General features: G+C 41.5%; 6 protein-coding genes, 1 long non-coding RNA gene and 1 other non-coding gene across 18 annotated transcripts; 4 read left to right on the top strand and 4 right to left on the bottom strand.

Annotated features, from left to right (window-relative positions):
• The first annotated feature begins 47682 nt into the window (after positions 1-47682).
• On the top strand, positions 47683-47789 carry LOC123286171 (U6 spliceosomal RNA). The gene has a single exon (XR_006528443.1). It is a non-coding gene; the product is annotated as a U6 spliceosomal RNA (small nuclear RNA).
• Positions 47790-55042: 7253 nt separating this feature from the next.
• NFKBIZ (NFKB inhibitor zeta) lies at positions 55043-84756 on the bottom strand. 2 transcript variants are annotated; one of them, XM_070508677.1, is made up of 13 exons: positions 84340-84756; positions 82885-82953; positions 63079-63218; positions 62538-62568; positions 62313-62416; positions 61441-62216; positions 60654-60759; positions 60145-60291; positions 59890-59953; positions 59432-59601; positions 58459-58569; positions 58163-58330; positions 55043-56460 (listed from the first exon to the last, which is right to left on the bottom strand). In XM_070508677.1, exons 3-13 carry the CDS (start codon positions 63205-63207, stop codon positions 56407-56409), a joined length of 1860 nt encoding a protein of 619 aa, XP_070364778.1. In that variant the 5' UTR covers positions 63208-63218; positions 82885-82953; positions 84340-84756; the 3' UTR covers positions 55043-56406. The 2 variants fall into 2 exon arrangements, with proteins under 2 accessions (XP_070364778.1, XP_044627615.2); XM_044771680.2 differs by lacking the exons at positions 82885-82953; positions 84340-84756 and adding an exon at positions 65148-65406.
• On the top strand, positions 65405-68951 carry LOC139045218 (cyclin-dependent kinase inhibitor 1C-like). The gene is made up of 2 exons (XM_070508685.1): positions 65405-66493; positions 68197-68951. Exon 1 carries the CDS (start codon positions 65405-65407, stop codon positions 66242-66244), a length of 840 nt encoding a protein of 279 aa, XP_070364786.1. The 3' UTR covers positions 66245-66493; positions 68197-68951.
• A 1519-nt stretch (positions 84757-86275) lies between the features above and the next one.
• On the bottom strand, positions 86276-133632 carry NXPE3 (neurexophilin and PC-esterase domain family member 3). 7 transcript variants are annotated; one of them, XM_070508679.1, is made up of 8 exons: positions 133490-133619; positions 130613-130793; positions 129735-129905; positions 127927-128207; positions 103280-104034; positions 100419-100492; positions 91804-92010; positions 86282-89438 (listed from the first exon to the last, which is right to left on the bottom strand). In XM_070508679.1, the coding sequence occupies exons 4-8, from the start codon at positions 128017-128019 to the stop codon at positions 88888-88890; spliced, it is 1680 nt and encodes a 559-aa protein (XP_070364780.1). In that variant the 5' UTR covers positions 128020-128207; positions 129735-129905; positions 130613-130793; positions 133490-133619; the 3' UTR covers positions 86282-88887. The 7 variants fall into 7 exon arrangements, with proteins under 7 accessions (XP_070364779.1, XP_070364780.1, XP_070364781.1 ...); XM_070508680.1 differs by having other exon boundaries at positions 130679-130793; XM_070508678.1 differs by lacking the exon at positions 129735-129905 and having other exon boundaries at positions 86276-89438; positions 133490-133632.
• Positions 133633-141552: 7920 nt separating this feature from the next.
• On the bottom strand, positions 141553-172318 carry CEP97 (centrosomal protein 97). Its single transcript, XM_014853232.3, has 11 exons — positions 172201-172318; positions 170305-170447; positions 169218-169376; positions 168154-168255; positions 166500-166613; positions 165773-165939; positions 153527-153691; positions 152799-152932; positions 151590-152364; positions 147771-147846; positions 141553-146318 (listed from the first exon to the last, which is right to left on the bottom strand). The coding sequence occupies exons 1-11, from the start codon at positions 172241-172243 to the stop codon at positions 145614-145616; spliced, it is 2583 nt and encodes an 860-aa protein (XP_014708718.2). The 5' UTR covers positions 172244-172318; the 3' UTR covers positions 141553-145613.
• A 5026-nt stretch (positions 172319-177344) lies between these two features.
• Positions 177345-186503, bottom strand: LOC139045217 (uncharacterized). The gene is made up of 3 exons (XR_011503138.1): positions 186363-186503; positions 184980-185036; positions 177345-177499 (listed from the first exon to the last, which is right to left on the bottom strand). It is a non-coding gene; the product is annotated as an uncharacterized lncRNA (long non-coding RNA).
• Positions 186426-191779, top strand: RPL24 (ribosomal protein L24). Its single transcript, XM_014853237.3, has 6 exons — positions 186426-186701; positions 186825-186900; positions 187448-187558; positions 190381-190517; positions 190935-190998; positions 191660-191779. The coding sequence occupies exons 1-6, from the start codon at positions 186697-186699 to the stop codon at positions 191738-191740; spliced, it is 474 nt and encodes a 157-aa protein (XP_014708723.1). The 5' UTR covers positions 186426-186696; the 3' UTR covers positions 191741-191779.
• Positions 191780-192775: 996 nt separating this feature from the next.
• ZBTB11 (zinc finger and BTB domain containing 11) lies at positions 192776-221576 on the top strand. 4 transcript variants are annotated; one of them, XM_044771682.2, is made up of 11 exons: positions 192776-195066; positions 201214-201449; positions 202116-202347; positions 209242-210086; positions 210327-210506; positions 213802-214047; positions 215381-215525; positions 216145-216262; positions 218394-218552; positions 218670-218845; positions 219387-221576. In XM_044771682.2, exons 1-11 carry the CDS (start codon positions 194757-194759, stop codon positions 219902-219904), a joined length of 3165 nt encoding a protein of 1054 aa, XP_044627617.1. In that variant the 5' UTR covers positions 192776-194756; the 3' UTR covers positions 219905-221576. The 4 variants fall into 4 exon arrangements, with proteins under 4 accessions (XP_044627617.1, XP_014708721.1, XP_014708720.1 ...); XM_014853235.3 differs by lacking the exon at positions 192776-195066 and adding an exon at positions 195312-198081; XM_014853234.3 differs by lacking the exon at positions 192776-195066 and adding an exon at positions 195562-195779.
• The last annotated feature ends 9920 nt before the right edge of the window (positions 221577-231496 follow it).

Here is a 231496-nt window from a genome sequence, read left to right as displayed (position 1 = left end):
TTGATGAGTAACCTTGAAACCAGTGAAAATACAGAAGATAATGAGGGAAATTCAGAAAAACCTGAAATTGTCCACGGACGTGACAGGATGGAGCAGTTCCTAAGTTTTCCCACATGAACCTGATAGTGGAAAGCATGATTGTAATATCCTGTCAAACAAGCAGTAAATCGACAGAAGTCAATTATAAGCTGTTCTCACATGAGAATTGAAAGTATTTTCCTTAGTATTTTGGAGATTTAATAAAGTTTTGTGACCTTTGTTCAAGAAATCCTGGAATAATAATTGTCTAAGACCATGAGGTTAGCAGAATTCTTTAAAAACAAATGACGCAAATTTTAAGGAAGAATACCACTGGAATTCATTGAAAAGCACAATCGAAAATGCTAAGTAGGGGGCCGGCCCCATGGCCAAGTGGTTAATTTCGCGCCCTCCACTTCCACTGCCCAGGGTTTCGCCGGTTTGGGGTTCGGATCCTGGGCTCGGACACGGCACCACTCATCAGGCCATGCTGAGGCGGTGTCCCACGTGCCACAACTAGAAGGACCCATAACTAAAAAAAATATACAACTATGTACTGGGGGGATTTGGGGAGAAAGAGCAAAAAAAAAGATTGACAACAGTCGTTAGCTCAGGTACCAATCTTTAAGAAAAAAAATTGCTAAGTAAAAATTGCTTCAGGCTTCCGTCAGAGGCAGTTTTAGAACAGCCTTGGAAAGCAAAGTATTTTTAGGGGCAGAAACTAAGTGAAACGGAGGAAGGCACGCAGAAAAGAAGCATGTCACATAACTCATTTTTATGGCTTGAAAAACATAAACTGTTTGCGGAAATGAAGTTAATCAGACATTTTTTTTACCTGCATTTGAGTTAAAACATCAATGTTAATAATTTGGCCACTTCCTTGGTCTTTGCTTGCTGTATTTATGATGGCAGATTTGATAGCAAAATGATGAGTAAGTAAATTTTTTACACATAGCTATAAGCTCTCCTAACTATAAGAATGGCCTGGTCAAGGAACCCATTTCCTGGGTCAGAGATAGACTGTTATTTTTCGTCTTAAAGAACATTTTAAAATCATACTTAATTTGGCTGCTGAAAGATTTTCTTGGAATGCAGCAAGTTCTCACTTAGGATTCAGGTTGTGAAACAAATGGCTTCCGGAGGAGGAATATATGACTATTATCTTGTCTTGGCCAAGGCAAGCCTACTTGTCCCAATGTTACTGAGTGATCTGGGAAATGCAGGCATCTTCTGAGGCGCTTACCTTACTCTTGGATCTCACTCTAGGGATGTTCTGTCACCCTAGAGAAGACCGAGAAGTTCTGTCACAAACCACAGTCCATCAATTGATCACCATTAAGTACTCAATACTTAGTCCCAACACCTTAGACCCCTCCCACCTACTTAGGCTGCTTTATCTCTGCTTATGTCCAAGCGACGAGTGACTTCACCCAGCGATAAGAGGGATGCCAGGACCCTTCAGCTTTCCTGACGCAGGCAGGGATTTGGGTGCTCCTGTGATGACTTAGATCTCGCCTTTTCAGTATACTGTCATTTCCTCTCTTTACCCACCTCATTCTTTCCGGGGCGTTTCCTCTATTTTCAAATACAGGGCAGTTCACCAGTATATCTTCTTTCTTGGAATATTAATCATTACACTATGCCAAGAATTCGAATGGGATCGGAATGGAGACTCTGTTCCAAACCCCCTCACTCTGTCAGCACAGTGCTACTTGTTACCACTTTTCTTGGGACTCATACTTCTTTTCATCTCCTACTTTTCTGACCCAATCAGAAAATAATTACCTCATTCCTCAAGTGAAGACTTTCTTTTTTCTTCTTCTCCTTCTTATTTTTATTCCTCGTCTCTCTTTCTCCTCTCTAAACAGTGATTCTATTTTCTATAAGACTTTCACAAATGCATCTGTATATCCACGTTTTATTATTTTAATTAAGCCAGTGGTATCGAGGACCTGCTAGACTAGCTACTTCAAAAAATAGCTATAGTGGTTAGACAGCATCTCAAGAAGCTATGGTCTCACGGAGGGAGGAGTGGGTAAGTGAGAACAGTAGGTAAATAACCACTAAAATGGGGTCTAAGGTGAGGATGAAAAGTACAGTCTCTGTGGGGTCAAAGGAGAGAGGAGTCCCCAGTGTCTGGGTGCTCAGAGAGAGCATCGTGGCAGGAATGGACTCGGCAGACAGAGACTGTTTATATATCCTTCCAGACCCAGGAGGAAAGGCAACAGAACAGAAAAGCAAGAATGTGTTAACAGAACAGAGAGTGGTACCACCTGGCCAAATGCAGGCCATGTGTAGGAAAATCATGATGTGTAGGTCTCTGAAGATAACTTGGACCATGTGTTTCCATATTTCACTTTCTGGGAAACAATGATGCAGTGAAGGTTTATGAGCAGACAAGTGGCCTAGTCAGAGCATGCCTGAGGGAGGCGAACAATCGGCAGTGTGTAGGGTGAATCCGAATGTCCAGGGCAGGAGCCAGGGCCACGTAGGAGCCACATCACTTGTCCAGACAAGAAGCAATGCAGGTCTGGAACAACAGAAGGAAAGAAGGAGAAAAAACAACATGTGATGAACACCTGCAAGTCAAGAACTGCAAGAAGGACCTTGATAGGTATTATTCCATTTAACGGAACAGAAAAGTGGGTATGAGAGATGGGGAAAGAAATGAGATTACTATTTATTGAGGAGTAAGTATAAAATGTGAAAGTCCCTTCTACTTCTCTCAACGGGCCATGTAGAGGATGTTGCTGTCCTCATATTACAGATAAGGATACCAAGACTCCATGAGCTTAACGAACTTGCTCAAGGCCGAAAGGGTAGTAAGTAGAGAAACCATGTTCTGAACCCAGATTTATCTGACTCCAAAATAGAGGCTCTTCCCACCGTATGGACCACAAAGCCTATAGACTCTTTAATACACAACAATTTATTAGGCATGGAGCATGAGAAGTGAGAAAGAATGAAAAATTACTTGTGAGTTTTGAAAGATGACTCATTCATAGTAGTGTCATTAATAAAGACAAAATAAAGACAATCATATAGAGTTTGGTGAGTGTAAGTTAATGAGCTTAGTTTTAAATACACGGAGTTTGAAATCCTAGCTGACTATCTAAGCAATAAAATCCTAACAACAGCTGGAAATGGCTAGGTTTGAGAATCACCAGGAGAGAGATTTTGAGATGAAGGGAAAAGAGATAGAAGGAATTCATGTGTAAAGAAACGTGACCGGAGGAGGAGCTGCCTGAGGCAAAGCGTGTGGAAAAGAGAACGTCTTCATTATGGAGCAGAAAAGAGGAAGAAAAAGTAGCTGTTGAGGGAGGTGGAAGAGAAGCTCTCAGAGAAATAAAAGAACTAGTAGATATGGTATTACAAAAGCCATAGGAGAAGAAAGTTCAAAGAACTGAAATTTCCACAGAGAGGACAAAGAGAATGAGGACTGAGGAAATTTACTAGCTTTGTTGGATATGAAATATCTGGTGACCTTCCAGGAGGTGGCTTTGTCGAGGAATAGAGGTGGAAGCCCTGTTACAAAGGGTTAAGAAGTGAATGTGTGAGCAAGAAGTGAAAGCAGAATTTGTACTCCTTGAGAAGTTTGGTGGTGAACAGAAGAGAGATAAGTAGCAGCCTGCTTGAGAAGCAGGATCAGAGGAGGGTTATTTTATGGTGGGGAGGGCCCTGACCATATCTGTGGGCAGAGGAGGAAAGGTTGAAGATGGAAGAAAGATAGGACCTAAAGAACGGAGCAAAGCCAAGAGGAGGTGAGCAGTAACAGAACCAAGGGCAGAGTTCTTGGCAAGAAAAAGAACAAGCTACCTTCTTATGAGGTAGAAAAAGGGCCCAGAGGATTACCCTTCCAGAGATAATTGAGAGAGTTCACATGGACTGGCCTCATTGTCAATAAAACGTAAGGCAAATATCAAAATAAGACTGAGAAAAAGAGGCTCTCCCCAAAAAGTTTGGAGTTCATATTCCAAAAGGAAGAGAAATGTTTATGTAGGTCACAAAATGGAAATTCAGCTTTGAAAAGTTACCAAACTTCAACAATTTCTTCAGCTTCTCTCCATAGCATTTATTCCATGTTTTGCAGAATCTAAAACTGTTATTCTCTAAAAAGTACATATACCTCCCTTGGACTGTGTGGTTGTAACTTGGACAATGAAGATAGTCTTTGTCAGAAATAAGCATCTCTCTGTATTCTCATCTGTGTTCTCTTGAGAAGGTTCAAGATACTTACTTCAGCAAAGTTTGCAAAAGGAAGTACTGATTTCAATGTTTATTTTCAATGGCTATCAATTATTGGTGGTTTTGACTGGTCTACAAGTAACAGATGCCATCTTTTAGCAAAACATTATATTTCACATGGATTAGCAACAGAAACTTGAACATAAACTCAGTTCCTAGAGCTATTTTCCTAGCCCTTTCTATTCTCACATTTAATCGCTAAGAGCTCATGTTCATAGATCTGCTCCTCCATGTTGGGTGCATGATGTCCATGAATGATGTTATATAATGCTCGTAATAACCTTATAGTATATTATTATTATTCCCATCTGCAAATAAGTAACTGAGTATTTAGTCAAGTAACTTCTCCAATGTCTCAGAGCTAGTAATGGTAGAACCAGCCTCAGTCCTGGACTGACTTAAAAGCTTGTGCATCTAAAGACTAAATTATACCACCTCGCAACTGAGCTGCATATTTCATTACATATGGTTTTTTCTTCTTCTCTAATTTCTTTGATTATCTAAGAACTCTCCCTTCTGTCTCCTTCCTCACCATGAGAGTATAAATTCCTTGAAATCAGACACCAAGTCTAGTATCCTTTGGATGGAGTCTAGAGTATTGCACATCTTCAAAAAATATGGAAATAAACTGAAATAAAATCAACTTAAAAATAATTAATCTTACTCCATTTTTCAACACATCTGCTTGCTTCCACTACATCCACTCACCCCCTTCCTCCCCCATTAGTTTCAAGAGCATATTCAAGTTTGGGAGTGTGAATATTATTATGAAAATAACACTGTAAAACATCCTCTCTAAACGAGACTGTGCTTAAGTCAAGTGTGTAAATGCCTTGAGTCTGAGTAGAGTCTTCTCATCCACAACCGCCCAGGAAGATTTGAGCCGAGGATTTCTCTCCCTTAGAGCTGATGTTCACTTGCTCATTCAACAGCCATTTGTTGAGCACCTTCCATTTGGTTGATCCAGTTTCTGCCCTTCAGGAGGAGTTCTCAGACAGGTTGAGGAGACAGAGAGGTGACCTGTGATTATAGAACAGCCTGGTAATGCCAGAACAGAGGTGGGGAGGATGGCTGAAGAAGAGCTTGACACTTTTTTCCTTCATTAACTATGTGTATTTCAGCCTAACTTCCCAATATGGGCTCATTTCCTTTTTGCATCAATATGAAGGCTCAAATGAAACCACACAGTGTATTTCGTTTCAAAATGAAACTCATGACACAGCTAAGCAGTGAGTCACCCGCAGAGGCCCTGAAATTTCAGTCCAGTAGTTTAAACACTGACTGGGTCATTTCCATCACTAAGCTACATTGTCTATTTCTTGAGCTGAAATTTTTTAATTATCCGTTTTAATTTAGATGATGGTTGTCAAAATGGCTAATCTTCATGTTTTAACGATAAAACCTACAACTCTCCACATCACTAAAAAGTGAGTTTGGAACAAAGAGGAAACAAACTGGGGAAATTGTTTTCCTCACAGATCTAGATACTGGAAGAAATTTAAGATTTGATCACAATTTTTCCACAGTGACTATCCTCACAGTCTAAACCCAAATTATTACTTTTACTTTATTGTGTGCTCCACAGAATTTTTGTAAGTTAACAAAAGGCTGTATCTTTTCAGTTTGGAAAGTCATTCAACGCAAAAACACAAGCAAACGAAAAACCCAGAGCTAGGAAATCTTACAGTGAAGAATGGACCCAAGTCAATAAGACATTCTGGATTCATGAGGATGCCCTGAAGGTAGCTTCCTATGCCACTGTGGGTGACATCATAGCTGCTTGTCTGTTTTCCACCCTCCGCTGGAAAAAAAACCTCAGTGATTTCTCAGGGTTAGAACACAGGTCACTGTGAACCAACCACCCAAGAAAGTCCATTAGATTTCATTGACCTCACCCTTACACACCAAAACAAATCCATATGACACAAAAGGAGAGGGAGACCAAAAGCACGTCTCAGTTATATAGAAACAAATTCACCTTTACCGCAACTTTTAGCTAATTTTCAAAAAGAATTCTTATGCATCTCGGAGCACACCAAACCTTGGATGTGACCTTGCATCAACCTCCACCTCCGCACTCCTTCTCTTCATCACTGTTGTCGCTACTTCACAGTTGCGCACATGCATTCCCGCTTCGGACCTGCCAAGGTAAGGCTATGTGAAGAATGCACAGACAAGTGAGTCAGATATTTTGAAAGCTTCACAGAGGCCAACCCCAAGGCTGCAGATCACACGCAAACCACGTGATGGCTTCCAATGGCACTGATGCATCAAGACAAAAGGTTTCATTAATGTAGTACTCACTGGAAAATCCTAGTGAATCACCCACTATATGACAAGCAAGAAAATTGACAGCCCATATCCAACTCCTTCATTCTACGTGATAGAGAGGTGACAACAAACCAGAAAGACGGCTTGGATTTCACAACTCCTGATAGCTTGGTTTTGGTCAAAATCAAGGTTCTTCCTAAATACTTATCAGCCAGAAACATGGGTAAGACACAGAAGCAGTTCGTTGTCACTCAGCTTCCTCTATCAACTCTGCCGATTTTAGCACACACCCAGATCAAATCCTAGTCTTTCCTTCTCTCTTTACAAGGGAGTCACATCTTACAGGCAGGGCAGCCTGTAAAGTGAAAATCTCATGCGATTCAAATTACCCTTGAAAACTCCTGAGTCTCCTGTGGAGTTCAATGTCTTCTATAGGTGATCTCATCAGTTCTCCTCTAATGATTCTCTGGGGCTTTTGATTAATTTCTCAATTCCCACATTGAGCATGTCAGTAAATCCTTCACCACCCACTTACCAATTCCCTTGAAAATGTGTTTCACATCTTTATTGTGGCTCAGGGGAACCCTTAAAATTATTCATATAATCTTTCCATGGATTTCCACCAAAGACATTGACTATTTCAGGCTTGATTGAATCTTCTACCTGAGTAGAATGGACAAATAACCAAATAACCAAAATAACCACTACTCACCTCAACCTTGACCCCATCTTTCTGTCCCTCCACCTCTATACTGTCCCTGCTCCCCTTTCGCTCCTTCTCGCCCTCATTTTACTTCCACAAAGTTCAATTCAGATAAATCAGTTGCTCATATCATGAAAATCTTCTGTACTGAGGGAATAGCCTCAAACATTTGTCTGACTTTCTTCCAATATAAACCCCTTTCCCTGACTTGCTTCCAACATCATTATTACTTTTCATTGCTCTCATTTATTCATTCATTCATTCTTCCATTCCACAAATAGTCATTATGCACCAACTACATACTAGACACCATTCCTGGCACTGGGATACATCAGTGTTCACTATATGCAAAGTCTCCACTTTCAAAGACCACACTTACCAGTGGGGTAGACAATCAACAGACATACACCTAACAGACTGTCAGACGGAAGTGAGTGCTACAAAGGGGGCTACAAAGGGTGGTCACACAAGGCCTCTGAAAAAGTGACATTTGAGCAAAGACCTAAGTAAGCAAGGAGACAAGCCACGTGACATCTGGAAGAGCGTGTCAAAGGGACAACACGTGTAAAAGCCTTGAAAAGCGTATGGGATTGGGGTTTTCCAGAAACAACAAGACTTCCAGTATGGCTGAAGCTGAGAGCTCCAAGAGGAGAGGGGTATGAGATGAATTTGTGAGTCGGCCAGAATCCAGAAGACTTTGGGCTTTTATTCACGAACGTTATGCACAGCCCCACGCAGCGGATCGCTGTGAGTGAGGAGGTATGTGATCCGACTGAGGCGTTTTCAGAAGGGTTCCTGCAGCTGTTGTGTGGAGAGCGGTGGGAGGGGCACGCAGAGGGTGGAGGACTGGAAACTGGAGAGGCTCCCCCAAACCCAGCATCACCTAGGGTCTCAAATTACCGTTTCCAGTATTTGCCTTTTCTGTCAGGGAAAACAACTGAGAAGACATTTCCAGTTAAGTGGTTTTATTACCAAATTACACACCTTTCACACAGCCCTTCCCTACCACTGTCTGGGTCTGACTCCCTACCATGAAACCTGCTGTGAACCTCGCCTGAGAACGAGGCTCCCTGCACGGGGGCTCGTTCAGGGTCCTGGAAGCCCCGTGGGTTCAGTGAATACTGCCCTCTTACTAATAAAGGAGTCCACCTTTTCATTTTCTTTTACATGCAGAGATTCTGGCAGCTTTACCAGAAAAACATAATAGCTTGAAATCAAAAATTCAGTGTTAGTCTCTTGAAAATGTTTCTTGTGAAAACACATTCTTTTTCGTGTTTCATGTTGAAATGTCTCTTGATAAATGTTTCCGCAAAGGAATGTGTATTTAACACGGACAGTAAATTTACCTCTGAAGCACTAAAAACATGTACAACAGTTCTCATACCTGGGGAAAAAATTGCCTTTGAAAAGTCACCTTCAGAAAAATTGTGAGTAATCTCCTAATTTTTTAAAATCTGGATGTTTTGACCTTGGCACATGTACACACAAACCCTTCCCTTCACATTCTCGTTCTGAGGAAGGTGCGGGAGCCGGTCTCCTTCTCCCGAGGAAAAACAACCCCCAGTGAGTGGGTGCCCTTGGACAACACAGGACCTGTCGCTTCAGACTTGTACAGACTAATTCAATTTTTTTTAAATTTCTTCGTGAAACACCAGTCTAGACAAAATTTTTCGTGCCGTAAGAAATCTGTAAATGTAACAGATTGAGTTTTGAATCCATAAGAAGTGATTTTTTAACTTTACCTTAGACTTCTTTAGATGCAAATAGTTTTTTAAATCACAAGAGAAAAAAAGGAAAAGGGCACCTCATGTAGCGCAAAATATAAAGTACCCTGCAAATTATCACCACTAAACTCCTCATTTCTCATCTATCTGTGTATATGAGTGAGTATACATATACACACATACATATACACTTATGTGAATTTTTCTCAAGTTTGGCTAATATATTTTTATTTAAACCTCTGGAAACCCTAACTATCACCTAGCCCCTCAATGCCATTGCACCCTGTTCTAGTCACTGAGTACTGCTCAACTGCCTGAGTCCGGCCATTGCCTGCTGGGGTCTTGCCAAGGAAGGTCGACTTGATTTTTTAAGCAATGTGGGTCCACTGGAGATTTCCAGAAAACAGAGATAATATAACTTTTCAATATTCATTTATTCAAATATTTATGTACACCAACTATGCGACAGACACCGTGCTCAGCAATGGAGAAACAGCCACAAATAAGACAGAGCCTGTGTCCAATGGACAGCCACATGGAAAGTAGCCGGTGGGAAGCCAAGTCTGAGGGCAAAGAGGCAGGAGAAGCCTTTTGTGAGAGTCTAATTAGATGGTGAAGGTAAAGGAGACCCAAGGGGATATGTCAAAGGTAGAATTAACCGGACTCTGTCAGTCATTTTACTGTCAAGTTTTCTTTCCTTACCAAGTCTCAGTTATTCCCCTCCAGGATTTTCCCTCGGGATGTTTACAACACTTCAGAACTTTGTGAGTGGTCCAAGTTCAGAGAGCTAGACCAGAGTGTCCTGCTTTATTTGCCTATAAATAAGTAGAAGAAATATTGGCAATGAGTTTAATCAAGGATTTGAGTACCTGAGTGCCATGGCAATAAAGAAAAGGAAACACAACCAGAAAAGGTATGAAAATAAAGTCCTGTTTTATAATGCCATGAGGAGAAAAACACAAGTACTAAAGTCCTTATTAAATAGACACCATTCATCGCTCTCAATAAAGCACTGCTATACTTTCCAGAACTGCAATGGAAAAAGAAAAGGCTAAAGTTTTGGCACCATCTGAATTCTGGCAGGCGCGATGTTTAGCCAGCCTACAAGGCTGCCTTTCTCCTAGGATCTCCGGAGAAGAAAATGCAGACTGCCTCAGAGCCACATTTTAAAACAAACAGTTCCATGTCAGGGGGAAGAAGCTTGAAGTGCTATTTTGTTTGCTTTTTCACAAACAAATGAAGAGAACAGGATTAGGCTAGAGACAGCAAGTTTTCCCAAATCATCATCTGAGACACTTAGCCACACAGAGAGGAAATCCATTTGTGCTGGATAAGCCCCTCAGTGGGGAGAAATCATCTTCTTCCAAGTGGATCTTTAGAGTGAAAAGCATAGACACGTTTTGTTCTTTAAAATGGGCGATCCTGCTCAGTCTGGCAACTAGTTTACAAAGACCCCAAGCCAAGCCCAAGTCAAAGCGAAGGCAGAGGTTACTGTGTACACATTTCTATATCCAACCCAGTAATCCTGAGTTCTTTCTCTGCAGTTTTGTTGAGACATAGTTGACATATATCACTGTATCAGGTGTACAGCATGACGGTCTGATTTCCTGATCTTTGCAGGTAAGTGGCTGTGAATAAATAGAAAAGAGGTAACAGCCTGAGAAGTGAGCTCTCCACTGCTGTTTGTAGGCATTCTCGTTTCGGTTACCAATCTGCATAGCAGACACACCACCTCAAACATAGTGAGTGGCATAAAACAACAAACATGCTTTACGCTCCTCCATTCCGGTCGTCAGGAATCTTAATGGAACACGGAGAGATGACGTGTCTCTGTTCGGCGATTTCTGGGGCCTCAGCAATCATGACTCCAAAGGCTGTGAAGTGACTCAAAAGGTATGGCTCGAAGAGTGGGGACAGGAGAACCCACTTTCATGGTTTCTTTAATCACCTGTCTGGCACTGGGCCTGGGACGTGTGAAGGACAAGCTCAGCTGGGGCTGTCGACCAGATGCCTACATGCGGCCGCTCCAGCCTGGTAGTCTGGGGGTAATCAGAATTCTTACACGATGGTTCAGGGCTCAGAGCACAAGTGTTCCAGTGAACCAGGAAGAAATTGCATGGCTTTCTGTGACCTGGCCTCAAAGGTCACCTAGCGTCACTTCCAGTGTGCTCTATTGATCAAAGCAGTCACAAGCCGACCCAGATTCAAGGGGAGGAGACACTGACCCCACCCCCTTATGGGAGGAGTATCCAAAAAACTGCAGCCATTTTGTTAAACTGTCCCAGTTGCCTTCCACATGAGATGCCACTGTCAACAGAATGGCAGACTGTGTCATTTAGGAGCACAGGGGAAATGGGGAACAGTACAGGTGAGGTCGACTGAGAGGGCAGTCCTTACAAGAGTAATCTTCTCACTGGAGCACGTCCAGGAATACTCAAGATCTGACTTCCATGTAGCTGTGTTACTTGGAACAGGACTTCTTAATGTGCATTCTTCAAGCCGTCCCTAAGGGCTATATGGACCCTTTGACTAATGGGGCTTCAGACGTGACTCTAGATCACCTCATTGTCAACACCATGGGGCAACCATGATTCCTTCCAGGCTAGTCCTTACACCTCAGGGCAGAAATAAAGTACTGATACATTACCACAGCTGAACAGTCACCACTATATGATCCTACTGGGGCAGTTTACCCCTGTGCTGGGCACCTGTCCTGATTCTTCTGGTGGGGGAGGAGCGGTCAGGCCTTCCTGTTACTGTTAACCCCCAAAGCCATCGTCCAGGCGTTCAGGGTCATTCCCAGTTGGATCAGGGAGCAGCAGGGACAGGAGAAGGAGATGAGCAGGGTACAGGGCCAGGCATGGTTCAGCAAACTATCGACACTAATTATATAATTATGCAACTATATTAATATCAAATGGAATAAACTCTAAAGCATAAAGCTTTACTAAAGAGTGTCACTTCATAATGACAAAAAGTACATTTCATATGAAAGAAATAATTTTAAATTTTTATGAAACTTTTGACACAGCCTCAAAATATTTAAGCAAAAGTTAGCAGAAGAAATAAATAAATGCAATATCATACAGGGATAGTTTAACCAATCTCTCTGTATTTGATAGAATAGGAATACAAAAATCCAGCAAGAATATAAAAGATATTACATAATTATATAATTAACAAGCATAATTAAGATGTAAGAAATATACAGAACAATGCGACCCCAACTGCAGAGTACGCTTTCTTTTAAGCACACTTGAAACACTCACAAACATTGACCCATGCTGCTCCTTAAAGCAGGTTTCAAAAAATACCGAAATACTGGTTTCATTCAAAGCATATTCTCTGATCTCACCAGTGTTGTTAAACTTGACACCAATAACAGAGAGATATCTGGAAAAATCCCATATGTTTGAAAATCAATAAACTTCTAAATAGCTCATGGGGCAAAGAAGAAATTAAATTGGAAAATAGAAAAAATTTAGAACTGAATAATTATAAAAGGACCACGAACAAAACTTAGGGAAATATAGCTAAAACAGCAATTAAAGGGAGACGGGTAGTCTTAAAAGCCAGTATTAGAAAAGAAGAAAGCCTGAAAATTAAAGCCTTAAGCATCAAACTTAAGAAGCTGGTAAAAAAAGATAAAAAGGAGAACAAAAGATCAGGTTACTTAAACCAAAAAATATATAGAAAGGAAATAATAAAAATAAGTGGACAAGTTAATCAATATATAGTAGAGACTGTTAACGAAGCCAAAATTACTTAATTAAAAAACTAATTCAATTTACCAACCTCTGATAAGATGGATTAAGAAAGTTTTTTAAACTTCACAATGATAGCACAAATGATATCAGAAATGATAGCACAAATGATATCAGAAATTAAAAAAGAAAATGAGAACTGAAGAGACGGTTTTCCAAAAAAGACATCCAAATGGCCAACAGATACACAAAAAGATGCTCAACATCACTAATCATCAGGGAAATGCAAATCAAAACGACAAGGAGATGTCACTTCCCACCAGAGTTGGTTTGCGAACTGACCCCCAGCCATGGAGGTCAGGGAAGGGCAGAAGAAAAAGGCAGCCACTCCAGATTGGTAGGTGTCCAGTTTAATAAGCAAGAGAACTTACCAGGCTTGTGTTGGGTGGCCACGAGATGAGTAGGTCTCGGCACCCACCTGCCAGAATCTTAAAGTTTATCTAGAGGCCTTACCTAGGCTCAGTCACGCGTACCTAGTCCAGGTGATCTCAACAACACATTGCTCTCTCAAGGATGCACCCTTGAAAATGGTTCCAGCCATGGGAACGGTGGGCAGAACGTACATTGCAAGGACAGGGGAGGAGGGGAGAGGCCTCTAATTGCCCAAGACCAGTTCAAGGGTCAGCCGGAGGTAACATCCTCTTGACCTTCTCCAACAACCTGTTAGATTGACTATCATCAAGAAGACAAGAGATAACAAGTGCTGGCAAGGATGTGGAGGAAAGGAAACCCTTGTGCACTGTTGGCAGGCATGTAAACTGGTGCAGCCACTATGGCAAACAGTGTGGAGGTTCCTCAAAAAATTAAAAATGGAACTACCATATGATCCAGCAGTCTCACTCCCAGGTATATATCCAAAGGAAATGAAAACAGGATCTCAAAGAAATTTCTGCCCTCCCATATTTACAGAAACATTATTCACAACAACTAAGATATGGAAACAACCTGAGTATTTGTCAGCAGATGAATGGATAAAGACGTTGTAGTATGTATAAACAATGGAATATTATTCAGCCATAATAAAGAAAAACCTTGCCATTTGCAACAACATGGATGGACCTTGAGGGCTTTACACTTAGTGAGATAAGCCAAAAGAGAAAGACAAGTATTATATGATATCACTTATATGTGGAATCAAAAAGCGCTGAACTCATAGAAACAGAGCAGAATGGTCGTCACCAGGAGCTAAAGGGTGGGGGAACTGGGAAGATGTTGTTTAAGGTACCAACTTGCAACTAGAAGATGAAGAAATCCTGGAGATCTAATGCACAGCACAGTGATTATGGTCAACAATACTGTATTACATACTTCAAAATTGCTGAAGAGACTAAATCTTAAATGTTCTCACCACACACACCAAAAAAAGATAATTATGTGATGTGTTAGAGGTGTTAGCTAAAGCAACAGGTGGTAATCATATGGCAATATATGTGTGTCAAATCAACACAGTGTGTACCTTAAAGTTGTACAATGTTATATGCCAATTATATCTGAAAAAAAGAAATCTTAAAAGGAAAAATGCATTTGAAAATTTCAGTGAAACAGAAAAATTTTAGAAACATATCACTTACAAAAACTCTTTCAAGAAGTAGGAAACTTTAATAGTTTTATAACCTTTAAAGATACTGAATCAGCAGTTTAGTCACTTGTGTTGGCTTCTATGACACATTTTCCTTCACACAATGCAAGAATATTTGGATATTGAATGCATATAAGTTGATTTTTAATTCCACTTTAACACAAGCTATTCCCGGGTATAGAAAAGAAAAAACAGTGCTCCTCAACTCTGTTTATGAGCTTTAGCATAACCTTGAATCCAAAAACTGACAAAAGCAATACAAAAAAGGAAAATTACAGGCCAGTGTCAATCATGAATATGAATAGATGCTAAAAACCAAAGAAAGTATTAGCTAACCAAGTCACTCCAAGGGTACTCTAATGTAGGGAAGGTTCTATTTCTTGACCTGGCTAGTGGGTACACTCGGTTTTTTAAATACCATCCTTTAAACTGAACAAATACATATTTGTTTAAATATATTTGGTTCACACTGCTGTTTATAGGGCATGTTTCATTATAAAAACAAAAACAGCTAATCCCTAGGAGCACTTGACATATCTTTCCTGTTAAACACATCTGCAGTTCATCAGAACCTCTCAAAATTCTGTACTTGGTGCCACGCTCAGTGTGGCCCACACACTAAGCAGCAGCAGCAGCAGCACATGGGAGACTGTTAAAAATGAAAATTCTGGGCCCCACACCAGACCTCCTGAACTGGAATCTCCAGAGGTGGGACTCAGGTATCTGTGTTTTAACGGGTCCTCCAGGTTATTCGGAGGCCCACTCAAGTTTGAGAAGCGCTGCCCCTCACAATAGCAACAAGCAAGAGGTGGGACTTCAGCCCACGGGAACTTGAGCCAGAGGCAACTTGATGTCCAAAATTACACCGACTGCCATACCTGTAGCCCATATTGCACCATGCTGGGTTTTCCTTCTTTGAGAGACTAGCCTTACCCGGTCCGGTCTCATGTCACAGTAGGAATGATGATCATTTTGCAATGACTCACACCTGCACATCTGTGTCAATTACAGGGCCATAGTCATTTAATTGTATTACAAGATTCCTTCTCCGCACTGGTCACTGGTTAAGCCACCCAGGGTAAGCTCGCTGCTGTGGCTCACAGGGCAGGGGAAGTGTGTTCCTTCTGAATGATCCAGGAACAAGGACTCTCCTTAACTCGTGGACTAATCATCCGTTTGTGGAATATCCAAAATATCTCCCTCTTCCTGCCCACTCTCTTCTGTCCTCTTTGCTGTTTCCCAGAAGCTTTGCATACACAGGAGGAAAACAGAGGGTCACTTTCAGAGAACTTCCCCGGGATGCCTGCCAATGATTCCATGGGAATAGAGACCAGAACTGGCCAAAATCAAACATACTTTAATTATGAACTAAAATGCTCAAGTTTATAGATGAATAAAATAAGCCTTAAGAAAGTTAAAGAATCAAAATAACATTTGTCTTTTTTATTTTTATCAGAGGTACACTTTCACATAATTCAAAGAGACAAATACTTATCTTACAAGGCCTAATATACAAAAAAGCAGCTCTTTCCTCTCCTTCAGAGAATTATTTTGGAATTTATCACTATATCACTAAGTAACATGCATGTATTGTATTTTTTTTTTTCAGTTTTAGCCATTATCTATTGATTTTCTACCAAGAAGGTGTGGCTTAGCTGTCATTAACCTATCCCTCTCCCCTCACCACAAACACACACACACTTTTCCTGTAACCACCACTACCCCCTCATTCACTCAATAGAGTGTATTGAAATTTTGGTTAGCTCAGCATTCATCGTCTATATGATTGTGACTATGTAAATTTCATTTGCAGTTGGAACGTGTAGTCTACTATGATTCTTTTCCTGCACAAGCTTTTATTGATGCGGGTAGGGGAACAATTAATAACTGCTGCTTTTTTTCTAATTTGCTCATATGCTTGGTTTTCTATTGGCACCAATTCAATCCCAAAGTCTCTGCCACATGTCTAAAACTTCCATCAATATGTTATGAAACATAGCGTCAGTCTATTAATTTCATCTTCTTGAGAAAATGTCTTCCGGAGCCTTCTGATGTGCTTAATCCTGGACATTAATACCTACCTTTTGTCTGTATGGTCAGCGCCTGGCTATTATCTTAGCATCTTCCTTCATTCATTCTGAAGAGTCCTTTCCACTCTCTTATATTAAATCTCTGTTTCTCATTTTCCATGTCTATCTCTTTTTTATTTTACTCCCTCATTTTGTGGAATGATAACCAGCAGTAGATCTCTGAGAAAGAGCTCATGGGAGATAAAATTTTTCAGACCTTACGTATCTGAATTTTTTAAATTCTATCCTCACATTTGCTTTTGAATGTGACTGAATATAGAACTCTAGGTTAGGAATCATTTTTCCTCAAAAATTTGGAGGCATCATTCCATTATATTCTAGCCGCTATTGTTGCTATTGAAAAACTCATAGGTGTTCTTGTTTTTTGTCTTTTGTATGTGACTTTTTTTGTATTGAAGTTTGTAGAACTTCTTGATTTCCCCAGTATTGTGAAATTACAAATGACATGTCTTGGAATGAGTCTATTTTTAATCCATTCTGCTGGGCAATCTGAATCCTTTCAACCTGGAAACTCCAACCTTCAGTTCTAGGAAATTTTCTTTAACTATTTGAGTAATGATTTCCTTCTTTCTCTTTACCCTCTTTTCTTTCTCTCCTTTTGGAATTCCTGTTATAAATGAATTAGACTTTTATAACAGGACTCATAACATGAGGACCTAAAATTAGACCTCATGATCTTGTCCTCTAATTTTATTATAGTCTCTCTTCTATTTTCCATCTCTTTAGTTTTTTGCTCAACTTTCTTAGCGATTTCCTCAGTTTTAGCTTCCCACTATTCTGTTGAGCTTTTCATTTGCTATGTTATTTTTAATTTCTAAGAGTGCTTAATTGTCCTTTTCTAAAGCAACCTGTCCTTATTTCATGAATGCAATATCATCTTATATCTCTCTGAGAACACTAATGATGATTTTTTTAAGCCATCTTTCCCCTGAAAAATCTTTTTTTCCAGGTTGCTCTTTCTCTGTGCGTTTGTTTTGGTCACTATGTTTCATGGTAAAATCTTACTCAGCTAGCTGGTGACCTTGCTTGCCCACTTGCAGTTAAGAGAGGGGCTCTGGCAGAGCTGACTGAAGTTCTGCGCCTGTGGGAGGGGTTGAATTCCTATGGGCTTCATTGTACCTGTTGATCTATCTAGCTGGGCAGTTTCCTCAGAGATCCCCCTCCCCGAACGTCAGTACCATCACTTCTTTCTTCTTGGTCTGGTAGAGTTCCTGGAGAAGGATTTTCCAGGCTCCTATCTGGAAGATGTGCGTCTGCCTGTCAATGCTTTGGGAGCTGATGGTAGAAGAGGCGGGGGGCTGGGCGGTGAGGGGGTCTCAGCACTCCGCAGATAAATGTGCTTAAACGCTGTGTTTTCAATACCATACTTCCCTCCTCAACTATGCTGACGATTCCTAGTGTGGGGACCCTCTGTTCTGCACTCTCTGGTGAGCAGTTCTCAGCCTTGCTCAGGGTGGGTTGCGGGCAGAAACAAACTATGAGTCTGTGGGTTAGGGGAGAGGATCCAACTGCTTTTTTAAGAGACTTTAAATCGTCCTTCTCAGCACTACCTCCACCCTTCCAGAAGTACTCGGGGCCAATTCCTGCAGCTCTTAGAAATTCTGTGGTGTAAATCAGGATACCTTTCAGCTTCCTACTGCTGGTGTGGGATTCAGCTTTTCTCAAGTATTCCCAAACTCTGGTGCCATTGTCTTCTCTCATTTTCTTTATCTTTATAGGTTTATACCTTTCTCCAAAAAAATCCATTTATTGTCATTTTAAGAAGTGTTTGGAGGAAGATAAGTAAATGTGTGTGCTCAATCCACCATCTTGGCCCAAAAGTCACTAATAAAATTTGTGAAAACTCTGCATGCAGCAGAAGGTGAGACAGAATTTTGGTGATTACTTAGGGAATTTAATCAACATTTAAAAAAATCAAAGAAAAGACAAAAGAATTAATTAATACAACCACTTTGAAAAACTGTTTAGCTGGCAATATCTATAACAACTGAATATACCCCAAATCAGAAATATTTCACTTCTAGTACATATCCAATAGAAACATAGGTACATATGTTCACCAAAAACTATAAACAAAAATGTCCATAGTAGCACTATTGATATTAGCCCAAAACTGGAATCAACCCTAATGCTCATCAATGGTGAAGCATATGACAAATTGTGGCATTTTCATGGAATATGCTCAATATACACAAAGGAACACTATAAAATGAAAATGAGCAAATTACTGCTATATTCCGGAACACAAATATATTGAGTGAAAGAAGGCATACACTGAAGAGTACATATTATAAAACTCTACTTCCATCAGCTTCAAAACTCTTCTGTAGTGATAGAAGTCATAACAGCATCTACCTCTGAAGAAGAGGATAATGGTGGGGGGGTGTACTTCATTGATCTGAGTGGTGGTTCTGTGAGTACATTCCCTCTGTATAAATTAATCAATTGTACACTTATGATTTGGCCATTTTTGTATGTTATACTTCAATTTAAAAGGTTCCCTCAAAAAAAATTCACTTTTACCAAGAATGAAAGAAAAAGAAAGAAAGAAAAAGTCAAATCACTAAAGTTAGACTCATTTGGTACCGAACTCTCTGATTTAAGTAGTTTCTTAGATTCAAACAGCAGCTTTGCCTTTTATTAGAACACGACTTTGGTTAAAGCATTATTTAAATTCCTTTGTAAAATTAAGATGCTGTCATTCGTTCATGCAATAAAAAAATGTACTGAGTGCCAACTATTATAGGCACTTGGGATATAGCAATAAGCAAAACACACCCAAATCCTTACTCCATAGAGCCAATATTCTGATGGGGAAGGAAAAGAAATGTCTGCTCTTCCTACTTTGCAGGGTTCCTTTGAACCTAGAGAGAGATCATGGTAAGAACCTCCTACTCAAAATACAGTTTACAGACCAGCAATATTAGCACCACGTGCGAATTTGTAGAAAGGCAAACTCAGGTCCCAGCCTAGACCTACTGAATCAGTCTCCTCATTTTAACAAGATCCCCAGGTAGTTTATATGCACGTTAAAGACTGAGAAGCACTGTTGTAGTACTTTGTGAGTCATAAAGTGCTGCCAAGTGTAGGCTATTATTATTATTAGTCACGCTCACCGGGAAATTGCCACAACCCTGCTTTGTAGGTACACTCCTGTTCCAGCAAATGAAGGATATGAGGGTGAGAATGCACATTTTACTCCCATCTTAAGAGCTGCTCTGTTTCCAGAATGTGTCGTTTGAAGCGTTTTCTTCTGTTTTTCTCCTTTAAGTCTGGCTCAATTCCCCCAGTCAGTAGAGTCCTGCATCAGAAGCCACACTGATGAGAATGCTAGTGATGAACTTTATTGCTGGGTGTCTTAACTGGTTCAGCACCACTTCCTGGTCGCTCAGCAGCAAGCCCAGGAAGAATACTTTGATAAAGTAATAAAATGCTGAACAATATAGACTCTAGATCTATGGAGTTGTATTTGCATGTCGGTAAGACTCAGATTCATTTTGCGTCTTTTATCCCTGGCTAGGAGAGCTAGTGAAACTTTCTCCTGAAGGCTGTTTGGTGGATCTTTGCTCAGACTTGTTCCAACAATGCTTTTGTGGACACGAGAGCCCAGGAAGCGGCTGAATGTCTGGTGGGAAAGGATGCTGTTCTGAGAATAAGGACTAATCAGGCCTTCAACGATTGTCTTATGAGAGAAAAAATACTTTGTGAAGTTCTTTCTACAGTAGTGTTACTCAAAATTTAATGCGCATGTAAATCACCCAGAAATCGTATTAAAACGAACTTGAGATTCACTAGGTCTGGGGTGGGGCTGAAAATTCTTCATTTCTAATATGCTCCCAGTTGATGCAAATACTGCTGGTTCCCAGACAACACTTTGAGCAGCAAGATCTTATCCTACAAGAACTCAAGAGGAATCAGTGATTTTGAACCACTAGGCTCCTCCAACATACACAACAGGATCTTCTAATGAAAACCGATGCCCAGCAAACCAAAGTAAGTTGACTTACTTGTTCTTTAGGAAGTTAGAAATTAAAAGATCTACATTAAAACTATGAATACATCTTTATATATAACCATAGAAAAATTGGAAGTGCATTAAAATGTTACGATTTTTGTTTCCTTCTTTTCTCTTGTTTCTGCTATCTAAATTTTCTAAAATAAACATCATTTAATTTTATTAGTGTGAAAACAATAAATATTAGTTTTTAAAATATATAGTTTTATAGATTATCCTAATCTCGTGCTAAACACTGAATATTGGGTAAAAAGTTCTTGACTTTTCCATCAATATCACAGAATGTAACATATGTTCAGGTTCTTTCTGCCACCTTTCTCCATCTTCCCAGGGGGGCAGCTCTGAGGACTGCAAAAGATCAAGTTATCATGACTCCATATGTATCCAACATTACAGTTTCTAAGATAAATAAATGCTTTTTCGGTTTTGCCATCTTAATGGTGAAAATGTGGCTTCACTAATTGTAAATAACCACTACTCCCTCAGAGCCTTCTATGATGAAAAAGTCTTCATTTGGAAACTCTGGACTCCCCAGAAGCTCTTCATGAATGCCTACTTTGATAAATTCATGAGCTTCTTAAAGCAACTTAAAGACAAAACTCATTCATTTTCAAACTCTTGGGACAAAAAAAACAAGGTAGTTAAATTGAGATCATTCTTGATGATTTGGTCCTGCAGGCGAGTAGGAAAAAGCCACAGGGCAGGAGGTGTTCAAGCAGAGCCCGCTCCCTTAACTGCTGCCCTACACGCTTCGGACAACGCTGACGCTTCTCAAGCGCTTGTTACACACCAAGGACTGTGTTAAACACATTCGATGCATTATCTCATTTACTACTCACAACCACCTTTTTTCCTGATTTTATAGATGAGGAAACATTAGAGAGGTGAAGTGACTTGCCTGCAGACACACAGTAAGTGACAGACAAGGCAGGAAATGGCTGATTCCAGGCAGTATGTGCTCACAAGAGACACTTTGAAGAAGCCAATGAGCCCATCAAAAACACAGTGTGTACTAAATCATCTCAGATTTGTTTTCTGACTTCCTGGGCTCATAATTAATCCACAGCTTATTTATTTACCTGTTTTCATTATGCTCATCCACTTATTGGTTTGTAGCCACTAATTAACTGTAGCTTGTTCACTGGGAGCTTCAGAGAAAGACTTGACTATTTTCCTAAATTGACTCTGTATGTGGATTCTTATAATTTTCTCATTTTAAAATAAAAATTGAGTAGATATGTTCAAAGACGGATTGGATCTGCTGTTTCTTATTGTCATCACCATTACCATCATCGTCATCATTATTTCACATGTTATCTGATTGTCAATCTTATTTTGTCTTAATTTCTCTCATTTGTGTTGTCCTTAAAGTTATAAGTTCTTTTTGGGCATGGTCTGTGTCTTTTTACTGGAAAACAACAGAGCTTCAGAACAAAAGACCGAAAGAAAAAAAATCTGTTAGCAATGGTTGCTTCTGGGTTGATGGGTTTATCATTAATTTTTATCCTTTCTGTACTTTCCAAATTTTCCGCAAAGAATTTATGATTAGGGGAAATTATTATTTTAAATCATTAAATTATTATTATTTTAAATCATTTTAATTATCCTTGTCTAGGACAGCATATGTTGATTTCTAAAAAACATCTCACCAACACTAAAAAATATCTAGAAGTGACACTAGTAACAAAGAGAACTAAAATTAAATTCCCGGCAAGACTTGTATGTGTCAGAGGTGAGGGGGAGCCTCTCAACAGAGAGAAAGGAGAAAAGTCGGATGCGACACAGCTCCGTGACATCACCACTGCTCCCCTGCATGCAAGCGGCCCAGGTTCGTGAGCCTGCACAGTGCTTCCCACAGGTTCCCAGAAGGAAACTTCACTGGGTTCCACCTGAGGGGAGGCTCCATAGTAGAAACATGGTGTATCGCCTTCCTCAAGGCAGGGAGCCATTCAAAGGCCCAGAGAGACGTTTTCTAGACAGTGTGATGTTTCTGAAGTTTTGTCTGTGATGTTTTTATGCGCAGACTCTGTTATAAAAGGTGCTGAAGTTAGTGAGTTCTAGAAAGATCTTTTTCCTTCCATCTCAGGGAAAAAACTTGGACGCTAGAAAGACTTGGGGTTGTTATCAGAGGCTCCTTTCTCTGGCGTCACTGATATTTTGAAATAAGTAGAAACCATTGCTGTCTGCTTCCTGGTGTCTGGTTATTGTTGTGACTTCTGATGTCATCAGTTGTGAGCTGGTGACATCACAGGGCATTGTTTGAGCTATCGTCATCACCCAAGGGCTGCCAAGAGGACAGATGGTTGAGAGTACGACAGAGAAAATGTTGGAATCTCCTCTGATTCATGAGTTAGAGAGGAAATTGATATCATCTTCACGTTCCACTGAGGAAACACATACACTGTGCTGGAAGCACCAGGGAGAGCCCCAGCTGTCCTTATCAAAGGATCCTTAAATGAAGATCAGAGTGGCTGCTCCAAAATACTGGGCCCAGCCCAAAGCAGAAATCACAGGTGACAGAGACAGAGGACATGGGGGACTGGGGCACACTTTGGGATGAGGTTCCCTAAGGAATATGGAAATCTTCCAGGATGCCGCTGAAAGGTGGGATGGAGGTACAAAAAGCTCATTTAACAAAAGCTCTTCCTTAATTCCTTCTGGAAATACGAGTCTCCCTCTGGGCCAGAATCCTAATAAGGCAGATCAGTGACTCCTTGAGCGACAGTCATTACAGTCATTAACAACCTGATGTCGCAATCGGTAGACTGATTGATTGGGTTCAAATCCCACTTCCGACAGCAACTTGAAGTAGTTACTTAACTCAGCCTCAGCTTCCTCATCTGTGAAATAAATAATGGTACCCAACGCATAGAAATGCTATAAGGATTAAATGAGGAAATATTTATAAAGTACTGTGTATATAAAGTACACAGTGCCTGAGAGAGTAGGCCTACAAAAAATAATAGCTATTACTAACTGTGTGTGTGTGTCTATGTACATTCATTGGGATACCTTACATACCTCACGGCGAAGAAGGATGAGATGCCTTCTGGTCTTGGTTTTAGATTTACTAAAGGTGATTAATACCATGTGAAATGTTTTGTGTGTCAGACCCCCAATAATGAGCCCAACTAACAGTGCACCGTGATAAAGTTATCCTGTTTTCTTGGTTGACGGCTTCCCAAACTCGCTGAGTCAGTTTATGTAAAATACTGTGCGAGCTTCTATGTGTCAAAGAAAAATTGCACAGAACCATTTAACAAGCCAGGAAGAAGACTTTAAGACCATTGCAATAGAGGTCAAGTCTATTGCAACAAGGAAGAGGGATTGAACTCAACTTCCTTAGAAACAAAAAGCAGCAGAGTTTTTAAGTGCTGGGATGAGCTGGTGGAAAAGTGCTGGAGGACGTAGTGGGGAGGACGTTCAGGGTGATTAGGCATCTGTGTTTGCTAATCAACACTTGAGTTAGGCTCCTAGACTCCCACAGAGACTGGGTGCTGTCTTTCTCAATGATGGCATTTCAAAGGACAGCTCCCAAGTCCTTGAGAAAGACAGCCCTGGGTTGTAAAACAGGCAAGAGGCTGGGAAAAGATTTACATCTCAAATGGGGCAAAGAAAGAATTTACAATTGCAAGTTTTCTAAAGTAAATGCTCCAAGAAGAGGAAGATCAGTGACCTGCAGTCAGTAAGAAACCTGTCTAAAGTTTAGTCAAGCTGAGGGAATGTTAAGGCCATCTTGGTCACATTCCCTGCCTAGCAGGATCAGTCTTAATGAATCAGTCTTGATGGATCAGTCTTAATGAAAGAGAGAGCCACCTGAGGCATATTTTCCCTGGTGCCACCAGGTACTGCCTGTCCCAAACGAGCCTGCCACCTCCCTCTCTATAACCTGTCTAGACATTCCCACCATTTGAGTCACTGCCCTGTGTCAGAGAACAAAGCCACCATGACAATGCTGGTGTGATTTGGGGGCAGCAATGAAGGTCCTACCTGCATCTCTATTCATCCTGCTGTCTGGCAATTCTGAGGTACACAAAGGCTTTCCAACTTTTCCTCCCCTCCCTAGATCCCTTGCTATTTCAGACACCCTGTGCCCCCAGAACCTCTCCTCTCCTTTTCTTCCCTCCCCAAAAAAACTTGCTCCTGAATCTTATACTAAAATGTAAAAAAGTGGCTAAAAGCTTAGAAGAAGCCAGACTGTTTGTATAGAAACTAAATCTTACAGCAGATGGAATTCCTGGTTCTGATCAACAGTGGGTTGGAATTTTCAAGCACCTTCTCCTTGAAACTGCCCGCTACCAGCAAATGGCCACAGCATGGGAACACATGGCAAGACAGTGCCAATGGGGACCCAGCTTGCCAAGGACAAGTCCTGCACAGCCCTGCATGGCCCAGAGCCAGGACACGAAAATGGGTGCCTGGAGCTGGGGGATCATGGGGATTCTGGAGGTCCTGGAGGAAGAATATCGACAGAATATGACTAAGCAAAGCAGGGTGCTGAAGACTAAGGCGCCTCCCTCTTACTTTCACCTCAGATCAGTTCTAGAGCCGAAAAAATATGAGACCCGAAAAAGGACCCTGCTGTTCAACTTTATCCATCAAGCGTCATCTCAATTCTTTCCTTCTGGCCTCCAAGCTATTTTACGAGAGCAAGCTTACCGTACTCCAAATTCCACCTCAATCGCTTCGATACCTAATACCTCCAACAATGCCAGTTTTAAAGTGTGCCCCAGGGCATGGTTAAATGGGCTAATACATGTAAAGCAGGAAAAGAGTGTCTGGTACATAATAAGTGCTATGTACATAACTACCTGTTCCATGATGAGGATGATGAGGATGATGATGATCTGTATGTCACAGCCCTGATTGGGAGGGGTCTTTAACAAAGCCAGAGTAGAAAAGTGCCCCGGTTACAGCTGCTAGGTCAGCACCACAAAACAGAGGAACTCAGTAAATTTCCATAAAGGAAGATGTAATCATCCTGTTCTTTATATAGACTTAAGATAGAAGAACGGATTATATTTTCCTAGGGACAGACTTCCCCAAAGATGCTGGTCTTGCTACCTTGTATCAGTCAACCCCAGCTGGCACCTGAACCTATTTTTATTTGGGATTCCCTCTACCCAGCACCATAGATACACGTAGGATCTGGATGGGGAGGGTTCCCAACTCTACCGATATCTCTCAAGATATTTCTTGTGAGAAATTCATCAGTAAAGCAAATATCAAGCAAAGTTCTGTGATACTTGAGAGATGGTGTCTCTTGACTCCCGTCAGCATCCTTGAAGGTGACCAGCTAGACTTCCTACATAACTCCGAGAACCAGCAATAGAAGTTCTGCTTTCTGGGGAAAGCCAACTTCCAAAAATTGCAGCAGAACTGTTGATATAGGGTAATTCAATGCTAAACTGACCCAGCGGGCTGGGGGCGGAGGGGTGGGGGGTTCTTAAAAGGGAACAATGCAGTAAAGATAGTTTGTGTTGGTGCCTGACATAAGTCTTTCACTTCCTCTCGCAGAGAAGAAGCAGCCGCTCAGTGCAGGGTTGGGGAGGGGATGGGGGAGATGAAGCAAAGAAACAGAATAAAATCATGCTTCAAGTTATTCTTTAAAACATCAGCTAGATGCTAATTCTTTCAATTAAGCGTTTAAAAACCTCAACACAGGAGTCTCTTCATCTTCGTTCACACGTTAATTCTTTATGCCCTATCTACTTCACCTTTCCTTTAAAGGCACAAATGCAACAAAAGCAGAGTCAGCAACTACATAAGACATCTTTTCAACAAAGGATGCTGGGACAACTAAATATCCACAAGGAAAAGGATGAATTTAGACCCTTACTTCACACCATACACAAAAATTAACTCAAAATGAATCATAGACTTAACATCCATTCCTAAATGTAAGAACTAAAACTATGCAACTTTTAGAAGAAAACATAGGAGAAAATCTTTGTGACCAGAGTTAGGCAAAGATTTCTTAGACATGATATCAAAAGCACTATCCATAAAAGAAAAAGCTGATAAATTGGACTTCATCAAAATTTAAAAGTTTTGTACTTCAAAAGACACCATTAAGAAAATAAAAAGACAAGCCACAAACTGGGAGAAAATATTTGCAAATCATATTCTGATAAAAGACTTATGTCCAGAATATATAAAGAACTCTTACAATTCAACGATAATAAGGCAAGTAAGCCAATTAAAACATAGGCAAAAGATTCAAATAAACATTTCATTAAAGAAGATATATGAATAGCCAATAAGCACATGAAAAGATACTTAACATCATTTGTCATTAGGGAAATCCGAATTAAAGTTACAACGAGAAACCACTTCACTAAATGACTCCACTCCACTAAAATGACTATAGTCCAAAAGGCAGACAGTAGCAAGTGTTGGTGAGGACATGGAGAAACCAGGACCCTCATGCATTGTTAGTGGAGACGTAACACAGTATCACTACTTTGGAAAACAGTTGGGCAGTTTCTTAAAAAGTTAAACATAAATTAAGCATAAGATCCATCAATTATACTCTTAGGTGTCTACCAAGGCAAATTTAAAAAATTGTATCCACATAAAGATTAGTTCATGAATGTTCATAGCAGCATTATTCATAAAAGCCCAAACCTGAAAACAATCCAAATGCCCATCAACTGGTTAATGGATAACCAAACGTGGTATATCCATAAATGGAATATTATTCAGCAATAAAGAAAAATGAAATATTAACGTATGCCGCAACATGGACGAACCTTGAAAACATAACGCTCAGTTAAAGAAGCCAGTCACAAAGGTCACATATTGTATGAAATCTCCAAAATAGTCAAATCAATAGAGGGAGAAAGTAGATTAGTGGTTGCCTGAGGCTGGGGGAAGGAATCTTTCAGGGATGATGAAATATTCTAAAATTGAGTTGTGGTAATATTTGCACAACTCTAAAAATTTACCAAAAATTATTGAAGAGTACAGTTTAAATAGCTGATTTCTATGGTAAATTATACCTCAATGAAGCTGTTAAAAAAGAATATACAAACCAAATAAAAAGGACGGTCAGCAAATATCGATATCAAAAAGCATTAGACTGAAAAGAATAGTTGAGTTTAAAACTGATCTTCCTCACATCCAAGGAAAAAGCAAAGACATTTCACCAGGCTACAGAACTTTATTCTTGTTTGAGAAGAAAGCAAGCAAGAAAAACTACTTTTGGAAAAGCCTTTTTTCCCAGCTCTGAAAATAATTTACTATGTATAGCTTTTTATATACACAGTGACGGCACAGCGTTTATTGCAGTTTTACCAAAAAAGAAAAGAAAAAAAACCCAGGTGTTCCATGCATGCTGTTTCCTGCAGAGGGCCTCCATAAAAGCTGAAGGAGCGTTGGAAGGGCTTAGTTTGGGCACAGGATTTTGTGTACGGAGCCAAAACAATATACTGCAGAACCACGTTTGGGGCACTGCGACTCGATAGCAGAAAATTACTCAGCGAAGCTAAAGGAACGCGTGTTTAGCATCTCTTTGGCTGGACTTCCCATACACCATTTTTGCCACCAGGGGTTTCATAAGGTTTCTATAGAAGACAATCCAGAATTGAGTTGACTGGTGAGTTTATAACTTCCCCACGTATTCTCTGTGGCTGACTCCAAGGAGAGGCTCATGCCCAGGCACAGAGACAGTGGGGAAACCAGAGAGTCTGATTTCTGCTCTTGCCCGGTAAAAGGGCCTCTACAGAGTGGGCTAAGAACCTACAGGTAAGTAAGACTTTTCTCAAAAAAGCTGGATCTGTCCCCAGGCACTAACAAGAACAATGAAACCCTAAATTTCTGCACCTACAGCCATTAAGAGACATCCTTGGCCTGAAAGATTTTTAGGGGAGAAGCTGGCAACCATGTGCACCCGCCACTTATGAACTTTACTGTGGCTCCTGTGGAGCCATTAGTTTGAAGCAGAGTTGAATCCCCATGTCTCCAACGAGTGGTGTTGGTCCCAAAACACACCCCCACCCCAGCACCCCAGAAACATACTACACTTATCTGTTCAGTAGAGCTGTGTAGCTCTGCTTCACAGGACCACGTTCTAAAAATGGCACACTTGACACTGGGCTTTTCTTCCTGAGAGAAACTAACCACTCAGGATAGGACTGTGTCATCAGCACAGAGAATAATGGATACCTTCCTGTTTGCTGTGTCAAGAGACACAGCATCTGGTTTATCGAAAAAAGCTGACCCAAATTACCTTAACTTAAAATTAAAGAACTGAGCACAGCCACATTTAATGCTGCCTAAAATTGGAATCTATTTCAAGGAGACCAGTGTGCTTCACAGCAGGGACTGTGATAGAGTCACTGAAGAAAAATAAAAAGGCTTGGACTTAAATAGACTCCACCATGTCTGTCTAGATACATGCCACAAAAATCTTACAATGTGCTTAATCTCAACAACAAAAAACCAAACAACACAATTAAATAATAGACACAGGACTTGAGTAGGCATTTCTCTAAAGAAGATATACAAGTGGCGAATAAGCACATGAAAAAATGCTCAAGGTCACTAATTATTAGGGAAATGTAAATGAAAACCACAATGAGATACCACTTCAACCCATTAGGATGTCTTCTCCAAAAAGAAAAACAGAAAATAACAATTGTTTGTGTTGATGTGGAGAAATCAGAACCCATGTGCTCTCCTGGTAGGAATATAAAACAGTTCAGCCTCTATGGAAAACAGTATTTCAGGTCCTCAAAAAATTAAAAGTAGAGTTACCATATGATCCAGCAATTCCGCTTCTGGGTATATCCCCAAAGAATTGAAAGCAGGGACTCAAACAGATACTTGTGCACACACGTTCACTGCAGCATTATTCACAACAGCTAAAAGGTGGAAGCAACCCAAGCGTCCATCAATGGATGATTGGATAAACAAAAGGTGTTACATGCATACAGTGAAATATTATTCAGCCTTAAATAGGAAGGGAAGTCTCACACATGCTACAACATGGATGAACGTTGAGGACATTATGCTGAGTGGCGTAAGCCAGTCACAATAGGACAAATACTGTATGATTCCACTCGTATGAGAAAGTAGGATGGTAGCTGCCAGGGGTTGGGGAGAGGGGAGAATGGGAGTTGTTTAATGGGTATAGAGTTTCACTTTTACAAGATGAAAAAGTTCTGGGGATTGCTTGCACAAGAATGCGAATACATTTAATACTGCTGAATAGTACATTTAAAAATGATTAAGATGGTAGATTTTGTGTTATGTGTATTTTACCACAATTTAAAAATTCTTTCAATGTTCTTAATCGATTTCTTCATTAGAGGAGTCATCGTGCCAACAGCAATTGCAGAACCGAGTCCAAAGGCTGCCTGATTCGAGCAGGATGTTAAACCAACTGAAGCACACTGGTGGTTTCATTACAATATCAAGTTGTTATCGGGTGGCCCTTTGGTAGCTGTTGTGTACTAAATTTTGAGCCCGTCTTTCAGAGCCCCCACCACATCTTTACCAGGCTTGAGCTTTGAGAAGTGAAGACAGACACAGTAAGATGAAGATGAAAGATCACTGGCCCGGAAACCTGGCTCCTGATAATGGCTTTATTTCTACTCACCATATAATGTGGGCCTCTGTTTTTGAGAAGGCTAGAAACATTTCTAACAGTGTAGAACACCCTCCAACATACCGTATCGACCAGTTAGCCTTATGGGAGGAAAAAGAACGAGTGATGTTGATAAACTATCCGACTTTTACCATTCATAACAAAAGACAAAAGGAGACAACGAAAGCAGCAGTGGTGGCCAATTGAAAGTGATATTCTGACACAGTGGAAGGAGAGAAGAAGAGAAGGATAAAGAGAAGACAGAATGGTTCTGCAAGAGGCAGGGGAAATGGGTGAGGTGGAGGTTAAGGGTCATCAGACCTGGAGAGAGCCACATAGAGAGGACTAAGTGTCTCCCATAGTGCCCGGACTCAGTTCCCTCTAGACATAGCACAAACCCCTCCCACCACCCCGCCATCCCCCCACACACTATTCATGCATCAGGAGACAGTGAGGGGAGTGAGAAATGAGCATGTGCTCAACTCCAGCTGTCACTCTATCTCAGCTCCAGAGGCTTCAGAGGGGAATAGCTGGAACTCTGCCATCTCCCTCCTCTCCACGTCACAGTGAATTAGAGACGGTCGGCAAACATCACACATTCCCACCACTGCCCATGCCTAAACATTTCTCTGCACCCGCCCCAGCAAGTCCATTCTCCCTCCATCACAACGGCAGCAGAGTATCTTCTCTCCTCCACTCCAAGGCCAACCCTTTGACCCACACTCTGGATCCCAGCACTTCTGCATTCTCAGGAACAATGCTCTGTCCATTATTCCCTCTCTCCTCTACGCTTTCATCCATTCCCCTCCCTTTAGCATGTACATATATTCACTTCCCATCCATTCTTTAACTACTTTTTAAAAGCTCAAAATATGGTAAGTATATATATTTATATATATAAATATTTATATATATATATGTGGAATATTATTCAGCCCTAAAAAAAGAAGGAAATCCTGACATTGGATGGACCTTCACTCATTATGCTAAGTGAAATAAGTCAGACAGAGAAAGACAAATACTGTATGATCGCATATATATGTGAAATCTAAAACAACCGAACTCATAGAAACAGAGAATACACGGGTGGTTGCCAGAGGCAGAGGGTAGAGGCTAGAGGAAATGAGTGAAGATGGTCAAAAAGGTACAAACTTCCAGTTATAAGATAAATAAGTTCTGGGGATATAATGTACAGCAAGGTGACTATAGTTAACAGTAATGTATATCTGAGAGATACTGAGAGAATAAATCTTAAAAGTTCCCTTCACAAGAAAAAAAAACATTGTAACTATGTGAGGTGATGGATGTTAAACTTTGCATGGTGATCATTTCTCACTATATGCATGTATCAAATCACTACATTGTACCCCTTAAACGAATACAATGTTATATATTAATGATATAAACTAGAAGAAAAAGACTCCTCGGCCCTTTATCCCCTTTTAAGGTTCTCTGTCACTTCACAGCCAGAATTCTTAAACTTTCAGTCTACATTTGTCTTCATTTCCTTATCTCTTCAGCCAACTGAAACCTTACTGCAACCGATCTCACCAATGTCACCAACAATCCTCATGTCGCCAAAATAAGGGACATTTTAAATTATTGTATGGTGGGACTGCTCTGCAGCGCCAGACTCTGTTGACCAGGCTGAACTCTCTGGAGCATCAGCCTCCCTCACTCCCTGGACCCTCTGCTCTCCGCTGTCATCCTTTCTTGGACTGGGCCCTCCTCCAACTCCAACAGCTACTGTCCACTCCTCTCCCCAGGGGTGCCTTGTCTCCTCTCTATCTCTAGTCCCAGAATGTAGCACAGTGTTCATATTGACTGAACCTCTAGAAATACTTGCTGATAGATTGGTCCAGATAATACAGTGCTTCTCAACCCTGGCTGCTCATTAAATTCACCAGGGACTTTTACAGGGATATCAATACCCCAACAGATAATATTTCTGATGTCACTGGTCTTAGGTGAGCTGCAGGCAACAGTATTTTCTAAAACTTCCGGGGTGAGTTTCAGTGCTCCCCAGTAACCTTGTCACCACGTGCTAGAACTATAAGGACAGGAAATCTGCAAAATGCATAACTATCATTTTAGAACTTAAAGCTTTAGTTAGATCTTAGGTGGAGCTTTAGAATTCTGAGACAGAGTAAATTTCAAAGGTCTCCTTAAAAGTTTACATTAGAAAGTTGTTTAAAATCACCCCATCCACCGTCATGCCAGACCTGCAACCCCAGGAGATTGCTCTCATCCTCACTAAGCCAGGAGCCCAAGGGACCAACCAAGTCACAGATTTTGTGGAGCGAACAAGTGGCCCCGATGGCCGCAAACATGGGAGTTTTTCTTCCTTTCCCTTCTGAGTCTGCCAAGATTCTTGGGAGTGCCTTTGCCCCACCCTCCCCCTAATTTCCAAGAACCAACAAGCCCAAACCCTTCCAGAAGCTCTGGCCTTCCTTCTCCCTTTGCCTTGAGGGTGCAGAGTCTGCTGTGTACCTGGTTCAGCCGTGGAGTCCTGCCTATTACTGTTTATGAGAGAGGCGTCTCTCGCAGGGATGGCGTGACCAGAGAGGTGCATTCACACAGAGGCAGTTTTGTTTCACATGTTTAAAATTATTTTAATGTGGTTGTGGTTTTGGGGAGTTTAAGGTGAAGAGGTGGGGAAAGAGTTGGTCAAAAGAGGACTAGAGGGTAGAAACAAAACAACCATCAAAAGTCGTGAGACCCAACCACACGGAGAAACAATTCCATCCACCCAGGTGCCCACTTAGAACAGAGAGGGAAGAAAAGAAGTCACAAAGAGAGGCAATATTTCACATCTGCATCTTAGCTGTGACCAACCTGTTATGTTAAGGTCCTTTGGACAGTCATTTAGGACTAAGTCTTAAAGGTCTGAACAGCGATTGTGGGAGACTCTGGAATCTCACATAGCCAAAATATTCAGGTCTGGATACTTGCTCTCCATCAGATTCTTCTTGGCAAAGCTACAGAGTCTTGCAAGAAAAAAAATTAATAGTCTGCCAAAGTTCAATTCATGGAAACTCGTGCCTTAATCCAAAACTCAAGATAGGAGTGTGTATGGTGCCCTGCGTTGGGAACAGTTTAGGAGCCAAGAATCTACGCTCCTTGTGGTAAAGACAAGATTCTTCGTATTTCACATTTTAGAAAGCGTGGGCTAAAGGGAGGGAAAAGAGGGGCAAAGAGGGGACAGAATAGCTCTCTGCAAAGGGCGGCCAATTCAGTCAAGGAGTGATTATTACAAAACGCATGGCACTGGTCCCGCGTCTGCCGGGGGCAAAGGTTGCTGAGCTTACGATTTGGGACTTGTTTGCTCCCCTCTCTGCTACGAGAAAAGCGTACGAGTCGTTCCATGTAGGATAGTGGACCTATGAGTGTGGGTGAGCAGATTCGGCTCTGCCTGTCAGGGGGGCTGCTGAGAAGGAAGGAGACCCCAGGCTCTGTAGTCACAGGTCGGGTAACCGTTGCTTAGAGTTGTAGGGGGCCAGCGTTAGAGTCCCTGGGTCTTGACGATGCCTCTTGGATCAGAGTCAGTGATGGCAGCAATAGATTATTGAAATTGTTTTCCCACCCCCAATAATCAACAAATCTGCCACATCTAAATCTTGCTTCCTCATTCCAATTTAGCCTTTTAAAATAAAATGAGTTCACTGGCAAATTTTAAGGATCTATTAAGTACTCAGCACAGCGGTAGGTTTCCTGAAGAAGGAGAAAATTTATTGTGCTGGAGAACTATATTAGAGGCAAGGCTGTAGAATGGAGTTGTCTAAATAGGAAAAAACAAAAAAAAGAAAAATCAGAAAATTCCAGAACCTCTGGAAATCTTCCTTTCTCCCTAATAATGACCAAGGGTCCTCCTTCTTTGCACAGACCCAGGCTGCCCCAACATTCTGCCTGGGTGCTCCCTTGCTTAACTCATTTTCACCCAGGGGTAGGGAGGGCAAAATGAGAGGGAGGTGTCTGTTGGGTTTCAGCCACACTTTTAAACTCACCTGGCAGGCACTCTGTGTCGCTGCCATAGCCAACTGCCTCTCCTTGGTGATTAATGGGGCTCCACTGAAACCTCCTGTTCTCTCCTCCTCCTCGCACCTGGGGCAAGAGCCAATGATTCTCAGACTAGAGCTGAAAGGCCGGTCTGAAGAAGGCTTACAAGTCATGAAAGATGACAAGGTAATAAAGACCTGTCATCTTGCTTACAGTGGGTTGGCTCAGTTAAGTTTCCCTGGACCTGGAGAGCAGTATAATGCAAACACCTTTATCAGATCCCATGTGTTCTGGCTGGGCTTCCAATCTCAGCTTTCCCAGGCTTGCTGTGGACCACAGCCCATCCCCACACAGCCTTTGTGTCTTTCTAAATAACAACCTGATCCTGGTTCTTCCTCGACTGAGTTACTTCTGGGGGTCCCTTTCTCCTACAGACCAACTCCTTTGAACAGAATTCAAGGCCCTCCAAGATCCAGCCTTTGCCTCTTTCTCTAATCTCATTTCCCACCATTTCAGGTCTCAAACTCTTCAAATTAATCGACATAAAATTCTGTTTTATATCTCTGCCTTTTGTGCATATATTTGCCTCCATCCAATGTTTGACCAATGACAAATCTGCACTACATAAAGATGTGGTCAATCCTGCATTTCTCCTGCATTGGAGCAAAGAGGGGCCAATTCCCCTGGGGCAGTATGTGGGTGAAGCCAGGAGGGCTGGCAGATTCTTGCTGATGTTGATGCTGCCGTATGCAAACAGCTCACCCAGGTCCTCCAGATCTCACTTTTTGTGAGGAATTAGTAAAGCAATATTTCTTTCCAAGACATTGTGACTGGCCCTCTTTTGCCTGGAGGAAAGATGGAGGAAAACTTGAGGTAGTGCTTTTCTTTAATGCCCCTGGGGAGGAGACCACCTCTTCTCAGAAGGTTCTAGGTAGCAAAGCCTCACACTCTACTGAAGACATTTATGGAGCACAGAACACGGATCTGTGAGAGTCCTACAGTAACACCACCCCTTCCTCTCAGTCTTTCTCCCCACTTCTCTTCATCTCACCACCACCACTTCCACCAAGTTTTGCATTTCATGGTCACCGGACCTGGATTAAAGATTTAGTGGAAAAGAATCAAGTTGGTTTCAATTTTCATTTCTTCACATCTTTCCCTTAAAGTCATATATGTTTTCTGGGGTTTTTTTATGCATTGGAGAAAATATATGTCTTTATCTGGCAGGCATTTCAGATACATTTTCTTTTAGGCAATATGTAAGGTGTTTAATATCACAAATCCCATCACTAGTTATTTTATAATTCCTCACCTTTGTAGAGTGCATCGTATTTTATTCTTGAGCATATATTATGACATTTGATCCTTGCATCAGTCCAAAAGCGTAGCCACAAGCCCTGTCGATTCTGGCCCCGACATCTCTCTCGAGTCTGAGCCATCGTCCCCTTCCCTTCTGCCTCTGCCTTCATGAAGGCCTTCACCACCCTCGCCTAGGCTTTCATATCAGCATCCTAACCAGAGAGCCAGACAACTCGCATCTTGTTTTGCTTTTTCCTCCCTCTCCACCATCCCCCTCCAAAGAAGCTTCCCCACTCTTCCAGGTCTTTCTAAATTATAGCCAATCCTGTTACCTCTGTGATTTAATTACTTTGGGGTTCCCTTTCAATTACACAAAGTCCAAACTCCTTTGTATAGTACACAAGGCTCTCCAAAATCTGCCCCTTGCCTCTCTCTAATCTCATTTCTTACCTTCCAGATCTCAAATTTTTGCAGTAGCCTAAAGATATGACACTTTCTTATACACTGATGCCTTTATATATCTTTCCCTCTCTGGAATGCCCTTTTGATCTTTATCTACTTGGGGACACCTATTCACTCTTTGAGAAGTAGATCCAATGTCTTCTGTCTATGTACCTGTCCCCCACTACCCAAAGGCAAAATTGATTATTCTGTCCTCTGGGTCACAACTTAACCCTGTACTTATTTCTACAATGGCACTTATTGCCCTGTTTTGCAATAAATTCATTATGTCACTGGCTCCCCTAGTAAGCTATTAACTCCACAAGAAGAAGAAATTCATCTTCTTGATCTTTATATGCTGGTTGCTTGCACAGCACATTGTTGTCAATCTACAAATCATTGTCAAATAAAAGAATGAATGAATGAATTGCAAGGGGAGAGGAAGAAGACAGAAGAGTATAGGTCTGTTGTTATTATTCTCATTTAACGGAAGAGAGACTGGGCTAGATGCTAGCCCTACAAAACTGAAGGCACTTCAGCAGAAAGCTTAGAATCCAGTGGCTCTGCTATAAAATAGAAGGCCACACAGGAGATACGGAAGCTCGGGGAAATTAATTTACAACTTGGAAGATAGAGGAAGTGTCATGTCTAGATCCTTAAAGATAAGCAGGATTCATCAGTAATGAAGAGGGCTACCTCACAACTTCTGGAATGAAGGGGTAATAAGCACAAACCAACAGGAATAATGAGGAAAGGCTAGTCCACAGGAACAACAGGGCAAGGGCACAGAGGTGGTAAGCACTGAGGGAAGGTCACCAAGGTCCCATAACCAGAGTTAACAAGTATCGTGGGAAGGAAGTCCATCAAGTTAGGTCCAGCTCCATCAGGCAGGGCCTTGACATTTTGACTCTGCAAAGGGGAGGCACTGAGATCAGAAAATTGCTTTTCTTTATAAAAAGCTCTTTATAAAAGACACGAGAGCAACAAGAAATGGGAACTCCTCTGGCAGGATTGCTCATATTCTCGGCTAATGTTTGACCACAGTTTATGTTACTCAGCCTCGTCATCCACCGCACGTGGCTTCGAATGACTTTCGGCTTTTTCCAAAAAATCAACTCCACCCTAAGGAGCAAAACTTAACACCTTCAAAGGGATTGAAAAAAGAAAGGTTTTGAAATAGTGAAGTCCCGAAAGCTTGAAAATGGCAATAATGTGGAAATATGCTTTCATTTTGAAGGGGATAGGCTGCATTTGGATAAACAAATTCAGGTGTGTTTATCAAAAAGACAGTCGTATCACTTTAGAGTCAACAATAGGTATGTGTAAGCTGTATATGAATCTTGTGGACAGGTGTGTATATATCGGATAGAAATACGGGAATCGAAGAGTGGAAAAACAACTCATTGAGGGCACCAAAGCCTTCACACTCGCCACTGACAACCAGAGCCTCTCACTCGTCAGACAACGGAGTATCTGTCATTCAGTCGCCAACCCAAACCAGAGTAATGACTTAACTTGCAAAATAATCAGGAAGCACCATGGGGCCTGCCTTTTCACTCATTACCTCCCCAGCCCAATTCTGTTAACATAAAGAATGAATTCCAGGGGCCGGCCTGGTGGCATAGTGGTTGAGTTCACATGCTCCGCTTCACCAGCCTGGGGTTCTCTGGTTTGGATGCCGGGTGTGGACCTAGGCACCACTTATCAAGCCATGCTGTGGCAGGGGTCCCACGATAAAGTAGAGGAAGATGGGCATGGATGTTAGCTCAGGGCCAATCTTCCTCAAAAAAGAAAATTAATTCCAATTGTAACAAATACTATGGGGAAGAAGTAAAAATTTTATAAAGTACTATTTATTTTTATTATTATTCATATCTGGGCTTCTTCTGTGACAAAAAGAGAAAAATGTTTACCAATCTTTCAAGAATGTTGTAAAATTTAAATGAGTTAGGTGGCTAAAGTTGCAGCTTTATAAGGTTCAGCCAAAGTGTTCAATATTCTTTCTTTAGAATTGAGTAAAATCAGCATAAAGCTATAGCTCATACTTTAAATAGCACTTTATTACGCCAAATTTGTCTCGCAACCACAACAGGGAACTGGCAGAATAGCCTTTGTTTTCTGAGCAGTTTTTTTCCGCTAGTTCCTCAGCAAGGTTTCAGAATAGCCTTCAGGGAATCTCACCAGTAATGCTGAGGACTCCCGTGGATGGTAGGCTCCTAAGTATTCAAATCATGTTTTGTTTTAGTAACTCAAATGTTCTCTTTTTTGTATTAAATAATATATTTCCTTCTCCTTTTTTGATACTCAGCAGTTTTTTAACCAGCAAGACAATTTCCCTTTTCGGACCATCCTAACACAGATGTACACCCAACAGTATAAGCGGCCCCGTAAAGTACTGTCCTAATTAAAACAATGCCTAGAATCAAGACTTAAACTGCAAATTACAGGACTCACCAGTCAATATAAGATTTTTCTCTGTAAAGGAGACAGTGTTGTACAGTAGGTGAAGCAGAGGGTTAGTAAAAGATAAGATGAACCACATCATGATCTGACCTTAATTGCTTTGCCACCTCTCCTGACCTCAATTTCTTCATTCTCAGAACTGAAATAACCTACTCACAAGGTTACTAGGAGGAGTAAACCAAGCCATGCCTGTGAATCACTTGGTAAAGTGAAGAGGTTTATATAAGCGTTGTTACTATCATGATGGTGAAAAGTTACCAACTCTGGATATCCTTCCAATAAAGTAGACACAGGGCCGAAGCCTGAGGGTTGCAGAGAGCTAGGGAGGCACTGGCTGAGTTGTGGGAAGGATTGGGACCAGAAGGGAAAGGTGAGAGTTAAACCTGCAAAAAGAGTGCTAGCGAGACAATAGCACTGGCCTCCCACCGAGGGGTGTGAAGGAACAAAGCTAGAAAAGCGTGTTTACAAAAATTAGTTTTCAGAAAACATAAAGATTCGTGTCTGTGTGTTTTAAATGAACTTATCCTCTTGAGCGTGTTTGCCAGAGATGCAAGCGTTGTCCCTGGAGCTCGGTCTTTTCAGGACTACGTCAAATAAGATATTTGCCCACACATGCTTTTGCCAAAGTACAGACAGGCAGGATGGCGTCTAAGAAGAGAGGCGCCTTGGGCTGTTTGCTTTTAAAAGCTCACCTTTACCTACTCCTCACATTAGATTCATTTTTCCTGCTCACTGTCCCCTCTTAAATCTAGTCTCATGACTGTCCTACTTTGGAAGAGTACAATCAGTAACGGAGAGTAATTTTAATGTCCTCATAAAAATGTTATCTACCCAAGTAAAAGGATATAATTTATTGTCTCTATAATATACCAGGTATATTACATATGTACTATCATTCAATCCATGCAAGTTATGGGTGGTATTTTACAGGGGTGAACAAATTGACAAATTGAATGACATACTCAAAGTCAAACAACCAGGAAGCTCTCACTCTACTGTGAATGGCTCCAATGTCAATGCTCTTTGGCAGACAAGAGACACTGTGCAGGACTTTGTGTTCTGCCCAAGTGATTCCTTGGCCAAAAACAAGTAAAACTTTCTGGGCTGGGTTACAGCACTGCACCCTAGAGAGACAAAGGGCAGGTCAGACGTCCTCACCCACCCCCTTTACATTGGAACTTCAGTGACTCATTCGGGAAAAGCAGCGCTGGATGCCCCTGGTCTAGCCATATGAAGCCAAAAGACCACTTAAAAGAGAGGATAAAGCTGATTCCAGAGGGGTGGACCTAAGGCCTCCTAGGTTCTTTCCTCCTTGTATTCCATAAGTAGCTGATTTTTAGCACCATTTTCTAATTTTTCAAGCCTAAAGATAATTATAACATATTTTAAGAATAGTACATTTTCTACTAATTCCCTTTGCCCCAGAAATGAGGATACAGTAGATAGAAAATTTCTCTTGTCAGTTTCGTGAAGTCTTTTCTTCAAAAACAAAGCACAGCCATCCCCCGTCCTTGTAACAGATGACATTTGGTTACAGAGACATGCTGAAGCGTTTCTGCAGTCCACCATGAGGTTTGGGTGTGCTGCCCCCAACCTCCAAATCTCCCAAGATCAAAATAGCACCTGGGAAATAGTTGCTTAAAAGATCTCTCTGAAAATGTCATGCTTCTCGGGCATATTACGTACGTTATTTATTATTTAATGAAACCTAAGTGAAAATCCCCAGCTACCAGCACTCCTCGACCCCTCCCCTAGACACTCCCAATTCCAGAGCTTAGACAGCAGAAAGATGCTACAAATATTGAGACCAAGCCTACCTTTGTGGAGACCTGAACCAAACCTGGAGAACTGAACCAACCTTTTGGAATTCAACTCAGCAGAAAGCAGGTTGAGACAGGACGTCCACATATCTGTTCACCTCTTCAAGAAGCTGTGCATCTTTTCTCTCTGCTCTGCCCCTGTCCCACTTGTACAACCACCATGTCAAACGTGTCCAAACTTCGGGTTGGTGCTACCCTTATAACGATGACGTACGTTGTAGCAGGAGGTTGTAATGATCAAACTCCCTCCACTCCACAACACATCCACAGGGCAGTGGTGTGCACAGTACATCAGTGGTGCTCCACAAACTCAAGTCAGAGGAGTACTCATCCCGGCAGGATTTAAGGTGGGTTTTCCAGCCCACTCCTGATGCTTCTTCTCAGCCTGACTCCTTCTCAGTTGCCACCTTTGCTTTCTGCTCACGGATGTTTTCTACAAGATCAGATGGACTTCCAGAGAATGAAAACAGATGAGGTTTGGGACAGAAAGCCCCAGTTTTTGGAAACTCTTCTTATAAAGATACATTGATCTGTCAACAAACTCGGAATCCCAAGAGCTCCTTTCAGAATGATCACGTTGTCCTGTTTGCCTCCAATAACCCAAGAAAAGAGAGATTTTTCCCTTTTTGTGCATCAGAATCATCCAGAGAAATTGTTAAAAATATAGTTTCACAGGGTCCACCCCAAGCCTACTGAACCGGAATCTCCAGGGGCAGAAACCAGGGATGTCTGTTTTAACAAGCTGCCTAGTTGATCCTAGTGAAAATGCAAAGTTGAGAAACATTGCTGTGGCCTAAATTGGTAACATGAAAATTTGAAATCATGATGTTGAACGCTTTCTTTACAACTGGATCTTTCCTAGAATATCTGATTGTCCTAAGACATGACGGATTCTTTTCCAGATAGCTCCAAGCTTACACTTGCATTAAACTAGGAGGAGGCAGATTCCCACCTGGACCCTAACCTTGGTCATAGTGAGATGGAGATACAAGCTATTTCCTGCCCTCCCACCTGCCCTCACTCTGGCCAAGAGCTGGCTGGCTGGTCACAAATGTGCTTGCTATATTAACAAGAACCGTATCTTATGTGGGTGTTTGTTTTTTCATAATGAAATCACAAGATTAGTTGGACAAAATATTTTTAGTGGGTTTAATGTCTTCACTTTCACGATGAAGGACTGAATCTCCACTTTCATGGCAAATATACTGAACCCGAACACCTTGGGACTAAGATCCCTGGGGTGAAAGTCCATAAAGTTAATATGACACTGAACATAACAGATACAGAGCTGACTAATAGCATAACCTGTGGCCAGTCCCGACCTGAGCACACAGTGATAGCTCTGGCTTTACCCTGAGCCTCCACAGAGAGGAAGTTCAAAGCCAGTTAGCCTCTAATGGGAAATTCATGTTCACTTTCGACATCTCCTGCTTTTCCCTTTTTTACTTCCATAGTTACAAGTTGAGTTTCTATACGCAAGCAGATGCCCAAGGATGGGTAAGCCCAGTTGAAATAATGCCAACTGACTGGATCACACAGATATAGATACACAGTGACTGATGGAAGTTTGGAGAGAACTTTAAGCAGCCAAACAAAATAGGGTCATCAGCTTCTCATGAAAATAGGAGAGTACTTGATCAAAAATTTTCCAAAGGGTCAAAAAAAAGATACATTTAAAACAGATTTATGGGCTGGCCTGGTGGCATAGTGGTTAAATTCACATGCTCTACTTCAGCGGCCTGGGGTACCCTAGTTTGGATCCCGGGCACCGCTTAATACACACCGTTTATCAAGCCAAGCTGTGGCAAGTGTCTCATATATAAAAAATAGAGGAAGGTGAGCACAGATGTTAGCTCAGGGCCAAATCTTCCTCAGCAAAAAGAGGAGGATTGGCAGCAGATGTTAGCTCAGGGCTAATCTCCCTCCCCCCCAAAAAAAATAGGTTTATGAAAATTATTAAAGTGCTCAGGTAATAATACAATAAAAACTTTATTCATTGATGCACTCAACAAATGTGTTTTGAGCACATTCTATATGGCAAGCACTGTGCTAGGCCCTGAGGATTCAAAGACGCATAAGAGACAGACTTGACCTCAAAGAGCTTTGTTTCTAGTAAGTGGGAGACGAATATATGGGCAAGGTATGCAATAAGGAATTACGGGTGTTACGGTGGGGGCATGGACAGGCAACTGTGGGGACAAAAGAAGGAATAGTGAAGTGGTCCTTGGGAAGAAGGCAGGAGATAGCCTGTGCTGAGTCTTCAATAAGTAGCAGGTGCTCACGGAGCAGATAAAGTGAGGGAAGACTTTCAGGGCAGCATGAATAAAAGTGTAAGACATAAAACATACGGCACATTTGCAAAATATCCAATAATTTGGGACAACCAGACATCACAGAGAGCAAGGAACAAGACCCAGTGAGGGTGATTCTGAACAAGTCAGCAGGGGGCCTCAGGGAGAGCTACGAATGATTTGCTGAGTCTCAGTAGGGTGCCAACGAAGAGTTTTAAGTCTTAGAGTCTTAGAAAGTTCACTCTGGGTAAAATGTGGCAATTAAGTATAAGCAAAGAGGCACTAGAGGCATGGAAATCCGTGTGGAGGCCGTTGCAATGATCTGGACAAGATCTTGGAGCCTGAATTAAGGCAGGGGTCGTGAAGTACAGACGTGTACAGATGCCAGAGCTGTTAAGAGGGCAGAAATAACTGGCCGCTGACAAAAACCCAGCTGACCCATGGCCCTCTTCTTCTTCCGAGTCATCATGTTATTTGCTTAAATGATTCCATGCTGGGCATAGATGGGTAAGGCAACTGTCTAACTTCAAGTTCATTTCTCTGATAAAGTATTTAGGAGTGCTGCTGAGTGGTAAGATAGCTGAAATAGGGACAAAGCCGCATGGGAAAGAAAAGAAGAGCCCTGGGTAATGTAAAATAAGCAATTCTCAATGGTTGCCAAAGGTTAAAGGTCAGGAGTAGAGCTTGACTACAAAGGGTTATCGAGTATGAATGGAGGGGCAGGTGAAATTGTTCTATATGTTGGCTGTTGTGGTAGTTATATGACTCTTAACTTGTGTAAAAACTCATAAACCTGTACATCAAAAAGAATGAATTTTGCTGTATGTAATTTTTATATGGCTCTTCACTTGTGTGAAAACTCATAAACCTGTACATCAAAAAGAATGAATTTTCTGTATGTAACTTTTTTGATAGGAGGAAAAAGCCAAAAAGTAGGCAATTCTCAATGATAAACCAATTTATAGCAATCTGAGAAGGGAAACCTCCTCGCTTGTGAATACCCATTCATTCATTCAACAAATACACATTGAGCACACACTCCTTGCCAGAAACTGTGCTGCGTGTTGGATACATGGTGGGAAACAGGCCCCATGGAGCCTACCGTCTAGTAGAAAAGGTATCATTAAATAAAATTTTGGTAAATTGAATTATGATAGTAATAGAAAAAATGAAGAACAATATATTACGAAAGCATGTAACAAGCTTCCCTGCAGTGGTGATGTTGAAGCTCAACCCTGAAGGACAAGTTGAAGTTGACTGAAGGTGAAGAGGGGAGGTCAAGGGAGAGGACGGCGTTTGGGAAGACCCTGAGGTGGGAGCTCCCACATGCCTACACACACCCTCTCATACATGTGCTGGTGAACACCTTCACCTACTCACCTGCACATTTCTGTGTTTCGTGTTTCTCTCTCAGATCTTTTATGCTATGTAATATTTCTATAGTAGAAACTGGCAAGGCTTTCTGCAGACTTCCCCTCTCTACCTCTTACCAGACACGTCATCTCAAGAAAGTTGTTTAACCTACTTGTACCTCAACTTTCTCATCTGTAAACAGGATTATTAATTAGTAATATTATTACTAATGTAATTATTAATATTATTACTAACGTTAATAATAAAGTTACTAGTTATTACTAATAAAGTTATTACAAAGAATAAATTGGTTAATAAAAATAAAGTCTTAAAAACAGCACCTAGAACATTAAGTACTCAATAATAGGAAGTTATTATTCTTACTACTACTACTACTATTATTTTTAGAGACCCTCTTTCTGTTTCTTAGAGAGAAGAAATGGCTATTAGGCTCAATTTTTGACACAACATAGAGAAACTACACTCTATCCCACCACACTAACTTCCTTATTAGGGCCAGTGTCGTAAGCCATAGCATGGGATTCATGACTATTAAAAATGCTTTTTCAGCCAAAAAAGAATCTTTAGGACCTCTCTTAACTAAATACATTCCTGTTTACCTAATTTAACCCTTAAGAGCATGTCTTGCAAACTTTCAGCTCCAGATGTGATGGAGTAACTGGTATTGGACAAGCCCTTCTGTCATTAATAATAAGATTAGAGATAATACATGAGGCAATCCTTTTTAAGCATTGAACAACAGGAAACAGGACACTGTGGCCCTGAGAGAGGAGAGATGTATAAGGTGAGCCCCATGATTTCTCTACCTGGGCACAATTACCCAACTATGACATAGCAAACTAGAATCCAAGCAGAGCACAGCAGTCCTACTGAGATTAAGAGGCAGAGCTCAGAGTTCAGGAGAGCTGAAGCAGCCAAAATCTGTAGGCCAAAGCCCCAGAAAGTAAAGCGGCTATGTGGGGGATAGACAGAGAAGGGAGAGTCCCAGAAGTTACACAGAAGTTTCCCTATGAATCCTTGGCTCAAGGCTAAGATGCACACGCCCATGGCAAGACTACTGGAGATTTGTAGCAACTATAGAGAGCAGTTACTATGGAGACAAGAGAAGAATGGAGATACCAGACATCAAACAGTGCAGTTGACATTGAAGTTCGGGCCAAGCCAGAGTGGCAAGACCCTATTATCAATTTATTGACACACCAGGCATCTATGTGAGACACCAGTAAAGATTAGAACCATGGTCTAGGGTGAGGTCCACTTCAGGCCCTCCCTAACAAAGTCCAAAACCAAGCCTTTAAAAGATTTGCAGTGGAAACCGAATTTGGAGGTTGGGACCTGCCAAGAGAGAGGGGCTTGGGAAATACATTGAGCTCTCCAAAGGTGTACCCTAGCAAAGCATAAAGAAAAGCCTGCAGAAGTGCAAGGTGAGCAACCAGGAAGTGAGCTGTCTAAGAGAAGAAAAGGCAACATTTCTCAAAGGAATATAACAAAAGCCCAGAGCTTACATGATGCATCGCCAACAATGTCCAGCATACAATAAAAAAAAATTACTAGACATGATAAAAAAAAAGAGGGAACCATGACCCATCGTCAAGGGAAAAGCACCAATCCCAACATTACTGAGAAGATGGATTCAGAAGACAAAGATTTTAAAGCAGCTGCTGTAAATATGGTTCAATGAATTAAACTATATATATATGTTCAAAGAATTAAGAAAATATGGGCTTACTGAGTGAAGAGATAGGAAATCTCAGCAGAGAAATGTAAACATAAAAAAGGAGATAAATAGAAATTCTAGAACTGAAAATTACAAGGACAAAAAGAATTCACAGTAGATCAGAGATGGGAGAAGAAAGTCCGTGAGGAACTTGAACATAGGAAGACAGATCTATAGAAATTATCTGAATGGTAATTATCTAAATGAATAATTACCTAAATTATCTAATGAATGGAGAGAAAATAGATTGAAGAAAAGTAAACAGATCCTTAGAGACCTGTAGGACAATAGAAAATTGTCTAAATATGTATAATCAGAGATTCAGAAGGAGAAGAAGGTAAAAATGGGGCAAAATAGATTTTTTTCAAGAAATGACAAAAAGGCAAGCTGCAGACTGGGAGAAGTTTTTGTAATATATATATTTGACAATGGAATTATATCCAGAATCTATTTTAAAACTGTTACAACTCAAAAATAATAACAATCTTATTATTGTTTCTTTTTCCTTTTTTTGCTGAGGAAGATGCACCCTGAGCTAACATCTGTTACCAATCTTCCTCTTTTTGCTTGAGGAAGATTGTCCCCGAACTAACAACTGTGCCAACCTTCCTCTATTTTGTTTGTGGGACGCCGCCACAGCATGGCTGCTGACAAGTGGTGTAGGTCCATGCCCAGGAACTGAACCTGGGCTGCTGAACTGGAACACGCTGAGCTTAACCACTAGGCCATGGGACCAGCCCTAATCTTACTATTTTTTAAAGGGCAAAAGCTTTGAACAGACACTTCACCAAAGAAGATATATGAATGGCTAATAAGCACAGGAAGAGATACTCAACATCATTAGTGATCAGGGAATTGCAAATTAAAGCTGCAATGAGATATCACTACACATGCATTAGAAAGGCTAACATTTACAAAGGCTGACAATGCCGACCAATGGAGAAGATGGAGAATAGTTGAATCTCTTCTACAAAGAAAGTGAAAAATAGTACAACCACTTTGGATAACAGTTTGACAGTTTCTTTTACAGTTAAACATACACTTATCATATGAACCAGCTACTCCACTCCTAGCTATTTACTAAAATGAAATAAAAGCATACATTCACACAAAGATTGTTTATAGCAACTTTATCCAAAATTGAGAACAACCCAAATATGCACCAATAGGTAAATGGCTAACAAATTGTGTTACTAATACAAAAAGATATTAATCATCAATAAAAATATAAATTACTAATAAATACAACAATGTGAATGTGTCTCAACAACATCATGCTGAGTAAAAGAAGCTCAACACCAAATAGTGCGTGCTGTGTTGTTCCATTTCTATGAAACGCTGGAGAGACAAAGCTAACCCAGAGTGATGGAAATCAGAGTCGTGGTTGCCTGGAGCTGTGGGGGGAAGGAGGGATTGGCCGCAAAGGGATATGTAGGAGGGAACTTTCTGGTGTGATGAAAATGTGCTGTCTTGATTGTGGTGATGGTTACATAGGTGTATACATTTACTGAACTCTTAAAAGGTGTGCATTTTAATGTATGTAAATTATACCTCACAAAGTTGATTTTTGAAAGGCTACTTGCCTAACTTTTTAAAATAGAAGCTTTATCCTCATCACCACCCTGTAACGAATCATTCAGCAATAAATTTTATGAGGAACCAGTTCTTTGTGAATCACACACAGACACCCCAAATGAATGTCTAACCATGCGTTTGTGTTATACGTGTGTGGCTGGAGGAACAGATGCCCGTTAAACTAGTCAAGCCCCTGCCCCTCCTCTCTGATTCTCGGCTGCAGAAGAAACTGTAATTTCAGGTCTCATCTTCCTAAGCATCTTCAGTAAATATTTGTTGACCAGTTCCTGAAGTGAGTGAGTGTCTCTATGCATTTTATGAACAAGTTCTACCACCTGAAATCTTGGCTGCTACAAAGGATGGGGGTACGTTCCCTACCAAATGTGCCCCACTCTCACAGCAGAGGTAAACAAACAGAGTGTGGCCACAGAGTGAACCGATGCTACTACCAGTCAGGTGAGCTGTCCTAAGCATCTTCCCCTGCTTGAGGACCCTCCTGCAGACTCTTGAAAATACAGGCAATAGGGAAGCTAGACTTTCCTTTCCTTGAAATTGTCCTACCTGCAGTGGGAAATTGATGGACAAGGGTGAGGTGTCATAAAGTAAGGGCACTGCTCGCCCGTGCAGTGATCACAGGTGCTAAGACGAGTGCCTCCATTGACTGGAAAACCTCCATTACTGATATGGAACCTTCATAAGAACAGCTGGGTGCTCACTTCAGCAGCACATATATTAAAACTGGAACAATACAGAGAAGATTTGCACGGCCCCTGTGCAAGGGTGACAGGTAAATTTGTGAAGCATTCCATATTTTTATATGTGAAATCTTAAAAGATAACCAAACTCATAGAAAAAGAGAACAGATTTGTGGTTACCAGGGTGGAGGGTGGGAGGTGGGGGAATTGAGTGAAGGGGGAAAGGTACAAACTCCCAATTATTAGATAAATAAGTCCTGGGGATGTAACGTCCAGCATGGTGACTATAGTTAACACTGCTGTACGGTATATTTGAAAGTTGCTGAAAGAGTAGATCCTAAAAGTTCTCGTCACAAGGAAAAACGAAAATGTATTGTAACTTTATGAGGTAAGGGATGTTCAAGTCAAGTCTTCATGCTGTAACACCTTAAACAGTGTTGTATGGCAATCATATCAATAAAACTGAAAAAAAATAGAATAGCAGGAACTGCATAAAATTTCACTACAAGCTCAAACACTGTTACCTATTTTATTAGTTGTCTATTATTGCTTAACAAATTACCACAAACTTAACAACTTAAAACACTACCCAGGGGCCGGCCCAGTGGCGTAGCGGTTAAGTGCACACATTCCACTTTGGTGGCCTGGAATTCGCCGGTTCGGATCCTGGGTGCGGACATGGCACCACTTGGCAAGCCATGCTGTGGTAGGCGTCCCACATTTGAAGTAGAGGAAGATGGGCATGGATGTTAGCTCAGGGCCAGTCTTCCTCAGCAAAAAGAGGAGGATTGGCAGCAAATGTTAGCTCAGGGCTAATCTTCCTCAAAAAAAAAACTACCCATTTATTATTTCACACTTTGGCAAATCAGAAGTCTGGGCAGTGTTGACTCTGCGTGGAGTATCACAAGGCCAAACTCAAGGTGTCAGCTGAGTTGGGCTCTTACCTGAATGCTCTGGAGAAGAAACTCCTTTCAAGCTTGTTCATCTTGTTGGCAGAATTCAGTTCCTTGGGCATGTAGGACTGAGATCCCATTGTCTTTCTGGCTATCTAGAAACTGCTTGCATTCCTTGGCTTATAGTCCCCTTCCTCCATCTTCAAAGCCAATGATTGTGGGTTGAATCCTTCTCAGGCTTAGCCTCTCTCTAACTTCCTCTTCTACGACCAGCCAGAGAAAACTCTGCTTTTAAAGGGCTCGTGTGATTAGGTCAGGTGCACCTGGATAGTCTCCCTATCTTAAGGTCAACTGATTAGTAACCTTAATTACATCTGAAAAACCACTTTGCCGTGTAACAAAACACAATCACAGGAGTAACACCAGGGGCTGAGATCGTGGGGCTGTCTTAGAATCCTGCTTGCTACACCAATGCTAGATTCTGCCCAGCACCACTGACCTTCTTTGTATCCATAGAGATACCATTCACCCAAATATTATGAAGTTGTCTTTAAAAACAAATGCTGCTAGTCAGTGATTCAGAGCCCACTTTCCAGAGTACAATAATTAAGACTACAGAAAATACAAGATTTAAAGTTAGAGGAACTGTGTTTAAATCCCAAGAGTTCAAGGAAGAGAGAAGTCAGTATGAGCTAGGAAAAGCTTCATAGAGGAAGTGGTACCCAAGCAGAGCTTTGTGGGATGCACAGAATTTGGGTGAGCAACAGCATGACCAGAGACAGTAATAACATGGCATTGGCTGAGTAGTGAGGAGACCCACCTGGTAGCCTTTTGGGGAAGATTTTGAAATAAAGATGGCTTTGCAAACCAGTACAAGAGTTTGCATCAGGTTCAATAAACAATACTGAGCCTGTGAAAACCTTTCTAAGTTTTCGTAAGAGTATGCCAAATTGTTGGAAATTTTTGGATTGGTAAGAAAAATGAGAAGATGAGAGGAAGAATAATTAGAAAACTATGGAAGACAAATTGCTTATCAGAGATACTTACAGACATCCCATGATGAGTGGAGTGGGCTTTACCACATTCCAGAAAAAAATAAGGGGGAAGAAAAAGAATGGCAAAATGTTTGTAATTAATAAAGCTTCAGGGTAGGTGCGTGTTGGTTCAATATTCTATTCTCCCTGCTTTTGTGTGTGTTTGAATGTTTCAATAATAAAATGGGGTTTATTTAAAGCCTAGTGTGGTAATCCAGGAATGAAGTCATGAAAACCTAGACATGGGTGGTGCCAGGGAAAATGGAAAGGAAAAAAAGACCGATTCAACAGACATTTTGACCTTGATAACAGATTTGGTATAAGAAATTCAGCTGAGGGAAGAAACAAGACTCATTTATATAGCCTTGGAAATAGAATAAAGCCATAAAAAGAACCTGTCAGCTGTCTATAAATTCCTGAACTTTATAATGATGTACCTCATTAATCTGTATGATTGGAATGTGTATGGAAATTAATAATCTGTGTAAGTTACATTTCTGTCTATAGACCTCTTTCTCTGTCTACTGTACCAGATGAAAAAAACTAGACAGATTTTCATCAAATTTAGAAGATCTGTTTGGAAAAATCTGCCTATTAAAATATAGCCTTATTTGGTCTATACAAAAAATCATTTTGTGGGGCCCCAAAGGTGTCTCATTGTTTATCTTTCTTTTAAGCAAGTTAATGTAGTATATTATTTTTAAAGTTTTCTACAAGTTTAGTCCAGAAATTTACCTTTTTAAAAGGGTTTCCAGGGATCTTTTGAGTAGACGCACCTGAAAGGTCCAAATGTTTGCTTGTTTTCCCAAGTGATATATTTTAAATGTTCTTTAGACATATGAAGATACACCGGCCAAAATTGCTATCTTGAAGATGAACAATTCTTGTTTCCACCTGCAAGAGCTTAAAAAGGAGAATTTTTTGGAAGTTTTAAAGTAATTCTGGAAGGAATACTTCTTGGGAGCGAAAACAATGAATGAACCTTTCGATGGTGATGGATGGTAATTAGTCTTTGGTTGGTGAATTGAAATATAATGATGTACACCTGAAATTTATATAATGTTATAAACTAATCTTACTCCAATTAAAAAATTAATTTAACAAATTTTTAAAAATAAATAAAAATTTATTTTTTAAAAAGAATGAAAGTGATACCTAATGTGGAAACAGTTGGAGCCAGTTCGGAAAGACAGGCTCTTAGTGGGCAGACTCCCATGGAGACAAATGCCCACACTTAGGAAGCTTATGCCCCAAGAGAGGACAGTGCATTCCCAGGGAGTCCACATCTGAGGCTTCCGGGAGAGGCCATGCAGAGGCACCCCGCACTCTCATACAAGTACTTGAAATGGAAGTCCGGCCCAAGCGACATTTGGCTGCAAATGCAGAGAGAAGGCCAGGTGGATTAAGATTCCATGAACTGAGAAAATAAACAGTGATTTCAAACTTAAGCCCCAAATCAATTAAGCTAAGGAATCTAGTATTGTTTCACAATCTGAAATTATTCCCTATCGTCAAGCCCAAAGGTACTGTTCCAACAGGAAACACGAGCAGGATCTAATTACTAAGTCTGCAGAACTCCTGAAGCCTTTATTTTCAGATTAATAGCCAGAATCCTGTCACTTAAAAAAATATCTAGACCTAAAACAGTATATTTCAGTGGAGTTTGGCGAAGTGGATTAATATTTCTTGTCTGAAACCATGGATGTCCTTGAGTTGACCCTTCACATTCATGTCTGCAGTTTCCAGCAAGTGCCTGTTCTGGTGTTACTATCACAAGGTAAGATGGTCTAAAATGCAGACCTTAATTTGTGGGATTGTGTGCTTCACACACAGGCATCTCCAGGTAGTGTGATCCCAGGTGAAGAGGAGCCGGGTTACTCATATGTGAACCAGAGAGGAGAATGACTAATGAGAATCACAAACGCTTTGTTGTAAGTTTCAAATAATTAAAGCTCTTTTAATAGTTATAGTAATTTTTAAATTACAGCTCAACAATTATTTTATTATTTCTACTAAAGATTATCAGTGCTAAATGAGTCTCCTGGTCATCGCCAGGTATCACAGCCAATAAATCCAATGGAGATGATGTTAAATCAACAATTACATAAAAAAGATGCTTATAGATTCTGAAGATAGTCTGTAGGGTTGCTCAAAAAGAAATATTCATCTTAATCGGTTTGTAAGAGAAATAATGGTAGCAGAAAAGATTATAGAGCCTCCTTCCCTGGGGTGATAGGTTAAATGGTGCCCTCCAAAAAGATATCTCCACATCCTGACTCTCAGAAACTGTGAATGGTACCTCATTTGGAAAAACGCTCTTTGCACGTGTGATTAAGAATCTCAAGATGAGGTCATCCTAGATTATTCGGGTGGGTCCTAAATCCAATGACAAATGTCCTTGTAAGAGACTCCCCAGAACTGTGAGAGAATACATTTCTGCTGTTTGAGGCCACCAAGTTTGTGGTAATTTGCCACATAGTCCTAGGAAACTAATACAGCTGAGGATTAAAAACCAGAATGACCTTAGAAGTGTTTTATGAAAGCAAAAAAACAGATTAGGTGACTCCTGATCCCTCCTTCTGAGCCAGTTTCTTCACCACAGGACCCCACACGCCTGGCACACAGCAGCTGCTCATCACTCTGCTGCCTCATCCCCACGGGCACCCCAGCAACCCATTCTCTTAGCACCATATGGCCACTGCCTGTCACAGGTGCTCTCCAATGTCGGCATTTCCTAGTTAGACTAAACTGTGCCCTAGAATCATCTTCCCATATACCTGCAAGGAGCCCTGAAAACCCTGGAAATTCTGATTCCAGAAGGCCAGGGTGGGGCCAAGGCATTTGCACATTTAATAAGCTTCACAAAAGATTCTGATGTCCACCAAAAACTGAAACCTTGAACCTAGAGCATTCAGCTGCAGGACAAGCTGTCAGGCTACTCTCATTCCCAAACCCACTCAGGCTGATCAGCAGGGGAAGGGCAAGATGGGCAGAGCAGGAAGCACAGGGCTGAGGACGGAGAAGACACACAAGAGAGCTGGACACACAGAGCGACCTCCACCCTCACTCCTGGAAACAGGCCATCCACACGACGTCTCCGGGTCCGCGCAGACTCCTCGGATGGAGTGAGGGGATTGAGAATGTGAAACCAGACTTGGTATATAGCTGAAGGATTAAAGTGTTGCTGGATTAAATCATAAATTCGACATGAATGATAAAACATTTATACACTAAAGTGTAAAATATACTGAGAAAATGTAAATCACAAAAGGAGCCACAAAATTAAATTCAATTTAGGGAGTATTTGTTGAGTATCTGTATGCGTCAGACACTGTGCCAGGTGTGGGGCCTCTGATGGTGGAGACGGTCTCTCCCCTCCCTTCAAGGACAAATCCAGGATACTACCAGGAAAACCTAAACCCGGCTGTCTGGTTATAACTAGTCTAAAACCTTGTACCCAGGCCTGATCTCAGAGGGACCGCTGAGAACTTAGCCAGTAGCTGGAGTTGATTTCTCCCCAGGGTCACATTCAATACAGAACTGACGCTATCAGAAATTGGAGTCAGTGGTACTCAATCTAAGAAGCTGACATTTATTAAAGGTTAGAGGAGTTTGAGGAAATTCTCCACTCCTGACTAACTAAAAATATAGAAAGGAGGTTAAATCTTACTGATTTGATTAACAAATAGAGCTGGAAGGTTTGTTCTCTGACACTTGAGGGAATTCCTTAGTGAAACAGCAAACTACAGTACTAGAGTTAGTCCTTTGCAAAGAGGGACTCCTAATTTTTAAAAAGGAGAGTAGTTGTGCCCATTTTCATTAACATGTCATCCATGTCACTCTTCAATCCTATGGCTAAGTTCAGAAATATGATAGTCACGAGTTCATTAGTACTTGATAACACAGCTCTGGCTGGAAACACCACTTTCCCCAGAAGCAGTGATCCCAACCAGGATTGGCGTACATTGGTTCACTCATTTAACCTACATTTTACGAAGCTCCTACTATGTGCCAGGCACTGTGCTAGGGCCTGAGGCGGCAGCAATGAGCACGTAGTCTGGGCTTCTCTGGGCTCATTCTTTAAAACAAATTGGTCACGAGCCCCCCCCGCCCCACACTCCCGAAGCAGATATTGCTAGTCAATGTGAGCACCCCCTCCCACTGAGCCCTACACTTCCCGAGGATCTTTCTCAACATGCTACTGAGAATATACCAGTCAGAGGTGGAACACGAGACGAGATGTATTGGTCATCCAGATACTAATCAAACTACACTGAATCACCTGTGGTTCCCCCAAAATACTGTTGCCTCGGTTCATGTCATTTTCTGTTCCTGTCTCTTTCACCCCCCTCTCCTCCCCCTCTGAATATCCAAATCAACTCTTCTGAAGATACAACTCAAACGCTCTGCCTTGAAGTCTCCCTAGTCCTCCCATTCAGATACAAATTCTTTCTCTTCTCAATCTCTGTATTTCTTTCCCTTTTTTATGGAATCTAATAAAGTGCATGTCTCCCATATATGCATCTGAAGGATAAGAAATCTTTTATGTCCTTGAAAGCCTCATATTACCTATCATACAGCTTTGTGCGTGCATGCACACACACACACAATCACATGCTTGCTAAGCACTGGGTCAATTAGTTATTTATGACAGAACTTGGGACTGATTAGGAGCGAACACACAACCTCACTTGGGAAAAAGCTCACTGTGTATCCATGTTCAAGGAGAGTACATGATTTCTATTGTTCTGGTTATCAGGCTGTATTTGCAGTGCCAATTAACTCAAGATTTCATTTATATGAAAGCAGAAAAATTATATTTGATGTGCAGATCGGAACTACAATAGATTCTTAACCTGAGTCACAGGCTCCTGGTGGCTGTGAAGCTCCTGAGACTGTAGACAGCGTTCATGAGTATACGCACAGGTGCATTTCCCCAGGGAAGGGACTCACAGCCTTCACCAGATTCTCAAGAGCTTAGAACTAGAATGTATGTGCCGTAATGGATCCTGACGAGGATGCTGACATGTTTTTCTCATGTCACACGGTATGCTGGCAAAGGGAAGGATTCCCTACACTGCTGTTCCCAGCCGGTAGCTCTCAGGACAGTCCTGGGAACCCCCACACTGTTTTCCTATGTTCTCTGCTCCCACAAAATAAAGTATGACAAATAAAGTCATAAAGACTTAGCTTTTTTAGCACATAAACTTCTAAATGATCAACAGTATCTATTAAACTTCCATGATATTTTCAGAACATAACAAACCCCTATGAACTTGGCAAAGTTTTTTATTATATACCTTCAGGAAACATGTTCTCAAAAATAATCTAAATTAAAATATATTAGCTAAATTAAAGGTGTTTAGATTAGTAATTCATAGCACTTTTTCGACCTAGGGAAATATAAAAAAGGGACAAGGAAAAAAATGCACATCCTTAAGATGACTAGTATTACTCAATCAATGTTTATTTAAAACCATGCATGAGTTTCTCCATGAGTCTGAATGGACTAGTTCAATCACAGCCATATTTTCAGATACCAAACAGCTATAACTATCTTTTGTCCACAAGACATACTGGGTCAAACAATGTGATCAATCCACAGCTTCTCTTTTTTAACAAGATTTTAACTATAAAGCTGATTAGTCAGTCAGCTGCGTGTGAGACCTCTCATTTAAAAAAAAAAAAGGTTTTTAAGGAATCAAATTTATTACAATGAATTAGTGTGCAATCAAAGCCAAATATGCTCCTTAGGGCATCCCAGACATAAGCAAGATAATATTAATAGGATAACGTTACTAAAAGACAAAGCATTTTTTTCTGAATGATAATATAAAATGTCATGGCACATGATCATTATTTGATAACAGAAAACCAGTATGACATGTTTCAATACTGACTTTTTGTTGTTCCTATAAAGGTAAAACAAAATTCCAACAGAGCCAGTAAATTATAAAGTCTAGAAAGTGAGCCACAAAGAGGTGTTCTCTGTAAGAGCATGCAAGTCCCTAAAAGTAACGTATCTGATCTCAGATCATGCGAGAAAGCCTATCTACAGCACACGCAGAGCTCTGTCAGCCACAGGCCACAGCTCTCCATCCGCTTCGTCTGCAGAGATGGCAGCTGGGTGATGACACAGCTCCTTTGAATGTGCATAACTTCAAAAAATAGTGACAATTCACTTGTTCTTTTCTATTTTATTGATTTACACATTTCAAACATGGCCATGTTAATGACCAAATATGTACAAATATTTTAAAAGACAAAAATAACAATTATATACAGTTTGCAAAAATCAAATTTTACCCATGGTGCCTTTCATCTAGTCCAATGACCAGAGACCTTCCAACACCAGCAGTAACTATCGGGTACGCGTCAGGCCAAACGAAGCCTCCACATGACATCCAGGTTGAGACTTTTCCTTTCAAATGCTTTCACTTTTCTTAAAAAAAATTTACAATTTCCCTGCTTTTAAAGTGGCAATAGCTACATGAGCAATGCCTAATGCCACAAATCAAAGCCTTTTCCTACCCAAAGCTACTGTTAATTGAAGTCAACTTTACCATTCAGACTAAATCCAGATGTCTGGAGCCCAGATACCTGGGGATGAAATATTAAAATCTGCCAAGAGGAATTAGATATTTTTCTTCTTTTCTTTTAATATAACCCACTATATAATAGTGAACTAAATATGTTTGTTTCCTAGAAACAACTTACATTTGCCAATACAGGGCAAATGGTCTATGTACAGATACATCGGGACTGCCTAACTGACAGTGAGTGTTGCCGACCGGCTCCAGGTCAATGGAACTAATACGGTGGAGCTCTCTGCTGAATGGACTTCCCCTTCAGGATGCGTCGGATCTGGAATGGAAATAAACAGCATTTGTGAGGTTTATTTTTTTATGGTCAAAGTATCATATTTCCTTCAGAGTTTCATTCCTTTCTTATACACTCTCCACCACTTCTGTCAACTTATAAAAGTAAGCATATACAACAACGTGTCAAGATTTTAAGGTGACTTAAAAAAAAAATACTATAACTCCTTTTAAAGCTTATTACAGACCCCTTATAACGATCTTTTAGTGCCAGAAAGTAAAGTACTTCCATTAAAAATTATCTGAAGTTGAAAATCTCTAACAGCTTAAATAAGACCTATATTCCTTTCCCAATCCTTACTCCTGTTATTTGAGAACATTTAATAGAAGGCAGAAATTATGGTGAATGATGATATCCCACCTCTCCTGAAGTCAGCTTCAACTAACAAGAACCCACCTTAAACCCACACAAGTAAATCCTTAATACACTTCTAGTCAAAGAGTCGTCATGAAACCCAAGAACTGAACCCTCTGCGCATCAAGTCTGCGCATCAGCGGATCCCAGGGAAGCCTCAGGGCTCATCCAGAGCCTCAAGGTGGATTTCAGACCCCGGGCTGACAAATGTTATTCTCTGTCTCTCTGCCCAAAGCACAGTCAAAGCAGCAAATTAGAAGAAAGAAGACTGGGGTAGGGGACACAACTGACAGCCAGAAGGAGACACAATGACTAGAGTCTGACAACAGAAGCAGAGGAACAGACTCTCTCCCACCACAGACAGACAAAAATACGCAGCAGAAAGGGGAGAAATCTGAGAACACTGAGCGACAAGCCCACCTGCTCTCCACAGCCAGTAACCCCTGCGAAGCTCACGAGGTGACGCACGCCACAAACAGGGAAGCAGAGGCAACTGGGGGCAGGAGCCTGCCATTTCCTGTTAAGGCTGGTTCCTGCCCCTGGGACCTCTCTGAGGCCCCCCTTTCTCAGTGGAACTTTTACAGTGCAAAGTCTTGCTAATCATTAAGTGGTATCATCCACATGAAAGCTCTTTACACATTATCAAGAGATTCATTTTAAGTTATAAAGAGCTCTACAAACAGAGGTTCCTGTAACATTATAGTCATGATGAGGACGGTGAACCGAAGAAAGGCCTAAACTGCGTACCATATTATGAAAAGACCTACCCACAGCCACATCACCCTCATTTTCCCCAGGGGAAGATTTCCATCAAAAATATCCTAAGTTCTTAAAAAACTCAGTTCTTGTTATCAAGAAAAGTTGTACAGAGAAATGATTGTAACAGCTCATGTTTACTGAGCACTCACTACACAACCTGGGCCGAGCCTGAACTCTCTGCAGACACTGACTCATTTAATACCCACGGTATCTGAAGGCTCATCACTCACAAAGGAAAGACTCTCTTTCCTTGGTGTCTGCAGGAACCTTGGTGCCTCCTCTTTCATCAGCTTCCAAAGCTCAGACCATTCTGACTTACTCCAAGCCCAAGTTGGTGTCATGGAAAAGACAGGACTACCCAACCTCTGACCACTTGGGGTCCGCGGATAAACCCTCAAATTTCTTACTCTTCTCTTTGGAAACAAAGCAATTGATTCCACAGTGCTGCAGTGACCACTGTGGACACAGACACTGAGTGCACCCGTCTGACAAGCACCAGCTGGCCTCCGACCTGCACAACTTCATGTCCCTTTATGTTATCAAGCACCTGGACGCTCCCTTCTGTGGCCCTCACCTGCTCTCCCACAGGGCCGTCAGGAACCAAATGCACGGGCTGCTCGTTCTCCAAATTCCGAGTACTTGGGTCTGCCCCCTTCCTCATCAACAGGCGGACTGCATCCAGCTGTGTCACCCGGTACTGCAGGCTGGCAGCAACATGGAGGGCAGTGTTCCCATTGTAGGCCTGAGGATAGAGACGAAACAACACCCATCAGGAAGGGAGACTTTCACGAAAGCAGCTCACAAGCCTGAAAAAGGTGTAGAGAAGGTCATTCCAGCTCTGGTGCAATTACTGAAGCTTCCTGAAAGTACCTTTGCATTCACAAAGGACAGGCAACTGGGCAGCTCCAGAAAAAGGCGAATGAGCTCCAGATTGGCTTCTTCAGCTGCCAAATGCAGGGCTGTGCGGCCACTTTTACGATCCTTGAGAAAGGCAAGAGGGAAAAAACGAGCATCAGACACCACATCCTGGAGATGCTTTTCACCCGGTCTCCCAAAAGCCTCACTCAGCCTGGAGACGCTTCGAGTGCTCCCCTCTCCTAAAGCCATCCTTAATCCCAAATGAGATGGAATCTCTCAATCCTATCAATTTGCCTCTGTGCCTCTCATCACAGTCTGCCCTCGTACACGAGGTGGCCATAAACTGCAGGCAGACAGATGACACTGTGTTATCACGTATTGCGCTATAACACAATCAACCACTTATCACGCATTCGCCTGTGTTTGCAGACATGGTGGCCACCCTGCAGACTTATCATTAGCCCTGGCTCTCACCTCTTCTATCAGACAGTAAGCTCCTCGAGGACTCAAGCAGCTTCAGATTCAGGCATTTTGCCCCCGAGCCCCTAACTCAGTGCATTGTACACAGAAGATCCCCAGTAACTAAACCTCAAATTTAAAGAGAATATAATATTTTCCAGTTTAAGAAACAGAAGATTAAATCTAGATCTCTCAACGATGAAGCAACCCTTACAAAAGCACGGCCTTTATTATCCGAGTATGAAACTGGAAGCCAAAGGATAATATCAAGTATTTTCCTTTCAAACAGAGACTAATTTATTTCACAGCTAAATGATCTTTTAGATAATAATCCATAGATTAAAAGCATATCAAGAAACCAGATGAAATGACCTTTTAAACTCTAAGCTTCTTAAATATTCACATATTGCTACTCATTCCATTAATTTAAAAAGAGGAAAAACAAGTTTTAATCTATACCTGGGAATAAAGTGTTTCCTAGAACCACCTTCCCCCATCCCACCTCCAAACTCCCCTGTGAACTTACCTTAGCTTCCACGGCTGCTCCCATCTGGATCAGACACTTAATGGTGTCAACCAGACTCTTGTTCTTCAGTAAAAGCTCTTGCACTTCAGGCGAGTGGGGCTGCTGATTCCTCTGGAGTTCGTGCACCACAGCGTTGTGGGCCACCACCGCACAGTGGAGGGGGGTCAGGCCTGGAGAAAGGGATAACAAAGCAGCCGTCAAGCACCCCATCAAGGCTTTCTGCTGTTCTGTAATTATAAACCTTGAGGACGGCCCCTGACGTGACCTACAGACGGGCTCCACAAGAAGTGGTAAGGCAATCCGAATGCTCCCTCCCTCGGGTCTCAGCACTGATTTCATCTACAGACTATTTCAGCTTTCATGACCTCCCTTTCTTCTGGGTATGAAACTTAATATCCTTAAAACTAAGGGGCCCCTCTCTACAAATGGGTCTTCACCCAATAGTTTCAGCTGCTTACCTTCGTAGTTAGTGGCCTCAAGATCCACAAACTGATTGCTCATCACCGCTCCCTTCTGAATTGCCTGCAAAATTTTAAAACGGACATCTGTTAGCAGAAGACAAGCTACACAAATACTTATCGAACATCATTCTGAGGAATGAAGAAGTGAACTCAAAAGAGATTACTGCAACCTGCAGCCTACATCCAGCTTCTCCTGTCCAAGCCCTGTGCCCCAGCCCCGTGCCGGCAGAAGCCTGGCTCGCCGCCTCTCACCTGCAGCACCTGGGAGTGGCCCTTCTCGGCACACACGTGCAGAGGGGTTCTGCCCCAGCAGTCGGTAGTGTTCACCTGGGCCCCAAGGTTCACCAGATCCTGCACGATGAGGTGCTGGTTGGCAGCCACTGCCACCTGAAAGGCACTCTGTGGACATGCAGAGGAAAAAAATATTTTTTTTAAACACATAACACCATCATAACAAGGAATATAAACCTAGAATAAGACTGAGGGGAAAACCCACGTGGAGAAAATGAATCCTATCAAGAAGGAAAAAGAGACTGTAACACAAGGAAACTAAAACAAGCTTAGGGTGCGGCTTTATGATACCCAGTTAGTCTTTGGTCAAATAACTACAAAGTTAACGTTAATAACTTCAAGGCTGACGGTGGCAAAGAGTCAACAGGTCTAAGTTAATATTAACTAGAGTCTCTTGGTCTTGAGTCCTGAAGCAACCTCCACATAAACCTGAGACCGTCGGCCCCCTCTCCCCGCGCCCGCACCCTCACCTGTCCATTGTGCTCTTTAATATCCAGCATGTGGAGCGCATTCATCTTTCTTGCAAGGACATAGGAAAGTGCCCTTCTGCCTTGGGCAACAGCAATATGGAGGAAACTGGCAACATGGAAAGGAAAAGAGGTGAATTACTTTTGGTTTCACCAAGTTCATCTTTTCTTTAAAAAACTCTTCCTTTAACCCCTTTCTTGATAAGTTGGTGCACTCAAATGAAACCTTACAGAGCATAATTCTTCTTTTCTGCTAGGTTGGGAATCCATCTGAGTTGCAACAGGCGAGTGAGGCCACAAGAAATAAGAAGGCAGCGGCCACTTGAAGTCTACTATTTTCAATATTCACAAAAACCCTATGAAGCAGGTATTATCATTGTACATGTCAAGAAACTGAGGCACAGAGAGGTTAAGTAACTTGCCCAAGGACACAAAGATGTCAGGACAGACTGTATTCAGTCTACAAATCAACTCACAGTTGATCATGATCAACTAATCATGATCCATTTTGCTCTACAGACACAGTCTATGCTGGTCTTTCAAAATCAATTATTCAAAGAAGACACATCTTTTCGTTAATTTAGAATAGGTAATCTTTCAGCCAGAAAAAAAAAAACTTTCTTGAAATATCAGCTATCACTGAAAAGTAGTTTCTACCTACACTAGTCATGTTGATTAGCCAACCACTTACTAAGGTCTAACTTGGTACACCCAAGAGAAATTCTGTGCCTACAACATCCAGCAAGGATGGCTTAACCAAATGATGTACAGGAGATAAAGGGATACTCACGTGTCACCATCTGCATCCTTTGAGAGAAACTGGTCTTGGGAGATATTCGCCAATTTGTTTTCTTCCTGCTCCACTTGCCACTGAAAAAATGACTTCCCTAACTGTGTGGTGTTCATTGAATTTCTGATGATGTTCTGGAAAGGCGGTGAAGTGCTTAAAGGGGCAGAGCCGGCATCGTGCCCCACCATGGCCTCACAGGCGCCATGGGGCATCATGCTGAAGTTCTGCAGGTGGGCATCATTTTGGGGCTGAACACTGGGGGAAGTCTGAATGGGAAGAGCAACATTCTCAGATGCCCCGTGACTACTTAGAAGGGATGCAAAACCTTGGTTTGGGCAGAACTGGGGTTCTTGACCATCGAAGAGGTTTGGTTCATAGCTGGGGGACTGGGAAGTTCTGGAATAAGGACTGTATTCCAGAGCTGGGCTGTGGGTGTAGTGCTGCTGCTGCTGCATGTTCTGGCTCTGTGGAGAATACTGGTACATGGAAGCCTGATCCAGTGTGTGCGGGGAGCTGCTGACTGGGAATGGCTGGTATTTCTGAGGAGGAGAGAAGACCAGCCCTCCGTGGAAGTCCTGACACTGCTCTTGGGGCGAGCTCTGAGGGACCACCACAGGGCTCATCCAGCTCACTTGGACAGTGTTCAGGGAAACCGGGCTGCACTCATTCTTAATGTTGATAATGTTCTGCAGCAGATCGGCGCTGCCGTCCTGTTTGGGTTCACTGTGGTGAACATCTTCCATGCTCTCCCCGGGCGTGGGTGTTTGAGGTGGCGTCTGGAAAGGAAGAAAAAGCAGGTTGTACACCCCCTTCCAAAAAACTCCAGGAAGAATTTCCGAAGGGCATCCAGAGAAACATAGGGAGATACTTACCAAAAATTGGGTATGTAACAAAGCTGGCCTTTTGCAAGCTGGTCCATCAGACAATGACTCAGGTCCGTTCCTCTTCGCACTGTATGACACCGTGTTCTTCAATTCTGTACCAAAGAAAGGAATACGGAATCTGGGATCATTATATTTGACAAATTTTGCCGATAATCACACTAAATTATTTTACTCTAGAGCCCCCATAATATTATGAATAGAAGTAACTCTTACCTGTGAACTGCTCTCTGTTCACACCTTGTGCCTACAAGGAAAAACAGTTTCCACTTTAGTGTGCATAAAAAGGTTTCCTGCTTAATACACATCAATAAACAGACTTATCTCTACCACTCTTTATAGCTTGCCATAAACCTTTGATAGAGTTAATCTAACAATATTTTATCTTAATTTTCATTGTACCTTGCAACTTTCCCCATTTTCACCTTCACCTTAGTTAACTCAGGTCAAGATGAAATTAATAAGGCCACTTGAGTTTTCCCCTTCTAGTCAAAATGTTCCATTTCAACTGACCCCCATTTATTTCCTTGTCCTCAACGTGCCTCCATTTATTCATTTGTTAAGTTTCTCATGCACACCTACCAAGTGCCTGGCACTGGGCTGAGTGACAGGAAGACAGCAGACAGCCACAGAAATGTGCTCTCTCTCCTGTGGACTCTGTGGTCTACACAAGACCCACTGGACCCGGGTGAGCAGAGCACAACTCTGACAGGCTAACCTCCCTGTCCTTTGACCCAAAACAAAACCTAGGTACCACCTTAAAATCATCCACAGCTTGGCTGGAAGCCTTCTGTTTATGACTTCGGATATGCAGCAGTAGCTCCTTCACCGAGTTCTTCACGCGAACACCTTGAAAGGGTCCTCTCTGCTGCCTGCCAACCCCCATATGGGGCTCGACTGTCGGAAAGAAAACAAAACACATCCCGATTAAATCCCTTCACAGACACACGTCTTACTAAGCTGAAGGCACGGCTGGCCACTGCAGAAAGTGCCCAACCACAGACTGCAAAGCCTTTGCAACCCGTTCAGCTCAACGGCCGTGCATGTCGGTCCTCAGCCCCACTCAAGGGTTCCATGCAGCCTGATACCTTTCCCCACCAGGCACCCTAAGGAATTAAAGCTCACAAAAATGTGACTTCAGGGGTCCCCGAAGCCAGCAGAGAAATCCAAATTAAGCCCCTCTGCCTCTCAGCCCTATCCCCCTTGGAGACAGCACCACAGGCTTGGCCACGCTGATCCTCATAAATCTCTAATTATTCTTGACCTTTGAAAAACCTTGGGGGAGCAAGGGATAAATGATAAATTTTTAGCTTTTCGAACCACAGGCTTTATGTCAACGTAGGAATTTAAAAGCCTGTTAACTCCACTCGCCTAAGAAGGCACAAAACAAACTTCCTCCAAAGATCACAACGAACCGAAGCCTAACAATTACCAATGTCTTAACGCTGTTTCTTATCACTGCCCTCGGCTCAGCTCCACCAAGAAGGCTGCTGAAATCCTCTGAGCTTAAACACATTTCCACAGACGCACCCAGGACTTCCCCTCACCCACTATTTAGAATTTAGTATTTAGAATTTGCTCCCACAGGCCTTCTAAGTAAAAAGGAAATAATCTCTTGTCATATTTAAACTTTAAAATACACTCCAGAATGCAGTCTGTGAGTACAGCATTCCACTTCTAACCACCACTATGTCACAACCTCTTGGGATGAGCTGAGCACAAAGTAAACATGTGAAAAGTCCGGAAATGAATAATTCCGCCGAGAGCGGAAACAAGCAATAAGATGGGACAAGAAACAATACATAATTTGAACAGATAGATCACAGACACACGAGAGAAACATCTCAGGGATGGGGCAAATTAAACGACTAGCTGGTTTTACCTTTAAGGTTAGAGATATCTCGCCAGAATCTAACACAGCATCTCTCCGGAATGACAGCAGTTAATAATTCAACGTCACAAGGAGAAAAATTCAATTTCAGAAATCCCCTCTGGCTATGTGGTAAACCAAGAAACTGGCAAAATAGTTTCAGCCAGATAAAGGCCAAATGTGGGGGGAAATAAACACACACACTTTTCGCATTTGCGACACACGTAAATACAAGAAGCACCTTATACAACCCAGGGGCTTAAATCACTTTTTCTAAACGAAAACGAAAAAACACTTTTTAAAAATAAAAGACAACCGAAACGGGAGTAGCTAGCAGCGGGAAACACCTAGAAGCGAAGGCTCTTTAAAACCACTGGTTACATTCTCCACCATTTGAGATCATCTACACGTTCTTCAGTCTGCCCGCAGTGGCATCCTGTTTTCCCCCAAATTATGCAACTCGGTTCCTTAAGACAAGAAACTAACCAACGATCCACTCCCCGCGACAGGCCGCCCGCCGCCTCTCCGGGCGCACAGAGCACAACGCTACACCGGGATCATACCGGGTTCTTCTCTTTAACCTAAAGTCCTTTCCCTTAAAACTTCCACAAAGACTGAGGAAGAACTCAGTCACGACCTTCAACACAGTCCCCAAACCCTCACCGCGGCTACAGCCTTTCACGAAAGTAGCCACAAGAAAGAGTGACACCTGCCCCCAGCCAAACCTCGCCCCGCCGTGTGAATTACAGCTTCCGAGGCTGTTCTTAGAAAAACGAGAACATCTACAACATTTAGAAAAAGAAAAAACACCGAACGTGGTTCACCCCCCGCAGAAGTCAGCAGACGGCCGAGCCGCACGCGCCAGCCCGGGCCGAGGCCTCCAGCAGGCGCGCCGCCAACGACCCCCGCGCGAGCGCGCAGCGCCCCCGCCCCGGCCCGGGGCCCCGGCCGCGTACCTGGCGGGCGCTCGGCGCGGGCGCCGCCCCTCGGCCGGGACTCGACGGCCCCGCCGGAGGAGGCGGCCGAGGCGGAGGACAGGTCGGAGGAGTCGGAGCCGGGCGAGCCGGGCGCCGAGGGCCCCGCGGAGGCGCCGGGCGGGGAGGCGCCGTAGAAGTAGGCCAGGTTGAGCGGGCTGGTCATGAGGCCGCCGTCGCCGGCCGCGTCCAGCAGCCCCTCTCCGCCGCGGCCGTCGTCCAGCAGCTTGTCCACGATCATGCTCCCGCTCGGCGCTCGGCCGCCCGCTGCGCCGCCGCTCGTGCGCGCTGCCTCGCCGGGGCCTGTGCCTGCGACCGTGCCTGTGCCCGTGCCTGTGCCTGCGACCGTGCCTGTGCCCGTGCCTGTGCCTGTGCCCGTGCCTGTGCCTGCGACCGTGCCTGTGCCCGTGCCTGTGCCCGCAGCCGTGGCTGGACCGCGGCGGCGGCGGCGGCGGCGCTGCTCCGGCGGCTCGGGGACCGACGGGCGGAGGACGCGCGGGCTCGGGCGCGCCGGCGCTGCCCGGCTATTTAACCGGCTGCGGGCGGGGACTAGGGCCCGCCGGCCCCGGCCCCGCCTCCGGATGCGCCGGGTTTCCAGTAAAGCGTCCGGGATGAGGCAATTGCGCCTCCGCCCGCGCCCCGCCCAGGCCGCGCGGGGGCCTGCCCTTCACCCCGGGACCGGCCGAGCGTCGCCCCCGCCCCGGGGGCGGCCCTGCCCTGCCCGCGGCGCGCTCCCGCCGGGCCCGGGCCTGCAGCGGCGGCGGGAGCAGGGGGGCCCGGCTCCCGGGAGCGGGAAGTCCCGCAGGTGGGCGCCCCGCCGCCCGCGGGAAGGCGGCTCTGGAAGCTTCCTTAAGGGCCGGGCTCCTCCAGAGGCTCGGAGCAGCCTCTCTCTTAACTTAGCGTTTGCCAGCGTTCCCTTCGGCAGGGTCCCAAACAAAGAGATGTTGAAGCCATTTTTCTGTTCTCAAGTTATAATCTGGGCAACAACCAAATTTTTTTGGCGCAGCCCGGGAAAAAAAAGCAGAGCCCTACACCCCTGGATCCTTCAATACTGGAACAAAGCCATCTTAGGCGAATGATAGATACACATACGTGTGCGTCTCTATTTATAGATATGTAAGTTCTTTATTCTGCATGACTTGACGTTGTGTCTGAGAAACAGGAACTTTGCTCTTTCCTATTAAATACCTTTTTTTTTAATGGACTTACCCATTTTTTTACTGAAGTCCTATTACTTGCTAAAACCCTGGCTGGGAGTTGGCAGGAGAAAAAGAGGAATGATTATGTCCGTCCTTTCAGGTACAGTAGAATCTTGTAAGAATGATAAGGTAAGTACACACATGCTATATATTAAACCGGTGACAATTAAACATCGCGAAGGATACAAAGTTCAGTGTGTCCTAAAAAGAAATACAAGTCCGGTGGAGGGAAAGAGGAGGTCATGAGGAAAATCTTTGTAAAGGAGATAAGCCCCAGAGGATGGGTGGGATTTCAGCCCACAGCATTTACAGGAAGAGTGACCAGCCTGAGCAAAGAATTGAGAAGAGTCGTCCTATGAAAGCTTACAGTCCCTTTCAGGCTAGTCAGAGGGAAGAGGATAACATTAAATGTAAAAGGTAACTTAGTGCCTTTAGGTGGAGCACCTCCAGTGGCAGGCTGAGACACTGGGTCCGTCTTTAATAAACACTGAATGAACATCAAAGAATTTGGGGCAGGCAAAAGTAATCTGGAAGCAGCTTAGATGAGTGAGACTGAGGGCCCAGAGGCCATGAGGAACCACTGTAATAGCCCGAGAGAGGATGGACCTGACTATGCGGCAGAGGCAGTGTGTGGGAAAGGAAAGGAAACGGAAAGCAAGCAGGCTAGGCAGCATTGCCAGGGCAGAATCCACAGGTCCGGCCCGGTTGAAGGTGGGGAGCAATGAAGGGGTCCTAAGCAGGCTATGGTCTGGGGCCAGATTACCAGGTGAACAGGATGCCAGCTTCAGATCACAGGGAAGGCAGCAGAAGTAGGATGTTAGCGTTCCAGGAGGGAGGGAGGGTGGGCAGGAAGGAGGGAGACAATGAGCTTGCATTGTTACTCAGTATGAAACCCTGGGGGGGGGGGGGGGGGGGGGCCCTTCCAAAGTAAATATTTCCTATTTTCTCACAAATGTATTGCCCCCAAAACTTCTTACTGCCTCTCCCTTCTCCTACTTTTTGGATTTTAGTAACTTTTTCAAAAAATAAAAAGGAAACAACTCCCTTGATGTATTTGCAGAAAATACAAGGCCCCGGTAATTGCAATTCCTCAGAAGCCAAAAATCACTTAAAAGATGCTCCAAATGAGGTTTTGGGCTTTCTCAATAAAATCTATTTGGATTTTTTTTCCTCCCCACTAACATATTTTATGAATAATAAAGGCCTTAAATGGACATTCAAATAGATTCATGGACAAAACATTTTTACAAAATTAATTCTCCTCCTACAATTCTTTTCGGCTTGGGGCCAGCGTAGCAGTTAAGTTTGTGCGCTCTGCTTTGATGGCCCCAGGTTTGCAGATTCAGGTCCTGGGTGCAGACCTTCACACCACTCGTCAAGCCATGCTGTGGCAGCATCTCACATACAAAATAGAGGAGGATTGGCACAGAAGTTAGCTCAGGGACAATCTTCCTCAAGCAAAAAGGGGAAGATTGGCAACAGATGTTAGCTAAGGGCCAATCTTCTTCACCAAAAAAAGAAAAAGAAATTATTTCCTGTTTCACTTAGTATTTATAAAATATAAAAATTCAAACCTCAAAAATCATGGCCTCTGGAAGGCTTAATACAGATAAATATGGTCAGTGAAAGACTAATGTTTGAAAATAAACATTCCAAGGTTTCTGTGAAATGCCAAAGCAATCATACTGTTTGAGAAGACCACAACCCTCAATGCTCAGAAGCCCTCCCACACAGTCAAGAATGGTTGTTTGTTAATATCGCTACAGAAGTAAATTTTAAATAGACTTTGCTTCTTTTAAATGTTGATATATAAACTCAATTTGGTCTATTAGGTTGCAGGATATGACACTGCCCTTGTTCTAATCAAATATGGCTGAACATTCACTCTCTGGGAGACAGCCACCATGTTATGAGACTGTCTGGGAAAATCCACTGAGGTCAACAGCCAGCAGCAACTTCCCAGCCATGTGAGTGCGCCATTTTGAAGGTAGATCCCGCAGCTCCAGGTCACATCTTCAGATATCTGAAGCACTGACCCACATCTTGACTGTAGTCTCATGAGCAACTTTGAGCAGAACTACCCCCCTCAAAGCCACCATATTCTTGACCACACAAACCATATTCAAAAAATGAGGCCTTGAGAATTTGCCAAAGATCACACTGCTCATCAAAGAAGAAAAGATTAAAATCCTCATCTGTCCGACTCTGGAGCCTGAACTTTTGCTTTTAAAGGGGAGATAAGAAGACATTTCCTCAAGGCTCAGATGTACTGTCTACAACTAAATATACAAAAAAAAGAAGAAAATGACACATCAGAGAGTTCCCTGACTCAAGGAAGGAAGAAATCTATCCCAAAGCAACTGGAAGAAACTAAGTAAGAAATACAAATATGACACTGCTCTCTCCCCCTTGGCTTTATAGACTGTTAATAATTTACCTTAGTGTGCTTTATACAAGAGAACATTTCTGAGTAGTATGATGGTGCCAGTTAAGTTGCCACACCATTCTGAGACCAGTCATTCAGAGTTTTAAAAAAGGAATTGAATTTTTAAATATCGGTGTAATAAACTTTTGAAAAACCAGAAAAGTTATTTGGTGCAACTTTTCAAACTTGAGATGAAAAAGCCACTGAAGTATCTTTCAGGGTAAGGTATTGTCCTGCATTGGCTAGAGAAGTGAACGTCACAGGTGAGGGGCCAGGAAAGACTGGTAGAGTTTATTTTGCTGAATGCCTTCTAAATGAAAAGTCAGCAAAAGAAATCATGGCACTGCCCTTTCCAGTGATGTAGTAACTCATCAAATTAAAGGTGTCACTGCAAACATGAAAACTCATCTTGCCTGCAGAACTGCACTTTCGCCTTAGAAGTGGGCAGACCTACAGACTTGCTGTTTAGGTTGTATTCATCGGGTATCAGCACCGGCTAGTCATCAAAGATCTTTCATGTGAATGCTTGACCACAAACATAAGAGGGGCTGAATCATTCAAAGTGTACAATAAGTTTTTTGAATCTCATCATTTATCCTAGAACAATTGTGTTGACATTTGCACTGATGGTACAGAAGCAATGGGGAGTCACACTGGGGGTGCCTTACAACAGATCAAGGCAGTGGCAACAAAATGAACTTATAGTCATTGTATTCTTTACCACTACCCACGTGCAAAAAAAGAAAAACAAAAAAGCCACTTTCACTTAAGAAAGTCCTAGATGAAACAGTAACAGTTATTAATTTTATTAAATCTTGACCCATGAAACATACATATTTTTAATATTCTATGATGATTGTCCAGAAAGGCACTTGATGTATTAGGTTGAATGATACGACACTGCCTAATCAAATACTGTCTGAGCTAAACTAGTCACACTGTCTTTCAAGGAACACCAATTTTACTTAACTGACAAACTGTGGTTATTCAGACTTGAGTGTTTGTCAGATATTTTTTTAAATGAACAAAGTAAGCCTGTCATGTCAAAGAACAACTGACAGTATTTGCTGCCAATGAGAAAATTCAAGCCTTCAAATATAAATTAAAATTTGGGAAACTTCTGTCTGTCACCCTGACCTTGAGAGCTTCCCAGTATTTGAAGATGTTTTGGATGAGGTGGTGGTGATAGTTTATTAACAAATGTGATTTAGCAACATTTAGGAAATTTGCATAACTCAATTAACTAATATTTTCCAAATGAACAATGCAAGACGTTACAAAATCACACATGGGTACAAGATCCATTGCAGATGCAGGTGACCAATGGGTATTAGTGTATCAGAGTACAAAAAGCTCACTGATACAGTTTCATATTCCACACTGCATTTATCCTTTAAGGAATATCACTTACTTTGGTATAGTATTAAAGAAGAATATCCACAATTATCTGAAATGACTATGAAAACATTTCTTCCTCTTCCAGCTATATATCTGTGAGGACAGATTTTCTTCATATGCTTCAACCAAAACAACATATTGTAACAAATTAAATGCAGAAACAAATATAAGAATCTGTTTCCTATAAAGCCAGACATGAAGAGATTTGCAAAAATGTAAAACAATACTGCTCACTAAATTTCTTTTTCTGGTTTAGAAAATATAGTTTTAAAAATAAATTAGTAAGTAAAGATTTTTTTTAATTTTATTGGTAGCATGTAGGCAGTATATCATTTAAACATTATAATTATTCCAGATTGGACTAATAATTGTTGAACACCTGATTCTGGAATCTTCCTCTCCTCTCCATCTCTTTAAACTGTCCAAGACAGGCACTCATCTCTCACCTGAGCCAAATGACTGCCCGTCCAGCCTTGCCCACCTAAAATCCATCCTCCAGATTAGACCGCCATCAGCGTGCTGTATCTACAACCACATCTAAGAATTCCTCTACTCTACTTAAGGATGCTTCAGTGGCTCCCTCTCATCTTTAGCATCGCTTCAATCTTCTCAGGATGGCAGGTGTCCAGGTCCTGCCTTCCTCCTAAACCTCATCTTCCTCATCACCTGCAGTAACACCAGACTGAATATAGTTGCGCTCAGGGCTGGGACCTTGCTTCTGCTGTTTCTCTGCACAGAATGCTGTCCCCCCTCACCTGGCCAACTCATGCTCATCTTCCCCCAAGACTCAGATTACTATCCAAGATTCTTGGAGCCTTCCCTGACGCCCCTTCCTCCCTACCTCAGTCTCACCCCCCGCCATCTGGGTTAAGGGCCCCTCTTCTCTGTCCCCATGCAGACTTCCATCATAGCTCTAAAGCTGTACTGAAATTACCCATTTATGAGTCTCATTCCACCATAAATTCCAAGGACATGTATTCCTTGTAAGCAGCCAACTGCCTGTAACTTAGTAAATATTTAATTGACCTGTAGAAACAAATGTAAATGCTTCCAAAATTATTTTACATGCAATACCACACAGACATCAGAATAGACCCTTGGGCCCCCTGAATTAGAATCCCTTCATTCTCAACACCTGGATTAATATAAAACTATTTTCATATACTTTATAAATATAAAAAAACCTGGCTGTCTTTGCCCAGGATTCCTTGGTTCATATCAACTTTATAAAGAATGTAAAATGCTTTCAAGAGTTTTCAAAACAGATAGCATGCTATGTCATATATTGATTTGTTGGATCCTTTCCCTGAAAAATAATAACTTATCTCCATAGCAATGTAAAACATTTTTTAACATCTCAAGAAACATTTAAACTTCTGGGTGTTCCAGCAGATTATTTTTTTTTAATGCAGAGTAACAAATTAGATCATATATTTTTAAATTCTATTTATTCTTCAGTATGGTAGGGCCTTCTAAACGGCAGGTATTTTTCTAGGCCCTGGGGCACAGCAGTCGTCAGACAAAAATCCCTATCTTTGTGGAGCTTATATCCAGAGGTGTGAACATTCTGGTGAGACACTCGGACACTATTACTATTACTCAGATACACACGCTCCGTTCTCTTGGGACGCACATACTTCCCAGTGGAACATCTCCAACTGACCTCCTGGGCTACGGCACAGACAACTGTAGTGAGTAAGATCCATAAACTGCTGCCTTACAAATGGCACAACATTATTTTCTGTGTTTTGGCCTAGAAAGACCAAAAAGTTCTTCTCTGAAATAATTTCATAGTTCCTGTTTGCAGCAAATTATTAATATCTGATATCAAAGCATGGTGGACCCTTATATTTCTGTTGAGGAAGTTTCTCAAGGCAGCTAAATATACCTGTCTAGTAACCCAATCACATAGATGGATTAGCAAAAGATCTGCACATCTCGGAACACCCTCCTCAGTACTGACGGAATGAACTTGAAACTCCTCTAAGTACTGTATGTATAGTATGTACAACTTTGAGTATTATGGACCAGTTGTGTCAAGGCAAAATCAATGCTGGAATGTCCCTGGAGACACCTCTCTGGAGCTTCCTCTTGCCTGAAAGTGTCTAGAAAGAGATGCCCTGTACCACTCTGTGTGTCCCACAGCTATTTCCTGAGCACCTCTGATGTGCCAGGCAAGTCATCCACCGTGTAAAGTAACTCCGCTGCTTTCCAGGAGGCACGCAGGGCCTGTCCTTGCAGCGCAATCAGTGAGATGCCCTGTAAGCAGAGGCTGCATTACAGCAGTGCTGCAGTATCCTGAAATACCTTCCAGCCCAGCAACAGAATGATATCCAAGGACGTAAACTGGAAAACAAAACAAACTTGTCTTTTCCTTGAATACTTCATTTCTAAAGAAATGAACATTTTTTCCACTGGACTTCAGAAAATATTCACGCACTATAAATGTGTATATGATTCATGCAAAATCATATGATCTACATGATGGAATGATGTTCAGTGTTGGTCTGAAGGGCTGCCTGGCGTACCACACTCTCTTATGAGTCATGATCAAAACTCACATGAAACAAGCACAGTGTCCTAAAATTCACCTTAGAGTAAACTGTTCTTGGCTCATAGGTGTTTCCTGGTCTCTGTTTATAATGATGAACTTCATCCATAATAGACACACATAGAAATATAAATGATGAAGGTAAGCTTTGCCCAAAAGGGCAGAGCATTGCGAGTCCTTTAATGGCTTCTGCTTGCTCTTCCTTGTGACAATTCAAAGATTTCATTCCCACACATGTGAAAGAAACCATCATAAGTACTGAATTTGGGAATATTGTCAATTCTGAACTGCCTTAAACAGAACGGTGAGGAAAGAAAAGCATCGCCTCCCTTTTTTCCTCTCCATTCTCCTTTTTTCTCACTCTTTTTCCCACGCCAATCTGCAAGTTCTAGACAGTAACACACAGTCCAAAATCATTCTTCCTTATAAATCCTTCTTCTATAAAAACTTCCATCCTCTGGGAAGTTAGTTCAGCTTTCAGGAAGAAAACTCCGATAAACTGATTCATACTGTACTGTAAATAAATAACTTTATTACCTTTCATGGGAATATTTACTTTTTGAGGGAAAAAAACATCTGAAGGCCATTAATTAAACTCAAAGGACTGAACGTTGCATAGTTGAATTTTGGGATCTGAAGTAATTAAGCAAAGATTTCTGACAGAAAGACCCTTCACTCTTCCTTTGTGTAAGACATTGGCCTACAGGAAGCTAAGAAACTTCCAAACTTCATCCTACTTTCCTTTGGGTAATAATTTAGATCTTCTCGTTTCCCAGAAGAAAAGGTTAAATCTGAAAGGTGGGTTAATTTGAGCTTAATGCCTTGTTAATATAGAAATAGGATCCCATCCTTGTAAATGCTCAATCATAACTGTTTAATAAACATGCCGATCACACTGATTGATATGTTGACTTCTCTTTTTCAAAATTTTCATATTCATAATCTCCTTTTCCCTTCCCTTTTTAACACGGATAACATATATTTGTCAAATTCAATTAGGGGTGAGAAATAATTTCATGCCTTATATGAAGGCGTGAATGCCTTATGTGCCACATTTTATCAAGAAGAATTTCACTTCTAGAACTTTTAATTCACAATTTAAGACTTGAGGTTTGAGGCCTTTTGGGAGATTGTGGGGGTTTTTTGTTTTTTCCACATATGTCTATAGCCGACTTATGTTGAATTTTTATAAGCAAGGACAGGAGCATGTGCAAGATAGAAAGACTAAGTATAAAAATGTTTAAGAGCTGAGAAGGAGAAATTAGCCGAGATCATCATGTGCAGAACAGACATCATTACCCAAAAAATAATAAAAAATTATAGACCCACAACATAATACTACTTTGATACACTGAGGTTAATAACAACTAGCACTAGTGAATGTCCACCAGGTACCGAGCACTGTGTCAGGTTCTTCATGTATATACTTTATCTGTAACGTAATCAACGCCTGGGAGAACAGTCAGAGAGTAAGGTGAAATATGCAATGATGAAATCTTGCCAACTACAACCCACTTCAGCAGACAAATACAACAAACACGTATAGCTATGAACAGAATTTTGTCATTTTGAAAGGATAATTTAAATTGGAGTTAATTAATGAGGAAATCTGAACTCTCAGTTACTAAAAGACTATGCAAATTTCATACATTAACGACAATTATTCATTCAAACAATTATTTCACTTCCCCCAAAACTGCTTTTGCTGACATTTGCTGGATGCTTTAGGCCAGGAGTCAGCCACTATGGCCTGCAGGCCACATCCGGCCTAATGGACATGCTGACAGCTAAGAATGGTGTTTACCTTTATAAATAGTTACATTTTAAATGGTTATATAGGGGCCTACATAATATCCTCCATCTTATTTCTTAGCCCACGAAACCTAAAACATTTACTAGTTGGCCCATTACAGAAAAAGTTTGCCAACCCCTGCTTTAAGGGAAAGCACTCAGAGGCCCTGTAGCGTCACGGCTTTGAAGGCAGCAACCTCAGCTCTAGCCCTTACCAGCTATGTGACCTTGGGCAAGTCCCTGAATCTCTGAGCCTCAGTTTACTCATGTAGCAACTGGGATACTAGTATCTGGATCAAACTGATAAGATTATATGAGATAATGTACAATGCATGTAAAGTATTTGACACATCCTAAGCACTTAATAAGAGTTAGCTCCCTTCTCGATCCCATAAATTATTATGACCATTAAGTAAGACTCCACCCAATTTGTGTGTGTGTGTGGCTGGGAGGAGCAGGGAGGGAGAAATTACACACTGGACGGAAACCTGTCTAGTCATACCTTGAGTCTGCAAGCATCTTTCCCCAAGAGCACTTTCACATCTGTGCAATCAAACTGGTTAGAAAGGAGCCCGATGTATAAAAAAGTCCTAATTGTAGAATCTGTAAGTCAGGAACTATTATAATGAACAATTCCTAAAGATGCGCCAAAGTGGCCACGAGGTTCAGTAAACAGGTTCTCTGGTTAACACCCTTCCATTTTTCTCTATTTCCAACAAGCATGCTCAAATTTCACGTCTTACCCTCATTCTGGATTTTACAGATTGTCCTACTACCCGCAGAGTGCCTTGTTCCCATCAGCCTACATCATCCTATACAGTTTAAAAGTTCCATAAAAGTCTAGGAAACAGGGTCTGGGGGACCAAAAGGCAGTCAGTGACAAAGAGTAGAGGGTAGACAGAAACACAGTCACGTTTTGGTTTCATGTGTCGTGTTCCCCTTACCTCTCAGGATCTCGGACCCGCGATTCCCACCCCACTGCTTCCCCACACACTTGAGAGCTAAGACACACTCCCGTCCACAAGGTCCTCTCTGGCCACGGTGATCTTCAAGATGCGTGTGTGGCCTTTGAAAACACTTTCCAGTGATTTTGATTGTCCTGTAAGGAGGAGCTCCCCACCCGCTGGAGAACTGTTGCTGCAAATTCCTTTACCCAGTAATTCTAGTGCCATTCATACCTCTCAGACAACCTGAACGAGACAGGCCAGATTTAATATGGCTCTTCGCCTGTAAGAAATACCAATGGATTCAGATTTACCTTTGATTATGATTCCTTAGAAAAAAGAAGGTGGGTGGACTTGGTTTAAATGCCCCTCCTACCTAGAGCTATTATTTTATGAGACACAGACCATAACCAGCAGTCCTCCTGGAGAAAATTATAGAGAAAGGTGGCAGACTTGTGTTTGTAATGACTGCTGGCACCCACATAGCTATAAGGAGATGGTAACCTTTAAATACAAATACAGGTATTGTGAGTGAAAGGAAAAGAGACCTGACAGAAAGCCAGGACTCCATAAAGAAACTTCTATGAAAATTACCAAAAAACAGTAAATGCAAAAGACAATCTGAGAAGAGTGACCAGATTGCTGAAATGCCTGGATTTTTAAAGAAAGTCGCACCTACTTTCTCATAAAGAAATGCTGTTGCAGAGAAGGGACTAGGTGATCTTGATTTGTGGAAGGTACAGGTTAAAGGAAAATAGAAATAGAAACAAAACTAAATTTTTAGGTTGTATATTTCAAGATTCTCAAATATATGTATCTGTGTGTTATTTATCTAAAGATATTTGTTAAAGAACAAAATTTTATTTCAAGAAAAGCTAAAGGCAATATCCAGCAATCTATCATCAATTTATAGTCTACTGATCATAAAAATTAACCTATTCATAGGTTCACTGAGCAAATATTTACTGAGCACCCACAATGTTTGGACCCTCTTCCAGGTACTAGGAACACAGTCCTGAACAAAAAGACAGTCTGCCCTGATGCGAATTACATTCTACTGGGAAAGGCAGACAATAGTCAAACAGCCATAGGAATATAATGCCAGGAGGCGATAATGTGCTGTGAAGAAAACAAAGCACAGCAAAGGGAGATAGCCAGAGGAGATATTTCAGCTAGAGATGTCCTGGGAAACCTGTGCACTATCTTCCAAACCTATGTGGCAGCAATGCAGTTTGAGATCTGAGGATTCTTTTCTCCCGTCCTCTCTGACCTCTGAGCACACCTCCACACTCCCGACACATTCAACTCTGACCTGGATAAAGACTCCAGCTGCCTGTCTCCAGCTCTGACCTTTTCTCTGAGTTCTGATTCCACATTACCAAGAGCATAATCAATAGGTCTAAAACCAACCATGCCATATTCACCTTTGCTCCTCTAGTCCCACCAAAAGACTCTATTTTTCTAGAAATTTCTAGAGGACTTAAAGATTTGATTCTTTCTGCTCCTTCGTTCCACTGTAGAAAAGTCCTAAGTTTCTTCTCCAAAATGCTTCCCACCTACACCTTAATCCTCATTCTCACTACCATGACGTTTAAGAGCAATTAGAAGTTTGTTTGGGAAAGTCATGATATTCACGTTTTCCCCTGCTTGACCACAATTGCACCCTATAACCTCCCAATTCAAAACTAACCTCCCATGCCTGGTTTTCACATCCTCTAAAATCCAGCTGCATCAAATCTATCTGTAATGGACTGTACTGCGTCTTCCCAAAGTTCATATGTTGAAGCCTTAACCCCCAGTACCTCAGAATGTGACTGGACTTGGAGACAGGACCTTTAAAGAGGTAAGTAAGTTAAAACAAGGCCATGAGGATGTGCCCTAATCCGGTCTGCCTGGTGACCTTATTAGAAGACACACCAGGGATGTGCGTGCAGAGGAAAGACCGTATGTAGACACGAGAGAAGGTCGCCATCTGCAAGCCAAGGAGAGAGTCTTCAGGAGAAATCAACCCTGCTGGCACTTTTATCTGGGACTTCTAGCCTCCTAAACTGTGAGAAAATAAATTTCTGTTATTTCAGCCACCCAGTGTGCGGTATGCATGACGGCAGCCAGAGCAGACTAATGCACCAGCCCATCATACTTCCACCTGCTGCTCAACATGCAGAACTTACAAATGGTTCTGGAAAACAGCACACTCATTCTTGCTCCAAACTTTTATCCAGGCTAGAATTCTCACCTGTAATATCTTCATCCACTGCTTAAAAGCACAGGGTTTTGAAGCCAAACAAACCTGGGTTCAAATCCCAGCTCCATTTACTTAATAACCACATAGCTTTAATTAACTTCTCTAAGACTGTTTTCTCACCCATAAGATGGGTATCTTAACTGCATTCAGTCAGTACGTGGGTTAAATGAGGCAGCGTACGCGATATGCCTCGCACAGCTCCTGGCACGCAGTATACGCTCAAGGATGGTAGTCATAATTATTGTCCATTTTCAAAGCTCCATTGAGTACTGGATTGTTAACTTTCTAGCCTCTTTGGACCACCAGCCCAAGCAGAAGAGAATACAGGAGAAGAGGAGAATCAGAGTCAAGTGTGAAGCCCTACCCTCCAGGGCCTTGATGCTCCTGAGCATGCTGGAGTTCATGGGACAAGCCATGGGAGCCATGAGGGGGCTGAACCGCATAAAAGTGTGATCGACACCATACTGTAGGAAGGATAAAGCAGCAGCCGAGTGTCGGTGAGCAGGACAGACACTCTGCAATAGTCAAGGTGACAGGCCAGGAAGAACTGAACTCGAGCGGTGCCTATGAGAACAGAAGGGGGGAATTATTTAAAGAGGTATTTCAGACATATAACCGAGAGGACTGGCAACAGACTGAACACAGGAGAGTCAGAGGGAACTCTGAGGCCCTGAGGTCGATTGAGCAGCAGCACCAAGAACAGAAATACGATGCCAGGGGAAGGAGGGCGGAGGCACAGAGTCTGATTCTAATCTTCACGTTCCACACCCTGTGCTGCACCTCACGCACACCTGCAGGCCGATCGGGCAGTCTCTGTGCCCTTCTCTTCCAGGAAAACATCAAGAAAGGATTTCAAAAGCAACTCACACCAAGACAAAAATGGTAACCTTTCTTAAAGGCTGTCTGCATTTTAAGAAAGCCACCCCCACACCAAAATGAACCATCACAAAATCTGGATAACTGACAAGCATGAGCGAGGCGTGGGATGGAGAGAACATGTCCTTGAACATCAGTGTCATCACACAGTCCACCTCTGCCTACTACAAGCACTTGGGCTGGCTGCAGTCTGACACCGTCCCTCGATTTTGACATTAGTGTTGCGTTTAAGAATCCCTTTGTTATCTTAATGCTGGATGCTGTTCAACACCACAAAAAAACAAAACAAAACAAAACCTGTTTTCATTGGCTGTTTAAAAGAAATGAAACATCAGCACACAACAGCAGAGCTGGGCAGGTCCATGACGTGTCTGCATCTGCCATCCTTCAGCCAGCTCCAGGTCATAGATGCCACCTGTAGACTCAAGAGACCTTGCCCGGTGCTCGTCTTCAGTCTCCTCCACCCCTAATTAAACCCACCTCCTTTACCCTTGACAGAGGTATAAAATAGAAAGTTCTTATAGTCTTCAAAATAGTTTTTCATAGATTAGGAAACAATTAAAGAATTCCTTCACTTTTTTTCCCATTCTGGGTTGTTTGTTCAACCAAAACTCACAGAGTGACCATGTGCTTACACTGCAGAGGGGAGGGAAGGAGGCAGAGGAAATGAAGAGGAGGATGAAAATCTGAACTCACACAATTCCCCTCCTCAAGGTTTCTCCGTTCAGTTAATCTTCACTCACCTCTGTGGATCGCTTTTGTAGCTCCAGCCCTTTGAAACCTCCCACACGCCTCTCTCGGTTTCTTTGAAATGTGGGATTCCACAGCAAGTGGTTCACATCTTCAAAAGGATCTGACCCATATGGATCTAAGTGCATCACCTCAACGATTCTCATAGGAGTTATTCCCAGCCATGCAAGTGTTTGTAAGTGTGTGAGTAGGTAGACCCACAAGGATGAGTATGAAGGGGAGGTTGATTTGTTTTAATAGTCATGGTGCTGAAACATTCAGTAGATTATCTACTCTGAATTTCATATCACTTCCTGTCACTTTTCATGGTGTACACACTTTTTCACTGCACTCTGCCAAACACTGCACAAAATGAGTTAAAAAGAAACCATCATGGTGCGGCTGCTGTAGAAAACAGTATGGCAGTTCCTCGAAATATTAAAGATACAATTACCATATGATCCAGCAATTCTACTTCTAGGTATACACTCAAAAGAATTGAAATCAGGGACTCAAACAGATACTTGTACACTCATGTTCATAGAAGCATTATTCCTAATAAACAAAAGGAAGAAGGAACCCCAGCATCCATCCACAGATGACTGGAAAAGTGGAAGACACACATACAATGAAATATTCTTCAGCCTGATAAAAGAAGGAACTTCTGACACATGCTGCTACATGGATGAAACTTGAGGACATTATGCCAAGTGAAATAAAACAGTCACAGAAGGACAAATAGTATATTCCACTTATATGAGGTACCTAGAGTCGTCAAATTCATAGAGACAGAAAGTAGAATGGTTGTTGTCAAGGGCTGGGGGAGGGAGGAATGGAGAGTCATTGTTTAATGGGCGTGGAGTTTCAGTTTTAGGAGATGAAAAATTTCTGAAGATGAATAATAGTGATGGTTGCACAACAATGTGAACGTACGTAATGCCACTGAACTATACATTTAAAAATAGTTAAGATGGTAAATTTTGTTATGTATATTTTATCACAATTTCTTAAAATATTAAACACATTTAAGAATGTAATAGAAGAAAATGTTCCTGAAATAAAGAAATATGGGGAAAAAAAAAGAAATCACCCCTCTTCTGGAAGCAGGTATTAAAAATTCATAGCAATGATGCAGACACAGAGCAAGACACACAAAGAGACCACAGGCCCGAGAAGAATCTTGTTGACCTCGATGGAGTTAAGTGTGTCTAGAGCATTACAGCTAAGTGTTTCAGCCTTGCTGTCATTATCACAGCCCCTAAGGAGCCTTTGTGGACATTTCTTCCCTAATTGTCTCCTGATGAAAGTTTAAAACCACAGATACTCTGCTGTTCTATGGTCCTTTAGAGGGTCCGAAACCATTGTAATATCTAACATATTCCCCCCAAAAAAACAATTTTCCCTCTTGGGGACAATATCACCCTTTTTGAGACAGCATGATTTACAGTATTAGCCAATCTAGACAATGAGTGTTATGACAAATAGCAAATTTGACTAAAATAATCAGAGGACTGTGGATGCACACATACTAACCAAAGCTAAAATGTGTCCAAAAGTCTTACACCAATCTTAAAAGCATCTGCCACAGCTAAACATCTAAACAAAAAGTGAGAAATTCATTTTTAATGTCTCCAAACATCTGGATCGTATAGATATAACATCGTATAGATATATAGATGTAACATATATAACGTATAGATATGGACCTATATCATATAGATATAACATCCAGGTGATTAACAGAATTTCGAGAAGTTAAATTCAGATATTTGGTATCATTTATATAGAATGTAGCATTACCATTGTTGTTTATAACAATGACAGAATTTACTTTCCTACATGGTAAAATGACATATGCAGATTTTATAGAAAAACAGCATAATTTTTCTTATTAACTGGAACTTAAGGAGCCTTATAATTTTGCTACTCAAAGTGTAGACCTTGGGCCAGCAACATCAGCATCACGTGGGAGATTGTTAAAGATGCAGCATTATAAGCTCCACCCTAGATCATCTGAAACAGAATCTGTAGTTCAACAAGATCTCCAGGTAATACTTACACATATTAAAATTTGAGAAGCACTGCCTTAAAAGATGAATATCAAAGTCTTTCTTAATTCATGGGAGCATTTTATTTTTTCAACCATCCAAGTAGATTTATTTATTACTGCACTCATCTTACACTATAAAGTCTATAGGAAATGCAAACTAGAAAAGGATAATGTGAAATTTAAAAAAAAAAATCACCAGATACAAAACATGCAAATTTCTACCCTGGGGGCTACCTCTGACAGAAGTTAATTTGGGGAGTTAGTAACTCACTCTGCAATAGCAGGGACGGTAGAGAGCAGGTGAATGGGTCTGCCAGGTGCCCACAGCTCCTCTCTTCAGAAGCAGCAGCAGGGCCCTTCAGCAGGGGTGTGACTAGAAATGCCCTTCCAAGCCTCAGCTTTCCCGCCTGGAAGGAATTGTCCTGCGAGAAGCCAGTGACTGAGCAGCAGGATTCCCCTTTCTTTATAATCCCAGCTGTTGTGTCCAAAAATGGCCGAATAAGTCAGAGGCTGCCTCTCCCCAAACATCAGCCCAACCACTCCCAGCAATTCCACCATATTGCTTCACTCTTTGAGGTATGAAAGATTGCCCTGTGGTCTTCTTAAAATATGAAAGGTTATGTATGTATCAACTAAAACTTTCTCAGTTAAATCTGAACAGGGAGTAGGCGTTAGCCAGGTGGGAGCCAGGGAAAGGGAAGGACCCCAGGGAAATCAGAGCCCTGGACAGAGGTTGACCTCTGTTAATATCCCAGCGGCCTGGCGGCAATGGCACTGGCTATAGAGAGAAGGCCCCTCAGATTCAAATCTAAGCTCTGCCACTTACTATCTGGGGGACCTTGAACCAACTGCTCAGTCCTTCTGAGCCTCAGTTTCCTCACCTATAAAATAAGGCTAATTACATCTACCTCAGATGCTATTCTGAGGGCTAAATGAGACAGAGCTGGTCAACTCCCAAAACAAGGGTTTAATAAGTGTTATTTCCCTATCCGGTAACTCCTCCGAGGAGCAGTGAAATATTTTCACCCACTAACTTTGGAGGGAAAGTGTTTTACCTCACAGACGGTCCTAAATTAAAAGAACAGGAAGTGCTTTACTCAGAAACCACATTTGCCAGCTTCAATGAGTGAATGAGTGTCTTCACCGAAACTGCAGGGGGCACGACGCTCTCTGAGCCTGTTGAAGATTACATAACTCTGAAACTGTCAGCACAGAGCTGAATTCCCCTCTTAGACGTTTTCATGTGTCCTCCTCTCACAGAAAACAGTGGAAATTCAAATTGGTTCAAAAAGATGCTAACCCACCAAAAATTCCTAGTTCACAAGAAATCACAGTAAAATGCCTATAAGTAAAATTCATAGTAGCTTTGAGACCATTTCAAAATTGATTGATTTAAGAGATCCAAGAATCTTAGAAACTTTAGAAAACATCACACTGCCCATTTTGACGACATCGGCCAAGGCCCAGGTAACATCGGATCCTATTTGTTTAGAAATATCCGCCTTTCTCACCCTCAGGAGTTCAGCATCAGGCCAAGAAAGCCAAAAGGTGACGTTCAGCCTCCTGGTCTTCCCGTCGACCTGGGGGAAAATTAAGAGACCGCCAGATCAGTGCCAGCTATGAGCCAAAAAGAAATGGTTTTCTCAGGAGCAATCCATTGTGGGTCTCAGAACACTTGGAAAATTGTCCCCTTCAGTAGTGCTCTCCACGGCTCTTCAAATTCTGAGAGTGGGACTTCTTTCAGGACAAAAGAGAATGAGAAAGGTTTGCCTCCATCTCCTCGGTGAGGAAAAGCCTGTCTCCAGACTAGATTATTCTGACCATGTCATCACCACCATTCTGGAAAGGATGCTGCCAAATGTTTAACATTATATGGGTTGCGCCTGATTTCTTGGGCTAACTGATCCCAGACTCACTCTTCAGTCACCCCCAGGGCTCCTTACTTGCATCCTGCCCAACTGTCTCTTCAACCTAAACAAAACAATGTTAGAAAAACGATGGGGAAGGGTCGTGGATCATACATTGTATTCTGAAGCCAAACAAGACTTGAGGTTGATCTGCTTGTTTCCATGGTCCGGGTGGCTGATCCCTCCTCTGTCAGGGACTATGGAAGGTAGTGAACAAGCCTGGGAAATTTTCCTCTCCTTCGTCTAAACAACCTACTGTCTAAGAGGGGTAAAAAATATCCCACCTGACCAGATAATCTATGTCTTTAGATGCCAGATTTAAAGTGGGGGAATATACATTACCAGGGGCATAAAATTTACATAATAACTGTCATCCTCTTCGGGACACCCCCACCACACTACAGCCAGTTCACTAATCCCTGGGAGAGAATCTCTAATCCATCATACCTAGAAATGTGCTTTTATTAGCACAAAATCCCTTAAAATACTTTATTCAGATTGCTATAAATCTGAGGATCAAGTCATCAAATTTCAGGTTGTCCTCATTCATAAAATGGTCTTGTAATACTTTAATTTTACGGAAGTAATATAAGAATAAATGAGAATATTCTGTATAACATTTCCATCTACTCAGATATATTTTTCCCTAAGATATGGTTTTATGCCAAGCCTTGGTGAGAAAGTAGGCCTCTAAATCCACACTCCAATCTCCTGGGACATTTCTGCCTTGGGGCATCACAGTCGTACATGACTGACAGAACATAAATTGTTACACTGCTTTCATCACCCATCCTATCCACCTCCTCCATCAGCATCCTAGTCCTTCCTGGGCCTTAAGGCAAACAGACATGATTCATAGTCATTACTGAACTATAAAAACATCCCAGATTTTGTTACCCCAAAAAACTGCCCCCCAATATTTTGCCCCCAAACAAATATGATTACCCAAATATCAGAAAGTGACTCCAAAGGAAAGAATTTGAATATGGGGGTGGGGGGAGGGGAAGCTTAGCATTTAAGATACTTTTTCATACTAAATATCAAATAATAAAAATATACCTCTGTTTGAAGAGTCAAGTCATACAAATACGTAAAGGCAAATCAATTGTTTCCAGTTGTGATCAGCGATAATCGCCCAAGTACGTGAGAGCATGAGAGAGACGATCAGTTTCCTTTTGAGGTTACATGATAAGCAGAGCAGCTAAGCAGCCTTTTTCTCTAAGAACTCGTGGCCAGAGGAGGCCAGCCCCGCTCCCCGGCCCCCTTTATAGGGTTCGTGCGTGCTCTAGAGGGTGGGGGCGGGGAGAGCTGGGGACCCGTTTCTAAAACACAGTAGACGGTCAGACTCTGGTTGGAACCGGGGTGCGTGGGCACAGAGGAGGCGGGAGGGGCAGCAAGGACGAGGTTCTGGATTTTTTTCTGCACTCTGGAAATTCCCAGGCCGAAAAGGTACCAACTCGAGTCCGGACATTCCCCGCGAGGGCTGGCTCCAAGACACGGACTGGAGCCGCGCACAGGAGTCAGCAGCCCATCTACAGACGTTTTTCTTAGGGATGCCTTTTGAAAATGTCTCCCTGAGTCCACTGCCGGGCATTACGGTTGCCTCCTCATTAGATTCACCTTCTTCTCCTTTCGCCTTTTCTGTAAGGCCCCTAAAAGTGCGCGCGGGGGCGTGGGGGAGGGGGCAGGTACTTTCTACAACACAGCTTTTTAAACGTGGCAATCGAAAGGAAGGATCGCTGTCTCGCGCCTTTACTGACAAATCAAAGGACCAGGAATCTGTGACATAAAAAGCAGCGGTCCTACAACGTGAAGATCACGTAATTTTCATGGGGGAGGGGGAGAAGGGGCGAACTTAACAGAATGAATGATCCATTGCACGACAATGAAAGGATTTCTCCTATGACATTTAGTTTCACTGTGGCTTCTATTTTGGGACACTTGCTCCTGTCGTCTCTGTACTGCTGCCTTTTCTCCCTCAGGCAGTGTTAGAATCCAGCTTTACAATAAAGACCAGAAATGTCTGGCTTTCCTACAGGAATGGGCATCTAGAGCCAAACATCAGGTCCTTAAAACTTCAAAACAACAGAAGGTCCTTCTCAAAGAAGCCTGACTTCCTCTCATTTAATGCAGAATACTGAAAAGCAAAACATGGCACACTTAAGGGCACACTTTTTAAAAACCTTAAAATGTAAGTGCACTTTCAAGAGACAGGTTAGACTGAAGCTGGTGAGGAGCGTTGTACCCTCCTACCTTCTGTATCTCAGAAACTTCTGCCCTCAACAACCCTCGCATCTACCGCCATCCCCCACACACCCAGGATTCCTAAGTGACCCTAGCACACAGGCGGGGACTGTGGTCTTTTTCACAGAGAAAACGAGCACCTTCGAGGGTCCAGCCTGTGGCCAAGTAAAGTTCCATGTGCTCCACTTGGGCGGCCCAGGTTTGCAGGCTTGGATCCCGCGCGCCAACCTACTCCTCTCATCAGCCCTGCTGTGGAGGTGTTCCACGTACAAAGTAGAGGAGGATTGGCACAGATGTTAGCTCAGGGCGAATCTTCCTCACAAAAAAAAGAGCACTCTCGAGATCACGTACTTACTGCACACTGAGTCGTCAGGCGCTCTAAGTGCACGAGACTCCACCGTAGGCATAGACTCCGGGGAGAATAATGCTTAACACAAGAGAATGAAGATACTTCAAGTGGAATTTCTGCCATAAGCAATTACTTAATGTTTAACAGCTGAATTCACCTGGACCTGCAAAGATAATCCTGAGCAGCTTTTTGGGGGGGCGGGGGGAGCTTGTTTCTGCTGTTTCCTTTGGGTGTTTATTTTCCTGTACCTCTCTTGGAAATTGCTGTTTCCTTCAATAGACCCACCAGAAACAGACTCACCTCTGGCATATTAACACATGGACAGGTACAGGCTTACCATATATATTCTTGTCAAGCACCCCAATGTATCATTCTGAAACTTAATACCGGGAGCCAGGAAGTGTCAGTCAATTGGTATTTAATAAAATGATGGTTGTTCAAAATAGTAAAATGGATCATATTGGAACACCAAAGGTCTGTTTTCTATCTGCTAAAGAAATGTTACTTTTAATAGGATAACTTCTATGAAATGTAATTTGCATAGAAGGACCTTATTATGGATTCTGTCTTTCACAAGTAGCATCAAATCAATCATTTGAGTTCTAGAATATGAGGAGATCCACTAAATGAAATTAATGCTGTTGTTCCAAAATAAAAATCCATATGCCAACCCAGGAAATTGTATATAAACCACTGTTATAATATCTTATTATAAACCTAAATGTCCAACCATAATGGCCAACTTATGTAAATAATGGTAACATCATTAGCTGAACTGTTAGGCAGATTTTTATAATTAAGTTATGAAAAAATACTTGTATGTTAAATAAAAAAAAACAGATATAAATTACATATTCCCTGTGATTATAGCTATGTGGTCAAAAAAACCGGGAAGAAAATATACTCAAGTGCCAATGCTCATTGCATTCAGATGACAGAATTATGGATTCTAGTCATAGATTTTCTTCCTCTAGATTTTCGTTTTTAAAAATTATGATGCCCTATATATTTACAATGGAAAATATATACTTAAAACAAACTATGTTATATGGCTGGCATGCTAATATTCACAACTATGTGGTACTGGCCTAAAATAAACTTTTCAGAAGAAATTAAAATATTGTATCTAGTTGTCTAAATCTGAGATAGATTTAGGTAATATTCCAAACTCCACACTTAGGCATTTTTTTAAAACTTCCACACCAGACAGTAGAAAGACAAATAAGAAGAGGGACAGAAGTGAATGAGAATACTTCAAGAAACTATGTCATCAAATCTTTAGGACCTTATGTCACTAAATCAAAAAATAAAAAGTGGACAGGGTTACAAGAAATCATTTGCACAAACAAGTAGAATTACTCCAAAGCCCTGGAGAGGAAGTGGAAATTGAAATTCCCCTGGGAAGATGATGACTCAGCCTCCTCTGGCAATGCTTTAGAAAATGCTCAGAAGTTCTTTCATGAAAAAGAAAACCTCTCTTTACAAAAGTCAACAAGTTGTAGCTGAAAAGGACTATGGACTCTCACCCACCTTAGTTCAAATCCAAACTCGAGTTCCTTGTCTATAAAATGGAGCTAATGTTACCTGTGCTATTAGATCATGACAGAATTAAACGTGATGGGGAAAGCCCCTGAAACAATAGAGAAGCAGTATTATTTCTTTAGTTCTATCTTTTCTCTCCCCTTAGTGTCTCTTCAAGTGTAGAATCCCACCATTCCAGCAGAAGCACCCAAATTCTTCGACTCATTCTTCTAAAGAGTACATTTTTTCATCTTTAAGCATCTATCTTCTCTCTAAAGCCTCCCCAGTTTCTGCACATGTCCATTTTGGGATAAGAAGACTAGACTGTAACTGTGGCTCAAAAAGAAAAGAGTACTTACTAAATGGCCCCAATTAACTTAAACTCATTTAAAATTAATAAGATAAAGATAGTCAAGTAAAATTGATAATTCAGTTATTTTAAGATAGCCAGTAGGAATAGCAGCTTTTTACTTCCAAGCATGAGAAAATGTGTGCCTTATGCCCAAATCAAGAAATACCTGCCCTAGATTTCAATATCTAACTTTAATTTCCAATTAAATTGTAATGACTAATTTTAGTATGCAATTCAAAATAACCGAAAAAGAAACACTTGAAACTGATGGAAATAATTTCCACAACTTTATAACAAACAATAGCATTCTTTACATAAAAGTCAATTCTTAAAACCCTCAAACTTCAGAACACAAAAATAGATTTCCCTTTATTGATTTCCCCCTTCCAGTTCCAAAAGTGGTTATTTTAGAATAAGGATTCATCACGTAAAGTTTAGCTGAATCAAATAAATAATAATCACCCGGTGCAAATGTCAATTCAATGCACAGATTTTACATGTACTTCTTTCACATTTCCCTTTTGCTTCTTTTCCAGACAAACACAGAACTGTGTAAATATTCTCACTATAAAATTCTGACCAAGGACACTGGCCTTTTCAAGTAATTCAGAAAAAGCGGGTCATCAAGAGAAACTCCCGAGACTCAGAGTCTTCAGTGTGGTACAGGAGCCACTGACTATGAGCCTCGTTAGTTCACCCCGAGAAGGTGGACCGACTGTGCTACTCATGCAGATGTGCACAATTTCCTCTACCAGATAACCTACCAACTCTCCACTGCCAGTCAAACATGTCCCTTCCAGTTGGGTCAGAACATTTCTCGCACTTTTTAGCCCGGTGATTTCCCCTCCAGGAGAAGCTAGTTCGAACACACTCCCTAGCATCTTTGGTACAAGGGCATTACAGTGCAGATGCTGTTAATAATAGTTCTCCTATGGCTGAGTCAAGATTGGAAAAAATCCTATAGGTAGATATAAACGTAATCTGCATTTTCTAAGCTCCTTACAAGTAATTAAAGTCCACCTCTTTTTGAAATTTTGTACATATCAATGGCAGCCATCTCTCCATGGGGCCACTCATAAACTTTCTGTAATGCAGGTGGTAGAGGTCACTGAATGTGATTCCACCAGTCTCCTCAGGCAGGCTAGGTCTCCAAGGGGCACACAAAGGACAAGAACATGTCCAGTTGGTTCTTCACAATAACTTCATCTGGATGTAGCTTGTGGGGTAGATAATGGGCCAGCGTCATCTCCCAGGCATCAACAAGATATACTCCAACCCCTGAGAACATCTTCCGAAGGATGGTATCCAGCTGAAAGTTGTACCAGTCGCTGTTGAAAAGGCTCACCTCAGGCCCCAGCTCTTGGGCGTTGGCTGTCCGGATGACTACCACAGTCTTAGGGCTTCGATCCAGGAGCTGGACCACTGCTCGACGGATGTTCCTGAGCCGCCGGATATACACTTCCAAGGGGAAGGTGCTGAAATGAGACCATACAGCTATGGCCACCACCGTGTTCTTCCCTCCCACGATGCCATTCAGCTCATTCGCCACATAACGGAGCTCATTGCTAAAGACGGTAGTGAAGCGGATGGGGGGACCGTGGCAGCGGTATCTGAGCAGGATGCTGTGCTTCTGGTCCACTGCAAGGAAGGGCCCCACGTTCTTGGGACTACCCAAGTTAAACTCCACCAAATCTGAAACGAGGAAAACTCAATTCATAAAATTGTTCAAACCAAGCACATATATTTTGATTATTCTTAGTGGCTTCAAAGAACAGTTTTTAAAACAAAAGTACAACAGAAAGGTACAATACAAAATGTACAGGGAACACCTACATTCCTTCCTCCTGGCCCCCTGGCCTGCATTGGCCCTAATTCTAACGTTTATTATTTAAATCACTCCATAAACATGACACTACAAGTAATACCATCAGTGATAGATTCTATACCAATGTCAATACCTCAGAAGCAAATCATCTGTTTACCTCTACTAGGCCAAGAAATCTTCCTGTTTGCACTGACTGTTGAATATCTAGAAATCAACTTGGCATTTACACATTATTGTTCTAACAGATAAATATTATTTCTTCCAGGACAAGGGCTATAACTTTAGCTTAAATTTTATGAGCACATAATAGTAACCAAAACCTCTTTTTGCAATAAGTGAAAGAAAGGAGCAACCCTGTTTCTTTGACTTTGAATTGGATGGGAAATCATGCTCCAGCCTGAGAACTTCCATCTCTGTCCTAAGAACACAGACAGCAGAACAAGTGAGAATCCCTTCGCTCCCTCCGCTTTATCTAGGATGTGTTTCAAAGTCCAGCTCCTCCAAGATCTTCTGAAGATCCCCCAGGAATCAGTGATTATTTTCCCTTGTAACTCCCAAAAGACTGTCTGTACATTCATCACTTGACACATGCCCCATGAGGAAACAGGGTCTGTCTCATACCCCAAAATATTCTCATAAGTGCCTTACAGACAAATGACTAAGGAACTTTTGGCAACCCAATCCAACTAACATTTCCTAAGCCCCCATTTGGTGCCAGCCACTATCGTGCTATAAGCCAGCAATGCTCAGAGGGATAAGTCATGGTCCTCAATCTCAAGGGGTTTACCGTCAGTTCTAAAGAAGTAGCCTCAAAATATGACTGTCTTATACTGTGCTTAAATGTTAAAAGTAAGGTTTCGCTTTTTCCTCTGTGCAGTCCCAGGCTCCTCATCTAGACATTCCTACCTAATTCATTACTCCTTAGCATTTGGCCCCACGTAAATGGAATAGAAGCTCAAGCAACTCTTCTTTCTTTTGATTAAGATCAAGCACCAACATAAGGCTTTATCAGGTGAAAATCTTTCTGCACAGGGTAGGTGGAAAACGATCAAGACACTGAATGTGAACATTACTGTCAAGCCACATCATCATAACTTAAGAATCAGGCCGTTATAGACCCCTGGAGGGCCTTCCCGGTCAGCGTCAAACTGTGCTTTGCATCACACCACACAAATTATTTCCCTTCTCCTAACTTTTAATTTATGCTCTATCAACTAAAACTGAGCTATGTCTCTTTCAAGAAAAAAAAAGCAAAACAAAAACTGGAATTAACTTTCTAATTTTGGGGGTCATATCTACTTCCTCCTTTCCTCCTAAAAATTAAATTTGAAACTAAGTTGCTGTAATAAATCAGAGAGAAAAAAGAAAAACATCACAAACAACAACTCACAACAAACCATAGGAATTTGCTTTATGAATAGCCCTGCGCATATACAGCCATCAAAAACAGTTTCCACAGAACTATTTGTCAGCTCCTTAAATTGTAAGCAGGGTCCTTAGTCCTGTTGCCTGGAGTCTACCCATCCTCACCCCATCCACACCTCTTCCAGGAAGAGGAAAAGGCCCACTGTGAATAAGGGATGGCCCTCCAATGAGTGGGATTTTATTCCAAGTCTGGAGGGCAGCCCCAGAGCCCAACAGTGATATCAAGAATCTAAGAATGCTGGAGCATACCCAGCTTCTCCCAGTAGGAGCCAGCTCCATCCCAGGTCACACCAGTGGACTGCCCAACGGATGAAATCCAAGGATGGCTCTGCTGCATGGATGCACTAACATGACCACAGTCAGTTTGGCTGCTTCCTTCCAGTTAAGTCTATTATAACCTTGGAGTTGAACCAAAGAAAACTAGGAGAAAAACAACTGGAAACGTCCACCTCTATTTTACAGCCCAGAATATGAGAAGTGAAAGGCACCCGTGAGGTGATAATTGTCCAGCTGCCTCATCTCTCACACGGAGAAATGAAGCCCTGAGAGGTAAACGTCCAGGGTCACACAGCTAACCAGTGCAATGAACTTCAATGAGAACCCAGTGCTTCCAACAGCACATCACAACCCCACTGCTGATGAGAAACTGTCACACATCTCCAGGGTTAGGACACTCTTCAGTCCTACAGAGAAGTAACTGCTTGATGGTCTGACGTCTTTCTTCAGGCCCCGGAGTGAGCCTGCTTGTTTCAAAGCTGATTTTGTACATGTGGGAAAGAGTTATGAAACAAAAAGCAAAGCACCAACCTGGAACAAACGTAGTAAGGTATTCAAACCACTGCCTGATTGTCGAGTCACCAAATAAATACACCACTTTTCTCTGTAAGCATTCTGTAATGTTGTCAGGGTCATTAAACTGGCGCATCTTAAACTTTCTGGGCATCCACTGATCTTTGTAATAATACCCAGAAGGAAAAGTTCCTGAGCCTTGGGATAGTTCGAGGTTGTTAGTTTCTGAAAAGAAAAAGGAAAAAATAAGATATTCTGAAATTCTCCTCTAATAAACCATACATGGAAAATGTTCTAAGAAACACAATTATGCCCCTACATTTGTTAGCCTGCTGACATATGGGTCACATTTCCTGCTGTCACATCTCAAAGAAATCCCAGACTTTCCCCTCTCTACAAAAGGTTCTCTTTTGCACAAAAATGGGAAGATCTGACCTGGGTATGAGGGTACTGGTGGACAGAAGGAGCAAAGGGGACTTTGAGCATTCCCTCTGATTATTCACATTTCTATCTAAGCCAAAAATAAAGGCAGGCAAAAACTGAGGAAATGTGTTGCTATAAGCATTGTCCAGCGTTATCCCAGGAGAAGAGTTTCTCATCCAAACACCTGTGAGGCAAGCAACAACTTAAATTCATATTTTACACATGCACGTGTGTATAATTTTACACATTACACATGTAGTAATATTAGTCCACTGCTTCTCCGCCCCTCACAAGGAGTTTTAACCCAGGGTTCCTACAATCAACTGTTAATTCAGAAAACCACCACTTAATTCAGAGACAGGCCAATAACATACAGTCTCAAGGATTAGTCCCCACAACACAAAAGGCTCAGGAGGTCTTTACACACAAAGGACAATATTAAAATGCATCAGTAGTGTGTACTCATGGCTGTAGCCTAGCTACACACCATCGCACAGCGCCAGGACACCTTTCAGAGGGAGAGTCAACATCCTTCTGCCCTAATACCTCCCCTGGAAAATACCACTGTGGAACCAACAAGCTCACATGCTTCAAAACAGACAGGGAGAGCTAATATTTCCTGCAAGTTCACTTTGCACCAGACACTGTTCTGAGCAATTAAACCTATTATCTCGTATGATGCTCATGATAACCCTTTAAGGTAGGTCCTATTATTATCCCTACCTTTCAGAACAGGGAAGCAACCTGACCTGGGCCCCAGAGACAGCATGTGGCAAAGCCAGGACCCGACCCAAGCCGGTGAGCCCTAAAGCCCGTGCTCTTAATCACTGTGCCACGTCGCCTCTCAAAAACATGTCTGTCTATGCCAGCCATTTTCTTTTTGGCTTTTGTCCTGAAGGTGTACACTTACTCATTTCTAACACTTACTCAAATGTACGGTCTTCAAAAAAACCACTAATCATTTTATATCACTTTCTTACACATCCCAAGGTTCGAACCTTGATCATTATCCAGTAATTCTACAGTCTCACCCATTAAATACAATTCGAAATCCAAAAGGTTATACGACTCAGAAATTTAAATGAGTCCCCTATTTGTGACTATTTTCAGCTTATTTAACTTCTTGATATTATCCATATTATTCAAAATTATTCTGGTTTTATTCCCTTCAAAGAAGATGCCCTATTTGACAGTGCAGATTTAATCTTTTTTCTTAGGCATCTAATTCTTTGCAGGTTCAGGGCCAAAACTGTAAAGTAAACAGCATTTTTAAAAGCTTTATTTGGCAAATGTGATTACCAAAGGAAAAATGGGCGGTAAGGTAAATATTGATTTGGTTTATTCAAAAACAATTTCTCGGGGCCAGCCCTGTGGCCAAGTGGTTAAGTTCACGCATTCCACTTCGGAAGCCCAGGGTTTGACTGGTTTGGATCCTGGGCATGGACATGGCACCGCTCATCAGGCCATGCTGAGGCGGCGTCCCATATGCCACAACTAGAAGGACCCACAACTAAAATATACAACTATGTACTGGGGGGATTTGGGGAGAAAAAGCAGAAAAAAAATAAAAACCAATAGTTAAAAAAAAAAATTTCTCAACACGTTACCGAGTGTGGCTTCACCATGGTACTACACCTCGCATGGAGCTCACGCACCACAGCAGCACGGCAAGGATGCACAGGCCGAGGGCTCCCGGCCAGAGGCCTATGGCCCGGAGAAAACATTTACTAAGACAGCAATTTACAGTGATTTTGAAGTTTCCAGTTTTACTGTCTATTCTGAGTGAAATATGTTATAAAGAAAAGTGTACATCAACAGGAAACAATTACCATTTCCATTCAAATGTTAATTAGATTTACTGCCAGAGTTAACTCAAGCAAAGCAGATCAATGACTGAACCTGACATTAATCTTTAAACAGGCAGCACTGGATAACAGATGGGACCTTTGCAGTGAAATGCATGAGCCTACACTGCCCTCTTAGGGTCGGCTGGGACCAACACACTTCCTGACTAATAGGATTTTAAGCAGGCTGAAGCTGTTCAAAAAGTCAGCCTTTCTGGGAACTCAGATGCATTTTCATGTAAGATAACTGAGATATGAAAGCCTCTGAAATCGATAATACAACCCCTAATGTACTATACATGTGGAATAAAAATAATTAAAAAACAGAAATGTGTTATTCCTCAACTTTCTGGTTATCCTGAATATTTATGGTGAGGGAAGAACTGTACAGGCAGGTGGCTGGAGAGGCAGCTATGAAGGTATTGATGCGAACTCAGATGGGAGAGTTTTCACTACTTGCAAGTAAGGTCCCTGCTTCTCTTTAAAGCCCACGGCTTACATTTTCCTCCAAAGGGCATCATCCCATGTCATTAATTAGCCATAATGAGGGCCATTTGGGCCACAAATGGGACTAAATGAGAAAAAGGCAGAGAGATAAATTTCCCTAAACTCTTTAGAAAGAGCTGGACGAGGGGGACACAGTGTGAATTAGGGGTGGGAGAGGTGTGTGTGCACAGGTCCCTTAATTTTGAAGCATGGAACTATCAGTAGATGTAAGAACAGAAAAGGAGGCCAAAGGAGAGTGCGTGGTTCCTGAAGGGACAGACAGACAAGAAAGAGAAGAAATGGAGTCAAACAATCCCCTGACCAAGGGACAGGAGCAGAGGAAAGCCCGCTAGCGAGGGAGATAAGGAGGGAGGAGAGCACGCCCAGCTGTGTGGCACACCCTGTCCAGCGCTGGCCACAGGAGCAGGCCCAGCTACACAGTGCTACAGTGGCTTGAGTCTACCCTGAATTCCCCCCACCGAAACCTTGCAAATTTAGTTTTTTCTTTATATTTTAGTCCCCTAAAAGCTAAGCATTTTACAGAGGAAAGCTAAAAATGCATAGGTAGGAATACATGTAGATTCAGAGAATGTTAGAAGGGAACTCAGAATAGCTAGTCCAAGTATCTTTTAAAGGTGAAGAAAGCAAGTCAGAGTGACGGGCCAAAGTTTCTCACACAGTTGTAAAGACAGGTAGTGGTAGAGACAGCACTCAGTACAAAGATCACACTTCTCATTGTTATGGCTGTGGGAGTGGGCTTCCTTCCCCAAATGACATCAGTCAGTGGATTTTATATGTAGGCTATGAGCCCTTTGATTTTCAAAGTTAACTGGGCCTGGACCTTGATTTCATTATCTATAAAATTACTAGCTATTTAGAAGGGTTGCTGTGAAAATTCAACGCTGTAATAGAGTGAAAGCACATTTTTAATAGTAAAGGGCTATACTGGAGTGCTGGAAATATTCTTTATGTTCTAAACATTCTATATCTTGATCTGGGTGGTAGTTAATATTTGTTTTCTATTGCTGTGTAACCAATCACCACAATAAATGGCTTAAAAACAGGGGGCATTTATTTCTTATCCACAGTTCTGTCGGTCGGGAGTCTGGGGCACGGCGTAGCAGGTTCTCTGCTCAGGTCTCACAGGTTGAAATCAGGATGTCAGCAGGGCTGTGTCCCTTTCTGAAGGCTCTGGAGAAGAATCTCCTTGAAGCTCATTCCAATCGTTGGCCAAATCCCATTCCTTGTGGTTGTAAGGGTGAGTCTCTCATTTCCTTGCTGGCTGTCAGCCAGGGAACGCCCTTCAGCTCCTAGAAGCCACCTCCATTCCTCACCATGTGGCCTTCATCTCTAAAGCCAGCGATGAGAATCTCCCTCACATGGAATCCTCACACTTTCAATCTCTTTCTTCCAGAAGAACCTGGTTCCTGTTAAGGGCTTATCTGATTAGCTCAGATCTAGCCAGGATAACCTCTTTTTTTTCAAAGTCAACTGTGTCATATAACACAATTGAAGGGAAGGGATTGTACAAAGTCATGGATACTGGGAGTCATCTTAGAATTCAGCGTACCACAAGTTACAAAGATACATAACAAACGTAAAACTCCATTGAACTTTCTGCTTATGATCTGTGTGCACTCTTGTATATAAGATGTATTTCAATAGATAAAGAAAAACAGTAAAGAACTATAAAGATGTTAATATTATTCTATTGCTCTTAGATCTAGTCCTATCCTAAACTCTCAGTGAGCTCCCCAAAAAATATGAGTTCTGGTTTGGTTACTGTTGGAGTTAGAAGCCATCAAGGTCCCTGAGCCATTAAGGTATGATGGTCTGGGGACCACAAGATGGGTGCTTATGAAAATTCAGCAGTAATTCTGACACCGGGAAAATCTGTCAGAAACCAGACACTGCCGTTGATAAGGTGGTCTCGCCTAATTAAAAGCTGTTTCTTTGCTTTTGACTGGAATTACACCCATGCATGGGGGTAGCACTGGCAATCTCAAGCAATCCCCCAGACTCTAAATATGTATCTTAGAATAATTTTACCTTGCAGGAAAATCAATTAATACATAAATAACAAAATTTCATAGCGGAAAAAAAGCCTTCAAAATACAGGATTCACAAGTGAAACAATAAAAGTGGAAAGACTACGAACCCTTCCAAGGCAGGGCAAAGAAGGTACACGATAGGCCTGAAATATCTTGTGATGCCAGAAAGTAAGGAAGTACTTAAAAAAAACAACAACAACAAAGGATGAGAGCACGTCGCATGTCAAAAGGACACAGAAGCCAAACTGAAAAAGTTCCCAATTGCCAAAACTGGAACAAGCTGAACAACAGAATGGAATAAATAATCATGAATTAATAGTGAAGTAATTAAACAAATGGGAAAGAAGGGACAACTCCTCACAGAAAAATTCCAACTAATAAATGTCTCAAGAATGAGATAATAACAAGTCACTAGAACACCACAGAAATCACTGCTGCAGGCAAGATCTACTATGAATGCTAAAATTAGTGCATGAAAGTTTAAGCAGAAACAGAATGTTTACAGTCTGTTTTAGTTTCCTGTGGCTGCTGTAACAAATTACCACAAATTCAGTGACTTAAAACAACACAGATTTATCCTCTTACAGTTCCGGAGGCCACAAGTGCAAAATCAGTATCACTGGGCCAAAACCAAGGTGTCGGCAGAGCCGTGCTCTCTGGAGGGTCTGGGGAAGTTTGTTCCCTTGCCTTCTCTGGAGCTGTATTCTTGGGCTCACGGCCCCTTTCTCCATTCCTAAAGGCAGCAGCACGGCATCTTCAAACCCCTCTCTGCTTCCATCTGCACACTGCCTCCTGTCTTCTGTCAGAAATCTCCCTCTGCCTCCCTCTTAGAAGGACAGGTGTGTTTGCATTTAGGGCCCATTTAGATAATCTCTCCCCATCTCAAGACCCTCCCCTTAATCACACATGCGGTTTCTGTTGCCATGTGAGGTAACATTCACGCCTTTAAGGGATTAGGATATGGATATCTTTGGGGGCCATTATACAGCCTGCCAGTCTCAAAGTCTCTCCCCACAATACTGAGTAAATGCAAACATAAAAAAAGTTAACAGTGGAGAGCGCTGGCAGACACCACTTTAATCAAGTGATCACGGTTAACATTGTTCTCAAGACATATCAACTCATGTACCCCTTAAAAGGACACAACATCATTTCTGTGCTATTCTTTCCAAAAACGCATGATTTCAATCTAATCATAAGAAAACCCTCAATTTAGAGGCATTCTAAAAAATATCTGACCAACGCTCTTCAAGAGTAGTAAGGTCATGGAAGATAACGAAAGACTGAGGAACTGCCACAGTGAAGACCAAGGAAACAGGGTGACTAAATGCAATGTAGGATCCAACACTGGCTTCTGGAACAGAAAAAAGTACATTAGCAGAAAAACTAAGAAATCCAAATAAACACTATAGTTTAGTTAATAATATTGCACTGATGTTAAATTCTTAGTTTTGACAAGTCTTCTGTGGTTACTTAAGATGTTGGCATAAGGGGCAGCTGGGTGAAGGCTATATGGGAACTCTACTATTTCTGCAACTCTAAGTCTAAAATTATCTGAAAACAGAAAATTTAAAAAGAGGATGGAAGGAAGGAAAGAAGGAACAAATGGAGGGAGGGAGGGAGGATTCGAGCCCTTCATTTAGGATCTTTGAGTGCCCCCTGCTGGTCACTATGGTGAACTTCAGTGAAGCTCTGCCAAACTGACTACTTTGATATCATATAGAGCAATTGTCCTCTTTTCTTTCCAGTTGTGCACCTGATCCAAGATGATTTTCTCAAAGCCTGGCTATTCCACTCCTACAGATTCGTGGTTGCTTTCTTCCTCTAAAACTCCATCAGAAGCCTCACTAGTTACTGAACCTGCCTTCTCCCTAAATAGAATAGTACATCACAAACCCGCAACCACTTGCAACTGAACCCCAAGAGCTGTCAGGTGCAAGTAAACTTTACTAAGCTCCTCCCTCTGACCATGCCCTGGACACCCAGGGACATCACACGGCAGGCAAGCCAGACAAGCAGGGCTGTGGGAGAGAAGGACAGACGCGGCCGTGGGCCAGGTCTCCTGAGGCGTCGGACACGAGGGAGTGTGCGGAGGGCAGTAGTACTGGGGGTGCCACGTCTACCAACAACTCGGCACAGGGTTGAGGGCCAGGCAGAGAAAAGATACGTAATTTCCGTTAATGATGTTTCACATATGTATCCTCTAAAATTAGTAACTCACTGGGTTCAAGTAAATCAAATAGAGCTCTTCATCAGGAAAAGACCAGGATTTCTTGTGGCACGTGATAGCGGAGACCAGTGACACAGACGGGTAATTCCTGCCTACATCTGGGCCACAGACAAATTCTAATTAGCCCACACAATATTTTAAAAGTTTTGAATTAAATGCCAATGTTTTGAAATCTGCAGACATCACATTTAGAAACTAAGATTTCTGCATTTTCATGGGGAAAAAAATCTACAGATGTCGCCAATTGGGTCTCCATTTCCACATGGCAACAATGCAGCAGGAACTGATGAGAGGCTGCCCCTTTAGATGGTCCTTGCTCTTCGGTTCCTTCCCCACCACTCACATAAGGTAGGCATACGCTGAGACCCACCCTGCTGGATTCACATGTGTTAAATACCTAGTCCCTGTGGCACTAGTGTTTGCAATATCTGCTGTGGCGGGATACTATATATGTGCTTTGAATTATATACATAAAAGGACCTGCCTGCCAGCTGCACTTGATCTTACCAAAAGGCTGAAAAGTGATTGCCTGCCATCCTCATAAGCCTCCTTAATAATGTTTATCCTTTCTTTCTAAAAGTTATTAATTATATCTACTTTGCAAAAACATAACACATACATTTACTCTTCTGAATTTCATTCTTTTACTTTTAAAAATATCCTCTACCAATGGATCAGAATCACCTGGGAAGTTTGTTAAAATACAGATTGCTGGGCCCACCCCACAGAGTTTCTGATTCCATAGTCTGAATTTACAATTCTAGCAAGTTCCCTGGTAAAGCTGATGCTGCTAGTCCAGAGACCACACTTTGAGAACAACAGCCTTTCACTAATCCAGTGCTTTTGATTTTAAAAATTTCCATGGGGGCCAGCCCAGTGGCGTAGTGGTTAACTTCACATGCTCTGCTTCAGTGGCCCGGGGCTCGCCAGTTTGGATCCCGGGCCTGGACCTACACACTGCTCATTAGCCATGCTGTGGTGGCATCCCACATGCAAAATGGAGGAAGACTGGTACAGATGTTAGCTGAGTGACAATCTTCATCAAGCAGAAAGAGGAAGACGGGCAAGACATGTTAGTTCAGGGCGAATCTTCTTCAGCCAAAAAAACAAAAAGTTTCCATGACAATTTTGCACACATTTCTTGAATATCTCTAGAGCAGTGATAGCCAACAGAACTTTCTGCAATGATGGATATATTCTTTATAAAATGCTGTCCAATGTGGTAGCCACTAGCCACATGTGGCTCTTGAGCATATGAGACTGAAGAATTGAATTTTTTATTTTATTTAATCTCATTAATTTAAATTTATAATAGCCACATGTGGGTAGATACCATATTGGACAGCACAGCTCTGAAGGCTCCTGAGGGAGGGAGGAAGAAGACAACTTTTACATGAGCATAAACAGCAAAACCCAAGATTATGCACATAAGATCTGATTTATGTTAATCAAACAGCTCTTTCAGTATTTTCAATTGTGCCCAGAAGTCACCATGGCAAATTAAAGGGAAAAAGAAGTTTTTGTAACATCAGTGAAACTACAGGGTCTCAACCCACTTAGCAAGAACCACTGTCAGTCCTGGAGCTCATTCCTGTTTACCTTTCGTCCTCCTGGGAATCACGGTCACCCAGTCAGGTCCACTGGAGTTGATCGGCACTTTGATATTGACACCACTTTAGGAGGAAGAAAAAGAGCACAAGCTTACATTCAGGAACATTTATTTTCCAATATGCATCTTTATTCACAAATAAAAAAATGGATATGACTTCACAGAGCCTGATTAAGAAGAAATATTCTTATAATGTTCATCAACACAGTTAATACTTAATAAACTAGGTCTCTTGTAATAAGCAGGTTATATGGATATATAAACTGAATAAGAATTACATAGGTTCCTATGTTTTCACTGCTTAGCCCTAAGAGTGCAAACTCCAGAATGACAAATCCTGGTTTGAATTACTTACTTCCCTTGGACTCAGAATGGCTCACACTGATGAAAGTGTCTATTTTGTCACTATTTGTTTTCAAGCTGCAAATCTACGCAGCATTGAGTCACAGCAGATTCCTGATGCCCTGCCAAGAAGGCAGATGTGTCCCCAGACACACACTCACGTGGTACTTTGTTCATCATGAGTATGGCTCCCTTACTAAAATGCACGCTCTTCAACAACATGGACTGTGTCCCACTCACCTTTTGTCTTCAGGACTTAGCACAGGCCCTTGACTAGAGTCCGTGCTTGGAAAATATCTGATGGAGGGCTGCATGAGAAAGCAGGGCAGAGTGGAGTCCAGGAGAAGATACAGAAAACTTAGAGTAACTGTTCCAGACACTGGGTCACAATAATTAGGCCTCTTACACTTAGACCAAAAACAAACAGACAAAAAATGCTAAGTTTCCAAACTCTTGATGTAGGAACTTGCAGTCATGATTTTTTGTTTCATCAAAAATCAATTCAAAAGAGATTTGTTCTTAACTAACTCTTAAGCTTCTATTATGTGCCAGGCACTGTCTTAGAAGCTAGTAAACAAAACATGCAGCACCTCCGTTTCTCAGAAGAGACATTCTCATGGGAAGGAAGGAAGGACAGGAGTTACATTAGAGGATATCCGGATTTCACAGCTTAAATCAGTGACACTTGAGAGAGAACAGGCGTTCTAAGAGAGCACAGATAAACTGCTTGCACAAGTTTAGCACTTTAAGGTAAAAATGAAAAGTTCACCTCTGCAATTTTCCTGTAAAAATGTTTAACCTCAATCTAGTTATGCAGGAATCATAAGGCAGCAAATCCAAATTAAAGGTCAGGACAGACATTGCTTTATTCTTCTGGATTCACAGGTGCTTCTTTGGTTTTAACGGTGGGATTTACTGTTAGCAATATTTTTAAATTTTACACTAACAATTCTCTAACCTTTCTCCCACTTTTTTCCACACGGAATTTCAGTAAATTACAAGCTACACTCCTCCTCTTTGCTAGGCCACTAAGTGGACTGACAACACAACTCTAAAAGGCTGTAACTGAGCAGTCTTCACACAGAGGCAAAAAGTGCACGGAAATGAAATAATCTGCTCCCAGTCATCAATAAATAGCGTGTCTGAGGTCTGAAGCCAGGATTCAAACTACAGCTAACGTCCTTTTGTCCTGAGCTGTGCAAAAAAGTCGGGGCAGCCTTCTTGAGAACGGTACAGTAAGTACCCTGAGGCATGCTCCCCCTGCCGGCCTTCTAAAGCATGGCAGGAGTCCGTCAAACGTGCACAGACTGTTTTGACCAAAAGTTGACTCCAGGAGAAGTGGAAATCCGAGGGTTTTATTTTAGAAGCTCCTATAGTCCACACACCCTATGGTAGGAATCTTCCCCCACCAAGTAATGAGTGGCCACAGAACAAAATTTTTTAAGGTGTTCTGATATACTCAGCAAAAATCCCTCTCTACCAGGGAATGTTTAAAAAGTACATATTTCATTAAAAAATAAAAAACATTTTTACATCCTTACAAATAATGGTACTTTTTGACCAGGTAGCTTTTCTAACTTTGTTTCTTAGGAATGTTGTTTTATTTCAGAACTACATGGACTGTTGAAGAAAACAGAAATTCTAATTCACACTGACTCCACACATTTGGCTCTGCACATTACTTCATGTATTGATCATTATGCTAAAAAGTTTTACATTTAGTTTCAAAAATAGGAATTTGTGCACAATGATGTAGTAATTTCAACAACTGTTAACTTAAAAAATGCAGTTTGCTATGGTGTTCCTGGTTTGCCATGCTTACCATTAAATCAGCAATATTGCCATAATTCATCTTTCCCCTGTCAATCAATTTTTATATGACTTTAATAACTGATAATATATCACTTAAAAATGTTTTAGGGCCGGCTCCAGTGGCCTAGTGGTTAAGTTTGGTGTGCTCTGCTTCTGTGGCCCAGGCTCAGTTCCTGGGTGCAGACCTACACCACTTGTCTGTCAGTGGCCATGTTGTGTCAGTGGCTCACATAGAAAAAGAGGAAGATCAGCAGTGGGTGTTAGCTCAGGAGAATCTTCCTCAGCAAAAACAGAAAAACAGTTTTAGTTTATTAGACATGAAGCTAAAACACCAACCTGACCACCAGCCCTCTAGCTGCCCTGTTCTTGGATGGTTCTTTCATCTGTGAATAAGTGACCCTGCTTATACAGCTACAGACATGCTATGTAGTTCTGAAGTAAAACATAGATAGGAGGGTAAAAAAACAAAAATTCAAGGGTAAAAGGTCTTTAATTTGAACTGGAACAAGTACTAAACTTCACTTTTAAAAAACAAATCACAAAATATAAATCTGTGTTTATTTTCTTATTGACCATCTCTCCTGAATGGGGCCAAGTTCAGAGAGAGAAGCAGCATATAACCAAAACCGGAAAGTCTCCTAAACAGGATAAGGACGGCGGAAAGCGACTCTTCCATCAACCGAGAATGGGAGCGCACCTCTGGAAGAAGGCATTCTCGGCAGCGGTGACAAGGCCCTTCAGGTACCCGCCTTTGAAATGGTTAATCCTGCTGCTGCAAGGCAGCTTCTTCGGCTTGAAGCAGAACCAGGGTTCTCCAGTGTAGAGATCTGTGAAGTTACACAGGGGCAGGCTCCCAGGAAGACACACGTTGCATTCAGTAGTTTCAGAAATTCTTCCTGAACGGAAGAGACTCTTGAAATAGACCCTGTCTGGCTTCTCTTCCTGCAGGTGCTGAAGAACTCTGATCCCTTCACTGGGGTGGACCAGAGATACGGACACTTTAACTTTGCCTGGCCAGAGCAATGTGAAAAAGACCTTGTAAGACCCATTCTGGTAGTCTACCACTCTGCCCACAGCCCCTGCCTGCAGCTTAGGAGAGTGGATTCTGGCCTGCAGGTAGTCTCCACCATACTTCTTGGGCCTTCTTTGAAAATCCTGTACATGAACCAGCACCTCTAGCTGGCTTCCCACCTTGAAGAAGGCTGCAGAGTTCAAGATGACAAAGTAGCTGGAAGAAGGGTCAGTGCTCTTCAAAAATGGGACTGGGCCCATGTCAGGCACCTGCCACTGTAAGGCGGCCAGCAAGGAGTCCTCTTCCATGCGCTCCCAGCTGGACAGAGTCTGGTGCTCATAGCCACAGTAAGGATTCCGGCTAATTCCTGACACCTGGGAGGAAACAAACTGCCCACTACTGTCGATGAACATGGCCGAAACAGTCTCATGATCCAAGTACTGAAGAGAAAGACACAAACGACAGAAACCAAAGCTACAATGAATTTCCTCATATTCAACCAAATAAATCTCTGCTTCAGTTTAAACTTTAATAAAACTACTTGCAATGGCATTGTTTCAAAAACCAGCACTCACGAGTTTTACAGGGCTATCTCACTGTAACACGGTGAAATCAAGATGAGGAATAAAGTCACAGAGGGATCCCCACACTTTTGTGAGTTTTACCTCCTGGAGCTCAATCAGGTTCCCACAGCAAATATCAGAGAAAAATTTCCTTGTGCTTCCAGCAAGAGAAGGGGAAAAAGGAATTATTTTGAAATACACCAGAGCATTCTGTTCTTCTTAACAAGGCCTGCCCTCAAGAGAAACTATTTTACCAGAGTCTAACCTATTGGGGTAAGGAACATACACAATTCCAGCCCATTCTAACCATTCTGTCCAACTTAAGGTGTGTGGGGAGGACTAAGAAGCACTTTCAGAGCTCACAGCCATGAGCACAGGGTCACTAAAAGACCAAGATTTAATCGTAGAACTAAAAGACACTTCACCTCCCCAACACCTTACCACCACTAAAAGCCTATTTATCAGAGTTCCTTTTACCCAATACATCATGTCCAGCTTTCAACAAAAAATTACAAGACATACTAAAAGGCAAAAAACAAAGTTTGAAAACACAGATCAAGCATCAGAAGCAGACTCAGATATATCAGGGATGTTGGAACAATAAGACCAGGAATTTAAAACAAGTGTGATTAATATGCTAAGATTTCTAATGGCAAAAGCAGACAACATGAAAGAACAGATGGGCAATGTAAGGAGAGAGATGGAAATTCCAAGAAAGAATCAAAAAGAAATGCGAGACAGAGCAGAGAGGATTTTTAGGGCAGGCAAAAAACTCTGTATGATATTATAATGATAAACAGATGTCATCATACATTCATCCAAACCCAAAGAATGTACAACACCAAGAGTGAACCCAAATGTAAACTACAGACCTTGTGTGATTATGACATGTCAATTGACAAATAAAAATGGCAAGCAACAGGATATATTGGAGAATATGAGGAAGCCATTTGGTGTAAACCTAATTCGGCCTGACCTTGTCTTTCCAAAAGGGCCTGACCAAGGCCGTTGAGCATGCATTGTATATCTGCTTTAGATATTCCCTATGGCAAGAACAAAGGCCCTTGAGATAAAGGTGCAACTTCCCTCCCTCTCCCAACGCTGGCATTTCCTTAAGGATTAAGCATCTTTCCTTAGGCTAGGCACTGATTGCTGTGACCACCCAGCTTGAGACAATAAGCTTGCCTCCTGCTACCCCCTCTGAGATAGCAGACCCACTACCTGCTGTGTCCATCAAGCGCTGTGCCGACAGGGCAATCTTGTGACTATTGTGGAAGGGACATTTCAATCATATGTGAAACATCCTGTTTGGGGGTATATAACCACTCTGTATACCTCACTTCTTTGGTGCCCTTTCTTACTTCAGGAATAAAGGCCCCGGGCCATGGTCCTCAGATTTCAGCTCAGAATAAACTCACCCAAATTTTCATTTATAGATTGGTTATGGATTATTTTCGTCGAGACAATGTAGGTTCATCTTTTGTAAAAAATGTACTATCCAGTAAGTGACATTAACAATGGGGAAGGCTATGCATGTGAGGGATGCATGTGGGGGTAGGGAATATATGAGAAACCTCTGTAATCTTCCTGTAGTGTAAGTCCTGACAGGTGATCTTTCTTTTTTGAACTTTGATTGCCAAGACATCCATTTCAAAGAGGCATCCACTTCAAAGACAGCTATGTCAAAAAAACACATTGCCAGCCACATGACTAGATAAAGAGTCAGATTACCCCACCACTGCTCCTTTGTTTGAGAGATCTTGGTTGATTTAGATAACTAACCACTTACACTTTTTTTTTTTGAGGAAGATTAGCCCTGAGCTAACATCTGCCAATCCTCTTCTTTTTGCTGAGGAAGACTGGTCCCAAGCTAACATCCATGCCCATCTTCCTCTACTTTTTTTTAATATGTGGGACACCTACCACAGCATGGCTTGCCAAGCGATGCCATGTCTGCACTGGGGAGCTAAACCAGCAAACCCGGTGCCACTGAAGCAGAACGTGCAAACTTAACTGCTACACCACGGGGCCGGCCCCTACACTTATCTTTAAGTGAAATGAATGACAGCAATGATACGAGGGACAGGAAGGAGAAATTAGGAATATTTTATAACTGCACTACCCAGGAAGTGATATACTGTTGTTTGATAGTAGACTTAGATTAGTTGGAAATGTGTATTGCAAACTCTAGGGTAATCACCTAAAAAAGTAAAATAAAGGCCCGTCCCGTGGCCAACTGGTTAAGTTCGCGTGCTCCGCTTCGGCAGCCCAGGGTTTCACTGGTTCAGATCCTGGGCACGGACATGGCACTGCTTGTCAGGCCATGCTGAGGCAGCACTCACAACTAGAATATACAACTATGTACTGGGGGTGCTTTGGGGAGGAGAAGAAGAAAAAAAGAAGATTGGCAACAGATGTTAGCTCAGGTGCCAATCTAAAAAAAAAGCCCTTTCTCCTTCCTTAAAAAAAGAAAGTAAAATAAGAAGTATAACTGATATACTAAGAAAGGAGAGAAAATGGAATCTACAAAATGCTCAGTTAAAACCACAAGTCAGAAAAGTGCAGAAGACAAAAATAGGAACAAAGAACAAGTACAAGGAATAGAAAACAGTAACAAATATGGTAGATGTTAATCCAACTATATCAATAATCACTTTGAACATCAATAGGCTAAATGTACCAATTAAAAGACAGAGACTGTCAGAATGAATTAAAAAACAAGACTCAATTATATGTTGTCTACAAGAAATCTACTTTCAATGTAAAGACATACATAGATTACAAACAAATGGATGGAGAAAGACATACCACGCCAGCACCAATCAAAAGAAAGTGGGAGTAGTTATATTAATTTCAGACAAAACAGACTTCAGAACAAGGAAAGTCGTCAGAGATAAAGAAGGGCATAATATAAAGGGATCAATTCTCCAAGAAGACATAACAATCTTTAATGGATACGTGCCTAACAATAGAGAGTCAAAATATGTGAGGCAAAAACTGATAAAACCGCAAGGAAAAACAAATGAATTTGATATTATAGTTGAAGACTTTAACACTCTTCTATCAGAAATGGACAGATCCAGCAAGTAGATAATCAGTAAGGACACAGTTGACCTCAACAGCACCATTAATCACCATCAATCAACTGAATATAATATACATCTATAAACTACTTATCCAATAACAGCAGAATATACACTCTTCTCAAGCCTCATGTGGAACATTTACCAAAACAGACCACATTCTGGGCCATAAAATACACCTTGAAAAATCGAAAAGAAGAGAAATCATATAATGTCTGCTATTAGACTACAATGGAATTAAACTAGAAATCAGTAACAGAAAGATAGCTGGGAAATCCCAAAATACCTGGAGATTAAACAACACACTTCTAAGAAACATAGGTTTGGTTTCAAAGGATCATCTTCTATATTGAGTAACATTTACATAAACATAATAATGTAAATGCCGTATGCTATGATGTTTAAGCATAACAATCAATCCATAAAGAATAGACACTAGCCTTAATTATAGTTAGAGCAATAAATCTAAAGATTATAAAACCTGACGATGCCAAAGTAATATTATAGGCTAACAGAAGTCAAACGTAAAATAACGCAGGAGTACTTTTCTTCCTCACTCACAGGAGGCAGTTAAGACATATTGTCTAATGCTGTTAGGGAAACAAAGACCTAAATACACTATTTAACGTAGAGAAATGAAAACAATTTTACAAATTTTGGAAAGAGAGTGACAGAAAGTGTGAGTCAGCAGAAGATCTCACCTTTCACTCTTAACAAGAGGAGGAGTATCAGCCAACATTATTGCACACTTATGTGCCAGACACTCTAAAAGACTTTACATGAATCTTTCAATACGATTTCAAACCATCCCATAAGATAAGTCCTATGATTAAGTCCACCTTATAGACAAAGAAACTAAGGCACAGAATGGCTTAGTAATTTGCCCAAGATCATGTAGGTTATGAGAGATGAGGATCAAGGCTGCCCCTGCCCCAAGGAGAGAAGTCCAAGGTGACCTGCCCTATATACGGATCTATATCATCCTCCGGGAAGCATAGGATGTCCTGACCTGATCCAATCCGATTCTTCTCTAAAGTTATAAGACCATCCAATAACCAGACCCCACCTACACTGGTACCATTTTAATGACTTTTTTTTAACATAATCTTTCTTTGCCTTGTAAAGAAATAACTCACATGTCTATGCTTTATAAATTTAGCCGTGCCCTCAACCCATTGCAGCTCTTTACTGCCCATGGGTCCTGTCCCCATGCCTGCAGCTCTTACTGCCCACGGGTCCTGTCCCCATGCCTGCAGCTCTTACCGCCCATGGGTCCTGTCCCCATGGCTACAGCTCTTACTGCCCACGGGTCTTGTCCCCATGCCTGTAGCTCTTACCGCCCCTGGGTCCTGTCCCCATGGCTGCAGCTCTTACTGCCCCTGGGTTCTGTCCCCATGCTGCAGCTCTTACTGCCCATGGGTCTTGTCCCCATGCCTGCAGCTCTTACTGCCCATGAGTCCTGTCCCCATGCTGCAGCTCTTCACTGCCCATGGGTCCTGTCCCCAGGCCAGCAGCTCTTACTGCCCATGGGTCCTGTCCCCATGCCTGCAGCTCTTACTGCCCATGGGTCCTGTCCCCATGCCTGCAGCTCTTACTGCCCATGGGTCCTGTCCCCATGCCTGCAGCTCTTACTGCCCATGGGTCCTGTCCCCATGCCTGCAGCTCTTACTGCCCATGGGTCCTGTCCCCATGCTACTCCATGCTATTCTCTAACTAAAAGAGCACTACTGCCAGACCTTCAGAGTCCAAGAAATCTTTCTTTCGACTCCTTGACTCACCAAGCCCGCATCAATGAGCAGTAAGCCAGGATTGGAACCCAAGCAGTCTGACTTCAGTCTGGGTTCTGAACTACCCACACTATCCTGCGTCAGGTGGAAGGGTCAGGAGATACGATGCAAACTTGACAAATCGAGATAAGTATGTGATACACAATTAGTGATAATTCCCAAATAATTAAAAACAGCAGTTATATCCAAGAAACAACACTGAAAGTGAAGAAAGGGGAGGGAATTCAATTATATACTTAATATCATTCTCTACTCTTTGAACTTTTTTATATGTTTCATTAAGTATTTTCTTAATACATAGAAGCACAGATGGACAAATGGACAGGAAAAAATAGATACGTGCCTTTGATATAGTGATTTATAAGAAGTACATATTTGGTCTTTGTCCACAGTTCCTGGCTCACAGCTGCAAAACCCTTGGAATTTCCTGAGTGATAAGAGCAATGGGAGCATCTTTTGTTATAAAATTTGGTTTCTTCTCCTCAGTTCCCGAAAATGCTGCAGAGCCATAAAGGTGAAATGGGTGTCTTGTTGTTCATAACAAGCCCCTTTCCACCACAACTGGGTTTATGTTAATGAGGTGACTTTTGGAAAGCACCTAAGGGTGTTGGCTGGTTTTAGCAGAAGCAACCATGATTACAGGGTTGGAATTTATAGTCCCACCCTCTGACCTCTGGGAAGGGGAGAGTAGCTGGAGGATGAACCCATCGCCAACAACCAATGACTTGATCACTCACGCCTACAGAATGAAGCCTCCATAAAAACCCAAAAGACAGGGTTTGGAGAGAGCTTCCAGGTTAGTGAATACGTGGAGAGTTGGGGAAAGTGGTGCATTCCTAAAGGCATGGAAGCTCCGTGCCCTTCCCACATACCTTGTCTTAACACATCTCTTCCATCTGGCTGTTCCTGAGTTTTATCCTTTTATAATAAACCAGTAATCTAGTAAGTAAAATATTTCTCTGAGCTCTGTGAGCTGCTGTAGCAAATTAATCGAACCCAAAGCATGGGTCAATGGACCCTCCGATCTACAGCCAGTCTGTCAGAAGCACAGATGACAACCTGGACCTGCAACTGGCATCTGAAGGTGGTGGGGGGACAGTCTTGTAGGACTGAGCCCTTATTAACCTGTGGGATCTGATGCTATCTCCAAGTAGACAGTATCAGAATTGAGATGAATTGTAGGACCCCCTGCTGGTATCTAAGAATTGCCTAGTGGTGTGGAAAAAAATCTCACACACACACACACACACACACATTGGAAAATGGGTGCAGAAAACTACATCCTACATTGTACAATGAGTTAGATTGCAAGGGGGAAAAAACCAGTAACAACAACAAAGCAAAACGAAAAATTACTCTTCTCAATAGTTAGTATTACCGTTATAAACCACCAAACCAAGGTCTCGACTCCCCAAATATGCTAAACCACTATGAAATCCTATACAAGGTAAAAATAACTCCATACAAGGTAACATTAACCCCAAAATACAAGAAGGTTTTTTAATGATCTTCTTAGATCTGTATTTTTTCCTTCTCATTTTACACTTACATACAGACATTTTCAGTTGAAAGGATTTCATTAGGAGTCTTCATTTTAAAGAAGCACATGGTATTATTTGTTCATTAAAAAGGGTAATGGGTTCCGCCCGGGCAGCAGACAAAACTCTCTGTCAGCCATTAGCGGAGGGGCCACGCCCAGCATTCACAACTCCGGGAAAGTCCCGGAGAGAATCCCAGAGGGTGAGGTGACCCCCAGCTGCCGTTGCCCGCCCCGTGGGGCTAGGGATGGCCGGAGATCTCGGAGAGGACTCGGGCTGGGTGAAGCTCCAGGGGCCGGCTCCGCAGCCCAGAGGGGAGGCTCCGGAGTTCCGCCCGGGCAGCAGACAGGGCTCTCTGTCTGCCATTAGCGGAGGGACCCCTCCCAGCATCCACAACACAGGGAGGGTCCCGGAGAGAAGAATATCAGGCAGGGCAGCAGCTGACCACCTACCACTGAAATCAGGATCTCCGGCTATCCCCCAGACAGGGCAAAGGGCTCCCTGAGTTCCTGGGAAACAGGACTGGGGCTGGGTGGAGTTCCAGCGACCCAGCTCCGTAACCTAGGGGGAAACCCTACAGGCTCACAGCAGCCTCAGCGAAAGCCTCTGCACAGCACTAGTAGAGAGCACCCATCCGGGAGCCACAAGGCTGAAAGACCCGGAGACAAAAGTAGCATAGCTAGGTGAGCTAACCACAGACTGTAGAAGATGCCAATACCTGTGCTGCGACCCATAGTGGACAAGTGAGATTTTGTGGGTGCCGACAGTGATGGAGCGGCAAATATAAGTGATCCTACCCCTGGCCGCTGGAAAAGCCCATAACACCGTTGCAGACCCCAAGGAGGGAGCACGTCTAGGTGGGCTGCAACAGTAGGCACCAGCAGCCTGAAGCCCCTCCGTGACGGCCCCCACGGCAGAAGAGGGAATCCAAAGGACCAATGTGACTACGAGGAGGGGCCCAGGCCCAGTTAGCAACTGTGGATAGGGTTCCTGGTTGGTGCAGTATAAACAGCTGCTCCCCCACCACACCAGCAGAAACAAGTGGAAGGAGCAACTAAACTCTATCTCTATGCAGAGGCACAAATCTACAACATCAAGCAATATGAAAAAATACATTAAAATCTCCAGAACAGAAGGAAAATGACAAATACACAGAAAACAATCCCAAAGAAAATGAGATATATAACCTAAATGATGATGACTCCAAAACAGCCATCATTAAAATACTCAATGAGTTAAGAGAGAATTCAGATAGACAACTCGACGAGTTCAGGAGCTATGTCACAAAAGAGTTTGATAGGATAAAGAAGAACCAAACAGAAATACTGGAAATGAAGAACACAATAGAGGAGATTCAGAAAAATCTAGATGCACTGAACAGTAGGGCCGATAATATGGAGGAAAGAATTAGCAATTTGGAAGATGGGAATATAGAAATGCTGCAGGCAGACGAGGAGAGAGAAGTAAGACTAAAAAGATATGAAGAAACTCTCCGAGAATTATCAGACACAATTAGGAGATGCAACATAAGGATTATAGGTATACCAGAGGGAGAAGAGAAGGAGAAAGGGGCAGAAAGCCTATTCAAAGAAATAATGGCTGAGAACTTCCCAAATCTCGTGAGAGAGATGGATCTTCAGGTGACAGAAGCCAATAGATCTCCAAACTTTATCAATGCAAGAAGACCAACCCCACGGCATATAGTAGTGAAGCTAGCAAAAGTCAACGACAAGGAGAAAATACTAAGGACAGCCAGGCAAAAGAAACTAACCTACAAAGGAATCCCCATCAGGCTATCAGCAGATTTCTCAGCAGAAACTTTACAGGCTAGAAGAGAGTGGAATGATATATTCAAAAATCTGAAGGACAAAAACCTACAGCCGAGAATTCTCTACCCAGCGAAAATATCCTTCAAATACGATGGAGAAATAAAAACTTTCCCAGATAAACAAAAATTAAGGGAGTTCATTGCCAGAAAACCTCTTCTTCAGGAAATCCTCAGGAAAACTCTCATTCCTGAAAAATCAAAAAAAGGAAAGGGGCTACAAAACCAAGAGCAGAGGAGATAAGTAGAAGGACAACAACAGAGAGTAGCAGCTCTTCATCAGAACAGATTAAACCATGGGACGAGAAACAAAGGAAATTGAAGAAAACTGGAGAACAAGACATAAAATGGTAGTGGTAGGCCCCCACATCTCAATAATCATTCTAAATGTAAATGGATTGAACTCCCCAATCAAAAGACACAGAGTGGCAGGATGGATCAAAGAACAAGATCCAACAACATGCTGCCTCCAGGAAACACACCTCAGCCCCAAAGACAAACACAGACTCAGAGTGAAGGGATGGAGAACAATACTCCAAGCTAATAATGAACAAAAGAAAGCAGGTGTCGCTATACTAATATCAGACAAGGTAGACTTCAAAGCAAAACAGATAAAGAAAGACAAAGAGGGGCAGTATATAATGATAAAAGGGACTCTCCACCAAGAAGACATAACACTTATAAATATATACGCACCCAACACAGGAGCACCAAAATTTGTAAAGCAACTCTTAATAGAACTAAACGAAGACATCAACAACAATACAATAATAGTAGGGGACCTCAACACACCATTAACACCAATGGACAGAACATCCAGACAGAAAATCAACAAGGAAATAATAGAATTAAATGAAAAATTAGACCAGATGGACTTAATAGATATATATAGAACACTTCATCCAAAAACAGCAGGTTACACATTCTTCTCAAGTGCACATGGAACATTCTCAAGGATTGACCATATTTTGGGAAACAAAGCAAACATCAATAAATACAAGAGAGTTGAAATAATATCAAGCATCTTTTCTGATCATAATGCTATGAAACTAGAAATCAACTACAAGAAAAAAGCAGAGAAAGGTGCAAAAATGTGGAGACTAAACAACACGCTTCTGAACAAACAATGGATCATTGAAGAAATTAAAGAAGAAATCAAATATTATCTGGAGACAAATGAAAATGAGAACACGACATACCAAATTATCTGGGATGCAGCAAAAGCAGTCCTAAGAGGGAAATTCATCGCAATACAGGCTCACCTCACTAAACAAGAAAAAGCTCACATAAGCAACCTCAAACGACACCTAACAGAACTAGAAAAAGAAGAACAAACAAAGCCCAGAGTCAGTAGAAGGAGGGAAATAATAAAAATAAGAGCAGAAATAAACGATATTGAAACAAAAAAGACAATAGAAAGGATCAATGAAACAAAGAGTTGGTTCTTCAAAAAAATTAACAAAATCGACAAACCTTTAGCCAGACTCACCAAGAAAAGAAGAGAAAAATCGCAAATAAATAAAATTAGGAATGAGAGAGGAGAAATCACAACAGATACCAATGAAATACAAGGGATCATAAGAGAATACTATGAAAAACTATATGCCAACAAATTGAACAACCTGGAAGAAATGGACAACTTCCTAGACTCCTACAACCTCCCCAAACTGAATCAGGAAGAAATGGAGAATCTGAATAGGCCAATCACAAGTAAGGAAATAGATATGGTAATCAAAAACCTCCCCAAAAATAAGAGTCCAGGACCAGACGGCTTCTCTGGAGAATTCTACCAAACATTCAAAGAAGACTTAATACCTATTCTTCTCAAACTATTCCAGAAAATTGAGAAAGATGGAGTACTCCCTAACACATTTTATGAAGCCAACATCACTCTGATCCCCAAACCTGACAAGGACAACACAAAGAAGGAGAACTACAGGCCGATATCACTGATGAACATAGATGCAAAAATCCTCAACAAAATTCTGGCAAACTGAATACAGCAATACATCAAAAAGATTATACACCATGATCAAGTGGGATTTATACCAGGGACACAGGGATGGTTCAACATCCGCAAGTCAATCAACGTGATACACTACATCAACAAAATGAAAAACAAAAACTACATGATCATCTCAGTAGATGCAGAGAAAGCATTCAACAAGATCCAACACCCATTTATGATAAAAACCCTCAATAAAATGGGTATAGAAGGAAAGTACCTCCACATAATAAAGGCCATATATGACAGACCCACAGCCAACATCATACTCAATGGACAAAAACTGAAAGCCATCCCTCTGAGGACAGGAACAAGACAAGGGTGCCCACTTTCACCATTCCTATTCAACATAGTACTGGAGGTGTTGGCCAGAGCAATTCGGCAGGAAAAAGAAATAAAAGGAATCCAAATAGGTAATGAAGAAGTAAAACTCTCGCTGTTTGCAGACGACATGATCTTATATATAGAAAACCCCAAAGAATCCATAGAAAAACTATTAGAAATAATCAACAACTACAGCAAAGTAGCAGGGTATAAAATCAGCATACATAAATCAGTAGCATTTCTATACACTAACAATGAACTAACAGAAAAAGAACTCAAGAACTCAATCCCATTCACAATTGCAACGAAAAGAATAAAATACCTTGGGATAAACTTAACCAAGGAAGTGAAGGATCTATACAATGAAAACTACAAGACTTTCTTGAAAGAAACTGACGACGACATAAAGAGATGGAAAGACATTCCATGCACATGAATTGGAAGAATAAACATAGTTAAAACGTCCATACTACCTAAAGCAATCTACAGATTCAATGCCATCCCAATCAGAATCCCAAGAACATTCTTCACAGAAATTGAACAAAGAATCCTAAAATTCATATGGGGCAACAAAAGACCGTGAATTGCTAAAGCAATCCTGAGCAAGAAAAACAAAGCCGGCGGAATCACAATCCCCGATTTCAAAACATACTACAAAGCTACAGTGATCAAAACAGCATGGTACTGGTACAAAAACAGGTCCACAGATCAATGGAACAGAATTGAAAGCCCAGAGATAAAACCACACATCTATGGACGGCTAATCTTCGACAAAGGAGCAGAGGGCCTACAATGGAGAAAAGAAAGTCTCTTCAACAAATGGTGCTGGGAAAACTGGACAGCCACATGTAAAAGAATGAAAATTGACCATTCTTTTTCACCATTCACAAAAATAAACTCAAAATGGATCAAAGACCTAAAGATTAGGCCTGAAACGATAAGTCTTCTGGAAGAGAATATAGGCAGTACACACTTTGACATCAGTTTCAAAAGAATCTTTTCGGACACTATAACTCCTCAGTTGAGGGAAACAATAGAAAGAATAAACAAATGGGACTTCATCAGACTAAAGAGCTTCTTTAAGGCAAGGGAAAACAGGATTGAAACAAAAAAACAGCTCACTAATTGGGAAAAAATATTTACAAGCCACTTATCCGACAAAGGGTTAATCTCCATAATATACAAAGAACTCACACGGCTTAACAACAAAAAAAAAACAACCCGATCAAAAAATGGGCAGAGGACATGAACAGACATTTCTCAAAAGAAGATATGAATATGGCCAATAGACACATGAAAAGATGTTCATCATCGCTAATCATCAGGGAAATGCAAATCAAAACTACACTAAGATATCACCTTACATCCGTTAGATTGGCAAAAACATCCAAAACCAAGAATGACAAATGTTGGAGAGGTTGTGGAGAAAAAGGAACCCTCATACACTGTTGGTGGGAATGCAAACTGGTACAGCCACTATGGAAAACAGTATGGAGATTTCTCAAAAAGTTAAAAATAGAAATACCCTATGACCCAGCCATCCCATTACTGGGTATCTATCATAAGAACCTGAAATCAGAAATCCCAAGAGTCCCTTGCACCCCTATGTTCATTGCAGCATTATTTACAATAGCCAAGACATGGAACCAACCTACATGCCCAGAAACTGATGATTGGATAAAGAAGATATGGTATATATACACAATGGAATACTACTCAGCCATAATAAAAGACAAAATTGGCCCATTCGCAGCAACGTGGATGGACCTCGAGGGTATTATGTTAAGCGAAATAAGCCAGTCAGAGAAAGACGAACTCTATATGACTCCACTCATAGGTGGAAGTTAATACATTGACAAGGAGATCTGATCGGTGGTTACCAGGGAAAAGGGGGGGTGGGGGGAGGGCACAAAGGGGGAAGTGGTGTACCCACAACATGACTAACAATAATGTACAACTGAAATCTCACAAGGTTGTAATCTATCATAACATTAATAAAAAAAAAAAGGGGTAATGGGGGGCTGGCCCTGTGGCCAAGTGGTTAAGTTCCCACGCTCCGCTTCAGCGGCCCAGGGTTTCACCGGTTCAGATCCTGGGCGTGGACGTGGCACTGCTCATCAGGCCATGCTGAGGCGGCGTCCCACATAGCACAACCAGAAGCACTCACAACTAGAATATACAACTACGTACTGAAAGGCTTTGGGGAGATGAAAAAAAAAATGGGTAATAGGAAGAAAACAAAATGACTTTAAAAATTTTCCTTTAGCAGAGGACATCAGCATCATGACAGAATAAGACATTACTCCTTTTCATCCACCTTTTTAACAATTAATTAGGCATTCATCCACAAACAAAAGTGCCTCTAGGGGATCCAGCACCACATGCCCAGGAAGCCAGGAGGAGTCTTACCCACATGTGCATCTAGTAATAGGCAGACAGATCTCAGTCCAGGCTGCAGAACAGAGCCAGTGAACTTGCATTCACCCTTCTCAGCTGCAGTCAAGGAAAACCTGGAGATGCTGACCTGGGCAGATACTGATGGACAAGAAAGAATTTGTAGAAATCCAGCCCTCACAAAGGGAGATTCCAGATGCCACTGGAGCAGAAAATAAACCCAAACAAACGAGTTTGGACACACTGAGAGGGTAAGAGAAACTTTGTCAGCGTTGACCCTCCCCCAACATGACATAGCATGGGGCTGAACTATCTGTCAGCATCCTCTCTGAAGAGGGAAAAGGAGTGGTGAGTTCCTGCCCAGCTGCCCCTGCTGTGTGAGATGCTGCTGGAGGAACCCATTTCTCTCCAGCAGCACCCAGAGTACTGAGGCAGGACCTCCATGACTGGCAGGAGGGGGATTAGGCAAGAGGCAGATAAGAATATCACAAGGCATTGAAGGGACACAGTTCCTGCTGACTGTGCTCAGGACTTTAGCAGGAAGTCCACCCATGACCCTATTCTCCTGGAGGGTCAGAGGTAGACGTCCTGCTAAAGTCCTGAGCAAGGAGAACCTTACCTGACAATCTCCCCACCGAGCCCACAGGCACCCCCAATGCCCTGAATGCTAAACATATACCTCCCCCTACTGAGACTAGCTTCTTGTACGTGCTCCCAAGGGAAGCAGCAAGTCTGGTAAAAGCAGTACTATCAGAAAAAGAGACAAGTATCAATGAGCAAGAGAGAAACCACAAACCTGAGCTATAGTGCCACCTTCTGGAAAACAAAGGAGAACCAGAGAAGCCATAAAAGTTTAAGATTTGTGTCACAAGAAGAAGCAAGAAGTGTGGAGCAGGTATAACCATAGCACCGAGAAAACCCCAGATATAACAGGACCAATGAACAGTTTACCCAATCTGAGACAATTAGTAAAGATTTGAGGAGGTGCATGCTACTTCAAATGCGAAAGCAGCAATGCAAATCTACAAGGAACATGAAGAATCAAGGAAACATGTCATCACCAAAAGATAACAACAATTCTCCAATAACTAAGCTAAAAGGCATGGAATTTAGTGATCTAGTTGATAAAGAATTCAAAACAGCTGTTTCAGGAAACTGAAGGAGCTACCAAAAAAACACAGACAACTGAACAAAATACATGAACAAAATGAGAAATTTACAAAGAACTAGAAACCATAAGAAAGAAGCAAACAAATTCTGGAGCTGAAGAATTCAATGAATGAAATGAAAAATGCAATAAAGAGCATCTACAACAGAGAAGATCAAATGGAAGACAGGATACGTGAGCTAGAGGACAGGAACTTGGAAATAACCCAATCAGAAGAGAACAAAGAAAAAAGAATGAAAAAGAGCACAGAAAGTCTACATGATCTATAGGATGCCATCAAACATACAAACAGTAGAATAATTGGGGTTTGAGAAGAAGGAGAGAGGGAAAAGGAGGCAGAAGGTTTCTTTAAAGAACTAGTAGCTAAGAACTTCCCAAACATAGGGATATACTTGGACAACCAAGTTCATGAAGCTAACAGATCACCCCATTACCTCAATGCAAAGAGACCCTCACCAGGATATATCACAATGATACTGTCAAAAAAAAAAACATATACAGAGAATCGTTAAAGCAACCAGAGGAAAAAAGACTATAATCTACAAAGGAACTATCAGTTCTTTTGGCTATCAGTGGATTTCTCTAAAAGAATCAAATGACATATTCAAAGTGCTGAAAGAAAAAAACTGCCAGCAAGAATACTCTCTCCAGCAAGTTACCTTTCAGATATGAAAGAGAAATAAAGGCTTTCCCAGATAAACAAAAGCTGAGGTGGTGCATCACCACTAGCCCTGCCTTAGGAGAGATGCTGACAGGAGCTCTTCAAGCTGAAGTGAAAAGACACGAATCAGTGACACGGAAACATATGAGAGTAAGCTACATGCTGACAAAGGTAAATATACAGTCAGATTGAGAAAACTCCAATTCTGTACTAGGACGGTGCATTAGCCACTTAACCATAATGTAAAGGTTAAGGGAAAAAAGTGTTAAAAATAACTATAGCTCCTATACTTTGTTGACAAACATGCAAAATAAAAAGAGGTAAATTGTGACATCAAAAATATAAAAGGTGGGGCCAGCCCCGTGGCCAAGTGGTTAAGTGCGTGCACTTGGCTTTGGCGGCCCAGGGTTTCGCCAGTTCAGATCCCGGGCACGGACCTAGCACTGCTCATTAAGCCACGTTGAGGAGGCGTCCCACACAGAAGAACTAGAAGCACATACAACTAGGATATACAACTACGTACTGGGGGGCTTTGGGGAGAAGAAAAATCAAAAAAAGAGGAAGATTGGCAACAGACATTAGCTCAGGGCCAGTCTTCCAAAAATATATACATTTTTTTTATATAAACATATATAAAAGGGTTGACCTTTGCATGCAACAGAAGTTATGAGCTTAAAGTGGACTGAGATGTTTTATGTAAGCCTCATGAAAACCACAAAGCAAAAACATAGAGTAAATTCACAAAAAAGACAGGGAAAAACAGAGCATACCACAGTGTAAAATCACCAATTTACAAAGAAAGGAGAAACAGAGGACAAAAGAAGCAATGAAAAACAAAACAACCAGAAAGCAATTAATAAGATGGTATTAATAAGCCCTTACACATCAAAAAATACTCTAAGTGTAAGCGGACTGAATTCAACAACCAAAAGGCAGAGAGTGGCTGGATGGATAAAAAAACAAGACCCAACGATATGAAGCCTACACGAGGCTCACTTCAGATTTAAGGACACACACATCGCCTCAAAGTGAAGGGATGGAGAAAGATATTCCATGCAAGTGGAAACCAAAAGAAAGCGAGAGTACCAATACTTACATGAGACAAAATAAACTTTAGGCCAAAAACACTAACAAGAGACAAAGATCATAATATATTGGATAAAGGGGTCAATTCATCAAAAAGATATAACAATCATAAATCTGTACCCACCCAACATTGGAACACCTAAATATATTAAGGAAATACTAACAGAACTGAAGGGAGAAACAGACAATAATAGTAGGGACATCAATTCCCTGCTTTCAGTAATGAATAACCGAGACAGGAAATCAACAAGGAAACACTGGACTTGAATCATACATTAGACCACTAGATCTAACAGACATTTACAGAACATTCTGTCCACAGCAGCAGAATATACATTCGTCTCAAGTGCACATGGAACATTCTCCAGACTAGATCACAGGATAGGCCACAAAACAAGTCTTAGCAAATTTAAGACTGAAATCATACCAAGTATCTGTTCTGACCACAATGGTATGAAACTAGGCATCAACAACAGAGAAATGCTGGGAAAAATACAAATATGTGGAAATTAAACAACAATCCTGAACAACAAATGGGTCAAAGAAGAAATCAAAAGAGAAGTCAAAAAATATCTCAAAACAAGTGAAAATGGACACACAACATACTGAAACCTACGGCAAAACGAGTTCTGAGAGGGAAGTTTATAGCAATAAATGCATAGACTAAGAAAATAGAAAGATTTCAAACAACCTACCTTTACACCTTAAGAAACTAGAAAAAGAAGAAGAAACTAAGCCCAAAGTTAGCAGGAGCAAAGAAATAACAGAGATCACAGTGGAAATAAATGACACAGAGACCAGAAAAACAATAGAAAAGATCAACAAAACTAAGAGCTGATTTTTTGAAAAGATAAACAAAACTGACAAACCTTTAGTTACACTAAGAAAAAAAGAAGACAAAATCAGAAATGAAAGAAGAACATTAAAACTGATACCACAGAAATACATAGGATCATAAAAGACACTATGAACAATTATATGCCAAAAATTGGATAACCTAGAAGAAACGGATACATTCCTAGCAACATACAACCTACCAAGACTGAATCAGCAAGAAAATCTGAACACATCAATAACTAGCAAGGAGATAAAATCAGTAATCAAAAACTTCCCAACAAAGAAAAGCCCAGGACCAGATGGCTTCACTGGTGAATTCTAGTAAAAATTTAAAGAAGAATTAATATCAAACATTCTCTAACTCTTCTAAAAAATTTAAGGGGAGAGAACACTCCCTAACTGATTTTATGAGGTTGGCATTACCCTGATACCAAAGCCAAATAAGAATACTACCAGAAAACTAAACTACAGGCCAACAGCCGTGATGAATATACATGCAAAAATAAAAAATATTAGCAGGGGCCGGCCCCGTGGCCAAGTGGTTAAGTTCACGGGCTCCACTTCAGCAGCCCAGGGTTTTGCCAGTTCGGATCCTGAGCGCAGACATGGCACCGCTCACCAGGCCATGTTGAGGTGGCGTCCCACATGCCACAACCAGAAGGACCCACAACTAAAAAAATATACAACTATGTACTGAGGGAATCTGGAGAGAAAAAGCAAAAAAATATATATATATTAGCAAACCAAATACAATATATTAAAAACATTATACACTATACACAAAACAATAAATGTGATACATCACATTAATAGAATGAAAAATAAAAATCATATCATCATCTCAATAGACGAAGAAAAAGCATTTGACAAACTACAACATCCTTTCATGATAAAATCCCTCAACAAATCGGGAATAGAAGGAACATAATAAAGGCCATACACAACAAACCCACAGCTAACACCATACTCAACAGGGAAAGACGGAAAGGTTTTATTCTGAGATCAGGAACAAGACAAGGGTGCCCACTCTCACCACTCTTTTTTTTTTTTTAAAGATTGGTACCTGAGCTAACAACTGTTGTTGGTCTTTTTTTTTTTTTTTAATTCTTCTCCCCAAAGCCCCCCAGTACATAGCTGTAGATTCTACTTGTGAGTGCCTCTGGTCATGCTATGTGGGACACCGCCTCAGCATGGCCTGATGAGCGGTGCCATGTCCGCACCCAGGATCCGAACCAGCAAAACCCCGGGCCACTGAAGTGAAGCGCATGAACTTAACCACTCAGCCGCAGGGCCAGCCCCCTCGCCACTCTTATTAAACATAGTACTGGAAGTGTTAACCAGAGCAAATAGGCAAGACAAAGAAACAGACATCCAAATCAGAAAGGAAAAGGTAAAATTGCCATTATTTGTAGATGATATGATCTTACATATAGAAAATCCTGAAGACAATCAAAAAACTGTTGGAACTAACCAACAAATTCAATAAAGGTGCAGGATATAAAATCAATGTACAGAAATCAGTTGCATTTCTATACACTAATAACAAAACATCTGAAAAAGAAATAAAGAAAACTATCCCATTCACTTTAGCATCAAAAACAAAATAATTAGGAATAAATTTAACCAAGAAAGTGAAAGATCTGTATAATGAAAACTACAAGAATTTGATGAAAGAAATTGAAGATGACACAAACAAATGGAAAGATATCTCATATTCATGGATTGGAAGAATTAATATGTTAAAATATACTATCCAAAGCCATCTACAGATTCAATGCAATTCCTATCAAAAATCCAAGTGTATTTTTCACAGCAATAGAAAAATCAATCCTAAAATTTGTATGGAACCATAAAAGACTCTAAATAGCCAAAGCAATCCTGAAAAAGAAGAACAAAGCTGAAGGCATCACATTTCTGATTTCAAATTATACAAAGCTATAGTAATCAAAACAGTGTGGTACTGACATAAATACAGACACCAGACCAATGAAATAGAATCAAGAGCCCAGAAATAAAGCCCCACATATACAGTCAACTAATATTTGACAAGGGAGCCACATATACTCAATGAGGAAAGCACCGTCTTTTCAGCAAATAGTGCTGGGAAAACTGGATAACCACAAGCAGACAAACAAAATTGGACCCATATCTTACACCACTCACAAAAATGAACTCAAAATGGATTAAAGACAAATGTAAGATCAATATCATAAAATCCTAGAAGCAGCAGCTCCTTGACAGTGGTCTCAGGAATGATTTTTAGATATGACACTAAAAGCACAAGCAACAAAAGCAAAAATCAAGTGGGGCTACATCAAACTGAAAAGCTGCTGCACAGCAAAAGGAATGATCAACAAAATGAGAAAGCAACCTATGAAATAGGAGAAAATATCTGTAAACTATATATCAGATAAGGAGTTAATATCCAAAATATATTAAGAACTCATACAACTCAACAACAACAAAAAACAAACAATCCAATTAAAAAACGGGCAGAGGAACTAAGCAGACATCCAAATGGCCAACAGGTACATGAAAAGATGCTCAACAATATTAGTCATCAGGGAAATGCAAATCAAAACCACAATGAGATAGCACCTCACGTGTGTCAGAATGCCTACCATCAAGAAGACAAGAGACAACAAATGTTCATGAGGATGGGGAGAAAAGGGAACACCCGCGCACTCTTGGTGGGAATGTAAACTATTTCAGTCACTATGGAAGAGTACGGAAGTTCCTCAAAAAATTAAAAATAGAGGGGCCAGCCCCGTGGTCAAGTGGTTAAGTTCGAGCGCTCTGCTTTGGCAGCCCAGGGTTTCACCAGTTCAGATCCTGAGCACAGACATGCCACCACTCATCAAGCCATGCTGAGGCGGCATCCCACATGTCACATCTAGAAGGACCCACAACTAAACATACAACTATGTACTGAGGGACTTTGGGGAAAAAAAGGAAAAATAAAATCTTTTATAAAAAAAAAATTAAAAATAGAACTACCATTGATCCAGCAGCCCCACTTGTGGGTATTTACCCAAAGGGAATGAAAAAAGCTATCGAAAAGATATCTGCACTCCCATGTTCACTGCAGCATCATTCACAATAGCCAAGACAGGGAAATGACCTAAGTGTTCACTGATGGATGAATGGATAAAGAAAATGTGGTATCACACACATGTGCACACGCACACACACAAACACACTGGAATATTATTCAGCCACAAGAAAGAAGAAAATTCTGCCATTTGCGAGAACATGGATGGACTTTGAGGGCATTATGCTAAGAAAGATGAGTCGGACAGAGAAAGGCAAATAATGTATGATACTACTTATATGTGGAATCTAAAAAAGCTGAACTGATAAAAACAGAGTAGGATGGTGGTTAACAGCGGCTGGGGGTGGGGGAAGTGGGGAGATCTTAACGGTACAAACTTGCAACTAGTAGACAAGTTCTGGAGATGTAATGCACAGTTCAGTGACTATAGTCAACAATACTCTATCATAAACTTAAAAGCTGCTAAGAGACAAGATCTTAATTGTTCCCACCACAAAAAAAGAAATAATAACTATGTAACATGATAGAGGTGCTAGCTAACACTACAGTGGTAATCATACTGTAATATATAAATGTATCAAATCAGCACATTGTACACCTTAAACTTATACAATGTTTTATGTCAATTATATTTCAATAAAAAAAAGAAAATTTTCCCTTACCTATTGGTTGTCTTTCAGGAAATATTCCAGCCTCCCTCTCCTTTTTAGTTGTTGTGAGGACATGACAAACCATTAAGGACCAAACCATGCACTATGTGCTCACATCATACCCCCTGTCATCCCTACCTTGTTCCTCTCGTCCTCTCCCATCACTCGTTCTTTGGGTAGCCACACCAACTATTCATGACTAGCTGATTGACCCATGCAGCCCAATCCAAGAATCACCAGACACTCCATGCTAAGCCACCTGAATTTTACTCACAAATGAAAAAGAACTCAAAAAGATCAATCTGCTTAATTTTCCTAAATGACAACTCTATTCCAGGCCAGTGACAGGGGTGACTTCACGGACTGCCATCTTTTTAGATTCAGAGCCAAGGGGAAACACCAATGGTCACTCCTGGAGCCACTGCAAGCTGTGGACTGGAAGGAACATTATGGCTGCCTGTCCCATATCTGTTTCACTCCTTGCCTGCTGAAAAACACCACTGCTGTTTGTTGACCTGTCAGCTCAGGGGTGGGCCTGATTGATCAAGGGACAATCTCAAGTGACTGATTTAGGAATAGGCATGTGACCCAATTCTGGACTATGAAAAACCAGAAGAGGTTGCTGGAGGTTTCTGATGGATGCATGCAGCCAAACTCAGACACCACCAGTGCTCTGGGAACAGCTACCTAAATTTTACGTGCAAATGAAAAAATGCAAATAATCTCTTAAGAGGGTTTCACGGAAACAAACCATCTCTTAAACTGGACATGTACAAGGAAAGCAATCACCTGTTGCTATGGCAGCATCCTACAATCCAACCATGAAAGAGGACGCCACAGAAAAAAGCTCACACGCAAAGGACAGCATAACTGAGAAGTTTACAGAGAAATAGCCTGAACTATGTCCAACCCACCTCCTGACTTCTATTCAAAATGAATAATATCCTTTAATATTAAAGTCAGCTTGAACCAGGTTTCTTTACTTGCAGCCAAAAATCCCTAATACACTGGTATTTTTATAATCTTAACTTATCAATGAATAAAGAAAAAACAAATAAATATAGGCCATGCTCAATGAGAGCTTTTCAGATAACAGACAATTCTCCCTATAACCTTTTGCTGAATATTGATACACACACCTCCTTCTTATATTATGTGATATTTCTAATTAAAATTGAGTCGTGCTCGCTCTTTAGAAAATGCTCAGATGCTCTAATCACAAGAAGAGTATAGTCAGGATCAGAAACAAGATAGAAAGGGGGTTAAGAGATGGAAGACTGCTGGGTTTCACAGCCTTTCTCACCCCAAGCTTCTTTATCAACCATCATCTCAGTAATAAACTGAACAGATTAACAGTCATGACAATATTCTCATCATAGACAAAATGACCTCTTTAGATCAGAGGCCCTACTAAAAGACCTATTTATTACTTTCAATATCAGAACCGTCTTAATCATTCATTACTGCCATCTCCCTTCTCCATTATCATTCAGTTTGTGTTTGTACACATAATTAGACCTGCTAGCTGACATCCAGTCCAAAAGTTTCCAAGAACTCAAGCACGACTATTAGGGGAATTTTCTAACATTCCTTCCCAATCATAGTAACATTAATGATGTGGGACTCTGGCCCAGCCTCTCAAGTCTCTCCTTGTCCCTTTTCCTACCCCCTCCCCTATCCCAGACCTACACCACTATCTTTTTTCTCTATTCTTATCCTGGGCTGTGGAATGTGATGAAACAAAAACACCCCTGACAAAACCACTGAAGGTGAGTGCCACACATATGTATGGTCTTGAAATCTATTGCCCCTCTGTCATCTATCTGCCAACCCCATTCTTTCAAGCCCCTACACACAAACCTCCTGGCTCCACCCTCCTTCCACTTGCTGCCTCCTCCACAGGCAAGCACTCCCTCAAAGTCCTGCCCTCCAGCAGCAAAGGCATCTCCACTGCCAACCACCACCACATTTCCTTGTGACATCAGAGGACTGAGCATGGGCCTCCTACATCAATGATAAAACGACGAGAGCATTCACGACGTACCGTGTCCCTCATCTTACACAAAGTCATATGTGCCATTTGTGCTCAAGACCCCTCCTCTCCCCATCCCCTTGGCCACTAACCCTTCTCCTCTCCAGTTTCCCTATTATCCCTTTCCCCTCAACTTCAAGCCCCTCAGACTTACACTTCCAGCAGAGATAGAGAAACAGTGAGATTTATCCTTCCACCTGAAACTTAACAAAAAAGGCCAAAATACATGAAACAGGTTTTCCAGACACTGGACATCAGAAAACAAAAGACAAAGATGCCTGAAAGATGGGAAATAAGGGAGGTGACCCTGTAACTGCCCTTTGCTTACAGCCCTGAGAGCATTCCCAGGCTGCAGCACAGGGAGGGGAAGCCAGGTGCAGCCCGGTGAACTACATAAGTTGAGGAGATGGAGCTGAGAGTCTTAAAAGACTGAGCTGATCAGAATGCACGGGACAGAGTAATGGGAGGAGAGAGCCACACAGACAGAGAACTCCAGAGATCCACAAAGGGTCCCTCTTGAGGACTGCAGAGTACTTAAGGGCACGTGTGTGTAATGAAACTACTGGAGGCTGGGAAAGAACCATCTGAGAGCATGAAAGAGAACGGTAACCCAAGCTCCCACAGGGCTGGTATGTTTGGAGGACACAAACATTCAGTCTATAGCAAAATCCAATGAGCAAGAAATACCATAATTAACTTGGACCTGTAAGCTGAGAAGCACGAGCCAACAAAATTAAAAGGGCAGCATCATTTTATATAGAAACTACTCCATACATTTTGAAGACAGATGAGTTCACGCAGGGGGTGCAGAGTTGGGGAGAGGGGAATACCAAGTACCTTCTTCGTGCCAGACACTTGTGAGGGTTCCGTAAGTCTCCAAAACAGACTCATCATCAACTCCTCCCCTGAAATACTCCTCCTGCTTTTTGCCAGGAGTCAGCTAAACGGTTCCCTCCTTGAAAAGGCTTCTCTTCATCTCTAGAGCTACTCCAGAGCAGCCCGCTTTCCTTTCTTTATAGTGCTCTCCACAATTTCCAATTATCATTTATTATAATTATGATTATGATCACTTATTGCTATTATTGTCTCCCATGCACATTCAGAACACGAGCTCCGTAAGTGAAGGCATCACGCCTGCTGTCTCCACCACTGTACCCTTGGTGACAAGCACAGGATACAAACACTGCAGGCTCTGAGACACTTACTGAATAAATGAAAACAACTGTGACCAGGATGAGTTTCCCGATGACCAACATTTCCCAGGCTAGTTAGCCCCAAACCCTAAATGTGGTGTCCTTAGTTATGATGGGGTATGCTGAGTACTCACCTCTACCTGAGTGACGTTGATGACCAGCACCAGCACCATCAACACTGCCAGCAGACAGCAGAAAAGCCGCAGTCTGAAGAAATTGATCCACATTGTCTGGCTGTGTCTTGACACCCATGGCCGACACCATGCTACCTCCACTCCTCAGAACTCCATGCCTTTGTTTCTCTGAGCTGCAGGTGAGCTTTCAGTTTAACGTGCTTCTTTTCTCCTAGCGTCCTTAGAAGTTCTTTGTATAGAGGAGAGGCTGGGGTTGAGTGAAGAAGCACATTTTTCTTATCCTTCAAAGAGGGGAGATGAGAAAACAGATCACCAATTGCAACACCCTAGGGTGGGGTGAGCGGAAAGACATCACATGTCCTCTTCCTTAACCCTACTGAAGGCCCAAAGTCATGAGGAGAAAGCAAAGAGCCAGGGCACAGTCACATCTATTCATATCCAGACAATTTACTCAAACTCAACCCAGGCTTCTGTGTAAACACACTGATATTTGACCAACTACCTATTTAGATCTTAACTTTTAGGAGAGCAAATCATCTTCAAACTCAGAAATTGCAAAACTAAAGTAAGTGTTAAATCTCTACAGAGGTCTAAGTAAATAAAATCACTCCCCTTCCCTTAGAGTTTAAGTTATATAACCTTACGAGAGTAATCACACATAAAGAGCATTAAGAGGAAACCTTGTGATTCTATGGGAGTTCTGGGATACTGTGCAGAACATCCTGACATCCTCTGGAAAACAGAGTGCCATCCCTCTGTATGGGAGGAGACAGGAAACACCCTTAGGGTTTCCAGCTCCCCCACCACCTATGTGGTCTTGATGCTCCCTCAGCTGAGTAACAAGGCACAGGAGGAAAGACACCTGGCCTGAAGATGTAGGAGAGGAAAGCTAAGCTTGAGGCATTAGGAACAAGACACCCAAATCCTTCATCACACCTGCTAGAGGCAAGTTCTCCCGTAAGGAATTCACAATGCTCTCCCCAGGTGCTATTTTGATATAGCTAAGCAGAGAAAGTGCTGGTGCTTTGTTCCCAGCAAGGCCTTCCATGGAGGACGGGGTGGAGAGGCAAAGGTGAAAGGGTGCAGAGGGTCTGAGAACACCTTGGCTGCACCAACACCCCCTGCAGCTGTGTCCTGGACCCGGGAAGTCCCCATTCCTGCACTCTTCTCTCCACTGTCTACTCCACTCCCACAACACAGGGACCACACAACCCTGCCTGCCCCCAGCTTCATAAGGAGACAAGGCTAAGCTCTTCCACATGCTCTCCAGCCTTAGAATTCCCACAGCACTTAATATTTTCACTTCTCAGCTGATTTCTATATTTATATGTATTTGTCTCCCCTACTAGACTATACCAATTAGACTATATTTTTTTTTAAAAAACCAGAAACCACATATCAGAGAAAAAGCAATTTAATGAACACAATGTATCACAGTTTTTTGATTCCCTCACAATACTTAGCTCTTTACATGATACACATTGATTCAATAATCCACACAACAACAAAATAATCCTCACAACAAATAATTGTGGAGGCCTACTCTGTACCACACACTCTAAGTGCCAGAAATTCCCATGGAAAAGCTTACACTCCTATTAGGCAAGAGGTAGTTCACCTCCTAAATTAAAGAGGAATAAATCCACCATTCCTGGCCACCCCAACAGGGATGCCAGGTAATGAGAAAGACTGCACTTAACCATTTCATGGTCCCCCAACACTGCCCCTCTCCAACACCCAGGCCCCCACCCACCCCAAAGGGCCTGTAAATTCTGCGAAGGAAATGGCTGTGAAATAGAGGCACTAACTCTGTCACCAGGGCCCAAGTGATGCTCTGCAGAAACCTTTCTCAAGGAGTTGGCCGTAAGAATCAGAGGTTTCCCAGATGGCCAGAGAGGGAGAAGACCAAAGATGACACTCCACAGGAAGCCAGCTGCACCGTGGTAGGCGTGGTCTACATCCTGCGTGAACACCAGCAGCTGAGAGGACATGAGTGTGGTTCAGAGGCAGTCAGCAGCAGCAAAGCAGCAGTGGGCAGCAGCACCCAGAGCTAAAGGAACTACAGGGCTTAGGAAGCAATGCAAATATGCAAGTATGCAAATACGCAAGTCCCTCACGCCCAGGGACTTCTACTGAAAATCATTATAGAGGGTCCCACCCGGAGCAGGCAGAGCACTGAGATCTGAGAGACCCATATGTACACTTCAATAGGTGCAGTCTAGGGTACACGAGACAGACCTCTCTTTGAAGAGACACAGACTAAAATGTTGAAAGCTGTCACCTCCAGGCACATTTTGTTTTTCTCCTTCAGCTTTATGTCCTAACTTTTCACCAGGAAACAGAACTCACAAAAATAAAGAATAAAGCTGGTTTCTAAAAGTAATAATTAAAGATGGGTCATAAAAAGAAACAAGGCAGTAAATCAGATATGAGAAAACAATTCAACGTAAAATGAAAGATTTCAAAGTGAAAGAACTCTGTAACAGATTTATGTTCTTTTCCTACAAATAGAAAACCTAGGCATTATATCAAGAAAGCTACTTGCAAAGAGAGCAGGAAAATATAATTCGTATCTCAAACTGCTTAGAAGTGAGTAACAAAAAACAGTGCTAGATGGGAATGACTCCAGAAAAAAAGTTTCCTAGGTCAACCAAAAAATAAAAATATATAACTGAATGTAATTTACCTTTTTTTGGAAATTTCCAGTTCCCAAGAAGAGATACTTATTAGAACTAAGAAATCAGAGTTTCACCTCACTTTCCTGCAGTGTAAAGGCCTGAACTCCAGGACTCGTGACAGCAGCCTTATTCTTTCCTCACCACATCCGAAGCACATGTTGATGTTTTTTCGTTTTTATACCATTCATGCTGCAACAGAGATAAGCATATGATATACAAGTTAAAGATACTGAAGATGAAGTCAAAAAACAGAGTTCAAATCAAGAGTACAATTTTATAGCAAAGAGATGTATGTAGATTTCAGCAGAGCATAGTGGAGGAGTGGGGATAGGAACGTCTCCTTTCCTACTAATAGACACCAGCGACCAGGCCGGCCCAGTGGCATAGTGGTTAAGTTCACGCACACCACTTCTGCAGCCTGGGGTTCAAGGGCTGGGGTCCCGGGCACAGACCTACACACACTCACCAAGCCATGCTGTGGCAGGTGTCCCACATACAAAACAGAGGAAGACTGGCACAGATGTTAGCTCAGGGACAATCTTCCTCAAGCAAAAAAACAAAAAAAAAACCCAGTGACTAGCTATTTATATACATGAACTTAACATGGCAAATCACTCCCAGATCTGAGCCGAAGGTCAAAACTTTATATATATAGCAAACTATATAAATATAACTGAAAAAATAGAAACCAAAGATTAAAGCGCCATATATCTCTTTTTTCTTAAAGACTAGAATAATCACGTAGTTCAATGATCCATCCTACCACTACAGAACACTGGAGGTATCTAGAGAGATCTAGAAGTGACACTTACTCTGAGGAATCTAAACCTCAGCAGTCTTGTTTCTCTCTGAAGTGTCAATCCACCACTTACTCATGCTTCATATTTATGTTCAAAGGACAAGCAAAAAGTAAAACGCGTTGTCTGTTTTGCCAAATTTTGATTAAGACGACTTACCAGCCACCTAATTTCTTTACGGCCTGTGGCAATAACCCTAGACTGCCATTAGGCCCCATCTCACAAGAGAATCACAAAGTGATTGCTTACGTCACTTGGAATTATAATTGTCAATAACATAAATTTAATACTTGAGTTTAGTACTAAAAAGAAAATGAGGCAGCAACCCCACCCTCTGGGGAGCTAATGTTCTTAGACAACCATTTCACAAAGACAATTTACTAGAGGACAAGCACACATGCAGTTTCTGGAACAGTCTCCATCCTAAATACTCTGACCTACTATCCACATAAATGTAACTGTACTTTTCAGAACAAGTGTCTGGAATTTTAATTCAGAATACATGGACCCCTACATAAAAGACAGAAGCATAGATTTAAAGGAATATATCCAAACTGAAATGTTTGTATTTCAAACTTTCCAAAGAGCGGCTGTTTCTCACAGGGTGCTGAGTAAGACCTTGAAACTTAACAGGGCAGGGTATAGGGAAAGAACTGGAAACTCATCCAAGACCGTGACAATGATGGGTCAACCAAATAAGTAAGGTCAACCCTTGGACAAAGATGAAGCAGGACAGAGGCCTGCAGGGCTTCTTTCCCCAGATTCCACTTCTCTTTCACGTACCCCCACTTCGCATGCCCAAAGTGCTGACTCACCCAGGCCTTCCAAAAATTTTGAAAGGTAGTGGTGTCTAACCTTGTATGCACGTCAATATCATCCCAGGAGCTTTTAAACACTCCAATGCCTGGATTACATTCAACCAACCAAATCAGAATCTGAGAGCAGGGTCCAAGAAACAGCTTTTCTAAAAGGTCCCCAGATTATTACAATATACAGCCAAGTAGGAGGCCAGGGGGTGTTATCTGTATTAATTGGTCAGGAATGGCCTTTCCGATATGACGTTTGAATTGTAATTTACAATGTCCTCTCAGGACAATCCGATTCCAGGGCAATGAGGCCAGCCAAGGCCACTCGAGTGGTCTATCCCTTCATTCCTTTCTCAGTAACAAATAACAGCACAGTATCAGGCCCAGAGATTGTGAGGATAACAGACTCAGAGATAAGACACTAAACATCGTCAAAGGAAAGCAGAACCCAAACACCACGGAGGAATATTGCGCCGCCGCCTCCACTGCGTGGAGTCAGACGACTCATTACCCGGGTCTGGGAGTCCCGCCAGCTTCCAGCACACCCCGATGTTCCAAACGATAATTAACCACGGCGAGGAGGGGGGCGCCCACCATAGCAGTGGGATTCTTGATCTTTAGGAAACGTGGCAACAATCCCCCTATTTAGACTAAATAATGAAAGGCAAGGACATTTTTACAGACAGTTGCACACACGTTTTGTGTAAATCCTGCCTGAGAATCCCTGACCACCACCCTAGTGGCCTCTGATCAAGCAGAGATGGGCGACAGGCCAGGGCCTCCACATCACACCTCGTAAAGTCACCCTCGTTGCTCCCCGCCCGACCTGAATGTGGTGTCCCGAGCCGGCAGCTCAGTGAGGCCAGAACAGTGCACCGCCGGCCAGGGGGCAGCTGGCCCAGCGCAGCGCCCGGCCGGGGGCCCGGGGGGCCGGGGTAGGAGTCCTCACGACCCCCAGGGAGGGCTCGGCGCCGCCGCGGCTCCCCTGCCCACGCCGTAGCAGGTCCGGAGCCGGAGGATGGAGATGCGCGCCGGCCCGACCCTCCCTGCCGGCCCCGCCGTCGCTCGGGCGGCCCGGTCCGAGGCTGCTGCAGCCGCGGGCTCCAGCTCTGCTCGCCGCGGCCCGGGCCTCCCCTGCCAGGCGTCAGCGCCCCGCTCCGGGACCCCGGCTGCAGAGCCTCCGCACCGCGCTGGGGACGCGAGGAGGGGGCGGCCCGCACGGGGACAGGGGCTTCCCAGACGAGAGGCGCGCCCCAGGAGCCGCGCAGGGGGGTGCACTCACCTCCAGAGGCGGCGGCCGCCGCGCGCTGCCCCGCGGCAGGACACCCGGACGCCCCTGTCCGTCGCCGCGGCGCCAGGCAGTCCGCCCCCTGCTTCCTGGCCCCGCTACGACGCCTCACCCCCGACCCCCGGCTACGATTGGTCGAGCTCCGGGAGGGGCGGGCCGACGACGCTGACTGACAGGCGCAGGCGCCGAGCCCTGAGGCTAGGACGCGGGGTTGGCGCGCCCGGCCCCAGCGCGCGAGGGGTCCCCGAGTTCTCGCCCTGTGGCCTGAGCTCTGGCTGCTCCCGGGACCCATCCCCTGTGGCCTTCGGACATCAGAGTTTCCCCAGGGAGCATCTGTTTCCAGGCTTTTGTCCTGTCAGCGAAAGTGAGCGGGCCGGGGCCGCCCCTCCGGGGGCCGCCTGTGCTCTCGGGCCGGAGTGGATGTCCCTCCCTGGACCCGAGAAACCCGAGTGCCCAGCGCGAGCTCGGACGGCAGGCCCTGGAATCGCTCCTAGCTTCAAATTGGTCCACTTACTCCATTCGCCCTTGAAACAGCCGGTTCCTTTTACTGCCCCTGTACATGACGTGGGTCTTCTGGCCAAAAAACGCCTGAATCCCTTTTTTCCCCAGTTCTGGGTTATCCTATTTGGGACATTCTTCTAAGTGGTAAAAGCCCGTGACAGCTGCGTGAGCTTCAGGACCTGAGAGGCGTCCTCAGAAGACGGGCAGCAGCCCCCACCCCCCCACCCCCAGGCGGGCAGTGGGGCCCGGGCTGCCCTGTGCTTGGCGCTCGGCCGGTGGCGTCACGACTTTACCCCCGCAAGACGCAGGCCCTGAAGGGAGGCCTGCCCCAGACTGCTATCTCAGGGCCGAGGGAGAAGACGAGATAAATTACTGGTAACATTAATTATTTGTACATTTACTGACCACAATGGGCTCTCCGTGCTCACTCAGATGTTTTCATGGCAGGACGGCATGCATGGGTGACCAGGCGAGTGAAGGCAACAAAGGAGGCTCCACCTAGGGCAGGCTCTCCTGGACTAACCATTTCATTTTGCTTCTTCCTTGAGGAAATTCAGCCTTCCGGGGCCGTTTGTAGTCATTTACAAGGCAGCTTCCATTGCCTCAGTGCCTGATGATGAACAGCCCCATAGGATAGATTTCTGTTCTGATTAAGTCGCATCTCCCAGGAGGTGGACTTCCCTCCACCAACCTTTCCAAGTTTGGCTGTCTGGCGCGTGGCAAGTACTTAAACAGGACGTGTGGACTTCTAGGTTACGGTTTTCTTACAGCACAAAATTAGGGTTCTCTTGCCCCATGCGCATCAAAAAGCTAATTATTACAGCATCGGCTTTTGGAAAAGAAGTCAGCTTTATTGCTCGATGGATCTGCATGGAGACATATGCTCTCAGATCTGTCTCCTGGATCCAGGGCTTGGGGCACAGCTTATGGGACGAAGGGCAGGGCAGTCTGAAGTGTGGAGATAGACCATTGGAGATGAGGAGAAGTGAGGTAATGGGTGATCTGCACAAGCCTAGCAGCTTCACTCCTCTTCCTAGGGCACGTGTTCACAAGATGGCGGTGTTACCATGATGTGAGGGTGGAGTTTTTGGCTCCTTGATGTGAAAAAGTTCACTTATGGAGCCTTTCACAGGCCCAATTGATGGGTTAGTGGTCTCAACCAGCCTGAACTGGACAAGGGGGGGTCTCAGTTCCTGAAAAACTACTCTTAATTACTCTGTTGATAAGATGGGGACAGTTGAGCTGGTGTTGGAGGGCCCACGGTTACAGTTTAGACCACATTACTGATCTTTATTAACCCCCATTCATACAGGCACTCATATCCCTGAGGCATTTGAGTAATCTTACCTATATTTTACAGTCATTATAGCCACAAACAAGACTGGGTGGGACCAGAGAGGCCTATCCATCACTGCTAGATTCCACTGACATTGAATAAATAGACAGCCAGTTATTTCTCTAGCAAAAATGGGTTTACTTGGGATCAGCAAAGAATTGCAATTTTGAGTCTGCAACCGTGCCAAGCCACATGCAATCCCAAGCAGCAAGGGAAGGTCTCCCTTTTTATACTTTTTTAGAGGGGAAGAGAAAGTTGGGAGGGCTATCGTTATCAAAGAGTCCATTGCAGGAGACTGGGAGTTCCAGGTATAGTGGCTTTTCATTGGCCAAGTTTGTGTTTATTAATTTTTACATTTTCCCCTTTTGATCGAGGTCTTTCTCTGAAAGCATCGCTGATCAAGAGTCACGTTTTTCCAGTTTCATTGGCGTTTTGTCCCTAGATGCCAGGAACGACCTTTCCTGGGTGTCGTGTCCCACATCAGAGGGAAAGTACACAGATTGGAAACCTATTGAGGTCACATTCAAGTAACAAGGAAGGGTAGGAGGGAGAATTCTCAGGCATTTCTCTTTTCTAAAGTCCATATGTTATCAAGATCATAGGCACTGGAGATCACCTGAAGCATTATGTTATCATCAAAGGTTTGGCAGACAAACTTCCAATAAGCCTGGTCTGGACATCTTGGGAGAGCTGTCTTATCAGATGTCTTCTGCTTCAATTCTGGGAAATCTTTACTTTTAAGTCACCAGATGACTGCAGGTCTTGTCAGGCTTTGGTGCTTTCCTTAGGGGTGTCATGTGAAGCCAAGAGTCTATTCCCTAGAGTTTTGTGGCATATAACAAGCCATGTGCAAGCCCCCAGCAGCAAGAGGAGCAGAAACCCTTACAGAGGGGAAGAGGAATTTGGGAGGGCTATTGTAAACAAGGAGTCCATTGGAGGAGACTGGGAGTTCTAAGTGTAGTGGCTTTTCATTGGCTGAGTTGTGACAGTCTCTCATTGGCCCAGCTGTTGCTGGGCAAGAAGAGGAAGTCTCTTCTTCCTGTTGGGCTCTGCAGTTGTCATGGGGCATGAGAGCTCTTGCTTCTGGCCCAACCCGCCCCCCCCCCCCCCCCGACTTCACTTTAAATGAGGTTTCTGTTTATTAATTTTCACAATTCTTAAAAGATCTCTGATTGCAAAGTCGCCACACTCCCAATGCAGAATACTACCGTACAAAGATATGTGCTTTGGATCCTAGCCTGACTGCCTCTGAACCACAGCTTTGCTCTTACTAGCAGTGCCATCCTAAGCAAATTACTTAACTTCTCTGAGTGCGTTTCCTCAACTGTAAATTAGGGGCAACACTACCTGGACTTAGGGATAAATGAGATGACAAATGAAAGGTACCTAGCATAGCGTCCCAAATCTCTTCCTCCTGAATTTGCTATCTCCAGTTACGACACAGCATAAGGAATTTCTGGATGCTGCATTTATGATGACTTAACTTTGAGAGCTGGGAAATAAAAGACAAGAACATAACGTCTTAATGTTATGATATGAGACCAAAGGAACTAGTCATATTCTGACCTGTCTGCAAAAATGGCTTAGATGCTAATGTTACTAAATTTTATCTTTCTAAGCAAAACAAAGCATGGATGTTTTAAGGTTAAATAAGTAAAAGCAAATTAAGCCTATTTCTGATGTAGCTAACTTGGGGAATATTCACCAGCAAATCTGGCTCTGTCTCTGATGGCAGTAGCTTGGGGCACAAGCACTCCTGAACCCATCTCAGTTCCTGATTCAGTTCCTTTGCTTCCTGCCTTTGAACAAGTGACTGAAATTTGGGCCCCAGGAACCATCAAACCATTGTTCAAAATAAGTGACTGTTGTCACATTAGGTACCAACCACCCTATTCCGAAAACACCCTAGACCGTGAGAGGATGCTGCCAAGGTTAGGAGACAAAAAGAAGAGGTATTTGGTACCTGTATTAGTCTGCTCAGGCTGCCATAATAAAATACCATAGACTGGGTGGTGTGAACAACAGAAATTTATTTTCTCACAGTTCTGGAGGCTAGAAGTCCCAGATCAAGGTGCCAGCTGATTCAGTTCCTGGTGACAACTCTCTTCCTGGCTTGTGGATAAACACGTTCTCACTGTCTTCTCACATGGCAGGGGGAGAATAAGAACTCTCTAGTGTCTGCTCCTCCTCTTATAAAGACACCAATCTCATCGGATTAGGGCCCCACCCTATGACCTCATTTAACCTCAATTACCTTTTGACTCTGTTGAGAAAGACACTGTTTTCCCAGACTCTGTTTGGAAAGAGTCTCATGCATGCAGTCTTCCATGCATGCAGCCTTAGCCTGGAACATCTCCTTACCAAGAGATACAAGAGTCTTCACAGCACGTGCTGGGCTTGTCATCTCGTGTAGGAATATCTTTATCTATTTCAGACTCAATGTGTATTCCTTTGTTCTGCTTAAGAGATCCCAGAGGACCCCCTTGCCCCTTCCACCATGTGAGGACACAGCAAGAAGGTGGCCATCTATGAATCAGGCCATCTATCCCTCACCAGACAGTGAATCTGCTGGTGCCTTGATCTTGGACTTCCCAGTCTCCAGAGCTGTGAGAAATAAATTTCTGTTGTTTATAAGCCAGATTCATTTGCCATAGTCCACATTCCATCCTAAGAGCCCTTGACATCCTAGTTGAGATTTTGGGGGTAAAATTTACATATAGTAAAACTTCAGTCTCATGTACTGTTCTATGGGTTTTGATAAATACATAGAATCATGTATCTACCATAGTACCATACAGAATAATTTCGTCACCCTAAAAATTTCCACATGCAGCCCCTTCCTCAACTCCCAGCAACCACTAATCTGTTTTCTCTCCCTATGGAAAAGATTAAAAATCTAAGAGTTGGCTCTTTGAAAAGATAAACAAAATTGACAAAGCTTTAGCTAGACTAACCAAGAAAAAAAGAGAGGACTCAAATAAACAAAATTATAAATGAAAGAGGAGATAGTACAACTAATGCCACACAAATACAAAAGATCATAGAGACTACTATGAACAATTATATGATGACAAATTAAATAACCTAGAAGAAATGGAGAAATTCCTAGAAACGTACAACCTACCAAGAGTGAATCAGGAAGAAATATGAACAAACCAGTGAGTAAGAAGACTGAATCAGTATAATCAAAAACCTCCCAACAAATAAATGCCCAGGACCAGGTGGTTTCACTGAGAAGTCTACCAAACAATTAAAGAATGAATGCCAATCCTTCTCAAACTCTTCCAAAAGACTTAAAAGGGAGATACACTCTCCAACTCAGTTTATGAGGCCAGCATTATGCTGATCCCAAAGTCAAATAAGGACACTACAAGAAAAGAAAACTACAGGCCAATATCCCTGATAAATATAGATGTAAATTTCCTGAACAAAATACTAGCAAGCCAAATTCAAAAGTACATTAAAAGGATCACACACCATACGAGGATGATTCAACATAAACAAATTAATAAATGTGATACATCACATTCATAGAATGAAAGATAAAAATCATATGATCATCTCGATAGATGCAGAAAAAGCACTTGACAAAATTCAACATCCATTCATGATAAAAACTCTCAACAGATTGGGTATAGAAGGAACATACCTCAACACAATAAAGGCCATATATGACATGCCCACAGCCGACATCACAGTCAATGGTGAAAAGCTGAAGGCTTTTCCTCTAAGATCAGGAACAGGGGTGCCCACTCTCATCACTCGTATTCAACATAGTACTGGAAGTCCTAGCCAGAGCAAGCACCCAAATCGGAAAGAAGTAAACATTGTCTATTTGCAAATGACATGATCTTACGATAGAAGTCCTAAAGACTCCACCAAAAACTGTTAAAACTAAATTGATGAATTCAGTAAAGTTGCAGGACACAAAATCAGCATACAGAAATAATTTGCATTCCTATACATTAACAATAAACTATCTGAAAAAGAAATAAAGAATCCCCTTCACAATAGCATCAAAAACAATAAAACACTTAGGAATAAATTTAACCAGAGGTGAAAGATCTATACACTGAAAACTATAAGATACTGATGATAGAAACTGAGGAAGACACAAACACATGGAAAGATATCCCATGTTCATGGATTGGAAAAATTAATATTGTGAAAATGTCTATAGAACCCAGAGCCATCTATAAATTCAATGCATCCCTATGAAGATTCCAATGGCGTTTTTTTACAGAAAAAGAAAAAAAAATCCTAGAATTCATATGGAACCTGAATATGGAACCAAAAGACCCTGAATAGCCAAAGATGAGAAAGAAGAACAAAATGGGAGGCATCACAATTCCTGATTACAAATTACACTACAAAGCTGTAGTAATCAAAACAGTATGATGCTGGCATAAAAATAACAGACACATAGACCAATGAAACAGAATCAAGAGCTCAGAAATAAACCCTTGCATATACAATCAATTAATATTTGACAAGAGAGCCAAGAATACTCAATGGGGGAAGGAGAGTCTCTTCAATAAATGGTGTTGGGAAAATTGGATATTCACATGCCAAAGAATGAAATTGGAACTCTACATTACACTACTCGCAAAAATTAACTCAAAATGGATTAGAGACTTAAACATAAGACCTAATACCATAAAACTCCTTGAAAGTTGCTAAGAGAACAGATCTTAAAAATTCTCAACGCACACACAGATAAAATTGTAACTATGTGAGCTGATGCTTATGTTAACTAACCTTTTTGTGGTAAACATTTTACAATATATACATCAAATCATCATGTTGTACACCTTAAACTTACAGGGTTATATGTCAACTATTTCTCAATAAAGCTAGAAAAAATTTTTAATAAAATTGAAAAAAGCAAAAAAACAAGTCATAGCAAATACATACAAGGAAATACTATTCAGCACTAAAAAGGAATGAACTATCAGGTGAATCTCTAAATAATTATGCTGAGGAAAAGAAACCAGATAAAACAGGAGGAGGAGTTATGAAGGAGATGAAAAATCTTTTGGGGATGATAAATATGTTCATCATCTTGTCTATGTGCCAAAATTTATCAAATTGTTCACTTTAAATATGTGCAGTTCGCTGAATGTCAATTACATCTCAAAAAAGATTTTTTTGTTTTTTGAGGAAGATTAGCCCTGAGCTAACATTTGCCACCAATCCTCCTCTTTTTGTTGAGGAAGATTGGCCCTGAGCTAACATCTGTGCCTATCTTCCTCTATTTTGTATGTAGGACGCCTGTCACAGCATGGCTTGATAAGTGGTGCATAGGTCCTTGCCCGGGATCTGAACTGGCGAACCTGGGCTTCCAAAGCAGAGCACGTGAATTTAACTGCTATGCCACTGGGCCGGCCCCTCTAACCAGTTTTTTGATTAACCAACTGTATTAGTCTGCTTGGGCTGCCATAACAAAACACCATTGATTGAGTGGTATTTTGTTTTTTAAACAACAGACATTTATTTTCTCATAATTCTGGAGGCTGGAAGTCTAAGATCAAGGTGCCGGCAGGATTGGTTTCTGGAGAGACCACTCTTTCTGGCTTGCAGATGGCCACCTTCTCCCTGTGTCCTCAAATGGCCTTTCCTTTGGGTGTGCATGGAAAAAGACTCTTGAGGTCTCTCCCTCTTCTTATAGGGACACTAGTCCTGTTGGATTAGGGCCCCACCCTTATGACCTCATTTAACCTTAATTACCTCCTTAAAGTCCTTATCTCCAAATACAGGCACATTGGGGGTTAGGGCTTCAACACATGAATTTGGGGAGGGATATAATTCGGTCCAGAACACCAACCAACTACAGGTCCTAACTGTGTCAAATAAGAGGGCTTCTACTCTACTCACTCCCTCCCTAACTTTCAGCACTCACTGTTTCAGCGGCATCTGACATGTCATCTGTGCTCTTTGAGGAATAATATCTGCTCTTCTCTACCCACAGAATTCCAGTACCCTGGAAGTAATGAAATCTACATCAGATAAAATGAAATTAGCATTCCTTTCGTTTCATATCCATTTTCCTAAGGCTAGAACTGTTTTATTGTAAATTCACTTATATAACAACAATACTCTGGACCTTCATCAGAATTCTATCTGCAATTTGTTGTGAATTTTAATTATCCACTAATTACAAGCATAATGAATAACAAACATTAATACTCATCACCATAATAAACAGATGAATCACTCCAACAAATGTACAAACTTTTTATTTAGAATTAGACTCAAATACAAATTAAATAAGTACAATATAAAATAGTAAGCCTTCAGAAAACAAACCATAACCACTTTAACCAATCCACTATTTCTACAACAAAATTAAAGACAAATCTAAAAATGGTCCAAAATCAAATCATTTTAACTCTTATGTTTAACATTAAAATTATTACAAAACACTCAAAGAAATTTAATTAGAAAATGAACAAACCCACTACAGAGTGATTCCTGCTATCCACTAAAATCAATTGAGGAATTAAAATTTAGTATTTCTACTCATTCACAAATAAAAAGCACCTCATTTAAAAAGACAATTATTTGTCTCTGTCCAAGGCTGTGAGGACTACTTGGTTTACTTGACTTTTAATTTTAATATGGCACAACAGGTTTGATCAGCGAAAACAATATCACTGAAAATGTTTAGCATGTTCCTTACAGACCCTCTCTGCTTTACTTCATGAAAGAGGGGGTCATATGTTTAAAAGTTAAAACATTACAATATAATAAATATCCCTTAATAAGGTACATGACAAAATAAAAATATACATTAAACAATGAAGTCTCTTTCTTTTCATTTATGAATGGGAAATGATCGGACTCACTTTATATGCTCCCTTTTTACTATGTCTTAATTCTCCAGAAAAAAAAAGATTTTATCCTTTATATTATTGTTATAAATCCAATTCTAAGAATCTGCACCAAAAAAAGTACCAAGGGAGATAATATAATTAAGCCCATCTTGTTTCTGAAAATACTTATAAAAAGTGGAACTAGACTTATCCCAAGTAGATAACAGGAAAACACACTATTAAGGTGTTTGCATATTTAAAATAATCCAAAATGAAATAAAAATCCACACTCAAGAATGGCACCTATGTTATTCAAGAATAAAGTTATTTGCCTATGTGCAAACAAATGTGTGCTTAAATAACTATTTTCATAAACATGCATATTTTGAGGCCTTTTATAATTAAACTTATAAAACCAAACTATATGACGTATGTATCAGGTGTCATGATTGGAGCTTTCTGCACACCACGGGACTTAAAACGTTAACATCTGTTGTTCTGCAACACCAAGATGAAACACAATCAAACTCAGCATTTCACTAGAAAGTTTTATATACCTCTGCAACCTTCATATCACCAAATAAATGGACTCCAGATGTAGTTATTCTTTTAAAATTTTAACTTCTACTATCGCTCTTAGAAACCATTTTAATCAAATCACATTTCTTGGAGAAAATTCACTCAGGGTTCTGAATGATTTAGTTGATTTCTACAAGAAACTTTGCCTTGACTGCTAGAGTTCCAGCTCTTATAGAAGCTTTTTTCCGTTTCAAAAAGAATGAAAAATATGCAGAGACTTTCTTACTGACTCAGTAAACGTAAAGGTTTAGAGAGAGCGTATATTAAGATTTTGGAATACAGTAACTTTTACGTTTTCAGTTTACTTACTACTAACTAGCTAAAACATCAGACAAGTCATCTAACTTCTCTGTGCCTTAGTTTCATCTTTAAAACAAAGAGATTAGAATAGATCATCTCTAAGGTCCCGTTCCAATTCTCACACGGCATGATTCTGTGCTTCGGCAAGAATATCTAATTGATATATTGAATTTTCCATAAATCAAGAGAACTGATAGGAACTAAAACAGCACAGCTGAACTAAACCTCTCTGGTTAGAGGAAACACAAAGACCATCTTAATGTTCGATTTCCCAAACCTTACTGAACCCATTCCCTCCTTAGCCAGGCCAATGAAGAGCCCATGGAGTTAAAACCAAATATCTTAGTTACATAAATTATTTTAAATTACACTGTAAACCTATTAAAATATATTAAGTCGATGCCAGTTTTCCTGCATTATAATTTACATTATTTTCATTCTATCTACATTCAAGATAATCTGTACAGTTAAGGTAGGGGGCTACTTGATATTCTTGTACTTCAAAACACTAGTAAAGTTAAATAGAATGAAGAGCAGAATATTAATCATTATCATATTCTGCCAATTAAAAATAAAAGTGTGCTGAATACTTATTTGTGGGCTAAAAAAATAAGGCAAAGGTAAAAAAGGAAATCTTGCTGACAAATGCTGATGTTCAAGGGAACTTAGTTGTGTTTTGTCATTTCTTAAAAAAAGAGAAGAGGGAGAAGATGTCGTCAGAAACCTGCCTAGGTAATACTGCAGTGGGACCTTCCAGCTTTGAGGAGAAAGTCATGCACCAGGAGCAGCACTTCGGTAAGAGTGCGGTGCAAGGCGGTTTTCCTTTGTCTAACTATGGGCAGCAAATGAGGCACTTCACCGTAAAATAGAAAAATAGGGTATACTTAAGAAGAAATTCAAAATCACTCATAAAAGATAACTAGCATTATTTAAAACGTAAAAAATTCTACTTTTATTTAACATGCATTCAACATTACATAGGCTTCACTAGGGAAAATCCTTTTGAACATAAGACTCCTGTTTCATTCATAAGACAAAAACTAAATCCTTTTCAAGAGAATCTGGATTTCTAAGAGTGAAATCCAAGTCCTCCAACCTGAGGGCCACATATTCACAAACTGAGAAAAACACATCTTACCTACAACAAAGATACATTTCTGCTAACGACAAAGTGTGATGTGATCCCTGACTTTATTCTTGAAAGATCAAAAGTTTTAATTTTATATAACTTCAAAGAAGGGGACCTGGTGAATAACAGAATATTGAATAGATATTTAGCACCTAAATTTAGATGACACTTAAGTATTGCCATAGTTTTAAACAGTTGTATGTCCATAGATTGGGGGAAATCAGATATGCATTGTTCAATGATATTAGAACATTCTCAAAGAATAAAATATCAAGCTTCCAAAAATTATCCTTGATTTGAGAATGCATCCATCTATAACATTCAAACACAGTATTATCATTTCTTCTGAAATTATAGATATATATTTTTTTAACAAGTAAACAAATAAGTAAGGTTTTTTTTTCTCTTAACCACCATTAAATTGTCTTCCAAATGCGGCATTTTTTCAGAGATTTAGATAGAAAATAGTCATTTAAAAAAAAAAAGTCATTCATATCCTACCAATAGTATTATTTTAGATGTTCTTCACTATGAGGCAGAGGTCAAAAAGTGAAGAAAATGACCATAGACCTTCTGCTGAAACACTTAAGAAAATACAAAGCAGGAACAGAGAAGATGAATATACATTAATTTCAGGCAATGTGTTGGCACATAAATGCTTATCTGTGGTGTAAAAAAAGCACAAAATGAAAAGATGATAAATGTTGTGACATCATTCCACAGGAATGGAGCCTAGAGCCTGCTTTCTTTATATTGAAGAGAAATATTCCTGTGTAGCCTCTTTAAATAAGCTTGATTTTTGATTCTAGATGGAATACTTTGCTTCATATGTTAAAACTGATGCATGACATTAAAGATTTCCATGAAACACTTTAATCATTGCCACTGAAAAATCCTATAATTTTATCGTTTCTCCCTTTTTGCTTATAAGAAGGCTTTCCTTAACTCAAAAGTCTTTAAAAACATGTTCTTACGACAAGGAGGATGGCAAATTTCAATAGTTCACAGTCCTCATATTTCTCTTTTATATTTACTTTAACAAATTGCATTCCTTACTACATAATTAATTTCCTCATATACAGAAGAATCAAAATTCTTTTATTTATATCTTTAAGGTAAATTTTTCTAACTTCTTTAAGATATTCTAGTTAACTTTTGAAAGGAAATGAGTACATAAATAAAAAAACAGGAACACTGTTGATGCAATTCAGTTGTTAAGAAATAAAGTGCACAGAGCTTTCAATATAAATATCGTTTGCTACCATACAGTTAAGTAAAAAGCTAACAAAATCAAAATGAAGATCCAGCCCAGTACCTAGAATATGGAAAATACAAGATAAGAATACAAACTCTATATACATAGTAACAAAACTGTGGGGAATATTTCCCTTCAAACAAAAAAAGGCAACTGAAAATATTCTTAAGTCCAGTGGATTTCTGCTTCCCAAGCAACCAGATATGTTACACAATAACACCAACATGCAACACTTGAAACGTAGACTCACATTCTGACTGCTGCCCCTGCACTTCTGCGTTTAATTTACAATTCTCTGGTGTCTGACTGATTTCAGCTTGCAAAGCAGGAGATAAACCATGAGCGTCATCTACAGAAGCAATATCAGACAAGACATCTAACTTTTCAGGGGAACAAGCTATGTAAAGCTTACTATCTCCTGTCCCTTCATCAAAATTTGTCCTCTCATCAGCATCTTCTAGCTGTTGAACTGAAGTTAAATACTGTTCAAGCAGACTCTTATCCTGCTCATCATTTGAGCTTTCCTTACTCCATTCACTGTGTTCTTCGCTAACATCCCCTACATCTGACTCTTTGCCATATTTGACTGTGTCAACAGAATTCCCCATTATGGAACTTTCACTGCCTTCTGTGGAACTTTTTTCAAAATCCAAGGAATCCTGCAAACAGTGAATTTGTTCTGTTAGGGAGGAATGAAAACCAGAGTCTGGAAATTCCCGTAAGGATTTCTCTTGAGGTGCTTCATCAGGAGCAATGAACCAATCAGAATTGTGATCAGAGGAAGACTCCTGACTTTGGGTGAATGAGGGAGGTTTAGATGGCACTAGAGTACTTGATAAAGGAGGAACGTCAGAACGCCAGGAACTCAGACGCTGGTCCACCATCTGCTGCCAAGCTTGTAGAGACCTTACCTATAAACCAAAGGATATAGTTTTATTATAAAATAAAAATCATGCCTGTTTTATGATTGTCCTTTGAGCTCTTTTTTCCAACACTCATGAAGTTGGTAAATGGCAGAAGTGGATCAGAAATGGCCTGACTCCCTTTACCTTACATGGCTCCCCCAGCCTAAACCAGGCTGACACAAGCGGTATACATGCTTGGTAACTAAAGGCCCTTGCCAGGAGAGTAGGGATGGGCCAAAGCAATTCTCTTGCTTCTACTGGAAAAACAACAGAAGTACAACAGCGTACATACAGCTGACTAAGGAGTCAATAATGTACTCAGTAACATACACTGAGGTCTATTTAATAAGACAGATAGAGCCTATTCATAGAAGGAGATTCTCTAAAATAAAAATCTCATTTTAGATATCCATTTGAGATAAGAGTTCTTAAATATTATCTAACAATATGGTATATGCAACTCTAAAATACCTAAAAATATCCTGAGTTCTTGATAATATGACCTTTACATTTTTAGGGTATAATTAAAAATCTCAAAAATTTTCTGTAAAATCTGCAACAAGATCAATACAGAGAATTTTTGAGTTTCCCTTTGACTACATTCCAAGGTAATCACCAATAGCAGTTTGATATGTATCCTTCCAGACCTTTTACTATGTATTTCCAAATACACAGGGGGCTTTTAAAAACAAATGGAACCCTAAGTTCTGCGACTTGCTGTTTTTCACTGAACAATGTTATTCTGGAGATCTTTCCATGTCAGTCCATACTGTCACCTTAGTCTTTTTAACCACTCCATGGTATTCACAGAATTGTTACCCTCATGATTTATTGAACCACTCCCTTACTATTAGTAATTTTAAAACCTTAAAAATCAATAATTATTTTTCAATTTTTCAGGTAAAATCCTACTATAACAAATTCTTTTATAAAAATATTTCCAAGGAATTATCATCAAGAAACGTTTGGTGGGCTACAACAACAGTAAAACCGATTGTTGGAGCCGTCCCTAGAGTGTGCTATTATGGGTTATGCGTTTTCTCCCAAGAAGTCATGCGTACTTTTTAGGACATGCATATTGTAGCCATCATACACCATCTTAGTCACCTGTTATTCAAATATTCTCAAAAGATAAGACAAGATGGATAGCTACATAAAACTTCAAACTGGGTTTTTATATCTATGGGAAAGTTATCACATCCATCAATTTAGTCACTTTCCTTCAGCTCTATACTTCTTTATCTTTCTGCTCAAAATTATGAAAATAATTTTCTTCAAATTAAATAGAATGTAACCAAATTCTCTGTTCTTTGTCAGAGTTAGAGGCAAAGAACACAAACCACATACTTAACCTTGAGAAAGGGTGCTTAGTATGCCTGGCGACTCTATGATTAGCTCGATAAATCCAGAATTTTTCTTTGTTCATACCATTAGGTAAATCAGCAGGAGGAGCTTTACCTGGTTCCAAAGGAATCTGACAGCCTCTTCTTGTACAAATTTTTTAATACGTTCTTCATCTCTTTCTTTTCTTAATCTACAATAATCCAAAATCCATTACTGACACAAGGAAGGGTACTTCTTGTTCAACTAACAAACACATGCATGGTAGAGAGATTAATAATCTAATAGTGCTTTCCACTTTTAGAACACCTAAGCTGAAATTAGTTGTTTGGTTTTTTTCTTCTTCTTCTCCCCAAAGCCCAGTATCCAGTTGTATATTCTGGTTGCAGGTCTTTCTAGTTGTGGCATGTGGGACGCCACCTCGGCATGGCCTGATGAGCAGTGCCATGTCCGCGCTGAGGATCCGAAAAGGCGAAACCCTGGGCTGCCAAAGCGGAGCGCACAAACTTAACCACTTGGCCACAGGGCCTGACCCTGAAATTAGTTTTAAACTATGACTCAATGTAGAAGCCAAGTGAGATGTGACTGAAATTCAGATTATACTGGTTCTATAAAGTATTGCCAGTGATGAAAAGTGAAACACTAAATGGTTCTTTTTTGGCCTCAATTTCCCAGCCAAACATAGCAAAGGGGCAGGAGCTATAGAAAGGAGTGGTTACTCAAAGCCTCAAAACTGTTAAGGATTAGGATCACAGCTTGAAACACCCTCTTCTAAGAGGCCAATAGGACTCTTCCCATCAAACTGCACATCCCTGTTTGCACCAATCCCTGACATACTCCTTGCTGTCATCAACAGACCTCCCCATCCATCACCTCCCCTCATTCATTAAAGTTTTATACTGGGCTCACTGCCGCCCTCCCAATACTTACCCCCATCACAAACCTAAGGTTCCCTTAGTTGTCCATTATCTCCCAGACTGTCCCCACCATTTTGTTCTGAACCTCTGACCCACTTTCTCTAGCCCCTCCAGCCCTTCTCCTGTGCCATCTGGGACTCCCATACACACTCAGTCACTTCTCCGAACTTTTCCTTGACCAAATCAGACCCACTTCTAAGGGCACCATAGCCCTCTCAAGTGGAAGCTATTGTTTTCACTCACACATCAGGGTCAGATGATTCTGCTGTTTACAAATGATTCTTTACCTTCCTCCTGCAAGAACTCCAGCTATCCTGCTAAATTTCCCCAAACTTTTTCAAGTACTGACTTCCCATTATCTACCCCCATTCACTCAAGTCTCAGCACCAGTCTTTCTCTCTGCCCCATTCCTGGCATCATTTCTGGAGACATCAACATTCACATGGATGGTCTATGTAACAATAAGCCACCATCACTCATTCTCAAAGTCTCAGTCTAGACCCAATCATTTGACTATACCATTTTCAAAAATGATTTCAAGCACCCCACAACCATGACCTCCTGTGCTCCCAGTTCACTTGCTCTTGCATCCCAGGGCAACAATTTAGACGTCCAGTCTTCATGTATGCCTCCAAACTAATGATCCCTTCCTCCTGTCTTCCCTTTTACCTCGTTTAAATTCCAAGACCCATCATTATAATCACCCCCTCCCAATTATCTTCAGCTCCCTTGCCCTTCTCTCTCTTCCCCACCATATTTACCTAGAAAATAACCCTTTCCTGGCTGCACCAAATTAACCATGCCCAAATCAGAACAGAACAACTGAGAGTTGCTGGTGAAAATGACACAACCTGACCCATTGTCTTGCACTTTAAGCTTTTCCTCAGTATCCAGCAATCCTCCTCCATTCCCCCATAAGTTCACTTTTAAGATGAAGACCTCACGTCTCTCTCCTTAAACCTCCCACACCCTCACCCCTCTCCTCATTTTCAAATGTTGACTATGTCTTCTATAGTATTGAAAAAGGAGAAGCATCCATCAGACAGGACCTCCCCATCCCCAACCATCAAACCTGCCACCCCACCTGCTCCTGCTCCCTCCTCAGCCTCTCCCTGTACTTGTGCACTGGATCCCTTCTCGTCCCTCCTCAAGAACTTCATTCCTGCACTTCTCCTTTCTTTCCTCTGCACCGTCAGTTTTTCCCTCTTTACTGAATCATTTCCATCAATACATAAACATGCTCTATATCTCTCATCTTTAAGAAAGAATTTTCCTTAACTCCAGATTCTCCTCCAGCAACCACCTACCCTCTTCTCTTCCTCAAGGCAACACATCCCAAAAGAGTTGGCTACACTCACTCTTCATCTCTCATTCACCATTCAACCAATTCTGAACTGCCTTCATCCCACTACACCACTGACACTGCTCTTAGGAAACTCACTGGGCAGGAAAGGTTAACTCAGCAGGACTGGGGTGTTCAAACCCTGCAAATTCCAAAGACAGGACTGGCCTTGACCAGCTCCCGGGAGATAACCTCCAAGCCCTAGGAATATCCTGCCTGATAAAAGTACCTTTGTATATGTAGGGCCTTGGGCCAAATCAGATAGTTTATGCTAACAATGTGCTTTCTGGTGAGTACCAGTTTTGTTGACCTGGGGCCACACTGTATCAGTCTGACCTCAGGTAGGGGCTGAGGTCTGAGTAGTTAAGGTCAGTCATACAGACACTGAATGCCCATATGACTGACTCCCAAAAAAAACCCTGGATGTCAGGCTTCAGCAAGTTTCCCTGGTTGGCAATACTTCATAGCTGTTGTCACACATCGTTGCCGGGAGAATCAAGCCCTGTCTGGACAACTGCACTGGGAGAGGACAACTAGAAGCTGGTGCTTGGTCTCCCCTGGACTCTGCCCTATGCACCCTCTTCCTTTGCTGATTTTGATCCGTATCCTTTCGCTGTAATAAACCATTATCATGAACAGCATAGCTTTCCTGACTTCTGAGTCCTTTTAGCAAATCATCACACCTGAAGCTAGTCTTGGGGACCCCTCAACACAGTCACCAATAACCTCCAGCTGCTAAATCTAATGTATAGTTCTCTGTCCTTCCTACGGCACCTCTCTTCTCTCCTGCAACATTCCCCTGTTGCAGCTGGGATACACAATCTCCTAGTTTTCTAACCACTTGGGCTGTCCCTTCTCAGTCTCTTTTACTGCCTCCTCCTCTGCCACCTATAACAATGTTAATATTGCTAGCTGCAATACTAATACTGAAAATAAGTTTACAAAATCCTAATTTTCCTGGGTTGAGAGTTAGTAAAACATGTGAGCCATAGAATTAAGGAAAATTCTGACCATTCCCCCAGAATTTTAGCCCTTTTAAATCCTTGTTATTTTATTTCTTATGTCACCTACTGAGTTCTACGTAAACTTACTCATCTTCTCATTTTTTTTTTAAGACTTTATTTTTTTCCTTTTCCTCCCCAAAGCCCCCAGGTACATAGTTGTATATTCTTACTTGTGGGTCCTTCTAGTTGTGGCATGTGGGATGCTGCCTCAGCATAGCTTGATGAGCAGTGCCATGTCTGCACCCAGGATTTGAACTGGCGAAACCCTGGGCCGCCGCAGCGGAGCGTGCAAACTTAACCACTCGGCCACGGGGCCAGCCCCTCTCATCTTCTCATTTTTATACTTATTCACTTTTCTACATTTTCTGTACCTTTCTCTGTTGAGGTTTATAGACATCTAGAAGGCATGCATTCATTCAACATTTACTGCTATCCTGCATCTATGCAACAATCGCTGTGTTGGAGATGGAAATGCATGACAGTCTCTGCCACCCAGATGCTTTCAGTATCTTACGGAAACAAGTCAAGCAAGAGTGGCAAGATGGTGTGACTAGTGTTCTAACCACAACAGCAATGATGCAGTGTTCTGAATCAACTCTAAGACTCTGACACTCCCTGACCAACCAACAAGCAAACTAAACAAACAAACTAACTAAACAGGACTTTGACTCACCTCCTTATTTCATCAGTTAGGCAGACAATGTGCTCCTGCATTCTGCGTAGCCGGATTTCATAACGCACATCTTTAGCTTGAGGGTTGTAATTCCTGGCATAAAAGCCTCGCCAACAGGCCTGAAGCTTAGTGGCTGCTTCATTCAATTTCTGAAGGGCAACTTTATCTTGTCCCAAAGCAACACATCTCTGGGTTAAAACTCTGCAGGGAAGTTTCTCTGAAGCTGTTTGAGACATGATTTCTTCACCGTCTGGCTGTGTATGGAAGACATTGTGTCCAACTGACTCAGGAGAAGATGTAAGACTGTGGGTGTCATCCTTCAAGACAGCACTGGTTACTGTTGGCTCAGGACATGGTAATGGCCCATCTTTCTCATTTACCTCTGTACTGATCGGACTTTTCATGGCTTGAACAGAATTCTCCTTTGCAGCCCAAAAAGCCTTTTCCTCTTCCTTGTCAAAGTCCTGGTTTCCCAGCCCTTTCACAGACTCATCTGCAACACCATCATCTTCTAGGCCCAGGTTAATGCCTTGTAGCCTCAGCTCAACTGTAGGTGAAACTGGAGACAGTCCTGATGCAACTGGCATGAAAGTAGACTCTGAAGAGAGAAGACTACAGCTCAGCTTGTCCTCATCGGTCTGTATGTCCTCCAGGCGCAGGTCATTTCGAGAGTATCTTGCCGTGTGAACAGAGGCTGGAAAGTTATTCTTAACACCATATAACTGATCATCATCACTGCTTATCCCAACCCAAGAATTGACTTGGATGACAGGTTCTAGAAGAATCAACAGAGTATCGCTTAAACCACTAAATGTTTAAACAGATATTTTTTTTTAGTTGTATTCTTTAATGAAATCTAATCCCTAAAATACAGTAAAATGTAATAAAATGCCTTCAGTGATATCCTCCAATATGCCTAAAACACCAAACCAAATATTTTTAAGAAAATGAATTCTTGCAATAATCATAAGAATAATCAAAGTATCAGGTCAATACAAAAGGTAGCAGTTCACTGAATGTTTTTAAAAATTAGAAATATAATAGTTATATATGTATGTCTGTGTATATACATATATATAAAATATAAGATCCAAATGTTCATTTAAGTTAACAAATAAAAATTATGAAAGTATATACTTTTTCTGTTTTATGATACCCAACAGATCCAATGACTCAGAAAAAAAGCATGAGAGATCATGAATTTCATACCACTTTCCTGGACGATCTGACAGTCTTGAACAGGGCTGGAATGCTCAGGTACAAGGGGTGCCCTGGTTTCAACAGGAGCAAGAGGAGACAATTCTTCATTTTGGCTTTGGTTCATCAACTGCCTCTGGTGAAACCTAAAAATCAATAACATCTGACGTGGTTTAACACAAAGCAAAAAAAGAAAGCCTTTCTGCTTCCTAGGTAACACGATCAAAAAGGTAGAAGTTTACAGTTTTCAAAGTAGGTATTTTTAATCACCACCAAATTACACAGTCTCATTTGAACACATCAGATAAAAAAGGTTAAGAAACTTATTTTTAAATCACATAGACACCCTCATATGCATATACATGCACAAAAATTCAAATGCAGGATCTCTAACCAAAGAAGTGACTACTAAATGCTTCTAGTTATACTTCTTAATGTTCGTATTTAAAAGTCCATATGAAACATCTACATTAAAAGGACAAATACATTTTTTTAAAAAATCCCCCTCCCCCATATTGCTTACTCTCTCCACTCAAGAAATGATTAGCAATGTAGTCGTGGAGTAAACTGGACTGCACTGTGTGATTCAGTTCCCCTGCAGGACTGGGGCAGTGACAAGGGGCCCAAGTGCCCACATACGTGGGCCACAGCAATTGGCTCAGTCCTACTAACCCAACAGGAAAGACTCAGAGGTATTTTCACTTGTGAATTCATCAGCTGCCACAAATAAATGGGCTTACCTCTGCTTGCTCAGAATCTTCTCTAGTTTAGCATCCTCTGCGGTTTGAAGACCCAGTGTAGAAGTGAGAGGACAGACTGTAGCCAGATACTGGACAAGCTGGATATGCTGACCAGGCCGATATGCTCTCCCCTTGCCTTGACTATAGAGCCATTCAGCTTTCAAACTGCAATTAGGGGACATAAAGAAGAGGAGATTACACCAGGGTAGACAAGATACATTTTTAAGCCACAATAGGCTTCCTTCTTAATTTACCTTTATAGCATCATTGGGTGTTTTGATAAATAAAATTCAAGTTCAAAAATATCTATCCTTTTGATTCACTCCCCTTACTCTTATAATGTTTTAAACCTTTTTTCTTGTTTAGGGGCACTTCCACAGAGTTGCACTATGGTTCCAAATATTTTAAAATTGTTTTCAAAGAAGCAATGAGTATTCCTACCATTCACTGCCAAACTGAAGTACCTAAATACATCAGTTTTGAATAAATCCATTAGTTCACAGTGACAGCTTTTAAAAAAGGCTAGCTGACCACAGCTGGAGGATGCTAGGGAACCACCAACTCATTACTTTTAAAAACTGCTAAGTGACCAGCAAGGAGCAGCAAACCCAGAGGCACAAGCAGCACAAGGAGGGCACTGACGATGCCTCTGGCAGAGGTAGTGAGAGTGGAAACTGCGGGCTGTCAAATACAACCAGACACAGCTCAGAAACCAAGTAACCAGAGCCACACCCTAATAAGAAAGGTGGTTACTACCACAAATGCACCAGCCAAGGATCAATTCATCAAACACCATATAGAACTACAGTAACACAGAACAGAAAGAGAATGACAACTCTCCAGGAACCAAACTTGAAGTCACAGAAGATTACAATCTAACTGACAGAGAATTCAAAAGAGCTATCGTAAAGAAACTCAGTGAGTTACAAGAAAACTCAGAAAGACAGTTGAATGAGTTCAGGAATAAAATTAATGAACAGAAAGAGTTCCAAGACCGAAACTCTAAAAAAAAATATCAAACTAATTCTGGAGATGAAGAACACAATTAATGAGATAAAAAAAATTGTGTAGAAAGCATTAAAAATGGAGCAGACCATATGGAGGAGAGAATCGATGAGCTCAAAGATAGAAACTTAGAAATAATTCAGGTGGAGGAAGAAAGAACTAAGATTTTTTTTAAATGAAGAAATTCTTCAAAAAATATCTGACTCAATTAGGAAAAATAACATAAACTTAATAGGCATTCCAGAAGGAGAAGAGAAGGAGAAAAGAGTAGAGAACTTATTCAAAGAAATAATAGCAGAGAACTTCCCAAACCTGGGGAAAGAACTGGACATGTAAGTATATGAAGATAACAGAACTCCTAATTACTTCAACACAAAAAGACTTTTTCCAAGGTCTTTAATATAATATACTATTAAAACTGTCAAAAGGTGGGGCTGGCCCCGTGGCCAAGTAGTTAAGGTCGCGCGCTCTGCCTCAGCAACCCAGGGTTTCACCAGTTCAAATCCTGGGCATGGACATGGCACCACTCATCAGGCCATGCTGAGGTGGCATCCTATATGCCACAACTAGAAGGACCCACTACTAAAAATACACAACTATGTACCAGGGGGCGTTGGGGAGAAAAAGGAAAAATAAAATCTTTAAAAAAAAAAACCGTCAAAAGGCAATACAAAGAAAAAATATTAAGAGCAGCAAGAGAGAAGAAAATAACCTACAAAGAAACCCCTATCAGGCTTTCAGCAGAAACCCTACAGGCTAGGAGAGAGTGGAATGATATATTTAAAACACTGAAAGACAAAAGCTATCAGCCAAGAATACTCTATCTAGTGAAATTATCCTTCAGATATGACAGAGACATAAAAGCTTCCCCAGAAAAACAAAAGCTGAGGGAGTTCATCGCCACTAGACTTGCCTTATAAGAAATGTTGAAAGGAACCCTCCTACCTGAACAAAAAGGCAAAGGTTTACAAACCTTTGATCAAGGAGATAAACAAACAGAATCAGAACACTGCAGCTGTATATCAGAATAGGTTAGTAAACAATTATAACATAAAGAATAAAGGTAGGGGCCGGTTCCGTGGCTGAGTGGTTAAGTTTGCGTGCTCTGCTGCAGTGGCCCAGGGTTCAGATCCTGGGCGCGGACATGGCACCGCTCATCAGGCCACGTTGAGGTGGCATCCCACATCCCACAACTAGAAGGACGTGCAACTAAGATATACAACTGTGTACATGGGGGGTTTGGGGAGATAAAGCAGGGAAGAAAAAAAAAAAGATTGGCAACAGTTGTTAGCCCAGGTGCCAGTCTTAAAAAAAAAACAGAATAAAGGTAAAGAAAGCATCAAAAATAACTATAAACAGGGGCTGGCCCCGTGGCCGAGTGGTTAAGTTCGCGCGCTCTGCTGCAGGCGGCCCAGTGTTTCGTTGGTTCAAATCCTGGGCGCGGACATGGCACTGCTCATCAGACCATGCTGAGGCAGCATCCCACATGCCACAACTAGAAGGACCCACAACGAAATATACAACTATGTACCTGGGGGCTTTGGGGAGAAAAAGGAGAAAAATAAAATCTGAAAAAAAATAAATAAATAAATAACTATAAACACTTCAACTTGGCCAGAAACTTACAACACAAAAAAGAGTAATTTGTGACAACAAAAAAATAGAAGGGGAAGAGGAAAAGGATGGAACCTGCTTAGGCTAATGGAGATAAGAGGCTACCATAAAAAGGACTATCTCATCTATGAGATCTTTCATACAAACCTCATGGTAAACACAAAACAAAAAATCAGAGCAGAGTCACAAAACATAAATAAAGAGAAAACTGAGAAAAACATCACAGAAAACCACCAATCTGAAATGACAGACAGAAATACAAGGAATAAGAAACAAGGGAAATTGGGAACAACCAGAAAACAAAAGACAAGATGGCAGTATTAAGCCCTCATATATTAACAATCACTCTAAATGTAAACAAATTCAATTCACCAATCAAAAGACGCAAAGTGTCTGGATGGATTAAAAAACAAGACACAACAATATGCTGCCTCCCGGAAACACATCACACCTCTAAAGACAAATACAGGCTCAGAGTGAAGGGATGGAATATGATACTCCAAGCAGATAGCAAGCAAAAGAAAGTGGGGTACCCATACTTATCAGACAAAGCAGACTTCAAGAAAAAAAGATAAGAGACAAAGATGGGCATTATATAATGATAAAAGAGATGTTCCACCAAGAAGACATAACATTTATTAATACACATGCACCTGACAAAGGAGTGCCAAAGTATATAAAGCAACTCTTATTAGACCTAAAGGGAGAAATTGATAGCAACACAATGATACTAGGAGATCTTAACACCCCAGTTATGTCAGTGGATAGATCAACCAGACAGAAAGTCAACAAGGAAACAGTGGCCTTAAATGAAACGCTAGACCAGACAAACTTAATAGATATATATAGACCATTCCATCCAAAAACAGGAGAATACACATTCTTCTCAAGTGCAGTTGGAACATTCTCAAGGACAGACCATATGTTGGGAAACAAGACAAACCTCAACAAATTTAAGAAGACTGAAATCATATCAAGCATCTTTTCCAACCACAATGCTATGAAACTAGAAATCAACTACAAGAAAAAAGCTGGAAATGTCACAAATATGTGGAGACTAAACAACATGCTACTGAACAACCACTGGATCAATGAACAAATCAAAGGAGAAATCAAAAAATACCTGGAGACAAATGAAAATGAAAACACAACATACCAAAACTTATGAGATGCAGCAAAAGTAGTACTAAGAGGGAAGTTTACAGCAATACAGGCCCACTTCAACAGACAAGGAAAAGTCTCAAATAAATAATCTTCCACTATACCTGAAAGAACTAGAAAAAGAACAACAAAAAAGCCCAAAGTCAGTAGGAGGAAGAAAATAATAAAAATCAGAGCAAGAGTAAACAAAATAGAGACTAAAAAGACAAGAGAAAGATCAACGAAACTAAGAGCTAGTTCTTTAAGAAGATAAACAAAATTAAGAAAGCCTTAGCCAGACTTACTAAGAAAAAAAGAGAAAAGACTCAAATAAATAAAATCAGAAATGAAAGAAGAGAAATTAAAACAGACATCACAGAAATACAAAGGATTATAAGAGAATACTATTAAAAGCTATATGCCAACAAATTGGATAACCTAAAAGAAATGGATAAATTCTTAGAATCATACAACCTCCCAAAACTGAATCAAGAAGAAATAGAGAATCTGAATAGACCAATCACAAGATTGAAACAGTAATCAACAAAAAGCAGAAGTCCAGGACCAGATGATTTCTCTGGTGAATTCTACCAAACATTCAAAGATTTAATACCTTGCCTCCTCAAACTCTTCTGAAAAATTAAAGAGGATGGGATGCTCCCTAACTCATTTTACAAGGCCAACATTACCCTGATACCAAAACCAGACAATGACAACACAAAAAAGGAAATTACAGGCTAATGTAGCTGATGAACATAGATGCAAAAATCCTAAACAAAATATTAGCAAATTGAATACAACAATACATTAAAAGGATCATATACCACAATCAAGTGGGATTTATTCGAGAGATGCAGGGATGCTTCAACATCCATGAATCAATCAATGTGATACACCACATTAAGAAAATGAGGAACAAAAATCACATGTTCATCTCAACAGATGCAGAGAAAGCATCTGACAAGATCCAACATCCATTCATGATAAAAACTCTCAATAAAATGAGTATAAAAGGAAAGTACCTCAACATAATAAAGGCCACATATGACAAACCCACAGCCAACATCCTACTTAATGGAGAAAAACTGAAAGCCATTCTTCAGAGAACAGGAACAAGTCAAGGATGCTTGCTTGCACCACTATTATTCAATGTAGTACTGGAAGTTTTAGACAGAACAATTAGTCAAAAAAAAAGAAAGAAAAGTAATCTAAATTGGAAGGAAAGAAGTGAAACTCTCAGTATTTGTGGATGACATGATTCCATATATAGAAAACCCTAAAGAATCCACCAAAAACCTATTAGAAGTAATCAAGAAATACAGTAAATTTGTAGGGTACAAAATAAACATAAAAAAATCAGTAATGTTTCTATACACTAATAACGAACTAGCAAAAACAGAAATCAAGAATACAATCTGATTTACAATTACAACAAAAAGAATGAAATACCTAGGAATAAATTTAACCAAGGAGGTGAAAGACTTCCACACTGAAAACTATAAGACATTATTTAAAGAACTCCAAGAAGACATAAAGAAATGGAAAGATACTCCATGCTTATGGATTGGAAGAGTAAACATAGTTAAAATGTCCGTATTACCTAAAGCAATCTACAGATTCAATGCAATTCCAATCAGAATCCCAATGACATTCTTCAGAGAAACAGAACAAAGAATCCTAAAATCTCTATAAAACAACAAAAGACCCTGAATAGCCAAAGCAATCACGAGAAAAAAGAACAAAGTTGGAGGTATCACACTCCCTGACTTCAAAACATACTACAAAGCTATAGTAATCAAAACAGTATGGTACTGGCACAAAAACAGACACAGATCAATGGAACAGAACTGAAAGCCCAGAGAAAAAAACCACACATCTATGGATAGCTAATCTTTGACAAAGGAGGCAAGAACATACAATGAGGAAAGGAAAGTCTCTTCAATAAATGGTGCTGGGAAAATTGGACAGCCACAAGCAAAAGAATGAAATTTGACCACTATCTTACACTATAAACAAAAATCAACTCAAAATGGATTAGAGACTTGAATGTAAGACTTGAAACCATAGAAGAAACTCCTCGAAGAAAATATAGGCAGTACACTCTTCAACATCAGTCTCAGTAGTATCTCTTTGAATACCATGTCTACTCAGGCAAGGGAAACGAAAGAAAAAATAAACAAATGTGACCACACCAAACTAAAAAGCTTCTGCAAGGCAAAGGAAACCAGGAACAAAACAAAAAGACAACCCACCAACTGGGAGAAAATATTGGCAAATTATATATCTGTCAAGGGGTTAATTTCCAAAATATATAAAGAACTCATACAACTCAACAACAAAAAAACAAACAACTCAATCAAAAAATGGGCAGAGGATATGAACAGATATTTTTCCAAAGAAGATAGACAGATGGGCAACAGGCACATGAAAAGATGTTCAACATCACTAATCATCATGGAAATGCAAATCAAAACTACAATGAGCTATGACCTCACACCCGTTAGAATGGCTATAATTAGCAAGACAAAAAAATAACAAGTGTCCAAGAGGACGTGGAGAAAAGGGAACCCTCATACAGTGCTGGTGGGAATACAAACTGGTGCAGCCACTATGGAAAACAGTCTGGAGATTTCTCAAAAAAATTAAAAATAGAAATACCACATGATCCAGCTGTTCCACTTCTGGGTATTTATCCACAGAACATGAAATCAGTAATTCAAAAAGATTTATGCACTCCTATGTTCACTGCAGCATTATTTACAAAAGCCAAGACTTAGAAGCAACCCAAGTGCCCATCAACAGAAGAATGGATAAAGAAGATGTGAGATATACATATATACACACACACACAGACACAGACACACACACACACACAAATGGAATACTACTCAGCCACAAATAAAAAAGACAAAATTGTGCCATTTGTGACAACACTGATGGACCTTGAGGGTATTATGCTAAGTGAAATAAGTCAGACAGAGAAAGACAAATACCATATGATTTCACTCATATGCAGAAGATAAACAAAACACATAGATAAGGAGAACAGATTGGTGGTTACCAGAAAGGAAGGAGGTGGAGGGATGGGCAAAAGGGATAAAGAAGTATGTATATATGCTGATGGATAAAAACTAAACTATTGGTGGTGAACACGATGCAGTCTATACAGAAACTGAAATATAATAATGTACACGTGAAATGTACACAATATTATAAGCCAATATAACCTCAATTAAATAATTTTTTCAAAACTGGAAAATAAAGCATAAGAATTAAATATTATTAATTCTGTCTTTCCTATACAAACCACACCAGTGAGTAACCAAATAGTTACTTGACAGATGTATTTCTAGCTAATAAAAAAATGAATGACAGAATAAAAATTTCACCATTTTCCAACTCTCAATGAATTAATGGATTTAGGCATTAATCATTAATACCTACTAATAAGAGACAACCAGACACTGTGTGCCTCTCAATAGAACACACAAAGTAATCCTCCCTCCACAAAAAAGCCTGATCAAACCTTCACATCCAGCTACCAATTTACAGGAAATATAAAAGAGAGAGGAGCATGTCAAAGGACACGGACGTAATCAGCAAAATAAGCTCAGTGGGAAACTCTATAGGACAAATAATCTGATTTCTTCAACAATGACCAAAAAAAGAGAAAAGAAAGCAAATAAAATAAGAAGGGAGGAAGCTATAGGTAAAAGAGATTTAAATGCATCATCTTGGACATCCAGCCAACTGCAGCCCCACGTGACATCTCACTCACTACCAGCACATGAGACTTGAGTGAGAGCCACCCGTTGGGACAGCCAACCCCCGGAGCTCGCAGTATCAATAAGACACTGAATGGGGCCAGCCCAGTGGCGCAGCAGTTAAGTTCGCACGTTCCGCTTTGCGGCAGCCTGGGGTTCGCCGGTTTGGATCCCAGGGCAGACATGGCACCGTTTGGCAAAAGCCATGCTGTGGTAGGCGTCCCACATATAAAGTAGAGGAAGATGGGCACGGATGTTAGCTCAGGGCCAGTCTTCCTCAGCAAAAAGAGGAGGATGGGCAGCAGATGTTAGCTCAGGGCTAATCTTCCTCAAAAAGAAAAAAAAGACACTGAAAAAGAGAGCAAGACATCAACCAATCACAATGTATGGCCTTATTTGGATTCTATTTCCGAAGAAACCATTAAAAGTCTGCATTTATGAGGACTATTGGAAATAGAAGCACTGAATTAATACCTGATGTTATTAAGGCATTATTGTTAAATTTTTTGAGACGTGATAATAGTACTGTAGTTATTTCTTTAAGAGCCCTTATTTTTTAGTTATATACTGAAATATTCACAGATGAAATTATGCATAATCTGAGATTTTCTTCAAAAGAATACAGGAGGGGCAGCCCAGTGGCACATTGGTTAAGTTCACACATTCCGTTTTTCAGTGGCCTAGGGTTCGCCAGTTCAGATCCCAGATGCAGACATGGCACCACTTGGCAAAAGCCACGCTGTGGTAGGCATCCCATGTATAAAGTGGAGGAAGATGGGCATGGATGTTAGCTCAGGGCCAGTTTTCCTCAGCAAAAAGAGAATTGGCAGTAGTTAGCTCAGGGCTAATCTTCCTCAAAAAAAAAATAATAATACAGGAGAAGGGAGAGTGGGTGAAGGCACAGACGAGAGCAAGGTTGGCCATGAGTTGAAAAGGTTGAGTTGGATGATGGATTTATGGGAAGTCATTATACTACTCAGTTTATTTTTGCATATATGTTTGAATTTTTTTAATTAACATGCCATTGCCTCAATTTTACCGTCCTCCAATCTGCCCCTCAATCTGAAGTTGAGGGTGGATCATTTTGGGATACTTTGTTTCTCTGTTTTTATAACATTAACTCAACATTGCAAACAGTTTGAAAAATCCCTTCCAATTCACAACCATTTTCTTGGACCTTCACACTAAGGTATCCACATCAGTCTAAAATTGAATAAGGCTGCTATGAACATGCTTGTACATTTTTTTTGGTAGACATAAGCACCCATTCCTGTAGGGTATATACCAGAAGTCAAGTTGCTGGGTCACGGGTATTTGTATGTACAACTTCAATAAATACTGCCAGTTTTTCAAAGTAGTTGCACCATTTACACTCCTAGAACAGTGTATGAGAGTTCCCATTGCTCCACATACTCACCAACACTAGTATTGGCCATCCTTTTACTTTTTTAAATAGATTTTTATTTATTTATTTATTTTTATTTTTATGAGGAAGATTAGCCCTGAGCTAACATCAGTTGCCAATCTTCCTCTTCTTGTTTGAGGAAGATTGTTGCTGAGTGAACATCTCTGCCCGTCTTCCTCTATTTTATGTGGGACGCTGCCACAGCGTGGCTGGACAAGTGGTGATAGGTCCGCGCCTGAGATTTGAACCTGCGAACCCCCGGCTGCTGAAGCGGAGCACGTGAACTTAACCACTAGCCACCAGGGCGGCCCCATCCTTTTAATTTTAGCTACTCTGGTGGGAGCTAGTTGATTTCAAGGCTCCTTAATGACCAGGACAAAAATAATGTTTCTGACCTATCAAAAAAGTCAATATGGTGGTTATCTCTAGTGGGAAGGGAAGTTATGAGAGGAAGGCAAGGGAGATCTCTGGAGGCTGGTAACGTTCTATCCTTATTCTCAGTGGTGACTATATGGGTATTTTTAAATATTATTTTTTAACTATATCTGAATTATGTTACACTTTGCAAGTTTTTTAAGTGTAGGGGGAAAAAGAATCTGTCTGAGAAAGGGCTGCTATTCTGCTACCCTCCCACCTCCTCCCTCCTCGGGCCCTTCTTTAGTGGAGGAGCACCCCCCAGGAAGGATGCTGCCCCACCTCCTCCCTCCTCGGGCCCTTCTTTAGTGGAGGAGCACCCCACGGGGAGGATGCTGCCCCACCTCCTCCCTCCTTGGGCCCTTCTTTAGTGGAGGACCACCCCCCAGGAAGGATGCTGCCCCACCTCCTCCCTCCTCGGGCCCTTCTTTAGCGGAGGACCACCCCAAGGGGAGGACGCTGCCCCACCTCCTCCCTCCTCGGGCCCTTCTTTAGCGGAGGACCACCCCCCAGGAAGGATGCTGCCCCACCTCCTCCCTCCTCGGGCCCTTCTTTAGTGGAGGAGCACCCCACGGGGAGGACGCTGCCCCACCTCCTCCCTCCTCGGGCCCTTCTTTAGCGGAGGAGCACCCCACGGGGAGGATGCTGCCCCACCTCCTCCCTCCTCGGGCCCTTCTTTAGCGGAGGAGCACCCCACGGGGAGGATGCTGCCCCACCTCCTCCCTCCTCGGGCCCTTCTTTAGTGGAGGAGCACGCCACGGGGAGGATGCTGCCCCACCTCCTCCCTCCTCGGGCCCTTCTTTAGCAGAGGACCACCCCATGGGGAGGATGCTGCCCCACCTCCTCCCTCCTCCGGCCCTTCTTTAGTGGAGGAGCACCCCACGGGGAGGACGCTGTCCCAAGGGAAAGCCTATTCTTCATTACCTCCTCAAGTCTGTGAAGTTAAACATGTGCAAAACATTATAAAGTTCAAAGACAATTCCAATTCATCTTAAAGTGACTTGGATTAAACCATTTCTGCAATGTAGAAACATAACCTTTGCATTATTATTCATCTAGTCAACAAACATTTTCTGCTTTTTAATGCTTGCTTTAGTTTCTACAAAACTCTTCAATCCCTAGTCCCTATCCTTAAGTGATACTGGCAATGATCATTTATTAAGCACCTACCATCCAACTAGTATGATGATATGTACGTTATCCTTAATCCTCATAGCATCCTTGAGAGCTAGGCAGTATTATCCACATTTTACAGATGAGAAAACTAAGGCTCAGAGAAGCTAAAGAACTTGCCCAGGCCACACAGCTAATGGGTGGCAGGGAAAGATGTGAAGCCTTCTCTTGTCTCTCCTGACCAGGTCTCATCTCTCTTCCCAGGTTTCTCTTTACACCAAACCCTCACCTCTGCCCATCTCACCATGTTGCCAGCCCTACTGCCATAGGAAAACCCAACAGCATATTTCTTTCTCTTAAAGAAAAGAGCCAGAGAAGATAATCCAAGTAAACTCACATCCAGCTTTAGCACTATCCATAGTGTGAAACAAAATAAGGTTTCTGAGTACACAGCAACTCTCATTGCAGGACAAAAGAAAAGCCCCATGCTTCTGCAGGCAAACTAGACCTGACACACGTCCCTCACCCAGAGCACCTCCCCATGTAGCACGTGGCTGCCATTCCTCGCTGCCCCACGCCCTATTCAGCAGCTAGAAGAAACAGCAGGGAGAAAGAAAAGGAAAAGCCAGTCAGTAATCTACACTCATCCTCCCACCAGAAAGCCCTCAAATGACCCTAGCAGTCTTGATCACAGAAGGACAAAAATGGTGAGGAAGAACGTGTGTGTCAAGTCCATGAGAGCATGAAGGCATGCACTGAGAGGAGGGAGTGAAATGAGGCCTAGTGAAGAGAATACAGTCCTCTCAATTCCCACTCTCTCCTCTAACTCACCCCTCTTGGCCACAGCCTAGTCCTTGCCTCCTCTAAAGCTCTGATACCACTGATCCCAGGCCAGCGTCCAGAGGACCCCGTCACGCAGGGGTCCCTGTTCGAAGCTGCAGAAACCGTCAGTGATCTAGATATGGGAGAGTTTCCACTCCTGCTGCTTCACAGGGAGGAGAAGGGAAGGACCAGGCAGCACATCTGCTCCCAGCTCCAAAGTGGGACTCTGCATGCGTTTTCCCAGAGTCACTGTTAGAAAGGGGAGTGGGTCCTAAGGTATTATTAATCCTGCCCTCACATATATGGTGGATCATAAGCTTTTGTGGGATTGATCTGAGACCCTACACAGCATCCATAACGTGGTTTCTATATAGAAGCACTCTAAGTCCCAAACAACTAATTAACCAAACAACTTTCAGAAATCAAAATGTTATATTTTGGGCACTAAGTTAAATTCACTAGCTCCAACCTCTGGGGCTGATGTTTCTTTCTTTTTTTTTTTTTTTTAAAGACTGGCACCTGAGCTCACATCTGTTGCCAATATTCTTTTTCTTCTTCTTCTTCTTTTTCTTCTTCTCCCCAAAGCCCCCCAGTACATAGTTGTATATTTTAGTTGTGGGTCCTTCTAGTTGTGGCATGTGGGATGCTGCCTCAGCATGGGCTGATGAGCGGTGCCATGTCCACACCCAGGATCTGAACAAGCAAAACCCTGGGCCGCCGAAGTGGAGTGTGTGAACTTAACCACTCCGCCACGGGGCTGGCCCCCCTGATGTTTATTTCTTATCCTTTTTTAGAAAGGATAGAAAATCCTAAATGACCAGCACATAATCTGCTATATAATTACACTAATGATTCTAATTTCTAAATGCACATTTTAAGAAATATTCAGTTTATTAATATGTAGTAAGCTAGAAATGGTCTTTTCAGTAACTTCCAGGATAAATGTGATGTTAAAGAAGTCATGTTCACCTTTCCTTCTGAGAGATCACATATCCATCTAGGACTCTGAGGTTCAAGCACCAGCTGACGATGTACGGCCGATAGTCAAACCCTGGAATGGAAGGCGTTGCCATCACACAAGGATTGTTCATGATCGACAACTGTTCCAATTCAGTTAAGGATGCCAAAAAAGAGATCTGGAACAAAGGACATCTTTGTTGAATGAAATGGACTACCCAGTGTCAAGCACAGGGCTTCCGCTGATTACACATCTTTGGCAGTTTGAGAATGTAACAATTTCCCTCTTATTCTGAAAGGCGACAAGTAACACTCTTATATTATCCACTGACTTCCAAAATTCCAACAGTATGGCCATCTGTCCTTGCTGCACCAAGTCCCTTAGAAAGTACCAGCCCTGTTTCCCAGCAGAGAGAACCCTATTTTGAAAACATAATAGCAGCCAGAGAAATGTGCACAGCGTGCCTTATTAACCCCTTTAATGCAGATGTCCCTCTACCACCAATCACTTCCAAATGGAATGATAATTGCAGCATTACAGATTAATTAAGCCTTAACGAACCCCTGGCATTTAGAATAAATGGAAGGAAAAATAATGATCATCTAGAGCCAAGTGTTTCATCTTGATGGCAGTTTCTTCCAAGACGCTCACTGTCCACAAGCGAGCTCACAGCTTTCTCCTGCATCTCCTCTGGACTTCCCAGTTTCCTGAATCCCACAGAATACCCTCAAATTTTACCTCATTTAAGTCCCGAACTTCATTTTCCGCCAAAGAAAGTATAGCCAGACTCCTGGGTAGATAAGCAGGTGCCATTCTCAGAGAGGTGATGATGTTCCCATGTAAAAGCAGGGTCTTGAAAGTAAAAAGAGGAGGAATTACAAATGAAAAGATTACAAATAAATTGGTCTATTTTGACCAAACCAAAAGGGTGTGTACAAAAACAAAGGGATCTATTTTATCTTCTCATCGCACACAAATCAGAGACTGTTAATGCTAAAAGGGTCCTAGGGGGTCTTCTGGTCCAACTTTCTCTTTTTACGTCCACATTCTAAGCTCGACAAAGTTTAAAGACTTGTCCAAAAACACGACTGGTGTAGCAACTAGCATTTTGTGTCTTAAGTTACTAAAACTGGAGCAATATCCAACATACTTGTTCATTTCTTTTTAAAACATCAAAATAGAGGGTGAGAAAAGTGAAAGAAAACATTCATTAAAACAATCACATATAAAGCAAATTCTCCAAAAGAGAGAGAGAGAACCCGCAACCTATAATCTGCAACTGTATTCTCTTGGAAACTAAAAGCTTGAGGAAGGTAGAATGTGCTACCTGCAGATGAAGCGGACTCAAATTAAGTCAGCAACAATGAAGAATACATCAAAGACTCGACACTCAGGACTCTAAGATAATCTTGCCTCCGTTCCAGGAAAAAAAAAAAAACCATCTTTAGTTTATTTGAATTCTCTTAGTATCTGGCTACATGAAATTGTTTAGAATAATTGTTGCTAAAAATGGTTTCTGCTAAAGATGTGTGAAAAGTTGAGCTAATAATACTGTTTCCAAGGCTTAATGAGTTCATCTGATGCTAATAATATCCAATGAAGCAAAAATATGGACAAACCCTACATATGGTGTTTTGTTTTGGTGAGGAAGATTGGCAACATATGTTAGCTCAGGGCCAATCTTCCTTTTTTTGTTTGAGGAAGATTGTTGCTGAGCTAACATCTGTGCCAATCTTCCTCTATTTTATATGTGGGATGCTGTCACAGCATGGCTTGATGAGAGGTGTAGGTCTGCACCCAGGATCCGAACCCATGAACCCCAACCCGTAAAGTGGAGCAGGCAAACTTAACCACTGTACCACTGGGCCGGCCCTCCTACGTAAGTTTTTTGAAGCTGTGATTCCAACTGTTACTTATTTGGTTGCATGACACATTCTGCTCCATAAACAGTGCTATATGCTACAGGTTTATTTTCTAAATTAAAGTGAAGTTAATTCTAATAATTTAGTAATACTTATTACCGAAAAAACAGCAATCCTGAGTGTCAAAAAAACAGACTCAAGTTCAGGAATGATTACCCTCAACCTCACCAACATGTTCTGTTCTATATAACTGAAGCTGCTGGCCTTGGCTGGTTGGGTGTGAAGGGAATTTCATCATGTTCAGAAAACGGTAAATAAGAATTAACCTAAAGTACAATGACTAGTTTTAGTTAAAATAAATCAGTTATAGAAACTAACAACAAAATATTCCATACTTAATTTCTGGTATTCTAATAGAATTTTTATCATAACAAACACAATCTGTTCTTCTTATACAGCAGGCCAATCAAATCACTTTCTCTTGGTATTTTAGTATAAAATTCCAGAAACGCTATAGTCAGAAAACACACCTTCAGTGATAGCAGTTTAGACAGGTCACCTATTTGGGGTATGTTATTGTCCGATAAATCAAGGTGCTGTAGAGCTGCGCAGCTATTGATCTGTTCCATGGCCTATCACAAGAAAAGCATCACATTAGTCCATGCATACAAAATCAAAAAATGAAATTCTTCCCTCGTTCTTTGTAGCCGAGCCTCCTGCCTCCTCTGCTTATTACTAGAAGCAGAGGTGCAGGGCCCAGCAAGAGAAAGAGGGAGCAGTGTTAACAGAATTTGGTAAACTGTTATGTAGCAAGCTTCCACCTTCATTATCCCTCTAAGAGTAGAGGATCATATCATCTTATACTTACAGCTTGAAGAAACCTTAGTGAGGACACATGACAGTTGGTATAGCATAGAGTTAATAGTTAAGAGTGGAGCCAAACTGCCTAGATTCAAATACCAGCTCTGGAACTTCCTAGCTGTGTGACCTTAGGCAAGTTAATTAACTTCTCTGTACTTCAGTTTCTTCATCTATATAATTGGCATAATGACTATACCTACCTCATAGGCAGTCAGGAGACTGAATGAGTTAATACAGTTAAGGTGCTTAGAGTAGTGCCTAGCTAAACTAACTATTCAATCCAGTCCCCTCATCTAGCATATCCAAAAATAAGACAGATAATTACTAAAGTACCCAAAATTATAGAGCTACCGAGCGGTGGAAGCAGGACTAGAATCCAGATCTCTTGACTTTTAAAGCAGCATATTGTCCACCGTACCATTAAACATCTTCTTAAAGCGTAACTCAGCACGCTACAGTTGCCCTCCTAACATTGCAGTCTACGTTTTTAAGGATAACATAGATTCTCTGTTCACGTCTGAAAGAATATTGCACTGCATTATGTGTTTCAAAATGAGATTTTTTTCAGGATACGTTAACTGAAAATATCCCTGAGGAGTGGGGGGCAAGTACTTTTACTTTTTATCCTACTTATTTCTATACTGCTCGAATTTCTTTTTTACAGAGAATACTTTCCTAAATTAAAAAAAAAAAGCTAATTACTATTAAAAAAAAAGAAAGAGAAACAATTCACCTTGAGATTATTTCCTGCCAAATTGAGCCACTCCAAATGCACGAGCTCCTTCAGCCCCTCCACATAGCCAATGCTATTGTGAGGCAAATTCAGCACCCGGAGCTGGGTGAGCTTGGCCACACCCATCATCCGCACCAGCCGATTATTCGCCACTGACAACTGTGGGAAGGAAACATATTCTTAGGAATAAAATGTATGTATTCCTTTCACATTAGGGTGGTTCAAAGATTTGTTTATATGGCCACACATTCCCAAATAGACAAACCCAATTTGTACCTTTCAATATATTGTCTAAATATTCTACAGTGTAACTATTAGTTTGTGGCTGTTCCTAAGCAACGGAAAATACAGAACAAGGTCAGCAATCAGACCTCCTCCAACCACTAAAGAGAAAAAATTTTTTCTTTTTTTAAAGATTGGCACCTGAGCTAACAACTGTTGCCAATCTTTTTTTTTTTTTTCCTGCTTTTTCTCCCCAAATCCCCCCAGTATATAGTTGTATATTTTAGTTGTGGGTCCTTCCAGTTGTGGTATGTGGGACGCCGCCTCAACGTGGCCTGATGTGCGGTGCCATGTCCGCGCCCAGGATCCAAACTGGTGAAACCTTGGGCAGCCCAAGTGGAGCGTGTGAACTTGAACTTAAACACTCAGCCACGGGGCCGGCCCCAAGAAAACATTTTTAACTCAGCAACTAGTTGAGAATGTAACCTCCACAAAATAGGGTGCTTACACTGTCTCAGTCAAAACCTAGAACAGGGCCAGACAGACAAAAGGGGCCCAGTCAGTATTTGTTGAATGAATGAATGAATGAACGCTACTCTCATCCTGAGGTAAAAGGTTATCTTAACAACACAATATTTTACCAACATAAAATGTTTTCTTTTTTAACAAATGCTGCTTCTTCTAGTCTACTCCAAATGTAGCATATATGTGTTCATCTTCAGGAGAAACTGTCATGTAAAAATTTAAGGGAACATTTACTGCTTTCCAGGCCTGTAGTTACTTTTTGTTAGGTTATTTTATTGTTTTATGTTGTATAATAATAAACTTTTCCTATATAACTATTTCCCCAGATAGCAATACCTACCTGTATTAATCGTCTGCATTTCTCAAGATTTTCCAATTTAATAATCTGATTTTTATCCAGAATCAAAGTATGAATATCAGCTTCACAAGGTAAGTTTGGACTTAATTTCTGTAGCCCCTGTCCTGACCAATTGACCACTGACCCTTGAAAAGAGAGAGAAAAATGTCAGAAAACGCAAATATGACAGCCCTGAGCCTAGGGACAGAATTATACTTACAAAACCTCTATAAATTTAGAGTAAGAAAACACTAAAGCATAATGAATATCAAGATTTTAAAACTAAAGCAATCAAGCTGTAAATGACCACAGACTGAAATTACTCACTTTCCCTCAGAAATATCAAATTACATCTAGATTTGTGATATTCTACTCAAGTTTCTATGATGCAATACTTTGGAATTCTTTACATTTAAATATGAACTATTACTTCCATGTTTGGTGCCTAAGTAAATAAACTAAATAAACAAATAAAATCTTTTGATGGAGATCAACCTGCCTAGAACCCAACTACCAGAACATCCTAAAGTACCTAAACTATTTTGAAAATCAAAGCTCAGGTAATTTATCTACAAAATGGGAATAATATACCTAATCATTAAATTGATGTGGGGATGAAAAGAGAACTATGAATAGCATTCAACAAAGTAATTTAGTATAACAGACGTTTAAATCCTGGCTCCGTCAGTTAACCACTGTACTATCTTGGGCAAGTATTGATCTCTTTTGGGCTCACTTTTCTACTCGGTAAAATGGGGATGATAATAATACCTGCTTTATAATGTTGTTTTACAGAGATGAGATAATGTAAAAAAAAAAAAAAAAACCACTCAGAACATCCTCTGGCTCATATAAAAAGTGCTCTATAAGTGTAAACTGCTATAATTGTCAGTAAATTACCTTGGTGGGCTAGGGGTGTGGAGTTTAGGAGAGCTGATTCAGAGGGGGGCGGGGCCAGAGAAACTGCCGATTTCAAATTTATACCCACATTAAGATTACTCTGGGAAATAATCATGTGAGATTGCTCTTCAAAAGGGTTTCAACGTTCCACTATGATTTTTAGTATTGGGGAGTCCTGGGGTTCTCCGAGAATTTGGTGAAAGATGTGTAGTGTCCCGGGAAAATGCATAGCCTCTGCACACACTTCCAAGGGGTCGACAGATCTCTTAGAACCATCGATGCCCCGCCTCCCAAGAAGTTACAGCCCCCAGATAACGAGCCCCTGACCTAAGCCCGACCCGGAGGCCGCGCCGAGCCCGGAGCTGTAAACCAAACAAAGGAGCGCGGCTCACGCCCGGCGGCTCCGGCCACAGAAGCACCACACCCCGCGCTCCGCTGGGCGCGACCAAACCCGATCCCAGAACCCCGTCCGCGGAACGAAGGGTGGAGAACTGCGGGCTCCGGGTCACCCCCGATTTTATCACTGCCACCAGACACTTCCAAGAATGGGTTCAACGTCAGTCTAGGGAGCTGTGCTCAAGGTTTCCTGAACGTTCTAGGAACCGAAGGGAAAGGGGGACGCGTAAAGCGAGAGAGGGAGATCTTGCAATTTTCACTTGGGCCCCCAGAACTCAAACTAAACATCCAAAGAGGGTCACCGCAGCCCGAAACCCACCACCCAGGCAGCCTGAGGAGCGCGGGAGCCGGGATGCCTGGTCGCGCGAAGGCCCCTGGGGGCTGTAGTCCCCAGCTCGGCCCTCGCCGCGACGCCGGAAAGCTAGGCAGGGCCGAGAGACTACAATTCCCAGAGGGCAGCGCGCCCCCGCACCACCCACAGCCCCGCATCAAAAGAACTGGTCCAGAACTGCACCCCTAAGCCCAGGCTTCTCTCCATCAGGCAACTATTTAATTCAGTTCCGTGTAGTAAACCTTCGGACTCACGGGTGGGGATCGCCTTACCATCTCCAGGAGGCAAAGCTGCGTCGACGCGCGCCACCGCCATACTTCCCGCTTGCTAATAATACCAAGCAACCGTCCTCCAGCGGCTCTGTGGAGCTTGTAGTCGGGAGGAGGGAGCGCAAACTACAGCTCCCAGGATGCACCGCACGCAGACGGCCCAATCGGCTGCCTACGCCTAATGACGAAAACCCCGGTTAGACTCAGAGCTGCAGTGAGTTAGGAGCTCGGGCGAGCTCCCTTATTTCACTGATGGGCAAACTGTTACTAGAGGATCATTTCACTCCCTTTTCTAGGTGTTTGTGAAATTTGACACTTTTACCATGGGGATGATTATAAGTTCACTACTTAATGCAGACCGAATCCGAAAGCTCATTGCTACAAATCTCCGTGGGGGCTGCCCCTTCTTTTGACAATTCTGAATCCGTTGAAAGTTTTCACCTCAGCTATAGGAATGACTAGGGCGATCTGGTTGAGATAGTCAAAGTGGATGTATTTCATTTGAAAATTTAGTTAAAGCATCCTGGGATAGAAGCTTTTCTATTTGTAAGTAGTTGTTCTTGAATAGTTAACAGAACTTTAGACCTGGGAGTATATTTACTAAGTATAAACCTGGAATTTTTCCAAGGAGTATACAAAAGAATTTTACACGATAGTCTCCAAACTCAAGAATTACACTGCCGAATTGGAGAGTAGGCTCACACTTTTTATGTAACTATGAACTCAATAAAGTTTTAGGGAATGGAGAAGAAAATGGAAACTATAATCTTCACAGAAGACTTGAAGGAGAAAGTAAAACAGAGCTAGGACTTAAAAGGTGGGTGGACTGTAAACGGTTCAGAAGTAGAAGATGAAAAGACATTAGCAGAGGCTGCAGGCGGGGCAGGTGGAGTGAAGCTGTGCTCACGGGAGGTTAAGAAATTAACCAGACAGCACCACAGAATGTACAAAAGGAGCTTCCAGGTTCCACTACCGGCTCCTCCAGTTCCGCTTGCAACCTTTATTCTAATTCTCCTCTTTGTGAAACAGCAATGTCCAAAATCTCTGATAGTTTCTTTTTTGGGAAAATCCAGGAACTCATACTTCTAGATTTGCAGGAACTTGATTCTGTGAGCATTCCCTCTTTCCTGGGTTCTCCTCCTCTCTCTCTGACTACACATTTCCTCACTTTTTTTTACTCTATTTCCCACTGTTTTAGTCTGAAAACATTTCCTAGTTCTGAAGAGGGAATTAAAACTAGGAGTTTTTTTCTCCTAACCAAGCGACCCCTTGCCTAGAAAGCACAGTCTTACTGTATAGGTGTAAGAACAAAACAAGCCTGAATCCTGCCTGCCTGGAATGGCTGGTGAGGATGGAGGAATCCCCAGCTCAGGGAGGGGGAAAGCGTTTACAGCTCTCTCCAATTTAGCAGGGTAATGTCTTGGGAGGGGGATCCTGGGAGCCCAGAGAGTACTTGAGGAGCACAGATTCTTGTAAGTTTACAGCAATAGCAGAACCAGAGTTTTGTCTGGTTCATCTGACCTGGGATCCTGAGGAAAGGGCCAAAGAATTCCTTTGATGTGGTTAACTAAGTATAGTCACGGCTCCTAAAGAGAGTGGCCAGATATTTAAGGGCCCAGTCCCACGTGCCCAAGTGAACCAGAACCCTTTAAAATCACACCGCAGAAATTCTTTTGTGCTTTGGATACAGCTTTTACATCTAAAATCAGATTGCTAGGCCCTGGTGGCCTGGTGGTTAAGTTCAGCCCAATCCACTTTGGTGGCCTGGGTTCAGATCCTGGGCATGGACCTACATCGTCTGTTAGCAGCCATGCTGTGGTAGCATCCCACATAAAAAAGAAACAAAGAGGAAGATTGGCAACAGGTGCTAGCTCAGGGCAAATCTTCCTCAGGAAAAAAAATTAAAATTAAATTGCTACATTCTAACTAAATTGCCTCAACTTGTATACATGTTAAACTCTGCAAGCTCCAATCAATTTGGAGGATTCTACTGACCGAGACTGTGAACCTCTCAACGAGGTTGCACTATTTGGCAGGCCCAGGCCCCACAAACAAGATTTTCCTTCCTATCAGTTCAGTATACCTGATCTCTGCAATAGCTGATGGCCTGACTCCTCTCCCCCATCTCTAGTTCATCTGCCCACTGCTGCTGGCATGATCTAAGTAAAACAACACCTCTCATGTGTTAATTCCCTCCTCAAAGCCTTGCCCCTTGAAATTCAACTTTCAAAGGCGACCATAATCTAGCCTCACCCTACTTCCCACCATTCATTCCACTGCTTTTCATTTGGTGTTTTTGAGTGAGGGACTGACAAAATGAAACTGGTGTTTTAGAAAAGTTAAATTGCTCGTATAACAAGGGTGAACTGAAAAGTAGAATGGGGGAGGAAGAGACTGTTGTAATAGTGGATGGTAACCTTTACCAGAGTGGTTTCAGGAGGATATTATATCCAAGTTTAGATAACAGAGTTAAGAGACTAGGTAGATGGGGAACTGGACAGCATCTGTCGGCGGTGCAATTGACCTTGACAAAACAAAGAGGTTTTCTAATTGGCATGAGAACTTAGATTTGAAAGAAGTTAGTATAATAATTCTTATAATAAGTAAGTCTTAAAGTTTTAAAACTAAGAAGTTAATATAAAGACTTTTGACACAATATATTTCAAAAATGTGCCCTTTTTTTTTTACAATAAAAAACCTTTATTTACATGAAAGGTGCATAAAACTAAATGTTTTCTTCTCTGGTTAGTATTCATTGGTAGATTCTCATGGTCCTGCTCCCTTATCTATGACCTATGACATGGAAGGAGAGACGGCCACTATGAAATATCTATTCATGGGTTATCTAGAAGCCCCAAATGAGCAATAATTTTCCTTATCATTATTACCTCTTGCTATGTGCTAGGCTTTGTGACAACTACTTTACACATCTTTGCTCTAATTTTCACAAAATCCATGCAAGTAGATCCCAAGAGCTTATTGTTTCCAGATAAAATACAGGACACTCTGTTAAATTAGAATTTCAGACAAAAAAAAGAAAAACTTTTTCATATAAATATGTCCCAAATATTGCATGTATATATTGTAATATATATACTAATACATATTAGTATATATTTAGAATATATACTATAATATATGCTCATTTTTGGCAACCCAACAAGAGGTACGTCATTTATCCAAGGACAGAATTTTGAATCCATGTGCAACCATATATTAGCTTTTCTGACAATTTAATTTGAAATTCTATTGCTGCACATTTTATTTCTCTGGTTGTATTAACAAATTTAGTAATTTTGCAAACTACGAGTATGTATATTCTTAAGACTATCTATATGTATTTTTCAGGTTTTTGTGTTCAAAAAAGAAATTCTGGAAGGAAACTATTAGCTGTGGTTACCTGAAGGGAGGCTGTCTTAGTTCAGGCTGCTCTAACAAAATACCATAGATTGGGTGGCTTAAACCGTAAACATTTATTCTCCTAGTTCTGGAGGCTGAGAAGGCCAAAATCAAGATACAGGCAGATTTGGTGTGTGGTGAGGGCCCTTTCCTGGCTGGAGACAGGCCCCTTCTTGCTATATCCTCACATGGCCAAGTGAGGGGTCATCTCTCTTGTCTCCTTTCTAAGGACGTGAATATCATGCCTGAGGGCTCCACCCTTGTGACCTGATTACCTCCCAAAGGCCTCCCCTCCAAGCATTATCACAATGAGGATGGGGGCTTCCACATCCCAATTTGGGTAGAGGGAGGAAGGGGCCAGAAACGTTCAGTCCATAGCAGAAAAAGAAAGGGAAGTAAATTGATGGAGGACAGGATTGGGGAGAAAATTTTCACTGACCTCATTTATGTAATTTTTTAAAGTCATATGAATGTATTGCCTATTCAAAATATCACATTTTATAAGAATATGAAATAAAAAGCAGTTGTGCCATGACGACAACAGACAAAAAATTATGACTACAGTGTCTCTGGCTAACAAAAAGGCCCGAGGGAAACAAGGAGCCTGAAGTGCATGAGAATGAGGAGAACCCACGAGAGGAGGAATACCCGTGAACAGCTACGTTCCAATGAGACAGGGAGGGGTGATGTTGCTTTGCCAGTCACTAACTACCACATCTGGTTAATGGGAAGATGTCTGAGGTAAAAGTTGGTTTTTTTAAAGCGTGTTGCAATAAAGTAAGTATGCTATGATCCAGGTTTTTAAAAACAATTATATATGGAGACAATTATGGAAAATTTCAACAAACTCTGAAACATGGAGACCTGGAACACAGAGGTCTTTAGCATGCTGAAGGAGTGCCTGGGCTCCAAAGCCATACCAGGGAGGAGTCCCAGTGCTGACACTTACCAGCTGCATGATCTCAGACTTGTAATTTAAACTCTGTGCTCTGCCCTCTGAGAAATGGCCATAATAATTCCCAATCCACATCACCACTTCGATAATTCGATCAATTACATCATGTTAGGAACCCAAAACAGTGTCTAGCATGTGGCAAACACTCAATAAAAGCTAGTGATTTTTTATTATTGCTAAGGTGGCACTGTCCAACAGAAATATGTGAGCCTCATATATAATTTTAAGTTTTCTAGTAGCCATATTTTAAAAAGAAGAAAGATTAAATTTTTAATAATTTTATTTGACCCAATATACTTAAAATAATAGCACTTCAACATGTAAACAATATGAAAAGTATTAATGAGCTATTTTATGTTCTTTTTTTTGCTGAGGAAGATTCACCCTGAGCTAACATCCATGCCGATCTTCCTCTATTTTTTTAGTATGTGGGCTGCCAGCACAGCATGGCCACTAACAGACCAGTGTAGGTCCATGCCAGGCAACCAAATCCAGGCCCCCAAAGCAGAGTGTGCTGAACTTAACCACTAGGCCACTGGGGCTGGCCCCTTACGTTCTTGTTTTTAACTAAGTCTTAGAAATCCAGTGTATATTTTACACTTACAGCATATCTCAAAGAGGACTAGCTCATTAGTACCAGTAGCCACATGTGGCCAGGAGCTACCATATTAGACAATGGAGCTCTAACGGTAGGATTATCAAAACTTTCACCATGCATTTGTCATATTGTTATCTTGAACGTTTTTTAAAATCATATATGCTTTTACAATCAGAAAACAATAAGAATGAAAGGTCGATTGAATTATGCTTTTATTACTTTAATAGGTGTTACACACATGATAATAAAAACCAAACAGTGCAAAAGGCTCTACACGGATAGTTTCACGTGTTTTGTCTGTGCACTTGTCTAGAAGGCGCGCTGCAGCTCTTTCAGATTATCAAAGTGGTCTGTAAATCAAATAGAAGTTTAGAACTAAAGTTAGAAAATTTCAACAAGAAAATTCTACAGAAATATATGAATGAAGGGGCTGACTACTCTGCCTTCTTCTAAGGGGATTCTAGCTGGGCTTCTGCCCAGAAATTAGTGGTGAGCAAATAGGAAGCTCTCTCAGGCAGAGGAAAACCAAACAGGTTCGGGGAACCAGTGACGGACATCAGCACCCCTCAGGATGCAAAGGGCTGGCCCTCTGTTCTCCAAAGCAACAAGATTTCAGGAAGGTGGACAGAATAGTCTGAAAAGCGTCAACCCTAAAAAGCATGCAATGCCAGGGCCAAAATAATGAATATAGAAGAGACAGCCATCTTAAGATGAGATACTAACATTTTTATTGTATTTTTCCCCTAGATATCAGCTAGTATCTGAGAAAAAGAAGAGGCTACTTTATGTAGACATTCTCTGGCAGGGGTTGGCAAACAATGGCACGTGGGCTGAATCCAGCCTGTCACCTGCTTTTGTGCAATCCACAGCTAATCATGGTTTTCACATTGTAAATGGCTGGAAAGAGGCTGGCTCCGTGGCCGAGTGGTTAAGTTCCTGCACTCCGCTTTGGCGGCCCAGTGTTTCGCTGGTTCAGATCCTGGGCGCAGACATGGCACCGCTCATCAGGCCATGCTGAGGTGGCATCCCACACGCCACAACTAGAAGGACCCACAACTGAAAAAATATACAACTATGTACTGGGGGGATTTGGGGAGAAAAAGCAGAAAAAAAAAAAAGATGGGCAACAGTTGTTAGCTCAGGTGCCAATCTTAAAAAAAAAAATGGCTGGAAAAAGTCAAAAGAATAATATTTCATGATACACGAAACTATATGAAATACAAATTTCAGTGTCCACAAATAAAATTTTATTGGAATATAGCCAGACTTGTTTACCTATTGTCCATGGCTGTTTTTACAACAGAGTATGACCAAGACCATGTGTGGCACTCTTATGACTTTCACAGTGCTGCTACACACTACAAATCACAGTGACATACCCGCAACTTGACAGCATTTTGAGTGCCAGGTACACCACCATACTGTGCATATTATTTTTTTATTACAGCATATACTTATCGCATCAAGACAAAGAAAAAAGTGGTCTTAAAATATCCCATCTTTAAGGTGCAGTGAAGTGTGGATTATTTTACCATCAAATAAGATGGCAAAGCATTATGTTCATTATGCAACGAAACTATACCTGTGCTAAAGGAATACATTTGTCGACATTACCAGACCGAGCAGTTGTCACAATCTTTCCAAATCACAGAAAACAGCCAGAAAGGTTAGAAAAATTAAATAGAATATCTCATCATAGCAGAATTTCTTCTTCACAAAAAATGAGGCTGCAACCAGATTCCAAGGGCTCATCTGTCAGCCAATCAAGGAAAGGCGATCACTCATGGTGTGCTAACTAAATGTCTGATTGCAGCAGCTGAAGAAATGGACCCAGAAAAAAGAAATGGTGTTGTTTAAGACCATAGCCTTAGGGGAGAACAGCTGCTTAAGGTGTTGAGGACACTGGGAACAACATCAAAGGTCAATTTAAATTATTTAGTGGAGGCAAACTATTTTGAATGGCTTCCTTGGCTCTTAATGTGTTGACAGGTGTTACTGACACTCATTTGTTCCCGTTTATTCCAGGAGTCAATGTGGGAAGTGACTGAAGAATTAGCCTCTATGAATAGGCAGCATGAAACAGGTGAGAACTTTTAAAGAAGTTGAGAAAACGCTAATTCAAACACCTGAAGTGGAATTTGCTCGGCCGCATTACAACTCATGATGTAAAGAGAAAAAGGCTTAGTTTGACAGATTTACACCTGTGAAAATGTAAGGTGTTTAAAGCCTATGGTTACAACATCACCGTGTTATCAATGAACAGGTACTTTGTGGAAGACACGTGAATCAACCATGTTATTGAGCTAGCAGTGTCAACAATAAACTTCATTTGCTCCCGTGGACTAACCATCATTAGTCCCTGAATTTTTGTCAGAAATAGCAGCTGAATATTCTGACTTGCCCTATCTCACTGCATTTGATGACTTACCAGTGATAACATTTTATTGTGATTATTATTTTTTAGCTCAGGGCCAAGACTGAAATTTTTCTAAATGAGAAGAATCTCCCTTAACCACTTTTATGGAAAACTGAGTGGATGGCTTTAGAATTCATTTTTGCTAATTTTCTAATTTTCATCATTTGATGTTGCTTCTTAATGAACTCAACGTAAAATTACAAAACAGTACTTAGATGCAAGTTTATTCTGTGGTCATTTTGACAATTACTAACACTAGTTGATTCACAAGTTAAAACATAAAGGAAGGTCTCCATTCTCACACAAATTTGGGGGGTTATATTTTTTAGCTTAAATTATGGTTTTAGCAGTATTTGAGAGACCTCAATACAAATACAAAGGAAATTTCTGTTTCAAGACCCATTTAACTGTGCTTTGAGGAGCTTTCACTTACCTTTCAATTGGAAATTATTAATCTGACATGCTAAAAGAAAGATATCAAGAGAGTAATCTATTATAACTCTATAATTGCCTTACAAGAGATTAATATGCTCAATTTAAATCATATACCCTTGGATTGATATCTGTATTGGGCAATATTTATCTGGGTGAAAAGACATTTTTCAGAGATGAAATTTATAAAAATCTCATTGCAAATCAGGATTAACACATGAACATTCACAATGGACTTTGATGATAGGGAATAGCTTTGAACCCTAATTAAGAGAAATGTTAAAGGCTGGCCCAGTGGTGCAGCGGTTAAGTGCGCACGTTCCACTTCTCAGTGGCCTGGGGCTTGCCGGTTCAGATCCCGGGTGCGGACATGGTGCCACTTGGCACACCATGCTGCGTCCCACATATAAAGTAGAGGAAGATGGGCATGGATGTTAACTCAGGGCCAGTCTTCCTCAGCAAAAAGAGGAGGATTGGCAGCAGTTAGCTCAGGGCTAATCTTCCTCAAAAAAAAAAGAAAAAAAGAGAGAAATGTAATCCTCCACCACCCCAAAAAAGAATTTCATTCTTCTGTTTAGTAGACCTGTCTTACAAAAACTTGTACTCCATATTATTATTTTAAATTTCATCAAGGAAAATGTTGTAGAAATTGGTTTTCTCTCTTGTTATATAAGTATCTATATAATACACTCAATTTTGTCTCTTAGCCCACAAAGCCTAAAATATTTAGTATCTGGCCCTTCACAGAGAAAGTCTACAGACCTCTGTTCCAGGGGAAGTAAAATCTGAGTAAAAGGGAGGAAAGATTTCCAGCCAAGGAAGACAGCTTGGGCGCATGAGTGAGAACCAGCGGAATATGTGAAAACAATAAGCAGTTATTACACCCTGAATCATAAAAACACCGGGCTTCAGCTCCTCTCCCTTTGTGAGCCAATCAGTAATACCAGTTCCTTCCAGAAGGTGGCTCCCTTTAGTTTCCCAAAATTTTATTATGAAAAATTTCCAACACACAGAAAATTTGAAAGAATTTTACAGTGAACACTCATAAACCCACCACCTTGATCCTCTTATCAACATTTCGTGGTGTTTGTTTTATCGCATCTCTCTCCATCGAGCCCTCCATCCACCTTGTTTTCTGATGTACCAGTACACTTCCCCCTACATACTTCAGCGGGTATTTCATTAACTAGTGCTCAGTATTTATTTACAGTTTTCTTTCAAGTAGAATTTACTTACAGTGAAATGCTCAAATCTTAAATGAACATTCCCTGAGTTTTGACAAACTGGATAATTAACCCCAAACCCTTAGATATAGAACATTACTATTAACACAAAGTTCCCTTACCCCCCTTCCCATTGAACCCTCCCCCCACCCAGAAGCACCCAGTGTTCCGATTTTTTTCCACCGTAGGTTAGTTTTGCATGGTGTAGAACTTGACATGCACAGAATCCCACAGCATGTACTTTCTTCCGTTAGGCTTCATTCCCTTACCACGGTGTTTGGGGACTCATGTTGATGTGTAAACCAACGGTTCACTCCATTTTCCTTCTGAGTAATCCAGTGCTTATGTCACAGTTTGCTGATACAGTCACCTTTTGATGGGGCACCTAGACTGTTTCCTCTATTTACTTTAAATAAACCTGCTATATATATATTCTTGTATAAAGTTTTTTTTGCTTTAATAATTTTTTAAATTACAAAATAATACAGGTGGTGCTTACTCTTCCTGTTTTTCAGGAGTGAATTGTGGCACTTAAACCTTTCAATCCCAAAGCACATTATAACTGTTTGAAACTTTTTGTCACAGAAAAGTAGTTAAAAGAGTACATAACACTATAGAGACTATTTTGATTAACTCTCCCATCCAACACCCACCTTCAACTACTATCCACTCCTGGTCCATCATTTTTTCATCCATGTCGTTATTCACTAGCCCCTCCCTCAGATTACTTTAAGGCAAATCCCAGCCATCATGCTATTTCAACTGTAAATATTTAGTATGTATCTTGAAATTTTAGAACTCTTTTTTTGATTAAACATAATCATAGTACAATTATAACACCTAACAGATTAATAATACATTTTAATATCATCAAAAATCCAATCAGTATTCAAATTACCCCTATGTCTTGTCCAGCTTGTTTGTTCAAATCAGGCAAATAAGATCCATATGTTGCAATTGGTTGAGGAGGCTCTTAAATTTCTTTTATTCTATAGGCAGAGCCAGCTTCAAGGTGTGCAACCAGTGCAGTCAAACAGGGCCCCTTGCTCAGGAGCACCCATACTCGGGGGGTAACGCTCTCCAGTCGCTATCTTGAAAGTCTTAATAACTGTATCTTTGAATTTGTTTTTAAGTGAAGTACAATGGGGCAACAGAGCTGTGCCTGAGGGTTGGAATCTCAGCTCTCTGTGGGGCCCACTTCCTACTGCCTCCTCATTTTCTAGCGACAGGGTCTAGAGGGCCGCTGTTTCTACAGTCCCATGACTCAGGCCTCCCCGTCACCCTACCCTCTTTCCAAAGCTGGCCGCACCATCGTGCATTCTGCGAGCATCTTGATCGCCCACCTCCATCCAGGATCCAGATAGGTAACATATCCCAGGAGACTGACCAGTCACTCTTGGTTGGGCCAGGAGGATAGTGGACGGAGATGGCTGACATGACTTTCCTGCCCCTCGGAGGCACAGCATGTTGATGTTGGGCCTGGCACGTTCAAGCACACGGTTGAGTCACAGGGTGGGCCCCTGGGTACCCGTGAGGGGCTGCATCAGCCCCCAGCGAATATCCTTGCCCAACGGAGCATGACATTAAGCAACTGAAGAAAATACCATGAAAGGTCGAGACATAGATTGCAGAAGAAAGTAAATAACTCAATATTTTAGTACCTTTTTTTTTTTGAGGAAGATTAGCCCTGAGCTAACTACTGCCAGTCCTCCTCTTTTTTGCTGAGGAAGCCTGGCCTTGAGCTAACATCCGTGCCCATCTTCCTCTATATATGGGATGCCTACCACAGCATGGGTTGCCAATCGGTGCTGTGTCTGCACCCGGGATCCGAACCAGCGAACCCCGGGCTGCCGAGAAGCAGAACGTGTGCACTTAACCACTGCGCCACCGGGCTGACCCCATCAATATTTTAGTACCTTTAAGGGCATCTTCTTCCTGCTCTTTGAAAAGGGGACCCCACATCTTCCTTTTACACTGGGCCCTGCAAATTATTTAAGTAGCTGGTCCTGTCCATAACTTCTAATCTCTCTCCTTTCAATTTACATGTTGTTGAAGAAATTAAGCCATCCGATAGATGCCAACAGCATCCCTGTGGAGTCATTTCATATGTTTCTCTGTCCCCTATATTTCATACAATTGGTAGTTACACATGAAGCCTTCATTAGATTTTTTTTAAAAGAATGCTTTATAACTTTTAATTTTAAGAAAACTTTAACTTTTAATTTTAATAATGCTTCATAATTTTAAAGAAAGCCTCATAATTATTAATGATGAATAATTTTTGTATCTAGTTATATTCTAATCTAGTTACTAGGCATTTCTTTCAAATCCCTCCCTGAAGTGAATGCCTGAGAGTCTTGGGATTAACCAGCCTGCTGAAAACCATAGTGGTCGATTCTAAAAAGGCAGGCTCCCTCCCACACCTGAACTGGAAATGCTGTTGGAAGAAAACACTAAGAATGGTGCTTACGTCATTCCAAAGGCATTCCTGTTTACACAGTCTTGTCCTCGTCTTACTTGAACTGTATGTGGATATTAGCACTGACAAAAACTCTTCCATAATTTCCATGAAATCACCACCATGGATGTCTGTTTCATTCGACCTCATCTGCTCAGCCTTTTAGTCAATTCTCTTTTCTTCCATTCCCCTATCCCTTAAATATTGTTCTTCTCTGATTCTTTTTGGCTGGCTCACACTAGTTACTCTTTCTAGGGGTGGTAAACACAGAGATGCACTAGCTAGATCCCTCTTCAAGCAAGGGATGCTGCCCAACAATGGGCATTGTGGTCAGCAGCATCCTCCAGCTGTCAGCAGGGTCTGGCTCAGCTACTGAGAACCATCCCACTTAGGTCGTGACCTCTCTAGAGCAACCCATATCTGGTGACTAAGCAAAGTGGGAGTATAAAGAGGAGTGATCATTTGGCCCAACACAGGATACTCTGACAGACAATAATTGTTCCACAGCTCCTGCAGGGTTGACAGGTTTAGCTGGGCCAGTGATGGATTTAACTTCTTCTGCCTAATACTGCTTTCTCACTCTTCCTTTCACAGGACTTGATCCCTAATAAATATCTTGCACCCTAAATTCAGTCTCAGTAAGTACTTCTAGAGAAGCCAACCTGTGACACTAGGTGACGTCACCACAAACATTCTACCATCACCTATAGGTCCATCACTCCCAAAATACATCCCATTCCAAACGCTCCTTTGAACTTGTTTAACTTCCCACTCCACAGCTCCACCTCAATGTCCTATGGGTATCTTGAACTCAGTCTTCCCAAAACTGACCCTTTCCCCCACAAAAAAGCTCCTTCCTCTTATCTGTCCTCTTTTCACAAATGATACCACTATTCACTAAGTCCCCATCTTTGCAATTTCCTCACCTCCTTATTATCTATTGCTATGTTAACAAAGTATTGCCAAAACATAGTAGTTTAAAACAGCAAACATTTATGCTCTCACAGTTTCTATGCATTAGGAATTCAAGAGGGCTTATCTGGGTGGGAACTGGAAAAGTAGGGAAAATGTTCTGCCCCAGACCTCTGGAGGGAGTACCGATACCTTGCTTTCAGCCAAGTGATTATGATTTCAGACTTCTGGCCTCCAGAACTGAAAGGGAATACATGTCCAATGTTTTAATGGAAATGCAATAATTTGTCACAACAACCACAGGAAACTAATACAGCAGGTGAGTATGTATAAAAGGTGAAGAATGTTCTGTTCTCAGGAGGTATACAGAGGCTGAGAAGAGCACCAACCTTGGTTCCGTATTGCTCCACAAATAAAAGAAAATGGAATGCAGCTGAGCTTTGTGCCTATAAAAGAGAACGTAATGATAAAGTCAGCAAAAATTTATGGGATGGTGTTGGAAACTGTGCTTTATGACATTATATAAGATGCTTTTGGGGGTTTCTGTATAATTTCTTCTTATTCTAAAACTGGTTGAGCATAATTTAAGGTGTGACACATGTAGTGTGTTACAAATAACCCTGAAATGCCAGCTCAGAATGCCCTCTGGGAAAGCGGAAAAGAGCTGATATCCCTGAAACCCACTTTCCCGCTTTCCCTCCACAGAGCTAGTTAGGCCAAACATAATTTTGAAAACCAATAGAAAAAAATCTTTCTAAAACCCTTGGGAAGGGACTATAAACTCTGGGGTTCTGTGGAGCAAGCAGCACTAAATTCCTGAAGGTAAATCTTGGCTCCACCCTCTACTCACATCCAGCTGTGCCTCTGAGCTTGTAGAAGCCAGGATTATTCCAGAAAGGTTTTTTTGTTTAATGATCAAACATGTTCAATCAGCAGTGATTTAAAACAAAGAGAGTTGGAGGAATGTCGGAGTTGATAAGTTCATCAAGGCACAGAAGCCTGAGGCATCCACCTGCCCGTGGCCTATTTAGACAGTGTGTTCCAGTGCACTAGGTATTGTCAGCAGAGAATTGGCCAAGCTGTCAAATTCCAACTCCTTGCTTTCCTTTTCACTTCCCTGCAGATCGCTGTTAACGCATTCTTGAGACGGGTTCCAGCATAACGGTACAGCCTTCCTGACTTTAGTCAGCCCCCTCGTTGGGTTTCCCAGGTCTCTTCAACAACCTAGTGCAGAACCTTTTTAGGGTGCGCTGCTTATATGGATGGCATAAATCAATCCTTACAGTTCCGTTTCCTAGTCCAGTACTCCAGCCTCCCACACAATCCAGGACTAGCTCCTGCCACTCCCCATCATATGCCGAAGTATCTAGCAGCACAGAACGGCTCCGGAGACGCTCCTTTTTCCAGGCCTCCGGGGGGGGCTTCGCCCCTCTCCGCGCACCCGCCGGCCCCGGGCTGCGACAGGCGGCAGCCCTGCCCCCTGCTCTTCCCCGACCGGTTACTTAATAGGGGTTTTGTAAACTGAAAGAACTAATGCGGTAAATGCTTTGGCACAAACACAGCACCCAATGAATGTTAATTATTATTAATACAAAGCGCCATCACGCACAATTCGATTCGCACGGCCTGGGAGACAGTTCAGATGTCATTACTTTTCTGAAAATGGTGAAACTATTAAAATTTAGCTCTGTAGGTAGAGATAATGGGCCAACACCGAAGGCAAAATGTGACTTAAAGTTCCACCTGCGGGGACTGGTCTGTGGGTCACTAACCTACAAGAGGGAGGGTTCACGACCCCTGCAGCGGGACCGCGGCTGCAGGACGTGCCGCCGCAGGAGAGAGCACGACTGCGACACCGGCAGCCGCCGCCTGTGTGACCGCCACCGCCCTCTCGCCCCGGAGCCTCCGCCTCTCCCCGCGAGTTCCTCCCGAGAACGACGGCCGCGGCGAAAGCCCAGATCAGTCGCGGGAGAGAGTGACGCCATCGCCGAGCGCCGGGGTCAGCGAAGGGCGTTGGGGGAGGAGAGTGCCCCGACCCTATAAGGCGCCTTCCCATGATCCTCTCCTTCTCTTCGCCATCTTTCCTCTTCCTCGGCGGCCGCAGCCATGAAGTAAGCCGGAGCCCTGGATCCCATCCGTCTCCATCTTCGGGCGCAGCGCCTTTCGGGTGTCCCGGGCATGGCGTCTCCTTGCCGTGGACACCCTCCTTAATGGGCTTTCGCTTTTCGTTACAGGGTCGAGTTGTGCAGCTTCAGCGGCTACAAGATCTACCCGGGACACGGGAGGCGCTACGCCAGGACCGACGGGAAGGTGAGAGGCCGCGTCGGCTGCACGCAGCTCGTGCTGCTGACGGGGAGGAGCGGTCCGCTTCGTGTAGGCGGGTTCGTTTGCCGCGTGGGCCTTATCCCCGAGAGGCCTGCCTCGGGGCCCTGCGTGCAGTGCTTGTGAGGATCGGCAGCCTTTAGGCGAACCGTTCTTGAGCCTTGCCCTGTGAGTCAGGTCGGAAATGAGCGTGACTGTGATGTCTCGGGGTACAGGAGGGGGCCCCCGACGTGGCCGGCTGTTGTATGGGCCCAAGTATCACGGGAGGGACAGGAGCGAGACGCCTCCCAGGACCCCCCGCGGTCCGAGCTTCCGTCCGCCTGCCCGATCTCGAGCGGAGGCAGGACCAGGCGCAGGGGCCTTCGCGGCGCCTCCCCCTTACCTGCCAGGTGGTCACACAGACCTTTGGTCTCTGTGGCCTCAGTTTCGTGAAAGGAGAGGAGAGGACTAGGATATAGATTCGCTCAGGGCTTCAAGTTCAGCCTCTTCTGCTTTGTATTGTGAGTGAGTAACTGCTTTGAACTTGTCACGACAGGTTTTCCAGTTTCTTAACGCAAAATGCGAGTCGGCGTTCCTTTCCAAGAGGAATCCCCGGCAGATCAACTGGACTGTGCTCTACAGAAGGAAGCACAAAAAGGGACAGTCGGTGAGTGCCCCGCGCTCTGGTGTTGAGGGGCTGCCTCTCAAGTTGTTGGACTTGGGAGCGTCAGTTGCTGGTCTGTAAGGTTGTGATTAAATGAGACGGGATGTGGAAGTGCTGTTAGACATAAGGCATCGATCGAGCAGGGCAGGGACATGATTGATAGAGGCGGTTTCCTTAGACGGCTTAGGCCAGAGTAAATGCGCAGTCGACATTGGAAAGCGTGCCCTTGCCGGAGTCACACATGACGTTAAGTGCGCTCGGGTTCTCGGGCACCGGGGAGGTGTTGAAGGCATTACAGCGGGTGGAAACTAGTTTTTACGGTTTTGATCATAACGTTATAGGAGTAGTCCTAACGTAGCTATCAGTGGAGTCTGCCAGCGTCCTAGCTTGCTGTCAGGAGGACTGCGTGTGTTTTTTGAAGTGCTCTTTTGGTGAAGGAGATTTTTGAGGAAAGGTTTGAGTGCCGTGGCAGTAGGATTACTGTTCGGGAAGCTTGGAATATTTATGGAGCATCTCCTGGGTGAAAGACGTTACTAAGCATTGTCCATGTTTAGAGGAGGGAGAAATTTATTTTTAATGTAATTTAAAAGTGGATTTGACATACCCATTAGGGTGGCCATTATCAAAGGGAGGGGGACTATGGGTATTGGTGAGGATGCGGAGAAATTGGAACCCTTGTGTGTTTCTGCATGTAAGATGGGGCAGGCACAGTGGAAAATGGTTTGGTGTCTCAAAAAGTTAAGTAGAATAATCATCCTATGATCTAGCAATTCCACTTCTAGGTATGGATCCAAGAGAATTATGAGCAGGGACTCACAGATAAGTTGTACACTGATGTTCATAGTACTGTTACTCACAATAGCCAAGAGGTGAGAACAATCCTAATGTCCCATCAGTGGATGGATAACAAAATGTGGTACATACATACAGTGGAATATCATCCGGCTTTAAAAAGCTGACGACCAGCCAGCAGGGATGAACCTTGAAGATGTCATGCTAAGTGAAATAAGCTAGACAGAAAAGGACAAATATTGTATGATTCCATTTCTATGAGGTACCTAGAGTAGGCAAATTCATAAAGACAAAGTAGAGGTTACCAGGGGCTGGGGGAGGGTGGAAAGGGGAGCTAATATTTAATAGGTATAGAGAGTGCGTTTGGGATGCTGAAAAAGTTCTGGAGATGGACAGTGGTGGTGGTGGTTGCACAACATTGTGAATGTAGTTAATGCCACTGAATTATACACTTAAAGATGCTTTAAAATGGTCAACTTCGTGTTACATGTTCGTTACCCCAATAAGAAAAGTATTTTTTAAATGGATTTGAGATGAGAAATATAAACAGGTAAATATTGGCATTTTCTACAGTAAGATTTCATCTTGGTAAAAAGTGTAAAACCAGCGCTTTAGTTAACCACAAATGTGACCTGTTTTCTCTATATATTGTTTTTAAAAATTTAAGATGTTTGGCATATCACTGCCTTGATGAACAGTTCTTCAAGTATATTTTTATTTTTCTTGGACTTCGAGGTGCACTGCAGGATCTCATTTATCATGAAGCACTGTGGTCTAGGTTTCCAATATAGAATCTGCAACAAATGTTTAAGTTGTTGCGTCTTGATTCCTGGACATTCTCTAACCTGTCATACATCTTTTTTTTTGGTAAAGATTGGCACCTGAGCTAACATCTGTTGCCAATCTTCTTCTTGTCCCCAAAGCCCCCCAGGACATAGTTGTATATTCTAGCTGTGAGTGCCCCTGGTTGTGCTGTGTGGGATGGCGCCTCAGCATGGCTTGATCCATGCCGTGTCTGCACCCAGGATCCAACCAGTGAAACCCTGGGCCGCCGAAGTGGAGCAGGCGAACTTAACCACTCGGCCACGGGGTCAGTCCTGTAAATCATTTTCTAACTTGACTAATTCTCCCAGTGACAGTACTTTATGAAAACAAAATAGGTGGATTGATGTTTCATAATTCTTTCCCAAAAGTAAATTCTTTGAATGTAAACAGTCTTATTAAAATCACTTTTAAAATACTATACAGTTTCCTTAGTTAAACTTTTTATGTTTTTATAGCATAAAAAATGGCCAGGGGCCAGCCCTGGTGGCCTAGTGGTTAAGTTCAGTGCAGTCTGCTTTGGTGGCCTGAGTTTGGTTCCTGGGTGCAGACCTATGCCACTCTATTAGCGGCCATGCTGTGCTGGCAAGATTGGCACGGATGTTAGCTCAGGGTGAATCTTCCCTTAGCAAAAAAACGCCAGGATGTCTGCTATGGTTTAACCACTCCATAATTGGGACACTTATCTGCAGCATTTGTGGTATTTTATATATAGATATATTTTTATAATATATTTTATTTCATTTCAAATAATTGCATGAATTATTTTGGTTGAATATTGGTATGGTCTGAATGTGTTCCCCCAAAATTAATGTTGAAACCTTACCCCCAAGGTGGTGGTGTTAGAAGGTGTGGGACCTTTGGGAGGTGATGGCAGTCGTAGGGCAGACCCCTCGTGAATGGGATTAATGCCCTAGTAAAAAAGGCCAGAGATGCAGCTCTCTTGCACCCTTTTGGCATGTGATGATTTCGCTACGATGGGAAAAGGGTTCTCACCTGACCATGCTGGTACTGTGACTTCCAGCCTCCAGAACAGAGAAATAAGTTCTGTTGATTATCAGCTACTCTGGTATTTTGTTATCACAGCCCAAGAGAGTAAGACAAATACAAATCTTAAAAGACTTCATTTCCCCTGCCTTAAAGACTTAATGTCTCCCCAAAATTCATGAAGCAAGGTTTATAAGTGTGCTCCCCATCTATTTGTTTTGTAGGAAGAAATTCAGAAGAAAAGAACCCGCCGTGCAGTCAAATTCCAGAGGGCCATCACTGGTGCATCTCTTGCTGATATAATGGCCAAGAGGAATCAGAAACCTGAAGTTAGGAAGGCTCAGCGAGAACAAGCTATCAGGTGAGGAAGCCTTCATTATGAGCATTTCAGCTGTTGGGATGGATTTTAGGTTATGTTTGGGTTTACAAGCACAGGAATCCAATCTGATGTTATGTTTTGTGTTTTTGATACTTGCATCTATATAGGGATTGTCAATCGTAAATATTTAGGTTTAATAATACATAAGTTTATAATATAATCTAAATGATTTGTTGAAATTCTGTATGCAATTAAATCTACTATACAATTTCTAATATATGTTAAACCGACTTGGTGGTTAATATCATTTATTAAGAAACCCTTTGGCTTTATCCTATAAATTATTGGAGATGGGGAAGGAATATGATAACTCTACTTTCCCCAAACACTCTAGCTCTTTTGTTTATAGGCTGTACCCTTAAGGAGTAAAGTGCTTTAAGTTATTTTTTAACCCCACAGGGCTGCCAAGGAAGCAAAAAAGGCTAAGCAAGCATCTAAAAAGACAGCAATGGCTGCAGCTAAGGTAATTGTGGGATTGTCTTGGATTTCTTATTTAAAACAATGGGAAAATTTATTTTTAATCCCACTTGTAGTGAATGAAAGTTTCAAGTTTTTAAGGAATTTAGTGCAAGGCTGTAATGGAAATAATGTTCATAACTGGTTTCTGGGTGAGTGATTGAGATCTCCATAGAGGTCTCTGTGCCAGAGCCAAATAAGTCTGTTAGTGCTAGACAGAAATTGGGAAAACAGAAAATAAAGGTAACTTTTGTTTTCTAGATTTACAGAAAATTTTTCAATAATAGTTCAGTTTACCCAGCTTTTCTCAATGTTATCAATTTAGATAACAATAGTCAGATTTTCAAAAATATTAATTCAGAAAATTAATATTGCTCTTATACGACTAATAAAAACAATGTCCTTTTTCTGTTCTTAGGATACAGTTCAGGATCTCACGTTGGCGTTTAGTTGTATCTCCTTACTTCTCCAATCTGTGACACTATCTTTGTTTCTCATTTATATTTCATGTAAAGGTGGACTTTTAACTTTTGGGGGGTTCTTAAGAAGTGAATGGAATGCAGTTAATTAGGACAGCAGGTCTAGGCTACGTACAGAATCTGGACATGAGAGGGGTGATTAACAAAGTTGCGTGGAATAATGCCACATAACATGTTATCTTTTTACAGGCTCCCACAAAGGCAGCACCTAAGCAAAAGATTGTGAAACCTGTGAAAGTTTCTGCTCCCCGAGTTGGTGGAAAACGCTAAGTTGGCAGATCAGATTTCTAAATAAAGATCTAACTATAACTAGGTTGTGATGGGTTTTTTACTCTCAAAAATAGAGGCATGTTGGGCCTACATGGTAATAGCTGAACTAGTTAAGAATTTAAGAGAGCTAGGCATTTTGCAAAAGTTCCTTTCTTAGGAATAATGCCTCTTAATGTAAGCTTTTTAGTTGGAGAGACGTTAAGAAAATGACGTGAATAAGATGTACATGGTTAAATGCCAGCTTTGCTTAGCTGAGGTGCAAAACTTTTTTGGTTCCATGGCTTTAAGTACTAGCATGTTGCACAGATTATTTAGTCTAGCTTGACTGCTAAAAGATGCACTTTTTTCTATCACTTATGTCTGCAGAAAGCAAACCTTTTTAATGAATTATTTTCCTGTTAAATTACCCTTTTCCATGATAAACACAGATTTGTATTGAGTTTGCCTTTTGTTCACTGGTGTCTTAATTCATAAATTAGCTGACAGCTGAGTTAAAAGTGCTTAAAACTAGCAGCTGTGTTAATCTGCTTGCACCTTCAGAAAATAAGCTTAAATGTAGAGCACAATTTCTTGAGTCTACTTACAAATTCCCAAAGTAGTTTGTTGAACTGGGAGTTTGACAGCCATGGTTAAAGCTGCAAAATTGACTGGCCTGCTGATGTTGAGAGATACGTATATAAAATGTGATAAGGAAAATAGTAATAATTTGTTAAGAATAGACTTTGTGCTTCTAAAAAAAGTAGATCTTATGTACCATGCCTGTGCCAAGCTGCAAGGGTGCACCAAGGAACAAGTCACATCCTCTTGAGAAACGTGCTCACACATAGGAATACTGGGTGATGGTGAAATTAGCTATCACTGCCCTCCATTCTATCCAAGGTGATGGGATTAATGATTACTCTTTCAGGCGTTGGTCTAAGTGGTGGAGATAACATCAATAAAACAGTCCCTTTGGGGCACTTGGAAACTAAAAAGAGGTGTAAAATCAATATAAGAAATATGCAGGATACACTGATAATATATAAGATAGATTTTGCTTGAAAAAAACTTTATTGTGGTAAGTGTTTTCTTTATGAAATTACAGGGAAAATTTACGTGTGAAGAGGGAAAGCTTAAAAAAATCATAATACCCAACTTAAATGGCAGAGCTACGGATTCTAATTTTTGCACACAGAAGAAGCTGTCCCCTTAAAGCACTACTTTTCTGATCTAAATGTCTTAATAAAGTGGAAGTGTCAATTCTGACTACCCTTGAGTCCTGGGTAGCCTGCAGCCCAGAAACAGCTAGAAAACACTGAATACCTGTTATCATAGGACAGCAAGTTTAGCTTTTCTCAGGAAGGCAATTGGGCCACCTATAAGACATGTATCTTGGCACAGGGGCAAATCCGAGTAAGTATTGGTGGGCTTCTTAGTGCTCTCATGGGTTGTGTTTTAGTAGAAACTGAATTGGGTGCAAGGTAATTGCCTTTAATTTAGCTCTTCTATACCACCGCCAGAACTTCCTTACTTAGAATTTTACTTAAATCTATTTACCTTTTATATTAAATTCAGTTTTAAAGGGAGCCAATTTCACAGCGGAAGAGCGGGGGTGCTGGCCCAGGACATAGCCCTTGTAGGGTGGATTTGGACATCTCAGGGTGCCCCACCCCCGGGGGAAGGGGTGCAAACAGCTCTGCCTTTATTTCCTCATCCCTTCCCCAGCTGTAGTCTCAGACTGCAGAATGAGTGATCCTAAGTAAATCCCAGGCCTGGCACTTCCGTCCTTCCTCTGAGCCTGGGGGCTCACTGTATAGTCGGAATCTTTCACGGATGCTGCCCTAAGTATCCAGGCCATCTAGAAATTCCTGCACCCCCACCCGCAAGTACCGCGGAGACTTGGTTGCATCGGGTTTGAGCCAACTGCATTCACCTGTCTCTAAGGGGTCAAGGAACCTCACCCGGCGACTGCAGACTGCAGGGCTGGGAGAGGACAGCCCGACCCCAGTTGCCTTTGGCTCTTGTCTGCGCTATAGATTTAACCCAGGGCGGGGTGACCAGGGCCCCCGCCCCGACCTACCAGCTAAAAATCTGAAATAGGACCCACACCGCACGTTGGAAAATGCAGTTCAAGTCGCCTGGGCCTTTATGTTGGGTATAAAATGGAAAAAACTCCCCAAGCTTATGCAAAGATATATGCAAATGAAGCTGTAAGAAAATAGTGCTAGCCACTCCTTGCCAACATGATTGCCTTCATATGTAGAAAGTCGTCACTGTATAAACTGATCATTCCAGAAAAATCTCGACTATTCCCAGCGTAGTTTGGAGCCAGCAGTTGAAGCTTAGAAACTAGAACTATCACCCAAGAACTTAGATTTCATAACGCTTAACTGGAAGCTATATTTCCATGTGAATGGGGCAGTCTTTGCTCTTGGGTCCATAAAATATGTTATTAGGAGCCTCAAAACGTGATGCTTTCACGTTGTGGGCTGTCTCCGAGGTAGGCGGGAAAAAACCAGACTCCTTTACACCTGGGGTATCTCTGAGGGGATCACAACTGCCTACCAGTTCCTACACGTGCTGAGAGCGTGGGAAAGAAGGGAAAAATAAAAGGGGAAACTGCCAGGACTTAAGATGTCCGCTCAAAGCCGCTTCGATCTCGCAGGAAGGGCCTACCCGCTTCCAAAATGTCCGCCCGCAGTCCTGACGTCACTCGGCCGGCTTCATCAGGCCGGAGAGCCAGGGCGCTCCAATCAGGGCTCGGTCCCCTCACCCACTGCCCTGATTCGCGTCACTTCCGGTGGTGCAGCAGCCATTTTGTCAGTCGCCAGCGGAGCCCGCGCGCTGGCGAAGTGCAGTTCCCCCTGGTTACCGAGTCGTCGGTTCTCCCTGCGCGCTGCGGGCGCCGTCGGGGAGCACCCAGAGCAGACACAGCCGTTCCTCCCGGCCGGGCCGCAGCCGCTGTCGCACCCGCCCGGGCCCGGCGCGCTGTCCTCCCCCGCGGCTGACAGACGCCCTCAGGGAGCCGCCGCCAGCGATGTCAAGCGAGGAGAGCTACCGGGCCATCCTGCGCTACCTGACGAACGAGCGCGAGCCGTACGCGCCGGGCACCGAGGGCAATGTCAAGCGCAAGATCCGCAAGGCGGCCGCCTGCTACGTGGTGCGCGGCGGGACCCTGTACTACCAGCGGCGGCGGCGGCACCGCAGGACCTTCGCGGAGCTCGAGGTGGTGCTGCAGCCCGAGCGGCGCCGCGACCTCATCGAGGCGGCGCACCTGGGCCCGGGCGGCACGCACCACACCCGGCACCAGACCTGGCACGACCTGTCCAAGACGTACTGGTGGCGAGGTAGGCGCCCGCCGGCGGCCCGCGCAGGCCGCTGCCGGCCGAGCCGCGGGCGGGGGACGCGACCCGAGCCGCACTTCCCACAGGAAGGAGGCCGGCGCGGGGCGGGCGCCGGGAGGGCGCGGGGCGGTGGCGCCGGGGGCGGGGACGCGGCGGCCGGCCCGCCCCTCGGCCTGAGGCGGCGCTCGGCGGGGGCAGCGGCGCCCGGGAGGCCGTGCGGGGCCCGAGCGCTCCGGCCTGGTCTTCAGGGCGGCGGCCGCGCGCGGGAGGAGCGGACGGGGGCTCCGCGGCTCTGCCGTGCGGCTGCTCAGGGGGCCGGCGGGGCGGGGCGCGGGCCTGGGAGCCCCGTCCCCGCGTCCAGCGCGCCCCGCCGGCCCGCGAGGTGAACTCGGGAGAGCCAGTCACTTGGCCGGGCGTCAGGCAGTGAGACGACAGGGCTTCTGATTTTGTCGTCGACACTGTGGGGTGGCCCTTCCTGCTGTGCCTTAGCGCCTCCGAGCGTCAGAAGCCGTCCAGCCCTGCGTGCTTAGTCTTCCCAAGTGCTTTCCCTTAGTCCACGCTCTGTTGTCAGCCGGGATCTGAATCAAGTGGCCCTGCAGAGACGCAGCCGTGAAGGGCCTGTGCGGAGTGACGGCTGCGCGCGTTCGGATGCGTTTGGGCAGGCATTGTTTTCCTGAGCAGATGTCTCGGGTTCAATATTGTATGACGTGCCGAAGGTATTAATTATAGCTAAAGGTAGCATCGCTCAGGCGTTTACGTGCACGTCTAGTTCTGAGCACTTAATTTAATTCATTCATTTGGTTCTCCTGAGACCTCGTGAGGCAGCGACTTTGTACCTCGACTTTACAGACGGGAAACTACAAGCGCCCGGAGGTTAAATGTGTCAGAGGTCAGACAGCTGACCCTTGTGCTTTCACTCTTAACCCCATTCGGTGGTGCATGTGGGATTGAGTGTTCGGGAAATAACTGAGGCCGTGTTCACGTTAGCTTAGTTAGAGGAGAGAGGGATTCGTGGTTCTGTCCGTTTCGACGCCCCTAAACGTGCAGGGCGGCTGTTCCTAATAGGGCGCTGCAGCCCCCGGAGCGGGGCGCCGGGGTCCTTGCCGACGATCCGCAGGGTCCGGATCATTTCCAGAACGGGGCGAAAGCGTGATGCGCCTTCCTCACTCACCGTCTCTCAAGAACAAGAACGCGGTGGAGTGTTCCTGGGGCTGCGTGACACGTGATGCTACGGCAGTAGATTGACTGCAGGAGGGGGTCTGTCTTCTGTCAGGCCGCACGTTAAAAGGACTTGTAAAAATGTGAAGCAGTGCCACTCTTCTCACTAGTTTTTTTTGTTTTGTTTTGGAAAATAGTTATTTTTCACAAAACTGCTGTTTTTGTTAGCATTTAATAGGTTTATTATGTTATTTGGCCTCATTTTCTGTTGTTTCAATATTTACTCATTTAAAATAGGAAGCTATAGTCGATAAACATTGGAGTTCGCCCTTGACTACTAGCTCTTCATTTTGACATTTGTTACATTAACACTGCTTGTTTACTTGTTTCTTTGTTATAGGCCTATTAGAATTGACAACGCTCCGTAGACAGAAAAAATATACACTTAATCCAATCCTGGAATGGAAGGAGTTTTCAATAGTCAGTTCCTTTATAAATAATTTGTTTCTAAATTTTGAAAGCTCCTTCATAACCAACTTATATAACAGGCTTCTGAGTAATTGAGAGTGCTGGAGCTGATCAGTTCTAGTTGTAGAGATGGTATTTATAACAGGTATGGGTAGTGGTCTAGAATTGATAATTGATAGACATTTTTAGCTGTCACTTTTTACCATGCCATGCACAGAAAACCGGCTCTCCAGATCAACAGACTCCAAAGCCGTTGTAGACTTTATCTGGGAGCTAAGAAGATTTGATCAGTGTAGATTCCAGGAAAAGAACTATGCCAAAGGCAGTCTGCTAGAAGCTGCACCGGGGCTAGTTTACTGGCACTGGTCATTTATGCTGCTTTTTCTGGAGTGCTGCCATCAGAAGTTCTGTTGTAGTGTTCAGGCAAGTTTGTAGCAACTTCCTTGTGTGAGCGCAGTGGAAAGCTCTGGCTCAGTGCCCAGAGTTTACATATAGCAAATTTATTTCAGAAAGTAAAATGTTAGTGGATACTTGCACCCTCAACCCCCTTATTTTAATCCTATATTGTAATTTGTGCTGGAGTTCCAAAATAAATGACTCTTCCCCTGCCTCAGTCAAATGCTGATGTGGGGATCGACAGGTAAATACTTCCAAAATGTGAAGAGAAAATTAAATTAGGAGGGGCAAAAAAGGTTAAACTAGCGAAACTGTGTGTTATAATAGGTTCAGTTAGCTGCCTGCAGAAGTTCCTACCCTAAGAACTGATTTTTCCTTAGACTATGGGGGTAGATTGATGCTACTGTTAGCTAATTCAGAAGAGGAGGATGTAATCTCTAGAAAACCCACCGAGAGCCCTGTCTATGGAAATGATGCTATAACTAACCACTTGTAGCCTCTTTGAAGAATGAGCAAAAACCCTGAAGACTAATATGCATGGACCTAGGCGCGCTGAACAGGGGGTGCTCATTGTGTCCAACGCTGGTGGAGAGGGAGGTTCTTGAAAGGCTGACAGGAGCAAATTGTTCAATTTCGCAGTGGTTCTCAGCCAGGGACAGTTTTGCCTCCCAGGGGACATCTGGCTGTGTCTGGAAACAGTTTTGGTTGTCCCAACTGGTGGTGGTGGTTGAGGGGTTGTTATTGACTTCTAGTTGGGTAGAAGTCAGGGATGCTTCTAAACATTCTCCAACGCACAGGACAGGACACCCCCCCCCCACCCCCCCCCCCCCCACACACACAAAATCATCTGGCCCAAAATGTCGACACTGCTGAAGTTGAGAAACTCTGCTCTAGTGTGAGAAACTGTTCCTCCAGTTGTTTTCTTAGAGGACTGTCCGCGGAGCTCATTGATTTTCCTTTGTTCTGAGTCTACGCTCAGTGAAGAACTTTTAAATGGTAACTTGATGTTTTATGTGGACTTTTTTTGGGGGGGGTACCAGAGAGGCTGACCAGTGAATATTATTTAACAAATACTTACGTTGTAGTTACTGTGTGTCAGACACTGTTCAAAGTGCTTTATAAATATTAGCATTTAATCATCGAAACAGTCCTGGGAGGTAAGTGGTATTATCCCGATTTTACAGTTGATGTCACATAGGCACAGAGAAGTTTGGTGACTTGGCTGTGGTCACAAAGTTAGTGGATTCAAATTTTGCTGCATAGGTAATTTCAATCCCTTGTAGTAATTTCCTTCTTTTATAATAATAGTCAGTTAACTGTTTGCACATTGATGTCTTTTGAGTGGTTAACTTGAGTCACATTTTTTCAGCTTAATCAGCTTTTGGTAAACTAAGGAGGTCAGGTTTCTGAATCTGTAAAGCTAGATAGATTTAAGGTGATCCCATCAAAACACTAACGTTCAAGTTAAAAAGCTTAACAAAACAGGATAGGGTGATTTTTGAGACAATTGATCAACTATCATATGTTAATATAATTCTTTTTCCTGCAGTTTTTCTTAATATTTCATCCTTGTTCAAATACTTTGTGTAGTTTCTCTAATACATTTGAACTCAGCCAGTTAATAGTTTAATAAAACCTCTGCTGTATGCAGAGTATACAGAACTGTGTAGAATCATAAATGTTTAGAAATACAACCAAAGTTAATTAGAAAAAACTGCTGCTTCTTGTCTTTATTTTGGTATTGAAACTTCCATAGCAGCACTATTCCCTAAATATTTTTCTTACTTAGAAATTCTACTTATATCTATTCTCTTACATATTTCTTCTCCCACTCACATACCCATATACTGTTTTTTTACTGTGGTAAAATATACATAACAAAGTTTATCATTTTAATCATTTTTAAGTGTACACTTCAGTGGCATTAAGTACGTTCATGTTGTGCAGTTGTCGCAACTACTCATCTTCAGAAATTTTTCATTATCCCAACCCATTTACTTTTTTTTTTTTTTACAGAGAATGAACATCTTTTCATTTTTTTATAAAGAGAATGAAAGTTTTTTCTGTTTACTCACAATTGTATGTAAAATATATATCCAATCAGGCTTTTTATCAGTTTTTTAAAGATTTTGTTTTTTCCTTTTTCTCCCCAAAGCCCCCCGGTACATAGTTGTATATTCTTCGTTGTGGGTTCTTCTAGTTGTGGCACGTGGGACGCTGCCTCAGCGTGGCCTGATGAGCAGTGCCATGTCCGCGCCCAGGATTCGAACTAACGAAACACTGGGCCGCCTGCAGCGGAGCACGCGAACTTAACCACTCGGCCACCGGGCCAGCCCCCTTTTTATCGGTTTTTTAAAACCTGCTCACTATACCTCATACAGGTATAGACTTATTATTGACTTTAACATTTCAGACACTAGAATATAGCCTGCTACTCTCTAGATATGCACATGTAAATGTCTTTTTATGAAGTTATATTTAACCCCAACCCATTATTTCCTAAGTTATGCTTTGAAGTATTCTGCAAACACACACTTTTGGCAAATACTTAGGTTAAACAGGTTTCCTCATTGTAGAACTCTGAGCTTCTAATATAATATCTGTTATGTGTGTCTAAAATGAGAATATAATTTTCTGAACGTATTAGTTCAGTGTGTACTTTTTTAGTAAGTATGGGACATAATACAATTTGAGAAATGCTGCTTGGATACTCTCTGAAGGTTGAAGGTGCAAGGAGCTTGGTATAATTTGACATCTTGAAACTCTTTTCAGGAGTTTACTATATACCTCTGTATCAGTTTAGCTAATTAGCCTTTTCATTTGCATTGTATTTGGGAATTGTGAGGGAAAGAAGTTTCTGCCACAGGGTTGGACACATGTGTTCTTGGGTAAGTAGCATAATATATTGGAAATCATGTGGCTTCTGGAGGCCCAGCTATGCAGTTTACTGGATGTGACTTTGAACAAGTTTATTACCTCTTAGGGCTTCATTCTTCTCCTCTGTAGAATGGGAACTGAATGGTCCTGCCTTACCAGGATGATGCCAGGGAGGAGGTTTGTGTGTGTATAAAAAGTGTTCCAGGGGCCGGCCCGGTGGCACAGTGGTTAAGTGCGCATGTTCCGCTTGGGTGGCCCAGGGTTCGCCGGTTCAGATTCCAGGTACAGACATGTCACCACTTGGCAAGCCATGCTGTGGCAGGTGTCCCACATATAAAGTAGAGGAAGATGGGCACAGATGTTAGCTCAGGACCAGTCTTCCTTAGCAAAAAGAGGAGGATTGGCAGCAGATGTTAGCTTAGGGCTAAACTTCCTCAAAAAGAAAAAGTGTTCCTCCTTGCTCCCTACCCCTACCCCTCCCCCAGCTTGCTGGGCTGGAAGTTGAAATTCAGAATAAGGTTAGATTGTGTATGCTGTTACTTCATACAACCCTAAAATCTCAGCTTTCAAAAACAAGAGGTTTATTTTACATTCTCATTACAAGTTTTGGTTGTGGTCCTGTTCAGATTGCAGATTGGCTCCGCCTGTCTTTTCATCTGCAGTTCGGGCTAAAGGACAGATCCATATTGAACATGCTGTTCTTTGGGAGAGGGCACAAAGATCAGAGAACTAATGGGAAACAGTGCTTCTTAAAGCTGCTAATGAGACATGGTACACATCATATCCATTCGTAGTTCCGTTGGCCAAAGCAAATTGCATGGTCAAGTCTGGTGATGGTAGGGTGGAGAGGTATTAGCTTGAACCACGTTATGTTACTTTTATGAAGGTCAAAAACAGTTGAATATTGGCAGTTTCATTTAGTTATTGTATAAATGAGTTGCAACTCACGTGGAAATGGCTGGTGCTACATAATCATCCTGTATGATGGGGAAGTGAGTAACAAGGAATAAACAACAAAACAGTCTACCTGAGCATGGAAGCAAACCATCGTTTATAAGCTTGTAACTTTGAAAAAATGTATTTTACTTTCTAAAGAACTCTCTACATTATGGGGCATGGGTGTGTCTGCACTTATGCACTCGAACATACATTAGTGTACACAGATTAAATAATCAGCAACATAATATATTCTTCAATTTCCAAATAAGAACAGTATTAAATTTGACTTGTTAATTTTTATTTTCATTATAGGTATATTAAAGCAAGTCAAAGATTACATTAAACAGTGTAGCAAATGCCAGGAGAAACTAGATCGTTCCCGTCCAATATCAGATACTTCAGAAATGTTGGAAGAATTGGGACTAGACCTTGAATCTGGAGAAGAAAGTAATGAATCAGAGGATGACCTGAGCAACTTTACTTCACCTCCAACTACAGCCTCCAAGCCTGCAAAAAAGAAGCCAGTATCCAAACATGAACTTGTATTTGTAAGTGGAGCTTTCCATTGGCTTTAACATTTGTTAACTAGGGTGTTAGTATTGGTTGTCATCGTAAATTTTTTCTTAAACCACTAAAACTGCTTGACTGTTGGCACTGGCATTGAAGATTTAAGCAGGTCTGTGTCTAAAGTAGTGTACTATGTTGTTGTATATACTAAAAGTATGCTAATATTGTCTGTTTGTTCATCATAAATATTCCTGTTGTTTCTTCTCTTCAGAATGCAACTTGTTAATTTGTTGTTAATTGCTCCTCCTCTCTTCCTGATTAATGGTATATTGGTACAGGTAGACAGAATACTTTTCTGAAAGCAGTCTGGGTCTTGCAGCAAGGTTAAATTAAGCTGGCTAGGTCTTTGTTTTTTGCCTGCATTAGCTTCATACATCATCAAATTTCTGACTAGTAAGGAGACGCAGGCTGCAAGAAGTGAAATGCAGGTTTTCTTTGGCTCAAATAGAATGAACATAGCAAAAAATAGCAACAACAACATATCTTTTTATTTAAATACAAGGATAATAAAGAATATCAGGTTCTTTTTTCCTATTAATTAGTGGTATCTTTTAAAAGGGAATAATGTGTCTTGTTTTAAATTCTGTTAAGGGTAGAAATACAGATGATATATAATACAACTCTTGGTCTCAAACTTATTTTGAAAGGTTGACACCAAAGGAGTGGTGAAACGTTCTTCTCCAAAACATTGTCAGGCTGTCTTAAAACAGCTGAACGAACAGAGGCTCTCCAACCAGTTCTGTGATGTTACTTTGTTAATTGAAGGAGAAGAGTACAAAGCTCATAAATCTGTTTTGTCAGCTAATAGTGAATATTTTCGAGATCTTTTTATTGAGAAAGGAGCTGTTTCCAGTCATGAGGCAGTGGTGGATCTTTCTGGTAAGAATTTTCTCATATTTCTTGCTTTTTGTGTATAAGTACGTACTGGAAGAAGGGGGTGTGTGTGTCTTACAAACTCAAGCTTTGTGCTCAGGTGGGAGGAGCCCACTTACAGCGGCAGGCTAAGCTGAACTGAAAAGGTCCTTCCTACTGGCCAGTGTCCAAGCTTCAGTTATAGAAAAGCTTGTCTTTTCCTGTCACTGCCTCTTAGGCAAGACAATTGTGGCAGTAGAAGAATTTCTGGGATTCACACTGTTAAAGGTAGTTTGAGAGAAATCCATAACTGCATCACTGTTACTACACTAAACAAATATGTTACTTAGAAATGGACTGCTTATGTCTTATGTTGTAGCTTGTGTAATTAGCACTTTTGTAAGTCTGTTGTCTTTTTGTTTTTTAAGAATAATGATTAGAATTCATTAGGTTCAATAATCAAACTGTCAATGTAGAATAATCAAAATTCCAGGTGTGTTTTTCGTTTCTTTGTTTTCATTATTATTATTGTAAATGAATAATTTAACTTTCTTTTGGCCTCACTAGAACTTATATATTGGCTTAGGAGTCAACAAATGAAAATTTAGGAAGAATTAAAATAGGTAATCCTATTTATACATTTTCTCATAATATTAACTTGCTGTAACTCTTGAAGCACTGACATCACTGTGTGAAATGTTGTTTCCCTTTTCTGAAACAAAAAAGTGACTTTATCCAGGTGTATAAACACTTACCTAGTTAACCACTGATCCTTTTCTACCTTATTTTTTAAACCCACCTTTTCTGGGAAGACAAATACATATATTTTTCCTTAGCAGTAACTGTATGTTTAATTACTAAAAAAAAATCTATTAAGCATCCACTGTGTGCAAGAAACTAGCCTAGGCTCTGGGGATACAATAGTGAGCAAAAACTTTTATGGAACATAAAGTTGCTTTACATTCTATTAGTGATTTTTTTTTTCTGGGTTTGCTGACTCAGAGGAGAGAATATGTCTTATACTGGGCCATCTGAATAATTAAACTCATCACAGGTGTGGTCTTGACACAAGTTAGCTTTGGAATTTTTTTCCTATCTTTCATGGACCTGCAGCAGAAAGAGAGCAGCATATGAATATTGCTCTTTTCCAGTTTCTCAGGAGCTTGTAGCAGATGAAATGTCTGCCCTGAGGTAACTGTAGCACAGCATCCTCATATTCCAAAACAATCTTCAGTTAGTCTTCATTCCATATGCTAGTTTTTTTTTTTTAAAGATTTTATTTTTTCCTTTTTCTCCCCAAAGCCCCTCCGGTACATAGTTGTATATTCTTTGTTGTGGGTCCTTCTAGTTGTGGCACGTGGGACGCTGCCTCAGCGTGGTTTGATGAGCAGTGCCATGTCCGCGCCCAGGATTCAAACCAACGAAACACTGGGCCGCCTGCAGCGGAGCGCGCGAACTTAACTGCTCGGCCACAGGGCCAGCCCCCCCATATGCTAGTTTTTATATATTGTCCAGCAAATAGGGTGTAAACCAATAGCAGGTAAAGTGGACATTATGAAAAATTGTTTGATTTCAATATTAAGTACTATTTATAAAATATGTGTACAGTATCAAAGACAGTGATAAAATGTACATCTTTAGTTACCTAGTTCAATATAATTGAATTTATCAGTATATTCTTTCATGTTTATGCTTTTAAAAAATTATTCTCAGTCATAAAGATATTTTCGTATGTGGTCTTTTTAAATTTTCGTAATTTTTCTTTCATATTTAACTTTTAATCTATTGGGAATTTATTTTTGTCACTGTTAGATAGATCTTCGATTTCATTTTTTCCCGTTTGGATCATCACTTGTCTCAGAAACATTTAGTGAAAACTTCATTGACCATGCAGATTCTCTTACAGAACAAATTTCCCTGTGTGTTTGGTGCTGATCCTAGGCTTTGTTCTGGTGTTGGTTGTCTCTTCCTGCGCTACTGTCACTTGGTCTTAATTCCCTTAGCTTTATAACAATAAGAAAAGTCTCCCACCTTATTATTCAGGTGAGTCTTAGTTATTCATAACCTTTTGCTCTTCCATACAGACTGTAAAAGCAGCTGGTCAACTTCCACAAAAAGAAAAGAGTGCATTTTGGTAGAGAATACATTGAATTAATAAAGTTTTAGAGATTTGTCTATAAAGGTCTCACACATCTTTTGTTAGGTTATTCCAAGGTACTTTATACTTTTTATTACTATTATAATTTGTTCCTTCTTAAAATTATATAATTTCTGATTTATTTTTGGTGTATATTGATTTTTTATAAGTAGTGCTGCTAGAGTCCCTTAGTCATTCAGACATTTATCTATAGATTCTTTGAGATTTTTCCACATAAAACAAATATCTTACTGTTAATAATAATGGCTTTGTTTCTACCTTTTCACTTGTTATATTTTGAACTTTTTTCCTTTGCTTTACAATGCTGTCCAAGACCTCAATAAAATAGCAGTTGAATAGAAATGGTGATGGAAGGTTCATTTAACTCATTCCCATTTCTAAAGAAAGTGCATTTTTACCATGAATATATTATTTGGTAAATATTTTAAATAGGTAGCTCTATGCTCCCTTTAACATTAAGGAATTTCACTCTGAAGTGAGTGTTGACTTACCGCATACTTTTTCTGTATCTATCAAGACCATCTTTATTTTTCTCATTCTGATAATGTGAGAAATTACATTGATTTTCTAATGTTAAGCTAATTTTTCATTCCTGAGATAAATCCAGTTTAGTCGTCTATCACCTTTGTATAAATTTCTGTGTTAGGTTTTCTAACATTGTTTAGAACATTTGCATCTATATTCATGAGTAATTTTCCTTTTTTTTCCCACACTGTCATGTTTTGATATCAGAGTTGGTCTAGTCTTATAAAATGTGTGTTCCCTACTGGTTTTACATACGCTGAAATAGTTACTATGAGATTAGAATTATTTGTTTCTTGAATGTTTGGTAGAATGGTGGCTAAAATTGCCTGGGTCTTAGTGGACCATGTGGGAAGATTTTTAACTAGCAATTTGACAAGTTTAATTAAAGATTAGGGAATTAATTATTCAGGTTTTCTGTTGCATCTTGAGTAATTTATAGAAAGTTTGTGTGTGTGTGTGTGTGTGTGTGTGTATATATATCTTTTTTTTGTTTTTGAGGAAGATTAGCCTTGAGCTAACATCTGCTGCCAATCCTCCTCGTTTTTTTGCTGAGGAAGACTGGACCTGAGCTAACATCCATGCCCATCTTCCTCTACTTTATATGTGGGACACCTGCCACAGCATGGCTTGCCAAGCAGTGCGTAGGTCCACACCCGGGATCTGAACCAGCGATCTCCGGCCTGCCAAAGCAGAATGTGTGAACTTAAGTGCCGAACCACCAGGCTGGCCCCTAGAAAGTTATATTTTTATCAGCTTGTCCATTTCATCTAAGTTTTCAAGTTTATTGGCACAAAATTTTTCATGATGTTCTCTTCTAAATGTCTCCAGAGACTATAAATAATGTCTGTTTCGTTCCTCATGTTGGTTATTTGTGCCTTTTCTTTTATTTAAAAATTTTTCTTACTAGGGATTTGCTGCCTTTTTTTTTTAACTCCTGGCTTTAGCTTGGAGAAAAACTACAACTTTACTACTGTACAGTTTTACTACTATCATTATGTAGTGACTCTCTTTATCTTTAATGATGCTTTTCACCCTTAAAGTCTGTGTTAGATGCTATTGTAAACAATATTTTCTATTTTAGCTGCTATGTAAATATGTTTTAGCTATGTAAGCAATATTTTTGTTAATATTTGCCTAGGATATCTTTCTTCCATCTTTTATTTTCAATCTATTTGTGTATCCTTATATTTTAGATGTCTCTTTAAGCATCATATTTCTGGATTTTGTTCTTAATCCAACATGAGGATCTTTGACTTTTAACTGTCCTGCATGGAAATTGTTGGGCTCCCTAAACTCAACATTTGAGATCATTGTCTTTTATCAGTTGAGAAAAATTCTCAGCCAGTATCTCTTCAAAAATTGTCCCTGCCTCGTTCTCTCTTCTGCCTTTCTGAAACTCCAGTTATACGCTCTCACTTTATATTTTGTATCTCTTAATCTCTCTTTCATGTTTTGTTCATCTCTTTGTAGATTATTCTGGAAAATTCTAGTTCACTCACTCTTTAGCTGTGTCTGAATTGCTGTTAAATTCATTTGAGCTTTTCATTCTAATTTCTGTTTTCCATTTTTAGAGGTTCTATTTAGTACTTTTTCAGTAGACCCTTTTGGGGGGCTGCTTTGTATGATCTTTTGTTTTTTATTGATGTTATGCCAGCCTTTATTTTCTATATCTGATTATAGCAGTACTTAAAATCTTTGCTGGTGTGACTCATGCTGTTTGTTTCTGCTAGCTCTTGTTCATGATGCCTTGTTTCTTTGTGATTTTTTTTTAAAAAGTCTTTTTACACTGAATTCATATTCTTTGGAACTTCATGGGAAATCTTTTGAGTCCTGGGTTGAAGGTGTTTTCACAGAGAAAACTTTTGATTCTTTATATGCTGAGGGCGTTACCAGACTGGGACCGCTTTGAATTCTCAGCTTGAGCTTTTTTTGACTACTGAAGTGCTATAGATTCAACAAAATAAAACACCAAATTAAGCCTGGCTTGTGGTCATGACTCCTCAGGGAAGATTTTTCTACCTCTTCCACTCTGTGCTGGGGCGCTGAATATATTTAAATAATATATATATATTTTTTTAAAGATTTTATTTTTTTCCTTTTTTCTCCCCAAAGCCCCCCGGTACATAGTTGTATATTCTTGGTTGTGGGTCCTTCTAGTTGTGGCACGTGGGACGCCGCCTCAGCGTGGTCCGATGAGCAGTGCCATGTCCTCGCCCAGGATTCGAACCAATGAAACACTGGGCCGCCTGCAGAGGAGCGCGCGAACTTAACCACTCGGCCACGGGGCCAGCCCCCTATTTAAATAATATTTTTAAATATTTTTATCTAGCTTTTTTTTTAAGTGGGTCAATCAGGGAGGGTATTTTAGTCTGCCATACTGCTGGATGTGGAATTTCCTGTCATAAGTTTTCTATGTATGACCGTTGTTGACTGTTTTTTAAAATTTTGGTAAAAAACACAGAATATAAAGTTTACCCTCTTAATGATTTTTAAGTGTACAGTTCGCTGTTGTTAATTGTATTCACGTTGTGTTAACAGATCCCTAGAACTTTTTCATCTTGCAAAAATGTCCATCTCCTTTTGATTACAGTGTTTTGCAGAATGTGTGTATGTGTATGTAAAAAAACTAGGGTAAAAACAAAATACCAAAATTATCTGCCTGTTATCTCCTGGAAGTACGATTATAAGTGATTTTTATTATTTTCTTTTGTGTTTTATATATTTTGCAGTAAACCTATGACTTGTACCTTTGAAAAAATAGTTTTAGATATTTAAAGTCTTATTTGGAACAGTGTTAATTCTTTTATGGGAAATTTTTCTTCTGACTTCAGACTTAGAAATTAAAAAGGTACTAGGTAAAAGACCAAACTACAGGATTTTGTTGGTGTGTCGTGTTTGTTGTTTGTTTTAAGAAATATTCTTACTTACCTCAAGTTTTTTGGTCTCGTGATTTGTGGCAGGATTAATTGGCTTCAGCCTATTTAATTATCAGCTTTCCTAGGAATGGCAGAATTAGCCATGATGATCATGTTGATATGTAGTCCCCTCAGTTTTCAGTCTGACTCCTAATGTATCTCACAGTTCGAGGCTTCCTATTACACCTGTTCATCCCCTATCTGCCTGTGTAAAAGGACCACATTTTATGTACCTTGAGTCAAAACTGAAAAGTGCAGCAAGTGTGAGTTTTTAAAGGCTTGCTTTGGCTCTCTATATTTTGATAAGAGACCTCTAAGATAAATTATTATATGAGAAAAGCAAGACATAGAACAGTATATGTAAGATGACACCTACTATGAGATGAGGAATAATATTTGCTTGACTGTATAAAGAAACTGGAAAGCTGTACGCATTCTTAATCATGGAGGTGGAATTGGACCTATCACTGTGTCTTCTGAGTTTTGAATCATGAATATTAAAAATGGCTTTGAAAATGAACTACTGAGAACTTAGAAAAGAGAGAAACTGATCTTATTTTCTCATATAAAATAAAAATGTAATACCTCATAGTAATTATTTCGTTCTTTAGTCCAGGGATAGGCAAACTATAGCCCAAAGGCCAGTCCTCCTTTCCCTCCCTTTTGTAAATGAAGATGTATTGGAACACGGCCACACCCATTTGTGTACATACTGTGTATGGCTCTTCTTTCCAGCTACAATGGCCCACTGACACCTTATGTCCTGAAATGTTTATTATGTGATTCTTTACAGAAAAATTTTGCTGACTCCTGCCATAGACCTTGTTTTTACGTTTTTAGTAGTAGAACCCATTGTTCACAATCCAATTTTTATATGGACTTCTATGAAAATATACAGCTACACTTACTGAAGTGAGGTTAGGGGACAGGTTGGTTGAACCCTGCCTACTCACCTACCTCCCTCTCTTTTTTTACCCTCCATTCTCCAGCAGCTGTTTCTTGAGGGGAATTTGAGGAACCCCCGGGGTTCTAAGGAGTACAGTTTGAAAATGACTGCCTTACAACAACTCTTTGAGGTAGTAAATCTGATATTATTTTCTATTTTAGGTATTCAGAGACTCGGCTCATGGAAGTGAGTTAGTCAAGGTTTAATATGCAACCAGAACACAAAACAAATCCAGGGTGTTTAATTGCAGAATAAATAGTTGTATTGGCCTTTATGTTCTATTTTATACTCTCATAATCGTATATTTTAATTGTTCTTATAAGATGTTTTAGTGGTGGTTTGACTTTTTTGTCCCCCATCTATCTTGTTTCCTACAGGTTTTTGTAAGGCAAGCTTCCTTCCTTTACTGGAATTTGCCTATACTTCTGTGCTGAGCTTTGACTTCTATAGCATGGCTGATGTAGCCGTCTTGGCTCGTCATCTTTTTATGTCAGAAGTTTTAGAAATCTGTGAAAGTGTACATAAACTAATGGAAGAGAAGCAGCTAACAGTATATAAGAAGGGTGAAGTACAAACTGTTGCATCTACCCAGGACTTAACAGAACAAAATGGAGCTACAGCGCCTCCTGTGGCCAGCAATGAGGGAACCACGACAACTTTATCTACTGAGCTTGGGGATTGTGAAATTGTCCTGCTGGTGAATGGAGACTTGCCAGAAGCTGAGCAGAATGGAGAGCTAGGACAACAGCCTGAGCCCCAGGTTTCTTCAGAGGCTGAAGCTGCTCTGTCACCTGCAGGCTGTATAACTGATTCCCATCCTGAAGTGCATTCTGTTGATTTAGTAACAAAAAACAGTCAGACAGAACTAGAAACTTTAAACAGCAGAGAAGATAGCATAGTTCCTAATGTTCATCCTAAAGCTTCAAAAGAGAATGTGATTAGTAGCTCTCCAGAAAACAGTGATATGGGAAATGATACATCAGCTGAGGACATCTGTGCTGAAGACATTACAGAGCCTAGGCAGAACTCTGGCCAGTCTTTAAACGATGAGGAAAATCTAGTTGCACCGACAGCAAAGCCAGACCTTGGCCCTGATAATGACACTTACAGAAGCAGGCTTCGGCAGCGTTCTGTTAACGAAGGGGGATACATCCGACTACACAAAGGAATGGAGAAAAAGCTGCAGAAACGGAAAGCCCTTCCTAAGTCAGCAGTACAACAGGTATGATGAGAAAAGAGTTGAGCTTTGTAGTTTTAGCTTTAGGTTGAAAGCATTTTACTGATAAACTTATGCCTGTCATGAAGATTATTTTGGGAGGGAGGGGGAGTCAGGTGCAAGAAAGCAACTTAATGTTTTAAATATCAATAGTGATAAATGTGAAATTGAAATATTTATGACTCATGACTTTAAAAATCAAAATGAGCATATTTACTTAGATTATGCTTCCTATCCCTTAATTAGGTGGCCCAGAAATTAGTTCAAAGAGGAAAAAAGATGAAACAGCCAAAAAGAGATGCTAAGGAGAATACTGAAGAAGAAGCGTCCCATAAATGTGGGGAATGTGGAATGGTTTTTCAGAGACGATATGCCCTTATAATGCACACACTGAAACATGAGAGAGCTAGAGATTACAAGTGTCCTGTAAGTATCTGGAAAGCTAATTGAAGATGGCTGTAACTTCGTGACAAATAGAATCCAACTTACTGCTTCATTATTATCCTATCATTTGTATTCTCTCTGTCTATAAGAGTCATCTTCTGATTTGTATATGTCATTCCTTGACCAAAAAAATTCAGTGACGTACCTCTGCTTGCTCCTAATGCCTTGTAAGACAACATTAAATTTTCATTCTAAAAGTATAAGTTCATAGAAGGGCAAAGAGAACAGGGAGAAGACCTTAGCAGCTAAATCTGGACTCTGATAAAGAGATGGACTAACTGATTTTGCAGATTTGAAAGGGCTCATTCCCACTTTCAGTGGGGAAAGCTGATCAATCTGAATTGTATTGCACACTACCAGATGGCTCTGGAATTAGTCCTACTAGCTACCTTGAAGCAGAAGTGAGACTCGTTGTTAGAAAGTGTTTTTAAGAAGCAAAGAAATCACCACCACCATCCCCTCAGCCAAAGATCCATCTTCTACTTTCTGGAAAAGATAAAACCATAACTGCTCTGGGGCACAGGGTGTACAGTGAGGGTGAATGTACTATACCTACAACAAGGGGAAGTCAAAGTGTACATACTGAATATGGTAACCTTTCAGCTTCTCTTTTCCTACTCAAGTTCCAGAATGTTAGCAGCCTTAATCCGAAAGCAAGAAGATTTCTCAGAGATGAGAAATCCGAAGCCCAATAACAAAAGACCTAAAGATGCTGCTGAAGAAAGCCTGTGGTTGGCATCCCGCCCTCTAGTTACACAGTCATTCCAATCTGGTTTTTTTGTTTTTTGCTTTTTGGGTTTTTTTTGAGGAAGATTAGTCCTGAGCTAACTGCTGCCAATCCTCTTCTTTTTGCTGAGGAAGACTGGCCCTGAGCTAACATCCGTGCCCATCTTCCTCAACTTTTTTTTTTTATATGTGGGACGCCTACCACAGCATGGCGTGCCAAGCGGTGCCATGTCCGCACCTGGGATCTGAACTGGCGAACCCCAGGCCACTGAAGCGGAATGTGCGAACCCAACCACTGCACCACCAGACCGGCCCCACCAATCTCTTTTTTTAACATCTTATTCTGAAATTGAATAGACATCAGTGATCAGACTCATGATAAATATTTCCAGAAAAAAAAGCAACTTTGAGGAATCCAAGACTATGCAGAGAGAAGAAAACTTCAAAAAAAAAAAAAAAAAAAACCCCAAAGTATGATTTATGTCAGAGATAAATGAAAAAGTTACAGACAATAACCAGGTACTCTGTTTTTAAAAGGGCACTTTAAGAGAACAGAGAGCTTTTTTAGGAATAAAATATAATAACACAAATATAAAAATTTCAGAAAAGTTGAGAAATATAATTGACTAAATCAGAAAAGAAAGCAAAAGACAAATTAGAAAATGGGAGTGAAAAAAATTTAGGGGATTGTCTAATGTCTAATATCCAAATAATTCCAAACAGAGAACATGGAGAAGAAAATCACTGATGTAATAAAGAAAAATTTCAAGACATTCAGAATAGAAGTTTCCTTTGTAACAACATGGATAGACCTTGAGGGTATTATGCTGAGTGAAATAAGTCAGAGGGAGAAATTCAAATACCATATGATCTCACTCATAAGTAGAAGGTAAAAACAATGAGAAACAAACACAGAGAAACAGGTTGGATTGGTGCTTACCAGAGGGGAAGGTGGACGGGGAGAGGGTGAAAGGGGTGACTAGGCACACGTGTGGTGATGGACTGTAATTGGTCTTTGGGTGGTGGACATGATGTAATCTGCACAGGATTCGAAATATATTGTGATGGACATCTGAAATTTATATAATGTTATAATCCAATAAACTGCTATAAAAACAAAAATTAAAATTAAAAAATAATTAATTTTAAAAAAATGCAAGTTTCCATGTTAAAAGGGCACATTGAATGCCCAGAACCATGGATGAGGATAAATCTTTATCAAGATATATTATGAAATTTCAGAATCAAGAGACAGATAAAAATCTTATAAATTGCAAGACAGAGAAAAGATGGTCACGGTCGTAGAAGGATAAGGGTCAGAATGGCTCCAGGCTTTTCAGCAGTAACAACAGAAGCTAGAAGGCAGAGAATGGCACGGTGTCTTTAAAGTTCTAAAGGGAAGTGATTCCCAGCTTGGAATATGTAGCCAGTCAAATTGTTTCTGTGGTACGATAAGAACATTTTCAGACATGCGAGGTCTCCAGAACTTTACCTCCCAAACTCCCGTTCTCAGGAAGCTTTTGGCAGAGGTATTCCACTAAAGTGAGCAGACGTGGGGACCGGAGAGTGGGGGGTCCAGTGCTACAGACTGTGCAAGTGTAGGAACAGCCAGCCCAAGTTGGAGCAGGACCTAAGGCTCTGACAGACCTCCCATAGGTGATGTGTTCTAAATCTCCTCTCAGCGCGCAGTTGAGGGAAGGGCTTAGGTGAGGAATTAGCAGTAAATACAGAGAGAAATAAGCAAAACAGAGAACAAAAAGATAGGAAAGAGAATCATAGTGTACTATGTGGCCCAGCCATAATAATGTGTACATCATCCAAATAATGTCAGCACTGTAATTGATCTAATCCAAATTATGACATCCCTGTCGTGAGAAAGTAGGGTAATGGAAGGGATTTGCATGTATTTAGGGAGTGGAGGGCAGAGGAGAGGGTCATCCATTATTCATGTTACTTAGAGTTACAAAGATAAGCATCATGAGAAAGTCACAAAGAAAAAGTGGTAGAGGTAGTGGACCAAGGGACGAGTTTTATTTATTTTTTAAAAAATAGGTTTTGTAGATGGTGAGCGTATATAACTTTGATTTTAAAAGAAAGAACAAAAACTTTCATGAATCCCCAACAACTCAGGATGAAATCCCAAAGACCATCACAGTTTTATCGTTCTACTTTTTCCAACCCGTTTTTCTCCATCCAGCAGGTATTAGCACTCACACTGACAGATTCTTCTGTCTCTGTCCTTCCATTCCTTCAAGACAGACCTAGCCACCTCAGCAAGGCCTTCTCTTGCTCCCTCTTCTTAAATATTGCACCTTTTTTACGTATAAATCCTGTTCTGTGGTTAGATTATAAACCTCTCCAAAGGAGGGCCTGGGTCCTATCCCTTTCATCTTTATAACCTGATACTCAGCGTATTGTCTTTGACGTAGTGTATGTGTTTATTGATTGTATAATTGTAACAAAGAAATGGAAAGTTAAACTATGAGTTGTTGCACTTAACGTTTGTAATAGAGTTACATTTGGACAGAATTTTGTTTACTTTTCCTTTTAGTTGTGTAAAAAACAGTTCCAGTACCGTGCCTCCTTGCGAGCACATCTTATTCGACATGCCAGAAAAGATTCGCCTGCCTCATCCTCTTCCAATTCCACGTCTAATGAGGCATCAGGAACATCGTCTGAGAAGGGCAGAACCAAACGAGAATTTATATGTTCCATATGTGGAAGGACATTACCTAAATTATATTCTCTTCGAATACATATGTTAAAGCACACAGGTGTAAAGCCACATGCGTGCCAGGTAAAGCCATGACATTTTGTTGTATATAGAAGATTGGAACTTAACTGGTGAGACTGGCTGATTCTGGAGTCACCCTCACTCTTGTAAAATGTCAAAGGGAATTCTGTGGTTTTCTCAGTTTGTTGCCTGGGTCAAGGGTGATTCCCAGTTATGTTAATTTGCTGTTTAATTTGTTGTAATTTGAGATGAATCTATTTAGGATGTTCCTGAAACTTAGGGTTCAGAGGATGTACTGGCTGAGAATAAACAGTTCATCATCCCGGTCATCTCTTAACCTTCAGCAGGGCCATCCTAGGCTGAAAGAGAACCCATGACTTGAAAAGATCTCAGCAAAAACCCTGCCTGAGCTGTTTGTCCTTCTCTAGAGCTGAGGGCTAAGGGCACCCAGATGCCAAAATAAGACTCTTGGGTAAGAGTCTTGAGATTAGCCACCTTTGGGCTATTTGGAACAGTGAAAAGTTTCTAGTAGCACCTATAGCCTTACATAGAAGCATGATCCACTGTTTTTATTATTAAACAGTTTTGGAACCAATGAGATTTTTTTAATGAGATTTTTAATGTTTCTCTCTCTCGGGTTTTTTTAAGCTTTTTATTATATAAGAACAGAATGTAAGAGAGTAGACTTTCCTGTACCCTTCATCCGGCTTCAAAGTTATCAACACGTGTTCGGTTGTTTTATGTATGTTGTCACTCATTGCCCTGCTTCCTCCTGCACTCAATTATTTTGAAACAAAATCGTAAACATCATTTTATTCGTAAGTTTAAGAACTAAGTATTAATTGGGCCTCTGGTCTTCTAGTGTAGCATTACTCCAAATATGTAGTCCATGGCAGGTAAGTACAGGAATGAAGAGTAAAGCTATAGAAATTGTCATGGCAATTTGACATTGATGTTTTTATCGTGTTTAACAAAAATCTCTCCCCAGTGGACTGGGGAAAGGAAAAAAAAGTGGTTCTTCATCACAGAGAGTTTGAGGAGCACTGTTCTAGTTGATGTAGCAGCAGATGAGTATATTTTCTTGATCAAGCTCCTATGTCCCTTTTAATATAAGGTGTACTGTTTACCAGTCTCACAAGGGCAACGTGAGGTGGTTTTGTACTGCTTTGAGCTCCTCCAGTGACCACATGGATGTAAGAAAAATGGCAGTATTTGTTAGGTACCGAATCAGAAGATGATCAGCCATCTGATATTCCTGGCATTTGTTTAAACTTTTACTTTGTTGTTTTACTTATAATTTAAGTTTTTGATTCAAAATGGCATACTGGTTTCTCTGTCCTCATTCTTCCGATATGTCCTTTCTGTTACACTGGTTTAAATACCTCTGCTGTCTTAGGTCTGTGGAAAGACTTTCATCTACAAGCATGGTCTAAAGTTACACCAGAGTCTCCATCAGTCACAAAAGCAGTTCCAGTGTGAACTCTGTGTTAAATCATTTGTTACCAAACGGAGTCTTCAAGAACATATGAGTATTCACACAGGTAATGAGAAATTTATATTGACATAGTTAGATATTGTGTGCTATTAATTTACTATTATACTGATTACACTGTGATTATTTTGGAAGTTATATTGATATTGTGATGGCTGTATGTGTACAGTTTTTTATTAATGAGAGTAAAGTTAAAAGGTGTTCTTAAGTCTAGTTTTATGTGTACTGAGTACTAAATCATGCATAATATAGATCCAGGCACCTAAGGAAATGATCCTGCTTTTAAAAAGTTAAGCAATAGGCAGATGTAACTGTCAGCGTGATATGTGGCTTATAATTTTATTAGAAGTTGTGGTCTACACATATTTTCAGTGCTTAAAGCAGTTGTGTGGAAATGGCTGGGGAAGGGTAGAGGCCTGCTCTAGGACTTCGGTGCTGTGCTGTTATAATCCTGATGATTATGCAAATGTATGACGTTCTTTGGGCGTAGTACTGTAGTTGAGAAGAAATAGGGATTTTGATGTGGTTTGTTAGTCTTAGAAGGTGACTGCCAAACGTTATCGTTTCATGTCCCCTTGATCAGATAACTTCTGAAATATGTCATACAGTATTCTATTGGAAGGACACCTGATTGCTGGATTTGTGACACGGTTTTTATTTTTTTAAAGGAGAGTCCAAGTACCTTTGCTCAGTGTGTGGAAAGTCTTTTCACAGAGGCTCTGGACTCAGCAAGCACCTAAAGAAACACCAGCCAAAGCCTGAGGTTCGAGGCTATCATTGTACTCAGTAAGTATTTAATATGTGAACCAGTCAATTTCTTTATGTTCTTACTCAGTTTATTTGAAAGTGGCTTTCAAGAGAAAATCTTTGAGGTGACTATAGTTGATAACAGTGTATTGTATAATTGAAACTTAAGAGAGTAGAACCTAAATGTTCACATATGTATATAGATTTATCTCTGAGGTGATGGATATGTTAATTAACTAAATGGGAGGAATCATTTCACAATGTATACATACATCAGATCATCACAGTGTACGCTTTAAATACCTTGCAGTTGATTTGTCAGTTAGACCTCAATAAAGCTGTAAAAAGAATGTTTGAAGATATTAAACTATTTGTTTACCCTTGATTTTAATCAGTCTTTTTAGCTTTGATGTTGCTATTTATGATTTTTTAAAGTTTCATTTAGATATAAATCACATAGCATAAAATCACTCATTTAAAATGACTTAAAGAGATTCTTCAGATGTGCTCCCTGGAGGTGGGTACTGTAGGAAAAAACGGTCCCAGTGCCAGCCAGTTTGTTTCTGGGCAGTTCCTCTGAAGTTCTGGGCCCTCTGCTGGTTTCTCCTTTCTTCAGTCTCCCTTTCTTTTTCCCTTTTTTCATTTTCCAAAGCCTCTTGGAATCTCTTTTTTATAATTGAGGTAAAATTTACATAACATAAAATTAATCCTTTTCTAGTGTATAGTTCTCAGCTTTAGTCCGTTCACAACTCTGCCTTGGCCTTCTCTTCCTGTTTGTGCAGAGTCGGCCAGAGGTGAGAGCTTAGGGCCTTACCAGGTCTTTGCTGAGCGTGTGCCCAGCCCTGGCTAAGTGTGTGGACTTCTAGGTTCCTGGGGATCTGTGAGAGTTTTTCAAAGCCCCTGTTCCCCAGAGTCTCTCATGCCCAGCCTTTCCTCCCAATACGTAAGGTTTGTGTGTTGTTTGTACCAAACTATTATTCCTTGCCCCAGGCAGCAGTGACTCGTACATTTACCTTTAAATATTTTCAACACACTCCTCCTCCTTCCGCCCAGTCCTCAGCCCTGGGAGAGTCAGGCACGATAAAGGCAAGCCCTTGAGAGGATCCTTCAGGGAGTCACAACATAGGTCAAAACAAACAACCACAGTTTTTTGAGCAGAAGTCCCTCTGGCACTAGGAACTTGTAGGGGGAATGCAGGCTCGTCTTCACGGCTGCTGCTGAGCTGAGGGACCGGGGACCGGGCTAGGGTGAGTTCAAATGCCACGGAGCTCTTTTACTGAGATTCAACAAGTTTTTTCTTGGTTAAACGTTTCCTGGTCACTGTAAACTTTTCATTAGTTTCCAGAGTTTCAATAAAATTGATTCTGATAGTTTTGCCAATTTGTCCACAGCTTTTGTGGAGGGATGGGCTTTTGGTGTTCCCTATTCTGCAGTCTTTGCTGATGTCACTCTAGTCAGTCCTTGTTTAAAACAAAGGTAGTTTATTATCAATCCATTTTTAGTTGCAAGTGAAAGAAAACGACCTAAACTGGCTTGAATGAAAAGTAAAATCTAGATGTCTAAATGCTTTAATATAAACTGTATTCAGATTCATTAGCACTTGGTGTCTCTGAGGCTTCATATGGACAAGGCAGTGGCAATGGTTTCAGCCCCACATCCTCTCAACTCCCAAGTTGTCAAGCTACTTCCCTCATAGTTCCTCCAGCAGCCCTGAGGTTCACTGCCGTTCGCTCTGGTTCAGTCACTTGGTTACCCCTGAATCGATCACTGTGGCCAAGGGAAGGCCGTGCTCAGGTCGACTTTGGCCTGAGCCAGTTGTTCCATCCTCATGGTCAAGATTGAGGCCTACTCCCAACACATGGACAGAGAATGAGAGAGGGTAAAAAGGGATCAGATGGAGTCGAGGGGGGCAGAAAATAAATGTCCTCTGTAATAACCTTTGGGAGCTCTACGTGGTTCTTTCTAAAATGTTTCTAGTGCTCTAGAGCTAAAAGAACTTAAAACCCAGCAGCCTTATTGCACGATTAGAATACTAGTGAATTTTTTTTTCTTTTAAATTGGGCTCATCTTGTGGAGTTCTAGAAACCCAAGAATATACTGAGTTCTTGGAAACTTGTTTTAAAAGAATAATAAGATGATCCAGTTGCATGATTGAATGTTATTATTGCAGATGTGAAAAAAGTTTCTTTGAAGCTAGAGATCTTCGCCAGCACATGAACAAGCATCTTGGTGTGAAGCCATTCCAGTGCCAATTTTGTGATAAGTGTTATAGTTGGAAAAAAGATTGGTATTCCCATGTGAAGTCTCATTCTGTCACTGAGCCTTACAGGTGGGTAAATGAGAGGAGGGTGTGAACTTCATTGAGAGATTTATGTACTTGGGTTAATCTTATGGATGGTGGTGCTTTGGAAAAAATAGTTCAGGTTTTCTTCCCCCCCTATTTTAGGTGTAATATATGTGGCAAAGAATTTTACGAGAAAGCATTATTCAGAAGGCATGTAAAGAAAGCTACCCATGGGAAGAAAGGAAGAGCAAAGCAGAACCTGGAGCGGGTGTGCGAACGTTGTGGCAGGAAGTTCACTCAGCTGAGAGAGTACAGGAGGCACATGAACAACCATGAAGGTAACTACACTTGATATCATGTGTGCATCTCATAGAACAAAACCAATCCAGGAGTGACTCTCCCTTCCCCAGCCCTCAGCCTATTACTCACCTTCCTTGATAAGAGATTTCTCATGGACGATTTATTCACGTGACAGAGGTGACCCTGAATCTGCATGCCTAATTGTTTTATAGATAGATTCCTTTTTTAGTGAACTTAATATTCTGTGCCAACATTTTTATGCTGAACTGACTGCCTGAAGCCTCTGTGTCCTTATCCTAGGATGACAGGATTCGGCGAAGGTTAAGGGATTCTGTGCACAGGAAACTCAGAGTTGTCTCTCAGTGACTTCTATCCATGGGAACACCTTTAGAGAGATTACAGTGCAGAGTCTGGTTTAAGTAAACCATTAGGTCCTAAATAAAAGACTGCAGTAGTCAAGATAGAAAGACTTAGGGGTTACTGTCCTTAAAGAAGAGCATTATTTATCAGGCTTCTTTAATATGTTTTGGTACTTTGACCTCACTACACACAGCTTTCCTTTTTTTTTTTTTTTAACAGGAGTTAAGCCATTTGAGTGCTTAACATGTGGAGTATCTTGGGCTGATGCCCGATCTCTAAAACGCCACGTCAGAACACATACAGGTGAACGGCCCTATGTCTGTCCCGTATGTAGTGAAGCCTACATAGATGCTAGAACACTCCGTAAACATATGACTAAATTCCACAGAGATTATGTGCCTTGCAAAATTATGCTGGAAAAAGATACCCTTCAGTTTCATAACCAAGGAACTCAAGTGGAGCATGCTGTTAGCATCTTAACAGCAGATATGCAGGAACAAGAAAGCAGTGTTCCTCAAGAACTGGAGACTGTGGTTGTGACAGGAGAAACTATGGAAGCTCTTGAAGCTGTTGCAGCTACGGAAGAGTGTCCGTCAGTATCTACACTTTCTGACCAAAGTATCATGCAGGTGGTTAATTATGTGCTGGCACAGCAGCAAGGACAGAAGCTCTCTGAAGTCGCAGAAGCCATTCAAACTGTTGAAGTAGAGGTGGCACATATTTCAGAAGCAGAATGAGTATAGCAGTGGAGATAAAAAGAAGTGACATCTCATGGATGCTCAGCTCCCAGAATGTTTGTTTACAGTACTATATGGCTGTCGCCTGGACTGTAGGTCGAGGCTCTGGGCTGTTTGGTGATGTTTGAACATTTCTAAACGGTTTGTCTGGCTAATGGGGTCTATAGAAAAGTCCATTTACTGTAAGGAAATTGAAAACAAATCTATTTGATGGCAGTGGTTTATCATGGTATACTTTTTATGAATTAATGTTTATAAAGAACTGTACTAAATTAAAAACTGTACGGTTTCATTTGCATTTTGACATTATTGTATACTTGAGTTTAAAAGGCTGCACCAGTCGGCTTTTCTTCTCCTTTCCTGTCAAAATATAGAGGCTCTGTGATTTCATTTGCCCTGTTTATGGGTTAAAAAAAAGATCTAATATAAAGCATTTTAGTAGGATGCATAGGTATATTACATTTTTTAAATGCTTCAAATCTGTGATTCTTGACTATTTATTTTAACCCCTTATATGTCAGGGATTCTTTATTCTATTTTAAAGCACTTAATGAGTTACATGTTGTAATCAAGTTTGCACAGTATACTTATCTATATGGGGAACCCTTATGAATAGCTGTTTTTTAAAATGCCATTAAAATGCATGAAATGCCTATTAAAGCCTTACTATGCTATCTTTTCAAGGCAAATAAATTGACCATGAGCAAAGAACACTCTTATTAAACACTGTTGATGGGAAATTTCTTCTTGATAACATAGGACAACAAATGGGGGGAAAATGAATGTTGTTCTTTTGCTCAAGAATGAACACATTAAAACTAGGTTCGGTATGTTTGCAGCTTTGTATCATGTTTAATTGTTCAATTTTGTTGAAAAACTGCAGCTTATAAATAGGATAGCAATATAGACATCTACAGCGGTCCTGTGGATACCATATAATTGTCAAGTAATTTCAGAATATTGAAGAGTCTTTACTTCAGCCCTCATGATGGTATACCACTTAAAGAAATTATGGTCCACCAAATTGTTGACAGTAAATTATTTTTAAAAAGTTGTATATTAATTTGTGTTTGATTTTTAAATTCCCACCCCTTTAAGCTATCCACTTTTCTGATTTTCAAGATAACCATGGGGAGATGCCACATTTCTCTCCTCTGGGAAACTACCACTCAAACTATAATTGTTAAAATTAAACTTTTAAGTTTTAGAAGCTAAAATAAGGTGTAAAATTAAGATACAAACAAATCACATGTAAATCATTCCTAAAGCACAAGAAAAGAATGTGCCTTGATGTACATATATTAAGATACTTATTCCAGTTTACTTTAAAAATGGCTTAAAAGATAAAGAATAAATGTGATGCCATGCATGCATTATACCTGTATATGTAATATTTGCATTTGCAAGTTTCCCTTTGTTTCCGTAGCTGTGTGGCTGACCTACAATTTTAAGTGAATTGACATACAGTCTGTCAGTTTGTGATGGCTGCTTGTTTATTGTGTCTTTCGGTTAGTTAGTGAAAATGTATTTCAATCTAAGATTTGAAATTGTCTTTTATGTTCCATCCTCACCATTGTTACTGGATTTAGTTAATTGTGTAAGACCATTAATGTATGTCATAAATATGTAAATAAAAGATGTTGAATCTTGTTTAAAAGCATAAGCTTTGGAATTGAGCCTGTCACTATTTTCAATTCATAAATCAGTTACTGTTATTTGGTGTTTTGAACTTAATTCATTTTTAAAGGGAAAGGAAGTTGACCACATTCAAAAATAACCATTGGAGGCCCGGCCCTGTGGCCGAATGGTTAAGTTCAAGCGCTCCCCTTCCACAGCCTGGGGTTTCGCTGGTTGGGATCCTGGGCGCAGACATGGCACTGCTCATCAGGCCATGCTGAGGGTGGCATCCCACATAGCACAACCAGAGGCACCCACAACTAGAATATACAACTATGTACTGGGGGGCTTTGGGGAGGAGAAGAAGGGGGAAAAAAAGAAGATTGGCAACAGATGTCAGCTCAGGTGCCAATCTTTAAAAAGAAGAAAGCCGTTGGATGAACACGTAATATTATGAAAACGTCTTTTAAACCTGATCTTACCACAAAATAAAAAGTAGTGCAGGGGCCGGCCCAGTGGCGCAGCAGTAAAGTTCACATATTCCACTTTGCGGCAGCCCGGGGTTCACCGGTTCAGATCCTGGGTGCGGACATGGCACCGCTTGGGAAAAGTCATGCTGTGGTAGGCGTCCCACATAGAAAGTAGAGGAAGATGAGTATGGATGTTAGCTCACAGCCATCCTTCCTCAGCAAAATGAGGAGGATTGGCAGTAGTTAGCTCAGGGCTAGTCTTCCTCAAAAAAAAAAAAAAAAAATAGTGCAATTAACTGCCAACTTTGGATAAATTAAGTATGTAGTTTACATAAATTGCATGTAGGAACAAGTGTTAAGCTTCCAAAAATTCAGCTTTATATTACTATGGGGGGAACCTCTGTATAACAATTCTCTTTTAGAAACACACATTGTTTTGTTGTTATCAGATGACTTTCCCACATTGTTTTGTTGTTATCACATGAGTTTCCTGAAACCGTGTGGGTATCCCCTGGTTAAATCTACTTGTTACTAACTGCTCCTAAGCAATTTGAGTCATTGCTGTTGGTCACTGAAATGTATATATTGTCGATAGAAATGAATTAACTAATCCTCCAATGTTTTTTTTTAATTGAGTTCATTATAGTCTACATCATTGTGAAGTTTCAGTTGTAACAATATTTCTCCTCCGTCACCACGTAAGTGCTCCCCTTCACCCGTGCCCACCGCCCACCCCTTTTCCCTGGTAACCACTGAACTGTTTTCTTTGTCCATGTGTTTGTTTATATTCCACATATGAGTGAAATCATGTGGTGTTTATTTTTCTCAGTGTGGCTTATTTCATTTAACATAATATCCTCCAGGTCGATCCATGTTGTTGCAAATGGGATGAATTTGTCTGTTTTTCTGGCTGAGTAGTATTCCGTTGTATATATACACCACATCTTCTTTATCCAATCATTAGTTGATGGGCGCTTGGGTTGCTTCCATGTCATGGCTATTGTGAACAGTGCTGCAGTGAACATGGGTGCATATGCTACTTTGCATTGTTGATTTCAAGCTAGTTGGATAGATACCCAGCAGTGGGATGGCTGGGTCATATGGTATTTCTATTTTTAATTTTTTGAGGAATCTCCATAATGTTTTCTATAGTGGCTACACCAGTTTGCATTCCCACCAGCAGTGTATGAGGGTAGCCTTTTCCCCACCCTCTCCAACATTTGTTATTTTTAGTCTTAGTGATTATAGCCATTTTAACAGGTGTAAGATGGTATCTTAGTGTAGTTTTGATTTGCATTTCCCTGATGATTAGTGATGTTGAACATCTTTTCATGTGCTCAGTAGCCATCTGTATATCTTCTTTGGAAAAATGTCTGTTCATATCCTCCACCCATTTTTTGATTGGGCTGTTTTTTTGTTCAGTTCTGTGAGTTCCTGATATATGGAGATTAACCCCTTGTCAGATATATGATTTGCAAATATCTTCTCCCAATTGGTGGGTTGTCTTTTTGTTTTGATCCTAGTTTGTTTTGCTTTGCAGAAGCTCTTTAGTCTGATGAAATCCCACTTATTTTTTCTTTTGTTTCCCTTGTCTGAGAAAACATGGTATTTGAAAAGATCCTTTTAAGTTCAATGTCAAGGGGTGTACTACCTATTATCTTCCAAGAGTTTTATGGTTTCAGGACTTATCTTCAAGTCCTTGATCCATTTTGAGTTTATTTTTGTGTATGACATGAGATAATGGTCTACTTTCATTCTTTTGCATGTGACTGTCCAGTTTTCCCAACACTATTTATTGAAGAGACTATCTTTTCTCCATTGTATGTTCTTGGCACCTTTATTGAAGATTAGCTGTCCGTAGATGTGTGGTTTTATTTCTGGGCTTTCAGTTCTGTTCCATTGATCTGTCTGCCTATTTTTGTACCAGTAACATGCCGTTTTGATCACTATGGATTTGTAGTACATTTTGAAGTCAGGGATTATGATGCCTCCAGCTTTGTTCTTTTTTCTCAGGACTGCCTTAGCAATTTGGGGTCTTTGGTTGCCCCATAGGAATCTTAGGATTCTTTGTTCTATTTCCATGAAGAATGTTATTGGGATTCTGATTGGGATAGCGTTGAATCTGTAGATTGCTTTAGGCAGTATGGACATTTTAACTATGTTTATTCTTCTAATCCATGTGCATGGAATATCTTTCCATTTCTTTATGTCATCATGGATTTCTTTCAGTAATGCCTTATAGTTTTCATTGTATAAGTCCTTCACTTCCTTGGTTAAATTTATTCCTAGATATTTTATTCTTTTTGTTGAGATTGTAAATGGAATTGTGTTCTTGAGTTCTCTTTCTGTAAGTTCGTTATTACAGTATAGAAATGCAACTGATTTTTGTAAGTTAATTTTGTACCCTGCAACTTTACTGTAGTTGTTAATTATTTCCAATAGTTTTCCAATGGATTCTTTAGGGTTTTCTGTATATAAGATCATGTCATCTGCAAACAGCGAGTTTCACTTCTTAACTCCCTGTTTGGATTCCTTTTATTCCTTTCTCTTGCCTAATTGCTCTGGCCAAAACCTCCAGTACTATGTTGAGTAAGAGCGGTGAGAGTGGACATCCTTGTCTTGTTCCTGTTCTCAGGGGGATAGCACTCAGTTTTTCCCCATTGAGTCGGATGTTGGCTGTGGCTTAATCATATATGGCCTATATTAGGTTGAGGTAATTTCCTTCTATCCTCATTTTCTTAAGAGTTTTTATCATAAATGGCTGTTGGATCTTGTCAAATGCTTTCTCTGCATCTCTTGAGATGATCATGTGGTTTTTATTCCTCATTTTGTTAATGTGGTGGATCACATTGATTGTGGATGTTGAACCATCTTATGGGTTTTGTTTTATTAAAAGCCATTGGCTTTTAATTTAAAGCCAGGTGGGTTTTAGTCTGTTTGTTTTATTAGAATCCAGCGGCTGTTTACAGAATTTCACAAGTTTCCCTGAAGTGCTGGACTTGAGCTAATGCAAACCTTGGGTGTCTCTTTTTTAATAGCATTGGTGTAAACTGTCTGCATGATGCTTCCTGCTCATGATTCCTCTCTTCAAATCTGCAGTCTCCTTGGAGGTTCCTAAACAGGCTTACATCTAATGTTTGGAACATACACAATAAAAGCCTTGGCCTCCCCTGATCCTATACATTTATCAGTTATAGTTTCTAGAGGCTTGTGGAGCAAAGATGCATTGATAGCGTCTTTATTTCTTGAATCATTTAAAACATGCCATGCCTACGTTATAGTCTATTGACTGAAGTTTTGAAGTTTAGTACTGCTGCTGATTGGATTTTTCCTCAAGAGTTTTATAAATTTTAGAGTATGAACTCACCTCCAATAGGGCCTTGTCTTTGGGAATCCTTTGTCACCCACCCGGGTTGACGGTGGGTCCTTCCAGATCCGTTCTGTGTGCTTCTCCTAGGTTGCTCCAAGAGTCCTGGTGGCGAGGTACTGTTTGTGGCTTAGCTTCCCAGACCACGGTCTCTCAGCCCAACTGGGAGTTTGAACTTGAGACCAGGGCGAGGGAAAGCGCGTTGTTCTAGATCTTCAAGGGGGGCTTCTGCACACCCGGAGCCCAGCCTGGGACAGACAGACGTCCCTTCTGCCTGGGCGGTGAATGGAGTTTCTTCTGGTTTGTTCTTTCAGTCACGATGTAGCTCTTCAGTGGTCCCAGCTTTGTGTGGAATTCTTAGTCCCAATTTCTGCAGACCTAAATCCTGCTCTCTTGCCACCTTTGGGCTGTCAAAAGCCAGCCCCCTTCTAAGTGGCAGTGCCATCTACCACAAGAACCACCATGGGCTACGCCAGTTTCCGCTCAGGCTCCTCTTAGTCCGATGACATTCCCTTTCTTACAAACTCCTACTACGATTTTCACAGGAGTTGGTTACGTTTTATCAAGCCAAGATTTTCAGCTATTTTAGTCTCTTCCGAACTCTGAAAACCAAATAGTGTTGTTTCTTTAAATATTTTTCCCCTCTGGTCCTCTCTTCTTTATTTCTGAGAGAAGGTTTTATTTCTACCTTCAACACATCTTTCATTCTCCCCATCTTTTTCTCCTTTCCTGATAACCTTCTGATCTTTAACTTTTTTTTTCCATTATCTATTGAATTCTTCATTGTAATAGATTTCTTAGATGAGCACTTCCGCTTGGTTCTTCATGGGTGCTTATTTATGCTTCCCTTTTCCATTCATCTTTCCTTGCCTTGCTGATTGGATTTATTATGCTCATTTCTTACTGTATCTGTCCTGTGTGCTCTGCTGAAACATTACTTTTTGTGAGTGTACCACAATTTTACCATTCTACTGTTGATGGATATTTGGGTTATTTTCGGTTTGGGGTTATCATGAAGAATGCAAGGACCGTTTTTCTCCTCTTGGTGTATATGGGCACGCATTTCCGTTGGGTATATAACTAAGAGTGGAACTGGAGTCATTTGGGTTTGTGAATGTTCATTTACAGATAAGACCAAAGTATTTTCCAAAGAGATTGTGCCAGTTTACACTCGCAGTGGGGTTCTCTGCATGCTTGCCAAGTACTGGTAGTGTTGCTGCTTACTTAAGCTCACCCGTCCCAAGATGCATGTGCTTAGGATCCCTCACCCAATAAATAGTATTTTCAAAACAAGATATAGAAATATTTATGTAAATGTGTATATGTGTGTGTTTATGTATACATACATATATTCTCTAGTTTTTTTATCTAGATAGCCTGGGAGCAGTGACACCCCCAAGCAATGATGACACCTAGCTCCTAGATATTGGTTTCTAGAAGAAATTTTTTTTTCTTAAAGATTGGCACCTGAGCTAACATCTGTTGCCAATCTTTTTTTTCCCTTCTTCTCCCAAAGCCCCCCAGTTCATGGTTGTATATTCTAGTTGTCGGTCCTTCTGGCTGTGCTATGTGGGATGCCGTCTCAGCATGGCTTCATGATGAGCGGTGCCATGTCCGCGCCCAGGATTCAAACCGGTGAAACCCTGGGCCGACGAGGCAGAGCGTGCGAATTTAACCACTAGGCCATGGGGCCGGCCCTGGATATTGGTTTCTAAAAGCCGCTCCCCAATAGAAGGAACTCAGGTCCTTGGGGAAATGGCTGATTTCAGGGCTGAGTAGGGAAAGTACAAGATGAGTCTGGAAAATCTTGTGTCAGAAAGCAAGGAGATGCTCAAAGAATGATAGGGACATATCAAGAGGGCACAGAACTCCTTGAAGGGACTCTCACTGTCCAAATCGTGGCAAAGTGAGTGAGCATCATAATGATAGTAACAGACTAGACACCATTGAATAAAACAGGAAGCCATAAATCCACTGTTAGGAGGCCTTAAAACCATCCCCAGGTTCAGTGATTGAACAGACGGACTCATAGCACTTAGCAAACAGTCATATTCATGGCTATGATTAATTACTGAGGAAGGATATAAAACAAAACCAGGGAAGGGAAAAGACACGTGTGGGACAGTCCAGAGGAAACAAGCACAAGTTTCCAAGAATCCCAATGGAATCAAGCTTAGCTTAATTCCTTCAGCTGTGAGTTGCGATGGCACACGAGCAAAGTGTTGTCTACCAGGAGGCTCACTGGAGACTCAGCACCCTGGGTTTTTGTTTGTTTGTTTTTGTTTTTGTTTTTTTTTTTGAGGAAGATTAGCCCTGAGATAACTACTGCCAGTCCTCCTCTTTTTGCTGAGGAAGCCTGGCCCTGAGCTAACATCTGCGCCCATCTTCCTCTACTTTCTATGTGGGACGCCTACCACAGCATGGCGTGCCAAGTGGTGCCGTGTCCGCACCCCGGGATCCGAACCGGCAAACCCCGGGCCGCCGAGAAGCGGAATGTGCGAACTTAACTGCTGCACCACCGGGCCAGCCCAGCACCCAGGGTTTTTACTGGTGCTGGTCACACAGGCATCCTCCGTTTAGCACATTCCAAAACTGCAGACTCCCAGAAGGAAAGCAATTGCTCGGCGTAAAGCACATTATGTACGAGGCGTTGAGGCGCAGAGAGCCGCACTTTTAGGAGAGGCGCTGCGTCAGGGCAGGGAACTGTTCACCAGCTGAGTTTCCAGATGCCAGACGAAGCCAACCTGGAAGCAGGATTTGTAAGGATAGCAGTCTCAGACCTGCTGTATTAACTTGTTTCTGCATGTCCACTGAGATAAGTAAATGAATGAAAAAATGGAAAATTTGATGAACAGGGTATTTCAATAATTCCCCCACAAAATATTCATTAATTACAAAGGAGAAAAGAACCTCATGGTGGAGGAGTCTGACAGATAACATCTTAATCAAATAATCAAAGTGATCATCATCAGTAACAGGATAATCAAAATTGTGGGCCTCTTGATATAGGATGCAATTAGAAGAACACAACATCACATGTTATTTCTGTCAAAAATGCATAACTTTAATCATGAGGAAGCATTAGACAACCCCAAATTGGGGGATATTCTACAGTTACTGGCCTATGAGATTTAAAAGTGTCAAGTCATGAAAAAAAGACTGAAGAACTGGACCAGACCAAAGGCGACTAACCAGACACGACAGCGAATGCAGTGAGTGATTCTGAACCAGCCCCTCCGCTGGAAGGCCATGGGTGAAGGTGGAAAGCAGCCGGAGGACCGGATGGAAGTAATGCATCAATGTTAGTTCCCTGGCTGTATGGCAGTTGTGTAGAAGAGTGAACTTATTCATAAAAATACATAACAATTCAGGTGTGATGGGGCATCAGGCTGACAAGTTACTCTCAAAAAGCTCAAGAAAAAAATTACTTGTAATTTTTTTGTAAGTTTGAGATTGTTTCAAAATAAAATTATTTTTTAAATGAATGGGAGGAGGATCAACATCTGGTATGGCAGATGAGGAGCTCTGTGGACCTGTTTCCCCAGGAAAATTGTAAAAACAGAAACAAAGACAACCATTTAAAGCCTCTGGAAATGGTCCTATGGGCAAACAGCAAATGAAGAACATTTATTCAAGAAAAATTTATGAAAATTCATTAAGAAAGGCAAGAGTCTGTGGTATCTGAACCAAGGCCACTCTTTGCCTCCTGCATCTCAGCTCAGTGAGGTGGAGACGCCACTCGACTGTTGCATCCCAGAATTCAGGGGTCCCTCTCCTGCCAGCTTGCAGTTGGAGGGCTGTCTTCCTGGGGGGACCAGGACGTCAGTCTTTCTCATTCTGCCCCCAGCTGCCTGTTCCTGAGATAAGGCCTGGGGAAGTGAGGTTGGGACGTGAGGGCTCCCTTCTTCCACCCAGATCCCATTTGTGAAACAGAGGCGCTACCTCTGGCAAAGTGAGCTGAGGAGACTGAGGCCCGACCACCGGTGTCTCTGTTCATGAGCTGCTGGTTCCAGGCCAGGAGAGGGAAGCCAAGAGGACTCAGGCTGCTGCTGCCCCTTCCACCAAGCACTCAGTTTGCAGAGCAAGAGTGTCACTCACATGTTTGCCATTGTCCCCCCTCCAGCTCCAGAACCCTGGCTCAGAGACTTTGCCTGGAGGGAGGAGCAGGCAGTGAAACAGAGCTTCTCATCTCTTCCAAAGAACTGACTTTATTTACAACACAGTGTGAAGGACACTGTGACAGTGGGGGTTAAGGTGACAGGCCATTGGGAGGAGATTCAAGATACAGGAATAAACCAGGTCTGCCAGTTTGTAAGAGAGGACTAGGGAACAGGGCAGCCGGGAGGAGCCCTCCTGAAATCAGAACAAATACAAACACTGACCTCAGAAGTTATTCTTTCAGAGGAACAATTTGACTGGATTGGCTTGTTTGTGGAATGCTGTAATTTGTTGCTCTAATAATTTAATCCCAGGGCATTATTCAAAACAATGGAACAATTATTCAGCAATTAGTGGAGTTCAACAGCTGGGTGTGAGCATGGAAAGAGAGGAAGAGAACACCACCGAAGTCATTGTCATCCCAGGGTGACTGTGGGCTTAGTCAAAGCTGTACCTCTCTGAGGAGGGGAGACAGCCTCCACTGTAATAACCCAGCCAGTCACTCAGCACGCAAGCAAATAACAATAACCAGCCCTCGAGAGGGGAAAGGAGAAGGGAGCCAGTACCCGGAGTTACTACAATCTATCATCTAAAATGCCCATGGCATGCAAAGCAGCAGGAAAGTATGCCTCGTACACTGGAAAAAAGTAGGCAACAGAAACTGCCTGTGAGAGCAACCAGATGTCAGATTTATCAGAAAACGACTTCAAAATAACCATTATAAATATGTTTACAGAACTAAAGAAAACCATTTTTTCAGCCTGCTTGAACTGTCAAAACAAAATGCCACAGGCTGTGTGGCTTAAACAACGGAAATTTATTTCTCACAGTTCTGCATGCTGGAGAGCCCAAAGTCAACGTGCTGGTGAGGTAGGTTTCATCCAGGGGTCTCTTCTTTCTTTGGCTTGTAGGTGGCCACCGTTTTGCTGTGTGCTCACATGACCCCGTTTTTGTGTGTGTGTGGACAAAGAGAGAGAACACTCTGGTGTCTCATTTTGTAAAGACGACGATCCTATCCAGTCAGGGCCTCACCCTATGGCCTCCATTAACTCACAGTCCTCACCCCCAGATAAAGCCACACTGGGGGTTAGGGACTCAGCATGTGAATGGGGGACGGGGACGGTACACAGACATTCGGTCCATAACAACTACAACTAAACAAGTGAAGGAATGTGTTACAATGCTGCATCAAATAGAGAATATCAATAAAGAGATGGAAAGTAAAAAAAGAACCAAATGGAAATTAATGAAATGAAAAGTAAAATAAGTAAAAGAAAAATGAGTTGGAAAGTAAAATAAAAAATTCCCTAGAGAGGTTAAACAATAGATTTGAACTGGCAAAAGAAAAAATAAGTGAATGTCAAGATAGACTGACAGATTATGCAAACCAAAGAACAGAGGGAACCGAATGAAGAAAAATGAAGAAAGCCTCAGAAAAATGTGGGACACGATTAAATGCACCAATATGTACATAAGGGGAGTAACAGAAGGAGAGGAGAAAGAGAAAGGAGCAGAAAAAAAAATGGGCGAAAAATGGTTGAAAACTTCCAAAATTTATTGATAAACAATAACCTACACATCCAGGAAGTTTAATGAACTCAAATTAGGAGAAACACAAAGAGACCCACAAGCAGACTCATCATAGTGAAAATGCTGAAAGTCAAAGACAAGGAGAAAATGGTAAAACCAGTAAGAGAAAAACAAGTCTTTACTTACAAGGGAGCCCCAGTAAGATTAACAGATGACTTCTCAGCAGAAACAATGGAGGGCGTAAAGCAGCAGGATAACATATTCAAAGTGCTTAAACAAATAAACTTACACCAAGAACCCTATATGCAGTAAAACGATCTTTCAAAAGTGAGGTGAAATAAAGACCTTATCAGATAAACACAGAGAATTTGTGGCTAGTAGACCTGCCTTGCAACAAATACTAAAGGAAACTTTTTAGGCTAAAAACAATTGAATTCTGATGGTAATTCA

The sequence above is a fragment of the Equus asinus genome, chromosome 5 (genome assembly GCF_041296235.1).
Source record: "Equus asinus isolate D_3611 breed Donkey chromosome 5, EquAss-T2T_v2, whole genome shotgun sequence".
Classification (NCBI taxonomy): Eukaryota; Metazoa; Chordata; class Mammalia; order Perissodactyla; family Equidae; genus Equus; species Equus asinus.
The sequence above is the reverse complement of the archived record's forward strand: the minus strand, read 5'-3'. Positions and strand labels throughout refer to the sequence as shown.

Bases quoted from the DNA above. Each gene is read 5' to 3' on its own strand.
- LOC139045218 (XM_070508685.1), top strand. From the start codon at position 65,405: ATGCTCCCGCTCGGCGCTCGGCCGCCCGCTGCGCCGCCGCTCGTGCGC.
- NFKBIZ (XM_044771680.2), bottom strand. From the start codon at position 65,406: ATGATCGTGGACAAGCTGCTGGACGACGGCCGCGGCGGAGAGGGGCTG. The intron at 60,760-61,440 runs GTGAGTATCCCT...CCATGTTGCCAG, and splicing joins AAGGATGCAGATGGTGACAC to TTTCCTCCATATTGCTGTTG. The intron at 60,292-60,653 runs GTGAGGGTGCGG...GCATGTCCACAG, and splicing joins TTAAAGAGCACAATGGACAG to AGTGCCTTTCAGGTGGCAGT.
- NXPE3 (XM_070508678.1), bottom strand. From the start codon at position 128,019: ATGTGGATCAATTTCTTCAGACTGCGGCTTTTCTGCTGTCTGCTGGCA. The intron at 92,011-100,418 runs GTAAACAGGAAT...TTTTCTTTTCAG, and splicing joins GATTCCCAGGAGGACGAAAG to AAACTAACAACCTCGAACTA. The intron at 89,439-91,803 runs GTTGGTGCTTTG...TCCTCGTTTCAG, and splicing joins CCTTACTACGTTTGTTCCAG to ATTTGGTGGAGTTTAACTTG.
- CEP97 (XM_014853232.3), bottom strand. From the start codon at position 172,243: ATGGCGGTGGCGCGCGTCGACGCAGCTTTGCCTCCTGGAGATG. The intron at 168,256-169,217 runs GTGAATTGTTTC...TTCTTGTGATAG, and splicing joins TGGCAGGAAATAATCTCAAG to GCCATGGAACAGATCAATAG. The intron at 165,940-166,499 runs GTAAAATTTGAG...CCTTTGTTCCAG, and splicing joins AAGTTCGGGACTTAAATGAG to ATCTCTTTTTTGGCATCCTT.
- RPL24 (XM_014853237.3), top strand. The intron at 186,901-187,447 runs GTGAGAGGCCGC...TTGTCACGACAG, and splicing joins ACGCCAGGACCGACGGGAAG to GTTTTCCAGTTTCTTAACGC. The intron at 190,999-191,659 runs GTAATTGTGGGA...ATCTTTTTACAG, and splicing joins CAGCAATGGCTGCAGCTAAG to GCTCCCACAAAGGCAGCACC.
- ZBTB11 (XM_044771682.2), top strand. From the start codon at position 194,757: ATGTCAAGCGAGGAGAGCTACCGGGCCATCCTGCGCTACCTGACGAAC. The intron at 202,348-209,241 runs GTAAGAATTTTC...TGTTTCCTACAG, and splicing joins GGCAGTGGTGGATCTTTCTG to GTTTTTGTAAGGCAAGCTTC. The intron at 210,507-213,801 runs GTAAGTATCTGG...TTTTCCTTTTAG, and splicing joins CTAGAGATTACAAGTGTCCT to TTGTGTAAAAAACAGTTCCA.